This window comes from Macaca nemestrina, chromosome 11 (assembly GCF_043159975.1).
Source record: "Macaca nemestrina isolate mMacNem1 chromosome 11, mMacNem.hap1, whole genome shotgun sequence".
Classification (NCBI taxonomy): domain Eukaryota; kingdom Metazoa; phylum Chordata; class Mammalia; order Primates; family Cercopithecidae; genus Macaca; species Macaca nemestrina.
Window position 1 is genome coordinate 110957976 of NC_092135.1, and position 288358 is coordinate 111246333.

Genomic DNA, 288358 nt, shown 5'->3' on the forward strand with positions numbered 1-288358 from the left:
GTAATCCAGGCAAGTTAAATCTAAGCTAAACAAAAAGTGAACTTTACAGTTCAAGCTCTAAACTATTTTTCAAAATTACTTCAATAGCAAGACTGTAAGTACTTTAAGGCTCACAAGTGGTGATATCTTACATTTCTATGAACCTTCCAATGTCATCTATTAGTGTTCTGGCCAAATAATACATGTTTTACAAATGTCTGATAGTTTAACAAAAACGTGTGTATCATTGACCTCTCCTTTGCGCTTTTGTTTATTTTTGCCAAAGTACACTCATGGGAAGTTATTTCAATGTTTTTCAATTAAAATATTTAATAATTAAACATTGAGCTTAACAGGGAAGGAGAATGCAAGAACTGGCCCGTAGGAACAAGTGATGAATACTGAAATAATGAACAGGTGCAGCAGTAGCAGCAACAGTCAGTTTCGTGCTTGCAAGGAAATGATGAGTGGGAAATTTGTGACACCTGAATTAAAATCAATGCTCCTGGAAGGTGATATAATAGCTCTAAGCTGGGAAAAAAAAAATAAGTACAGGGGGAAATCAAAGCTGACACAGTGAAACTGCACAGAAAGAAATGGGTAGAATAATGACAATGTCAAGCAACTAATGGAGCTAATGAGGTATAACGTGATGGTGCTAAAGATCTCATGTCTTCCAAGGCAACTAGTTAATTTAGCTGATTAATTTGCTTACTCACTTTTTCTTCTTAATCTCTTAGGGAGACGCTGGGGGTCTCCTTGTATTATATTTTATATCATGTATCAAAGAATATTCAAACTACTACTTAATATTAGAAAGATACACTTAAAAAGAGGAAGTAAATGCTAAAAATAAGAGCTTTAATTTGTTTCATAAAGTGATGATCATCTAACTCCAAAACAAAGCCCAGAGTTATTTCTCTCAATGAGAAAATATGAAAGAAAGACAAATGAAGTAAAATGTGCGCTACTATTTTTTTCTGGCTCTAAGAAAAAAAGAAAAGAATACCTGTAATTTGCACTTTAAGACAAGAAACCTTACCATTTGAGATCTTAAAAGTCTGTGTACTTGTAACACTGTATTTTCTTTGTTAAATTATTTCTGAATTCTTGTTTTGGTTGTAAGGAGACTTGTCAATGGCTTTCTTCATATTCTTCTACTTTAAAAATAGGAGGAGATGGGTGTAAAAGCGGCTAAATGAGAACATTAAAGGAAGGGCTTCTAAAGGTATTTGGACCTGCCAAGCAAACTGTGTAAAGTTGCAGTAGAGCTGTTTTCAAGGTAATAGTCAGCGTCCTTCTCTGAAAGCTGATTTAACTTGGCTAGGTGATAGGCATCTCTTTGGGTACGTTAAAGGGTCTCAAGCAATAAAGTATGTTTTATCTTGGTTAAGCTGATAATTTGTCCTACTTAAGCAAGTAATGCAAATTTCCTTTCAAAGCTCTGTGCTCATTAGCTCATAATTAGGGCAATAAATCTGGAATCGCAAAACAGATCAGTGAAAACATCATAGTACTGTAAATGTGGGAGTGAGGTTATCTTCTCCTGTAGGAATCAGTAGAGAGTTTGCAGAAATCTATTCAGATTCTGACTGTGACTCTACATGTGATTATCATAAATTTAACTACTAGGAAGAAGAGAAGGAAAGGAAGTTTGAGGCGCATACACATACTTTAACAGTCCAGGTGACAACCAAAATTTTAAAGACATCTCTTATTATGAAGACCACTTATAATCCTAAAATATATTATGTTTATGAATTATATTTAAGTAGGTCTTTCACAGTAATTTTCATACATGAACATTTTTGCAAGTAAGCACTTACTATGCTGCTGGTGGGGAAACCAGTGGTCTGCAGGTACTGAGCAATTCGTCAGAATTCACAGAGTGAGCCAAAATATCATGTCAAGTAGAAAGCCCAGAAGAGAACTCTGCAAAGTACAAAAGCCTGCATTCCACCCTTAGTATACAGAATTCTGGTGTGGACAGACAACTTGAACTACTCTAGAGATGACAGAGAAAACTGTGAACTCATAAGAAACCAAACAATTCTGCTTTCTTTTTTTTCTTTAACACAAAAATGTTAATTCAACACTGCTTACTTGTACCACAGCACCTCTTTCATTCCACTTGCAAACTGTTTACAAATACGCTCCTTTTTCCCTCAAAAGTCATATTCACTGATATTGGTCTAAATCATGCCTGTACATGCTATGTATTTTCTGTTTATTTCTGAGCTCCACCCAACTTGCTCATTTTCCTCATCGCTCAAGATTTAGAAAAAGTTGATTCATGTCAGTACGACACCATGCAGATTGACAAAAACTAACTTTGAGATTAGGGGAGACACATCTTTCTATAAAATAACCTGGAGTTGCCCTTAGACTTTATGTGTTCATCCTATTATATGTGACACTTAAGCTAACAGAACTGAATTTCTTTGTGGTTTACATTATCTAGTGAGAATATGTTTCTTCTTGTTTAAAAAGTGATATGTTGAGACCTTAAATCTTCCCAGTTTTAGCAGAGGAGACAGGATGGGCTCTTCAGTGATCTATATTCTCCAATCAAATTGTTACTACTTAAGTGGAAACTTTTCTTCATTTATTTAATTGGGTCTCATTTGGGCCCAAAATGCAGACTTCAGCTTAGATGAAACTGTCAGAAATTTAGAAAATGTAAAGTATCCAACAGCAAAAAGCTAAATAAACCGAATATGGCATCTATTTATATGTATTTAATACTTCGAAGACAAGCTTCTAAAGAAAAAAACCACAGTGGAATCTTAGCCTATGCTAATAAGTGAAGAGGAAGATACTCACCATGTAATATTAGCTAAAACACCAAATGTGCATGGTGGAAACAGACGGATTTTTATTTTGGATTTAACTCATTAAAGGTATTTAGTAGTCTGGCTGCAATTCAGACTATTTAGAATGATAGAGATAGGTATTAAAACTAAAACAACCCAGCTATTGTTAATAATAATAAATCAGCTTGGAACTTGCACTTTCTTCTGGCTGTTATCTTTAAACAATCTATTTAAATATTTCTTTGCTCTCTTACCTTCCTTTAATTTCTCAAAGATATGCATAGCCACTATCATATCCCTTTCCTATATGGAATACTTAGCACTAATTTACATTTTGCCGATATATTTATACTTTGCTTCTTGGCCTTTCAGTGAAGACTAAAGTGCTATAACACGTAGTAAATATGTTCATCCACTACCTAGAAGTCTCCCAGACAAATTCTCTATTTAATAACCATCAGTTTTTCAAAAAATGTCAGATATATCCCACCATTTTCCAAAAAAGCTGCAAGCAGTATTTCACCCAACAGACCCTAGGCACCATCAGTGGTTAAAGGGCTTAAGTCCAGATTGACATTTAACTAAACTGAAATAGGAGGCAAATAGCAATATGATTTCCAGAGGTAATGCAATTTAGGAGAGGAATTGCCTGTAAGTGGGCTTAAATACTGAAGGCAAACCATAAACATCAAGAAAAACAAAAGTATAAAGGTGATAGAAATGATTTAGAATTTTTGTAGATTCCTAGGGGAAAATAAATACTTTAAAAGGAAAACAGAAACAAACAAACAAAAAGCCCCAAAAAGCTAATATAGAAAATATCAAGATATTCTGAATCTTCTAAACTTGAGGACTTTATCAGCATTCCATTTTACCACACTTTTGAAGAGACAGCCCTACCTGTTTGTCCAGCCTTCTCACACCTTAGTAGAACATCCTTGAATTCTGAAGTCACAGCCTGTCCGTATTCTAATCTCATCCCTACGTGTGCTCAGGGCTGTTGCTTAAACAAAATGACGGGCTAAATCTCGAAAATACACCCTTCCCATCATCAAATACCTACCCCTATCTCAAGGTGTCTTTCTTCTAGACTTTTATGACACACAATACATCATAGGAAAACAGAGAGAACACAATGAGTTTTTATTCTAACTTTGGATGCTTCGTATTTATTGTGGGGAACCTGGACAATGAGGTGTAGAATAATATGTTGGCTTCCTACAGATTCTATTAGTAGTTCTTTTGGCTGCCTCTCCATTGCTGTTCATGAGAGAAAATAATGCGTAGAATTATTTTAGTTTAGTCTAGAAAAATAATTAAGCACACAAAATTTGTCTTTAGACCTCAACCTTGATTCTGTCCTCTTTTCTCCTCTTGTAATCTCAACCAGAAAACTCTCTGTTCCTTCCTCTCTCATGTATACTTTCCTATGAGTGTCCAATCAGTGTGCTGCTTTTTTTTTTAGCAGGATTTGCATTTTAACCCTTGCATCCAATTCTGGAACATTTTGTCCCTAAGACATTTCAGTTATGACACCATGTTTACTTATAAGACTATTAAGTTTAAGATGGAAGAAGTGGTAGTGGTAGGTGATTTGGCCTCTGCTCTTCTTCCCATGCTCTCGTGCTCTCTTTCGCATTGGAGAGAGTGCAAGAGGCTGTCTCAATGACAGCAGATGTACATCTATGTCCGGGAGTACAGATGATAATGGAGCTTGGGGCTTTTTCAGTACTCTGGGACATGGAACTCATGGTGAACCAATAGGATTTTATTCTGCCTCTAAATCAGGCCTCTTCCTGTCTGGTGTCCATCTTCCCTCAGATACTGAGGCAGCTGGGTAAGATCTGGAATATGCATGTGTCCTACAAGGCTGTATGTCATGAGCTTGTAACAGAAAGAGCAATTTTATTTTTTATTTAGACCAATTCAAGAAAAATAAACTTGTTTACAGGCCACCTTAAAAAATTCAACATGGGGATAGCTTTATTTGGGCTTTTGTGAGAGTGGATATATTCATTCAACCTAGATTATCCATTTAGTGTCAGTGAAAAAACTGCAAGCACTTCTTAGTCACCAATATGTTAAGGTTTGTAATAATCCAGAGCAATTTTCTAATTGTATCCTGAAAATAGGTCCTTTATCACATGGAAAATATGGGAAGATTGCAAAACTGAGTCATGGGTTGCTCATTACTGACCTGGAATCTTCTTCTCTCTAAGTTATTCAAAACACAGAACAGTTGGTGTCAGAGTTTCTCTAAAGGGAGCATTCATTTAGAAGTGAGGACAAATAGCTCAAACTTAAGCCATGTAAAAAGAGTGGGAATTGAAGATATGAATCCAACACTTAATTTTTAACATAAGGGCAAATGTCAAGGTGCATATGTGAGAGAGATGAAGAACACACCATCACAAAATAGGGAATGTTAGGGCCGGATGGAAACCTTGGTGATTATCTAATTCTACCTCCCAGATTTTTACAGATAAGGAATCAGATAAGTGACATGATGTCTTAAGACATTCCATAGCAAAAGCTTGGGAGTCAATACTACTTAAGTTTGATGACTGGTCCAGCAATCACTAGCTATGGGGCATTAAGTATGTTACTTTACCTCCCTTTGCTAGTTTCATCTGTGATATTGGGATGATTCTGCAGCACTAAACTAATAAGTTGTTTCAAGAAACAAATAAATCTGCTTATACATATAAACCACTCAAATCAGTATTTACAACTGACGTGCACCCAATAAATGAGAAATTTCTTTTCACAACTCTTCATCTGCTCTAGGTTTTTAAATTGTTCTCCATGACTCTAGAATAATTTAAAGAATATATTGATATGTTCCATTTACATATCATTCCTGGAAAAATAGTATTCCTATGAATTTTATAATTAAAATTTAAAATATATTCAATGTTAATTGTTGAAATTAATGCATAAATTAATTTATAAATCTTTAGTGTGAACTTAGGCAAGGCTTAAGACATGTAGTACCTCAACATGTTGGATAAGCATTTCGGGTCTCACTAAGCCTTGAGGAAGGAGAGAAAAGGAAACGGAATAGCTTTCCCCATTCAGAGATAATACCTCCCCACCCTGCTCATAACTCAGACAGCACTGCACTTTGAAGGTAAGGGGAGGGGGCACATACAAGGAACAGATAAGAAAAATAAGACTTCTCACAACTCTACCTTTCTTCGTAGAACTTCTCTTACCATGAATATCTTTCTTTCTCTTTCCAGTTCTCTGCCTATCCATCAAGGACAAGCTTATCCCAAAACTTTCCCAGTGTTCCCAGCCCACAGCCTCCTCTTAGTCCCATAATTTTCTGGCACCTGTCTCTCTACCCACTTGTATGGCTGTTAATCCCAAGCCATACTCTAACTTTTCTGCTGCTTTCATGTTTTGCTATTATATTTCTTGTGTTTATATTTTGTTTCCTAATTAGATTATAAGTAACTTGAAGTGCCTGGAAGATGTCTTTTCTTTTAAAATTAATTAGTTGACCAAAGAAAGAAAAGGAAAAGGTAATGCAGAAAAAGAAAGTAAACACTGTAACTCAGAAGAATTTGCCCCAACAACTCAAATACCAGCTCCACTCCAAAGCTCCACCCCAAAACTAAGCAGGACTGAAACAGCCAAAGCAAAGCCATAACAAAGCTCAGTAAATATTTAGCTTATCCTGAACTATTCCAATAGAGTCCTAACTAAATTCTTTGCCACCAATCTCTCCTGTCCTATCCATTCTCCACACAAGTGATCAAATGATCTTATCTACATGAGGCACCCAATAATTGGTTTGTTAACTCAATTTATTAAACATATATTTCGTGCAAGAAGAAAAAACAGTTACCTTGGTGATTCAAGCAATTATATCAATGCTATGTTGTGAGTGAAAAGGTACAACTTTGGCAATTTAACAAGCAAGAAACTCAGAAAGCCAAGTTTGGTACAATGTATTCAGGTGGTTTCTAAATTCAAAGGTGATCCTGCAACCATGGCAAAATAAATATTATTTATCTACATACAATTTATGACTTGATCACTAATTGTCTTACTGGAAAACTGTTGATGTTGAAAACTGTAATTCAGGAAATATTACACATTACATAGATTCATGCATTCTTTCAAAAAGCAGATATTCAGTGCCTACTACATTCCACACACCAAGGCTGATAAAATACAACACAAGCAAAACAAGAAATACTGGGATGTTACAATAACATTGCTTTTTGTTAACCGTGACAAAATAAATGCTTATGGGTGAAATCATACCTTTTGAATCAGTCAGGGTCCAAGCAGGAAGTAAACAGCATATTCACATGAAAAAACTGTGAGAAGAGTTGAATGACCCTTTTACGAGCTGAGTAGAAGGAAACTTCAGGCCAGTGCAGGGTACCAGTGTGATAGGAGGTTTCTGCATAGCCCTTAGGCCTGAAGAAGCAATGGGGACAGGGTGGTTACTGGGACCCAGAGACAGGAAGGGAACTTGGATAGAGCAGAACCTCTTGAGACCCCACAGGAATGAAGCCTGAGGAACGCATATCCCCCTCCCTCTCTGCACTCCCTTCTCTGCCTGCTTGGAAGTCAGACAGTGAGGAAACTCTGTGTATGGGGCCCATATATTAATATTTTAGTCTCTCAGGCTACAGAGCAATGTGGGGAAGAGTGGAGCATAGATCTACACTCCATAGTGACTTAATTCAGCATCCTTTAAAACTTTCTAAGTATCTATGCAGTCAGCGTGGGTTGGTTAAACAGCACAAACCTGTAATGAATGAGTGATTTCGAGTACATTTTTAAAACAGTACCATAATTTTCTGCTGAGCTTCTGAAGGCAAGGTATCAGAGAGGCTGTCAACATTAATGCTGTTTATAAAAAATGGAAAATTAACAAACCAAGAAGAAATGATCAATTTGAACTTGGTTTGGCTGTGTAAAACTTCTAATTTCAGTCATATATATTAATTGCTTACCATTTATGCCTAATTACCATGTAACACAACAATGTGTATCATTAAACATGTGCCAAATTAACTTTACAATACTAACTTTGCAATGTTAACTTAGCATTATTAGCTTAGTTCAAGTTTGGACAGTTTTTGTAGGTTTTGACTCATGGTGCATGCTTCTCCCTTTTTAACTCAAAGAAAATATTTACTTCAATGATATTCTGCCCAACATTATACTCTCCAAAGACCTAGGAAATGAAAAAAATATTTGTGGCAGATTCTTCAGATGTAATATATGAATTAATTTAGTAGTGCTTAGAGCCAAACCATAACCAAGGATTGAGTTATCAACGAATTCCAGCCATGAAATAAAGCAGGAAAAAACTCATGCCAGACCCTTTATAGCTCTTAAGTCATAGGACTCAGTATGCAGTGAACTGCCACTAGGAGGATCAGATGGGCGAGAGGTGTGCTATCTTTAGCAAATGTATCCTGATAACTAAGACCACATTCCAGTTTTGCACTTGAACTAATTCTTGATTGTAGTGTAAAGTTTGAGACAAGCTGACCTATCTACCACGAAATCACTAATGATTAGGGTCATCGGGATATGTTCATACTACACATTTGAATTTCCAGTCATAATAAAGAGATCTTATTACTGAGTTTATGCATTCATTCTAAGAATTGATCAAGAAATTTCTCTTTTGCTTTGATAAATGAACAGTAGATGTAACCCACAAATTCTAGATCCTTTAAATTGCTAGACAGAGGATGCCTGAAATATATTACAAGTTGGTCTAGAAAGCCTCAGTTTAAATCTATCAGAAAACCATAATAATTCAGCAGTGGGCCTAATACTATAATTAAATTAGACTCAAGGTACTATGGGGTATGCATGTTAAAGGATTAATTTACTTAAAACACATGTTCTCTTTGATTTCAGAAAATAGTTGAGTTACTTTATTTCACTTCTTGATAAGGATTTATATTCAGAAATGTAAAAGTATACTCATATTCTGGAAGATTGGTCCTATCTTATAGCCTTACAAAATATCCTGCACTTGAGGGATTCCACTGGAGATTCTTCCTTGAGGATTCATCTTCTAGGGTCACAGGACCCCTCTCAGTTACTGACCCATCATTGTGGGCCTTCACTGGTGTCAAGAAGGGAGAATGGTGGTATTAAGTCCCAGTAGGCACCAAAGAGAAGCGACATGCTGATGTGGAGAAAGGCCAATTGTTTGCATTCACTTCAGCCTTGCGTGCTGATGTGTTATCTGACCTTTAGTCAGTTTGCCACTGTTGTACAAAAAGGGCTGCTAGATTAATCACTGAAATGTTACAGGCATTAATTGAACATACACGGTACACAATCATGGAATTACAACACCTTGGGGGTATTTTTATGGAAGAAGAACACCTATATATTCACATTAAAATAATAAGTATAGCTACCCTATATTCCTTTCCTGTGTTCTAATATATATTTAAATCCATCAGGTTATTTAATTCTTTGAACAACCATGTGAGGTAAACAGTATACCCACTGCATGGATGAAGCAAGGAGATGAATGGGCATAGCATACATAGGAAGGGGAGGCTGGACTTAAGATCAAGTCTAATTCCAAACTTCATACCCTGTCCATTATTTTGTAAGCCTTAGCAATGCCTTCCAGTGATGGTTGTTTTGTTTCTCCATGGAGATTTCTCTCATTACCGTGTACACATAAACCCACAGCTTATCCCTGACTCTTCTCCTGCCCTCTTTTCCTTGTGAAATGTCTGACTCAGAGTAATCTTTCTGAAACAGCAAGAAACTGCAATCAGCAAAGCAGAAGTGCTATTGTGCATTGGGCTTGGGACAAAGACCTACGGTCTGTGGTCAGCAGATTACAGCAAGGAAAAGTCACATTTGGGGGGGTTAGAGTTGATGATTAATATGTGTTCTTTTCTCAGAGATCAGTTTTAAGAAATGTCAGAATGTTGGATTATCCAGGTTTTCCATGAAGTCTGCTGGCAAAGGAATTTTTATTATTTTTGTCTCAGTGTTTCAAATAATCCATGCAAGGGCTCTGTAAGCCGACCTTTTGGGAGGACTGTCAGGAGTTAACAATTACAGATTTCTCCTTTCCAAGGTTCACTCTGGCACCTGTGCATTAGATCCCATCACTTCCAAATTCCTCAAGAATCTTGTTCCTACATGTTTTACCTTCATCTCTGGAATCTTCAGTTTCTTTTTCATTCCTCTTTTACTTTTCTCTGCTTTCAAACTTCACCAAAAAGCTTCAGTTTACTTGGCTGTCCCCTCTAGCTACTGTCTTACTTCTCTCATTTTCATTTCTGAGCTTTTTAAACAAGGGGTCTAACCTCGCTGCCATCCTCTCTGTTTCACATAGCTTCCCTTCAGCCTCTGACATTCTGGCTGTCACCCTACCACACTTCCACGGATGGCCAGTGGCTTTCTCTTTGCCAAGGACCTTGGACTTCTCTCAGTTGTCAGTTTTGATATCTGTGTGTCATGTTATTTTAACTGCACACTCCTTGAAACACCGGCTTCATTATTTTGGTGGCTTTTTGTCTGTTCTTACAACTTTCAGTAGCTTCCCTTCCTTTTTTCCCCCTTTTTAAATTTTTATTTTAGGGCTTCTATTGAGGGGTGGTTTAATGTGTTTAATTTTTTTAACAGATTTATTGAGAAATAGTTAACATATAATAAACTGAATGTACTTAAAGTATACAATTTGGTGTTTTGATATATTTACGCACCCAAGAAACCATGACTACAGTCAAGATAGGGAACATATCCATCAACCCCAAAGGTTTCCTCATGACTCTGTGTCATCACTCTCTCCTCCCTCTTCCCAATCCCCTGCTTTTATCCCTAAGCAATCATTAATCTGGTTTGTCACTATAGATAAGTTTTCATTTTCTAGAAGTTTTATAAATGAAATGACACAGTATTCACTCTTTTTTGGTCTAGGTTTTTTCACTCAGCATAATAATTTGGGGATTCATCATGCTATTTCCTATATCAATAGTTCCTTCCTTTTATTGCTTAATTTGAATCCATTGTATCATATACAATTTGTCCAGGCCTTCAATTCTCTCTGCTCTTTGATGGAAATTTGTGTTATTTCCTGTTTGGAGTTATTGCTTATAAAAGTTTCTATGAACATCTGTGTGCAAATTTTCTATTGAACAAATGCTTTCATTTCTATTGGGTGGAATGTGTATATCATACATTAGTACATCTTTTAAAAAACTGACAAACTGATTTCCAAAGTGGTATACATTTTACATTCCCATCAGCAAATGTATGAGAGTTTTCAGTTTCTTCATATCCTTACTAACGCTTGGTATGGTCAGTATTTTAAATTGAGCCATTCTAATATATGCGTAGTGATATCTCACTATGGTTTTAATTTGCATTTCTCTACTGACTAGTGATGTTGACTATCTTTTCATGTGTTAATTTGTCATGTGTGTTCCTTCCCTGGCAAAGTATCTTCAAACTTTTTGCCAGTTTTTTTTAAATTGGGTTATTTGTTTTCTTACATTGAGTTTGAAAGGACTTTATTTATTCTGGAGGCAAGTCCCTTTATCAGAAATATGATTTTCAAATATTTTTCTTCCAGTTTTTTACTTTCTTCTTAACAATATCTTTCAGAAAAATGTTTTTAGCTTTGATGAAATCCTACTTATTTTCTTCTTTGATTGATCATGTTCTTGGTCTTTTTTTTTTTTTTTTTTTTTTTGAGACGGTGTCTCAAGCTGTTGCCCAGGCTGGAGTGCAGTGGCGCGATCTCGGCTCACTGCAAGCTCCGCCTCCTGGGTTCACGCCATTCTCCTGCCTCAGCCTCCTGAGTAGCTAGGACTACAGGCGCCCGCCACCGCGCCCAGCTAATTTTTTGTATTTTTAGTAGAGACGGGGTTTCACTGTGGTCTCGATCTCCTGACCTTGTGATCCGCCCGCCTCGGCCTCCCAAAGTGCTGGGATTACAGGCTTGAGCCACCGCGCCCGGCCTCTTGGTCTTATATGTAAGAAATTTCTGCCTAATTCAAGATTAAAAAATTGTTTCCTTTTAGAAATTTTAGTTTTAGGTTTTGTAGTTATGTCTGTGAACCATTCATAGTTACTTCTTATACATGGTATGAGATATGAATCAACATTCATTTTATGACATATGTATATCCAATTATTCTAACATCCTTTGTTGAAAAGACTATCCTTTCTCCATTGAATTGCCCTTGCAACTCTGTCAAAAATCAGTTGTCTATATGTGTACAGATTTTTTAAATATTCTGTTCCATTGGCTTATTTCATTCCATTGGCTTATTGGTGTAATATATATTATTGGTGTAATATAGGTGACAATACATCAATACCATGCTATCTTCATGACTGTAACTTTCTAATAAGTCTTGAAATTAAGCTGTGGTAGCCCTCCAACATTCTTCTCCTTTCCCTTCCTTTATAAATCCCCCAAGTGTGGTTATTACTGTAGATACCATTGTTGACTTGAGCTTTTCTCTCTAAACATGACTGGCTTAGTGAACTCTGGAAACTCCTACAATTTTCATAAACAATTTTATGATAAAGGCTGTAAAAAAAAAAAAAAAAAAAAAAAAAAAGCAGAACTGCTAGCCCCAGCTTCTCCTTTGAGTTCCAGGCCTATAGCTCCACTAATTTACAGACAGCTATCAGAAATCTCATTTCTTCAACCCCTGAACTTCTATGTCATTCTCTTCTGATACTTCCCACCAACTTCCCCTCCTCACTTCATGATGTCAGCCCCACCCCCATTTTTCTGTTGCCCAGACTTGAAACTTCATCTTTGATTTAGCTCTTTCGTTCTTTTTCTGATTCAGTAAATCCCTATATCCTGGCCTTTTATTTTTCATTCAAAACATCTTTCATGTACGTTTTCTCCATTCTCCCATTGTCACTGTTACTAAATTCATGTTATCATTTTCTCATGTGTGAATGGCTGACTGAAAGCCAACTGGCCTTCTCACTTCCAGACTTCCCTTTCCCAGACCCAAACCAATCCTTTGATTTATCTTCTTAAAGCAAATTTATGCTCAAGTCAAACTCCGGCTGAAAGTTTTCCATCCTAGTTAGGTTTACCCCTCCCTCCCTCCCTCTTTGTAATTTGCTCTAGTCTGTGATTTTTTTCTTTCACTCTCATTTGCACATTAATCTGACTAGACTAGTTTTAACATTTTCTAAGTAGAAGAGAATTTTAAATAACATTTATTTAAAGGCTTTTTAGAAAGGCTATAAAATCTAGGTACTATCATATAATTTGTTTCCCAATCCCACTGTTGTAATTTAAACTGTACTTTCCACATTTTCACTGGACTTTAAAGATACTCCATCATTTGACACTGAATAATTTTATTTATTTAAACCTAACCCTTGCTTTATAGTCATATAAGGATCTACTATAGGTTAAAGACAAACCTAACAAACCAAACAAACAATACCTAAATACCTAACCAAGACAAGATATAGTGAAAATGAATTCCTTTCACGTCTGTAAGACAAGTAGACCAGTTCTAATAGTGTCCTATAAAAATGGGGACAAATTTCTGTGACCATAGGCAACTAAGAATTTTCAGAAATCACAGATTATTAGAAATCCCCCTCCTTCAACTACAAGTGCAACAAGTTCAATTACCCCGTGAGTTCCCAGCCCTAACAGAGTCATGGGAAAGATGCATTTATCACAAATGAAACAAGCTTTAAAGATTTACTTGCCTATGACCTTTTGCAGAAAAGATAAGAAATGAAACATCATATTTGCTAATAAGAATAAATTTCCTTTAAGGAAAGTGATATTTGAAGATCAATTGTTTTGATAATAAAATAAACCTTAGAACCTTGTTTATGGATACTGGGTGACATAAAACTAAGAAATGTATGTTCTGCTTTTTGAGAATATAGTATCCTTAAAATGGAATCATTAATATTATGAGAATGTCATTGTTAGAGTAAAATATTACAGTTCATTATTCTGGCAAAAAATCTTTTCTTTAAAGGCAGGTATTTATTTTTTACCCATTAGTATCTAAGAAAATACCTCATACATGGTTAGCATGTGATAATGTATTTATAAATTAAATTCAGTGGAACTATTTTCCCGATATTGATAATACTTTGACAGTTAAACAATTGGTCTCTAACGGTCAATTAGATTTCTAATTTGCCAGAAGAAAATGAAAAATGAAAAGAAGCAGTAAAATTCTAGATTCAACCTTTTTTAGGCTAAGAAAATAAAATGGAGGACCTGAATCAAAACACAGTATCTATCAGATCATTTTCTGATGTGTAATGTAGACTTAGTTTTAAATGCTAAAAAGTAAAAGTTACAACAAAACACCTTATATTAGGAGAATGGTTTTCTTACAAGAAGTTCAACTTCTTTTGAAAAGATTCCCATATTTTCAAGGACATGCAGGTTCAAGTGCCTGAGTGTGTGTGGGATAAAGGTGTCATAAACCAGAACGTGGTGTTTACAACACCAGCAAGCACCCTGTGTAATCTCACACCGCTCAACTTAATAGCTGTTTCAAAATATAGGACAATAGAGTTTCCTAGGATTCTCACATACAGAAGGAACCTAGCTTATTTTTCTTTTTCCCACTTCATATATAAGGAACGAGGGTCAAAGAAGGCTAACCTCACACAGCAAGCTAGTCCAAACCTAGCAGTTACATTGCCTGACTCCTCAAGGTCTATATTGCATTAACTTTCACCTGCTCAGGAAAGAGAAGTGCAATGCTTTGTTTGGATGAAAGCACAAAAATTCAGGTATCCAAACCAAACAGCTTAGGTGAGAAGATGATTCAGCTTATTCAGATCTAGGCAAACAAATGAGAAAAAATAAAAGGAGGAAAAAGAAAAATAAACCCTTACAAAACCTATTATTCCTCAGAAAATCTAATTCTACAACCGAAAAAATAACGACATAAAACTTTTAATTTTTAGGAAAAGATACATGTGGCAGCATAACATAGAAAGAGTAAAAGTTGGAAAAGAGAGATTTAGAAATATATCAAGTTACATGTAATGCACACAATGTGATTTCTGATAATTTTGGAAAGATATTTTGAATTGACTTTAAAGGGAATGGAGAGTGATGTGAGAGAGTGAACTTGTTCATTTAAGCATGTTTTTCCCCCACTCCTTACTGCTCATCTGAAAACAAGAAGTAGAGCAGGTCAGGAAAGGGGTTATGGTTAACACTGCAAGATGAAAGATAAGCAGCCAGGCAGTTAGAAGCCAAGGCATTTTATCTAGAAGAGCAGGTCTGGCCTTGTTTCTATCTTGATAAGAATTAGATTGGAGAGCTTGTTTGTCTATAGACTAGGATGGGGTGGAGGGGTGGAGGGGTGGAGGGGTGTCGGGCTGAAGAAAGGGGACAGGGAAGTCAGGGGCTGAGTTATGGAGTAGTGGCAAACCACTAAAGTAGTGATAATTCCCTCTTCTATGTTCTATGTCTACCTGAACTTCAAAATTGCTAGACTTGTCTATTTAGATAACATGGCTGTGTTTCTTCCAAATGTGGAGACTTAAATATCTAGAAAGTTTAGGTGACCTGAATAGGCTAATCGTCCAAGTCTAAAATTTTAGGACAATAGCTAACTGGATGGTCCATTAACACAGAACTTGAAAGAAATGACATTTGAATTTAAGCAACTCTTTAAATGGTGTGTTTATCTTTATTCTGAAGCATATGCACGATATACTCTGACTTGCTTTTTAAAGTTGTGTTTCCATTTCAAGTTTTTAAAAATAGATTACAATTATAGCAGCTTCCACTTTCTTATTGCTCTGATTTGATGATACAACTGATTTAGAATTATCTTTTAAAATATAATTATTAAAATTTGTAAAGTTCTAAGGTCACCAAAATTTGTTCTGATTATGGCCATGACTGTAAAAACAGCAGATTTTCCTGGGATTTTATTTGCTTTTACCCTTAGAATTTTAGTCCATAATAGAACCAAGAAATCAGAAATTCAAAATGAACTGGGTCATCTTTTTAAAAAATAAGCCTATAAAATTATTTGTGGCTGTGTGAAATAATTCTTAATCATGGTAGGTTTATGTTGCTCATGCCCTTAGTTATTCAAGTAGAGTTTGTTGAATACACAAGATGATTAGCAGAGGAGGAAGCATTATAGGATTAATATAGTTCATACACCTTTAGGGGCTTATAGCCTCTATGAGAAATAAACCAGAGTATTTTTAGCCCAAATGATTAGATACCAAAACAAATTTGTACAAATGACAGGTGGGTAGAAAGCATCTTGAAACAATATATTTTTCTTATTATTTTGGCCACTGTATAGATTGTCTGGTACCTTGAGTCTTATCTTCTCTGTGGTCCTGAGGTAGTCCCTATATACAATTAGCTCTGGACCTGGCCTGACCTCCAGAAGCAATGTCTAGAATGTGTTCATTACAGTGCCTGGCACATAGGAAGAGTGTACTGAGTGTTTGTTAAATGAATACAGATAAGAATAATGAAAATGCTCATTGGTGAGACTGATTAAAATAAATTATATATCCATACACTGGGATACTATGCAACTGTGAAAATTACGTAGTTAACTATTTAACAACATGGAAAGACAAAGACAGATTATTAATCAGAAAAAAGTTATAAATCGTATGAATAGAATGATGCCATATGTGAATAAACAATATGTACCTATGTATTATATATGTATGATAATTTTTAGAAAGATACATACCAACATGCTTAAATGTAGATAATTGGATTATGAGGGTTTTTTGTTTTTTTTTTTGTTTTTTTTTTTTTTTGAGATAGAGTCTCACTCTGTTTCCCAGTCTGGAGTGCAGTGGCGTGATCTCAGCTCACTGCAACATCCGCCTCCCAGGTTCAAGTGATTCTCCTGCCTCAGCCTCCTGAGTAGCTGGGATTACAGGCCCTCGCCACCATGCCTGACTAATTTCTGTATTTTCAGTTGAGGTGGGTTTTTGCCATGTTGGCCAGGCAGGTCTCAAACTCCTGACCTCAAGTGATCCACCCACCTCAGCCTCCCGAAGTGCTGGGATTACAGGCATGAGCCACCACGGCCAGCTGGATTATGAGTTTTTTTTAAATTTTGCTTTAAAAACTTTGCACATTAAAAAATATATATATATGTTGAAAAGATTGTTTTTATAAGTTTTTTTTAACATCCTAAAGGTGAGGATATAGAAATAGCAAGTGATAATTACTCTTTGGTAAAACTCATCTGTGAAAGGAAGTGGACTGAAAGCCTAGAAGCTACAGCTTATTTATAACCAATGGAGAAGCAGGATATGTAAAATGCTGTACAGAGTGCTGCTACCTGGGAAGCTTCTGATAAACGAGGGTTGCTATTATTATTATTGTCATTAAAATGTCTTCAGTTCTCATAGACTTTCAGCACCAGCACGCTGTCCAGGAGCACTGTCCAGAATGTTCTAGAAGGACAGTTCTCTTTCTAGAACGCTCTCCTTTTTTAAAGTTTCTTCTCTTATTTACTGCTCCTTGGCTACTCAGTAGAGTTGTGCTGGTGCTGAAAGTCTATGAGACCTGAAAGCATTTAGTGTCAATAATAATAATAGCAACCCCCATTTATTAGAAGCCTCCCAGGTAGCAGGACTCTACAGCATTTTACATAGTGTTATATGGTTATAAATATGCTGTAGCTCCTATGCTTTCAGTCCACTTTCTTCCACAGAAAAGTTTTGCCAAAGAATAATTACCACTTTCTATTCAATATCCTGACCTCCAGGATGTTAAATTTTTTATCATAAAAATAATATTTTCTACATAATTTTTAAATGTGTAAAAATTTAAAAGTAAAATAAAAAACTCTTAATCCAACCATCTATACATATAAGCATCTTGGTACAAATCTTTCGAAAAATTATCGTACATATCTAATACATAGGTACATATTGTTTATTCACATATGGAATCAATCTATTCATATGATTTGTAATGTTTTTCTAATTAAGAGTCCATCGGTATCTTTCCATATTGTTAAATAGTTAACTACATATTTTTTCACAGTTGCATAGCATCCCAGTGCTTGGATATATAATTTATTTTAATCAACCTCATCATTGAGCATTTTGATTACTATTATCTCTATTCATTTAACAAACAATTCACTCTTACTATGTTCTAGGCACTCTAATGAACACTTTATGGTATTTACACATTTAATTACTGTAAAAACCAATTAGGACAAGTAAGTATTATAGGCTAACAGATTGCACAACAACAAATGCTGGTGAGGATGTGTAGAAAAGGAAGCCCTTGAACACTGTTGGTTGGAATGTCAATTAGTACAGTCATTATAAAGAATAGTATGGAGGTTCCTTAAAAAAACTAAAAATAGAACTGCCATACAGTCCAGAAACTCCACTATTGGGTATTATCCAAAAGATAGGAAATCAGTATATCAAAGAGATAGCTGCACCTCCATGTTTATTGTGGCACTATTCACAATAGCAAAAATATGGCATCAAACTTAGTGTCTATCAATAGATGAATGAATAAACAAAATATGTTTTATATAGATACAGTTAAATACTATTTGGCTGTAAAAAATGTCACATCATTTGCAGCAACATGGATGGAAATGGAAGTATTATGTTAAGTGAAATAAGTCAGGCACAGAAAGACAAATATTGCACGTTTTCACTCATATGTGGAAGCTAAAAAGGTTTATCTTAGGGAGGTAGAGAGTAGACTCGTGGTTCCTAGAGACTGGGAACAACTGAGTGAGGGATGAAGAGAGGTTGGTTAATGGGTACAAAGATACAGTTAGCTAGAAGCATTAAGTTCTAGTGTTTGATAGCACAATACACTATATATAATTTATAATAATTTATTGTATCTTTCAAAATAGCTAGAAGAGAAGATTTGGAATGTTCCAGTCACAACGAAATAATTAGAGTTGGAGGTGATGGCTACCCCAATTGCCCTGATTTTTTATTATGTAACAATAAAAAACCAATCAGGCTGCAACAACCTTATTAATAGTAGTAATCCTCTTACTGTTCCTATTTTACAGATAAAGGAACTGAGGCACAGAAAAGTAACTTGCCCAAGTTCACAGAGCCAATAAGTAGCAGAACTGAGGTTTCAACTCAGTCTGACTCTAGAGTAGGTGCTCTTAACTAGTGTGATATGGTTGCTGTCAGAAATAATGCGCAATGAATGTCTTCATTTCTTGTTGTTTCCTTAGAAAAATACTTAGAATGAAAATGCACCCTTTTTAAATGCATTGGCAATTGCCCTTCAAAACATTTGTACTTTTCTGTCCTACAAACTGTTTATTAACAGACCTTAGATGATATTGGGTGTTATTAAAATTAAATCTCACACTGTTTCAACTTGCATTTCTTATTCACAATCCCTGAATCTACTGAACTTTTTTCTGTCTTCATCTTTCATGACCACTCCATAGCATGGGATGATTGATCACTCCTTTCTCTTGCTGTTCTTTCCTGCTTAGGTTTGATATCACCCTCAGCTACTTCCCTCTAACTCGTATTAACATTCCTCCCCTGGCTCCCTCACTGATACTTCTCTCTGACCTCCTTTTACATTTTGGTGTTTCTTTGCTCTCCACTTTATCCTCTTCTCATGTTGCAATCTCCTTGGGAAATCTCATCCATTCCCATGACTTTCACCACAATTTAAATGCTAATGCCTCATAAATCTCCTTCCAGATATCTCCGTTAACTCTAGACTTATATATGTAACTGTCTATTAGACATCTTCACCAGGGATATTCTCCAGGCTTTTAAAAACTGAATATGTTTAAAATTGAACTGGCCATTTTTCTCCTACACCTGATCTTCATCTGGTATTTATCATCTGAATTTGATTTTACCATCATTCAGCCAAACACCTAATGAGAGAGTCATTTTAGATTTGAGTAATGATGATAACAAAGGTTTTGAATCTGACAGCCCTGGGTTTGAACCCAAGGTATCCCACTTAAAATCTGGATGGCCTTGAGAAAGTTGCTCAAACTCTCTAAACTTTATTTTTGTTATCTATAAAATCAGAATAAAAATACCTACTTTGCAACACTGTTGGGAAATTGAAATGGGATGATGTTATGTTATACTGTGTATGTTCTTTTGGGAGTGCTTGACATATTAAAGGCATTCAATAAAGAGTATTGCTATTTTGGCAATGATATTTCACCTTTCACATCCAATCAGCTTCTGAGTCCTATTGTTTCTAATTCTGTCACCTCACTCCAATAATCTTCCTCTCTTTACCATCCCTGCCAATAATGCCTAACTAAGATCTTGTTATCTCTGCTTTAAGGGTTGCAATTTTCTCTAATTCAGTGGTTCTCAACCTCTTTTTTATTCCTGATATCAACACACAGAATGGATGAAGTTTATATATGTGATGCTCCATCAGGCATACTCCATGTTAACTACAATTCTAGAAGTTTAGGTGATAACTCCACCTCCTTGTTTCCCATTCCAATAGGAAATATACTAGAATATACTGGGGAAAAAAAGTAAGAGTGGAATTAGCAAAGAGGGAAACTTTGCTAAATCCGCTCGTTTTTTGTCTTGTGCAAATGTGAGTACTGTATTTCTAGTAGCAAACTGCTTGCAGTATACCTGTGTGCCAGTATACCATGGGTGAGCTTTGCCCTAGCTAACTTCCTTTACTAACCCTCTCATCCCACAATAATTCCATTCCCTACACTATTGTCAAAGTATGTAGTTTCTATTAGATAGACGTTACTCTTTGCCCTGAATTTTCTATGAGAAAAAATACAACTCCCATTAGCTTGGCATTTAAGATCTTTTAGACCTATCCTTTTCAGCTTTTTCAGGCTTTCCTTTTTATATACTCCACTAGGCATATGTCTCTTGAAATAACAAAATAATGGCATTTTCCATCTCCCATTTCTCCCTTTCCTCTCACTCCTCACCCCACAAGAGTTTGCCTTAAGCTCCAGACCCTCCCCTGAATGTACCCTCAAATATGGGCACCCACGACCTATATACTCCTGAATCCATTGGGCATTTTTCACTTAGTAGCAATGAACACGTTGAACACTTCCTTTCCTCCTAATTCTTTGGCTGCTCCTTTATTAATCTCCTTTTCTGGTGATTTTTCTTCTACTTATAGTTCAATATTCTGCCCCCAGGACTCTTTCCTGAGCAGTTTTCTTTTCTTCAATTATCTTTATATTCTACTAACTCTCTTTGGGATATCCACTCTAGTCTTTATGGTTTCAATTACTATCTATGTGCAAGTACCAAATAATCCTCTTCTAAGCTTACCTCTTTCCTGAACCCTCTATATACAATTGCTCGTAAGACTTTCCAACTTAAGGGTCTTGTACATGATATAAACATAGTGTTTTCAGAAGGGAATTCCTCATCCTCCAACCCTCCCTAGCCAACCTCTTTTTCATTAAAGTTGCACACTTGTATAAATGACACCACTCACCCAATTTCTTCAGTGAGAATTGAGGAGATATATTTGACCTCTCCCACTATTTTTGACCCCTACAACTAGTTACCTTATCTTGTTGATTATATCTCACAAATATCTCTAAAATTCATCACATAGTGACAATTCCATTGCAGCCATCTTACCCCAGGCTGCCATCATCTCTTACTTAAATTAATCTCTTGGCTCCAATGTTGTCCCTCATCAACCCATCCTGCTCTAGGCTCATCTATTTTTCTTCAAATCTGATAATATAACCCCCTAAATTAAAACCCTTCAAGATAAAGTTCAAAGACTTATTATGACTTTTAAGGCTTTCTAAGATCTAGTTCTGGCCCCCACTACCAGCCCAGATGATGTACCATGTGTACTTTCACACTATATGGTCCAGCTTGTATCTGGACCTCTTGTGTCTCTCTCTCTCTCTCTCTCTTTTTTTTTTTTTTTTTTTTTTTTTTTTTTGTGAGACGGAGGCTCGCCCTGTCGCCCAGGGTGGAGTGCAGTGGCTCCATGATCTCAGCTCACTGCAAGCTCCGCCTCCTGGGTTCACGCCATTCTCCTGCCTCAGCCTCCCAAGTAACTGAGACTACCAGCGCCCGCCACCATGCCCGACTAATATTTTGTATTTTTAGTAGAGACAGGGTTTCCCCATGTTAGCCAGGATGGTCTCGATCTCCTGACCTCATGATCCGCCCGCCTCCGCCTCCCAAAGGGCTGGGATTACAGGCGTGAGCCACCTCGCCCGGCCTCTTGTGTCTCTTTTTGTCTCTGTTTTGCTTACATTGAATGGTCTCTTGTCCCTACCCCTTTTCTTTGCCTGGCTCAATCTATTTCAGAGTTCCTATTCTCTAGGATTGATCATGTCCTCCACTGTAGATTTCCAAGCTCTTAATACATTCCATACCACAACATATCCACAACATATGTTTCTTTACTAGAAGCCCTCTTATCTCATATGATTGCTAATATTAAAATAGACTCAAATCTAAGAAGCATAGATATTTACATTTCTTAAACATTTATTTTAATATAATACAGTTACATATTCATTCACCTATTTTTAAATTTAAGGATATAGCCTTTAATTTGGAAACAGGTCCATTGACTGAAGATCCAGGCAGTCTTTCTTTACGATAGTGTACCATCCATAATTTCCAATTTCACTTTCTTTAAACTAAAAAAAAACATATTTGCAAACCAATCTAAATGTGAACTTTCTGGATTATTAAAGGTTTTTTTTTTTTTTTTTTTCCTTCTGAGTCTTTGTTCATTGTATCTCCTCCACCTAATTTCATAGGAAAGCTTTTAGCAATTCTCCTTTATTGAATCTCTCCAAAAAATTCAAGTTAATTTTCAAAGAAGCAATTCTTTCATTTTATACTCTATTTCATTGAATTACTGAAGCAATATTATTTTTATTACATGGTTACAATACGAAGTCAACTGGCAATGGTTTGGGAATAAACACAACTAATTCCTGGCAAGCATGCAACAGAACCAATGAGAAAAATGGGTAGGCTTACTGGAGCATCATCTACTAGCTGTGAGCTTTCCCTGAGCCCTGAATGTTAATCAGAGTGTTTTGCAAAGGAAATTGATCATATTGGTTAATTTGCCAACTCAGTTAAATGGAGATCTATTAAGAGCACTTCTGTTAACATAGTTGTTTTTCTTTCACATTGACTGTAAGTACTGTGACAACGGAAGAAATACGCATGTCTTAGAAAGGACCATCTCTTTTTTATTCATCCCTACTTTCACTACCATGTACTGGGCACACAATAAATATTTGCGGAAGGAATAAAGAAATGAATAAATGAATATATTAAGAAATATCTAGAATAATTACATCCTTCCTCCACTGTAGCTCAAGTGTCAACCCTTACTACTGCTTGATTTTCCTGAATGATTTCTTTATCCTCCAAAGAAAAATGTGTAATTTCCCTTTTTCTGCCTCCAATATACCTGCACTTACTGCAAACATACCACTTTAAAATACTCTAACATCTGATTTTTTTTTTTTATTTCCCATTAACCTATTACATATCTCTTGAAGGCAAGAAATCATTTGTATTTTTATATCTTGTTTTAATATATAAATGACACATGCTATTTCCATTCCCAAATTAATTGATAAATACATGAATAAATAAAATAGTTGTGCCATACAGTTATCCTTGATATCACTTTAGATGAGGAAACTGAGGCTGGAAAGATTAAACAGCTTAAGTAATATTAACAAAGCAAATAACTCTTGGGACTTCCTTGCTCTGTATGTCAAAGCTCATGCTCTCTTTCAACTCTATTACATGTCTTTGAATCAGCTAGTAAGATGAAACCTCTTCTAGGAAGTAAAGCCTTCCGGGCCCCAATCAATTCTTTTTACTTGCCACCTGCTTGTGAATATTAATATTGCTTTTGCGGGATTTTAAAAAATAGACTCCTAGGTAAACAGTAAACAAGAGAGGCAGAGGCCAGAATGCTCAGAAGAAAGGATACAAACTGGTGTAATAAGGATTACGTGGTCTGAAGCAGAGGTATGTGGAAGCTGAGGTGGGAAAGAGATGGTAAAGCAAACCAGACCCAAGGATATTGGTTTACCTTATGGTAATACTTAACCCATGCAATGAGAACATTTGTATGAATTATCCATGCCACTGTCTTCCTCCATAGAAGATATCATATTTTCCATATGTGGTTTGGAGAGACTTCCTGGAGTAGATTGATTCCAAGTGTATCTTGAATGGTTGGGAAAATATGGCTTAGTGTTTGGAAAACGGGGTCTAATTTGCAGACTTCAAAGCCAGTGAGATTGAAGGAGCAGATTCAAATAAAAAATAGGCATACTTGAAGGAAGAACAAGCCATTGTGACGTTATAGTGAAGAGTAGAGAAACCCCATAGAATCATGAGAAGGACAGAACATCTTTTTGTTAATGATTTTCCTGGACCTCCAACTCCATACCACTGAACACCACATTCATCTTTAGTTTTATTCAAATCAGATTGGCTAATTTTCATCTGAGTTCTTCAGATGTCATATCTTGTGCCGAATCTCTTGGCTCTCAAATTCCTAACTTCGTATTTTAGAAAATTCAGACCAAAATCAATTCTCTAGTTTTCCAACCCTTGTCACTGATTTTCTTTCCACACACTTAATAATGTAGAGGTTCAACAACTTAGTGCATTGCATCACATATTAATTGTCTTCTATATCATCTCATTGAAACGCATCCAGGATATACTATTATTCTTCCCACCTCTATTCATTTTTTTGGTTTTATTTGGCAAGGAAATAAGGCCCTGTGGCTACTTTATTCAATATCATTATCTCTGCAACATAATTTCTTTTGTTTATTTTTCTTTTTTTAGTATTTATAAATTCTCTTACTGTTCCACAAGTTCAGTGGGGCAGTGGTCTAACTTTTCCAACTATCAAATCACTTTACCACAAATTTACTTTCTCCTACAACTGAATTGGCTATCTTTACTGAAAAATTATAAATATGAAATCATATAAAAACATAAAATAATAATTTTAAATAACATTTTATACTATATTATAATAATTTATATACCTTATTTCAATGTACATATAAATCTTTTTATTTGAATCCCTGGTCTATCAATTGTTAATTCCACAGTTTCAGGCAAGGCCATTAAATCCTTTGAAGTCTCTTGTTATTCCATCTAGAAAATATGGGTGACAATGGAATTTCCATGATAGCTTTGAAGATGAAATAAGAAAAACATGGAAATTATCATAGTGACTACCACATAACAAGGACTCAATAAAAGGTAGCTGTGGTTATTGTTATAAAGCAGGAGTATTTATATAGTTCAATGTAATTATTAGGATAGACCACAGATCTGCTTTCGAGCCCTTGAAATGTAGCCCAAATTGAGATATGCTATAAATGTAAAATACACACTGGGTTTCAAAGACTTAGTATAAAAAACAAAGAAGGTAAAGCATATCACTAATAAGTTTTTACATGCATGCATGTTGAAATGATATTTTAGATATATTGGATTAAATGAAATACATTAAAATTAATTTTATATATTTTAAATATTTTTAACGTGGCCACTAGAAAAATTAATTACACATGCAGCTTGTATTTGTGGTACATATTACATTTCTACTGTACAGTACTGCTATAAATAATAATAATTATAAACCCATGAGTGGGTTTAGTTTTACTTAGAAATCTTGTCATAAATTTTCTCTTATGTGAAATGTTGTCACCCATAATGAACTCTTATAAAAATTCTTATATAGACATTTAAAATATTTTGAAATCTTTTATTATAGGATATGCAGAAGATGTTCTCTCTTAGGATTATTAATTTGTAATGACATATTAATATATTACAATTTGATATAAAGGCTCTTTTTATATCATATTTGCAAGATGTCTTCCTTATGTAGCCTGTGAAAATAATAATATTTACTTGGGCATCATACATTTATACACCCCGTTAATTTACAAATGTGGGGGTAATGACCTGTATGATAATAGATGGGAAACTTAGTTAATTTTGCTAAAAGGAATGCAGTTTACCAGAAGATCAGTAATAGATTGTGGTTAAAAAGTGGTCCTAGAGAAGCCTGTGCAAGTAAAAGAGATTGTCTAAAAGCTGTGTGGGGATATAGGGCTGTTCTATAACTGTACATCCTGCCTCTCAGTGTGACCTTGAGCATCATGGACTATGACGAAACCCTAGTTTCCAGTCATGTGACCAACTAGTTGTTAAGAAAGCAGGCTTGTATAAATAAATTCACCCAAAGACTCATGCTGAAGGCCTCAGATTCCATTTCTATAAATTGAGATGCTCTCTGATAACCTCCAGCTCAAAAGGAGATGATAATACATGACACATTCAAATAGTTAAGTGCAAATATATACCTACTTTTTACATTTGTATATGCCACATTTATAAAGAGAATAATTTTAAATACTACTTTACCCTATACCCCACAAAACAAAACAAAACAAAACAAAAAAAACCTCTGAACATTTATGACAGAAAAGACACATGCCTAGACTCCTCAGACCCCCGCTGAGGTATGCAGGGACTCTCTGAACCAAGCTGTGCTCAGTGGAAGTTCGGGCCCTCTGGTTCTGCTCTTTGTTTCTGTTTCTAATACACATTCATACTCAAAGGAACTGAAAATTAAGGTACATTTCTCTTAAAATTACTCTGTACCATGATTTCCACCTAAGTCTTTAGTTGTCTTTCTGAAAACTTCCCAATACAATTTTAGAATCTCTCTTCAATAACCCTGTTTCCATGAGTCTATTCTTTGCCACCCAAACCTTCTCCTACTAGGAGTCCCAGGTAACTTGTACCTCTGGGTTTTTTTTTTTTTTTGGTTTGATTTTGTTGGTTTTTTAGAGATGGGGTACCACTCCATCACCCAGATTGGCATGCAGTGGCACAATCACAGCTCACTGTAGCCTCAAATGCCCAGGTGAAAGCGATTCTCCTGCCTCAGCCTCTGATGTAGCAAGGACTACAGGTGTGCACCACTGCACCTGGCTAATTTTTAAAATTGTTTGTAGAGATAGGGGCTTGCTTTGTTGCCCAGGCCGGTCTCGAACTCCTGGCCTCACGTGATCCTCCCACCTTGGCCTCCTAAAGTGCTAGGATTACAGTTGTGAGCCACTGCATACTGCCAGTACCTATATTTTGACCCTCTGTGACAGCTTTTCTTTATACTAATTTTCACATGAATCTTATTCCTTCTCCTGAAGGAATTCCTTGGTAGAACTTTTCTTACACTTTACAAACTCCATGAGTTTGACTTTAATGTTTTCTATGTTAGTGTACTCTCCCTAGTTGATCTCATCAAATCTGTAGCTTCAATTACCATAAATATACATAGGTGTATATAGTCATACCTTGTATAACAGCATTTTAGTCAACAACGGACCACATGTAGGATGGTGCTCTCATAAGATTATAATAGAGCTGAAAAATTCCTATTGCCTAGTGATCTGTATTATAATTGCCTACTATGTTCCATATAGTAATGCTTAAGGTCTCACTAAGAGGCAGGTTACACAGTTATATAACAACCCTATATTCCCACACAGCTTTTAGATAATCTCTTTTACTTGTATAGGCATCTCTAGGACCACTTTTTTGTACAAGTTTGTAGCCTAGGAGCAGTAGGTTATACTATCTAGGTTTGCATGAGAACTACATACATACTCTGTACTGTTTACACTGAAATTGCCTAACAACATCCCTGTCCTTAAGCAACACATGACTGTATATGCATTTATGTGTGTGTGTGTGTGTGTGTGTGTGTGTGTGATCTAAGCCCAGATCTTTCTCCTGATATTAACCTGGTATCTCTAATTTCCTACTAGATATCTTTACTTGAATGTGATACTGGTATTTCACACTCAACAGGTTCAGCATGTTCATCACCTTTCTACTCCTTAAATCTATTTTTCCCCTTGTGTTTTTTGATCTGAGTAAGTGGAACCACCATGCACCTAACCTTCCCAGTCAGAAACCAGGATATCATCCTTAATTAACACCCTTCCTCACTACCCACATACATCCAGCACAGAGCAGACTAGTACTTTCCACCTTTTAAACATCTTTGGAATCTCTCTCTCTCCATTTCCAGAACACTCCCATAGCACAAGCCACGATTATCTTTTTCTAGGATTTACTGCAGCAGCTTCTACTTCCAGTATGGCATCCCTCCAATCTCATCTCATATTGAAGCCCAAGCAATTTTGCAAATCTAATCATATCACTTCCAAATAGGGCCTCTGTTGGTCCTTGTTTCCCTTGGTATGAATTCAAATTCCTTCATTTTGAAACACAAAGCCCTAATATGCAACTCTGCTCAACTCCCCAATTTCATCTCTTGTTCTCATCTTACACTCAAGCCATACTGAACACGCAATTCTCTGAATGTAACCATTCATATTTATTCACTCTCTGTTTCTGTCATTGTCTCTCTTGGACTCTTCTTTTCTTTCCCTGTCTGCCCCACTGTCTCTTCCAGGACTTTGCAGATGTCTTTCCTCTGCTTAGAACATGTTTTCCATTTTCCTATTTTATCTTTCCCTCTTTGTGAAATTTACTTTTGCTTATCTTTTTGGACTCAGCTTAGTTGTGACTTCTACCAGGACATATTTTTCTTAGTCTCAGGCTGAATTAGGTTCCCCACCCATTTGTTTCCATAGTATATTTCTTTTATATTTATGGTAATAATTATCATGTTTTATGATGCTTAATTATTTGTTTGCTTCCTCACTGTAAGATTTTTGTATCCTTGAATACAGGGGTTGTGTCTTATTCGATATTATGTGCTAAGCACCTAGACCAGCACATTGGAAGTACTGAATAAATGAATGAACTTCCTACAGTATTTAGTCAAGGGGCTTGCACGCAATAAATACTCTACTTCCTAAATTTTAGATATTTTTTCTTGTGGACACTGTAATAGGAGCCAATCATTCAGAAAGAAAGAGATAGTATCGAAAGAAAGGACAGAGCTTATGATCTACCCAATTTTCCAAGTAGACTCAAATTTAATGTTGAGAACTAAATCATCTGCACATTCTATCCTCGTCTCATCCTACAGGCTAATTCTGCAGACTTTACTTAAATTTCTCCAAGGACACAAAGTGGCCTTACTAGGAATCCTAGAACAAATAATGTCACTGAGCCAGAATCCTAGAAAGAATATGTGGATACGTTGTTCCCTACTTGTTTTTTATACTTCTAGTACTACTTATCAGGCAATGTTTTCAGGGTTCTCAAAAGAAAAAAAGCAAAAACCTTACATCTTTAAAGGATAATATTTTAATCCCTTCACCTTGAACTTAGGTTTAAATTAAAATTATCTTGAATTTGGGTTTAAATTTAGGTTTTAAAATGTGTACATTCTTTCATAATCTTGAGATACTCTATGTTTTATATCACTCAATAAAATGATAAGGTTTTTTTTTACACTTAGGGCCATTATAGTTTTACTTTACTTATAGTAAAATATTCAAAGGCCTTGCTGTCATGAAAAGTGTTGCTACATATAAATCAGGCCTGCCTGGTACATAGCGATAAATGAGGTAGGATAAGTCATTCACTCTTACTGTCATTCAGATGGCCAATGATGGAGCTGTCCTTGTTTCTCCAAATAAGTTTTATTATGGAGTTCTGCCATAATAGTCTTGACAAATGGAATGAATTTAGGTCTCATAGACCAAAACAAATTTAGAAGTGCAAAACAGTCACTAGGCCAATTCTCCCACCTATTGCATTTGTAATTTACATGGTTCAAAATATTGAAAATTAGTCTTACATAAAAAAAGTTAAAAAAAAAAAGGCTTTGCTTCTGAGAAAAACGAAGGTTATTTATAACCTAGCATACAGAGAACTAAAGAACAAACAGCAGATACATAGAAATAAAAAGTCTGCAGATTTAAAACATAGCAAGTGGCCAGGCGTGGTGGCTCACACGTGTAATCCCAGCACTTTGGGAGGTGTAGGCGGGTGGATCACCTGAGGTCAGGAGTTTGAGACCAGACTAGTCAACATGGCAAAACCCCATCGCTACTAAAAATACAAAAATTACCTGGGTATGGTGACGGGAGCCTGTAATCCCAGCTACTCAGGAGGCTGAGGCAGGAGAATTGCTTCAACCTGGGGGACGGAGGTTGCAGTCAGCCAAGATCATGCCATTGCACTCCAGCCTGGGCAACAGAGCAAGACTCTGTCTCTAAATAAATAAATAAATAAAACATAGCAAGTAAATAAATTATACTAGTTGTTCCCTAATCCTGTGCTGGTGTATTATTATAGGTGACACTTGCTGTCCAGGGGTAGGCTGATAGATTGCCATTACTAATACATGATGCTTGGATGTGCCTAACTACTATGGGACACTAGTATTGCCCAAAGCTACTTATAAACTTCCATGTGATGACTAATAATTGTACTTGAGTTATACACACATTGGAAATGTGGCTGGCAAGTCCTACTGATACTCATATGAACCATGTGAGTACAGAAAGGAAAATACATAGCCTTCATTATCTTGTTCATTTCTGGGAGTTCTCAAGTGCTTCTTTTTTTTGAACTGGGCTGATCATGCCATGTTTATGTTCTAAGAGTCAGAAAAAGGAGTATAATATAATTAACCCAAACATACAGAGTGTCCGAACATACTTATGACAGATTGCTCATTTAAAAATCCCACAGCATTAAGATAATCTACACTGATGGAATGACGTATTAGTAGGTTTTTTATATAGCTCAAGCTCACTACACTATGTCAAGCTCTTTAGTGTTAAGATTTTGTTCTCTATAGATTGGAAACTATGAACCAGGATAAATTAATCATTCAAAATATGTTAACACAAATGGGCATTTAGTTAAGGCTGAGAGATATCATATTGAATATGGTGGCTAGTCTCTCAATATGATGCTTAATCATAATTTTTAAGAGTCAAAATGACTTTTTTTCCAATTAGAGCAGACAATGTGTCAGCATACTGTAGTGTGCATTGACTATATTATTGTGCACTCATTTTTGCAATTTCAAGTAAAAACAGGAAAAAGCATAAGGGATCTAATACAGAGCTCATCTTTTTTTCAAAAGAATTAGGTGATGACCCATTTCATATATTAAAGACCCAAGAAAGCTACTTGAATTCTTCAAGGCAAATAAAGAATATATTATTTCCTTTAGCCTTGCCTGCAGCAGAATTTTTCTCATGCTTGTTATGTGATCAAGTGATCACTTTCTTAGCTATAATCAGACTTGTGAAGACATTAAAGAAGAAAGCAGCAGACTCTGGGCTTCTACTTGCAGCTTGGAAAACGTATTAGTGTTATGGTATAGCCAAACTCCCATTTGTTAGGATGACTAAAAAGTAATTTGGCTAAGAGCTTGGAAAAACATGAGTCATTTGCTGTCCCACTTTTTTTCCTCTTGAGTGTTATCAAATGATAGTAATATATATGCAGTACAATCTGAAACAAATAAACAAACAGTGAAGGGAGGTGGAGTGGGGAGGGGCTGTGTAGAGGGGTGGGGTGAGGAGAAGCAGAGAGACAAAGAATAGACTGTTTGAAGGCCAAAAAAATGTTATTTACTCACATTGGAGAAGTAAGACAAGGAGAACATAATGCTAGGTGTTACTACAGCAACCATCCCTTGAAGACTGAGGAAACTTGTCTTGGCTTTGACCAAATGGTAGTACATGTCTCATTCCTAAGGACAGACAACATAAGGTTGGATTTTACCATAAATATATCACTCATTTCACAATGAACAGAGTTGGGGTTGAGGGCGAATCTTGATATTGCTCTATGCTACAGAATTAACAGTAAAGAGATAACTTAGTAGATAGGTTTTAGCACCTAAGAAGAATAAGCACCATCTCCAGGCTGCTCATTGAATTTGGAAGACATAATGACAATGACATCACTGAAAACACTAGGATATGACTGACAGTACTGATAAGCTTCCAGTACTGATAAATTCATAGATTTAATGATGAGTCAGGTGAAGGTTTTCAAATGAAGAGAAGGCAAAAAACAAAGTATAAATATTGGAAAGTACATTCTGCAATGAAAGAACTAAGGAAAATGAGTATGGGGATGAGATATAGTGATTTAGAAAATGGCAAAGAATTCCATCAACTCTGAAGGAAATTTAGTAAGTAATCAAAAGCCCACATTTATTTAAATTGGGTCACAAAGGGGTCTTTAGAAGACCAAGCTAGGATAATTTATTCATTTAAAAAATTTCTGCAACAGTATTTTAATTTCAAATGATTTTTGCCTTGCTACCCAATACTATATTTCTCAGTCCTAATGACTATGCTAGTGAGTTCATTTGGGATAATTCTATTTAAAAATTAGAAAAACAAAACATTACTTTTAAAGTATGCCTGCTGATTCTCTTATTAATTGGGTTTATCAATCAAATGGTGGATAAACTGGTTTAGAAATTAAAACACTAAACTAAGTACAAATGGAATTAGAGTCTAGTTTTAGCATTTTCACTGATTGGGGTGCTTGTGAACAAAATCACAACCAACCTGAATCTGTTTCCTTGCCAATAAAATGAAGATAAAGTATCAGATACCCTACACTTTCCATGAGCATTTTGAGAGTGAATTAGATAAAGTCAGGAACAATCATGCTCATTTGCAAAGTACTTGTAAAAAGGGGTATGGTTAAAACTCACATATTGTGGTTGCTTTAAATTTCTCACATTGAAAAATATTGTGTTTTATTTAGAGTAATTAGAATTGTGACAGGGTCAAGGAGAACAGATAGACATTGATCAAAGTCTTTTAACCTTTTATGTCCACAAAACCAGAACCAATAAGTGGGCCTAGGGCATTGATACAATATGAACTCTGTTGCCATTCCCTCTTAGCTAAATTCTCCTACTTCCCAATGAAGGGTTTTCACTAAGTATTCCCGGTGGAGGCAGCTGATTCTGATCCCAACTCCATCTGGTGAGGTGAAATGACAACACAGTGACTCCTCCCTCTTTCATCACAGGCTTACCAAAGGCCCCATGAAATCCAACACAAATACTCTTAAGTTACTTCCCTTTTACCTTTGGTTCTTCCTCTTGCTTCTTCACAGACATTCCATTTGGTTTGATGATCAGGTTCATGCAGCTCTTCTAAGGATTTCTAGAACAAACAACTCAACACCAATATGGGCAGTATCCGTTTGTACTGCTTTGAGGGATTTGTCCTTTGCCTGACAAATTTCAAGTTAGAAGCACTTGGTCTGATCGAAGACAGTTTAGGATTATAAAGCAGCAATAAGAGCAAGAAGAAAAAGATTAACACATTAATATTTCTCAGACTGAACACATCTTTATTTTCCAGGATCTCCCCCAGGTTTTACCCATTTTTATATGGGATAATGGATGTCCAAATAACTTTGTCCTCTTTGTTGATTTCTCCCATTTGCCAGTTAGGCTATTTTATTGAAATCTCTCCCTTGGGTGTAGTGCCAAACAGGAGAAAAGTAGGAAAATTCAAAATCACCAATTGTTACCTTCGTTGGAACCTCTAGTGAAGTTAAATAAACACACTGGGAAATTTCAGTAAGGGTATTAACAAAAAAGGGGATTTTCCTGGAAGTTTAACGGGTCCATTTGGAACCACCTAATAGCAGGAGGGAGGGTTGCTAAAATGCTAGATGAAATCCTTTCACCATGTGGTTCACACCCCAAGAACAGTCTTCTGGCTTGAGCATGCTGATAAAAAGTCTTACAATCATATCAAGATTTAAATTATTTATAATTTCTCTGACCATATTGCAATTGAAAAGTCAAGAGCATATGGCACATATTTCAAGAAATCCTTTTCATTTGGCTCCTGTTGATATAATACACCAGGGGGATTTGATATTCCTTGCTGATCTTGAAGGAATCCTTTATAAACTTAATACTGGAGGATGATTTGGTAAGTTTTTCTTCTTTTTGCTTTGCTATTTCACTTCTTTACATCCTCCCCTGCCCAAATTAGCTTAGTATTTTGAATTATGATACAGTCAAGGCAGGAAATTTTTATTTGAATTTGTGGTATTTTTCATTCTGTGTGACACGTGGAAGTGAAATTATTGGGGAATGTGTAAGTATCCATGAAATTCTATAAATACGTATCAATGAGGAAAAACTCTAACAGCTATCTCAAATGTGATGGTGGAGTTCAAATTGACCTGAAGGATAGTGGATAGCTAACACTCAATAAAATGAATTTGCAGTCATATATGCCCTTTTGCATTTCTGGTTATGAAGATGTTTATAACAGAACAAATTTCTCATGGCAAAAGATAAATTACATTTGTAAAATCTAAGAAACAAAGAGATATGTGTGACTCACGTAGTGAATGTACATCAGGAAGCAGAACTGGCAAACAGTTTTTGCCAGTGTGATTGAATAATTGCTATGACTTCTTAATTTTATCTTTGTCTGACTTCTAAGAAATGCTGGTTTCTATAGCAGTAGTGTTATTCTAGTAGTGTTATTGACCATATCAGAGCACTCAGACCTCTTGTGTAATTTAAGTGCACTACTATGTGCTTTGGAGTAAGTCACAATTTTCTTTCCTCAGGTCTATTTTCTTCTATACAAAGGGGATGGGCTCTGATGTACACTCCTCTATTTGTTTTAAAAGTGAAATAAGATACGTATGAAAGCTGTCTAAAGAGCAAAGATGTCATTCTTAACAAATCATGTAATACTTTGTTCTCTGCTCTGGTGGACTACGTAGCAATGATAGAGATGACTAATGATTGAGATGTAGCTTGTGGATATCACATGTATCCAAACCTCTGGAACCGGAAGTGTGACAAATACACAATGGGAATGGTAATTTAAGCCTGGTATAGTCAACAGTTTAGTCTTCTGTAATTGGAAGACATGTTTGCGTACAGAATTTTCACCAGAAAGTTTTTATAGCAAACTTTTTATGTCAGAAGTTTATTTTATTGGTAAAATATTAAATAATATACAGAATTAAAAACTGCACTTACACTTCTGAGAAGAAATAAATCTTGGACAAATTATATGCTTGTTCCTGAGATTCCCTAAATTTATTCCAGTAGCTGTGCACTCAGACAGTACAAACCTTTATAATATAATCCTTTTCACAAAGTATTACAAAGTTTCTGCAGCTTCTTTAGTTGTACACACATACAGACACACACTCACACATGCATATACAACACTCATACACATATACACAGTAACCACATACATGCACAGAACATGTATGTGTGTGCATTAAAAACAAAGAAAATACAAGTCCCACATTTTAGTCTGCAGTGATAAAAGTGTTTAGCGGAGGTCTCCAAATCAGTATGTAGTAGAGTGACTTGTCACACAGCTGCAAAGACTGTTTCAGTATTTCCATAGTAAACCTCATTTTCTGAGGTATGGTATTTGAGCCTTAAAAAAACTACATTACACTTAGCAAACCTGACGTACAAGGTCTGGAATTTTAACTTTACATATATATTTATATATATATATATATATATATATTTCTTTTTTAAACAATAGTTTTTATTTCCCCAAATTATTAGTTTGAAAAAAAATGAGGTTTACTGGTTTGACCTATTTTTTTTTTTTTTTTTTGTTTCTAAAACACAAAATATCCTAGAAACTGTCAAGCAATTAGTCTTTAAAATAGTCTAATTACCTTTGGTATTGTTAAAGAAAAAATATCTAAAATGGCCAAGACACATACTGTACAAATGCAGAAATGCAGTAACTGCCTTTAAAAGAAATGCCAAAGAAATGTTATCTTTTAAAAAAACATGTATTTATATTACAGCAGTTTAACTACAGGGACACAGGTATAAAAAAAGAAAATTAGCACACTACATATAAATACGTATAAGAAAAATACTTCTTACTTAAATTTGTATGAAAACCGGACTGCTCCAAATATTTTTTAAAAATTTTTCTCCAATAGGTGATATGTAAGTGTTTAAAACTCAGCTAAGTGCTTTGCTTTTGTTTAAAAGTTTATTTCTAAAAGGAGAGAAGTGAAATAAAAATATTAAGTATTAGGTTCTTAATTTAGAGCATTGGGCGAGGGTCTAAGAAGGTTCAATCTGTAAAAAGTTCAACTTTAGGACACATTTTTCAAGCAAAAGATTACTAATTTCCATGGAAATTTAGCCTAAATAAAGATACCATGAGATCAGACTAGTGGTTTCCACATTCTGTAATCTTTTGATTGTGGAGTGTCTTTCTCTTTGCTTGTTGTGTCCTTTAACATACTATGACTTTTATGAGTTTCTTTTTGCCATTAGCTAAAGGAAGAATAGGTCAGAAAAGAAAAAACAAAATCACCATAGTTTTTAAGACTTCAAGGGGAGTATTGCACTTGTACAGAAAGAAAAGAATAGTATCTTTTTAACTAATAGCAGAAGCAATCATTCTGGGATTGCAAATAACACATGGTCTAAAAGGTCCAACTATTAACAGCAAATATGGGGCCTGGAGACCCCCTCCAAACCTGGAATATTATTATAGTAATGTTAAAGCATTTTTCTCCCAATTAGGAGAAAGTTAAGACTCTTTGCTTTACATTTTTAACACCTTTCTAAACACTTGCAAATAACTGTCTAGTCTTTCGTGATATACATTTTTTGGAGGAAAGCCAAATCAGAATGTAAAATCCAACAATAAAGGAAAGCAAACAGACTATAATAGGATTACATAATCTCTGAAGTAATGTTTTAGGTACCCAATATTTGAAAGTGAAAGTAACATGAGGGTTATATAGCTTACTATTTTTAATCCAACCACTTTTCTTTTTAATAGAAAACTACACTTGAGTATAAAAATACGTCAGCAGATTATACAACCAACAAAAATCACGAACAAAAAAATTAAGATTAAATTACCAATGAACTAGAAATAAGAGTTGATCTAATCTTCAAACTTTTAGGAGAACAGAGAGGTAAAGACATCCATAGACAATGACAGAAGGGAGATGGACAAAGAAAGAGGCTGGGGGAGATGTGACAAAAGTTAAGAGATAACAGAGAGACCTTTGTTACACAGAAAGGGATGGGAGTTATGCTTAAAATCAGAATGCTTCACTGTCAAAAATTTTTAAATCACAGTTTCAGAATTTGAGCTACGTTAAAAAGCAAGAATAAAACAACAACAACAAAACCCAGATCCCTTCCCTTGTTACAGTGTACTCATTTTTTTAAAAAAATCAATTTCCAGTAAATAAAAGTAAGTAAAATCTTGGTAAGTGCATAGTAGGGGATTCAGTGACCTCCACCTGCTCAAGAAGCTTTTCTTACTGTGTGTCATTTGAGGTAATTTGAAGGCCCAATTCACTGCAAACTTGCTTATTTGTACCTATACGAAGTTATATGCTGTACTTTATGTGGCTTAGCAGAGGGCCTCTAGATTTTATATTGTGTTCACAATAAAAAGGACATCTTAGAAAACTAGTCATTCTTGTACCACTCTCTGTATGGGATAAAGGTTAATACACAACACATTTATACAGAAAATATACAAACGCAGTATTATGGGAGGAAAGCCCCATAAACAGAATTATGAACTTATTCCTAAGAGTGCATGTGAAAAATATCCTCAAACTTACAGTACAGCAAGATAAAACTAAAAAGCTAGAAATATAATATTACATAAAAACCTTATGGAAATTCCAAAGTTTACGGTTTCTGCAATAAATGTAAAAATATTCAAGGTGTCATTATTTGGCCTAGTAATACGCTATGATAAAAAGAAACACTAGCATATCACAGCTTCTTGGTCATATGCCATTTGTTTTGTATAACCAGCAGCTCATTTTTTTAAAAAGCTGTCATATCCTAACACGCTCATTGCAAGTAATACACAACCATGGTATGAAACCATTTGAAATTATGCTTTGGAGAATAGCAATGTGATATGACTGTTCAGTTTTGCTTTGCTCAAGGAGAATTAATTACCTGCTTTTTCACATTATTCCATCAATTTTCAATCTCTTTTCTAACAGATTAGAAAATACAGATTCCAAGACTAGAACAATACTAGTCTGGAGATGAAAATCCAAATCAACACTGTATTTTATTGACCAAAAAATTATCTAATAAATTCTTGTTTGATACAGGACTTATTCTTCCTTAAAAACAAAACAAAAAACAAATTATAATTCAATTCACAGGTAAAGTTTCACTCTATATTTTACCTGCATAATCTTGTAATCATATTCAGAAATACTATGAAACTAAAAAGGTATTATTAAAGTCTAGTTTCAAAATTTCCTTTTCCTTTTAACAGCTGAGCTGAAAATTTCTCTATTAGAAATTGCTCTAAAGATTTGCCCTAAAAACACAGGGATGAATTATACAGTGCTCAATTTTAAGTGATTTTTAAAAATGCATATTAAAAGTATTGTAGAGCTGCGACAGCTAACCAACACTCTCAATGCATTTTAAAAAGGCACCAACATAAAGAAAATAAGTATTCAATACATTAAATTCAGGATTTAGGAGGCCAGTTACTGTATATTTTAATTATTTTGCAGAAACTGGAGAATTAAAAATATTTCTAAGATAACTTTCATATATACAAACTTCAATTTCACCCCCTCCCACATTTTTTTTTCTTTTGGATTTGGGGAATTTTCTGGTTTAGAATAGTCTTCATTCAGATAGTATTTATTAAAATAATATATAAAATATAATTGATGATAAACACAAATGTAATTTATCAATTTTTGGACGTGAACAATCCAAAGTTCAAAAACAAATCATGTAGCTAGTACCTCTGACAGTTTAAGTTCTGCCTGAAACTAGGGGCACACAGTTTTTTGTTTGTATTTTTACAGCCCCTTCTGCTCCTTTTCTACCCTAAGAAATCATTTTGGAGATAGGATGAAATAAAATTTGGAAGATAGTGAGAACATAATTTTCATCTAAATGCCTTAATCTGATGTAAATTTTGTTAAACATTTATAAAATACCAAAGACTGCAGGGTTTTGTGAGTTGTACAACCAAGATAAAAACTACAAAAACAAAATACTGGACTCACTAAACTATTCTTGTCTTTCTCTATTTGCTATTAGGTAACTGTTGATAATATTTATTTTCTGTATTTTCTTCCTATTCCAAAAAACTTTACATTAAATATCTTTGAATTTACATCAAATCAGCTTAATCATTGTTTGTTTCACTTTGTTCTGTAGGTAGATAATAAGGACCCAAAGTTTTATTTAAGAGTTGCCACTGGTCCTAAAGACACACTAGTAACTTCTTTAGTGATTCCTATTACAACCTGATAAACTAAACCCACCTAATTTCTTAGTATTAACTGTCATTTAAATTCTCTGTATGTTTTCACAATAAGTCTGATCACTCCAACTGCTTTTTTTTTCCATGAATTCTCTTTAAAAGAATGTGTGTGTAATACACACACACATATACCCTATGATTCATACATATGTATGTAGGGGAGATACTTTCTACTATGTAGCCAAATCTAAGTCGTAGTTTCTTATTTTCCCAATTTTGTCCCTTTAGGAAATCTCAGTGGAATATTTCAATGACTTGAAATGTCTTCCAATCTGCCTACTGGTCCCTTTCCCTGTCTTAAAAAGGTCCAATTAGAATGGCTTTTTATGCATGATTCATCACTATTAGAGAGAGGCTAAGACAAAATTCTGGGCAAAATTAGGGCAAAGCAACGTGATGAAATTCTGAACTTTTGCCAAACTGGGAAATACAGAAGATAACCCATTTTCATGCTCCTCAAATAGTTTCTGTAATGTGAAATCTCACCTAAATAAACTGGGCATACAACTGTTATGTAAAACTTGATTTATTTGGTGTCTGACTCTTATATTTATTTTTAGATGCTACAACCTTGCGTATTTCCTTTTGTGAAGGCATGCATATATAACCATCCAGAGTTTCTCCAAAAACACTATGTCCACAAAAATTCTTTCTGACCCACAAATTTGAATTGACCTTGTCCTCATTTGTCCCTGCCACACCCTGAGCCATATCCACCTCTTTCTGTTCCTCATGAAGCTAGGAAAATACAAGTACATGCTTGTAGCAAATGCACTCCCAGCTACTAACTACCTTCAGTAAAACAGATTCCCAAAAAGATGAAATCAGAAAAGGTAAGTGCCTAGCACTGTCTTCATCAGGGAACTACACAACTGTTTAGGGTCCACCTAAATTCAGTTCCATCCCGGGGCAGGTAGATACATGATTGTTCATATATTGAAAAAAAAAAAAAGCAGGAAGAAAATTCATAGACAATGCCAGCAGAAATTTGCACGTAGCCAAAATTATAAACATATTGACTGACATCCAAATGTTTCCTTAAATTGCAGTAAAAGACATAATTGTGAACCTTAAAATTATTTACCTCATCCAAAAGGAAAAAAAAAATGCCATTCCAATTATTATTTTATTATTCAGGAATGGTTGGCAGTGGGCGGGTGAGAGAGTCTCAAAAACATGCTTTAACTTTGAATAGGTTGTATGTTCACAATGTACCAAGGCATGCAGAAAAAAAAAAGGAAATGGTTGACATTCTGTATATCTCTGTTTTGGTGCATTCCCTTAGATTTAAAGGGGCAGTTTGGACATTTTCCGAAAAATAATTATGATAGGGACTGGTAGAAGAGGGCTGAGTTCTAACAATTTTTGCCTAGTTCTAGCTTTGTTAGTGCTTAGAAGTGCTTAGCTGGTGCTTACCATTTAAATAGCAAATGGTAAGCTGGAAAATGAGTTAAGAGCAGTATTGGGGCCAAACTTGCTTATGTCCACAATTCTCTTGACTTGGTAATTCTCATACCACACTGTATTAAGATACATAATTTCAGCATCCTATTTAATGATCTTTTAGAGTAGTTATCAGTTACTGCTAACAGAATTTCAGTATTCACAAATGGTTATCAGATAATCCAGTCACAGTCAGGCCTGTCCTCCCCAAACAGAAGCAGCAAGTTCTGCCTTCCAAGTATGTCCCCCTAAAATGACTTGAATCAATATCACTCGGTTCCTCCCCTCTAATGTGGTTGGACTGCAAAGAAAAAAACAGAGCACCCACATAAACGAAATCAAAATCTGCACATGAAATATGGCAACCTATGCCATGTAAGGGGAATTCCATACTAAGGGATTGAGATTCATTTCTGACAAGGACTTACAGAGTTAAATGTTTTGGAAACAGAAAAATGTGCAGGACCTTCCTTTGGGGGTTCTGTCACATTCTAGACTCCGAGAAGGGTAAAAGTAAACTTTCTTATTTTTTTGTGTCTTTTATCTGTTGTCCAATGTACAGGTTACAAAGAAGTCCCATTCCCTTTTCTTTGCAGCAAGAGTAGTAAATACTACTGAAGAAATACTAAAATAAATAGCCCTAGTTCTATAACCTTGCAGGGTTCAAGTTACCAGATTCAGGTCAAATTAGCAATTGCTCTGAGGAGATTTTGAAAGAAACAGCCAACAGCAAGACTTTTAAGACCTTCTACTCGAAGAGTAAAAGATGAATGAACTATGGACAGAACACTGGGAGGTCACATCTTGAAAAAAACTAGTGAAAAGAAATACCAGAAAATGGATTTCTAAGTGGGTTTTCTCCCCCTACTGTTAGCATAATTATATTTTTCTGCTGACTGGTTAACACTGATCAAATGCTGATAAAGTGACAATCGTAAGCATACTTTTAGAAACAAATACATATACTATGCTGCCATCACATTACAACTTTAAAAGAAAACCTCTCAAACAAATTTACGAAAGTAGAAGTCCCTCCCAGAAATTACTGACTGCCTTTTATCCACTCTTAGACCATATGTTATTCTGAAAACTACATAAAAATACTATTCATTAAAGGTGTTAAAAGTAAGGCTGCCAGGGTGTCTATAAAATGCCAGTCATCAAAACTATGGAAAAACAGTGCTTACGTTTAGAAAAATAAGATCACAGGACCTCAGATGTATTGTAGGTGGCCCTTAACTACCTGTAGTTGAAAAGTTTTGCTATATGGTACAGTGTAAAACATATTGAATTATAAATTCCATAGGGGAAGTAAACATAGAACCCACAACAACAACTCAGCTCATCTTAGGAGTTATCACTGAAAATAACAATGTGTTTTGTGTTCCATGATGTCTGAAGAACAAAAAATTGGTTTACAGTTTGAAACACATTCTTCTTTCAAGAATAAAGTTACTTATACCATTTTAAACCACCAAAGTCCTACCCAGAAAACTCTAAACTTTCCTGTCTTCCATCATAATCCTGAATATCAGTGGCAAATCAGAATCTCTTAGGTGACAAATCTTTATGAATCAAGTGATTTTTTCAAAGCATGATCTGCCTTAGTAGAAATGGACTGCTTTTAAATTCCCACAAAATAAACAAGCCAGTGATAAAGAAACAATATTTCCATCCCTTCTCTCTTCTGTTTCTTCCTCATCATAATTAGGCAGAGCAAATGACACTGCGTCCATAAAATAAAAATTATTGACAGTAATAATATTAAAAAAAATAAAAGGTATGTCAACATCTGAGGGAAGGTGGGATTGTAAGTGCAGTATTTCTTCATGTGCAGTTCTTTACTTCATAGGGGTCCCCTTTGGAATGAAAAGGCCTAGTGGAATGTGTGCTCCCCTCGAACAATGTGTGATGAAAACTCATAACGGTCCTGGCTTCTGTAGCCACAGATGTTGCATTCCAGTGGGTCCCGGTAGCCATGGCAACCCATGTGAATGGTGTACATGACATGGTCTAGGAAAAGGACTCGGCAGTGCTCACACTTGAAGGCCCTAATCTGTTCTCCTTCTCCATTGAAGACCTTGTAGATGTCCTTCAGAGAGCCCTTAGGAGCCTTGGTAGTATCCAAAGCTTTGACATCCTCCTTCATGTAAGCTGGGCTTTGTTTCCTCTTGGGATTTAAGGCAGGGTTTCCTTGGTAGGACTGGTGGTCATCATGGCTGCTTTCTGAGTCAGTGGAATCCAGGCAGCTATTGCTGGGAGAGGCCTCTCTTTCCTGGGGTCGACTCTTTGGTCTGATGAGAGAGATGGGGCCATCCATGTTGTTTTCATGACTATCAGCAGTTTCCCTGCTAATGGGTCTTTCTATCCTATTTGGATGATAGACCTGAGAATAAGCTGAGCTTATAACCGGGGCCACTTCAGCGATTGTGCTTGGCGGGTGCTGCATCAGAGGGTGAAGGGCCTCAGCTCCAAGGTAGGTGATTGCATTGTTGATGGCTTGGTCCATCATATGAGACTGCATCAGCTCAGCCTCCTTCTCATATGTTAAGTTCATATCAAAGTGAATATCTGGGTAGCTGAATCGCATGAGCTTTTCCCCTGGAAAGGAATGGGAGGTGAAAGAAGTTAAAAAAAAAAAAATTAGTATCAGATTAAAAATATGAAAGGGTACAAAGTTGACTGATTGCCTCCATTTTTCATAGTTTGGTATATATTACCAAATTATGCTCAAGTATTTGAGCAATTCTGCTGATACTCACACTTTTTTTTTTTTTTTTTTTGAGACAGAGTCTCACTCTGTTGCTCAGGCCAAAGTGCAGTGGTGTGATCTCTGCTCACTGCAACCTCCTCCTCCCCAGTTCAAGGGATTTCACGCCTCAGCCACTCGAGTAGCTAGAATTACAGGCATGCACCCCCATATCTGGCTAATGTTTGTATTTTTAGTAGAGATAGGGTTTTGCCATGTTAGCCAGGCTTGCCTAGAACTCCTGGCCTCAAGTAATCTGCCCACTTTGGCCTCCCAAAGGGTTACGATTACAAGCATGAGCCACTGGATCCGGCCACAAATATTCTTGACATGAAAAAATATAAAAGCAATAAAAATTTCATAAGCCCTTTGCATTTGTTCTGATGCCGTCATGAGAATGCATTTAGTCTGAAAGAGATGATTGAGTCTATTATATTTTCATTTTCTTTTAAAATTCTCACTTGAACAGAGCTCAAGGAGAATAGGAGGAAGAATAAATACCCAGTAAAAATAAGTCAGAGATTATGATTGATTTTGCATAAAAGTGAGAGTGATCTTGTTATAACAGATGGCACCTCACTGTTGTGTAGGGTTAAGTTGTTTGATTCAGCCACTATTTTAGAAAACATATATATAATCCATATATGTCATTCTGGAGATTTTTTAAAAGTCATTATTAAAATACTTTTAAAAGTTGTACCACCTAATACAAATGAATGAAATTTAGGGTTATTTAAAAATAAAATGGTTATTTCAAAAAGTATTTTCTTATAAACTTGGAAAATCTTGTTTCATTGTTTTGCTTCTTGAAATTGATATTCATTTTTATATCATTCTTTCTTATTTAGACATGTGTATGTGATGGTGCTGGTATGTACACCCATTGCTATCTTCCCATACCTTTTCTTGATTGAAGTATGTTTGTAGTTTTTCCTTAAATATACACCTTAACAAATATAATTTTACTCCAGTATTATACATCAACATAATGTCTGACTGATAACTATAAAAGAGTTTTGGTGCTTGCAACAGGAAAAGCAGTTTTGATTTTTAGCCACATATTGCTGGTTTTGAACAGAATATTTCATCTTTTAAAAATTCTGTCCATAAGACAATGTGGTCTCTATTTACCAGTTACTTTTATAGGTAAATCTTACAGATAAATGCTTCTTAAAAACATAGGTGCGTTTCCTATAAATGGTTAATATGTTGTTGTGGATGGATGCTTAACTTGTAATTTTGATGGAAAAATGTTGATCTACAGGCTTGCATTCTAGAAAAACACACTAAAGTAGATAGCATTATTTCAGCTTTGAAGAAATGGCCCCTAAGTGAGATCAGTGTAATGATTAGAGTAATAAAAACGGAAAGATAAAATGAGGAGAAATATTTCATGGCACTCAACTTAAAATACATGCAGTGTCAAACATTTCAAAGTTAAGCTAGACGAACCTGATCTATATTCTCAAAGAGTTTACAGTTTGGAAGGAACAATAGTAATTTAAGGATCATTTATGACATAGTGTGATATGTGTGATGGGGTCAAATAAGAGGAATATTTAGCACATACTAGAGGACTAAAGAAAGACTTCTTGAAGGAAATGGAATCAAGGACAAGAATGTGATTGTAAACATTAGCCGAGTGAGGAAACATGAGGTGGAGCAGCTGGTAGAAAGGATCAGAGACAAGAGGGCATGGCTTATAAATGAGGAATTACTTATACTTCAATAAGGCTGAGTGGAAACAAGTGAGAAAGACAAGTTAGATAATATAACGCTAAATATGCTAAAAAAATTGAATATTTCCCTAAAGGAATACAGATTGAAGGGGATAAACAGGGAAGTGCCCTGAAGGTATTAATTTAGCAAAGGGGTTTAGGAAATTGTTGCTGTAGGTTTCTGGCCCAGGTTTCTGGCCTAGGAAATTTAGTGGATGACAATGAGATAGAAAAGATGATGAATTCAGTTTGGGGAGGACTATGAGTAATAGTCATGTCCAGTAAGATTTAGTCTCAAATTCAGAAGACAGACCTGAGCTGGAGATGTAGAAATGAGTCATTGGTTGACAGAAAGCAACTTCTGAAGCCAAGGAAATAACTGATATCACCCAGGTAGAGTGTGAAGGGGATGGATCAAAAAATAGAACCTGGAATAACACAAAGATTTTTCTGCCTATTCATAGATCAGGGAAAGTGGGGTTTGCACTGGGCCCCATGTTTAGGGAGCCCTGGGCCCTTCTCAGGAAATGAAGAGCTTGTGGGGCCAAGGGAATGTGCTGATCTGAAGCTCACTCAGACCCCAGAATTCCTTGACCAAATGGTTCTGAGCCTGCTTCTAGGGTCTACACAGTCCTCTTCATAGGGTCCATAATACTTCATACCAACTGTGCTACTGGTAAGTACACACCTAGGCCTGATGGCCAAGGCACTGGTCTTTATGTACAATGTAGAAAGAACCTGGAGGTGCAGACTGGGGTGTCCATACACGTGTGTGTGTGAGACCCCCTTTGGTAATGGAGAGAACTAGCAGTGGGTCTAAGAGAGCAGCCTAGCTGTAAGCCAGTGCGTGGTTCTGCTCATGCTGCCAAGGTGTAGTGTAGAGCTACAAGAAATCTGAGAATTGCATATTTATTTGAACTTAGTCAAGTTGGAAGGGTAGAAAATACGTTTTACAGTTAGATTAATAATATAAAAATATTTAGGCATATGAATGGGGGCCTGCATTTGGACTTTGCCCAACTTATACAGCTGTTAAGGATAAGTCTATAAGGAATACTGAGCACAGTCAGAGAGAGAGAACAGTGTTATAAAAAACAAGAAAAGAGTGTGTTTCCAAAGGAATTGACTATTAAATAGTGGCAGACACTCTCTAGGAGCTGTGTAAGACACTGTCTTAAAAGAGTCTACTGGATTTGGCACTACAGAAGCTAGTTGTGACCTCAATGAGAATAATTTCAATGGAGTGTGGGAAATAAAAACAGGTTGCATGCACTTGGAAATGAGTAGGAAAAAAATCATATACAACAAGCACAGAGATTCTTTCAACAATTTCATCTTTGAAGAAAAGGAGACTATAGGTGTACCTGGAAGGAGACGGGGCTTAAAAGAAGATTTTTTTAAATTATGAGAATTTATTGCATTAAATGCTGATAGGAAATGGCTAATAGAGGGGAGAGGTTAAAAATGTAAGTGAGAAAGAGGAAAAATAATACTGTGAGGTATCTGGGGGGCCAGGATAGGAGAATTCCTATGACAAGAGGAGGAATGAACTTTAATAAGAAAGAGGGATAGTTCTTTCATTGAAATAAGGAAAAAGGATAAAAGTATTTACATGGATGCATACAATCCTACAGAATTGATAATATTATGTTGAAATCATTTCCAGTGATTTTATCTCCTGTGAACATAGATATAGGATCACCAAGGAGTGAGACAGCATGTTGCAGACAGTAGAGAAGGTTGGCACTGTCATGGTGGAGAGTAGGAGAGATGATTGTTCAGGGATGGATTAAAGGATTGCTGATCCATAGCATGGATGGGCCAGCTGATATTTGGGATCAGTTATTCATTTATCTATATTGATGCCAACTCATCAGCCTGTGGAATTTTCTCCAAAAGTACCAGATGTGCAGGCTGGGGTGCACATCTAGTGAGATACAAGTATGGAAAGGATGCCCAGTCAGCTTTACAAGAGAGTGGGTTTTCACCAGGAGAAGGGGATGACAGATCAGCCAACAAAGCAAGAAAGGCAAGAATATTGGCAAGAGATGTAGATGTGATGAACCATGGAATCTAAGCTGAATAAGAAAAGAGAGGGAGAGACAAGTAGATATGCAGGAAGTTCAGGGATCATTAGTCTGGAGAATTTGATAAGGTCAAAGAATAGTATTTAACTGAGGCACATGAAGAAGGCAATTTATAATAAGTGTGGAATGATGAAATTTTTTGTTTCAAGAACAATAATAGAAGTAATAACTGTGGCTACTGTTTTGTTATATATTACTAGGACAGAATCCAAATAAAGAAAAATATACTCTCAAATTCTTAATTAAAAAATATAATATATATATTTTAGAATCATAATGTAATTTTCTAAAAATCTGTCCGTCTTTTCTAAGGAATGCAGTGAAATAAAATTGAGAGTAACATCTCTAAGTCAGGAAACATGACAAAAATGTTACAAAGAGTAGACTATATAAATTCAGAAGACAGAAAGAATAATAATATATTTTATATTTTTCCAACTACACTAGAGTCTAGTTAGATTTAAACATTTAATGACATCCATCAAAAAAAACAATATTAAAAATAAGTAAACTGGTTGTTTATTTCTTTTTTCTTCATAGTTACCCACAAGAACAGAAAGAAAAGTTACCGAAAGCCTGAGGCAGTCCTTTGTGTATAACTCAGGGGCTTCAACTGACATAGTACAAACTATGGCCTTTACAGTCGCCCTTCGGCCGTCTTTCAATGAGTTCTCAATAAATCCCTCCAGCTACTCTTAGAGTAGTATTTTGGTGATGTGTTAGTTCTTCAATTTCAGATTAAAAGGAAACCTTCTTTAAGTGTTTATTGAAGTAATGTAATTGTGTTAGTCTCTCCTTCCTGAAATAACCAAAGCAAAGATTTTTCTCTCAATCACCATTTAATCAGGATGTCCCACAATGATGACACTAGAATGTGAGAATCTGTTTGAATATTTTTATCCTACATTAAGCCTGCAAGAATAGATATATTATATATACAATGAATAACAATTCTTTAACAATTCTTTTCATTGAATCTCTATTATTCATATTTCTTTTAAAAAGTCCATGCTTTTTGTATCCTCAGAGACACTCTATGACTTACAGCATGCATTCAGAATGATGCCAACATTGGGCGTATCAAAGAATATCTAAGGGTTTGGAAATGAAAAGGGAAAGTCTAAATATATGATATTTAATCTTTTCAGTTCAAAATCATAGGCTGGATGAAAAAACAAAGATCAAAATATAAAATAAAGAACCAAACATGAAACATCTTGAATGTAGGTTGCTGCATTATTTTTCCAATACAGAATTTTGGGGAAAAAAAAAAGAAAAATTATCTTTGTTCCAGACAAAATACTAAAATAATTAACCCATTTATGCCTGAGGTTGAATTTTTTTTAATTTTTGCAATCAGACCTTGGTGATGACCTTGAGCAGTGGGATATAAATAACTCCCACATGCTTAGCTTTCCAATAATGGAACATTAGGCATAAATGTTAACAGGTTAAAAAAAAAAAACAGTTAAAAACTGGCACTAATGAAAATTTTAAAACAGATTACAAAACTGGCCAACAGGCTGGACCATTTCTCTTCTGTATGATTATTTTTTAAACAAATTAATACTTTCTATTTTACATGTAATTTCACTTTATATATCATCACATTTTGAGTGGTGACCACTATCAGTCTTTATTTCTTTTTGTGTGTTTGTGTGTGTTGGTGTAAGTGTGGTGCACACAGAGTGGCAGAGAGTAGAAAAGAATAATGGAGAAAAGAGATGGGTATTTATTTCATGAACTGAAACACACCATATATATTTCTAATACATGGGAACTTGCCTTTTCCTATTAAAATCGCCTTGCAAAGAAGCAAAAACATTTGTAATGCTTACCCACAAACTTTTGTGGAGTGGAGCTTTTACGTTTTCCCATATTCCCCGTGAGCTTCTCTATGACAGCAGGTCTCTCAAAAGGCACCAGAGAAATATTGTTGTCCATAATAGGCTCTTGTTCCTTACAATCTTCCATAGGAGGTACTATACAAAACCATAGAAAAACGCAATCTGATAATTTCTTCAACATTTTGGATGACACAAAGCTGGATTTGCCATCTCAATATGTGTTATAAAAGCTAGTATGCTTGAATAGAAGCAAGTAGAAAGAATACCTTGTAGTGTGAAAGTATACTCTTTAAATCTGCACACACACATATACACCAGAGGATTTATTTTTATTTGAGTCTCTCTTAAATCCATGACATACACTGTTGCCACTATTGGTGGCAAACTTGTTCATGTGGTTTCTCATCTTATTCCCCTGAAAGTGTTTTTAGCACTGACTAAAATCAATACTACTTTTAAGACTGCATTATTTTCAAGGCTTTTAGAGTTTATTTTTTAAAAACAATTTAAAAACAAGTCAACTTGTTTTAGAGAAAAGCTTAAACAGACATACAAAATAACAGCATGATATTTAACTATTTTTCTTAACCCATGTATTTTCCTGCAGCATATTTTCTATTTGATAGGCTGTTAGCCTTATTGGCAGTAGCTTAAATACCTGTACCAAGCAGCCCTCATGAAGGAGAGCCAATTCTGAACATGTCTATGCACAGTAAACTGTGGCAGCTTTATGATTGTAATTTATTTTAAAAAGAGCTCTTCAGCAGGAAGAAGAATCCATTTCCAAATTGGCACATTGGCTCACTAAACTACTGCCCTAATTCATTTGACATACACTCTCCAATGCTGTTCCCTATTCATCCCATTTGTCCAAGTTGCTACGGGCTATTATGTTAGCCCTTAGACACTGACATTCATAGTGCAAAGAACTTACAACAGTTGTTTTTTGAGTAGAAATACCACCCAAGGATGTTTAATTAAAGATAGGGTAACAACTCAGACACAGCAAATCAGTTGATTAAAAACAGTGTTCTCAGGAAAGAACATAACTTATTACTTGTTCTTTATTATTGTTGCTTTCTCCAGTTGCATTTGTGCCAGCACTGTTTGGAAACCTAAAGCTTTCATTTCTTAGAATAATTTTACTTGTTCAGTATGCACTGTAAAAATGATTTACTCTGATCCTTTCATTTGTATAAGATAGTCCCACTGTGTACAAAAAATGTCTTCTCATTTATAAGGGGATCCTCTTGGCAGACACAAAAATAAGTGAGAAAGCAAGAGATGAAAGTTAGGAAAACCGAGTGTACAATTCAGTTGACGTATTTAATAACCAATAGGTTGCTAATTTTGAAAAAGTGAAACATAGTGTGAAAAAATGTTTTCATGATTTGGACATGTTTAAAGAAATCAACATTCCATCCAAGTTTTGATTAACCTATAGATGGGTCAGAAAAATTGAACTGTAATCTACATTTAATAAGAAGTCCTCTGGCTATGAATAGCAAGGGATTGTGCAATCATTTGATGTTAATTTGGAGAAAAATTTCCAAGGTGAGACTGAGGAACAAGGAAACACATCATTGTCTACAATATATAATTAATGATGTTATCACATTGAAAAAGTATGTCCCAAGATATTATGTATAAAACATTATATTCTCTTTTAGTAACAACTAAAAAAGTTACACAAAAGCCAAAGAGTCAACAAAAAAGCAAAGAATTTCAAAAACATTCAAGGATGACCACAGAATTCACATAAGGGGAGTCAGAAGGATGGCACAGTGGTGGTGGTGTGGTGGAGAACCAGGTAATAAGATACAAATTATGGTCAAAATCTTAACTTTTTGTTTGGAAGGTAGATTTTCAAACACTTACTACATTATTAGAAGTAACTATAAAACTAAAAAGCAGTCCAAGTATGGACCAAAGATGAAAATATGTCAGAGACCAAGATCCAAACTGAAAGAATTTGGAAAGAAAAAAAAAATGTTGTTGTAAATTTTGCTAAAAAACTAGCAAAACTGGTTAACGGGTTTGCCCCCGAAATTGAATATGCTAATTTGTTCTGAAATGAGTAGTCCAAAACCTGGCAGTTTTGTGCTAAGTTTCACCCTGAATTTTCATACTTGAACGCATTTAACACTCAAAACGAAACCCGGGTGTGGGAACTGTCCCACACCACATCCACCTCAATTCAGATGATTTGTCCCCAGTTCAATGAAGCTCATGTGAACTGAAAATGATGACTTTGGCAGAGTTCTGATCTAATTTCTACTTTACAATAGCCCTTTTCATGTCAAAAATTGATCTTGTTTCTACCACATCGGCAATACTAATAACTGACGTATACTATGTGCTGTGTGCTGTTTTAAGGCTTTGCATTTAATAATTAATTTAATTCATCCAGAAACCCCATGAAATAGGTGTAATACCATCTTCACTGTACAGATGAGAACACAAAGACCCATAGATGTTAAGTAATTTCCTCAGGGTTTACATCTGGTTAGTAGAGAATGTTATTACTACTAAGAGTCTGGATCCAGAGCCTGGCTCAACCATTATGCTATACTATTCTTTATAGAGGTATTTTGGGCATTGACTTTTTATAAACCAGTCAGACATATTTGTAAGGTCTGCCATTGGGTAAAGACCTGATATATTTTTCCTTAATTATGTAACCAATCTGATTTTTTTTGCTTCACGGATCTGGGTGCAACTCATCAAAATATTTCGGTGCAACTCATCAAAATATTTCTGTGTATATGTTGCTAGAAACATAAAACAAATTCTGTAGATATCTCAATAATGCATTAATCACACAGACATTAATCTGGGCTAAAAATATACCAATAAGGTAACTTCCCCTATTTGAACAAACTTCATAACCAAACATCCTCTTTGACCTTATATTTGAGGTTATAACAAAGATAAAAACATAATTCCATTAGATCACTGTTTCATCACATTGATAACCATAAAGGCAAAACCATAGGTGTATTCCCAATGTATCCTTTTGAAAAACCAAACAGTTCACCCAAATTCAAATTCCAGGAAGAGCGTCTGAGGTCACATGTCTAGCCCCTGGGCAGGAGAGGGCAGAGTACCTGGACTGAGGGTCCCACCACAGCTACATGCAACAGGAAAGTTCTCTAAAGGTAAATGGGCACTCTTGTTATCAAGAGAAGGAGGAAGGGATGTCAGGCAGGCAAAAACAACAGATGTCTTCTATATTGTTGCAAATTTTCTCCATGTTACCCGATCTAAAAAAAAACTTTACAGTTATCTTAGTTATTTTCTTGACAGGATTTGGCAGTGCTGACACTTGCTTTGGCTTCTGTGAAATCACTCTTTCCATGTCCCTCCTCTGCTCTTACTCATCTTCATGAAATTTTTTTCCTGCTAGTGTGTTCTTGGCCTTCTTGATGTCTCACTCTGTACTTATCTGTACTGCCTTATTAAAAACTACTATGTTGGGCCACTACATAAATTATGATGGATCCTGCATCTTTGTTTACTACTCAGACCCCTCTCAAGAGCTTGAGATCTATATATTTAACTTCTTCCTAGACAGTTTTACTTGGCTATTTCATAGGAACATAAGGGAATATAGTATAAGAAGTAAAATCTCCATTTACCTTTCTGTCTTCTATTTTCCTAATTACCATATCAGTAAATGACACTACTGTTTACCCCATCAGCTATGCTGGTCACCTGTGGAAAATCCTAGATTTCTTCCTTTCACCCAGACTTCTGCCTCTCCTCCTCCCTACCACATCTCTTTACAAACACACATGGAGGTAACCCAAGTGTTTTAGATGCTACATTGGTAGCTGTTCACACATGTTGTTCTTTCTTCAGGAAACACCCTTCTCCATTTATTAGTTCACATTTTTCCTTTTCAAAACTAAGCTCAAACATAAATTTCATGGGAAATTCCTCTTGGATGTCCTGCTGATTTAGGTATGTCCTCTCTATCTCCATAATGCTTATCACATAGTACTATAATTGCTGTTTTACTGGTCTATCTTCCAATAGCTGGTAAATAACCTCAGGGGTTGCATTCTGTTGTATTTGTGTCTCTAATACCTTTTATGATACAACAGAGATATAATATTCAATGGATGTTCACTGAATGATGTCACCCAATGGAAATAAGTCAAAAAAGCTTACTCCAAAGTTTAGGGGTGCCCAATAATGCCTCTATACTCAGTGAAAAAGAACCTCCCTTTCCCCAACAATTCCTAACTATATATATAGATTTTAAGTTGGCTATCCTTCTGCTTTGCACTTTCATTCTCATCTTTAGGTTGCGGTAAAACAGGTAATAACATAGTTTGATTTTAAAGTTTTTTCTTCAAGCTGAATAGACTTGAAAAAGCAACATAAAGATAATATTGAACAAGATAATCTGCCATAAAACCTAATTAAATAAGATAAATAATCTGCCCTAAATCCCAATTAAATAAATAAGCTCATCAAACCCAATTAAATACTTTAATTATATAAATTATCTTTCATAAAACTCAATTGTTATCATTATTTCCAAAAGTGTGAGTCATGATATTCCTCCTTTTTCCTCAAACTCAATCAACTTTTCTAAGAACATTTTATTCTACCTCCTAAATAGGTCTTCAATATTTCACCTTGTTCTCTTCTCTTGCTGTTGCCTTTTCATCTTTTTCTTGGCATTCTCATTTCCAGTCTCTCCTCATACCCTACCCCCTGACTGAGGTAGGCATTTATCATGTATCCTCATTGGAGACATTTTTCTTGATTTGACTACCTCATTAATAACAAATTTGGTTACCCTAGTGGCCCCCCATCAGTTACACAATGAAATTCAAACACTAGATTAGCAGAGAAGACTCCGTCTTTGCATCACAACCTACTAATTCAGAAGCTTCACTTCCTACCACTCCTTAAACTGCAGTTACATTCAACATCAGGGAAGCTGTTAATTATCTTTTATATCTCCAAGCCTCTTCTTCTCTCTGAATATACATTTTCTGTATCCTGCCTGATTTATGCAATTTTTACTCATCTCTCATGTTTGGATTGAACACTCCTGCATGTAAGAAGCCTCTCTTGACTTTGTTCCAGAGTTAGGTTAATTCTGCATCTATGTTCCCACAGAACTGTGTATGCATCTTTATTAGAGCTTTTGCTCCATTGTATTTTATTTTCTTAAAGTATGTATTTCCTACCAGACTATAAAGTAAGTGTATTAAAAAACTGTGTCCATTTATTTTTATATCCCAGAATGTTCCATATAACTTAGCACATAGTAAGCACTTGATAAATGTTTTCTGAGTAAAGTGAAAAATGCCTCTTTTTCTTTAAAAAATTCCATACTAGAAAAACAGCATAGGGAAAAACATGTTTTGGAAAAGACAGACTAGGAAATATAACTATGTCAGATATTTTTTAAAAACGAGTAATAGTTAAATCATTTCATGGAGCTAATGGCAACCAAAATGATGGCAACTCTCATATCTACCACAAAAAAGGAAAACAAATAAATAAGATACAGCAAGAGAAGGGGATAAATGTAAGTTTTATCATGGTTGTGTTTAAAAAGAGACATATGCCAAGCTATTTATATGAGACATATGTTAATGATGAACTCTAGCAGCATTTTACAGAACCATGTTTTTCTCTTACAGTATTTATCAACTCCTACCTCATATGGCCAATTTCCCATTAAGCATGTTAATAAAAGGAAGAGAAGATTAAGGATAATCTCAAATTATTGTTACAACAAACCCAGAAAAAGTACAGTATGAAATGGCATGAATATAAAATTATGTGGTTAAAACGATATCCAATATTTAAGAATATTTGGTTCTATAAATGGTATCAGAAGCTACCCTCAACCCCTTATCCTCTTTGGTTTTACCCTCTGCTCTACCTACCCAGTGCCCCTGCCTCTTTCCCACTTTCCTCCACTTGGTTCCAGCTTTCGCACCACCTGTAAAAGGCCTATGCCTGTGGAGGGCTAAGCAATCTGGGGAACAGGGGTTAAGACTGAGGCCCTAGTTGTTTAGAAGACATGTCTTTGCTTTCCCCAAAATGCACTTGTTTAAATTTTTCGTTAGCATTTGATTCTCTAAAAGTTCAGTCTGTCAACAGATAATTAAATGTTGATTATAATAATTTATTTACATTTTACCTCCCTATTACCATATAGTCTTTTAGGAGTATGTATGCAATACAGAATTCCATAAATAACTAGGAATGCAAAAATAATAAATAAAGTTGGAAATGCATAACCCCATCAAATGTCAGAACTGTAATGGGAGAACATCATATAGAAAAACTAGTAGCAATGCCATAAGGTGTTTTGGGGAAGATTTGGTATTCCCCTAAGCTTCCATCAGCTTCCTGCCTCAACTTACCCTTAAATCCAACAATGTAAATAGTAACAGTGTGTTTGGTCAGCAAATGAAACCTCTAATGCTTAAGTTATTGCTGGTAAATAACAAATTTATAGGGAATAGCACATTTACTGTTACTGAGTTATTTAATGTTCTCAAATGTTAGCGGTAAAGTAAACCATTTGTTGGGCATTTATTACACATCTCATCACATTTAATCCTCAAACCCAGCCTGTGAGTGACACACCCAGACACCATGTAGCCAGAGCAGGTTTGGCAGACTCCGACACACACCATTTTTTAATCTCTATGTTCTAGATCCTATGCTATCGTCATCAGCCCAGGTAATGCAAGCTTGAAATATCACATTTACCAAGACTTGATACACAGATAGGTTTGTAAAAAATGTTAATGATGATAATATAAAAATAAATGGACTTGATCAAAACAATCAATAGAATTAGATTCTTTAGATTATAGAAACTAGAAGGAAACATTTCAGTTGTTCAGAATAACAAGAAAAATTTTAAATTAAAAAAATCCCCAATTCAACAACACATAATCACTAGCTGTCCAACACACACAGTTCCACAGTATATACTCTATAAAACAAACAGAAAACCCCAGAAATAATCCTTGACCTGGCTATGTCTAAGCCAATACATAGATATTTATATTTTAAAAGTGACTGTGCAATCCCCAACTATACCATTTAATACTGGGCAAACCTTTTTTAAATAAAAGATATACAAGTAGCCAGGTGCAGTGGTTTACACCTGTAATCCCAGCACTTTGGGAAGTCAAGGCGGGCAGCTCACCTGAGGTCAGGCGTTTGAGACCAGCCTGGCCAACATGGCGAAACCCTGTCTCTACTAAAAATACAAAAATTAGCCAGGCCTGGTGGCGCATGCCTGTAATTCCAGCTACTCAGCAGGCTGAGGCAGGGGAATCGCTTGAACTTGGGAGGCAGAGGTTGTGGTGAGCTGAGATGGTGCCACTGCCCTCCAGACTGGGTGGCAAAGTGAAGAGTCCATCTCAAAAAAAAGAATAATAAAATAAAAAATAATTTTAAAAAATAAATAAAATATATACATGTACTAATAAGTTGAGATTTTTGTCTTTGTAAAAATAAAAGTTATCACTATACAAATCTAATTAGTAAGATAAGACAGACACTACAAATCTTAAGAATTGAAATTCAGCACATGTACCCTAGAACTTAAAATATAATAAAAAAAATAAAAATAAATAAAAAAAAAAGAATTGAAATTCATTATTTTCCTATATAAGGCTGATTATTAAAATTAACTTTTCAGGAACAGAGAATTATTCATTGATAAACCTTAGGGATTGTCTTCCTACCTGCCACAGTGTAGTTAGAGATGAGGATGTTTTGCTTGGAGAATGTTTTTTATGGAGAGAGATGGTGTCTAATTTTGGTCTAGATTGTTTTGCACATTGTAGAAAGCAAAATCAGTAATTTCTCAGAAAAATTAAAGGGCCGATTGGAGAAATTTCAAATTATATGACTGATCACTTGCATTCTTTAAGGCAACCTACAAACTAACGTGGAACCAGCTCTAACTATCTGGTTAGCTAAATGAAAAAGAAGAGTAAACAGCACCTGCCTTTGGTATATTAAATGTTGGTTGCCATTATTATGCTAAGTCAAATGTTATCAGAAATAATTTGGGAATATTGCAAAATTTCAATATAGATTATCTGCAATGTACCCCAAAGCTCAACTCATTTAAGTTAAAGTGATCTAAAATAGTTTTAAACAGCATAAGATTTTATCTTCATGTTGAACTACAAAAGCAGTAGGGGGAAATAAAAATGATGAATCCAATTTCTACCCACCATGGTGACTCATGACCTGCCCAGCAGCCTCCATGCTGACATTCTGGAGATAGTTGTGGCAGCGTTCCTTGTGCTCCTCCAGTGAACTGCGCTGCTTGTAGCTTCGTCCACAGTAGTTGCACTTGTGAGGTTTACCCACTGTGAAGAGAACTCAAGGTCAGTGTGCTGTCAGTCCCATCCACATTCAAAGCAAAATCAATAGCTAACTTTTGATAGTCTAGGGGGAAGCACTCATATAATTTTCAGACTTAAATCTCTTCCTCCTTTACATTCCCATTTTGGCAAGAAAAGATAATACATTTCTACCAAGACTAAAAGACAACAAGAAGACAGGCGGATCGTACCTCTGGCAACAGGGAAATACTGAATCAAATTCTTGCTCTGACTGTATTCTAGACCTTGAGGGCCTGATGATCAATCTTCAAATTATCTGACTCTTAATACATTGACTCTCAGCTTTGACTCATTAAAAGACAAATCAGGAGTATCCTAGATACATCATAAGTTTTTTTTTTTTCTTTCTTTTCGGGTAAGGGCAGAGAATTTTACAGAAGAAAACTTAAAATGCAACAACTTGAAATGTCACCGTTTAATAAACAGATTATTCTTGGGTACCAAGAAGATTAAAAAGAACTCAAGTGGTGAGAAAAAGTACAGATGAAAGTAGTTTCCTTTCTTTTCACTTTGGTAACAACTATTCACACATGCAAAATTTTGTGGCAGATAAGTATATTCTCCCTCATCAGCTTTCATAATACCAAGCATTAACCTACTAGGTGCTTTGAGTCAGGATTATTACACAATATGTAGTTATGAAATGATAGTAATAGTTTCCAAAACATCTCACATTCAGGAAATGAATTATTCCCTAATAGCTAGGGAGCCATTATCTCAGTGTCATTATCTCAATACATCTGTTAAAATACTAAGATGTTCAGTAAAAAAAAAAAAAAAAAAAAAAAAAAAAAAACTTTAAAAAACAAAGTAAGAAGAAAAATATAATCTCTACAGAAAGAAGCATGTTTTAATGCATGACTCTTCATATGGACATCACAGAGCACTTTGACTCTTGGTTTTGAATGAATGCAGAACAACATAAAACCCCAGGTGGTCTGTGCCAAAGCCCTCAGTAGTAAAGCACAGTGTGATCCTCGCCCATGTCTCTATTTGACTCCCATAGGAATTATTTAGTTTTGCCCAGAGAATAACAGACAACTCTTTTTCATGACCAAAGATAGCATCCCTAACTCGTCATCTTATAAACCCATGCTATGACATTGGTCACAAGAGGAATTGAAATACTGTAACAAGGCAAGGTATTCATGGCTGCCTAAAAGTTTCACAGTACTAACGAAAAAGAAAACTACACCAAATCTTTTTTTGGGGGGGGCAAAATTTTAATAGAATGTAATTGAGGTACACATAAATTAAGATCAGTTATTTCATAATCATAATTGTTTGTAAACTATCATAAAATCTATTTATGGGGTGATTATTCAGTTTTTAAAAAATGTTTGGCAAACTAGCTTCTATTTTTTGGAACCATGGATTTCTGGGAAGTAGCTGATAATACTGTGCAGAACTTATATCACCATGTGACAGCATTAAAAATACAAGAAAATAAGTTTTGCTGAAATCATCTAGTGTAAATAATATAAATAAATTTACATGTAATTATGTTCCAAGATATGGGACTACATAAGAAAAAGTATCTGTTTGCGATTCGCATTACTCAATTTTGGGTTGTTCTGTAATATTTCTTTAGAAATAGTAACAAATTTACACTGAACAAGCTTATTAACCAATTAATACTTATTAAGCGCTTACATTGAAGCTAATAGCTCACTGTAAACTACTTCAGTCATTTTCTGGTCTTCCCTGGTATTAGTCCCATCACATTATGATGCCTCTGTTGTACCATGAGCATATTCTCCAACACTTTCTTCCTCTTATTTCTTTAAGCAATCCTTGTATCTTATCAATTTAATTAAAACATGGTTTTTCATTCTACTGCCCTTGGCTCACAACCCTCTAAAAGTCCCAACTCACCTGATAAGAAAGAAGAGACATGAAGTTTTTACTGTTTTCTACTCATTTTTTACTACACTCATTACTATAGCATCTGCTTTAATTCAGCTTCTTCCATTTTGTCCTCTATTTTAAAGCATCACTCTTTCCTCTTCATCCCATCATTGAGTCCAACAGGGATTTGAGTTGGGCTTTGTTATAAAAGTACAACTTTAATTTTCCCAACTCTTCATCTCCATTCTATTCCAGCAACCCAATTATTAGGTGACATGTTGGATTTGGACATTTCTTACAACTACTTTATTTCCAATAAATTTGTTCTGGAGACAATCTATCCTTTTACCTCTCTCATTCATTCAATACGTATTTAGTAACAGACTACTGTGCATCAATGCTGACGAGGCTAAAATGTAAAGTGGAAAACAAATTCCCATGGTGCCTATCCATATGCAACTGACAGTCTGGTGAGGAAGACAGACATTTAATAAATACACAAGCAATATATTATAAATTGTGGGCAGTTACATGGAGCAAAAGAATGTTGTCGTAATATAACATGGGGAAACTAGTTTGAAAAGGTTGAATAAGGTCTGTTTGAAGTAGGAACATTTCAGGTGATAACTGAAGAAAAAGTAGTCATTGTACAGCTGGGGAGTGGGGGTGGAAAGGCAGGATTTCAGGATTTCTGAGACCTGTAGTCATTTATTTTCTTCTATATACTTAACTCCTTCAAAGTCTACATTCTGCCCTTACTACTCTTTTGAAAATTGTTTTCAGACATCACCAACAATCCCTGCAAATTCAATGGCTTTACTATCTCCACAAGACCATTTCTTATCCTTTTCATACTATTTCTGAAAAATAAAGTTTATAAAAATATTATTTATACTTACTCCCTATACATGTATTTATCTGTACATGAGTTTATCTTTAAAGTAATACATAATTAATATGTATAACATATATATTCATATAAAATGACCAATATTTCACTACCTTTATTTTTATAATAGTTATTATTATTATTACTAAATATTGTCACCAACTGAAGCAGACTTTTTCTCGTATTATGGAAACATTTTTGAAAAGTCAATGGTCTCTGAATCATTAAATCCATAGACTTTTATTAATCCTTTATCTTCCTAATCTCTTGGCCACTATCAAGCTTTCTTGTGTCTTGGGTCTCCTGTTTTAGCGTCTGAGATCAGATCCTACATTCCCCCCACTGCTTCTCAGTTTTTTCCTAACTTGCAAATATGTTACATACACCCCTTCAGATATTGTTCTCAGTACAATGTTCTCCCTCTTTGCTCTCTAAATGAAGTGCTCATTTTTATGAAACATCCACATCAGGTCAAGAATAATTTCCCATGTTTGTAAGCTCCAATTGGCCATGTACATCTTTGAATATCTGAGTGAATCCCTTCCCTACAACGAAAACAAAGAGCATCAGGACACAGCTGTCTCCTCTGCTCTCACAGAACTCTGTTCATACTCTGTTGATGCATTACTTATAACAACTGTGTTGTAATTATCAATTTGATATCTATTTATTTCCCTAATCCAAATGATGAGCCTCATAAGGACAGAGATCTTGTTTTACTCAATTTTAAATTGATAATACATATCAAGTTATTAAACATAGGAGACAATATGTATTTGCTGAATGACTACTTCAAATCCATACTTTCAACTGCCTTTTGAGTCTTGCCTCATGGATATTCCCCCAAAAGCAAATCATTCAAGATACCCACAACTATCTTCCTCCACAAAACTCCCTCTTTGTTCTGACTGCCCTCCTTTGCTAGCATTACCACTGTTCTAATACTCAAGATTCACAACAGTGCACCACTGTTTTACCTTCTACCTCTTTTCCTACTTCAATCGCTGCTAAATTCTATATACTGGACTCGTAAAATGATTCTCAATTTGATCCCTTCTTTTCATTCTCATAATCAATATCCTAGTTCAGGCCTTCATTATTGCTGACCGGGGCTGGCATAATAGACTTCAAATAGGCTTTCTCTTCCCATGTGTAATTATTTTATTCCTCTCTCCAACAACCTTCAATAACTGTTAACTTTTATTGAACTAAGTTGAAATCCCTTTACCTGGCATTCAGCACCCGATACAATCTGGTGCCAAAGTGCACGTCCCACTCCTACCCCAGGCTCCAGTCAAAATTACTTTGCACCTACACTTCTGAGTCTTGTTTTTTTGCTGTAATGGCCTCACATGATTCCTACCTCTTGAAATCGTCCGCATCCTTCCACTTCCAACCTCCTTAACTCTGTTCCATTTTAAAGTGATCTTTCTCACTAAAGAACTATTCCTGTATTGACCCTCATGCTTAGAACGCTTTCAAAACTCTATCACTCTATCTTACATTATTTGTGACTTTTACACTGGTATTTACACACCAATTTTCATCTTCATGTTAGATCTTGACCTTTTTGAGAAATTTTAACCATATCTTATGTATCTTTGTAACCTCCAAAGAGTTTAGCAGGGTGCTTTGCTCACAGAAAGAACTAATAAGTGCAGTTTTTATGAGTGAGACCATCTCGAAACTTTTAAAATAGCTTTCTCTCATTAGTTTTTCTTAAATCTTTTTCTAATTTCAAATGTAAAACATTCATATAAAAATTTTTTAATCACCAGTAAAATCCATAATTATATCATTTAGAAATAACTGTCTTTGGTATTTCGGTATCATACTCATGTTTTTTTTAATGCATGCAAAGATAAATTTTGGTGTGAAAATGAGTTATTTTATACACTGTATTTTATAACCTGTTTATTTTATTGAACAGTATATTTTGAACATTTTCCCATATTATGAAGTGATATTTTTGTTGCTGTTGTTAGGTAACATTTTCTCCCAGATTCTAGAGTTACGGTAATGCTGAATTATTCAGTTTGCCTAGCATTCTGAGTCCTTTTCTTTTATTAGTTTAATGACTATTTTTTACCATAGTTAGATATGCCTATAAAAAAAATCAGATAGTACCAAGTGGCATTTAATGAAATACACAGTCTCTTCCTGGTGCTGCCCTACCTGCCCCCAGGCAATCTAATCGAAATCCCAAAAAGCAACCATTTTCAGCTCCTTCTTCTGGTGATTATATTCATATTTCTAAATAATATATAGGTTATTTTTATTCATCGGGTTTAGAGATAATCTACTGCTTCTGTGTCTTGGTAGTTAAGGATTCAGATCTTACAAACACCCTCTCAATTCTCACTTCTGTGGTCTTTCAATAGTTACATAATCATTTCTGATAATAGTATAGAAATGGAAATTTCCAGTAGTCACAGAAATATTAATCATAACATACTATTTGGTTCAACAGTGATTACATTTCCTTTTTTGTGCAGCTTTTAATTTTTCCTAGAGTTAATAATCGTCTCACTTTTTATTTTGCTTGTGTTTCTGTATCCAGTCCACTTACCCCCCTCCTCTGAGGTTCTCACACCTTACTGATAACTGTTCTAAACACTCAGAGTCCAAAACAATGTCATAGGTCCTTGCCAACCCCACTTTCCTCTTTCTTTCTCACAACCATTGGCACCCCTTTCCCCAGTTGGAACTGATGGTACCCTGGGTTTATTACAGAGTTGTTATCCAGAACTTTCCTTTGTCTCCCTCATGGTTAGTCTTTCGCTGCCTGAACCCCATGTTTTCCTCTTTGTTGGGTTTAGAATTTCCAAGTTGAAAGTCATTTTCTCTTAACATTTTGAAGACTTTTTCCCACTGGGCTACTAACCTCCAAAGTTTCTTTTTTAAAGTATTATATAAATGTAGCTTTATATGTGTCCTGTTTGTCTGAAAGCTCTTAGTAACTTCAGTTTGTCACTGATGTTCTGAAATTTCTGAAATATGAATGTATATCTTCGGTCTAAAGTCTCTTATTTGGATGTTTGTCCCTTACCTCTCAAAAAACACATGTTTGTACTATATATAATAAGTATATACTATTTCATATATTACAGAATATTTACATATATACAGATAAAGCATATAAATATGTGTTTAACATCTCTTCACATTATTACTATAGTTGTCAAAAGTCTATGGCTATTTCAACTTAATTTTTATATATGGCATAAGAGTCTTAGACCATTCTTTTCAAAAATATGGGTATTCAATTGTTCTAGACCCATTTGTAGAAAACATTATCCTTTCCCCCCTTAAATTATCTCAGTACTTTTGCTGAAAATCAACTGATCAATTTGGGGTCTATTTCTGGACTCTATTCCATTCCATTAATCTCTATGTCTATCCTTAAACCAACAGAGCAAGTCTTAGGATAAAGTTGGAATCAGGTAGTGCAAGTCATCCAAATTTGCCTTTTCAAAACTATTTTGGCTATTTTAGGTCTACATTTCCAAACAAAGTTTGAAATCAGTTTGCCAATTTCTGTTAAAAAGTCTGTTGGGATTTTGACTGAAATTGCCTTGAACTGACAGACTCAATTTCAGGAGAAACCAACATCTTAACAATACTGAATCTTTTAAATCATGATAATGTCTCATCTCTCCATTTATTGAAGTCTTTAATTTATCTCAGCAATGTATTACAATTTTAAGTGCACAGTTCTTACACATATTACTAAATTTATCTCTAAGTATCTCATACATTTTGGGATGTTATGATCAATGGCATTGCTTTCTAAATTCCAATGTCCAACTATTAATTCCTAGCATATAGAAATACATTTTATTATTCTCAGTATGTCAAATAAAAATGTGCATTACCATGTTTATTACATCATTATTCACAATAGCCAAGATATGGAATCAACCTAAGTGTCCACCGTTTCTTTTTACATTCATCAAATGATAACCTTCATTATGAGGAAGTTCTTTTCTACTCTATTGCTGAGAAATTTTATAATACATGAATGCTGAATTAAGTCAAATACTTTTTCTGCAACTTTAAAGACAAACTAAAATCTTTTCTTTTTTAGTCTGTTAATATGGAAAATTACATTGAGTGGTATTTTTTTTCGCCCAATGTTAAACCAACTTTAAATTCCTAAGGTAAATCCCACTTGGTCATGATTATATATTCTAGATTCAATGTGTTAAAATTTTAAGGACTTTTGCATCTGCATCATGAAGAATACCATTATGTAGTATTTTTTTCTTGTAATGTCTTTGATTTTGGTGTCAGAGTAATGTTGAACATAATTTGTTTGGAGGCCTCCCTCCCTCCCTTTTCTATTCTCTAGAGGAATTTGTTCCTTTAATGTTTTTCTTAAATTACATTTTCCTTAAATGTTTGACAGAATTTACCAGTGAAGTCATCTGGAGTTTTCTTTGCAGGAAGGTTTTTAACTTCAATTTCAATTCCTGGAATAAATATAGGCTATTCAGAGTATGTATTTCTTCTTGAATGAGTCAATAATTTCTATTTTTTATTTCATCTAGCTGAATTTGACATAAAGTTATTCACAATATTCCCATATTATGCTTCCAATCAATGGCTACAGGATTTTTAGCGATTTCCCGTTTTTACTCTGGATGATGCCAAATTATGTGATCTTTTTATATTGATTGGTCTTGCTAGAGGTTTATCTACTTTATTGATCTTTTATATAATCAGTCTTCAATTTCACTGACTTTTCTCCATTATTTTTGTTTTACTCTTTCATTGGTTTCAGTCTTTATCATTTTTATTTTTTTTTTCTTAACATACTTTGGATTGATCTTGTTCTTTTTAAATCTCTTAAGGAAGCTTAAGATCATTAGTTTGAGATTTTCTTCATTTCCAATATAAACTAAGTGTCTAAATTACAAATTTCCCTCTAAGCACCACTTCTACACATCATGTTCATGTTTTCCTCTATATTCTTGAATACATGGAGTATATATATAATGGTTGTTTTATCAACTTTGTCTTCAAATTCCACTATTTTGGCCATTTCTGGATCTATTTCTATTGCTTGATTATTCTCCTGATTATAAATAATATTGTCTATGTTTTTGCATATCTGTTAGTTTTTTAATGGAATGCTGGATATTGTGAATTTTCCTTTAATTGATTCTAGATTTTACTGCATTTCTTTACAATGTGATTGACTTATCCCAATATGCAGTTATGTTACTTGGAATTAGTTTGATCCTTTCAAAATTTACTTTAATGCTTGACGGCAGGTCCAGAGCATGCTTCTGTCTAAAGACTAGCTTAGCTCCAGTACTAAGGCAATACTCTTCGAAGGACTTTACTCAGTGTCTTGCATATTACAAGACCTTCTCACTTTGACTGGTGAGAATTAATTATACCCAGACTTCTATGTGTTCCAGAAATTACTTGGCCTTCTGCTTCCTAGTGTTTCTTTTCCCAACTTCAGGTAGTTACCTCGTACAGATAAGTAGATAACTATTTAGCCAAAGAATCAAGGGAGCCCTCTACTCTGCAAAACTCCAGAGCTTTTTCTGTGCAGCTTCCTCCAATGTGTTACTCTGCTTTGCATGCACTAAACACACTGGTCTCCCTGGTCTCTGATCTGTCTTCTCAATTCAGCAAGACTACCTGACTCTGGGTTTGATGTCCTTGAGCTATGGCCTGGAAATCGCCTCAAGAAAGTAAGTTGGGGGCATAGGACTCACAAGTTTGGGTTTTTTTATTTTTATTTTTCTCTCTCAGGGACCACAGTCTTGCATTGTTTATTGTTATTGTCTAAAATTTATCTAATAAATTTTGTCTAATCTTCTAGTTGCTTGAGTTGGGAAGATAAATCTGGTCCCCGATACTTCTTCATGGATTAAATGGATTTTTTAAATTGAATTAAATACCAAGAAGTCACACTAACTTTTAAAGTTTTAGCACCAATACAATTCAGGTAACTGAAATAGTTTCCTATAAATACAATCTTAAGATGTGTTACAATACTAAGGATTCTACAACACAAAAGATAGCAGTGTTTCTCAATTGCCTCAAAAGTCAACATATAGTCTTTTCTTTGACATATTGTCCCTCACCAATAGCCCTATAGTAACAAAAATGAGAGATTTACTGGTGTAATCTGTCAAAGATACAGAGACAGATTCCAGATATGAGGAATGAATTACAAATTAAATATCCAGTAAAGAAAACTTGACAATTTGGCCAACTGATCAATTAGGAAATAGTTTGCTGGCATTTACTAGCATTTCATCTATCTGTCTTTATGTGGAATCAGAAATACAAAATAATCTGCCCTCATTCCCCTAAGAACCCATATACCTACCAAAAAGTAAGAGAAAGTCAAATTGCCATAAAAATTTTTCGAAATAAGAACATTTACCATAAATTTATGGAGTACTATGAAGAACCAAGTCTTGTTCACTTACATTTTTTTGAAATATGTCACTTCAAGAGTTATCCTAGTGAAATCTATAAAACAAATTACAATAGCACTAATACATGTGGTAAAGGTTTTATTCTTTATATAGATGTATGTACATTTACACATACAGAAACATACAAAGCAATGCATTTATATATAGAAAATACATTTACCATTTTTCATAACATAAATTTAACATTATGCATATATCACATTTATTTTTCTTTAATAAAATTAAATGTACCTACTTTCCTATAGATACTCTAAGGCAAAAAATAGGAGTCTGAAATCTAATTTACCTTATAGAATTATAAATTACTCTGAAGAAATATTAGCAATGACAATATGGCAAAACAGGCATTTAATTTTTTTCTGCTCTTAGTACTGGTAAGTTTTACTATGTCTTAGTGGTCTGTTACATTGCATGAACTCTGTGTATGAACAATTTTAAGGTTTCTGATCCCCATTGCTACACTGCTGCCTCAAAAACAGTGTTGCAAATTCATATTCAAAATAGAAGTGTGTAAGAAAGCCATTTCACCATGCTGTCACCAACAATAAATACTATCTTTAAAATAATACATTATCCATTTATGTGCTAGCCTATATGCTCAAATTGTAGTAAGGCACTTGGGGTGCTGAAGCAAACTCTTAGGGATACTGTATGATATTTTCCATTTTTAGGGAAATAATATGAGATACCTCTTAGACATCATGCACATTACTTATTCAGTTTCAACATTGTATCACACTACATTCCTTTCAATTATGTCATATCTTTGTGAAGCTGGGTTTCAGTGGTTGCTGCAATACAAAGCAAGCACTGCATGACAATCAATATGGAACAGGAAAAGAGAGTGGCAGTGTCCAACTTGATTTCAAGGTTGGGGAAGTTGTACCATGCCCAACACGGCATATAATCCCATTAGTAAGTAACTGTGGCCATCTAAGGATGAAAATAAAATAAAACAAAACACTGTTTTGGGTTTCAATTTATATATTATGATTTTCCCAAATGGATAAAAAGTTGTTAGGGCATAAATCATTATTAAGTTGTTTGGACCTTACTACTTAATAAAATGAAACTGTTCAGTATTACTTTTAGCCATAATTCTTTGGCTAGAATTGTTAATGCACTTTGACAGAATTATTAAGACACTAGGGTCACAATGAACCAAGAAAGTTTGGGAAAACTGAGCTAGGTAATAAAATGTAATTTGCATTTCTTTCACATTTGCATTAGTGAAACTAAATGTTAAACAAAAAAAATTATTAGCCTTTTGTATGATATCCTTTCAAATTATCTATTTCATGGCTTCATCTATTTTTTAATTAAGATCTTACTGCTTTTGTCTTTCTCATCAATTTGTTCGCTCTCTGTGTATATTAACGTCTTTGACTTATTTCTTGACTTACCTATTTTACTTATGCTTTTTTTGAGGTTTAGAGGTTTTATATTTTTGTACAGTCAGAATTGTTGGTAGTTTCGCACGTTGTGATTTCTTTACTGTTTTAAGTTTTAAAATTCTGCCTGATACAGAATTTTTAAGAAATATCCACACCTACTTTTTTTCTAAATCTTTAGAAGTCTTAATGACTCTAGATTTCTTTTTTTAATGAAATGATTAAGTGGGAAAAGAATATTTGAGAAAGGAAACAGAGCCCTACCTGAAAAGTGAGACATCTTTCAAAGAGTATCTCTTTATATGAAATCATTTCAGGATAATTAGGGGTCTGTCAAAAATCATTACAGTGAAATAACTTTTATCTCTCTAAGGACAGTTTACTAAAGTACTTGAGGGTGGGGGGCATGAATGTTAAATGTTTAAACAAGTCTGTGAGACAGTATATTTAATGCAGATTTCTTAGAGATTTACAATGTACATGAGCACTATCAGAGGTTCTTTTGGATGTTTAGCTGCAATAACAAAAAAAGCAACAAATAAAATTTATTTAACCCAATGTTTTCCCAAAAAACTATATAGTACAATTTTTTTTATTTTAGCCACTAGTAATTTCCCAAGTAAATAATTGTTTGTGAACATACTGTGAGGAACACTGCATTATGACAGTAAAAGAGGCACAAAAAGCCAGCATTAGTACTATTTTTCTTCTTCTTTTTGTATTTTTTTTTGGTGAGACGGAGTCTCGCTCTGTCACCCAGGCTGGAGTGCAGGAGTGCAGGAGTGCAGGAGTGCAGTGGCGCCATCTCAGCTCACTGCAACCTCCGCCTCCTGGGTTCAAATGATTCTGCAGCCTCGGCCTCCCGAGTAGCTGGGACTACAGGCATGCACCACCACATCTGGCTGATTTTTGTATTTTTAGTAGAGACGGGGTTTCACCATATTGGCCAGGCTGCTCTCGAACTCCTGACCTCAGGTGATCCGCCCGCCTTGGCCTCCCAAAGTGCTAGGATTACAGGCGTGAGCCACCGCGCCCGGCCACATTAATACTGTTTACTCTTCTTTAACAGGATATGCCAGGTGTTAAGTGCCTTTAACATAAATTTCTTGAGCACCTCCAGTGTTCCACGTCCACATTCTAGGTGCTGTAGGTACAGCACTGAATGAGACAAATGTCATTCCTGCATCCACAGAGCTAACATTATTAACCATCCAAATATTGCCATTTGTTTTATAATGTAACAACAATATTCAAAGTAAATTGAAAATCTTATACAGGACACAAACACCAGGAAAAATTGTATATAAAAAAGTATGTGTGGGATCTTTAAAGTAAAATCACAGACATTTGAAAGCAAAAGAAAACTCCTTTTTATTGTTTCGGGCACTCCGGAAGAAAAACAGGCACAATTCAAAAAAGAAAATGTCTTATGTAAGATTATTTTTATAAGAGCCTAAGTTGTTGGCATCTACTTTTCTATCACTTTAAGTAAACATGTTTCCTCAGATTTCTTGAACTTAACATCTAAAATAAGGAAGCAAAATGGGATTAAGCAAAATATACACTGTAACATATTTTGGCAGTGTAACAGTTATGCTTCCCCGGCATTTCCTTATCACATAAAATATTTTATTGCTTATTTTTATCATTGCTAATAAAATAAACAATAAACAGAAGTAGATGTTTAATCTCTCTAAATTTTTCCATTTCTGTTAAAATATATACATATCAATTATTTATTCATATAACATATAATTTACCAACTGCCTAAAATGTGGCATATATAATCATAATAATAAACATTATATTCAAAAACCATTTAACTCCTAGGGTTGCTCACTTCTTTCACTGGAAGTGTAACATAAATTATTTAACAGATTGGTTGATGAATGTAGGAAAAAGACTAGAGAAAGTATAAAGGTGCAAAAAGTCTTAGCGTGGCCAGGAGATGGTACAGTAAAATCTAAGACACAAGAGAAACAGCAGATATATTTGATACTATTTCATTATTACAAATATGCAAAATATTCATTATGGGGAACAAAAAGTAAACAGAAAGGCTAGTAAGAATTCACTAGGCATACAGATTAAATGAATAATCCAAATTACATAGACTCTTCCTTTTAATAAGATTTCAATTCATCAAACTCCTAGCATATCCTGGAGATATTGCAGGTTGAGTTCCAGCCCATCACAATAAAGAATATATCCTGATAAAGTGGGTCACTCAGATAAAAGTTATGTTCATATCATACCATAGTCTATTAAGTGTGCAATAGAATTGTGTATAAAAACAATGTATATACCTTAATTTTAAAAATATTTTATTGCTAAAAAATGCTAAACAGGCCAGGTGCAGTGGCTCTCACCTGTAATACAAGCATTTTGGGAAGTGGAGGCAGGAGGATCACTAGAGCCCAGGAGTTCTAGACCAGCCTGGGCAACATGATGAAATCTCGTCTCTATAAACAATACAAAATTAGCAAAACTAGCCAGGGTGTGGTAGCTTGCACCAGTGGTCCCAGCTACTTGGGAGGCTGAGAGGCTGAGGTGGGAGGATCACTTAGCCCAGACTTTCAAGGCTACAGTCAGTTGTGACTGCACCACTGCACTGCAGCCTGGGCAACAGAGCAAGACCCTGTCTTAAATACATACATACATACATATATACATACATACATACATACATACACTGTAAAGATAATCTGAGCCTTTGGACTCATAATCTTTCCACTGGTGGAGGAGGGTGTTGCCTTGATATCCATGGCTACTGATTGATAAGGCTGGTGGTTGCTGAAGGCTGGGATGGATATGGCAATTCCTTAACATAAGGCAACAATGAAGTTTGCCAGGTCAGTCAACACTTCCTTTCACAAAGGATTTCTCTGTAGCATGTGACGTAATTTGATACGATTTTACCCAGAGTAGAATTTCTTTCAAACTTGGATTCAACTCTCTCAAACTCTGCTACTGCTTTGTCAACTAAGTTAACGTAATATTCTAAATCCTCTCTTGTCATTTCAACAATGTTCACAGGATCTGCACTACAAGATTCGATCTCAAGAAACCACTTTCTTCGCTCATTGTAAGAAGCAACTCTTTATCCATTCACATTTTATAATGAGACTGCAGTAATTCAGTCACATCTTCAGGCTCCGCCTCTAATTCTAGTTATGTTGCTGTTTCTACCACATCTGCAGTTCCTTTCTCCACTGAAGTCCTGGACCTCCTGAAAGTCATCCATGAGGTTGACATCAACTTCTTCCAAACTCCTGTTAATATCTTGACCTTCTCAGATAAATCACAAATGTTCTCAATGGCATCTAGAATTCTGAATCCTTTTCAGAAGGCTTTCAGCTTACTTTACCCACATCCATCACAGAAATCACTGTCTATGGCACCTCTAGCCTTATAAAATGTATGTCTTAAGTACTAAGACTTGAAAGTTGAAATTACCCCTCGAACATGGGCTGAAGAATATATGCTGTGTTAACAGCCATGAAAACAACATTATTCTGCTTTACTTCTCCATCAGAAGTCTTGGGTGACAAGATACATTGTCAATGAACTATAATATTTTGAGAGGAATTTTTGTTTCTGAGCAGTATCTAAACAATAGGCTTAAATTATTCAGTAAACCATATTGTAAACAAATGTGCTGTCATCCAGACTTTGCTGTTCCATTTATAGAGCACAGGCAGAGTAGATGTAGCATAATTCTTAAAGACCCTAGGATTTTTGGAACGGTCAATGAGCATTGGCTTCAACTTTAAGTCACCAGCTACATTGTCCTACCAAGAGAGTCAGCCTGTTCTTTGAAGCTTTTAACCCAGACATTGACTTCTCCTCTCTAGATGGCATCTTCTTCTAATAGAAGGCTGTTTTGTCTATACTGAAAATGTGCTTTTTACCACAATCACCTTCATTAATTAGCTTAGCTAGTTCTTCTGGATGACTTACTATAGCCTCTACGTCAGCACTTGCCGCTTCATCTTGCACTTTTATGTAATGAAGATGGCTTCTTTCCTTAAACCTCACGAACCAACCTCTGCTAGCTTCCAACTTTTCTTTTGCAGTTTCCTCATATCTCGTGGCCTTCAGAAAATTGAATATTGTTAGGGTCTTCCTCAGGATTAGGCTTTAAGAGAATGTTGTGGCTGGTTTGATCTTCTGTCCAGACCACTGAAACTTTTTCCATAATCAGAAATAAGGCAGTTTGCTTTCTTATCACTTGTGTGTTCACTGGAGTAGCATTTTAAATTTTCTTCAATAACAGTTCCTTTGCATTCACAACGTGGCTGTTTGGCACAGGAGGCCTATCTTTTGGCGTGTTTTGCCTGTTGACATACCTTCCTCACTAAGCCTCATCATTTCTACCTTTGGTTTAAAGTGAGAAATGTGAGTCTTCCTTTCACTTGAACACTTAGAAGCCATTGTACAGTTATTAAGTGGCCTAATTTCAGGATTTTTGCATTTCGGGAATATAGAGGCCAGGTGAGGGACAGACAGACAGAGAAACCAGCCAGTTGGTGGAGCAGTCAGAGCTTACACAACATTTATCAACAGTAACATTTAAGTTTGCCAGCCTGTACAGGTGTGGCTTGCGGTATCCTAACACAGTTATAATAATAACAAGAAAGATCACAGATCACAAAACAGACATAATAATGAGCAAATGTGAAACACTGCAAGAATTATTAAAATGTGACAGAAAGACATGATGTGGGCATGTGTCATTGGAAAAATGGTGTCAACCGACTTGCTTGGAATTAGGGTTACCACAAACTTTCAATTTGTAAAAAACGCAGTATCCGTGAAGTGCAATAAAGTAAGGCACAATAAAGGAAGTTATGCTTGTATTTCCTTTCATCTGACTTTCTATGTTATAATAACTCAGGCTTATGAGTAAGCAAATAATTTGGATAGCAAACAGCTCCCAAAATAATCCATTCAGAAGCAAGTAGTTTGCTCTAACTTAGGAATATTCATATAAAGAATATGTATTTGTATATCCAGAATGTGTCTTCTTACTTGGATCTCAAATTCTAACCCTAATGCCAGTTGTATGTGAAGCCTAGGTTAAGTTAAATTAGGAAATAGTTGTACCTAACTCACAGCATTTCTGTGAAGATTTTTTTAAAATCCATATGGAACACTGAAGGTACCTGACACACAATAAATGGAAAATTTTTGTTTTTTTCCCTGTAGCAGTCAACACCTTCTAACATATTATTTTTTAAAACTGATTCTTGCCTGTCTCCCCTCATTAAAATGTAAGCTCCACAAGGACAGTCTTGCAGTCCACAATCTCACAGAGCTTACATTCAAGTGGGGTGGGACGGCACAGACAACATGTGTATAAACTAAACACCAACATAATCACAGATTCTGATTCAAGCTTTTTATTGAGATAGAGATAGCAAAATAGAACTGAGGGGATGCTTCTGGTAGGTTGCTTATGGATGCCACTATTTTCAAAGAGATGACATTTAAGCTAACATCTGAAAGATAATGAGGCAACTGTGCCAAGATCTTGAGAAAGTGCTGAAGGTGTTGACTCCTAGGATCATCCATTAGTTCAAAAAGAGTAGGAAAGAATAAAGAAACCATGGTTGCAAAGAACCCAGAGTGAGGTATAAAGTAGAAGAAGATCAGACAGGAGAAGTGGGCAGAACCACCAATGGCCATGATTAGTAGTTTGATTTTATTACAAAAGCAATGGAAAACCATTAAAATATTTTAAGAGGAGTGACATGATTTAAATCAGATGTTAAAGTAACATTCTGGTTGCTAGATGGAGAATAGATTGGGAAGCAGGAGTATAGCGGCTGAGAGCAGAGACCCTAGATTCAGATAGACCAGAGCTTATTTCTCAGCTTTCATGAGTACATTGGAAGTTGGATAAAATGCAAATATATAGTTATAATGGTATGGTTTTTTTGCTATATCAGACAATAATTTTTTAAAGTACTCTCACAAATATAATTTATACTATTGCTAGATTTATTTTGTTCTAAGTTGCTGTATGTCTTCAAGCATCATGATATATTTTTGTTTATAAAAGCATGATACACTTCTTGTTTTATTGTGCTGTGGGTGAGTATGTGCATGTTTGAAATCTAATGCAATAATACATTGTTGCCAAACCATGGAAAATAAAAGAAAGATAAGGTTAAAGTATAATCTTTATAAGCTGAGGAGGCATGCATGTACTATGTAAAATGACAGACTGTATGAGGACATTAGGTAACATCTCTTTCTTTAAACTTGACTCTACTTATCTGCAAAATAAGGCCCTTAAAATGATTCTTGCCACAAAATAAGAACTTATTCAATATAGCCATAATTTTTAATTTTTTTAATAGACTAATATTTATCATGTACTAGGCAACATACACAACCACCATTGACCTCCATGAATCTTTAAAACCTTCCTAGTTAATATAAGAATATTCAAAGAAAATAATCTGTCCGTTAACTAATTCATTCAATCAATATGGTATATAAGGGATGAAGATGCAAAACAGAATAAGCTCTCTTCTTTGAGATGCTGAATTTAGGAACTTTTATTCTTATCCAGATGCTTATCATCATCATCATGTTTCTATACAATTTAAAGGGACTCCATTCTGATAGATGATTCATGATACTTTACATAAAATTTTATATTCTAAATATATTTTACATGCTTATGATGAATGATACTTTGTTTTTATTTTCCTTATTTGTCTGATTTTCTACCATTTGAGAGTTTTCTTACAGTATTTGGCAAGATAGTATAGGCTGTGGATGAACAGGTTTCTTTGACTCACATACACAGATCAAGTAGGAAAAATTGAAAGAAAGGGTAAAGGTTAGGTTAGAAAAAACCATCTGAACAAAACCCCCCCGCCGCCCCCCCCAACATACACACGTCCCACTGTGTCATACCCTTCTGGATACTGGGTGAGTAATAAAGTTTGTGTGCAGCCTCTCCACTTCTGTTGTGGAGTTGCAAACATGCCAGGCCTGCAGACTCATGGTGTGGAACGGAAAATGTGAAATGACCAAAGTTAAGACTGTCCACACTAAATCTGTGCAGGGTACAAAACTGTGGTAGCAAGCTGTGGAATGAGGACAATGTAGAATATATAAAATAATGAGAAAGCACCCAGGAATCTTGTCCATTTCTTTAGAATTCCTGAAAATAAAGTAGGAAGGAGAGCTTCCTACAGTAAATTGATCTTCTAAATGACTTGCACCGAGGTGAAAAGAGCTACATAGAATTATAGAAGAAAGACTTTTAATTCCTTCTAGAAATAGGTTCTGAAAGAAACATGACTACTACAATTCATAAAAGATGAGATTGTATATGCTATTAAAAGTTTTACTTTCTTTTATAAGAAACACATAAGGAAGAGAAGATACATAATGATTATTGGTCTGGGGTAGGGGGAAAGAGGTGTTCTACCTGGTGGAAATCACATGGGCTGTCTTACAGCTGGCCTGACTGAAAGTGGCTTTTACCTTCTGGGTAAATTTCAATGAGTAGGACCTCAAGTGTGTGTTTTAAGAGTCAAGAATGGAAATATTAATCCCATCTCCTTTCTTCAGTGTTTATTGCAAAGCATACAGTGAAGCAACAAGGGCATCAGTATCAGGATTTGATGGATGAAGTCAGCACAGCACAGTTATGCAAATCATGTGTGCAACTGACACTGCTTGTGTAATTATCAGTATAATCCACCTCTATCAACCACCTCCAGGAAGGAAAGGAGGGGCTAAGGGTGGGGAAAGTTCACACTCGGGAGATCACCCAGAAAGTGGGCCAGGTGCCAGGTCTACAATCAGTTTAAAACAGTTCCTTCTCATAAGAAGCCTGCAGGACAAATTATACTATGTTTAATGCACCATCACTATTATGAATGAGCTGCACTGGATTCAATTTCTAAACCAGCAAAATTTAACTCAATGTGTCTACCTTTTCTTGTTTTTTAAGGATAACCTTGGAAAATCCGGGTTAAAAAAAAAAAAAAAAGTCATGGTGGTCCGGTTTTTTTTGTTTTTTGTTTTTTGTTTTTGAGAGACAGAAGAATCTCACTCTGTCACCCAGGCTGGAGTGCAGTGGCACGATCTCTGCTCACTGCAACCTCCGTCTCCTGAGTTCACGCCATTCTCCTGCCTCAGCCTCCCTTAGCTGGGACTACAGGCACCCGCCACCATGCCTGGCTAATTTTTTGTATTTTCAGTAGAGACGGGGTTTTACCATGTTAGCCAGGATGGTCGCGATCTCCTGACCTCATGATCTGCCCGTCTCGGCCTCCCAAAGTGCTGAGACTACAGGCATGAGCCACCGCGTCCAGCTGGTGTGGTTTTAAAATAATGTAAACATGAAAACAACTAATTATCATAATCTTCTGGCCAAGTACCTAATTTTCAGAAATTTTTTGTCCTCAATCATTCCACAAAACTATCAGTAATATTAATATCCAAAGGTTTATAACTTGCAGCAATCCCATCTTATACAAAACATTTTGCGTGATACATACACTGAAGAAAGTTATTTATGTACTTTTTTTCTGGTAGTCATTACAAAAAAAAAGTGAAGTAATGTGGAAGAAAATGGTTGAAGGATTGGGGGAAAAGACTTATAAGAAAGAGCAGACCACAAAACTCAAAAGAAGAGGGGAAGATAATTTAAATAAAACAAAATAGAAACTGGTGTATTATAAAAGAGAGTAAGTGATGACAAATGCTACAGTACATTAGAAAATACTTTAGCTTATGAAATCACTAATCAGTTGTCAAATTAAAGAAATGATGTGATCATGATAATAAATTCCTTAGAGAGGACAATATGTTTGAGGGTATACTACTCTTGTGACAAATCAAGAGACTATTTCTATGAGATTTAAAACTAGAGTAACTAACATTACATTGTTTCTTTAAACAATATGGCAAAGATGAGCTCCATCTTAATCCAAGCCACATGGTAATTTTTTATTTTATTTTTAAGAAACTTGAAGATGTAAAAAAGACTATCTTGTCTTACCAGTTTCTCTGAGGGCATGTAGCATATACCTTAAAAATACATGTTAGTTTGAAATTCTATTAAAAATAAATGTGCAAATATATTTAAATGCAAGGTGAGTCATAATACTTTACAGTAATTTTCTCATAATAGGTAAAGGCATAACTGAACAAAATATAAACTAGGCTATTTAACTGGGAATTTTAAAAGCCAATATTAGGAGCTAATATAAGCATTCAACATCTCTGAGCTATTTTTGTGGACAAAATATAGTCCTTGGAATTACAGGGACTTGAAAAATAAAGATAGTCCTTACATAGATATATCTATATGTAGATATATACACACACACACACACACACACACTATACACACACAAAATGTTTTTTAGTTGGGAGGAAGTTGTTGTTTTAACAGATGGGGATTTATATGGTACATCTGGTCCAGTTCCTTTTTATGGAACAGAATAGCTTTAAACTGACAATTAGACATAAACAACAAACTTCATAAGCCGAAAATTGTCAAACACTGAATAGATCACAAAGTAGTGTTGTAAAAATCAACATTCCTAAAGTGTTTGGAAATAAAAGAGATATATGTTCAGAATAGTTTAGGCATTATCAACCCTAAGTCAAAAGAACTTTGACATTGTAAGGTTCCTCAAATCTCTCTTACTCCAAAGTTATGTGACACAGATAACTAATTTTACAAAGAGTAGTTATTTTTAAGTGATATATACAAATACATAATTATATACTATATGCTGGTTCAATTGAAAGCTAAGGTTTTACTTAGAATTTAAGAGCATTATTAAAAATATGAAATAATTATTTTCTTAAAATGAGGATGAACAAAAATACTAGAAAACAATTCCTTTACTTATTTGCTTACTTCAGGACATTTTACTTATAAATTTTTGAAAAATAACTTAGTTTTAGAACTAACAAGTATCTTAAATATATGGTACTCAACAAATACTTGGCTTTTTTAGAATATAAGAGACAATGAATAAATGTCCTTGGAAAATTAGGATTTTTAATTTTCAAATGTATTTGGACGACTCCATTTTTAAGCAATAAATAATTTTTCATAGTACTCTGAACCAGTATAATTCTATCACCAAAACTGAATTTTTCATCTGGTATAAAAATATTTTGAGACTCTATGAGACACATTCTGTTTTTTTAACTTTTATTTTAAGTTCAGGGGTACATGTGCAGGTTTGTTATATAGGTAAACTTGTGTCATGGGTTTTTTTTTGTATAGACTATTTCCTCATCCAGATATTAAGCATAGTACTCATTAGTTATTTTTTCCTGATTCTCTCCTTCCTCCCACCTTCCACTCTCCAATAGGCCCCAGTATGTGTTGTTCCCCTCTATGGAGACACATTCTTACTCATCGTTTTTCTCTTTATAATTTACAAAAAGAAATGTACAACACATATATGTTTCTCATATTTTACCATTATACACTCTTCTGTTTTAAACCTTTAATTTGGGTACAGCATAAGAGTATACACAAAATATACCTAAAATGCTAATGAGAAAAAATATGTAATTCTATTTCCTCCTAGATTTTTTAAAATAACAAGTATGCCAAATACTATTTTGACTAATAGGGGTCCACAGCTTAATGTAAACATTATTTCCCTCAGAGTATTAGGTATAATAAATTAAAAGGTGTAATATATATAATGTACAAACCACAGTAATAAAATTTATAAGAAAGAACTACAATCACCTGCAAAACTTAAAAATCTAAGAGACAAAACTAATAAAAATCATTTTTTAGCAGAAGCATTGATTCATCATTAAAAAGTCACTTAAATACTATGTTATAAGTTTACATAAAGCAAAGTAGATTATTTGTATGGTAAATCTCAAGATTACTGAATAGCAAGAGTTTCAAGTATAGACTAGTACCTTTTATTTTCCTGTAACTTTATGTAATGTATCTCTGGGACGTGTTTTTAAAAGTGCAGCTCACTTTCTCAGTGGGCTAAAAACTTGACTGTAATCTTTTTTTTTTTTTTTGAGATGGAGTCTCGCTCTGTCGCCCAGGCTGGAGTGCAGTGGGGTGATCTCGGCTCACTGCAACCTCCACCTCCTGGGTTCAAGCAAATTCTCCTGCCTCAGCCTCCCGAGTAGCTGGGACTACAGGTGCATGCTATCACGCCTGGCTAATTTTTTGTATTTTTAGTAGACACACGGTTTCACCATGTTAGCCAGGATGGTCTCGATCTCCTGATCTCATGATCCGCCTGCCTCAGCCTCCCAAAGTGTTAGGATTACAAGTGTGAGCCACCGCACCTGGCCACAACTTGACTGTAATCTTTAGCTGATCTTTGTTCATAAAACATTTTAATTATTTATTTGTCTCCCCTTTCCCTCTTCTCCTTCCCCTTCTTAAAATGTCATTTAAATTTCACATAAAAAAAGTTATTTTTTTTCTTTCTTAGACACTTCAAGGCTATCAGATGTAGGATATCAGACAGTAGTAGACAAAAAATATTGGCCCTGTGAAGACTCAATATAAACCTTAAGATGTTAATTCGGTTTCATGCAAACTTATTTTAAAATAAACTAGGGCAAAATACTAAAAAAAAGAAGTAGTAATTTGGAGGGAGTGGAGACTACTCTTTAAGGTGTGGTAGTAGTGACTGATTAGCAAAGTCCAGGGAGAAAAGATAATACATTGTAGTTTGCATCATATAATAGCAGCACCAGGAGATTTAAAGAGCGAATTGAGTGACTTGACAAAGCCCCATAGCTAATTTGCAGCAAGCTACCCTAAAACCCACATGTCTTGATCTCCTGACTTCTAGGCAGTACATTTTTTTTTTCAATCATTAGGAGTTACTTCAGTAGAGTTAAAGCTTTATAGAATAAACATAGGAGCTGTGTCATTTATCACTTAGCAGGGTGGTGATGAGCACAAATTGTGGAGTTTGCTGCCTTGGTTTAAATCCAGGGTCTGCCTGTGTGACTTCTTTTCTGCCTCAGTCTCTTCACCTGTACAACAGGAATAACCAAAGCGAGAGGTTCTTATAATGAAACTGCCTCTCCATTCTCTTTGTAAAACATACTAATGGATAACCAAAAACACTGAATTCTTGGAGCTCATAGGTTCTTCTTTGGTATATCCGAGTATACTCCTAGCAGTTGAGCTGTATGTATAGTCACTAAGAGTCAGGTATGACTGTAGCAGAACCTATATATGCCAGTTTACCTGCTATAATTATTTCCAATGAAATAATTACAAAAAGAACACTGTTTCTATGAAACCAAATTTTACTACTTTGAAAAGATTCAATAAAGATGAGCTGATAAAAATATTTCTAAAGAAATGAATATGAGCAAAAATAATCATAAAAATTAGTGAAAAAATCTTTAAAAATGAATAGAAGTCTGATTGCTTCACAGGATCTTTAAGTTCCTTAAAGAGACTGAAAATGTAACTAAAGATGATGTGTTATGGGTATGGTTTAAGCCAGAAAAATTACATGTTATTCAACAACCAAATTTCTCACTGAAAGAAAAGAGCTTGGACTTAAATAAAAAGATAAACAATAAAATATATATTACATTTATAGTTTTTAAAGTAAAAACTTTTCAAAAATGCATTTTCCATGTTACTAGACTTATTGCTATTAATCTACAAACAATCTCTTTTTGCTTATGTTAGATAAAAAGGTTTTTTATTAAAGAAACCATGGAAAATGCTTAATATAGTGTCTACTGTATAGGGAAAGTTCAAGAAATTCCAATTAAATAACCTAACTACCAGGCCTATGCAACAAAAACCAAGACACTACTTGGTGTCCTCCAGGACAAATAGAGTTCCTAAGCAGAAAAACACCACCTTGTACAGGGATCATGCAAGGTAAATGAAATACACACACACACACACACACACCCCTAGTATTTACTTAATACATGTCGTATTCCAGATATTTTTCAAAGTATTTTTCACTTTTTTTAAACTGTAACATTTATCATAGTAACGTATTCATGCACACCAATGCTGGGCTTGTTGTTACCAACCTACTAAGTGAAAATCAAGATGAGAAATGTTTAAGTCTACAATATAGGAAGCAGAAATGTGGTATTAATATCCAACATGATAAATAACAATACAATAAAACAATGGACAGTTTTTACCTGGAGGAAAAAGGGAGGCAAATACTTTCTACCAATAATAATGTTCATAAAAAAAGAGATTAAACTTAAAATCTTTATATTCCCCTTAATACTTTATACCAGCAGTTCCCAACCTTTTCGGCACCAGGGACCAGTTTCATGGAACACAAATGACGGGTGGTTGGGGAATGATTTCAGGATGAAACTATTCCACCTCAGATCATCGGGCATTAGATTCTTATAAGGAGCACACAAAGTAGGTCCCTCGAATGCGCAGTTCACAATAGGTTGTGTGCCTATGAGAATCTAATGCTGCCACTGATCTGACAGGAGGAGGAGCTCAGGCAGTAATGCTTGCTCACCTGCTGCTTACCTCCTGCTGTGCGGCTCAATTTGTAAGAGACCACCCACTGACTGGTACTAGTCTGCAGCCAGGAGGTTGGGGACCCCCGCTCTATACTAGTAATTTTAAGCACTAGTTCTTAAATTTTAGTTAATCTGTGGCACATTCTCTGTTTGGCTGCCATAGCCATTTTCCACATTTCTTTGCTCTGCTCCTGCAAAAGCTAATTTTTACTGGCTTTAATCAATAGGCTCCCTTGTCCTCTGGCTTCTGGTTAAGTTAAGTCAATGTGAGGCACCAGTAAGAGACTGGAGGGTGGAAAGAGTGAGGTCAGGGTGTTTATTTCCCAAGTCACAGGTTAGCAAAGGCTACATTCTTCTACTGAAGGTCAGTGCTCAAGACCCTATCCTATTTCTCTTAATTCCAGTGACCTCTAGATCCCCTTTCCCTTTCAGGCTAGAGCTAGTAATGGCTTCCTACTATTGTAGACCCAACCATCTTTTGTAGACTACCCTTATTCCTAACCATTCTTTTGTGAATATTTGTCTTTCATGCATGTCCCCAAATTTTCCCCATTTGTGTGTCTTACTCTTTTCTTGTCAGGATCCTGACTGATAAGAGTTATTGGTATCAGGAATGGTCCAAAGCTCCAGTCAAAATGGAATTCAGGGATAGCAGGATAGCCTCCTTACCAGGGAGTTAATGGGACAGTAGTGATCCAAGGTAGGTGCTGGCAAGATGATTATTCAAATTGTCACTGGTGGTAGCAGGTAAGGATGTACAATGCAGGGTAAGGCTTTGGGAGCTGTGGCATTTCTTGCTAAAGCAGCAATGGCAGTGTGTAAAGATTATAGCATGATATGGCTGATGGCCCTAAGGAGCACACAAAGGTGAAAGACAAACTGCATGCCTTGAATACTCAAGTCAGAATACAGACAAAATACCAGAAAGTTTATGTCAGTTTTAAAAGGGTCCCTTATCCACTTAAGCCTCAGGGCAAATAAGGCTGAAGACCAACTCCAGAATCTGATTTGAAAGGTTATAGAATTGCAATGCTAAATACAATGGACAATACTAAGACCACTAGTTTTTGGTAGTGGGGCAATGATGAGAAAGAGAAACATGGGATGGTAGTATCTTCTCCCTTCCCCCCAACAACTTCATTGAGGTATAATTAACATACATAAAACTGTAGTAAAAAACAAGAAGAATAAAAAAATATTATTTCAACATGTAGCACTAGCCATATTTAGGTGTTTAGTAACCACATGAGGCTAGTGGCTACCATATTGGACAGCATAGCCCTACAACTATCACCTCTTCCAAGACAGCAAACTAAAAGAAATAATAATTCTATGGGTGAATAACAGACATTAGTGAAACCATCAGAAAACTGAAAGATGTTAGGGGTGATAATTCATACTATACACCCATTTAAACTGTTTAGTATACACCCATTTAAACTATTATCAATGCATGGCATTGATGCAGACTTAATCATTTCATAATGCTAACTGTAGATGCAGTTTTAGCTATACAATCTTTACCGGAGCATATTAATATAGCCCCCAACACTAGGTATGAAGCAATGGACTTGATTTCTGGTTAAGGTAATTTGTATAACAAAGATAATCAGAAGCGGTTTTTTCCCTTCACACTGCAGGAGCAACATACTTTTACTATCTTACCTTAAGGCTAAGTCAACTGTACTCTCTTTGTCATAACACAGTCTGGAGAAATCTTGTTCATCTTGACATCCCACAAAACATCAAGCTGGAATATTACATTCATGACATTACACTGATCGAACTTGGGAGAAGGATATAGTAAATATTTGAGATGCCTCAGTAAGAGGTATATGCTATAGAACAGGAGATAAACTCCAAGAAAGTTCAGGGACTTTCCGCATTGGTAAAATTTTATGGGCCAGTGATCTGGGCATGCTGAAACAGATCCTCCATCGTAAGTGAGAAATTGCTGCACCCTGCACCTTCCTTCGTGAAAATGAAGCACAAAATATGGTGGCCTCTCTAGATTTTAGAAGCAACATAGACCATATTTGGGTATACTTCTGTGGTGCATGTACTAGGTAATCCACAGGCTGTCCATTTTGAGAGCAGTTTGGGGCAAGAAAAGGATCTGCATCATACTCCTGCCATAATGAAAGCTCCCCTCTACCTTTGACTCTAAGATTCAGCAGATGCAATGATTTTTGGAAATGTCTATGGCAAACGAAGATGCCGTATGACATCTCTGTCAGTGGAAGCCTCAATGTGTAGATCCCTCATGGTTTTATAGTAAAGACATGCAGTCTTCTAACAATAACTAACCACCATTTGAAAAGCCACTCCTTACTTGCTAATGAACTTTGGTTAAGACTGTGTACCAGGCAATAGGACTCCCAATGACAATGTGGCCCAAACCATGCATCATGAACTAGGTGTTATCTAATTCAACATATCAAAAATGTATACAACAGCATTTCATTGGTATATTTTCCTTCCCCGCAGCCTTCTTACACTGGTTGAGGAAGCCCAAGTATACTGTATGAGCAAGTAGCTCAGAGGTCTCTAATACCTGCTACTACTGTTTCTCAATCTTTTTGCTTCAATCCATCTGTATGACCTCTTGGGGTATTCTCAGTGACCAGTTGATGAGGATGAAACAGTGCAGATCTGGTTTGTAAATAGACTGCCTGGTATTCAATACCAGCTGTGACTACAATGTTTACAGGTCCACTTAAGGGAGATGGCCCTGAAATACAGTGGCTATCCCTCCAGCAGCCAGAATTTCATTCAGCTAGTACATTTAACTGTACTTTGCATGGAAGAAGAGATACTCGAGGTAATGATATATGGAATGGCCATACAGTCAAGGATTTCAAAGAACAAAATTGGATGACTGGTGACAGAAAGTCTAGGGGAGAGTTATGAGGATGTATCTTTCGGAATTGGCAAAAAGTGTGATGATACGGTATTCTACGTAAATTCTCTCCAGAGGGCATTCACTATAGAGAAGGCCCTTAGTAATCTGGACAAGGTAATCTCATCAATCTCAGACTCTTTACCAGGCTTACCTGGTACTTGCTCAGTGGGCCAATGTACAAAGTGATAATGGGAGTAGGGACACAGAAACTATGAACAGATTCAATTATGTAGACTTCCTTCTTCTCCATGACTGATTTAACTACCACCACTGCTGAGTTCACAATTTTCCAATGCTGAGACCCTGATATGGCACCATTCCTGAGGGAAAGCAACCAAGCAAGTAGTGGCAGGCAGGTTAAATTTGACTCTTTCAACACGGAGGAGGCAGAAATCTATCCTATTGGGATGTGCCTTCCCTTTCTCTTCAATATTTTTGGAAGCTCCCTCAAGTATGGATTTAACAGAATGCCTTACCAATTACCTTGGTATTCCTTGCAACACTGCCTTCAACCAGGAAACTCCTTTTTATGGCAAGACAAACACAATTAGCTCAAATCTATAGAATGCATGGATCATACCCCTCCAGAATGTAGGGGTATCACCCTCCAGAATCAGCTGGCTATATGGAGTGGTGAAATGGCCTACCAAAGGAGTGGTTCATGTATGGTTGCCAGTTGGGAGGAGTTTGGGTGTGTGCGTTCTACAGGATATGATATATGGCCAACGTCATCTCCTCCATAGCCAGAAAGCATGAGTCTGAGAACAAAGAGGTTAAGGCAGAGGTAGCCACTCTAATAACATCAAATAACTCATTTAAAGGCTTTTTACTCTGTGTCCTGAAACCTTCAGATTGGTGGTTTTGGAGACCTCAGTTCCCAAAAGAATGTTTTCTCCAGGTTTCAGAGATCTAGTCCTGTTGTATTGGAAGCTGAGAATACTCATTAGCTATTTTGGGCATGCAAGCTGCTAAACAAACAGGGACTGGCTTACAATTTTTCCAGACTACCAGAATGATTTGGAGTTGTTGCTATACATTGAGGATAAGAACTACGCTTGGAACTCAGGGGATTTACTGGGGCATATCTTTTGAAATACTTATCTAATAATTTTGGTTATTGAAAAACTGTAGCAATATAAGAAAGACAGGACCACCAAAGACTCAGAATCTATAAAATTTGAGTCACCTATTAGATAAAGAACCTTATTTAGCCGATGTGCTAAAGAGAGTAAGAGGAAGAGGAAGATGTATTTGAATGGAAGAAGAAAACTGTAATGATCAATTTTGAGCTTTCTGGCAAATTAGAGAAGCAAAAACTATAGCAACTCTGTTTTATGTTCTATCTATTACGAAGAACATTAGGGATGGCTAGTATTTTAGGTTCCAGTTGAAAGCATGATTGAATTGGTATCAGCTCTTGGTGATGCAGTAGCTGGATGCCCCCTCTCCAACAGTGACTCCATTAAACTCTCTTGAATTACCCAATTTGAATATATCTATTTATATATCTGCAAAAATCATAACTTGGTATACTAAAATTGCAAAATGAGCACAATGGCAGTTATAAGGACCATGTCTTTATTTATGAAGACAGATTACATAATATGCACACACAAAACCATGATATTAAAAACAACACAATTTCAACAAAAATAAGATGGATGTGTACAGTTATTTATTACATGAAGTCGAGGCAAAAATATCTGTTCATGAAGATCTATTTGTTATATAATCTTTGGACAACTCAGTAATAATTTAACTCTGGCTAGAGTACATGACAAGTTAAAGGAAATGCCTGTCATGTCCTAAAAATATTTTTCAATAAAACTTTTCATAATAAAACACTGCTTTAAGATATAGTTTTGATAGCATAATTTTAAAATAAGACATAAAATGTTGTAGTTGGAAATAAGTGAATTCCTTTAACTCAAGGAGGAAAGAAAAATATATACTTAAAATATTTTGTTTTCATGTTGGCATTAATTTAATTTTTGTAACTGCCCCAAATTTAAGAGTTAATGTTTAAAATAGTTTTACACAATTCACATTCATGTTTAAAAACTCAGTACAGCCTGAAAAGGAAAAATGTAATACGAGAGATAATACAATAAGCATTATCTCACAACCTCAGCACTCTCCAATACGATTTGTCAATGTAGATTAAAATATCACTTCCATCATATCTTCATATTAAAATTAAAATTTAGTATGTCATTATGAACAGAAGAAACAAATAAAACTGGTTTGAGAGTATGCTGTATTAATTTTCCACATTTAACTTCTTGGTTATGAAAATTTATGCTAAAAGTCAAATGAGATTCATTTAGATTTCTGATCATTCTTTCTCTTTTATGTGTTATATTCTGGCATTTCTTAAAAACATTAAATTTATTTCAGATTTTTTTCTTTTATTCCCAAGAACTTGTCATATTCTAGATTTTTTTTTAATGATTTATGAAACACAGCAAAGTTTCAGAGTACCCAACGACTATAGTTTGGGAGCTAAAGATACAAGGAGAGTTAAAATTAGAATATAAAATACTCCAACGGCCAATTTTCTGAGGATATTTTCAAGTTCAAAAGAAACCATTTTATTTTCCACAGAGATCCCAGCCTGAGCACTGTATCAGTCAAAAAAAAAATCAGTTTTCATTTTCTCTATAGTAACTCGAAACATAACTAATATTGTAATGGATCTTCACTTATGCTGAATTAACCATAATGACTGCATTCTTAAAATTTTAAAATCATAGAAAATATATAACAGCTGCTTTCTTATGCTAATATATTGAAGTAAGATACTCTCCAGTTGACAGTGCTTCTTTTTGCCAAGCCTGAAAGTCTACAGATGAAAGACACATGCATCCTGATAGATTTATCAATTATCTAATGTATACCAATAACAATATTGTCTTGGTCATCACTAACTACATACCAAAGCCATGTTACTATCATCCAGTAGTACTCTTCTAAATTTTCCTGTTTTACTTTTCTTCTCAAGGAGTTGGTGACACTTACCAGAGTGGGTCCTGAGGTGTCCTGTGAGGGCGTCCCTTCTTCTACAGGCGTAGCTACAGAAAGGACATTTGAACGGCTTCTCTCCAGAGTGTAACTTTATGTGTCTCAGAAGGTTGCCCTTCTGAGTAAAAGAAGCTCCACACTGGTTACAGTGGAAGGGGCGTTCACCTGCAGTAAGGAGAAGAAATGGGAAGGTTCAACTAGGGTATGTGCAAGTGACTAATTTGCCATCCACTGTTAACCAAAGCCATTTCTCTATGCTAAAAATGTTCATCTCCCTCATAAGTCTTTTAAACATTTATCTTCCTAGAATTTGCTTTGCTAATATAGTTACCAAAGCCTCAAGTTTTACATCAAATGATCTTTTCCCTTCTATGTATAAATGTGACAGAAGTCCTATCATTGACTCATAAGAATAACAATAATAGCATTTACCATTGGTTGAACAACGAGGTGCTGTCACTTTACTGCCTTACACACAATTGTACGCTTTCCATAGAATATTTCAATCCTTTCTTACAATGACAATAATTAGGTAGTATTAATTTTAATTAACAAATGAAGAAATTAAAGTTCATAGATCAAAGTATTTTATTACACAGAACTAGAAAGTAGTCAAGGTGAGAAATGAACTTGGTCAGTTTGGCTACAAAATCTTGTTCTCTTTATTTTACCAAGCTCTCTCTTTAAAATTGGCAGAAAAATTGAGCTGAAAGAGACCTTCAGTCTAACTCCCTCATTTAGCTGATGTGGAAAGGGGCAACTAAAAGGTACAGCAAATGAACCCGCTTACAAAGCTCATTAGCACAAAGAAATCAAGTTTCTTGATTCTCCTGGTCACTAATAGTAAAAACTTTAGCAAAATTTCCAAAACAAATTATTCACCCAGACATTTCCTATATACCTCTTTCGTGACAATTATTGTTTGAAAGGAATCTTTTCTCCTCGTTTTTCTATTACTGATATTGCTATAAAGTTTTTAAGCCTCAATTCTAAGTTTGGTCTGTTGCCATCAACTGACTCACCAATGTCATCAAATATAAAAACATGTAGGCAATGAAGCAGTACAACTGGCACGTAGGATCAAATTGATAGCATTATCAAACCATAAAGAAAATGCTATTTTAAATTCACCTATCTCTAAATATATACACAAAATAAAATATAAATTCAAATATAAGTAAATAGTAAAAATGTATCATACTAAAGCTCTAAGTTTAGAATAAAAAGAACATTACAAAACAATTCCCTTTTGGTTGAACTGGACCATTTCTGTACCTGAGGCTAGATGATGATTGTAATTTTAATAGTTTTTCAAAAAGCTTACATTGAAATGTCATGTTTCCTATATCTTTAACTGAAACACACATAATAATAGTGAATAATAAAAACTCAAGATCTTTTGGCCCTTTGACGTAATGCAAACTCAATGATTTCTTTAATAAATTAAAGAAAGCTAAGAGGTATAAAGAAGACAAACTATGGTCACTTTCTGGCAGCAGCTACTGCAAATTCTGTCATATAGATTTGTTTATAAAACCTAGATAAATTTTAAAATTGATAGATCAGGTACATCTCAAATTCTGTAGTACTTAGTGTTTCGGGAACTTAATGAGGTACATACCAAAAAGGTATAATCTGTGTCTGTGGTGGGGGTTAAGGTTTTTTCTTAAGAAATCTGGAGCTCTTATGAGCTACATATATAAGAGGTCCTATATTGATAATATTGGATTGAACAAAATTATCTATAACGTTAAAGTTCCCTTAAGTGGTATCTTCTTTAGTTTGATTAACCTGGTAAGATCTATATCTCCTCATATAAAGTCTTCCAACATAAGGTTTTAAAATAAATCAAATTTTGGCAGATCTTTTTTATTTTACACACAATATACAACTTAATTATTTGATTCTCTTTCCTAATGGAATCACAGGCTGCATCTTTTTATATCAAGAATTTTCCACTCTCTACCCCTGCCACAGAATTACATAGTATTAAAAGGAAAGACGGAGGCACTTCTTTCACAAATTAAATTTTTAAAGAAAAAGGAAAATAGCAAATATATATTATACTTTTCACTCCAAATATTTGATTTTACTTTTAAAATCTGTCTATGTAAGGTTTCCCAAGCAAGTTGCAAATTTGTTCACAATAACTTTACAAAAGAGTTAAATTACTAAGTGTGGTGAACAATTTGAAATCATGTCTACCTTTAGGTAACACTCCTGGTCGGTCGCAGTGGCTCACACCTGTAATCCCAGGACTTTGGGAGGCCAAGGCGGGGGGATCAAGAGGTCAGGAGTTCAAGACCAGACTGACCAACATAATGAAACCCCTTCTCTACTAAAAATACAAAAATTAGCCAGGCGTGGTGGCGGGTGCCTATAATCCCAGCTACTCGGGAGGCTGAGGCAGTAGAATCGTGTGAACCCGGGAGGCGGAGGTTGCAGTGAGCCAAGTTGCACCACTGCACTCCAGCCTGGGCGACAGAGCGAGACTTCATCTCAACAACAACAACAAAACAAAACAAACAAACAAAAAGAGATAATACTCCTATAGCATGCTGACTCAGATTTCCTTTAAACCTCCTACAATGTTTGGGTTGAAATATTTCAGAATCCCTAATTTAGAGTAGTTCATTATTCAAAAATAATGCTAGTCTAAAAATGAAATAATAGTATCTTTTTTAAAGGGAATTTTAAAATTCACCTAATTGAGTTTTAAGAGATTAATGACAGGGTAATTTAGTTTTTACATTTACAAAATACTACAGATATCTTCAAATCTTTTTAATAAGAAAGTACTTCTGAATTTATATGATCATCCCCAAATAGGGTAGAAGAAACAAAAGGTGGTCTAGGTATATCTGGAAATATTGTCCGGTTGCTCAGTGTGCAAGTCATACTATGGAAGCCTTTGGTAAGTTCCCATGGACATGGGAAGTAAAGAAGAACAAGGCATGATGAAGGTAACTAGTTTTCTTCCTTTTTCTGGTAAGAGAAAAGGGGCATTGAAAATAATACATTTTAATTTCAATAAGATAAGGCTTTGGGAGATATTTATTTGAATTGTAAGTCTTGATAGGAGCTTTTTACATTTGGATATTAATTTTATGGCTTTCCTCATTTTATTTGCCTAACTCCTATTGATGTCTTGATTGTATGAAAAGATAATTATCATTTCTAGAGTCCATTTGTTTTACTGTGCTCCAAACTAAAGTTAGTTGGAATCATAATGAAATCCTCAATGACAATACTGTTAGAAACAAGGATTAAAACAGAGGGTAATTTATGAGATTTCTAAAAGTACACATAGTTATATTCCAGGAATAATCCAAATATAGAAGTAATATCCATATCTGTCTAATAACAAATAAGAAGTGAATTGACTCAATTTTTGATAGTTATTTCTATAAAACATTAGCAGCCCTTTTTTTCAATGTCGTGGGGTATTTCGTGGCCTAGGCATTACAGAGATAAATGTAAGATTATCTGATAATTAAGTAAAAGGTTCAGTTAACTATCTTTTCTCTATGCAAATAGTACATATGCAAAAACTCCATACTGTCTATGTCACTTTAAAACAACATATCTCAATTATTTCTTGTAAATAATTTGTTTTTAAATGGACTGCATCAATGGGTCTTTTCTGAGTCAGTTTAGAGATTGTCTGAAAAAAATATGAATCATGTTCTTCATATGTATATCAAAGCAAATTTTAAGAAAACCTCACAAATTTCCTAACTACATTAATGGAGCAATCCAAGCTGAAAACATTAAGTAGTTTGTTAGAACCGTAATGACTAATCTTTCCCCTGGTAGGCACAGAAATCTAGACTAATAAAACTGGATCCAGGAAAACAATGAAAATATGGTCATGTGTCCTTCATGTCCATATCTGAATCTGCTGTTTTTATTTTTAAATCCAATATACCAATCTACTGGTCCATTTTTACTTATTGACTGGGTGAGATTATATATTATTTTTGTTATGGAATATCTTATATTTCGATATTTTATGTACCTTCATAAACACCTATTTCTCGATCTGCATTTAAATATTCAATTAAAATGCAAATATATATATGCATCAATTTGCTTTGGTGAATCACAGACAGGGGGTGCTCCTATGTTGGGTGGAACAACAACCTACAAATATGCAGAATCCCAAGCATCTGTTGAGTGCCTGTGAGCAAGAGGATGGCTGCACAAAGCTGCAATGTACAAAATATGGTGCTGAAAACTGAGTCACAAAGATGGGAGTAGATTAAGGAGAGGTAAAATTAAGGAAATTCTACATTTATAATGTCCAATCTATATGTGTTCATGCATGAATTGATTCACTATCCCTATTTTTTTTACTCTTCTTTCTATATTCCCAGTGAAGAGTGCCTGGACTATCCGATGACAATATTACCTGATTACTTACTAAAGTAGCAACATCAAATAAATAAAATGAAGTCATTAATAAGACACTGCAATTGGTACTTTAGTAGAGTATGACAGAGAAAGAAGAAGAGCAGATTCAATCTGATGCTCCATGATGTTGTAATGAAGTGGGTGGTTCTCCATCATTTTTCACTATCAATTTTATATTAGAGGCCAGGTGCGGTGGCTCACACCTGTAATCCCAGCACTTGGGAGGTCAAGGTGGGTGGATCACCTGAGGTCAGGAGTTCAAGACCAGCCCGATCAACATGGTGAAACCCCGTCTCTACTAAAAATACAAAAATTAGCTGGGCACAGTGCTGGGCATCTGTAATCCCAGCTACTTGGGAGGCTGAGGCAGGAGGATTGCTTGAACACGGGTTGCGGAGGTTGCAGTGATCTGAGATCGCACTACTGCACTCCAGCCTGGGCAACAGAGCAAGACTCCATCTCAAAAAAAAAAAAAAAAAAATTACACTAGATATTCTATGAACTAAAAACACTAAAAAATATGTTTCTCAAAGGCCTTATAAGGTTTTAAGACAGTGCCTTTAATATTAGAGATAAACAACTGGTAAGAGTGGGAAGTTCTAAAATGCAGGCTAGTTCACGGTATTAAGGAGAAAACATTTGGCGAATGACTAGATTCTGACTACATTTTTCTCAATCTAGTTTAAATCAAAGAAATGCAAATAGACTTTCTAGTCTTAAAATGGTACTAAAGTGGTGTTGAAAATGGCAGGACACAATCAGATGTATAAATTGGATCATGAGAAATAGGTTTAAGTGTCTAGTTTAAAGATATCCTATTCACAATTTCAAAGTTGACAAAGCATGACAGATATCACAGTTTCTCCGTAAATGGCTATTAACTTTAAGAAAAATCTAGATCTGAAGAAAGTGTAATAATTTGCACAATACTCCAATAAACACTGATTGACAAAAAAGATAGTGTTGCAAGTGTACTTTAACATACTCCTTGCTGTTATTAGTTGAGTGAGTCTCGTATTCCTAGGATTTGTGGAAATCTGTATAACTGTTTATAAACCTTATTATGCCAATTAGATTATTTTCAAAAATAAAATAATTCAACTCTACCACTCTAGTAAATATCAAAAGGACAGTAGAGTAGGTATATAATTATTATTGTATTTACAAATTAACAATATTCATGAATATTATTGTATCACATTGAATCACTGATTAACCTAAATATTCTAAAAACTGTACTCTGGTTCTCTGAATGTTCTTAATTCAGAACATAAAAGATTAATTAAAAATCTTCTAAATACTGTTTTTAGTTTATTTTTTAGCTTAAAATTTAACATTGCATGCAACTTAACTGAAAAACCATTAGACTGACTGTTTTGTTTGTATTTTACTAGATAGGAGAAGTTAAACATTTGAATGAGTATTATCTTCCTTAATATAATCACTCTTACATAATGAATATATTATAACTTTGTGAAACTTGTTTTTAGAAGTGTCGTTAGAATTAGCTCATGAGCATAGATGAAAAGTAGATTATTTTATAGGCTTTTCCCTTTTCTTTTCATAAAGTAGATACCAAGCTTGATCTTTCAGCCTTTTCTAAGATACTTTTAAAAATTAAAGAAAAAAAAATACACTAGTAATATAAATATCTTTAAAACATGGTGCTGTTTAAAAAGGAGATTAAAAAATCGAAAAGCAAAATGTAATTGACTATATGATTGGAATAAGTAAATATATTCTAAAGCTGATGATTTTGATTATGATAACACTGATTTTAATGTATAACTTCTCACTGTAATGTTTAAAATATCAGTCTTAGTTTACAGTTATACCTTATAATAAATTATTGGTATACTGACATACCAAGCAATAGTGTGTCTGAACAAAACCAATATGGGCATCAGAAAACCCTGGTTCTAGCTTCAGCAATGCCTTTACCTACATAAGGGATAATGGACAAATCACTTGACTTTCTTCATGTGTATTATGAAAGGTTCAAATTAATAAAGACTTTGACCTACCTTGTATCTTTAATGCTTTAAGCATGTAATTATTAAACTATTTAGAAATAAAACTTTTAAATAAATTTATTGTGATTTATATTTCTTCCGAGTGTTTTTTAAAACTCTGAGAATATTAGTTATTAATATTTTACTGTACACTACTACTTTGCATTATAGTGAAATCCATCATTACCATTAAACCAATTTTCACATGAACTTGAAACTTTTTTTTTTTTTTTTTTTTTTTTTTTTGAGACGGAGTCTCGCTCTGTCGCCCAGACTGGAGTGCAGTGGCGCGATCTCGGCTCACTGCAAGCTCCGCCTCCCGGGTTCACGCCATTCTCCTGCCTCAGCCTCCTGAGTAGCTGGGACTACAGGCGCCCGCCACCACGCCCGGCTAATTTCTTTTTGTATTTTTAGTAGAGACGGGGTTTCACCGTGTTAGCCAGGATGGTCTCGATCTCCTGACCTCGTGATCCGCCCGCCTCGGCCTCCCAAAGTGCTGGGATTACAGGCTTGAGCCACCGCGCCCGGCCTGAACTTGAAACTTCTTTGGTTAAGAGTCCATGATCCTCCTAGCTTACCACTTACTATCTCATGTCTGTTGGTTTTTAAGAAAAAAAAATTGGCAAATGGTTTAAAAAGATTTAAGTAAGGCCTTCTCATTTGGTTAGTTTTCATGAAAAACTTTTCACCTCTCAAATGTTTAAAAATATAGTATGAATTAATCGGAGGGCTTTTTCCTTACTCTATGCCAGAATTACATATTCCAACCTACACACCAGCCACTATTTGTCATATTCAATCCTATATATATCCTTGCAGGAGTTATAACCAACAATTACAGAAAGATGGTAGCATCCCTGAACTACAAAAGCACCTGCCTGCTAGTGAGACCTGTGGTAGGCAGAGATTGATTAGAAATTGTATTCCAAGGAGTTAACTGGATAAAGTGAAAATTATTCACTTATATAAATGCATGAGTGCCATTTTGTAGTATAAACTCTTATCTAGCAAACTATATTACCTGCCCATGGGTATGGTAAAATATGTATAGAAATACAAAAACATTAAGTTACACAATGAAATTCTCCTATACCTTTTGAACCCTTATCATATTATTGCTATATTAAGAACTGTGGAAACTGAATCCCAAACTTCTTTTCTGATATGCTATTCAGATTTGAAGGCTGGAAGTCAAGACCCAGGCTACTCTCTGTTTTTCTGCAATCCAATACTAGCAGAATTCTGAAAAGGTAGTTTTCACCACTGCCACCCCTGAATAAAAAGGAAAGAGAATAGATGTCAGGTAATATCAACATCAGATGTCACAGGCAGTCATCAGGTTATTCTTTCAGCTGCTTACCAGTGTGACTCCTTTTATGTACCATAAGCACATTGGGCCCAATGCAAACCATGCCACAGACGTCACATTTCAGTTTACCATTCGGAAGCCGGATTCCTCCCTCGCCTTGAAGCTCCTGGACTTTCCTGTTGTCAGCCACCTCGCTGCTCTCAATTAGGGGTTCTTCTAGGCTGCTACCCTCATCATGGCCCCTGATCTCATCTTCATGGCTCAGGGGTTTCCTGTCACACTCTTCATCACTCTGCATTTCTAGTTTTACTGAGTTTGCTGTAATTTGAACAGAAGAAAATACATTTTAAATACATGTTATGTAATATCACCTACATCTCTTTTCCACTCATTGCCGTTCTACTAAATGGGCGAAAATGATATATAAAGTAGAATAGGGTTCATCATCAAATGCCATGTTAATACATACTGTGTTCTATGATATTTTAGTGAAATGTCATGGAAGTGAAGATAGCTCAGGAAAACTCTAGGTAAACAGAATGACTCCTTATTTCTGCATACATTTGTTTCTTTAGCTTAGACATTTGCTTTTTAACAAGTTTTTTAATAATCCTGGTATTGGCTTTTGAGTCTGTCACTAAGGCTACTAAGACTGAGATAGGATTATGGAAGAAACAAGATTAAATATTGCTTAACACAGTGAACTATGCCTCCTCTTAATTTAATGATCATTATATGTACTTCATATTCTCTGTTTCTCATCAGAGTACTTGTATCAACCTGCTTCTGAACACAGCAAGAGAAACAATTCAGGAACTTAATCCAGCAAATGTCTTTGACATATGAAGATACACTGTCAAGGCAAATGTTCTAAAATCAGACTAAACACATATATTCAGTTTAGAGCTATAGAAATGTAGTACACAGATCTCACACGCTCTTAAGTTACTCCGCTTGTTTTTTCTATCTAAAAAATTACCTATGGAACATGCTTGAAAATCAAAGTATTCCAACTCTAATCTATGCACACCAAAAAGCAGCTAATCACAGGAATGGCATAGCATGCATGTACACACTTGCCACTGTTAAGAAATTTAATGCGTTCTGTTTGCTGTTTTTGGATCATCCCACAGAAAAGTTGGAATTTTGTTAGCACAGCCTTCATTCTGGATTGCTGACAGTCTTTTCATAAAGCAGAAACGAGGTTTAAGTGAGTATCAGTTTTTTATCCAGTAATATTGAAAATTTCTTAAGAAGTCATATCAAAGTTACTAAGCAAAACAACTTATTTGGTACTACTTGAGTAGAGGAAATATTTTCATAAAAAGGAAGTAAGTTCTTTTCACTGCCATTGTTTTCTTACAGAAACCACACAGTCTGTGATTTGTCATTAGTACTTATCACAAGAGGGTGCACTATCAAAATGGCTCTGTGGCAGAAGAGTACTGGCATTATAATCTTGAACTAATTATTTAAACTGAGTCTCATGTTTGCAAAGTAGACATGAATTCAGATAACTGAATAAAGTTCGAGCAGAACAGTTTAGGTATTAAGAGTGAGGACAGCGAGGAACTTAGGTTTAATTTCACCATGTCCTTTATAAAATGGGGATGATAATGGTACCTACTTCCTATGGTTGCTGTGGCATTAAATGAGTAAGTACAGGAAATGCGCTTATCTTTTATTTTTTTCTGGACATATTTTTTTCTGTGTTCTATTTCATAAGGTTTTTGTGAAGCTCTATCAACTTATAGTATATAAACCACTCTGAGATCTACAAAGTGATATGCATCCTTCCAGGACCCATTTCTAACAGAGCACCAACTATATTGAGTTTTACCCTACTTACAAATTGGTACTGCCTTACTGGTTTTTAAAAAGAGTTGGGACAGTATTGTATCCATCTTTATATTGCCAGCATGCTCAAGAATGTTGTGGTATATAGGAGATGTTGAAGTAGTATTTACTGAGATGTTCTACTAACTTAAGAGTTTTATTGCTTTAAACTTGCTTTGTATGTTTAAAGAACCCATAAACATGGCAAAGAAAAAACAAAAAACATAAAGAATAAAAATTAAAAATTAAGTTCTTTTGTAATCAAGCTCACTATCTTTCAGGCCCTCTCAAAAGCAACCAGTACCATCAGTTTCAAATTCCAAATAGTCTGAATCCATTTTATAAATGTAGTGCAATTTGTTCGTCCAGTTCATCATTGGAAATTCAAAATTATTTCTTGCTTCTTTCTATTACAGACATTCTTTTACAATACCACATAGTTCTGTTAATCTGACAGATTAAAACTGGTATTTTACTACGGTTTTTAAAAAGCATTTTAAAATTATGCGTGAACTTAGACATCTTTTTCTATGTTGAAATGTTCTGTATTTTTTCTCGGAATTGTTTATCAAAGTTGTCTGCCCATTTTTCTATTAGGTTATCAGTCTTTTCTCACTGAATTTAAATGCTCTTTATATACTAAGGAACTTAGCCCTGTGTTTATGATGTGTTTTGCAAAAATTTTGGTTTATCTCTTTACTCAAGGGCATTTTTTTGGCATATATGCTAATTTCACATGTTGAATTGTTAAAGCCTTCAGTTATGGCTCTTGGATTCTATATCTTGCATCAGGTTTTTCCATAATCTAAGTAATTCTTCCATGATATTTTTTCTGGTAAGGGAGACTTTTAAAATCAATGTAAAATGCTTTTGGTTATCCCATATAATGCTATATTCCATTCACAATTGTCATTTAAAATTAAACTTAAGAAGAAAGAAAATCATCGAAAAGTGTAACTTTATACAGCATGACTTTATACCACCTAGTGTGCATAAAGTTTATCAGAATTCCATTTCAGGAATGAAGAAATACATAACTGAAAGTGTAGTTTTAGAACCTGAAACTATGAGTCTATTAAATTTCAAAATAGCTCAGAATTATGAAGAATATGACTGACATTACACTACTAAATTATCTTTTTACCTACTGAGATTAAAACTTAACATGAAACAGATAAAATGTGATTTTTAAAAGTATGAGATTATAAATATAGTTAGAAGTTTTTCTCTATAGAAGATATACTTCAAATAAATACACAAAAAATGTATATTTTGCTAAAACCTAAATAGACAAGAAATAGTAAGCTGTAGTAATCTCTTCTCTAACAATACTATAAAGAAATATATGTTTATATGAATGTATACAATTTTGCTGTACTGATAGAGTAAATCAATAAAGTCCAACACATTTTAATATACATATGTCATAGATTAAATTTAGCATTTACATGGTGTGTATATACAAACAAAATCCCAGTGTAACTAATCTTTAACCCGTCTCACTACAATTAGGTTGAAACTCTAGAATAAAAAGCAATTATTCTTTGAATCTTAACTATTAAATAGAAAAGTTTTCTCCACTCATAGAAACTCTCCCATGGTTTATTTTCACTATTTAAGATGTTTTTAATTAATGTAGAACACCTAATATTTTAATTTATTAATGATTAAATGTAAGTAGTAAACTTAAGTGTACTCTAAATTATAACTTATATATTAAGACTTTTGTTATATTTGTAGCTATACTATATGATGCTACAACTATTGAATTACAGCTATTAACCACTGTACAATAATATTCAGAGTCCTTTAGTTTTCAAATATTTGAAATTAGACTTACATGAAATTTCTTTTACAATTTGGTAACACAAAGACATTCTCATAAATGGGCTATAAAGATGAAAACTTGTTCATTTGAGTAAAATGAAATCTCACTGTTACAATTCTCAATACCAAGAGTTATTTTTCAAGCTTGTTTCTCTGATATGAAATAAAGAATGTAAAAGTTGGGCATATTTGTGGAAATGTACACACGTTATCATATGCTAATAAACAATAATGACTTAAGTTAAAAAGAATTTTGCCAGAACAAATTGTTAGCAATGAAAAGAGGATATGAAATAAGATTTTAGTTTTGATGATAAAGATGTTTCTTATACTTCATTTGTAATGGCACTTCCATTTAGCATTTATATTTATAACTGTTATATCCATATTTTAGTAGACTCAGGTTTGTGAACACACGGCAAGAATAAGTTAATAGAAAAAATCTGTTACGATCAAGTTTATGTAGAAAAAGCTTTGAACATATTTCAGGATAAAATGTGCCACATATTTTTCCAAAAAAAAAGCTTCAGGATATAAACATTCTTATGAATTCAAGCTTTTCCTCTCTTCTTCTTTATGCTTTCAAAATATAATTATAAACACTATAATGTAATCTTGATGCCATAAAAACAACTAGTTTAATCAATTCCATTTACAAATAACAAGAAGTAAAGACACTTGTACAGATACTCTCTTTTTTAAAGTGACTTTCAAGCCAAACAATTTTCAATTACAAAAGTTTCTTCAGTAACCATTCTAGGCTCTCTACAATCAAAGGTTTCACAATAGTCCTTGCTTCCAGATACGTAATAGTGAATGGACAGTTACACTAGACTTGCCTTTAATTCACTAATATGGTAATAAAAGGATAACTGAATAAAAGCCTTTACACAGGTAAACAGGTATAGATCATTTTGGAAAAAAAGGTAGAATATAAAACCAAATGGGGCAAAATCATGTTATTCTGTGAAGCTATTAAAAACAAATTAATTTAATCCAATCAATGCTATGATGGACATTTTCTTTGCCACCACTGTACTTGAAAAAGTTAAAAAAAAAATCAAATCCAAATTTTACTCACGTAAGAATGAAAAGGATAATAAAATGCACAACAGTCATTACATACATTTGTAGACCTTACGTTCATTCATAGAACTCATCTACCTTTGCCAATAAGGAACAAAGATAGCACTGAATTCTCTTTAAAAATCATTAAACCAGTAAATATTTATTAAGTATCTACTACTTGCCTAATATTCTGTCAACAATGATAGTAAATGTTTAAAGCCTAAAGCAAAAAAATAGTATTAACTTAAATAAGAAACCCATATTAACAGAAGAGTATGTACTCCAAAAATGGCCATAAAAGAGTTCATGAGTAAGAATACAAGAAATATTTTACTAACATATGTAATTTGGTTACATAATAAATCTATTGAACTGAACAAGATGTAAATGTGAAAAGGCACTTATTTATAACTTGGACATTTTACTTTACTACTTTTTAGGCTATAACTTCACAAAGTCACCCATCTGTGCAAGACAGCATATGATTTTGCAGTCTGGCAATTTATTTCTTTAATTATATGAATTCTCAATTTTTAAAAATTTTAAGAAAGAGATCACTTTATCTGCATGATAAGTATATTAATTTTGAATTTTCAAATTAAGATAATAAATTCTGCCCTCATCATTAGAATTTGATTTTCACAAATAATGCTATAATTTTTAAATGTCAAGTTCTGGAAACACCATACATAGTAATCAGAACTGAAAATATCAGTAAGACTTTTTTAATATACATATTAAACTTTCTACAACTTAAAACTTTATTATTAATATGACCGGATTCTACTAATCTACAAACAAGTTAGTCAAGTTTCCTAACCAGGAAAATAACGCAGAGGGATTATGGTTTATTTTCTCTACTTAAAATGATATATTTATTGATCTGATAGAGTATAAAATAAGCTTTCTAGTTTAATTTCTATGGAATTAGTGACTTACATTTGTTTAGTTGCCAAAGTGTGTATTTTAATTTTAATTTTTAATTTTTTAAGGAAGTAAATATTATGAGAATTAAAGAAATATTTTTTTCACAGTGTGGAATAGAAGATAGTAAAATAACATTCTTACTTACCAAATGAAAAAAAAATGTATTTCAGGTGTGATGTGTAAGTGGACTTTTTATATGCTTGGTTTCTGTTCCCTGAGAATTGAAGTGGGCACTTAAGGGATTTTATAACTTATAAGCATGAATGTTTCCCAATCTATGCCAGACACTTGAATACGTATACCAGTGTTACGTATACCAATGAAACCAATATGGCTATCTAATAATTTATTGAAGTTGCTTCTGCACTAATATAACTCTCTCCCATTTAAACTTTCTAAACAGAAACACCAAACATTATTAAATCCACATTAATATCCCAACAGCTGTTCAAATAATGTGTTAGGAAAACAAACTGCCTTCAAAACGGTGATATAAAGCCCAATTATTTACTAAGAATTTACCAACAGTCTAAACAATTAAAGTAAAATCACATCACAACAAAGGTATATGCAATCATTTTTTAATATCCTCAGCAAAATTTCACACAATATATTTGTTCCTTTTGACTGCGGATAGGGAAGTGGATGAGTCTTGAAAAACAGCTACTTCACAACATCCTTAAAGAATTCGTTTTAGAAATGGTTGGACATGTCCAGACACTGGTGTCACTAAGCTGCAGTTGAGCCACTTCTGGGTAGCATTCTAAATCTGTATATCACATCACTTCACTTTTCTCTCCATCCTCTTTCTTCACTGTTCAATATAGCTATATTATGTATTTCTTAAACCCACTGGAGTTACTCCAGATCAAGACAGTACTGATTTCTGAAATACTGTTATTATTCCAACAATAGTGTAGTAAAGTTTCCCTGCACCTAAAGGCGGAAAACCAGGGTCTCTGCCACCTCTTCTGCCGTTTAACTTGTGATGGGACCTTGGGGTATTTGTTTATCCTGACACAGCCACTAGTACCATCTAAACTATGGGGGGAAGTAACACTTGATGTTCCTGAAAACAGCAGGCTAGATAAAATAATCTCTGGTAGACTACAGATTTAGAATCCTTTTAATGATAATAGTAACAATAATGATAATAATAATAGAAAAATAAGACAGTTTTTATTATTTATAAAATACTGACAAATTCTTTTTTGATCCTCAAAATGACTGCATTGTAGGAAGGGCAGCCACAGATAAACACTGAAGCATGATTGTTAAGTGGCTATTGAAAGGATACAAGTTAGTAAATGTGAACCTGACAGTAACTCAAGATCTTTTGACTCATAGCCTATCCATCCTTCTATGACATGATACTGGCTCTCCAATGAAACAAGTAACTGACATTAGTATTATATTCAGGACAAAAAATCAGTCAAATCAGTCATAGTCAAACAGTTCTTTTGGTAGCTCTAAAACTATATCCACCAGTTGAAGAGGATACCAGAAATTTAAGTCCAGAATAGTCAGATAAAGAAATGTTAAGTTTCCATAAACCAAACTATTGAATTACGACTTTCTATCAAAACTGGGATGCATGTCTCCCTCAAAACAACTACCTCCTAATTTTAAAATTTGCTTTGGTGTTGTCAAGGGTATGTCTATGCAGTACACCTAGTTGCTGAAGAATCTGTCAATATTCAATCTTTTCCTCCTCCTCTCTATTTTTTAACATTAATTTCTATATTCCTTGTCATGCTATGACTTATCAGTGGTAGGTCAAGGCAGCAATTTGAGCAGTAAGTCAGTATTATCAATTTTAATCTCTAAACCAATAGTTTATGAAGGATAGCATTTCAGGATTTCCTTTGTGGTCATGTTTGACAGTCTTGTGTCAACTACTGATAGAATGATAATAAAGACCAAAAATTTTCCTCCCTACTTTCATGGAAAAAAAAATTGTAAAAGAATGGAGAGCAAAATATCTAACTTCCTGATGATCCTCCACAATGCATGAAACCTTATATAGCATGCACATCATCGAAACACACACCTTTATTACCTAGCACAGTAGCACCATTGTGGCCCACAGATGGAGTTTCTATTTTTTGGCAGACAACTAGTTTATGAGAACTACACAATGCAGAGAAAATAAACCTAATTTAAATAGAAATGCCTCAGCCAAACAGCAGTCTATTCCTTTATCCAATGAATGATTTCATTTGCCAAGTCCTAAAGGTTCAATAGCTTCTGTGTCTTGCATATCCAACTGTTTTTGCATCTTCTTGGGCAATACAACTACTTTAAGATCCCCATGACTTCTCACCTGGAACAATATCAAAAACTTTCTAACTGGTCTCTTTTCTTCAAACTTTTGCCACACTCTTCTCCCCCAATTCATCTATATTCAATTGCTAGATTAATCTTTCTATTGCAGAGTTCATATTACTCTTCTAAATGTCTTCAAGGACTGCCTACTGCCTACACATTAAATACAAAGGCACTGGTGTGGAATTTAAGGACATCCAAAGTGTAGTCCCATTATATCCCTCAGCCATATGTCCTATGAGTCTTTTAGTTACTCATACCTTTTCCAGCCAAACCACTGTCCTCAGTCTTCGTGAAGCACATTTATACATCTCTACTTACTGGTTTTTGTTTTTGATTTTGTTTTTTTTCCCAAGCACCTGCTTTTATTTTCTGGGATACTTCCCCTATTTCTATAAAAATTAGCACATCATTAAAGGATCACTTATCTCTTACCTTTTTTCATGAATGTTTTCTGAGCAAAAAGTTCTTCTCCTATGAAACTTACGTCACCTTACATTTCAGTGATTTCATCCGAACATTTGCCTTACCTCTACACTGCATACAGTGTAAGGTCCTTGAAAGGTAATACTGCCTTTATTCATAGTTGTAAAATCATCCTATCCTTACATATATGAAGCACCCAATATGTATTTATTGAACCAGTGCTGCCGATTTACGTATGATATTTCTCTTTTTAAATTATGGAGACTTCACATAAATCAAACATGTGTGATGAATAAATATAACAACACAGATTTAGGTTTTAAACACAAATCACCAATATCAACATAATATTAATTAAAGAACCAGTAATGACAGGAAAGAATTTAGGTGCATTATATATATATATATATCAACTGAATAAATTACAAGAGCCACTCTATGAAGTACGTAATTTTATCTTCATTTTACTCAAAATCAGTGAAGTAACATATTCAATTCGTATAAATATTCAGAGTCAGAGCTGTGACTGGAACTCAGAACTGATGACCAAATTCTTGCTATTTCCCTATGATGAAAAAAGCACAGTAGCTAGTAGTAGTTAGTAAAGAAAAAAACAGATGTCGGTATGTTAAAGAATGATACCTTTGAATCAGTGTATACAATCTGATATGTTTTTTATTCTACAGTGGAATACAGGTGTAGTAGATTGCCAGTTTGAGGTAAAGAGAAATTTGTCTGAGTAAGTCTGTTTTGGAAGAAGACCAACTTATACTGCCAAATTTCCTGAGCGTGGATTTTATTTCATATAAGAGCAATCTACTTTGAACTGGCGTTTGGCAACCATCTGCTTAACATAACTGTGGGAGGCTTGTGAAGCAAATTACATTGTGAAATTATCTCTTTAATAAGAGAAGTACAAAATTCTTAACCTAACTTCTGTAAGAAGTAAAATAATTACTATAAGATCCAGCTGAGTGGGTATGTTCCCAAAGGGACCCACAAGGATTCCCAGAGGTCACTAAGGACGCTTAAACGAGGTCAGAAGGCAAGGCTGCTGGCGGCTAAACAGAACGAGATAAGGAATGGAGCAGGGTTTCCATCACTGGGCAACGGCAACAAAGGGAGGAGCCAAAGCAGTGCAACACACTTCAGCAGCTTTACTGGGTCTCTGAAGTGAAGCAACAGGGGAACCCAACAGCTTTCCATACCCCAGGTTCAAATATCCTTGGGTCATACACATTGAGATCAAGGCTACAAAATTTCTTTCCCTGCTGTTCTTCCATAAACACTGTACTATTGGTCTGAGTCAAACAAACGGAGTCTGCATTTGGCCCTGAGATGCAGGATTGGCCAGTTAGAAATTAATAACCAATAAGATCTATCAAGTAGTGAGAAAGAGAAAACTTGTGGTGATTAAGGGCAATTAAAGCAAATTTTGACAGATCAGTACCAGATACTTATTTTCCACAACGTAGCAGCAGCAGTTTTTGTTGTCGTCGTTGTTCTTTACCGTGCTCATACCTAGCTTCCTACTCCTAATGAATGAATGAACATTTTAAGTAGGATTATAGAATGCATATAATTAAAGGCAAAAACATTTACAAAGCAGCAATCCTATGAAGTATTTAAATCATGGAAATACCAGATTATAACATCTGTGTTTAAATGCTTACATATACAAATGTTAGGAAGTCACTTGCTGACTCCCTGCTTCCTACTGTATAAAGTGAAGATAATATCCTGTACATTAAAACTGTGAAGACTGGAAAAGCAGGAAATCCCTTAAAGCAAGCAACATAGCCCTGTGGTTAAAGAGCAAGGGCTCTAGGTCCACTGCCCTGGAGTTTAAGGCCAGGTTCTTTTACTTATACATGACCTTAGGAAACCTAAGTTTCAATTTTCACATCTATAAAATCAAAATAATGACAGCAGCTGCCTCCTAGGGTTGTCCTGAGTATTAAATAAAATTGTATAAACAATACACTTGGAACTTTTTGCTTCTTATTAATATATCTATATGAAAGCATTTCATTAAGTATCAACATCAAACAAACATAAATCTGGGGTTATGTTTACTACATGGAAGTACAGGGAAGATGCAGAAGGCTTTATGAAGGAAATGGCATGTAAAATAGTACTAATATGTTGGATATAACTTATATAGGAGAACTAGCCAGCACTCAAGATAGGGGCAAGCATGAAGAGAGGAAAAAGGCATGAGTACATGTTGGTTGTGAATGACATCATTTTTTCCAGAATAGATACAATCATTGGATAATATATAATAGAACATATTCTAAAACCACAGAGCATTTAAAATTGAGTAAAGCACAAGAGAATTAATGCTTGAATGGCAACAAGACAGATATATTCCCTGCTTTTATGGCACTAGTGAAAGGTATGCATATAGATATATATGTCTATCTTTTTATATATAGAGGCAACTATGCATTGTAAAATATTTTGATGAGAAATACAAGGACTCATAAGCCTCATACCACCACATCAGAATATTCAGCTACTATAAAACCTCAGTGCAAAATATAGAGCATAAAAAAATCAAGAAATATTCTCACAAGATCACTAACTCAAAAAGATAACTTCTCATTGTAAGTAGTTACTTTAAGCATGCCATCCTTGTATTTGTGAACTGAAGTCTTGAGTATTCAATGAGTTATCTGTCTCCATTTCCAAATGACCATCTAAACAGCTTTCTCAAGCTCATAACTAAAGTATGTGAAACATATTAAAGTGATGACTATGCACCATAAAAAGCAAAGTAGACATATAAGGTATAGTTGAAGAGCATATAAATGGCTTGCTTTTAACACTTGTGTATGTATGGTATTACATTAATTAGATGTAAGAGAGTTCCTTATCCATTTAAAAAATACTTCTTTTAGAATACTTGATGTTTTCTGGTCAGGTAAGTAGATCAAAATTTATACAAACTGGGTTTTATTTCTTCTATTAACTGGTGATTTAGCACTGAAGATCACATCTATGTCACCTGGAATTGTACAAGTTACCTTCTAAGAGGCTTAGCTTCCTTTTCTGTGAAATAAAGGTAATGCTACTGATTTGTGCAGGTAAAATGCTTAAAAGCCTACCTGCCTGAGGTTAAGGATCTTAAGATCCCTTCAGTCTACGGTAATCTACGATTACAGAATACAACCAGATTATTCTTTAAGTTTTACATAAATAACTATTTGTATAATTGGTAACAGTTATTGGTCACTATTATAAGTAATAGTATAAATTTATTTATACAAAATCTGTTCCTAGGTTTGGGGTTTGGGTAAAGATCTACCTTTTAGATCATATATTTGAAACCTCTGTGCATGCCTAATTTTATATGTTCAGGTGTTTCTGAGGGTCACAGGTAAGAGCATGTTTAAATGTGAATGTACATTTATACATATGCATAGTAATATACTGGACACCTAGTTGGTATGTGTGCAGGATGTTCTTTATTAAGCAATAAATGTTAGCTACTTAAGCAAAAGATAGTGCAATGTGATAAATGTGCCATCCTCATGTGTTTCCTTCAGTTGGATGTTGGCTAGCATCCAGGAGGGAGGAAAAAAAAAAAAAACACATACTCAAAACTTTAAAAAGAAAAAAGAAGTGCTACAACCTTCACAAAAAGCATAAAGTCCTTGACTCAAATAATGTTAGGAAGACTCTTTTGAATTTTTCTTTTTTTTCTACTTTGTCCCCATCAGGATGTGAACCCTGCCATTATGTATGGCTTGCGGCTGTTTGCGAGTTTCCTCCCCATCTGGGACTAAGAGGCAAATTGCAGGTTTCCAGGGAGGGGAATGCTGTTACAGTAGGGATCACCTCAGCACTTCACATGGATTGTGCCAAGCCCAGTGATACCAGCTACTTTGCTCCCTGGGACAAGCTAGCCACCAGGTTTTGTACTCTTTGTTAATGAAAATATGTAAGGCATTAGTTTCAGAAGCCTAAAGTCTTCCTTTTCTTAAAGGCTATAAACATACGAATAACCATTAAAAGTTATTTTAATCTTCCACCTTTAAAATGAATGCAATTATTTCAGGAGCACAAGAATGCCCGAATCTACCTTTTTGTCACTCTCATCTTCCAAAGCCCACTGTCTTCTTTCACGTTCCTAGCAGGTTGCCTTTGTTCAAGGCAGCACATGCTTACTAAAAGCACCTCTCATTCCATGAAAGCTGTCAGCAATTACCGCAATGAACTTTAAATCTTTTTCCTCTAACTACTGTAGTATTCTAGAAATAATGACACAACTTCTCACTGCTTTAAAATGTCAAGCTGACCACTCAGAAATTCAAGCTATGTTTCTCCAGGAAGGTCCAAATGATAAGACATTTTATGTGCCTTCCATTTTATCTCCTGTTCCATTACTACACTGCCTAACACCTTCACAGTATAGCAACACCTCCTGGGACAAGCTGAAACCTAAATGAAACACAAAAGCTGCAACCTGAACAAAGTTAGCAATATGTTTTTGGCAACAGCAAGCTGTTTTTGTCTTGTCTTTCCTTGATCTAACACTATCAGTTGAATTAATTTTATTTTCTTCCTCATAGTGCTATTTCTAAGTAGATTAAACCTATTGCATGACTAATTTACCTAGTGGCAAGGTAGCCTGCCTTTAAATGTGCAATATTTTTAACAATAAACACCTAGCATGCTCCATTATTTTCATGCATTTTGAGATTAAATTTATATTCAAATGTCTGGTTTGACTTTTATACTCAGAGGAAAAAAAATACCTTTCAGAAAGTTGAACTAACTTCCTTAAACTCAGGAAGCTTTAAACTTCCAGCTGACAGAAGAATTATCAATTTACAAGGTTAATATGAATACCATAAAATCCTGATAGTTTTTCAAATAATATGGAAAACACAGGACATATTTTAACTATGCTTAATTATGGGAAAGAGACATCCATTATTAAGAAAGAGATCAAGTAAGTCTTAAATGGCATTATCTTTAACTACATAACAGAAAATTAAATTAAGGAATAGAATCCTGAAGAATAGCTTTTACAGACAGAAAATTTAGCTTCTTCCTTCACATATTAAAACTCCTGTTACGACTACATCTAATATAAAAAGAATGTGGACTTGGGAACTCACTGGATTGTATTCCAGGATCAGGGAATTCACTGATTTTCAGGATACCTTCTTCCCATCATCACTTTCCCATAATAACAGAAAAACAAATAAGCAAATCAATTTATTAAATACCAATTTATAGAGTATAGTATACACACTAAACGCTGCTAAGTATTGTAGCTACAGGACTAGACAAGACAGGCACGACTTATAGTCTGGTTGGGGATAGAGACAATGCTAACAATGTAAGCAGTTCTCAGACAAGGACAGTACAGAATGCCAGATGGGAGCACGGTCTCAGTGCAAAACACAGTGTTTGAGGGGAACTAAAAGGAAGAGACAGTAGAGTCAACGACGGTGTCCAGGTCTCTCAAAATAATACTGCTGGAAAAGAAAGGCTTAAGGTCCTTGAAGGTTAAAATCCAGGGCCAATGGGACCACAGGAATTTATTATTCTGGGGGCTAGTTTTGTGAAATTGGTAGTAATGGAAGGAACAAATGAACAAAGGGAAAAGTACTAACATTTAGTGAAGGTGCATTTAGTTGGGCATCCTTCAACATTAGCCATTTAATTACCAAACAAATCTTTCCAGAAAGTAATAGTTTCATTTTATACAAAAGGAAGCTAAGGATCAAGACCACATCACAATGTTGAATAATACTGTGTGTCTGAACCAGTCAAACACCCTCATAATGTATATCATTGGCTATAAAGGAAACCAAGTTGGGGGAAAATGCTTCTACAAATATGGGAATTCAAAGTCTTTTTCCATTAATGGGGCCATTTATATTTTACTAGATACTATACAAACAAATATTTATTAGTAACTGATATCTGAATATTACGGAATAAAAATATACAACATTAAAAAACACAAGCTCATTTACTAAGTAATATGCAAACGAGTGAAATGCAACAAAACAAATAGAAAAGTGCAAAGAATCTGCAGAGAAAAGGGAATGGAATGCAATGAGTGAGTCTAACAACTGGGCTTTTTACACCCAGTTTCAAGGTGATAAAATGTGAGTGTTCATTCATTCACTCAACAAATATTTATGGGTAAGACTTTTGTACCAGACACACTGCTAAGCACTCAAGATACAGTAACGATCAAGCCATAGTCCTAACTTCACATTCTGTTTATATTAGGTGGAGACAAGAGGAGGTCACAGTCCTATTACAAGTATCTGTCTGTGTGGAAGGAGGGGGTTAGTATAAAGGCAGAAAATTGGGAAGAAGGAAAGCTCCCAGCAATTCACTCAAATTCCTGAACTAAGGACTTGTAGCTCTACCATATATCCCTTTATCAGAAATAGCATCATTTCATTATGGCTTTATAGATCTGTACTTTTGTTTTTATTATGTAAACAACTAACAAAGCAGAATATTTACTGTTGAAAATACACATGTCAGTATCAACTGGTAGTTCTCACCAATAATTCCTAGGTTGTTTCCACCACAAATATAAACAAAATTATATAATTGTCTTTTTTTCACTATGAAGGTAGCCCTACAATGCAAGCAAAACCTAAAAATATTAAAATGAAACACACACATACACACACACACACACACACACATTTTTGAATGAAAACCTAAAATGAAACCTCTTCAACCCATTATAGTCACCATCATTAGATACAAGATCGCTATGACAAGTAATAGAACATTGGTCAAAAATAATAGCTTGTTTAAAACTTCTACATGCTGATAATAGTTGCAAGCTTTCACTATGTTGCTATATTATCAGTCTTAATGAAATTCGCTTGTCAGTTCTGTTTTCAAACAGTGAATTCTCACCCTGCATGACAGGGGTAAAATTAAAATCTCTTTTCCCAATCAAATCAGCTAACGATGAAATATAAGAAAGGAGTAACTCAGAAATTTCTGTCACTAATTGGTCAAAAAAAGATTAGTTTTCAGATTCCTTTCCTTTGTTTTTTTTGTTTTTTTTTTTTTCTATTTCAACTGATGATCTCCCTAAATGTTACTAGTCAGCTAATTCTTTTCTTTAAAAACTCACTTTGTCACCAGCAAATATATTGAGTAAAACTCACTGAAAATATATAGTGTTATACAATAGTAAGGAATAATGCAGTGACAGTCTACAATCTGCAGATTTTATTATCATTATCACTCACTGGGTATTGAACTTATCCCTGTAGTAGAATATGTCACCAAGCAGTTCATCCAAAGATAGAGAAGGCAAAGATACCTTTCTACATACCGACTTTAGTAACAAACTTTTATAAGCCTTAGTGTATTTCAGCACTCTTGAAAGTAAGTCTGTTAAGAGAAATGACCGTATTTATTTGTTTCCCCATTTATAGGGCACCTTATCAAGCCTTGCATATTAGGTACACTAAACTTTATATATTCCAGTGTTTTTATTTTAAGCTTTTGCTGAAAACTGTTAAACATAGCAACTCAATAAAAATTAAGTATGGCCTAGAAGAAGAAATAAAAATTCAACGAAAATGACACATGAACATGAAATGTAAGGCACTGAAACCCATTCAGTTAGAGACTGAATTTATGCTGTTTTATAAATTTTATTCTGCTTAAGCTTCTTCAATACTCTCAAATGATGGCCAATCAATGTTTCCTTTTTTTCATTCATTTAATAATGCATAAATTCAGTAAATATTCAGACAGAATACTTATCCAGTACAAGTACAGTATTGTCTCGGATGCAAGAAGGCAGAAGGTTTACAGGAATAGATGTAAACATTTTACTTAAAAACCTTAAAGTTTACTTAATATGTCATAAGTCCACATTCTTCGTGATTTGGGGGAAGTGGAAATGAAGACTGTTTTTCCAGTCCTTGAAAAACATCACAAATAAAAGTTAATACAAGAAGCTACTATAGTTAATCTGGTACTAGGAACTGAGATACAAGAAACCAATCACTGAACTAGAAGTAAGATTCCTAGATTCTACTGCTGGTTAGTGATGGAGTTCAATGAGTAAAAGTGGAGGTAAATGTTAGTGTCTCAGTTTCCCAATAAATAACCAGAAATAAACTAACTCCATATACACAGAAGAAGTATATAAAAATTAAACAGAAAACACTTCCAGGGAAATATTAAACAAATGATAGTATCCATGATCTATTTTTCATAAATATAAAAATGTAGAGTACGACAGAATTATTCAAATGCTTGATAGCATGTTACACCTTTGAAAGATGTAACACTACAAGAAAAACAGCAGAAAAATCAATGTACACTTCACCTTTCCAAAATGTAAAGCATATATTAAATATATAAAATGAAAATCAGGGAACTGAAAGCCATGTTAACTTCTAATGAATCAGAAGTCCATAAAAACTTATAAATAATGTAATCTTTTTTGTTTTTTTTTTTTGTTTTTTTTGAGATGGAGTCTTGCTCTGTCACCCAGTCTGGAGTGCAGTGGCGTGATCTTGGCTCACTGCAACCTCCGCCTCCCTAAATAACCTAAATTTTAAAAATTCAGAATGATGTGAAGAATTATCTCTAAAACAAAATCCAGAAGTAGAAAAAAATAAATTTCATTTTCACAATCCCTGGGATCCAGAAACTTGTACCTATTTGACCCAGTTCCTATAATCGTTTCCCTGGTCCCTTGAATGTATTTTACTAAACTCTCAAACTGAGAAAAGTGACAATATTCATTATTTTGTTGTAAATATCCAGAGCATTGATTTAAATATGCAAATGGAAAACAGTATGGCGATTCCTCAAGGATCTAGAACTAGATGTACCATATGACCCAGCCATCCCATTACTGGGTATATACCCAAAGGATTATAAATCATGCTGCTATAAAGACACATGCACACGTATGTTTATTGCGGCACTATTCACAATAGCAAAGACTTGGAATCAACCCAAATGTCCATCAGTGGCAGACTGGATTAAGAAAATGTGGCACATATACACCATGGAATACTATGCAGCCATCAAAAAGGATGAGTTTGTGTCCTTTGTAGGGACATGGATGCAGCTGGAAACCATCATTCTTAGCAAACTATCATAAGAACAGAAAACCAAACACCGCATGTTCTCACTCATAGGTGGGAACTGAACAATGAGATCACTTGGACTCGGGAAGGGGAACATCACACACCAGGGCCTATCATGGGGAGGGGGGAGGGGGAGGGATTGCATTGGGAGTTATACCTGATATAAATGACGAGTTGATGGGTGCTGATGAGTTGATGGGTGCAGCACACCAACATGGCACAAGTATACATATGTAACAAACCTGCACGTTATGCACATGTACCCTAGAACTTAAAGTATAATAAAAAAAAAAAAAAAGAAAAGAAAAAGAGCAAAAAGAAAAAACTTTGAAGAGACACATCCATGTCTAACTAAAAACATGAACACGGTAGCAGTATTTTGCCCTTTACTTTTTAACCCCATACAATACTAAGTCAAGGAAAATATATTATTCTGACATGTTTGTAACTACCACATAAAATCAACTATCACCTAACTACAGGAATGTGTTCTGAGCAATGAGTCCTTAGCTGTGAACATTGTCAAGTGCACATCACAAATCTAGACAGGATAGCCTACTTCATACCTAGGCTGTATGGTATATATTGCCTGTTGCTCCTAAGCTACAAACCTGCACAGCATGTTACTATACTGAATATGTAGTCAATTGTAACATAATGGTATCTATATATACACAGAAAATGTACCTTAAAAATATCCTATTTATAACATTATGGCATCACTGTTGTATATGTGGTCTATCATTGAAAACTCATCAGGCATGCACATAACTGTACATATTTATGTCAAATATTAAAATCCAGATGGAACATTAGTTAGAATATACAAAAGCCTAACAAAATTCTTAAATCCAATCAATGGATTATGCTTACATACATATTTCTTAGAAGACTGACACTGCATTACCACATAGAAGCTGTGATTCAAATTTCACTAAGAATCTAGATTCTGTTCTGTACTTTGGTTTTTGCCAAGTTTTGCTACAGTAATAGAATGCCAAATTTTCTGCAATTATTTCATTTAGGTAAAAACCTCCTCTTATACATTCTATAAAAATTTGATTCATCAAGCCTTATTGATATGATGATGAATTTATTACAATAGTATTTAAATGGTTATTGAATGTAAGCCTAAATTATTCAGGCTAGACAGATAAGTATGGATCCTGAAAAGGCAGTTTGTTTTCTTAAAACCAATTTTCAGTTATTTCAGATTTCAACTATGTGTGTACTTTTCTAGAAGACAATTCTAAAGTGGCTTTCAAACTGTTCCTTAGCTATACGCTATACAGATACTGAGACAGTCTCACCGAAGAGAAATGCTGAAGTCTGTACTATCTTATTTTGTTCAGTTAAAGTTTCGTTCTGTTCTGCTGGCTTAATACGGCCTTATCATTATTTCAACATATGTCCCATTCCCATTTATTAACATTAAATATGAAATAGTAAATCTCACTGGGGAAAGTTTTCTAAAAGCTAATCCCTGCTTTAGAGAAACAATGTATTGGCACATGCTGTATGTATTTATGTTCATTAGCAAATTGGCCATTGCAATACTTAAAATTAGGGTATCAGCTGAAATATTAGGTTGACACCAAAGTAACTGTGGTTTTTGCCATTAATATTTAAAATGAACCAGGAAATAAATACAAATTCCAAGTACTTTCAAGTTATACTCAGTAGAAAAAATATATATCTTATCCTATATTCGCGCTCCCCCAATGTGGATGTTGTCATAATGTCACTAGTAGAAGTTTATTTTTTAAAGTGACACAGTTTGCTCCAAATGTCGCCTAAATAAATATTATCAACTCTCATTTGAGAATCTGAATACAAGTATTAATTTTCTGAGGTCACACAGAAGTTTTCTTTTAATGAAACTAGTATCCTCAAAGTAAACATTTGATTAATTTTTCATTAATTGATACATACTGACATAATAACCATTAAGTAGTTTATATTAAACACAACCAGTGTATTTTAACCATGTTCGTTTGGGTGAGAAATGAAGATAAAACATTTTCATATGACCTCTATCTTGATATAATTCAAGCACTGACATACAAACTAAAGAATACGGAAAGAAGATTTTTTTATTTTTCTCTGCCTAGGAATAATATTATCAAAGAACTCATAAAATAATCATAAGCAAATACTAAGAATACACCACCACCAGACTTTATCAAATTTAGGTTAACGGCACACAGCAAAAAGCAGAGCAGATAAGGCATCACAGAAATTCATATACATATTTAAAACACAGACACGTTAATGACTATGTTTTTAAATCACTATTTATAAAAAAAAAAATGTTTTCACAATGCTTTCCTACATATCATTTAAACTATAACTGGATTTTTTTTAAACAGGCAGGGAAAAAAGTGAAGGGATGTAAGCTTCATGAAATCCCATTACAAAAGTAATAATTTTTTGTTATTATTACAAAAGCAATAATACAACTAGGGATGAAGTCATATGCACCATCACTAATTTTCCACTAGAAAAAGAAACTAGAAAACTCTTTTTATAGAAATTCCATTTATTCTAAAACACTGAAACAAAACTACTATATAATCTCATTTTCTACAATAATAAACACAAAATTCCTAAATATGTAATATAAACAAGAGAAGAATAAGACAGAGAACAATTCAAACACAAATAATGTATAGTAGGCATAGAATCCTAACACAAAAATTAAACATGGTGGTTTGCAATACAGCTATACTGATATAACATCTATCGATCTATCTTCAGCATTTGTACTTTATTTAAATTAAATGAAATATGTATGTGAAGTGCTTTTTAACTCTAAAATTAAATTCATATATTAACTGCTGGTTATTATAATATTTTTGGAATTAAATGTTTAATATATAAACAGGAATAAACAAGATACTGTCACTTACCTATACTTAATACCATGGAATAATTATTTATCTTCAACTATTTAGGATAAATTATTTGGAAGCTTGAGAGATGTCCCACTTCCAAATTCTACATCCAAATTCTACAATTCACTATTAAGAAATAAAAGTATATGAACTTAGTGAATCAGAAGACATGCAACTAACATATAAATCATTTCAAGGAAAATTTTGGTTTCCTCGGAATAAAAGATTGTTACACATGGGTACAAATTTACCTAAAGGACTGTAGAGTATCTTTATGCAAGCTGCTTAATAATTATATAAATATCCATCTTATATACATGAGATTCACTGAATCTGGTATAGAGAACGCTTATTTTAAGGACTTTGTAGTGACTTAATTCTCCATTTACAGAATTCCAACACCGAATGAATATGATAATGTGAACAAATAAGTGTATTAATGTGTCACTTGTTTATATCAGTGGTTCTTAAAATGTATCCATGAAAAGCATAAGTGTTATATATACTAAATTGTATTATTCCATAGCTCAAGTAAAATAATACTGGTCTTTTTTCCATCACAGAAATATGAATTTCTTGAACTTTCTGTATTTAAATTTTCTCTACTAATTTATATTAAACCACTGCCATGAACTCTTATCTATAGTGAATGCTGTCAATCAACAAAATGAATGAAAATAGTAAATAAGTATGAACTACAAAAATGGGAAACAATCTAACATCTTTGTCAATTTGTTTTTAAAATTTTTTTAACTGACCTTTGGGCTTCCAGTTCTGATTTTATTCTATATACTCATTTTTTAAAATCATGTTCACACTAGTTTGGAAGATAAAATTCTATCTATATTTCTCTCTGAAATCTATAATCTATAAAACAAGTGGGTTAGATTAGAAGATTTCATATTCCTTTCCATCTTAAGAGCTTTACAATCCTACTAAGGATCCCACTGATAAACCTACATATTCCTGTATCCTCAGCTCCTCAAATGGAAACAGATTGTGTGTCCTTCAAAAAAAAAAAACAATTCATGAATGCAAAGATTTATGTTTTGCTATACTATTTTAGAAGGGTAGAGAAAATTGGCTGAACTTGCTAAGAAAACTTAAAATTGTAGACAGTAATATTTTATCTTCTGTTGAAAATGTTAAAAATTATACTTTCTATTTTTAATAAACATTTTTTCTTCCCTTTACTTAATATTAAATTAGATCTCAACTCACAAGAACAACTACTATATTCTTTCCAGAAACAAAATCTGTATCCTACAGAGATTACGAGAAACTCTTTTCTTTATGAGTTATATTATAATGTAACTCATACTTAAATAGTTCTATTTAGTTCAGAGTGTTTTCAAATCTTCCATCTCAATAGATCTTCACACTAGAATATGAAGTAGGTGCCATTATTATCCCCAGCAAACCTACAAGAAAACTGAATCCCAGAAAACTCAATTGATTTGAGCAAAATCACACAGCTAGTAAGTAAGTTGAAGAGTTGGGCTTACGTTTTGTTTTTTGCTTTGCCTTCTAAATACTGTGTTTCTTCATCCCTTTGAAAAGTGAGTGCAGAGGGGTAATTTTACATTTTAGTGAAATAGAGTGAGTAGCTACCTAATTTTGACAGTTCTCATTTATCCGTCTCTTTAGCATGGACGGACCAGATGAACAGCCCACCATATAGAACGAAATCCTGCTGTCATTTCCTGCCAAACCAAAGTCATTCTTCTCTCCCATGTTAACCAACTGTGTTCACAACCAAACTGCTCTCTGAGTTTTCTGTTTCCAGACTTATGAGAAACAATAGCTGCATGGTGAGTACTAACTTCTGATATGTCAGGTTGACATGACAGTAGTACTAGCCCATCATTGTGAAGTTAAATCTATTGAAAAATAAACCTTGAATACAGCATTTGCTGTTGCTGCTATATGTTGCTGTTGTCGAATTTTCTTTTTGTTATTGTTGAGGGAGAAGGGGGAGAAGGTCTATAAAGAATAGTCTTGGTTGGGTGTCGTGGCTCATGCCTATAGTCCCAACAGTTTGGGAGGCTGAGGTGGGTAGATCACTTGAGCCCAGTGGTTTAAGACCACACTGGGCAACATAGTGGGATCCCATCTATACAAAAAATTTAAAACGTAGCCAGGTATGGTGGTGTATGTCTGTAGTCCCAACTACTCGGGGGACTGGGATAGGAGTATTGCTTCAGCCCAGGAGTTCAAGGCTGGAGTGAGCCATGATTGTGCCACTGTACTCAAGCCTAGGTAACACAGTGAGAGGGAAGGGAAGGGAGGGGAAGGGAAGAAGGGAAGGGAAGGGAAGAGAAGGGAAGGGAAGAGAAGGGAAGGGAAGGGAGAGAAAGGAGGGAAGGGAAGGGAAGGGAAAAGAAAGAAGGAAGGGAAAGAGAGAGAGAGAGAGACAGAAAGAAACAAAGAAAGAAAAAGAAAGAAAGAAAGAAAGAAAGAAAGAAAGAAAGAAAGAAAGAAAGAAAGAAAGAAAGAAAGAAAGAAAGAAAGAAAGAAAGAAAGAAAGAAAGAGGAGGAGAAGGAGAAGGAAGGAAGGAAGGAAGGAAGGAAGGAAGGAAGGAAGGAAGGAAGGAAGGAAGGAAGGAAGGAGAAAGGAGAGAGAGGCAGAGAGAGAGAGAGACAGAGAGAGAGAGAACAGAAAAGAAAAGAAAAAAAGAAAATATTTCCATCTATAAACCATCACCATAAATTTCTCGTATACTACCAAGAGAGAAAGCTTGTATTGTCCCACCACAGTTGGGCAGGATACATTTGCCAGCCCAAGTAAAAATATGATTAAAAGAGGCAAAGCTTGTTATCTCCTGATTTTTACTTTCTCTATTTTTTCCTAGCAGCAACTTCCATTTTTCCCAAAGTGCTACCCACCTTAAGGCATCTAATTAGTGCCCATTGTTTTTCCACCCTCCAATTTGATGCCCAGCTTTCTATGACATACCCTAAATGAACAACACTTTGTATTTGGTTTTGTATCACCTGCCACAACTAAAATTTACTTTTCACTTCTCCTATCACCTGGAACCCTGCCAAAAGCTTTTTAAGAAACCAATCACCTAATCTGATAAACTGCTAAGCAATATTTAGCAAGAAATTTAACTAACACTTAAAAACACATGTACCCAATTCCAGTTCCCACAACTTACAACTACAAAGTTCAAAGGAACAAAAGAAATAAAAATACTCTCTTAGGAGAAAAAGAGATAAGCTTGAGCTTCTATTTACCCTGAAGTGTATATTTTAAAAATCTATATAGAGATAGATAGATATGGATATCCTGTCATATTCTGTTATAATGTGATAATATAGAAAGGGAGATTCTTTTGCCCACCCATAATTTACAAATACTCTATCAGTGAACTTCTAAAGTTGGAAATTACTTTAAAATAATTTGGGAGGGAAAGTATTTTGGGATATGGCTAAAAAATATTGACTAGAATTGATAACTATTAAAGCTCATTGATGGAGGCACAAAGATTTATTAAACATCTACTTCTCTATATATTCAATTTTCAACATCAAAGGAAAGAAAAAAAGAGGAGAACAAATCAATCAATGAATGAGGGAGCAAAAGTTACATAACTGCAACTATTATAATTCAGAAAACTTTGAAAATGGTTGAAATAGAAAATAAGTGAAAAAACCCTCTAATGTATGACAGTAAGAGACATGGGTAAAATGCAAGTGATTAAGACTAGTTCAAAATAAATGAGAACTAAATGTTCAGAAAAGACTTTTAAACATTTTCTTACATCTAGTAAATTTTGATGTATCTAATGAATATTTTTAAAGGAACAACATTAATTTTTAAATCATTGACAAATTTAAGATAAAGGACATGGGCTAGTCATGGCAAGAAATGGTTTAATGATACCACACATATCACTGACTCAAAATCCTAACTAATTCTAATAGGCTTGACAATTGTAACACATATGGAAGGGGAAAAAAAGACTATTTACTAAGCTACTTTTCTAATCCATTTAATAAGGGATGAAATGTTTGGCACCATCTTGACCTATTGTTAAATTAGTCCTAATCATTAAATACCCCTTTCAAAAAGAAAAAAAAATTGGTGTTAGGTTGAGTTTTTTTTAGTATAAATCTATTACAATTAATAAAAAAGCAATTAGAGTTTCTATTTATATGTCCAACATATATTAAGTTAGGTCGGTGAAGGCCTAGAGTCTAGAAAGGTGAGTAACGCAGAACCCTTGCCCATGAGGCTCAAGTGGAGACACACCAGGCCTGGGAAAAGTACAGGAGGTAGTTCAGAAAGACTTACAGCATATAGAGCTGGCCAGTGGTTATTCCAGCAACCAACAAACTGGAACATGGCCCAAAGGTACACTGAAATCAGGATATTAGCCAGAATGGAAGAAAAAAAAAAAAAAAAAAAGAACAGGTATGTGAGTATGTCATTAGTAGATTCAATTAAATCCAATATCTATAACATCCTCAAAGTAGATGCAGGACAGGTGATTGGCAATGACCCAAAACAAAGTCACAGAAGTAATTCACTCTTTTAAACATTTATTGAACTACAAAGAGCTCAAAGTCCAACATAGACAGAAAGTCAACGAATAATGAGAATATGGCATGATGAGTGCACTAATAGATGTGTGGACTCAGGTGTAAAGAGAAGATATCAAAGAAGTTTGGATAGGTTGGGGAAGGTTTCTCAAAGAAGATGACTGAATTACACCTTGAAACATGAAGAGGACTTCACCAGTCACGCTTGGTGGGAAGATATCCCAGAAGAGGGAGTAACAAGTGCAAATGCAATGGAGAATGAAAAATGGAGTTATCATCAGGTGCCAGTCATGGGGAAAGTGGGTTTCCAGGGCAAGAAACTCAAGACTCTGAGAGCAAACCATAAACTCATGCCCTGAGGAACTGAGGTACCAAGGTCAGACCAGAACTGACATTAAATGCGACTGTGTACTAAACCAGTGAGCTACCACACCACTCCTAATATCCTCTGGGGGTAGGGTCCAGAACCTGAGTCCATTAACGATATTCAGCTATAAAGGTCAGAGGTCTGGCTGCAAAGTTAGGCAGGTCTTTAAATATATTTTAATAAGAACTAAACTAGTTATATTTTAATAAGAACTTTACAGACCTAAAGAAAGGTCTCTGAAGAGCAAGTGGGATTCATGATCAAGTTAAAGGCAAGTGAGGCTGACTACAAGTTACCCAACAGTGATGAAAAATCTAGGATTTTGATAACATGTCAAACAGAAATTTTTCTAGTTTTGTTCTATACAGTGTTATGTGCTATATGTTAAAACAGTTTTTCACGAAATCAAGCAGCAATAAATGTATACTGAAGGCTTACAATAGAAAAATTATTGTGCTAAGTTTGGGGAATAAAAATAATGATAAAGAATGATCCTCACTCTCAAGAAGTTTACAGCCAAATCAAGGAAATAAAACAGCTATCTAGAAATATGAGCAAATATACAAGGTACAGCAAATGTTAATAGGTCTCTTCTTTTATATGCCAATGTACTTTTTACTAGCTTATCCTGTGATGTTATATTCATGCAAGAAATGGTAAGATTTATAATGATAAAAACATAGGTAAAAGGAAGAAAAGGCCCATTTACACAAAAGAATCTGGGCTAATGTTGGCAATGAAGCAAACCCTCTGACTAAGTCAACTTTAAAACTCTAAGTTTGTTGGATTTGGAACTTAACACATATATAGTCAATATCCCATATCATTCAAATTACTCAAGACACTCAGTATACAGAATATGAAGAAATATTTAGATCATCTGAACTTGCCTATTATGAAGCAAGGGTTAAAAATAATCTTCTTCAAAGTTTGATGAGTGTGTGAGTAAGAAACACCTGCTGTCAACTCCATACAGATGGCAAAAGGACTCATAAATTTCACTGACAATTCTTTTAAATGGGGTTTCAGCTAATTAACTCATTACATCCATAAACACTGGGGACATTTCACTACTTTTGACAGTTCAAGTTTTCCTTCTAAAATATGTTTGCAAAATATAATTTCAGAGGAGAAATTTTGTTTTGCTTTGCAGGGTTTTTAACAATTCATTTAGAGGTCCAGAAAAGCATTTTATATTTCTTCTACTTCATATGTCTGCTTATTTGATGGTAATTTTATACCTCTGAGACAATAAAATGACTTTTTAAACCTTCAGTTAAAATGAGCCATATAGTTGAAAAGTCTATTAAAAACTATAGCCAGAAAGTAAGACGCACTAAAATTAAACACTAAGTAATGAAAACACTCTGTTTTTACAATGTTTGAAGTTCAAATAGCTTCTATAAGTTCTAGCGCAGGCATCCCCAAACCCCAGGCGAGGGACCAGTAGGAACCAGTAGGAAACTGGCCACACAGCAGGAGGTGAGCTCCATCTGTTTTTACAGCAAGCACTTCCCATCTCTCATACTACTGCCTGAGCTCTGCCTCCTATCAGATCAGCTGCAGCATTAGGGCATTCGATTCTCATAGGACGGCGAACCTTTTTTTTTTTTAATTTTATTTTTTGAGACAGAGTTTCACTCTTGTTGCCTAGGCTGGAGTACAATGGCGCAATCTCGGCTCACCACTACTCACCACAACCTCTGCCTCCCGGGTTCAAGCAATTCTCCTGCCTCAGCCTCCCAAGTAGCTGGGATTACAGACATGCGCCACCACACCAGGCTAACTTTTTTTTTTTTTTGTATTTTTAGTAGAGACAGCATTTCTCCATGTTGGTCAGGCTGGTCTCGAACTCCCAACCTCAGGTGATCCGCCCACCTCAGCCTCCCAAAGTACTAGGATTACAAGTGTGGGCTACTGCGCCCGGCCTAGGATGGCGAACCTTATTGTGAACTGCACATGCCAGGGATCTAGGTTGCGTGCTCCTTATGAGAATCTAAAGCCTGATGATCTGTTACTGTCTCCCATCACCCCCAGACTATCTGGGACTATCTAGTTGCAGGAAAACAAGCTCAGGACTCTACTGATTCTACATTATGATGAGTTATAGAATTACTTCATATATATAACAATGTAATAATAATAGAAATAAAGTGCACAATATATGTAATGTGCTTGAATCATCCCAAAACCATCCCCCACCAATCCCCAGGCTGTGGAAAAATTGTCTTTCACGAAACCAGTACCTGGTGCCAAAAAGGTTAGGGATAGAATACAGATTATTTAGAGTAAGTCAGGCCTCAGTTTAAATATCCAAACTGACACTTGTTACCTACGAATTATTCAAGTACACCTGTCTAATCTACAGTAAAGTGAGCATATGATGTGGAATTCAACCACCTTGATTTTGCATCCCAAACCTGTCACTTACCAGGTGTATACCACAGAGCATATTAGTCAGCCTCAGTTTCCCTAGAATGCTTCCCTGGCTTAGAAAATTGAGATAATAACTTTCTAGGGATGCTTTAAGGAGTAAATTATATAGAGTATATGAAAGTACCTCACACAGTACCTAAGGTACTGTGTGCATATAGGGATAAGTACATATAGGGATACTCAATAAATAATAGTTCTGTTCCTCACTCCAAAAGATTTTCCTAAACTACAGTTTACTCACAGCAATATTAATTTCATTCTTATGGCCAGTGTTAGAAGAGTGCTTAGTAATCATTTTTATTATGGCTTGGGGGTAAGGAAATGAACATATATGAAATCTTAACAGAAGTAACAAAGTCTACATAAAGATTTTTGGAAAAAATCATTAAATGATAAAATATATCTATGTCACTCTAAAAAAGAAATTGAAAAAAAAAAAAAAAAGGTTCCTTCAACTCTCCCTTTCTTATTTTCTGTTACTACTAAGTCCCAGTATCAGGTGATGAGCATTATCTTCAGGCCTTTTACACACAAAAAAATATTATCAGGCCTTCTCTAATCTGAAAGAATACAATAACATTAAATCCTGTTGAAGTTGTATTTTATAAACTTTACAGCCCTTCCCTGTTTCCCCATCACATACATACAAGTCTCTTTGCTTATGTAGTATCCCTTTGCATTGGATGTCCTCATTTGTCCTCATTTTCTAGCTTTCATGATTCAAGGTCCAGCTTCAATGTGATTTCCTAAAAGAATATCCCTTTCTGACCAATTTTGGTGAAATTAATGGCTCCTAACAGAATAGTGAACCTACACTGCAAATATAATTTAACTGCTGCTTCTATTACACTGTACACTATGATCTAAGAACAATCTTACTCATCTCTGCATTCCAGGCACTTAACACAGTGGCTGGCACACAATAATGTTCAAAAAATGTTTACAGAATCAAGCTGAATTCTTTCCCAAGTCATCTTTCTCTTTTAAAACACTTAGAAACACTTGGAAACAGATGACGTTAAAAGCAATTTTTAGTAAGCATTTTTAAAATCGAAAGGTGAGCTCCTTCTTTTATTAAAATGCACTAAAGAGTAACTATATATTTTTCAAATTATGTATGTTTTTAAACAAAAAGCCTTTTGGACATATGTTCTTATTATGAGACAAATTTGCCAGCAAGGCAAGTGACAGTATTGATATCTTAGGGCTTCTATATTAACATACCAACACTAAATATATTAACATATTTCAATGTGATTCATTTAAACGTGGCTTTGTTTAAAAATCTAGTTAGGGCTTTATTCACTGTGATCTTATTCCAGAAACTATAAAGTTTTATTTATAAATGCAGTAAAATTAGAGTTTATTCATCAACTCATGAGAGTCGGCAGTGCTGGTTTCACCATGGTGTAATAAAAGAATGAGAGAGCGGATATCTACTCAGCAAAGGTGTTGCAGCATTAATGATAGGGAAACTGACCTGAGAAAAACACCTGAAACCCATAACATAATCTGTAGAATGAAGGAGGCAACATGATGTTGGGTCAGCCTGCCAGACAATACATGCACTCTATTTAAGAACTATTGTATCCTGCTGTATAACCTCTTCATGTTTTGCTATACATACAGAAGAGCAGTTCTCTTTTCTCAATTATCCTTAAGGAGGTTGCAGCCTTGTTAATGATAGGTGTCAAGATCTCCAAAAGAGATGGACTTTACTCACTGGAAAATGTTGAGACTTTCCGGGATCACTCTGGCCAAGTTCTTAAACTTGAGAAGGTGGTGATTAAAAGTTAGCAAGTGGTTCTGTAGTGGTGAGACGTGGGGTAAAGAATAATTCCTAACCCAAACTGAGGGCAACACCAAATGCCAACTTCACCAAATTAAAGAACACAAAACTGCGTAGGATAGGAATCATTATTCCACTCAAAACAGAAATCATTTGGACTTAGAAAAAAAACTTTTGAATTTTCACCTAAACACTGTACTAGTGAACCTTATGTTCGGCAATATTCAACAATACTTCTTAGCATTTAAATATAACTCCATGTGAGCATGTAGAATCCAGGGAAAGAATCTTTGGAATGCTGTAACTGTTTTGAATAGTTCATATCCTGCAAATACCTACATCCAAAAAGAAAAAAAGGGTTGGAAGAAAACTGCAAATGTTACTAATTTACCAGTACTAAACACCCCCAAAATATAGTTTTAACAATGCAAAATAATATATGATATGATGTATGATTTACAAAAAACAAACTAAAATAAGCTCTAAATTTCTGTGGACAAGATGAATGTGTGTGGCTGAAGGGAAGCAAAAGCGATCCTGATCTCATGGTATTAAGGTAGCTCAGGTGAGTATGGTTATTTTTCACACATAAACACTAGCCAGGAAGCTCACCTTTACTGCATATCCCTAAAGATGTCCAGAGATTGCTAGGCTTCCTCAGCAGTGACTACAGGGACTAGGAACTCTTTCAGAGAGACCCTCTACTCTCCAGCCTCCAAACAGTCAGGCACCAGTCAAGCAGCCCCTGGCTGTGCTCAAGCAAAGAATTTTAGGAATGGGGAAAGGAATGGCATATTCCCTAGAGAGGTTAGTGTGGAATGGGAGTGGAGGGGGGAGGAAAAGAGGGCACCCTTCACATCCCTGTCAATCAACTATTATTAACTATTATGCTGATGGAATGGAATCTAACTTTATACTAGCTAAGACTGGCTTTCCTCCAGGTTCAACACTATTGCCAAAAAACAGACTGTGGTTTTATTAAGTGATCTGGCCTTTGCTCCATAAAGATCTCTCTGTTACTCTCTGTTAATGCAATAGGGAGAGTATCAATATAATATTCTCTAATATATATTTACTCTGTTCTGAATAAAACCTTCCACAGTACCAGTACGCTTAAAGTGGTAATCTTAGGTTTTGAAACAAAAGGTAGGGGAAGTCAAATCAGTGGAAAACCTGAGCAAATCAAAGGTCTTGATATGCAATGTATAGTAAAATTGACCCAAGCAGAGCAGAGAAAAAAATGCTAATTTAAATACTGTCTGTTGCTGTATTTGACTCATTATTTCTGTGGGAACTTTGATTTGCATAAAGGCATGGCAAATCTTAAGAGGCAGCAAATACTCATGTCACTAATCACACGTGTAATTCAGAAAGTTCCTCACATGTACGCATAAAATTCAAAATCCTGATTTTAATACTTTGTAGTTCTGAGGATGAAAATGCAACTCGTTTAAAAAGAAAAAGTTGTTTTATTTACATTAGTGTGTGGGTATATACACACTGCACATGTGAAATGACTATCCATTACTAATTATTAATTTATATCCTATCTCATTCCAAAGCTGATATTTAAAATCAGCTTTAAAAATAATGTTCCTGGCCGGGCACAGTGGCTCACACCTGTAATCTCAGCACTTTGAGAGGTAGGGGGATCATTTGAGGTCAGGAGTTTGAGACCAGCCTGGCCAACACGGTGAAACCCCCTCTTCACTAAAAACATAGAAACATAAAAATTAGCCAGGCATGGTGACGGGCGGCTGTAATCAAACTACTTGGGAATCTGAGGCAGGAGAATAGCTTGAACCCAGAAGGCTGAAGTTGCAGTGAGCTGAGATTGCACCACTGCACTCCAGACTGGGCAACAGAGCGAGACACCGTCTCAAAAATAAATAAATAAATAAATAAAGTTCATTTTACGAAAATTAATAACAATAACTGAAGATATTTATTAGGTGCTAATTACTTGCCAAGAATTACATCGAGTTTCACAAACATTATCTAATGTTACCTTCAAAGAACCCAGTGAAATAAGTAATATATCCCCACCTATAAGTGAGGACACTAAGTCTTAAAAAACTGTTTGGCAGCTTTGGTTCTCTGCTGCATTTTAAGGGAAACCATAATTGCACTACACTGCAGGAGCATCCTGGCTCTCGAATCCTTTGGCTAAGACATTTTGATTAAGACTCATCTTCATTTGAGATTCTAGGAATGAATCTCAAGCTTCACCTGTTCAAAACAGAGCTCTTCACTTCCCCAAGTCCTCTCCTGCCCCAAATCAGTGACATCACTATTCACCAGGCTACTTAAGCCAAACACTAGCAGTCACTCCTTAGACCTCTTTTTCCCTCACATGCTACTTCCAATCCATCAGCAAGTCCAACAGGCTCCACTTACAAAAGACATTTGGCCACTTCTCACCATCCCCACTGCTCCTGCTCTAGTTTAGTTGGATCCACCACCATCTTTCACACAGATCACTTTCACGCAGACCTTCTCACTTCAGCACAGGCCTCTTCACTTCCGCGCAGGTCTCCTCACAGGCCAGCTTGCTTGCAGTCCTCTCTCTTTGTCCACTCTCCACATAGGACCCAGATAATTTTTGAAATATATGATTACCCCCTACGGATCTCTCCCCTCTTTCAGACCACTATAACCAAACCAAACTGGTAGTCTTGTTGTTCCTCAAGTACACCAAATATGCAAAGTTTTACAATTCCCAATAATGATTCTAACTAGAAAATCTACTGCTTTTGTAATAGAACATTTTTGGCTGACAGATCATGGGCCAAAAATTTAACCTCTACTCTCCAGCCCTAATCTGGTTTGCAACCATGTATATGCATGGCAACCCTTATTCCGTTAGGGGGAGAAGGAGGAGGAAATTGAACTCAGGGTTAGTAAAAGGTAAGTATAGAGAGAAAAGTAGAGCCTAGCATCTGTTCTTCATTGGACTCCTTGCCTGAGATTAAATGCTTATAGTAAAGGAATGACAGCTGAAAAATGATAGAACTAAAATGAAATTCTGGAAAAGAGACTATGACCAGAAACCGATCAAGAGACTCTTCCTGATACTCTGGGCACTAGCAGAGCTTCTTTAAGGCCCAGACAATATAACATCACACACAGCTGGGCAGAGACCTCCTGCCAAAATACCCAGAAGCCACATGTGGCATCCTTGACACAAGCACTGGTTTTCTCCTGATAGGGAGTAACAACAAAGGGTCTTTGCCAATGGACTTCCTGAACTGTAGATGCAAACATTTGGGAACTAGGGGAGAAATGGGGGCAGTGTGTGCTAGTGACAGCTGAGAGAATGGTTTCTGGACATATGTGAGGTGACAGTGGATTCCTAGAGGGTCACAGGAACATGGTGAAGAAGGTGAATTTATATGAATCAGGCCAGTGGGGCCAGTAGTAGAGAGTCAGAACCATCTCAGTCTGCTCACTAAAGTATATGTGTCTTTATGCAGAAGTCAAGGCTGGTAAGGTCTGTAAACATCTTGGTTCTGCCTTTAGGTTAAGTCCAATTTCTTTTGCTTTTCCCCTAATATTTCTAAAGGAAACTAAACAAACATGGTCTTTTCCGTCACTAACTCCAGGTTCATTTACTTTGGCATTCACATTTCTATCTGATGCTTTGGCTATACACAGACAGACAGAAGATAATTATACAATAAGATGGTTTTATATCATACTCTATTTTCACCAAAAAATAAGTCAATTTAAAAACTAGGGTTCTTTAAAAATTGCAGATGTAATGAATTAAGGTAAGATAAAGTTATAGTACAGTAGGGTGAGCCCTTAATCTATTGTGACTAGTGTCCTTACAAAAAGGGAAAGTTTAGACAAAGACATACATACGGGGTGAATGCTGTGAACATGAAGGCAAAGATGAGGGTGATGCAGCTACAAGCCAGGAACACCAAGGAATATCAGCAGCCATCAGTAGCCAGGGAAGAGGCATATAGCAGATTCTCCCTCACAGCCCTCACATGAAACCAATACTGCTTACACCTTAATCTCGGACTTCCAGCCTCCAGAACTGTGAGGCCATTGATTTTTGTTGTTTAAGCCATCCAGTCTGTGGTAGTTTGTTACAGCAAACCCAGGAAGTTAATATAGGCTCAGATGAGATATATTTTGGGGACCAGAAAGGAGATGCAGAAGGGATCGGGACACTACAGCAAGAACATTTTGAAGTGCTTCAGAGGAAAGGAAAGGTGCCAGAGTACCAGAGACAGGCTAATTTTATGATTTTTAAAGGCAAAGGATGAGAATTTTGCAAATATAAGATAAATAAGCTTACAATGAACCCATTAAAATTGGAAGGCAAGTGTTTGTATAACAACTTTTTAAAAAGTATGATCCAATATGGGTTCGCTAAAAATAATATTTTTATTGTTGATGGAATTATTAAACTGGTAGTTTAAAAATGTGGACTTTGTTCATTATGAACTTAATTCCAAATTTGAAGAAAGCTCTCAAGTGTTCTTGAGGTCAATATGGAGAAATATGTAGGAAATAATATGAGAGGTACATTTATAACAGGTTGAACAACCACACCCAAAGTGTATTGATTAATGAAAAGATGTTAACATGAAAACAGATCTCAAGTTGTGTGCCACAGGGCTACTTTAACAAGATTGAAAAGAAACTTGCAAGGCATGTTTATCAAACCTGTGCATGACACACAGCTGACAAGGATACCTGATCCCCTCAATGGCTGAGTTTTGATTCCAGAAATCATCTGTCTAAAGAAAGAAGGAATTAGAGATGTTAACCAAGAGAAAAACAACAGGGAAAGGTAGATATGAGATCAAGACTGGACTTATGGAAGATGTGGGACCAAAGCAGCTTATGCAAAAAAGATATGAGATCTTATAAAAGAAAGAATATTCTATTTCTCTGTGTAACTGTCACTCTAGTGCTAATATATTTTACTTAATTATTGCTGGTCCTCTCCATGGCCACTAGCTTCCCCATTTCTTCCCTTACATTTTCCAATCCACTCTGTGAAAGACAGTATAAGCTATGTGTGTGCGTGTGTGTGTGTGTGTGTGTGTGTGTGTTTGTGTACACATACTATTTTTATTTATTATTTATTTTTTTATTTTTAGTTTATTATATTTTTATTTATTTACCTATTTTATTTATTATACTAGTATATGTATATATACACATACTAATTTTGAGACAGGGTCTCACTCTGTTGCCCAGACTGCAGTGTAGTAGCACAATCAAGGCTCACTGCAGCCTTGATTTCCTGGGCATAAGTGATCTTCCCACCCCAGTCTCCTGAGTAGCTGGGACCACAGGTGCACACCACCACACCTAGCTAATTTAAAATAATTATTTTGTAGAGATGGGATCTCCCTATGTTGCCCAGACTGGTTTTGCACTTCAGGACTAAAGCAATTCTCCTGCCTTGGCCTTCCCAAAATACTGAGATTACAGTGTGAGCCACTGTTCCTGGCCTCTAAGCTCTCTTTTATAAACTGTAACCATAATAACCTCCTCTACCATTTCAATGTACAATTATGGTCATATTTAAACTTTTACTTCAAATATAGCTGGCTAGAGTTCTCACTTTCCCCAGAACTTCAGTCTACATACCATGCCATGCAGAGAGTTGGTAAGCCATAATTAATCTGCTACTCACAAGGCTAATGGTCTTTTATCACCTAGCAATGTTAGTCCCCCCTGTGATGGTACCATCCCACCGCCCTGTTCAAGCTACAGTGATGATCCTATTTCCTTTAGTGCCCAGCTCTGTCAAGGGTGCTCTACTTCCGTGTTTGCAACTACCATTACCAGCTTTTCTTCCCTAAGGTACTAACTACACTAATGACAGCACATACATAATTTTCTATCATCAGCCCCATCAGTTCAAAAGGGCTTCTCTTGAATCTTGGTTGCCAGGTGGGGTCCCCTTTTTGTCCTCAATGTAACTTCATTTCAGGAATCTCATTGCCCTTTCCAGAGACTGGGATTGAGTCAGTGCCACACAGCTCTATGTCAACAGAGACTAGATATTAGTTCTTTCTCTCCCAGAAGGCACTGGGCATCTTGTGTAAACTGATCTCCTCCCCAGGAACCAGCTTTACAGAGCAGAATACAAGTGCATTCTCAGGGAGTGGCAGATTTTTATTAATGAAGTCAGAAAGTTTTCTGCTCTATGACAATGATTGTGTACCTGCTCTGTATTTGCTTAACTAAGAAAGTTATTCAAGTAATACAGAAGATGAGCATTTCTAGATTTAAATATCTGCTCTTCTTCCCACCCAACACCTAAAAAAATCATAAATCAAATTCTACCAAGTCAGTGTTCAACACTATTTCAATAGTTGTTTGTTGCTTTTAGGATAAAAATCCAAACTTCTTCCCCAAAGCCTCAAAAAACAAAAATGTATATAACATGGCTCCTTCTCACCTCTCCAGCTCCATCATGAGCCACTCCATCTCCCTCTATAGTAGGCTCACAGGCCGTCTTTCAGTTCTTTGGTGAACATATTATAAAAGCCAACTTTCTCCTGCTGTAGGGCCTTTGCACATATACACTGGTCTCGCATACTCTACTGCTACCTGAGTAGCCCCCTCCTTACCTCCTCTATAGTTTACATTTCACTTACTCTAAATCGTCAATATAAACTAAGGACCTGATGTTCTTTTTAATTATAATGTCCTATTATTTTTATTTTGCAGCATCTAATATAAATTATTACACACTTATATATGTTCTTACATTTTTAATGCCTTCTTTCACACTGTAAGCTCTATAAGGACAGAGCCTTGTCTGTTTTGTTCACTGCTGTAGAGCAAGCTTAGTGCCTGACCCAAAATAAGCCTCAAGAAATATTTTATCAGATAACTGAAGGAATAACTAGAAATACCCAATAACAGAACCACTAGCTTTATTGTCTTGGAAGAAATCTTCATTGTAAATCACATGTTTTGCACAAAGGTTTCTAAGTTGGGAAGAAAGATGAACTACATGGCCTTGAACTTTCCAGTTCTGGAACTAATACATTGTAAGACATAAGCTGCCATGTGGATTCTAAGAAGAGAAGGTCATTCTTATTTGGGAAGTTAGTAAAAGTTTCAAGGAGGAATTACTTGAAATATAATCGAGATATAACTTACAGGAAATGTTTGATTTGAAACTGTACAAGATAGAGAACTTCAGAGACGTGACCATGCGAAAAGGGAAACATAAAAAGGTAAATGAGAACATCTTGTGTGAGAAGGTAAACCTGAGTTCATCTGAGAAAGATATGGATTAACAAGTTAAGCAAACATGGTAAAGTGAGTTGATTAAAAAGTTTGAACTGGGTTCAAATTTCCATCTCTTGGGGGAGTGATAAAATTCGGGAGATTCATCTGGCTATGCTGAATATGTCAGATGGATAAGTAGATAGGGATAAAGAGTAACTAAGGGGCTACCAATCTACCATAACAGCTATGAAGCCTGGAGTAAAGATAGGGTGATATCTACGTATTTAACAATTCTATAAATTGGCACACAGCAGAGAGGCTGAAGTTCCCACAAGCAACAGCAGGAGAGAGCTGGCAAGAGAATACCATAGCTTCAGGGGCCCATGTAAGTACTATTTGCTGGTGTGCCAGCACTGACACCAGGGTACCATCTTTCCTGGAAGAATCTGAGACCCCCCCTAGCCTGGTAGAGAACATCCATAGGCACACTGAGGCTGAGATGCATGGGCTGGGACACAGGCTGGTTAGCCAGTTGACAGCATATTAAGCAGGGTACCCACAAAGCTCTTGGGATGGAGTATAGGTGCTCAATGGACTTGAGGAAAAGTCTCTTTCTCAAACCTATACAAAAGTATTTTAATATTTTAGCAACCTGTATAATTATATATGTAAGTGCTGGGTGAATATCAGCCGGGTAAAGAAAGGCTAGATAAGATGTGGACCAGCAAGAGGAGAGAGGACAGAATCAAATCAAAAGAAATCTTAAAGGAAAAAGAACAAGATACCAGATGACAGACTATGAGAAACAAAGAATATTAAGTAATCTGATTCCAAGATTTCAAGTCTAAAGAACCATATAGGGGACAGTGTTATATTAATAACAGACATTAGGTATTTTGGAAACAGAATAAATTTGAGTGAAGTGGTATATGAGAATTATGAGTTTTTAAATTATTGAGTTGAAAATGTTATTTGTAATTGTTCATAAACATCCATAAAGACAACTAAAAGTACAAACCTTACGTTCAGATCTGAACTCAAAGTTACAGACTTTGGGGAAAACTATGCAAATATCAGTGTAAATGTGATAATAATAGATAAACTCTTTAAGTAAGTGAACATTAAAATGAATGCTGAATAAATGTGCATATAGATAGCTTTCTTTTAGGATAAAGTAAATTAAAATTGACCAAAACATATCATTAAATTAAAAATTAGAATGTTGTAAAATATACTAAATAAAACATTTTTAAATATCCAAGATTCATCTTAAAACGTCATCCCCAAACTGGAGTGCATATTAGACTCTTCGGGTAACTTTTAACATCATACTGGTGCTTGACCAATTAGATGGGAATCACTGAATTAAAATAGTCTGTACAATGAACATATGTAAAGTCAAATCTCTTAGAAAAAAATTTGAATAATCTTCAATGAAGAGGTTTAAAAAATAAATATTTATCTAGACACTGAAAAGAGTTTAAACATAGAAGAATCAAAAATTTAAAACCATGCATATGTTATTTAACCACAGGTATACCATAAACATTTTAAAGATTAAAATATGTTTTTGTAAAAATCAGTATGTCTTTCAAATTTTTTAAATCTAGTTTTACTAAAGTCTCTTATGGTAGAAATGTGTGTTAATGAAAAGTTGAACAAATTAACATTTCCATTTATGCTAAGAAGCACACTTCACTATTTCACTAGATCTAAAGAAAAATAAGTTATTAAGTATTTCTACAGAAGCAAACCTAGGGGAAAATTCCTAATTTGGTGTTTCCAGCTCATCTAAGGATATTGTTTCTATCTCCTAAAGGGGTAATTATAGATATTTGAAATAAAATTTAAATAGTATGGCTTGGAGAAAAAAATTCCCATTTGTAGTATCTTTAACAGTAATTGATAGTCATAAGGAACCCATGTCTGGGTTACGGTAACCACTAAATATTATACAGCTTATGAGAAGGTAAGCCAGAAGATATGTCCAAAAGAGCCTAGAAGAGGTACTAGAGAAGAGGGTATAGCTGAAGTCTCAATAAAATAGCACCCATTCACTAAGGATATGTTACCTGACCAAGAGAGCATCATACTCTAAACTTGATGCGAATTTCACATGAAAGAAACTTGATAGCCAGAGAATCAATACAAAATACTGACTCTAAAAATGTCTTAGAATGTCTAAGAATAGCAAATCAAGCATGGCCCGACCAAAATAAAGCTGCTAACTATATGTAAAAACTTTGTTTTCTATTCTTTTTCTGATTATGAAAGTAACAATGCCTCAGTATATAAAAACAGGTATTTACAGAGATATTTAAACCAGTACCGAAACCTACCCCTAGTTTTAACATTTTAGCATGTTTCTTTTCCAAAAAAGTTGAGATTTTATCTATCGATAAACAAATAATGTATGGACATATATATAATACACTATAAACTATTTATCTCTCTATAATAACATACCATGAAGCATTTCCATGTCATGAAGAAATTCTTCATCAGCATAATTTTTAAGACTATATATACTTCAACTTATGGAATAACCATGATTTACCTAAGCACTGTACCGAAAGTAATTTCCAATAATACCACTCCAGTGTCCACTTTTGTGGATAAACCTGTCTGTATTTCTAATAGGTTTCTTAAAATTGAAGTCTTAAAGAAGGCATTATCAGGTGAAAAGAGAAGGCAAGCTATATAAAACTGCCATCCAAAATGAGGTGTCAATTTAAACTTGCATAAGCACTGTGTAAAAACAACATTACCAATGTAATCAATAAAACCAATACAATGTTATTGATGTTAAACAATCTTAGTAGTTTTCATCATTTATAATATGGTGAGTAAAATGTGGTATTTTATTATTTTAAACTGCATTTCATTAATTGAAAGTTGGGATGAACATTTCTTCTATTTTCTTATTTTTAAAGCATTTTAAAGATGAATTTGTTGTGTTAATTATTAATTACTGAGATTACAAAAGTTTTTTTGAAAAATGCCAATTTAAAATCAATTATTGAAAGACTAAACTATTATTGTCTATATTTTTAAAGACCAAGAGATAATACATCAAATATGCAGTAAAATCAAGGCTAATGGCATGCAGTTTAATGAGATAATTAATTAGCTTTTTATGCTAATTAGTACAACTGGGAATCATTCTAGTTAACTATGGTGATTTTTTAAAATATGCAGCAGTTGGAAAATTTGGATTTATAATAATATAAATTGATATAAAATATTTCAAAATGTTTTAATAATCATAGCTAAAGAATTAAAAACTTCTATGTCTGTCATAATTGAAAAATAAATAAAAATAAAACTCAACACCATTAAGCAAACAGTTACACTGTATAACTTGTATAACATTTTACCAAATATCTCTCTCTGGGCTACTTTTTCCCCATATTTCTTGATGACATACATTTAAAATCCTAACATTCGTTCCTGATTTCATATTTTAAAGTATTCAGAAACCTTCACATTTAGCCTTTATGTGCAGCAGATGAGTTATTCAAATGACTTTTAAGATCAATCATACCCTTGAGATTCTATGACTTATAAAATATAATTAAACTTAATTAATAACTCTTTAAGTACTGACTTCGTCATATATAAGCAGAAATTGTGACTCCTACATTAGAGGTGATTGTATCATAGAACCTGATACATAGCACACAGAAGTGTTCAATAAATGCCATTCCCTTTCCCCTAACTTCCAGCTCACCCCCTCTGCTCTCTATCAATATGTACTTGTCGACAAATCAAATTTTTATTTGTAATTAAAAGGTGAAAAAATATAATTACCTATTTACAATATCTATTGTCAAACATCCTTACCTTAAATTAATGGTTGAATGTAATCTGGCAAGGAACAGAAGTATATCAAAGGACCTTCTAATTCTACATTTTTGAAAAAGACCCTATAAATTAGAGGAAACTTTTTATAAAGGTGATTAACAGTTAATATGAATTAATCAACCTCAAAAAAATCAGAGAAGTTAGGTCAGTGATATCATTCTATATCCATGACTCTAGACCTTCACTGTACATCAGAATTATCTGGGGAAATTAATAAATCATTATAAATGCCTGAGCCCTACCCCTATTTTTATTAAATTGGTATGGGATGGGGTAAAGATATCAGTATTTTTTAAACATATCCAGATGGTTCTAATGTGTAGCCAAAGTTGAGAACCACCGTTCTACATATTGAGAAGAAATAAACTACAGAGTAGAGTGACTTGCAAAATGAGACTAGAATCCAACTTTCCAATTTTAGGACTTATAAGAAAATCTCCTCCTGGAATCAAAAGAGGTTTGAATATGTATTATATAATATGAAGATATTTAAACATATTGAGGTACTCATGACATTTAATTGGCATTCAACCTTACACAAAATGATGATAGTCAACAAATGATCACCCTTACTACTGCCATAAATGATCCTTCCATCACACCACCTTAATTTCAAAAGTAACATTTCTTTGCTCCTGAATCTGAAGAAAACAAAAAATATCTCAAAGTCTAACATAATTACTTTGCAATTACCTTTTGCCATACATAAATAGAAAGAAGTCCTCATAACTAATCTTCTCTACATAAAAATGAACAGACAGCAGAAAAAATATATAGGAATAGAATCACTGCCTTAGGTGATGGGCAGAGAGTTTCCAAAGCAAAGCATTCTCTCACTCTGTCCCGGTTAAAACCTGTTTGTCTGGGGATTGGCTCAGCTGCTCCAGTTCCAGCTTCCCGGCCTTCCAAGGTGCTGACGTGACCTCAGTTGTCACTCTGCTGGAGCTGGATCCAACTAACAAAATCCAACACATGCAAGCACTTGTTTCTCCATTATCCAGTGCCTTCAAGGGCAGAAGAGAATCAGGGAGTCAGTCACCTCTTTTAATCTTGCCCTTGATAGTTTTTATCCTCAATCCTTAAACACGTCCAAAGGTAATTAGGCAGATGAATATCAATGATCAGCAATCAAATGGACCAAATGAAGAAAACAAGATATAAATTCAGTTAAATATTAGCTAGTTGATTTACAGAATTTTACAGAAGTGAAGCATCTAGTAAACTGAGTTTACTCATATACTGATGAAGATCTGAAGAGGGAAGCTACATGACAAAAGTCAGCCTCCTCCTCCCACCCTCCTTTCTTTTATAAAGATAACTGAAGAGACTGAAGAAGGAAACAAATATTGTAAATATTACTGTAAGATGCAAATATCATAGACATGCTTCCTGAAAGTTGAATATCTATGTACACATGAAGAGTAGAGAGATGCCATTTAACAATCACATCTCATCTGCTTTTTTTGAAAAGGGATTCTATCTTATAAGCTGTATCAAGTGGAACTTGAACATGTTATCCTTAAATTTTTGTGCTCATCAACAATTTGTGGTAACAGACTCTGAGATCAAGAGCAACGTACGTGATGAAGCCTCATCTTACTCCCTATACCAACTCAGCACTGAAGATTTGCATGCTTGAGCTTTCCTCTTCTAGCTCTAACTAATTCCTGATATACAGCGTGGTACACAGCTTTACCTACAAGCACAGAACAACATTCTTTACCCAGTACATGTTATTACCTCCTCATCGAAAAGAAAAAAAAGTGAAGCACAAGATGTGTAATCATATTACGAACAAAAGCATGTTTTAATGTTAGCTTTTTTAGTTAGCTCAGTGACCATCAGCACATTTTTAACCTCTCTGACCCTTAGCTCGGTATCTCTAAAATGAGGGTAATATGGAACCTATCCCGTTGTGCTTTTAGAGGATTAAATAAGATAAAAGACACCCTATTGCACATTGTAAGCACTTAATAAATGATAGCTATTACTAGGTATATGAGTAAAGGCTCTACTGCTTTAGACTCATTAAAGAATTGGCTTTCATTTTCATTTAAGGTTACTTTATAAAAATTATATGGTTACCTACATAAGTTACTAATATAAGTGGGTTTTAGATATGTTTATATTTTAATGTATAGCATTTAAGCTAACTGACACTAAGCACATGGATAACTCTTCTAATGTCATCTAAAGTGATATTTCTTAAATGAAATATCCTTCTGTGGGAAGGACCAATTGATTTTTTAAATTTCTAATTCATCACATTCGTATAATAAAGTCAAATTTGACAAAAACAAAATATAAGCCCCCAATTTGTATTACTCTATCAAACTTCTGTGACGGTTTTAAGCATTTACTCAACTTCTATATTTAATTTCAAGGCAGACTGGTAACAAATGCTTTCCGGCCTACAGACTGCATATGAAGTAGGACTGTTATAAAGAATACTTGATTTTAAGAATGATGGATATGGACTGTTTTATAATAAAACAAACTAAAATTTAAAACCAAAAATCCTTATTAATGGTGTTTCACTTACATGAATCTCAATTCAAAGTAGGTATGAATTTTTAAAAATAGTAAAATTGCCAAAATACCATAGGGGCCCCTTGGTGAAAGCCACGTATTTAACATACTGTCTTAAAAGGCTATTTAATACAACCACTGAATTCTAACTTAATGTTGATTTAATACAAAGCATTACTGTGCAATAGTCACTAAATAAACTATGAAAAACAACCAATTAAAGTAACCTTACAGGTTTACACTTAAATTTTTTAATGAAGTTCCTCACACTAATCTAACTACCATATACTTAGGAACACTTGTCAACTTTAACAGTACTTGTTGCTACTCTAGGTAGTATTTCTTTTTAAAGGCCAGGTACTTGTATAAAGAAAAGTCCCAATATTATAAATCCAACAAAGTCAATAATACATTAAAATGTTTAGTTTGCTGTTTTTCTTACAGAACAGATAATACTTTCTAGGTATTTACTTTTCTAGTGCTTTAAGATTTCAACACAACGTTTTTTCAGTTTTGGCATAATGAAAATTAATAATACAGATCCTACCTGCACAGTTGAACCCTATTTGGGCTGCCATGGTAGAGAGAGAGAGAGAGAGAGCAAAAGAGAGGAAGAGAGGAAGAGAGAGAGAGAGAGACATCCCTTTATTGATTAAACAAAATCCCCTATTTTCCCTACACCTAGGAGAAAAAATATTATCATGAAACAAAGTGAGATGGACAAACAACATTCTTATGTCTATAATGTTAAAATTTGGTTTACTAGTAAATTACTTCATATCTTTCAAGCCTGCTTTAAAAAAAATCTCAGAAACCATAAAAATGTTTTCATTAGTTATTTAAAACACTAGACTAGGTAGTGACTAAGATTTGAGAAGAAGATAAGAGGCAGTCTCTAAACCAGCATTACTCATTATTTCTCCAACCGGGAAAATTTTTTTCTTCTTTCAGAGGTCAAATTAAAACTACCTTTACCTATGGTTATCTAGAAAAGGAATCAGAATTAAAATAGAATAGATAGGTTCACTGTAGTCTACCTAAAGACAACACTAGGAAAGAATTATAATATATAAATTTCCTTCACATTGAGGTTTTTCTGGCAACTGACACTACCTACTATTAAGATAATTCTGAGATAACAAAAAAAAAAAATTAGTTCAAATGAAGCAAATTCTCACCTAGGCTCAAAATTAAATTTATATTTGATTTTTAAAAGCAATTATTAAAAATGTTTATGTCCACAAAGGAAAGCATGACCCTAACGTCTTATAACGATCAGCTATCAAATGAATAATCCAGCACCTTTAAGAGTATTTTTAATCAGTCTCTGTATTCCATCATACATGAAATATAGTACAGCTTGTTCCATGTTTGGTCCAAGATGCTAATGATAGTAGCTGTGGCAATCAAATCAGTAGCACAAATGATAGTACGTTCACACCTAGAGTGCAAAGAAACATTCTTTCTTACCACTTTATTCTCACTTTAGCTCTGTCTAAAGGACAGGAGATAATGTCATTCCTCCCATAACAAATAAACCTGCCATTTCAGATAACTGATCCATGACAGGTTACTAGTATTCAAAACTGGCACTTAGAACATTGTCACCATGCAAGCAAACAGGAAGCAATTTGCAGGCATAGACCTGAATCTGCTACATGGATCTTTTTTACTTTTTTTGGTAAAACCAGGAAAGAAGCAAATACAATACACATTTTTAAAGAAGTGGTGATTTTCATTTTTTCAGTCATACTGTATTTAAATTAGAAATTGTGAGTGGCATCTTTCAGACGGGACAGATGTGTAGTCCCAGAAATATTGACTACTTTCTGTACCCAGGAAAGTCAAGGCGTGGTGCTGTTGGCAGTTGTCAGGGTATCTGTTTGCCCAACTTTTATTCAGCTGGAGCAAAGGTAATAAGCTCTTGAAGCAGAAAAAGAAAGTGGAAAAAGACAAAATTTGCAAACTGATAATTTTCAAAACTGAATTAAAATGCATAGTACCGTACAGGACTTGTTCATTAAATGTAATACAAACAAGAATAAACCAGAGCAATTCACAATTCACCAAGACAAGCTGGGAGGTTGTTTTTGCACCTCTTCTTGGTTTGCTCCCAATGTACAAGCAATAGGAAATTTGTAAAGGAAATAAGATGTCAATCTCATAAAATCTCAATAACTCTTCATTAGAAATTAAACAAAAATAATGAATAAAAATCCACAGCATATAGCAAAATAAATTTTAATAAGACTAAATATAACATTTAAAGGAAGGGGGGGGTCTCAATTTTCCTGAATTTACAGAATAATATGTTGATTTAACTAATAATCAATTGTTCTATTCTTCTTGTCATATTTCCAGCTGTACTATAAATTTTTTTAAAAAAGAAGTGCTTCCTCAGTAATATTCTGCTGCTGTACAACAGCAAGCAAAACAGCATGCATGAAGGCATCAAGATGAAAGCATATGTGACAAATGGGTAGCCTTTGGTTGTAAAAAAGTTCCTTTTTACTCTCGAATATTGTGAGATAAGCAGTAATGGAAAAATAAGAGAGGTAAGATGGCATGGACCCAAGGAAATAATTGGAGGGTCAAGTCCATATAGTGGTCAGGATAATGGCAATATAAACAATAATAAGTAACCACGCTCCTCACATTTTCTAAATACTATAGAGGGGGCTTAAATATACAACTAATCTAACAATCTTAAAAAATATAATTATTCTTACTTTGTACAGGTAAGTCAACTGAGGCTCAGAGATATTAACTATTCACACAAGATCATTCAGTCGGTAGCTAGTTATTCCTTTGGGTAAACAATGATAGACTGTGATAAATGATGATAGAGAGACCAAAAGACATGTATACACATATATCACAACTAATGGTAATGCTTAAATTTGAAGGATTGCAGACTGTCTTCAAAGCTTGGACAGACAGCTTAATAATCACAAAAGGATAATAAAAAGTATTATATGAATACTTATCAAAGATAACCTTCTGATTTATCAAATCAGCAGAGACTGAATGAAAAGAAAGGCTTAAGAAAACTTTAGTGGGCACTTACTGAATGCATAGTGAATGAGAGAATGAATGAATGAGTATAAGATGGCAAGTGATAAATAGGTCTTTTTTCTTTAAGGAAAGGATAGGACATCTCCTTAACCTTCCTTATTTCTATGTTCACTCTCTGAAAGGAAATGTCTTCTTACAAAAAAACTATGACATCTCTGATCTTCAATAAATGTTTGTTTTGTAAACTTTGAATAGGGGAAATAGCAATATAGCAAAATATTTGAAGCTAGTTTAAATTACAAATAAGCTATTTTAAAATCTATACAGATGTGTTAAAGATGTTCGTTTTTATAGCTTAGAACAACTGTTACAGAAATAAACAAAGCTCAAATAATCTCACCATAAAATTCCTTAGTTACAAATTTAGTGATATCAGATTTATAAGAAAATGTTAAAAGGACTTTGAATTTGCTAAAACGAGTAGTATATTTTGAAATGTATTGAATAAAAGTGATGATACTTATATTACATACATGATACATTAAAAAGATTTTTAGTGTTCAAAATTACATATATCCTGGATAAAACTGTGTTTTGTTTTCATTATTTTAATGCTCACATGCCACACCTCAGATTCAATTTGCAATATAGATAAAATGTAAGGGGGAAAAAGACCTCCATGTCTAGAGGTATTACAAACTTGCAAAAAACATTAATAGTACAGTTGAAACAGAATGTGTTAACCTGTCTTCTGAGGCTACCACACAAGTGTTTTAAAAGTTTTGTTTTGCTGTGGTTTTAAAGCTTAGTGTGTAATCTCTCTACCACTGCTTCTAACGGACAAAAAAAAACAAAGAGTTACAACTCAAATTCAGTAGTAAACCACAGGGCAGAGGCAAGGGGTTCTCAGCCCATTCCTTAACAGACATGTTGCTAGTCCTGTCTGCACCATCCTAACTCGCCTATGTTCCCCAGGCCTTGAGCCAAAAGTATCATTTTACTGAGTGAAGAAAAGAGTTTCATTCTTCCAATCTTGTACTGCTTTCACCTCAACCTTGCAATCTTGTTTTTCCACATTTTCTAATTATTGAAATGAAAGCATTCTCCCCCAAAATATTAATAAAGAATAGGGAAAGGAAGAGAATGAGAAGGAGATGTTCTCTTCTAGATAGTACGCAGAGTACAAAGCACTATTTTAAACACTGATAAGGGCATGCATAGAAGCAGGGACTCCGCTTGCTCCCAGTGAATTCAGGTAATGTATCCATTGTTCCAAATTGCTATGGTCTGGTGACAGGAACCCAACTAGAACAAGCTTGCCCTGCATTTTCTTTTGCATTTAGATGCCAACTTTGATAAGGTCACGCCTTAAAAGATCCACATAGCATGCAACACACAGATAGCAATAAAGCCTTCAGCCATTCCCATACTCAGATAAGAATATAAAAAGAGGAAATCAGAAAGACATTCACATATACAAACAGATTTACAGGGACAACCCGTTTATAACTACATCTATCTAGATCACTTCACACACCAGGGACCTATGTGGAGCCAACAACAAATGTACTTTAGAGATTCCCTCCCCTCCCAAGCCCCCATGCTCCTATCCCAGAATTTTCTCAAAGGAGCTCATTGCTTTCCCTCACTGGCTTCCTTTAAGTAGTGTCGAAAAGACTTCCCTTAATGCTTTGACTGCTTCTTTCAATTCCAAGGACTCCCTGAAATGTCCCATTTATTCCCCTGACCCTCCCAAAAGGTTTGACTCCTCTTCTACTGCAAAGCTCTCCCTCATGAGCTACCCACAGAAACCAATTCCCTAGACTGCCTTCCCTCCCAATCATTCCCTGAAGATCCAATCCTCTTCTGCCTTGCTGTTTTCCTTTCCAACTGTTCCAAAGTACCTAACCTGACATCACTATTAGTGAAAATACACCAGAGGTTTTGGGGGAAGGGAGGAATACCATTAGAGCAAAGGAAAAACACACCAAACACACACATGCACACACAGTGCAGGAATGACATTCTAATTCCTGGACTGGTTTTCTCTGACCTTTGTCTATACACAATACATCACCTCTGACACACTCAAATATTCCCAAAAAGCTTGATTAAATGATTTTTATCTGGCACATTTAAAGAAGTATAGTGGGGGGGAACGGGGGGTGGTATGTCAGTATATTACATTTTTTTCCTAACAAAAACAGCAAAACACACCAATTTATAAAATTGTCACCAAAATCAAAACACAAGTGCAAAGATCCTTTTTTAATTTGTGATTATCAAATGCTACAAATCAGAATTCTGCAAACAAACAAAAACCAAAGAACTTCTTCAGCCATAACTATTGATAGGTTAGCATCTTGCTGAAAACTCCTCTTGTGAAAATGCTGTGCTCTAGCTCAATGCTTAACCAGACCCTTTTGGAAAACTTTTGTTATTTCGTTGTAATGTTTTCAAAAAGATTTAAGCGTTTCCAAACAACTTGTTTTACACTGACTTAAGTTTTACCTAGCTCAGATAAAAATAGATTTCTTGGGCAAAAGATAAATGTACAATTTGTTTGAAAACATTTTCTTCAATCAGTATATTTTTATGACCTAAAATATAGTTACAAAATTAAGCGATTCAATTTTTCACTTTAAGATATAAATTTACCTAAACTGTCTTTCTTTAAATTGTTACACTTCATGATTAGCTATTTCTCTTTTTAAAAAGGCATTACCATAATGACTGATAATTATAATCCAAATAATTAGTATTTAAATATCTTTAAAATCAATCTTTTTAAAAAAAAATTTCTTCTGTGGTTGAAAAAAAAATTATGGAAAGAGGGCACCAAACTATTTTTCTGTTTAAGAGATCCTTACATCTGTTTTTCAAAGGAAGAATTGGTCTAACTATTCTTACGGGAAAAAAAAAAAATGGTTAGGCACGGTGGTTCACGTCTATAATCCCAACACTTGGGGAGGCCGAGGCTGGAGAATCGCTTGAGCCCAAGTTTTGAGACCAGCCTATGAGACACAGCAAGACCTCAGCTCTAGAGAGGTATTAGCCAGGCATGGTGGTGGTGCATGTCCCTAGCCCCAGCTAGTCCAGAGGCTAAGGTGAGAGGATCTCTTGAGCCCAGGAGTTCGAGGCTGCCACACAAGCCATGATCATTGTGCCACTGTACTCCAACCTGGGCGACACAGTGAGGGAAACCCTGACTAAAAAAAAAAAAAGAAGAAAAGAAGAAAAAAAAGTGTTTTTTTACTAGGTTTTCCATTTCTGAGACTAAATATCTACAAGTGTCTTGCCACTTGAAAAATCTAAAAGTGAAATATCTCAAGTCTCACTCATAGCTCTATTCTTCATACTTTGTACTATGATGAACACATTAAGTAATACATATGTTTAAGATGTGGTTAATATGTAATCTTGGGCAAAGGTACTAAAAACTATCTCTCCGATTTACAGCAAAAGACAAAAAAAATTTTTAATTTTAATTTAAAATATTTCTTATGCCACCCATTAAGAAAGTCATTATATGATAAACAGCAGATACATCATGCTGCTGATTAATTATAATGGAGAAAATCATAAACCTGGAAATCAATTATATCACATATAGAATGACGGGGTAAGGAGAATGTACCTGTTTGTCAATAGGTCCATTGTCTCTGATAAGCAAATTAGCCTGCTCAGAGTCAGAAACAACACTTAGGGTTCCCTCAGACACACAGTGAAAGCAGACCATCACAAACCACTCAGGCTGTTAATAAAAGACAATCAAACAATGGTCCTCAGAAGACCGTTTCTTATCCCTTGCCCATGAGAACTTTAAGGCTTAGCAAGAAAAACAAAGAATTATACCTTTCTTAGACAAGATTTATCACATTTATGTCAACAAAGAGATCATCACTGCGAGGTCTTATAGCTTCACAGTTGTAGTTTTTAAAGGGGGGGCATCACTGAACTCCCAACAAATTGTATAGCTCATTTTAAGTACGTGTACATACGCGTACTTTCCATTAGTATCACAAAATTCTAATTGTAGAATTGTCTCTAAATGTTTTTCTCACTGTGGAAAAAGCAGATTTGCTCACCTGTAGTGAGAACCTGACTGGCACTTAACAGGGAAGGTATGTAAATCATGGTTCAAGTTCAGTTATTCCTGGAACTGTGTAACTACCTTCATGTATTAGAGTTTTCAGTGAAAATTCAGATAATTTATCTCAGGAATTCTTACAGGAGGAAAAACAAACAACACACATATACACTTATAAACTCTTTGGCGAGATCACAAAGATCTTAGGCCCTTCTTGACAACATTTTAGAGAATTACCAAGAATACTGGAACAGGATAGAACAAAATACATGCTGAATTAGAAGTCAAAAAACCTGAAGTTCACCTGTGTTCTAACTGTGCAGGTCAGTTTTCATATCTCTAGAACAAAGGGAGGTGTGATCGATCTCAAAAGTTATGATTAAGTGAAATGTAAACAATCAGGGAGTATGATGCTAAACTGGGCAAAAAGAAGCAAAAACAGCAGTGACACCATATTGAGTTTGTCAGAAGAATGGAGTCAATATAAACTGGGGAAAAAATGATTGAAATTACTATAGAGAAACCCACAAGGCATTATCCTTTTCAGTGTTTAATGAGATTTCCTGAAATATTCAAAATGGGTGCTTGCTTTGATGTCAACTAGGATAACCTGTGAAAAAATGAAATAAGAACTCTAAGATGTAGAATTATCCATTGGAAAGTAGGTGATTTTTATTGAGGGAAAAAAAAGTTTTCTGACAAAATTTTACAAATTTAAAAAAATTTCTTCTACATGATGTAATATTTTACATAATGTAAAATGTTATGCTTACATTAGCTTTATGTACCACTTCTGCCATCCCCAATGACCTGTGGTCATAATAAGCAGATTTGTGTGCATGAAAAGACATAGGGACCAGCTTCCAAAAAACCCTTCTCACTGTGCCCCACAATTTGAGAGAGCAGAGCTACAAGCTGAGCTACTGAACTGATGTGACCTGAGATCTGATCCCACTGCAGTAGCCATCGGGCTACAGTGGTAGTGTTACTTTACCAAAATAAACCCCTCCTCAATAGGAAAGCGGTCCAAGAGTGCTTCCAGGTGCCAACTTCTACTCTTCTGGAATAAAATTCCACTAACAAAGTTGATACAGCTTTAAAGCGCTTTTCTTTAAAAGAAGGTACATATATTTAGATTCTATTCATCCTTCAATTCAATCTCGAAGAATACATAAAAATGTATTGCTTTTTTTGCTGATATAAAAGTAATACATGCTCTTTGTAAAAAAAAAATGTAAAATCTAGAAAAGTATAAATCAAACAAAAATCACAAAGAATCCCAACACTCAAAAATGACCACTATTCATATTTGGTGTATATTCTTCTCATCTCTCCTCTATGAAATATACATCTATTTCTATATGGCAGGCTTTTATTTACATATTTGAGATCCTACTATATAAACTTGTATAACATTTTTAATGTATGTATTTTAAAAAAGTCTATGCCATAATCATTCTTAAAGCACATGGTTTTTAACAGTTCCATTTTATTCTATCCAATTAATATATTATTTTTTAAATAACTGACTACTATTTAAAATATTTCAAATTAGTAATTAATTCTCCACATTAAATAATCACTTTGGGGAGACTTATTTTAGAAGTGCTATTTTAACAGTTGATTCTACCAAATTCTCAGCAAGTAAAAAATGCAAGCAGACACAAAATTATAGCAGTGAAAATTTTATAATCCACCTCCCCTTTATTTTACTCAAATAAATCAAATCTTATAGGTAGTGGCAAACTGTGCATATTGTCTTGTTAATATTCATCTTGAAATTTTAGGGCTACACATCATAATTAACACAACCACAGGAATAATAAACGCTTGCATTGAAGACAGTATACTAGGTATTATAAAGACATTCACTGCAACCTTGACCACAACCCTAACACATGTATTAGTATCACCTTGTTTTTTAACAGATTAAGAAATTAACTTTCTGAAAGGTTAAGTAATTCACACAGCTATTAAATGAATCCTACCAAAACTTAAGACGCAGCTCTTGAATCCCATTTCTAAACAGATATTTAGTGTTCTCATTTACATTTATGTGCTATATATTTATATTAACTGTACTATGATGACAATAAATTCCTAACACTACCATTATTATCATGATGTTATAGTATAGCAATGTGGCAATGCTATATTTCAAGAAGAAAAACATACGCAAGGTAAAATATATACAGAAATTTTAAATAATACTATCATTTCTAAAGTTGCATGTTGTACAAAAATGATAAATTTTAAAATCAACACTAGTCTTCATTTTTGTACAACTGGTGTTTTAAAACTACTGACTTAATTAAACTGTTAGATATTAATTGTTTGATGGAGTTAATGCATAGGAAACAAAGACATAAAACGCAATTAAAATTATTAAATAATACACAATAAATAAAACCATCAAAAAATGGTCTGAGTATAAGGAATCTACATCTACATTGGGTGTTGGAGAAGCAAATTAATGGATTACACCAGTTTCTTACAGTTCCACTGGCAAAGAGTTGAAGGGCTGACACTTTCAGTCTCACCCTATAGAAATATTTTCTCAAAAAAACTAATATTTAGTGTGGTTTAGTTGTTACTATTAGTGTTTTTTTTTCCTTTTTGTTGTTGTAAAATAGATAGATATTTGAATGGTTCAAACATCAAAAAGTATAAAAGTATATCTAGTGAAGAGTCTTGTTCCATCCCAGCCCTTCATCTGCTCGGCTGTCATCCCTCTATCTATACACTCCCAAATAAGTAATTATTTCATTACCTTCTTGTATATCCTGTGAGTTTTTGAAAATAATTATTAGTAAACATTTCTGGGGTTTTTTTTGCCCAACTTATTTTCTTCTGCCCCTTCCTTTTTTTTAAACTTAGCAATATATTTTGGAAATCTTTCCATATTCATAAGATTCTTATTTTTTATATACCTGCATAATATTCAATTATTGGATATAGTTAATTTATTTAATCAATCTGCTACTGATGGGCATTGTTTGTACAATGTTTCCCGTCTTCTGATGTTAAAAACAATGCTGCAATGAACAAATCTGTGCACTCAACATTTGACAAATTATTATAAGATAAATTTGTAGAATCAGGAGTACTGAGTCAAAGCTTATAAGCATTTGTTCCAATTCACATTTATATAAATTTATACTCCCATCAACAATGCATAAAAGTCCCTGTTTCCTTGCAGCCTTGCCAACACAGTGTGACATAAAACTTTCAGTTTTTTGCTAATATAATGAATTAGAAATGCTATGTCAGTATAGTTTTATATACTTCCTATTTTGGGTGCAGTTGAGAAAAACTTTATATGTGTAGAAGCCAATGTTATTTTTTTGTGAACTGTGTTAGAATAATTTAACCAAATTTCTATTAGATGGTGACTGTACTTTGCCAATTACTAGGAGCTGTTATGTATTAGACAGATTAGCTCTTTAAGTCATCATATGAGTTGGAAATTTTACCTCCAGCTCGTCATTTATCTTTTGGCCTTATTTATGTTATTTTTTGCCATGTAGAAATTTTCATTATTTAAAATTAATTAATCCTTTGAAATCGACTTTCAGATATTGAATTTTATTAAAAAGAGCTTCCCATTGTAAGGTCATAATAGACATTCATATTTTCTTCTATTACTTGCATGGTTATCTTTCATGTATATATCTTTGTTCCAAAGAGTTTATCCTGAAGTTTAATATAAGATATAAACGATATTGCATCTACCTGTCAAAGAATACAGTGTCTTTCCCATTTTAAGTATGCTTCTGCATATTCCTTAATACAAATATTACACATTTAAATATTTGCATGTTAATTTAAACTTCCTTATTACTAAATTATTTTGTTTTTAAATTATTTGTCTTTCAGTTGATTCTCTGCAGTTTATGGATACAAAACGTATCATCTGTAAAAAGTTATCATTTTATCTCTGCCTATCAAATTTTTATAATCCTATTTTTTATTATCTAAATACATTGGCAGTTTCGTCCAGCACAATATTAAAAAAGAGTAAAGAAAGCAAACAAAATCTGCCTAGTTTCTGAAATTACTGAGTGTTTTCCTATGACTCATGATGACTTTTGGACTCACATACATACATTTTATCACTCTGAAGAAGTTTCCCTTTATTTCTATTTACTAGATATAGAGAATGGTTGCTAAGTTTTGTCACATGTTTTTTCAGTGTCTACAGAGAAAATCATATGATTGTTCTCTTTAATATGATAAATATTAGATTTCCTATTATTGATCCATCCTTGCATTGCTGAAATAAATTTATTTTGTTAATAACAAATTATTGCTTTCAGGGAATTCAAATTGTATTTTTTTTTTTTTAAGAAATTGCCACTTCTTTTTGGACTATTATTACTTGATATTGTTAAAGGACAAGAGGCCAAGCCTTAAAGCAATAAAAAATTCAACCAGAAAGATTTGCAGAGGAGAACTTTGGGTTAAGGACTAGGTATAAATTAATAGATTATGTTTGACAATTACAGTTTCATTGGTTAATGAAGCATTTTATCCTAACATTGTTTATGGGTTATTTTTTATTTAACAATACATTAATTCGACTTAGTACAGATTTACTGAACATCTATTATTTTCAAGGTATTGAGATTGTGTAGTTCAGTGGCTTGCAAACTATTTTTGGCCCAGACAGACAATAGAAAATATATTTTTATTGTAATTCAATATATACATATGTCTATGTATGTCTAAATACATATTAATGTTTATGAAAAATGACTTCATGAAACAATACAATACATAATCATAGTTCTTTTCTTCTTCTTTTTTTTTTTTTTAAAGACAGGATTTCACCCTGTCTCCTAGTGACAGATCGTGCAGTGGCACGATCACAGCTCACGGTAGCCATGAACTCCAGGGCTCAAGTGATCCTCTCGCCTCAGCCTTCTGCATAGCTAAAATTACAGGTGCAAGCCACTGGGCCCAGCTCAATATTTCATATTCTATTATTTTCTATTCCTTATCATTTTTACTAAAGCATTGGTTTCTATACAGTATATTGATTCCCCAAACCATAATAAATTGAAATTTACAGTTTGGGAAATATTATCATATTAGCCAAGGGGAAGGATTCTGGAACTAGGCAACCTAGGTTTGAATCACAGCTTTACCTCTTAATGGCTTTTAATTGTACCTCAGTTTTTCATCAGGCAATACTAGTATCTACCTCATAGGGTTTTATTGAGATTAAATGAATTAATACACGTAAATATATGTTTGAAATATGTATTTGATTTAACAAAACCTTTCCCTTGATCCTACAGTTGCTAAAAAAAAACAAAAACAAAAACAAAAACCTGCATCCCCAAAATACCAAAACTGTGGAGAAATCATTAAATATACAGACTTCCTATCATCTCATAAAAATAATTATGAGCATGCCAATGTAATCTAAGTATCTGATTGTTTTTAGAAGTGAATCTGGGCCGGGCGCAGTGGCTCAAGCCTGTAATCCCAGCACTTTGGGAGGCCGAGACGGGCGGATCACGAGGTCAGGAGATCAAGACCATCCTGGCTAACACGGTGAAACCCCGTCTGTACTAAAAAAATACAAAAAAAAAAACTAGACGGGCGAGGTGGCGGGCGCCTGTAGTCCCAGCTACTCGGGAGGCTGAGGCAGGAGAATGGCATGAACCCGGGAGGCGGAGCTTGCAGTGAGCTGAGATCCGGCCACTGCACTCCAGCCCCGGCAACAGAGCGAGACTCCGTCTCAAAAAAAAAAAAAAAAAAAAAAATGTGAATCTGAACTGGATCTTCTCTTTCAAGACCTTGGAGATAACAGTAAATATTAGCTAAGTTAAATAATCATTAAGGTGTCTCTTTTATTCCTGCTTTTTGTGGATGTTCCTTGCTCCAACAGCTATCAAACAAGTTGATAACACTGAGACATAGTGGAGATCTGTAAGGTATAACTCGAACTCATTCTGAAATGGTATATAGAAAGTAGCCTAAACTTTACAGCATTTAGGAGTTTAAACATCTCAAAATCAGCCTGGAGGAAAGAATAATCTTATTTCTTCCCTAACTCAGTTTTTCGGGACCTCTTCAAAGTTAACTTTAGAGCCCATGAAGAACAGCTTTTTCTTATCATTTTACTATTATACAAACTTGCTAGGATTTATCCCTTGTGCACAGCAGATGGTATTAAAATGTAAATTACCTCTGGCAAATATGCTACCTACTTTCAGGTACAAGCTCAAGAAATCCCCTAACTATGCAAATATCTGTTTCTCTAAAAAACAAAGAACCATGTTTCAAAGTTAATTTACTTTGGAAGTAAGAAGTTTGGTTGTTGCTCTTTTCTTAAGATGTACCTATTGATACTTGGCACATATGTTTTTTCTAATTGTTGTAGGGAAGGGGTGGAGGGAGGTGTTTGCTTTGTTTTAGCATGTTTCTAAATGTGCCTGGGATTATATTCTTAAAGTTGGCATCTATTGAGCAAGGAGGGGCAAGGTACACAAGTTTGACAGAAATAAAGGTAAATAGCTATTTTTATACTCATCACAAGGATGACAAGTGCTAACAATGGCCAGAATGCCTATTTCCCGCTGCAACTGCAATCCGGAACTCCTCCTAATATAGCTGTAATAATCAAGTTATGTCTAATACATCTCTTGAGCCTGGTTCTCTGCCTTAAACGTCTTCCTAAAATCTCTAACATTAACACCCAACTCCAAATTTTAAGTTCAAATAATAGCTGACTGAAAGTTTTCAATATATTTTCAGTGCTTATATTTGCTAATGATAACAATAGGTTTTCTTCAAAAAAAGTATTTTCTTCCTCAGAGTAATCTAAAATGAAATCTTCCTCCATAATAAAAAGGTGTGTGTGTGTGTTATAGGTGCAGAGGTGCAAAGGGTTTTTTTTTTTTTTAACTCTGACAAGTATTCTGACAGTTTTACTTTGAGAGATCCTAAATGTAAATTGTTACAGAAACATCTAAAATGGTTTCATTTTGAATTAAATAAAATACTTTTAAAAACCAAGTTTTTTTCTTCCTTTCCTATTTCTCCCATTTATTTACTGTTGGATGGAATTGAGAAATGGAATTAATAGTGATTATTTAATTGGCCATGTGATGTATGACACCGAATGAACCAAATGCCTTCCCAAAATAAAGTATATGAAAGAGAATGTGAAACTCAGGGTAAGAGATTTTTCCAAAAGTCTTCCAAAGAGTGTGAAGATGTGAACCTGAACAGCAACTGATTTAATATGATTTTGATCAATGCAAAAACTTCCTAAGAAACAAAAGCATGGCCAGGCACGGTGGCTCATGCCTGTAATCCCAGCACTTTGGGAGGCCAAGGTGGGCAGATCATGAGGTCAAGAGATCGAGACCTTCCTGGCCAAAATGGTGAAACCCCATCTCTACCAAAAATACAAAAATTAGCTGGGCGTCGTGGCACGCACCTGTAGTCCCAGCTACTCAGGACGCTGAGGCAGGAGAATTACTTGAACCCGGGAGGCAGCTGTAGTGAGCGCAGATTGCGCCACTGCACTCCAGCCTGGTGACAGAGCCAGACTCCGTCTCAAAAGGAAAAAACAAAGAAACAAAAGCATAAACCTATTTCTAGAATGAAGGCAAATGCACGTTAACCCTTAAAAGTTGCAACAGAGTAGTTATCTGGCTCAAAGAAGGCAGAATCACAGCTATAGTAGGTAATGCTGGACGATGGCAGCTGTGAAAAAGCTGGATAATAAATACATACAATCGCATACATTATAATAAAGCATACTGCATGTTCCTACACAGATCTAAACCTAATTCCATTTATTCAGTATTCGATATGTTTACTGAAGTTTTCATGAATGTCAGGCACTGGTCTAAGAAAATAATATAATGTATTATGAAACAATCCTAATTTGAGGTATGAGGAAGGAAAACAGTGACTAGAGAGTAAATAACACTAGTCTCCTCCTGAATACGCTATACTATTAAATAAAATTCTATAGGCTTAAAACAATGGAAGAATTTAACCACATAGCGAATATTTCCTTTATCTCTCTGCCACCCTGGGAAAATGTCGGTTTTCATAGTGAGGTCTCTCAAAATGATAGCCAACTAATCAGCCAAGGTTCTTCAGATAATGGGAGCTTGCCTGGCTAACCAGGCAGCCTGCCCATCAACTTCAGATCCACATATCTCCTGAATTATAATCAGAGACTGATGTTCACACCCTGAAACCAATTCATAATGTGAACTCCTGCCTTAAAAATAAATTAAAGGGAGAGGTAAAGGCAATGCATGACTCAAACCATGTGAATCTCAACAAGTATGTCCCATTTACAATCTTGGAACAGTCATAATTGGTTTTAGACCAAGCTTTTCCCATCAAAACTAAAAGACAATGGAAATGCTAAACACCAAATGTCAGTAAACCAATAAAGTAAAAATATTCACATAGTGTAATAAATACTTAGATTTTATTTCACTTTAAAGCATTTTAGCAAATAAATAGCCATCACATTGTTACAATGTATGGGTGTAAGACAGAAAAAAAAAACAACTGTGTAACATCAGAGCTTTCTTATTTTGTATATGAGTAAAACAAGGAAAACAAGGCAAAAACAAGGTAAAACTCTTAGATATAGCAAAGCACTGCCTGGACCTCTTTTAATATAAAGGGATAATAAATTATAATTTATTGACCTTCTACTTAATAACACTATTTTTAGAAAAACAAAATCATATTACTACCATCTTAAATGTTAAACTCTTTCTTGGTTACAGGAACACAAAAAAGAGATACCGGTTAGTTCATTACCACAGAATGAATTACTCTGTAGCCGTTAATAATTATAATATATGCATGTGCTTAGAAACATGAAACAGTGTTGAGGACATACAATGTTAAAGAAAAATTAATTATGTCATAAATAATTTCTATTATACAATCCCATCCATTTCCATGTTTACATAGTCACAGAAAATAATCTAAACAGTTATACTCTGAGTTGCTAAGTGAATTATATGCAAAGCACTTAGAACAATGTCTAATACACAGTAAATGCTCTTTAAGAATTTCTGCAGGCTGGGGGCACAGTGGCTCACACCTGCAATCGCAGCATTTTGGGAGGCCGAGGCGGGTGGATTGCTTGAGTCCAGGAGCTCGAGACCAGCCTGGGAAACATAGTGGGATCTTGTCTCTAAAAAAAATTTAAAAAATTATACAGGCAGGATAGCCTATGCCTGTAGTCCCAGCTACTTGGAAGGCTGAGGTGGGATGATCACCTGAGCCTGTGAGGTCAAAGTTGACACGAGCCACGATCGCACCACTGCACTCAAGCCTGGGTGACACAGAGAGACCCTGTCTCACACACACACAAAAATCTGCTCTTATCATTTTGTATGGTAATTGGCTCTGAATGTACAATTATGACAGCTTTAGCCCGAACTTCCTTTTACTTGTACATGTTCTCCTTCTCGTTAATTAACCTGCATTCATTCTATCAAAAATGTTTATTTAAAAACATATATCATTAAAATATATTTATAAAAATCACAATTTTCATGTCCAGTAATCACAATTTGGAAAAATTAACCGATATTATAAAAAATTCACCTAACTGTTGTACCTTATAATTTGTACTCAATAGCACTTAAAGTAAATTCCATAGGTAAAAAGCCCAGAATTTGAGGTATATAAGGAAGAGAAGAAATAAACATTAAAATGTTAGACATCTGAGTGTTCTGTGCTGAACAGTGAAAGAAATTAATTTCACAAAAACTCCTGACCCCAATAAACAAACCAACATTGAAAGGAGCAATTGTCATTCAACACTACCTCCCCAACACAAGCCTTATGAGATACTGCCATTCAACCCACAGTTACTGAAAAATCATATCTCACATTTATTGGAACACTTACTATGTGCTCCATACTTTGCTAAGAGATTTAAAAGCTTAATCTCATTTAATTATCCCAACAGTCTTATGAGAGAGATGTTCTTCACACCCTTTAGGGCTGAGAGGAACGAGGCATGGAGAGGGTAAGTAACATATCCAAGATCACACAGCTGGTAAGTGGAGCCAAGATTTGAACCTAAGCCCCAGAATTTAATCAGTAGTTATTGAACACCTACTCCAGGAAAAATGCTAGGCACAGCAAGGAGCTGTTAACTGTGCAAGAGTCAAGACCTCTGCCCTGCTAAGGGCAGGGGCTCTAACAGTTACTCTAGGTCTACCCTCTTCAAATTCTGATCCTGAGCCCCTACATCCATCACTGCGGTCACTACAACAGCATTTATCTCCACTTGCACCAGAAGGCTAATTACAATGCTTCCGTTTCCCACTCTTGACAATGAACAGAGGAAAGTGTATTTTCCAAATTCTGATTTGTGATTTAAAATGTATTTCCTCATAGCGTTAGTTTGTATAATACTATTAATCCCACTACAATTGTCACATTAACTAAGCCTTTTAATTGTTTTTTCAATGAAAATTAACCACCATTTTTAGCAGTGTTTCAAATGAAAAATACATTCTTTAATCCCTTCATTTTATTTTTAAAGTTATCATACAAAAAATATGAGCATTTTCTTCCTTTTAGCATTCAGTTCTACAACACGTATAGATTCTTATAACCACGACATATAATCAGGATACAGAACAAAAAGGCATTCTTATTTTAAAAAGAAAGATGACTTATAAATGGACTTAAAAGACATCTCTGTTACATTAAGGACTTTTTACTCTGTCTTCTAACACACCAGGATTTCCTTCTATCCTAGAATAAGTGAATTGGACACCACAATAGAAACACTTGGTATATTTTTGCAAAATATATTTTTTATACCTGTGGCATTTCCATTTTTAAGGATAATTAGAAGCTGTGGTTTTATAGGGGCTTTATCAAAATAGTTGAAATTCTTTTCCATGGCAGAGTTTTGACAACTGTGGAAATAATTAAATGAGCACACCTTTTCAACACTACACATAACTGAGAACTGCTTATCCAGAAGAGGCTAGCTCGGTGGAGGGCTCTGTGCTAAGACTATCGACTATATATTATGCAGTATTCGAAGACATTTGTAAATGTGTTCTATATTTGTAAAACTATAACTAGAAGTTCTTTATATTAAAACACAACAGAAGTAAAAAACACTAACTTAACAAACTAAAAAGGTAGTTGAAAGAATATTAATCAAAGTTCTTGTTTAGCTTTACAAATGCCACCTAAAACTTTTTTTCTCAAAAAATTATTTGGAACAGGGTCAGAGAGTGGCCGAAGAGTCACTTTCAGATTCTAATATTCTCTAACACTTTTGGAACTACAAAGTCAGTCATTAGTGCTAATATTTTGTGCTTGTGAAAAAAAGTCTCTACTCAGGTCTGGTACCACCTTCGGGCTGCAAAGACAGTTACTTTAATGGTATTAATTTGACAGAAAACAAAAGAATAACATTCACTCTCCCAAACTTCTTCTCCATACCCTCCAGCACAATCTGGTACCTGAAATCTCCATTATCAGAAATTTCCTACTATGGCTTGGGAACCAATTTCTAGAGACATCTCTATTGAGGCATTTATGCTACTATAAAACAACAGTAACCTATTAAACTATGTCAGTCTCAAAAACCTCAGCTTGAATTCGTTTACTTGAATTGTTCTATGACAGGATGGAAAGCTGGGGAAAGGGTTCCTAGTGTCCACAGGCAGGTTTTGGTTTGGATAAAGAAAGATTGTGAAGACACGTATCAGAATCACGTAACCCTGAATGTCAGGCAGGACTGAGCAGGACAGCGAGGCAGCAAGCAAGTACCACAAAGGAAGTGGGTTTGCAAATGGGAGTGCTAAGAAAGAAAAAAAGAATAGTAAAAGGGGCCCAAAAGCAATTCATAGGTAATTCTCTAAAGCCAGCCCTATCTGTATAACCTTTGCTAGGGCACTGGTGGCATGCCCCTTTCCTGCATTCTAAGTACTCATCCTACCACAACCTCATTTTTTTTAATGAAATAGGTCAGCTTGACAAAGAGCAAATGACTGAGATGAAACAAATTTCCCTAAGTTTAGTCAGAAGAAGTTTCATTAAAAATCTAAAGCTGCGAGCCAGCACAAACAAGAGAGATGAAAGTGTGGGAAAGAAGAAACATGAGAAGGAGAAAAAAAAGAAAGGATGTACCACTGTTCTGTTGTTATTCTGTTACAGATGACACATATAAGGAAGTCCCTAGGAATTTTTTGTATTAATACTCTACCCTACTATAAGGCACAGCTATAGACATATCCATCTTGCTCAGCTCCGAGTTATAAGAATAAGCCTGAAGCCAACCTAAATGGACTTGCGTACTGAATACAAGGCTTTCTCTATAGACACAGGTTCAGAGATCACCATCGTATATGGATCCCTACCACATCCTGTGTGCATAAGGGCATGTGATATCAGATCAAAATTGGCCTTTACTAGCAATCCTGAAGGAGAAGAAAAATAGTTAGTAGTCAGTAAGTACCTGGCAAAGAAAGAAGTAGTCTCACTTATTTGACTTTAGTGAGATAGTATCTGTTTGTTTGGAGAAAAGAATTTGCTGTTCAAGGTAGACTACATGTTATGTGAGCCTGGGTCTCTCCCTCTTTTCATTCCCCAGGTAAAGAAGCCAACTCCATCTCTCTTTCTTCAAGGGCAGTTCCTAATCCCATCCACTTTATGGAAGTTAATTCATCTCCTTTTAGTCACTTGTTCATAAAACAATGGGAAGTGTTACACCTATTCTCTGCCAGGTACAGGGGCAAAATTATAGGTAGACAGATGAACAAGACACAGTCTGCCCCAGAGGAGCTCAAAGTCTAATATGGGAGACAAAGATATAAAACAATAACACTATAATGTGAATACTACAATAGATACATGTACATACTCAGTGCTGTAGAAATATGGGGAATTAACTAAAAATTCAAATAAGCAGTTATACTGCACCTTTGAAAAGGATTGAGAGTTTGCCTGGTTGAGAAAAAGTACAGACATCCACGGTTCATGCAAAGAAAAGGCAATCTGAAAGAATATGTTATGTTCAAGACATGGCAAGTATCTGTGGCTGAAGCACAGTATATGTGAAAAGGAATTTCAGGAGACGAAGACAAAAAGATAGATTGGGCTGTTTAATAAAGGCTGTAGTACAAAATACTAAAGAGCTTATTAGACTGCATTCCTTAGGTAAGGGGAGTCATTCAGGTTATCAGAAAAAAGAATGGCAAACAAATTTTTATAACAGAAGTAGGTGACAAAACTACTGAAAGACAATGATTAATTCTATAAATCTAACTGCAAGGCAGATGACCTACAATTCTTCCTAAGAAATCACTTTATCCTGCACTTTATATATTTATTTATTTTTAAGACAGTCTCATGTAGTCACCCAGGCTGGAGTGCAGTGGCAGGATCTTGGCTCTCTGCAGCCTCGACCTCCTAGGCTCAAGCGATCCTCTCACCTCAGCCCCTCAAGCAGCTGGGACTACGGGTGCGTACCACAACACCCAGCTAATTTTTTGTATTTTTTGTAGAGTCAGGGTTTTGCCATGTTGCCTGGGCTGCTATACTTTAATTATATGAAAATAATTTTACTATGTTTGCCTGAATGTCTCAAACTCACATCTAAAATATTAAACTGCTATTTAATTTTTTAATTTATGTATGATGTAATTGTGAAATCTCATTCTTTTGAAGAAAAAAATGCATTCTTCTTCTCTGTCCTATGTACAATATTTTTCAGAGAGTACTAAATAGATACTTGCTGACTGATTCAGATGCATAACAGTTATCCTATAGGATCTTTTTTAGAAACTAGTTTTATGCTTTCTGATTCCATTTCTATTATATAATATTTCTACTGATTCTATTATATTCTCTGATACTATTTCTGATCTATTTCTTCAGACTGTTGGAGAAATATAAGGTCAACCAGGTAAGTATTTGTACAAGCGCATTTAAAATGTGCAGCTCTTCTTTCCTTCTGGCTCCAACTCATGGAGATATGGCTTCCTATCTTAGGCAAATCAGTACTTGGGTGCTACACTGATACCATTAGCTATATTTCTTACATTAGTAGTAATTCAATGTGGAAGCTGGAGTTCTGAAACTGTTAGCAGATCATGTAGGATATTCCTGGAATTCTACCAATATTCTTTCTAACATTCATAGAGTTGCTATAAATACAAGGACCATTATGAAATGTTTGTGATTACTCCTGGAATATTACAACTTGTGGAATACTGGTCACTAAACATTTGATAGCCTCTTTGAGGTATAATAAAGAAAAACAGAACTTTAGCAAAGGCCTTTTATAACTATAGCATTGGTTTAAAATGGCCATTATTATGTATTTGTACAAAAAACTAAATAGAATAATATCTGTTTCCATTCTTAAGAGTTCCTTCTCAGTTTGGTTAGAACAGCACACTAATCAGCTGTTGAAATCTAAACTGATTATTTCTGAAGTGTCAACAGATGCACAAACTCCCTGGCTGAAACAGGAACATGTGTCTATTTTGTGTAAACAGGCTGAAGGAATACAACTGAGAAAGAAGTACAGACATAAAAGAGAGTGTAATAAAATACAGTGTAAAAATATTCACATGATTTTATAAAACATTCCAATCAAAAAGACCTAGAAAGCCAAGTAAAGGGAAAATTATCAAAGGCAGGTAGAGGAAAAGAAAAGACAGACAGAGAGACAGACAGAGAGAGAGAGACAGAGGGCAAACTACAATAAAATTATACATATATGTTTATATTTTTAGTTTTTTCTTGAAAAGAGCTACAACTGTCTCTGCCTACCACCCAACCCTAAAGATACAGTTCAGTCACATTCTTCTATCATCTTCTGAAAAGTAGGGAATATTTTAGTGATTGATGGTAAAATGATGGTAAAATGCTCTAATATCATAGCTCCTTGGAATTAGCTCCTTATATTATCATTGCACAACCACTATCTTCTTTTCTAAGTCCCTGCATATATACTATTTGACAGTATTTCCTAAACTTGCCTGATTATCAGAATTAGAGTCACAGGCTCCTCCTCCCTTGAACACTTTGATTCAGTATACTTGAGTTGAGGTCTGGGACTGTTTATGTTTTTCAAGTATCTAAGATGATTCTTATGATCAAGCAAGTTTGAGAAAAAGGCCCTATGACATAACTATTTTTAAAATAAATTGGTTTTAAGAATTATTCTTTCCTAAGAAATTCATAATGTCTCTTGCCATGATGGCAGACCACAAAAGTACTACGTGACTTTGCTGAAACACTCTTACCAAATCTGCAGCGACATAATTAAATGGGCTAACATAGCTCTTAAATTTATATCCAATCATTCGTCAGCCAGTGATTCTCCTACTTAGATAATTCTCCAAACTAAAGCAAAGAGGTGAATGACAAAATCTAGCCTGGATGATCAAAAGAAACTGCAACCCTTCACATGGCTACATTTTGCCACAGGTGACCTAGAACACTGGTGATATTTCTGCAGCTAGGGTCAACTCCTCCCCAGATGTTCACACAAAGACGAAGCCAGCTAATTTCCCTGTTAAATGTGAGTGAGTCACCATCCTAACGATTTAGATTGCTAAGGTGCACATACTAAAATATATGCTTCCCGGCACAATTCCGTATCTAATTACAACAGTAAATCCAATAAAGGCACAGTAAAACTGCCACTCAGGCAAGGGAGAAATAAGAAGTCATAAGCTAATTCAGATGTTGCTAATGTCCTTAGAGGAACAAATGTGGATGCCTACAACCACTTTCAGTGGACTCCATATTATCTTTTTCACCTAGGAATCTTTCTTAAGAAATGTCAGCTGGGAAACCGTGGTGAATTTCCAAAACTAAACAAAGTAAAATCCTGAAAGATGATCATACTTTCTTTATGTGAGTTTTGTAACATCTCCCTATAGCCTTCTTCACTTTACGTCCTACTTTTAAGTCTCAAAGCATCAGGTTTTATAGTAACTGCTCAAAATTCTATGCACAAAGTCAAAATTGTGTATTTAAATGCAAACACAAGCAATGGATTTCTGTTTCCAAAATATGCATAGTTCTTGTACAAAATTTTATTTTAACCATAAGTTATTTGAATTGTCGAATAAAAGACTTAAAAATTAAGAGTAAAGTGCTTAAAAGTAACATTAATAAGATACAAGTTATTGAAAATAAATTCAGGGTTTGGTTGTTTTGTTATTTACCACACTTACATGGTTTACTTGCAGCCGTTTGTGCAAAGGTGGAAAAAGACATAATATATACGTTAAGCACTACACCGAGGGCATCATTCCTCAGAAGAAATGATGATAGTATTCTAAATACAAGGGCCAATGCAAAACACTCTAAAAACCTACATGAAAACCTACTCTACAAGCGCTAATACATAACAAAGCATCTAAAACTCATGAGATACTTAGCTTGAGTCTTAGTAAAAAAAAAAAAAAAAAAAAAAAAAAAGCAGTGACATTTCAGACAGGCAGATGAGGGCTCAATATAAGGAAGAACTTTCTAAGACTTAGAGCTGATCAGCAATGGAACAGTAAACTTCCTTTCCTCTAGCACTTGAAGCGGTCAAGCAAAATCCCAGAGACCACCTGTCACGCATGCTGTCAAGGATATTCTTGCTTTGTTTAGGAAGTTGTTCTAAATGACCTTTGGGGTCACTTCCAAGTAACTGATTCAAGGATCATTTTCAGTGAGATGAATGGCATGGGTGCATGTCCACGTGTGCACACACACACGTACACACACACGCACACACAGCCACAGAAAAGAACTTGGAAGCCTGATATTTTAAAATGTGATTTTACAGGCAAAAAGCAAAGGAGATCAATCAGCTCTGTACTGAAACTGCCATTGTGCAGAAGGAGGAAAGGGATACCGGTACAAGCCTTCTGCCTAGGGATTCTCTTTAGGTCAAAGAACAAACCCAGGTCCTAGGTAACCTTCAGCATACTCTCTAACAGTCTGCAAACCATCCAGTTCCTGGGACAGACTGGAAGCTACAAAACTACATGACACACTTGGATGATAATTTTTCATGTACAAGTGTATATGTCATGCAATGAACTTTCTCTGCTCTCAAGGGTATTTCAGTTTCCCATGTGTATAGGGTGAGTCTAAACCTGGTAGTTTCCTGAACAAGTATACAAAAAAAAAAGTACCACGTTTCAGCTTTTCTCAAGAGAAGACTGTGCCTATGTGTTTCCAGGGAATTCAACTTGCTAATCAATTGATAGACTCAGAGTTCTCTACCAGTCTTGAAACAGGAAAGAAAAAGAAATCAAGTCCTTATCCCTTACATCCTGCATGAGGTATCTATTCCCTTACACCTCACCTAGCAACTTAAATGTAATTAATTGTATAATTTTTAAGTAAAGACTTATTTTTCTTTCTGTATTCTTTGTTTGCTACTTCTTATTAGATACATACTCTTTTCCCCTCATAGAATGGCTATATGGATGGCAAGATTTCTTGATATAACAATTCAGATTTCATTAACCCCTGAACTTCATTGAACTGTTATGCTAAATACTTTGGAAGGGTTTCTTATGTGATTTACCAAGATAACTAGTGAAATTAGAGCAGATACAGAAATAAAAGCCATATCTTCTGTTCTAGAGTGTATAACATTTGAAAATTTCTACTTAACATCAAATCATCCATTCCTTCCCATTACCTTTTAATAAATACGCCTCAAACCATGAATCATGAATAAAATCTTTTTTCTCCCTTTCTCCTAGTTCCTAATAGAGTTTTTAATTATAATTTCTCCCAGACACTGAAGCAGCAATATTCTTCAGGAACAAAAATTAAATACAGAATTTCCAACCAACAAACATTTGAAATTATGTTTAAAAAACCATAATTAAGAAATGTCAGATACACCTAGATACCATTTTCCCCCATTCAGATTAACTAAAATGAATAAAATGCATTGTTGTCAAGGTAAGAAAACAGACACTCACATATTACTAGTTGTAGTGTAAATTGTTATACTTTCCAAAGAGCAATTTGGCCACACTTTATCTATTAAAATATTCATTGCAAAGACTTCTTGACATAACAAATATACAGTTAAGTTATCCTAAGGATGTAAGGAAGGTAAATGAATGAATGAGAATATCACTGAAACGATGTCTACATAATAACAAAAATGTAGAAACAACCTAAATGTCCAACAGTGAATGAGGAGTAAATTAAATCACCAAGTATCATCAGTGTATAAAGGTATTATATGCACCCAAGAACAATGTTGGTATTAAAAAATATCCTAAATTAAAAATTGAGTCATAGGGCAAGTATGCACCATGCAACCCTATTTGTATTACTAATAGGAAAGGAAACAAAATATGTAGACACATAATTGTGCTAGTATATACTAAAAAATTATGGAAAAATAATTAAGGAATTGGTAGCACAGGAAACTGAGGACTAAGGTTACTTGAGTGGTGGAGCTTTTTTCATTTTACATCTTTCTCTACTGTTTTAACTTTATACTATGCTCCTATATCATTTTTATCTAGAATCTCTATTTAGACTGCTCTTTAGCCCCACACTATGTCAGAATTTTGTAATGCTGGCCACATCCCCTGTGGCATGAAGTTTACCACCCACACCCCATCATCCCTAGCACTATCATGCCATAACACCAAAGTTCCAGTTCGGAACTTACGTAATGGATGGTTTCAGGGTTGACATTTCCCCTACCACTTTTCCCATTTCTTCACATCCTTATGTTATGTGTGTTGATTTCTGCCTTTCTTTCTCTAAAATCTAAGCTCCTTTGAGAGGAGGGTCAATGCTGCCTTAATCCTAACTTCCACAAGGGCATTCTAGCAGGTGCCAGTAATAAATAAACATTAGATTTGTTTTTTTATGAGATTATAGTTTTAAGGTTAAAATTGTATTTACAAGGGAAGAATTTCCTACTTTCCTGACCCTATAGAGTTGGTAATAAATCACCTTGAGACTAGAGAAAGAAACACTGAGGTACTTTACTTTAAGCTTATAAATAATTTGTAATTATTAAACAACAAAGTAAATGATGGTAAAAAGGAGATAGAAATAGTTCTAAAAAAAAATTTTTAAAGAAAATATGCAGACTTGCAACAGGTATGTCATATGGTACAAGGGAACACAAAGAAAAATTTGACTGAAGAAAAAAATATTATAATAGTTTCCTCATTTCCAATACTGTCAACTACAATTTCAAAAAACAAAGCAAACACATTGGTTTCAGCTCATGGTACACATTTATAACAGTGAATAAGAACTACACATCAGAATGGAATGATTATTGATTTCTTAATGGATTACTGCTGCACAAATTTACACTCACCAAAAAACCATCAATCTTTGGGTAATAATTATAAACCTATCACAGCCCATACAGCATTCTGACTGAATTGAAACTTACTGCTATCTGCCGGGAAATGACCAATTTTCTACTTCTCCAGCTCCAACCACAATACAGAATGGTGAGCAGCTACTTACATCAAATGCTATTATAGGACATGGTTTGTAACAGCCACAGCATACACCATTTGTAAATCGCTATTAGAGAGGTAAACAATCAGGTCCTGGTGGACTTTTCTTATTATTCATTAGCTTTGAAAACTGTAAATAAAATGGGTATAAGGCAGTTACACTTATCAAAGACCTTTCATTAGTGGCAGGTTGTGGAGAAGGGGTCAAGGGCAAACAGTACATTAGTTGAGGTCATGCTATTCTGACTTTACATCCTAATTTCAAACCTCTTCCCAAATCAGCACCAGAATCTCTGTAACTATAAAATTACATAGTTCTCTTTCTAAATCCTAAGGATGTTCTCAGTAAATAGCATTTTTACTAAATATCCAGTGGAATACCAATACAACTAAGATACTATTTTCCAAAAAGATAACCCCATTATGTCAGTTTCGCCTAGCGGTCCTTAATCATTGAATAATGATGTGAAATAGTATTGATCAATTAAGTTTGTAATTGTCATATTTTCCAGCTGTAGTAGTGTTAATAACACCACTTCCTTCCAGATAGTTAATTCCATTCTGAACACCTTATTTGAGCTATATTACACACAAATAGTCCTAGCATAAAGATAGCTAATCCAGCCCAAATAAAAGTAATTTGAAATCAATAACACACTTGTTTGCATTTTCTCTTTAGGTCCTAATCTATCATCAAAGTTTTTGGTTAGATATGTCAACATTCTTTTCTAAAGAATTATAACATGCAATTTTTCCACTCAATTAACTAACTTAAGAATACATGTATTTCCAAAATATCCTAGGAACTAAAGAAATGAGATTTGATTGTTTTTATAAAGCATTCCCCTTCCTAAGAGGCTATTAAATTACCATGATGATCAACCATAATAATTAAAATACTATTAAGTATAATATAAAAGCAAATAGAAAAAGCTAAATAAAGTTACCATTATAAAATAAAATAGATTTGTGAAATACCACAATAAATTTGTGAGATGGTAAAATGTGAGGATGCAAACTTGTTTTGTTTGTCTGTTTAATAAAAAAAGATATTCTAAATCTTAAAACAAGGCAAAAAAAAAAGTATTTCCTAGAATGCTAGTGGTAACTTTAGAATGGGGTTGGTATTCATTAATTTTCAAACCCTAGAAGCCTTATCTAATACATACTAAAAAGCTATATGCAAATATTTGCAGTCTATAAATGACAACAGCAAATGTGCCAAAAAATGAGCTAAGTGCTCTATGCAATTGTTGCATTTATTTCTTCAAACCTTAAGGCAAGTATTATTATTATACAATTTTACAGCTGAAGGAACTAAATTTAGGAAATCTAAGGAAGATTCCTAAGGTCACATAGCTATTAGGTTGAAAAACAATGGAGTATCAGTAATCCCTTATGGCTTAACCCAAAAGTAGGGTGCACAACCAGGACTCCAAAGCAGGTCTATGTAATATGAAAGTCAGTATTCTTAACTACTTCTACAGGGCCTCACCCCAAAACATAAGAGTGTATCATGTAAAGCAAAGAACACCAAGCCAAGAGCCAGAAGATAAGGTGTTGTTGTTGTTGTTGTTGTTGTTGTTGTTGCTGTTGAGACAGAGTCTCGCTCTGTCACCCAGGATGGAGTGCAGTGGTGTGATCTCAGCTCACTGCAACCTCCGCCTCCCAAGTTCAAACTATTCTGCCTCAGCCTCCAGAGTAGCTGGGATTACAGGTGCAGGCCACCACACCCCACTAATTTTTTTTTTTTTTTTTTTTTTTTTCTGTATTTTTAGTAGAGACAGGGTTTCACCATTTTGGTCAGGCTGGTCTCAAACTTCTGACCTCAGGTGATCTACCCGTCTCAGCCTACCAAAGTGCTGGGATAACAGTCGTGAGTCACGGTACCCAGCCAAGATAAGGTTTTTTAAATGTTGTTGTACTACTCTCTCCCCACGTGACTTTCACCTCAATGTACAGATTTCTAAAATAGAGGGTTTAGAATGAATGCTACAGTGTAAAATACTTTATTGGCTTTACAGACACACACAGAGAATTCTATTTATGGAAGGGAAAGAACAAGAAATCAGTTCATTTGTGAGTCCACATTTATTGTCTACTACATTCCTGGCCCTATTACATGAATGAACAAGCCAAATATTCCTCAAATGTGTGTTGGGAGAAGAGATAAATACATAAATTAAATAAATTCAGATACTATTAAGTATAATAAAGAAAATAAGACAGGATAATGTCACAGAACGCCTGGAGAGGGGCTTATTTATCTAGGATGCTCAGGCAAAGCCTCGCCAAGGAGGCGACAGTTAAATGGAAATAAGAAAAGAAGGAGGCTTTCATGCAAAACCAGGAAGAAAACCTGTCCCAAACCAAAGAAACAGCAAGTACAAAGGTCCTTAGGCGGGAATGAACTTGCCATGTCCGGGAAAAGAAAAAGGGAAGAAGTATTAAAAGTTCAGTGAACAGGGAAAGAATAGAGAAGAGGAAGTCAGAGATGGAGGCAGGGCCACAGCCTTTAGGAACTTACAGACTTTGGAAAGGAATTTCAGTTGTATTCTAGTTTCAATGGAAAGCTTTTGTGTTTAAAGCAATGAATTGTTATAATCTGATTTGGGTTTTAGAAAGTCAGGCTCTGTCTATTGTGTGGAAAACAAACTATAGAGAAGCAAGAATGGAGGCAGGAAGACTGGTTAAACTGTTGCAACATTTTAGGCTTAAGGTACTAGGAAATGATGATAGACTAAAGTTACAGTAGCGGGCCTGGTGAGAATTGTTTAAATTCAGGATGTATTTCAGAAGCGGAGCCAAGGATTTCGGATAGACTGGATGTGGGATTTCCTTTGAGGAAAGAAACAGTGCTAGATGCAGAGTTGAAAGTCATCAAAGCATCTCTAGTATCTAAATAAATAAACTGTGAGAGAGAAGAGGACCTGTACATAGAGATATGCGGGCTGCAAACGGATGAAGGTGAGTACCAGATGTTTTCTGATCACTGAATAATTGGCAGCTATTGATTATAATCAATAGCTTCTATTGAGACTTCTAATGAAGCCACACCTTCTCTATTTCTTCTCTTTAGAGAGGGACACTAGATCTTACTGTTCTATCAAAAGTTTCTAGTTTTCTGATATCCTCTAACTGGATCATTTCCTTTACCTCAATAGTCAGTAATCTAGAAAATAAAAACATGTGGTAAAAATAGAAACTCAGAAACAAATACTAATCACTAAGCTAGGGTCTCTGACAGGCAGGAAAGAAGTCAAAATACCAAAGCATGAGAGCATTTTAGAGCAATAAATGCTTTGTTATAAACTGATAAACACAATTAATAGACATTAATCACCAAAGCTGTGCCTACCTAGAGATGTGATCCTGAGAACACAGTAAGATCCAAAATATTCATAAACTTCACACTTGAAAAGGAAGCAGTGGGGAAGCACTGAAGTTCCCCACCAACCTTAAGACCCACCCAAGTAGGGAAAAATCAATTTTAATTGTGATTTAAAATAATCTTACTAGTAGCTGAAAGTGTTTTACAGTAATTCAAAGGAAAAGAACGTCAAACAGAAAATTACAGATTGATTACCACAAAAAGTTCTTTTTGGCACATAAATGTATATGACTTGATTATCATTAAATTGCTACTAAAAATATATAGATACAAGCTTGAATTTTCAGTTCAGTTCGGATTAAGTACACTGCTTTCATATATATGCCAGTTAGATATTATGGTCTTAATTCACAGAAGCGTATGCCAAGCAAATTATATTTCATGAGCTTCCAAATAACACAAAGTTTTGTTGTAATGTTAAAGGGGAAAAAAAAAAAAACAGTGAAAGACAATAAAAGACTACTTCTTAAGAAGATGATCTGTTACAATGTAAACAAAGAGAATACATGGTATTCTTCAAGTTATTAAATATACTGGCTTATTTCTTGCAGCTATAGGAATGATCACAAACAAATGCTTGCAAAACTAGATAATGATTGCTCATGTAACAAATTGCTTGGACATATTTAAGCAAATATTTCTAGTAAGAATTAAACTGAGGGGGAATGTAAATGTTGGGATAAAACTGGGGGAAATGTCTTTTGTAAACACTGTGTATATGAACCCAGGTACTGTTACAATAATCACAGACAAATGTGATGATTATCACAACTGCTCTAAGAAAATGGAGGTCTGGCTCAAAATCTGGCATAAACAGAACTGTCTTAACAGTTTTAAGGAAGAGTCATTTGATTCACAGGATTCTAAATGATCTTTGGGATTTAGCTACTGGATAAAAGTTTATTGAAAACAACATTAGAATTACATGCCATTTTCATGTATATCTACTAAATGAGTGATTTATGACTTGAAAGATTTGGATCATGAAGATCAGAAATATTCATGACTCAAAATAATAATAGTAACAATAACTTTTAAATTGTATCTTTCAGATTTTCCAATAATACCTCTGACCTGTTTGTATACACATTTCAAGATTCTCTAGGTATACCTTAAAGTGTTTTATAAAATCTATCTCTAAATCTAGAGTGACACTGAAAAGATGTATATTTTGAAGCCACGTGAAGATTTTGAAGCCATGTACTTGAGAAGCTTTTAGTTCAATGTAGTACTTTGCTTGAATGAGTGTTGAGAAGAGAGTTAAAAGTTGTCTATGCTAGAGCCAACGTTAGTACATTTATTTTAAAACTGCCTTCTGGGTAAGACTAGCTGAGTGATTTGGTCTCTGGTATCCTCAACACAGATAGCATAACTAAAGTAACCTATGGGGTTAATCTGAATAATAACGCCTGGAATAACTGAGAGATGTCTCTAATGCATTCAGTCAATCAGATAACCAACACATAGGGATATTAACTCATAATATATTTTAAAATAAACAGCCAATCTTCTTAATTGAGAGACTACTATGTACAAGGCACTGTGTTAGCTTCTGTGGAAAAGATAAATGAGTATTTCTTAAATTATTTCTTAAAATGTATGAGGCCCTGTGATAAAAGCTTTACTAAGTTTATTAACCCTCATAACAACTCCAAGAGACAAGCACTAACTCTCCCTATTTTGCAAATGAGGTCATGGAAACTAAAACACAGCACAGGCAAGATACTATCCCAGTTGGTTAGGTGCTAAAAGTCATATTCTGTCTGCTACCCTCAGGCTGCAGAGATTACAAAGGCATTTTCCCTGCCCTCAAGGAGTTTCCAGTTACACAGAGGAGATAAGATGTACTCAAGAAATTAAGTAATGATAAAAAGGATAGGAAGTGATAAAGGCATCCAAACTTTTAGAGAAGGGACTCTTGGATTAAATATATATATATATCATATGGAATTAGGGATCGACTGTCCTATGCCTATGACAATAGTAACTCTGACCCCAAAAAGGTGAAAGTTCACTCATGAAAATGTCTGTTTATGTATACTCTAATGTGAAATCCTTTTAAACTGAATATTCTGTTTTATCCTTGATTCTACACAAGAGAAGAGGAAAGAAAAAACACTGCTGGGGTATGTATATGTGGTTCTGAGAATTCCAGATATGCAATAGAGACATGAATTTAATATAACATATAGCAACATAAGTATGGAAATTCATAAAATTTCAGAGCTATACTAGGAGTTCATTCGCCAACACATCTAGTATACAAGTAAATAAGTCCATCCTAAAAACTGACTCTGGACAAGGTCATCTAGGGAGGTACACCATGCAGCCAAGAACTGCCAGCAAACACATCTTCTGAATTGCCATCCTCAAATGAAATGCATTACTACCACTTAATTACCATTTCAATTATACCCCTCACAAACAGAGTAGGTTTATGTGTGATTCACTTTAATTAGGTAATTTTACTTTTATTTCTTCAGTAATTGATTTGAATACAACAGAATTAATAGTCTCATATTGCATACACATTTCTTTTCAAACAAGAACTCTGAGTCTGTCTACCTGACAGCACTCAAACAGATGAAAAGCAGAAATATTCAGGAAGCGATCCAGATATATTGTGTTCCATGCAATGGTTTGGACTAATTTTTAAAATTATTGTTGATTAAAAGCAGACTAAAAGCATGTCCTTCCTAGAAGACTATTTGATACATGTTTGTGGGATCTGTCTCTTAGTTATTATGTAATTCAACTTTTTTCTCATACTCTTTTATCTAACAATAAAATAGGAGCTATCATTCTGGCTAACTTACCATGAGCCAGTCACTGTTCTGGAAGCTTTAAATATATTGTCTCTAACGCTTACCACTCCTCTGACAGAGAGCAATACCCCCTTTTTACAAATAAAACTGAGATTCCAAGAGATGAAATATCTGTCTAGGGGCCACATATTTGACATATATTAGGTCCCACTTCTTTATATACCACAGAGGGAGAGAAACAGGAAAACTTGCTCAATTCTGTAATTTTTAAAAACATGTTTATTGACCAGGCGCGGTGGCTCACGCCTGTGATCCCAGCACTTTGGGAGGCTGAGGTAGGCAGATTACTTGAGGTCAGAAGTTCAAGACTAGCCTGACCAACATGGTAAAACCCAGTCTCTACTAAAAACACAAAAATTTGCTGGGTATGGTGGCAGGTGCCTGTCATCTCAGCTACTCGGGAGGCAGATGTTGCAGTGGAGCCAAGATCGTGCCACCGCACTCCAGCCTGGGTGACAAAGACAGACTCCATCTCAAAATAAATAAATAAATAAATAAATGTTTACTATTTTCCAGTAATAAAATGCTAAGTGCTATCAAAAAGAGTAGATTCCTCTGACACTGGTTGCATAAATGTTAAGCTCAAGTTTTGATCAGCACATACTATGCTAGATGTCAAAGCGTTTTGAAAAAAGTACCTTACAAATAAAATGGTATTCTTAATAGACTTAAAATTTGTTTTTTTTAAGCAAGTTAAATATATACCCTGATCTTTTTATTATTGTTATTATTATTTATGGGCTTAGTAAACCTTTTCTTCAACAATGATACACATGTAAAGTTTATCTCACATCTGATAAATTTTTACCACAGTACTAAAACAGATTAATTTTTAAAAAATGTCTCAATGGGTAAAAGCCAACCTGAGCCTTCTAAATCTCTAACAGAGTATGATCTCAAGAAAGTCTTCTGGAACCCTCAGTGCCTGTGTCTTAGACACTTCAAGAGGAAAATGGAAAAACCAGAGATCAGAGGACAAAAACTGGATGCAAAACCCCATCTCATCTGCTCAATATCAAGTTCCTTCTTCATTGCCACCTCCCAAGAAGGGGAAAAAAAGGCAGAGAAAGTTCTTTCTGGCAGCCTTGCAGTCTCCCTAACCCCCTACCAATCTCCTTTCCCACTAAAGTAAAAAGACAACTGAGGGGCAAGATCAAAGTTTACAGCATCCATGATAATTCAGGAATATGACCAGTTAGGGTATCTCTCACACACACAGTATAGTACACAGTCATTTTTGCAAAAGATAAAAGCACTAGATTAGTCCAAGATGGCCACTGGTAATAGCACTGGTTTATAACTAATATAACTTAATAACCAGGCACCACTAACTTTTATCCTGCTTTAATTGGCTAATTGTTCTAGAATCAATCCCTTAGGACACAGTTCTTTTAACCAATCTACCCCCATCTCCAATTCCCTGGCTTTCAAATATCTGAAGAAGTATGCTTCTTTCTACTGAATCTAAATGCTTATTCATTTAGCTTCTACCAGAAACCATTCTAATCTTATTGCCACATTCCTCATCGCTTAAGCAGGCAGCTTCCTTGATTCACTTATAAATTCTGATTTATCTTTATTTATTTCTTTGTGAAGAAAGAAAAAGGGGAGGAAAAGATGCTAATTTTCATTTACTCTATTGCTCTCTCCAGGAGATCTACTAACTCAAGTGGAGTCTGTGGCTTGTCCTCCACTTTTGAATCTGTTATGTTTTCTTTCTTCTGGCTCCAGCTTTCTTCTATGCTCTCTATACTTCACAGCTCTGCTCTTTCTTTTATAGGCCTTAAGTTATCTTCACAGGTTCTACCTCCATTAGCAACATACCAGAGTTGTCTTGCTAAAAATAGTTTCTCTTTAATAGTTTTAATGTAAAAAATTAGCAACATTCAATGGAATTTTAAATTGATGAATAAGAAAAACAGACTAAGGCTCTTTTTTAAAAGTAAACTTGTTTGTTGCATACAAGATAGAATTGAAATTCTATGTTTTAACTCATTCTACTCAGATTTCTTTTGCCATCAGATGCCACAATGTTTCCTTAATATTGATATGTCATTTTAATATTTATATGTACATTATTTAGTGTATGACATTTCATGCTAGGAATGAATACTACTCATAAAACAACTCAGAGTATGTAACATTTGGAAAGTCCACTGGAAACAACCTAGCCAAGTGTGGTGGCTCACACCTGTAAACTCAGCTACTCAGGAGGCTGAAGCTGGAGGATCACTTGAGGCCAAGAGTTCAAGATCAGCCTGGACAACACAATGAGAGAGTGAAACCCTGACTCTTAAAAAAAGTATTAAAAATTAGCTGGGCATGGTGGCATGCACCTGTAGCCCCAGATACTTGAGAAGATTGCTTGAACCCAGGAGTTCCAGGCTGCACTGAGCTATAATTGTGACACTGCACTCCAGCCTGAACAACAGAACAAAACCCCATCTCAGGAAAGGAAAAGGAAAGAAAAAGGAAAAAAGGAAAGAAGAGGAGAAAGAGAAAGAAAAGAGAGAGAAGAAAAGAGAAGATAAGAGAAACAAAACGAAACGAAAAGAAAAGTAAAGTATGCCGGGTGCAGTGCATTAAAAAAAAAAAAAATTAGCCGGGCATGGTGGTGCGCCTGTAATCCCGGCTACTCAGGAGGCTGAGACAGGAGGATTGCTTGAAACCGGGAGGCGGAGGTTGCAGTGAGCCAGATCACGCCACTGCACTCCAGCCTGGGCGACGGAGAGAGACTCCATTTCAAAAAAAAAAAGAAAAAAGAAAAGAAAGAGCTGGGCGCAGTGGCTCACACCTGTAATCCCAGCACTTTGGGAGGCTGAGGCAGGTGGATAGCCCAAGGTCAAGAGTTTGAGACCAGTCTGACCAACTTGGTGAAACCCTGTCTATACTAAAAAAATTTTTAAAAATTAGCTGCACATGGTGATGGGCGCCTGTAATCCCAGTTACTCAGGAGACTGAGGCACGAGATTCACTTGAACCTGGGAGGCAGGGGTTGCAGTGAGCCAAGATCACGTCACTGCACTCCAGCCTGGGTGACAGAGCAAGACACTGTCTCAAAAAAAAAAAAAAGAAAGAAAGAAAGAAAAAGAAAATACCTTACATTTTGAGTAAATCTATAGTAAGATAGTATTCAATAAATCTGAAGATAGCATTTGTACATGAAAATGCCCGATTTCAGTATTTATCATTGATGACAGCTGATCATTTTTATGAGTCTATAATTTCACTGAAATTTCAAAGTTAAACGGATGTAATCAGAGCCACTATCAGTTTTCTGGCTCCACACTTTCTTTTAGATGATGGCTGAGTGAATTAATTTGTCTTTTCTTTAAATTACACAAATAACATATGAATTTATTTTTTGTAAGAGACTTAAAGAATGTAGAACTATTTAGAATAAAATATAAAATAACCTGTTTACCCTCCTATATTCCAAAATAAACTATATCAAGTTTTGATGTTTCCTTCTTGTTCTTATTCTTTGCTTTCACACATTCACATGCATACACATGCACACATATGCTTTTAAAAACATAAATGGCATTATCACATACATAGAGTTGTATGAAATCAATTGTCTAGTTAACTATAGCTTCTCTGGCTGAAAAAAAAAATCTTTTCAAATTTATTACAAGTATTATACTCAAAATGCAAGACCAACTAAAACTATGCAAATGTATCCCCCAAAATTTATGCAAACAGCATTACTGCGATTATTTATGTAAAAATAATTTATTTTAAACTGTGTTTTGTTGCAGTACGGGGGTGTTTCTTTTTGTTTGTTTTTAGTTCCAAAAAAAATTAAACCTAAAACTATCATTAGGTCATTAATGTGTCATAATTCAGACAGATGGCAGTGTGTAAATTCATGCTTTGAGAACTTACAAACAGCAGACTTACAGAAAAATCTTATACTTACTTTCATAGTTCTAAGTTATGTCCAGTCACAATCTATTGCTGCTTTCAAGTAGTTTTCAAAAATGTAATAATGTAATAGAAGTCATTTTATATTTCCAAATACTACATTCGAGTCAGTGTTTTTAAGGTGTAAGTCATTTTAAAGCAGTACACAGAAATGTTTAGGTACCGCCTATTTTTAGTACCTAAAAATTATTGAATAGCTCAGTTTTCAAGCTTTAGATGACATATGGGTGATCTGAGCAAACATTTCCAACAGAAATAGACAGATCTTTTACAATCAGGAATTAAACACACATCCTCAGCCCTAAAAACTATAGAAATGCCACTTTTCAGTCTAAAAAGCAACAGATGTGTTGAAAACAAAGTGATCTACTTCAGACCATCTGAATAATAAGCATATTGGCATAAGTCTGATTAGAAGACCGATATTTCCATATGTAAATATTACTTGTTAAAATGTATATTTTTAAACAACAAGGACATTTATGAAAATGGCCATAAAAGAAAATGTTTTATATACTTGTAGAAGAAATTAAGCCTCTTTAGAACGCAACCAGAAATTCTCACTGTTAATTCAACTGAAAACAGAGCAACATAGTACCCTACCACTTCAAAATATGATCAAGCCCTGCATGTTGATATCTTAGTAAGAAGTAGGTAGAGCTGACATAGACAAGTGTAAGGAGAACTACAGCTTCAATGATAATGAGAGCAATGACAAAAACGTCAAAAGTGTAGACACCCAGAATGTTAATTCATTAGAACGTGACTTCACACTGATTAATTATACACTCATCAAAATATCTGGAGTGCATAAGAAAAGCTAATTGAAGCATTCCATCTTGTATATGCTACTAAAAACAGTTTAAATAAGTGATAGAGAACTGGCTTTAAAATTACAAGTGTATGGAATTAAATCTGTAACCTTAAATGTGCTATATCAAGATATTAATAGTAGTAATGAAGATGATGATGGTAGTATCATGGAAACATCTACATTAACATTAATGTGGATTCCACTGAACATGGTTGTATAGAATCAGAAAACATAAAAGCTGTTTAGAACCTTAGAGATCAGCTTTTGGGACCAATTTGAACATTACAAAATCTTTTTCAGAGTGAGACATTATAAAAATAACACATTCCCAAACAGAAAAAATCACAAGTAAATTAGGATTTTGGATTATTTCAACAACTAAGAAATCAAGTTTCCAAATTTTTTTTCAAGTAGGTCAGAAGCATATTATTTAAATAGACATATGTAATATGCTAATCTTAAGTAGTTCCTTCATTCAACAAATATTTACAGGGCTCCTACAATGCATACAATGCTTATGCTAGGGATGAAGAGGCATGACCATTTTCCTCAAAGAATCACGTCTGGAAAACCTGATTAATTTCTTTATAATCAATGTATGGCCCCCAAATAAATCTATATGCTTTGAAAAGTTACTTAATTCACACTCAGTAATTAAGACAGCTTTCCCACTAACTAACATGAAATACAACAGTTTGCTATAAAATCTCATTTACTGCGGTCAGATCACTTCAATAATTTCAAGAGACTGGTTTGGTGTTTTTTTCCTTCTGACCTATAAACTGGAAAGTGCCTCTAATATCAACAACTAACTTAAGGATCTTTCTCAGGTGGTAATGCTATTTTCCATCTTCATCTAAAATAGATATTAAGAACTCTTAAACTGCTGACCACATCACCTATCGAGAGTTCTGTGAATGGAAGTTTGAATTTATGGCAATAGTAGCTGAAGGAAGTATCCTTTATGGGCATTACAAGATTGTCTTCATTGAGTTAGGCTACAAAATCAACATTTTACAAATTAAAGCAGAAATATAAATCACATTAAAGAAAATGAATGGATCCCAGGCCAGAAAGAACTGGTCGTAACCTGATTGTATGTATTAATATAGGTTAAAGACTGAATATGGGGGGTTTAGCCTAGGAAGCCAAGGGGGAAAAAAAAAAAACGACTCTCTGAAGTATTTTGGTTGAACATCGACGTAGGGAATCTAAATCCATGTCCATTCAAAGGAGAAAGAACTGGACAACGGATTTCCACCATAATTATCCAAATAGCAATGCTATCTCTATTGTGATGCTGAATATATTAGGCTCTCTTAGTCTAATGCCATTAAACATTTGAATTATATAACTACCTCCCTTTATTCAGATTCCTTGCTCAGTAAATGACCTTTACTGATTACCCATATAGGTCAGTTCACAATAACAAAATGATCTGGTGAAGCCAACTAGAGTGATCTAGCTCCTATGTTTGTTGGTTGGATATGCGTGTGTGTGTGTGTGTGTGTGTGTGTGTGTGTGTGTGTGTGTTTTAGTTTTAATCAATATCTAAACATGAACTGGCATTTTGATTTTAAATATCAATTTCGTAAACTTCTTTAATGTCAGTCAACCTTGAGATACAGATCCACTCTAAGTGTGCCACAAATCTAGTTTCAGAACTTGCAAGAATGAGTGTCAAATCCTGCATTATAAATAATTCTGTGGGGAAATGTTATCCTGTGAGAACCTATCTAAGTGGCTGGTTGCCCTTTTGTCTGTTTCACTATACATCCTCAAATTTATACACGTTTGAAAAACTCTTGGATGTAAAAGGTGATAAGCAGCTCATTAATCTATAATAAAGTCACAGCACATCACACTCATTTACTTCTAAATGTAATAAGCATTATTACGATCTCATACAAAATATCAATTCATTTGGACCCTTGAAGATAACATCCTTCTCTAGAAAACACCCCAAGCCTTTTTTTGAGCCCCAGCACCAGCAATGCATCATACACAGTAAGTGCTTAATAAGTGTTTGCTGGATCAATGATCGAAAGATGAAAAATATCTCTCTAGGGAGTTCTGACTCTCCACATACAGGAAATCTCAGAAGAAGTGTTTCTAGCATTAACATTCATTTGGAATTCTATGGTGTCTTGGGTAGTCAGTGCTTACGTTGTTAAGATGGAATTCTATAATAAATATTTTAGAATAAGTATATTAACTAACATATTATCTATGCTATACGTTCCCATCTAGGTAACCTCATCCCAAGGGGTATGATATTATATTTTTTAAAAATAAATTATATACAAAATCATTTTTAAATAATATATATTGTATCTGCATATTTATCTCAAAGTCTTCAAAAAGGCTCTGGTGAGGAGTATGAAATTCCTCATCTATTAACGTGGCAGGACTGACCAGTATTTAGCTAACAACCTGTAACAAGTATGCAATATTTTCAAGAGCATATTAATTTATAAAGAAACAGGTTGCAGAATAAAGACAGAGCATTAGAGTAGAGGCACTGGAGTATACGGCATACATTAGTCTTACGATTTTTTTAAAAACATAGAAGTTATGATATTAGATATACCACAAAATGCTGAAGAGCTTTTTGTTTAAAAATCAGTGAGTCAATCACATCAATTAATTCAACTTCTGAGACTAGCATAAAGGATTCCATTAAGCAAAGAGTTTATTAAAGCCTATGCGCATGCAATTCAATATAGAATTTTGATTTAATGGGGCAATTGGGGAAACAAGGCCACTGATCAAATACTGAGAATTACTTAGACATGAATGTTTTCAAAATATGGTATTAAACTACTGTTAAAGTAATATGGGCAGAAAAGCAACCAAAACATGGGCTAATATTAGTTTTCTCTAATTAGGAAAATTCATACTTCGGTCTATATCCATGTGCCTAATTGCTATTCCCCTCCCAAATTGAACCCTATGGGTGCTTCAAACCAGAATTGAACTAATCTAAATCTTTTCCAGGAAACCTGTTCCAGTATTTGCTATCTCCACTGACAGAACCTACCACCATCTATCCAGTAATTTAGAGGCTGTCATCCTTGACTCTGTTCTCTCCTTAATTCTACTACCCAAGTACTGTCTACTTTAAGCTGCTAAATATTACCTAGATTCTTCTCCTTCTTTTTTATCCCACTACTACTAGCTTGCATGACTTCTCACTCAATCATTGAAACAGCCTGTTAAAGACGCACCTGCCTATAGACTGGTCCCCATCCACAATCTTTTTCCCCACATTGTAGTCAAATTGATCCATGTCAGTCAAAAGACTGAAGTCACCTACTTTGTTAAAACCATTGACTTCCATGAAAATAAAAGCCAAGTTTCCTCTCAGACAAGATGTTCCATTAACCTGCTTTGATTAACTCTCCAAAATCATTCCTTGCCTCAAATTCCTAGACTCCAACTTTACAGTCTAGAAATACCAATCTGCTTGTATTTCCCAGAATATTGCATGCTATTTCTCACCTCTTATTGTGGATACATTATTTACTGAAAAGGCCTTCCACTTCTCTCCTAAGTCCTATTCATTTAATAAGTCTTGGCTCAAGCAGTCACTCCCTCTAAAAAATCTTTCCAAACGAGCGTCACCTCTCATCCCCCATAATAATCAAGACACTAAGTTTACTACAGTAAAATGCCCTACTTAATGTCTGTCTGTCTCACTAGAGTATGAGTTCCTGGAGGAAAAGGACTCTATACTATTTATTCACCTTTGGATTCACCTTACAATACCTGGTACATATGAGGTATCCCACAAATATTTATTGCATTGATCAACTAGAATTAAACAGCAAAATGTCAAATGCTTATAACTAATAATTGCATTAAGGCCTACTTCAAATTTAAAACACCTAAACTACTACCCTCAAAGTGCACAATCAACAATTAAACCAACAATTTTATTAGGTATCACATCACCAAGTGAGAATTTATGGTACCACCAGAAGCATCAAATGAGGTTAGATTTTAGATAAGGACTCTCTAAGAATTGATTCTCTGTAGGAATAGGTACTCTATCACCAGAATTGTTTTCTTTTGTCATTTGTAATGACTGGTATATCTGGAACACCAATAATATGCAGTGATGTGCTTTACATATAATCAAAACCACAAAACTATACTCAGGAACATCGAGCGCCAGCCCCCTCCCCAATTCTGACATATCGACAAACTCTATTTCTTTCTTAACCAAAATCTTCATAGATGCTTTAAATAATGGAGGGTTCCTGCTTCAATTTTTACCCAAAATTATCAGAAATCCCTATCTTTCTTCCCTGGACCTGTGCAATAAACAGAAAAGAGCAAAAGACCCAGATTTCAAATAGATTTGGATTTGAAAACAAATCCTTTTTCTTATGACTCATAGGTCCATAAAAAAGTAACTTGACTGCTGAGTAATAGCAGCAGTGATTATTTATTGAGTCTTAGCATGTGCCAGAAGTTGTGCTGAGTATTTTGCACATATTGCCTTATTGAAATCTCACAACAGCCCATTGAGGTAAGTATTGCTTATCCCTATACTACAGATAAGGAAACTGGAGCTCAAAGATGTGAAGTGACATGGCCAAGGTCATACAGCAAAATAGGAATTCTAACCCAGGCCAGCAAAATTGCAAAGCCCGTATTTTTAACCACTCACAATCTACTGCTTCTGAGCCTCAGTTTTAAGTATTATAAAATGGAGTAATTACATGCCTACCTCACAGAATTGATGTGGAGACAAAGTGAAATAATAAGTAAAGCATCTAATATACTAAGTGCACTCAATAAAGGATGCCCCTCTTCCTTCTCTCACTCCAGTGGTGATTATAACATTTATAATAAAGGAAACTGTCCCTAAATGTGCCTTACCTATATCAAAACAGAGATATATTGGGTCTCAATTAATTCACAAAAGGAAAATACTAACAGGTCAATAAGTACTTTTAACATAAACGGATAAAAAGGAAAAAAAGTGAAGAAAAACAACATATTCTACCTCATTTTAGGACTGGAACCCTGCTATTGATATTTCCAAATGTGATAAAAATATGTAAATATTCAAAATATATCAATATATCAAAAGTTAGGAGAGAAGAGCACGGAACCCAGAGACGAAAATTCATTGCGGCTTACAGGAAGACTCTCAATAGAACATATTCAATGATATTACCTTTTTTTTAAAAAGTACTTCTAGTGGGAAAGACAGATTTTGAACAAAGATAGAGATAATAAGGATAATCTTTCCGCCATAAGTTTTTTTGTTTTTTGAAAACAGACTTTAATTCTCAATACTAAGCAGGATGGGGAGTTAGGAGTGGAATGAGGTGCAAAGAAAAGATTACAGCACTTTTGCTGTTAATTACCAACAAATCTATACATCCTTTACTTTCTTTTTTTTCCCTTTTTTTCCTCTTTTGGTACATAGTTATGACATTTATCTCTGACAGCTGTAAAGAAATTAAATCAGAACTATTTTTATTTAATTCCCTAATAAATAAGAACATTGGGTATATACACAAACCTAAGTACTGTGACTTAAAACAGAACAAGATTTTACATCAAGCCCATCTGGTGTTACATTAGGGTGTGTCCTATAGCAATCCAACCAAGGGTGACTGCCAAACTAAGCTACAGAAGACAACTCAGAAAGCTGGTGAGTCCCATAATATAAGCTCTATTTCAAAAAGTGCAAAAGATTAGCTGATATCACTCCACCCTCATAATAACTCTTCTATTTCTGAAATATTGTTTTCGTCACAAAAATATGGGCCAGTAGTGGACACGGCAGACACCCTGAGAAGGTGACATTGTAGAGATAGCAGTTATCTAATTTACCCACAAGGTAATGTCACAATTGTATGTCCCAATCCTGATAACTTCATCTTTCTGCTAAGTTCTCTAAGAGGTAAATTGATTTCTTCAAGCCTCAATTTCCACATATGAAAAATAGAAATCATAATATACTTCTGCCTCACTAGGTTCCAAAAATGGAAACTAGCTAAGAAAAAAATTAATGTGAAGTACTCTGAAAAGAATAAACTAGATTCCCTGACCTGATTATTGGTCAGAGCCTTGTAAAACTAGACTTACTACTTCTACCGATTCCATACATGCCACTTGGTCATCAGACTGATAAATAGCATTGACTGTACAGTTGATCCACTTAAGAGCTTTAAAGTAATAGAAACAAATTTTGCATCATGATGTATTTTCATACCCATTTAAGTAACTACTTGCAAAGTAAATTTGTACATAAACATTATAAAAAATAGGTAAGAAAAATGAAATTAATTTAAAAATTTTGAACTTTAAACAATTTTCAAAATAGTCAGCTGCCAGTATAGAACACTCTGAAACCAATACTGAACAACTATGCAAGAATAGGAAATGAGCTAACCAAGAAATAGAAGGAATCACAAAGTAAGTTTCATCTGATGGGCCGAAATACAATATGGAGTATTTTTATATTGTTCTGTCTGAGATGTCTGTCTCAGATTCTTAACTCCCAGATTCTATTTTTAAAAATCACTTAACACTTTGTATTTCCAATAGCCATCAAGGCATATACTGTCATCCCTGACACAGAAGATTGTCAGCAGACTCAATATGTACACTAATGATCTCAGGCAACAATGCCCATCTTCTTATCAAAGAGATCCTTATTCCAGAAGAAAAAGTTTAAAGTTCTCTAAGAAAATTCATTCGAAACCATAGGAAGTAGTCACTATAAAATGTCAGAATCACTAATACCTCTTACTTCTTCTTAAGTTTATCTTACATGCTAAATTTCAAAACCAAAAACTGTCAGGCACTATAACATTTTTAGTTTTCTCCCAAGTCGCCAGTGCTCTATTCTAGCACTGTCAAATAATGATAGCTGCTGTCATTATTTTTATACAATAGCTGGCAGCAAGTTGCACAGAGACCCTTCATCTTAGAAGAGTTACCAAATACCTCAAACAAATGTTGGGACCTTACAGTAGTACTGACCACCTTCCTAAAGTCAAAATAAGTGAGCTCTCATGCCTTATTGATACTTTTTTGGCCAGAGCATTAGCTGTTTTATTTAAAAAAAAAAAAAAAAAAAAAAGATTTTACTTATTTTATTTTTTTAACTGTTTAAAAATAACTTTTTTTCCTCCTTACACATATATTCCCATCTTCTCCTTCCTGCTACTAGAAACTGTCTTAAAGGTTTTCACATTTACTTTTAGCTTTAACACTTTCAATCAAAATTGCAATTCTGTTTTTGGAAGCAGCCACCCTCCAGGAAGTATATTTGAAGATATTAAAAAATGCAGAAAATAAATAAGTCCTTTTCATTTAACAAAGTCAACAATGCATGTAAAGGGATTTAGGAAAACCGGTGATCTCAGACACAAGCGATTTGACAGGCCAGATGCACACAAAAATTATTCCAAGTCACGGAAAAACATCAGAGTGACCAATTCTAGGTCTCTTGTACTAATTAACAGACAAGAGTTCCTCTCTATCACTATTTGCTTTGGCAATCTAAAATGCTGATATTCTCCTAGATCTAACAGAGAGGAAAAATGGGTATCTTCTCCATCTAACACCTAAGTGGGTAACCTAGATACTGTAAATAGAGGCTACATAAAGGATGCAAGAGACAGCTCTGAAGTGAGAGCCAAAATATTTAACCTGCAACTCTTTGGAAAAGAATCTGAAAACACGTGCATCTTAGCCAAAACCTGTACTAACATGGAATTGCCACAGGCTAGTAAGTTAAAAAACTCTCTACCAAACATAAGTTTACTGTTGTTGGGTGAGAAAAGCTCAAATGTCAAAAGCACAGTTCTTATTTGTTCAAATTGATCATGCCTACACTCTGCACTGTTTATTTAAAAAGATGAGTGAACTGCCTTTCTGAAGCAAGTACTTGAAAAATCAGAATCAAATTCACAAATAAAGCAGCCAATTAACCAATTGACAAGCATTTTCCTGTGGTTGTGTCTAGGGGATGACAGTCGAGTCTCTGATTAACAGTTACTCCCTACCCGATACATGCAATGTTTCTAAAGCCAACAGCTAACTAATAGAAACTACATATTCATCTCTTTTTACTCTTTGGGAAACTGTGTGAGCTATCTGAGAAATAAAAACATTGCACCAAATAACGAGTATATTGAAATGTAAAAATTCTATTGCCTAAATTGTAGTCGTAGTATATTTTTTATCAAATCAACTAGCAAAAAAAAGAATGCAAAAGATTCATTATGAGATTAGCATGATAATTTAGTATACATTCACTCACTAACTTTACTAGTTTTTTCTTTCTAAATGATAAAGGAATTGTACGGACTGCTTCTAGAATTAAATTTTCTTAGGAAATGCTCATTACTTAAAAGAACTATAACTTTTAATAAAGCAAATTCAAATAACTCAATCATAATATCAAGTCAATAGTTAAAAGTACTTAAAGTTAATAAATTGCAAAATGTATTCAATAGTATTCTATATAAATTGCTTATAATTCACTAGTCTTTACTAATTACTAAGCTCGTAGCTTTATAATAACTTAAAAGTTTCGAGAGCTGTTAGAAGTAAAAAAAAAAAAGTTGCTCTCTCTGGATAGTCAGAATACATTTCTGAATATGCTCACAATTAAGTAGATGATTCATTTTTCTTAGTTACTAAATCTTCAGGGGGGAAACAAAGGAAAGAAAATGCCTTTCCTTCATATACCGGCAGAACAGAAAACTTGTAAATTTAATTATATTTACATGTAAGTCCAATGTCCTTTCCATAACATATAAGAATAAAATATAAATCAAAAGTATAAAGAAAACAAGATTTCAAATTACTTTTGAGTAAGAGTAATAAAGCACTTGCACTTGATAACTAAACTGATAAAACATTGTAATTAAGAAAAAAGCAACCATATTCCTAATTAAGAAAAGCATTTTGTCTTCTGTCACTGACAGCACATAAGTTGCATCTTATTACACAAAAACAATGTATATTATATCAGTAAATGACCCTTTATCAAAAATAGTAGCCAAAACTGTCTTTTCCTACAAATTCAAAACATCTTTCCAAATTTTATCAGCTCTTCTCTGAACAAAAGACTTTCAACCTTGTTAGAGAAATGGATATAAATGAGTTCTATAAATTTGCAATTACACTTCACTTCCAATGCTTTGGAGAAAAAACTTTCACATTTTTTAAAAGCAAGTAACACTATAATTTTATCACTGACAGTTTAGCTTTCTACCAAGGCAATATAAAATTATTTCATTTATTAACTGTGAAGAGTCCTTTGGAAGTGATGTTTCCACATTTTTTACCCAACAACAACAAAAAATCTAGTCATAAACCTGGCAAGTCAAAACAATAACCAGCAAATTCTAACCTTTCTTACCTGATACAGGTAAGCACCAGCTCCCAAATGCCACCTTGGGATAGTTCAGACTAGTAAGCAGGCTCATGTTTTATAATACTAGAATGAACAGGAATAAATCTGTGTTGTTCTTTCTTTAGCAAAATCTATAACAGTAGCTATACCACAATGTGAGAGGACCCACAGACCTAACAAATTCAAGTCTGTTGCTGGAGAAATAGAAAAAAAAAAAATCATAAAACGAAGACTTACTGCTTGTCATGTGACTTGGTGAGGCATGCTGTCCATTGGGTGTGCTTGAGGTGAGGTCAATTGCCATATTGGAGTGTTCCCTTTCGGGTGAAAGCTCATTGTCACCTGCTTTCACAAAATATAATCTTTTGGTTTCTATTCATTGTCACGTAAGATGTAATTACTAACTTTGCTTTATACACGCAATGGCATGCATTGCCTTCAAACTGTAAGGTAATACATTTTTCCCTTAAAAAAAACTATAAGGAAATACCAGTAGAAATATACAGTTGAATGAAAGGATGAAAAGCCATAATCAATCCACAATAAAAAAAATTAACAAAACTTCATTATCTTAATACATAAATTGTTGATTTCTAAAGTATCTTTCAGTTGAAAGAAATAACTTTTCTTTTAACATCTAATTTAATTGCTAAGCATACAGAATATATAATGAGCATTTTCCAAAATGCTAGCTATCAGAGAGAGGATGGAAAAGACAGGTAGTTCAAGAAATGTCAAGTTAGGAAAGCTAATTCTCTTTCACATAATATGTCTGAAAAATTAGGTTACAGAGAAGTAAATATTTAGTACACATCACATTAATAGACATATATGAAACCTAGACTATTCTAAACTTACAACAAAGTAAATTATAAAAAGTAGGAAAGTGCTGATCTGCTAGCTACTATTGATTTAAGTACACTACTTAACTTAGTATATCTCTATATTTCCTTCTTATTTCACTTCAGTGCTGTTATTTTCTCAAACTCATTCAAAGGTGAAATTGTGAACAGATAGAAAAAAAGAATACAGAATTCTTAATAAAGTTTCATAATCCAGGAATTAAAACACAGGTAGTACAAAGGCAACTTTATTACCAATAACAAATTAATGAAAACTAATACTTACACGTTATATAGCCATCAATAGCCTCTGTTTCCATAGTCAAAGTGCAATGCTGCAAAACAAAAGATTATACCCTTAATACAATGATTCCTTTCAGTATCTGCCATCAAATTCTTAACTTATTTGAAGCTCCAAGCAGTTGGTCCATGTTGCTGCTGCAACCTGTGCCCAGAAACATACACAGTGTACTGTATGTGCTCATTTGCAAGTCACTGAACTCTTTCTGCAAATGATCTGATTCCTGCTGGAGATAGGATAGGAAAGATAAGTGTGCAGTGAGATGGGCAAGAGCAAAAAAAGAATGACTGTCTTAATCAAAATTTACTGGGTTTAAAGAAAAAATAAGGGGTACACCTCAAATGTGTCAGCTTTAACTGGGATTTAAGTGTTTTACCATTCGCTACTTCCCACAATCACACTGCAGTTTGAGGACTTCCCCAGTATACAGATAGCTCTATTCACAATTGTTGCAAGTTGGTTCATCATGTTCTAATAGGGAGGGGGAGGACAAACAAACATAAGAAAACAAAACAAAACAAAAAACTTAGTGCCCAACGGTGTCTTGAAGATTTCTACAGCAGTTGGCCAACTCCCTGACTTGTATTGACATTTTAGTCTACCCCAAGTTCTGTGTAAGCACCTGTTCAATGTAACCTTAATTTCCTGCCAGACCATGCTTGGATACAAATGCCAAGCCTACTTAATACAGTCTGATTTTGAAAATTTCATAAACTTTGGTTGTACTAGAGAGAATCACTTAAAAAAAAAAAAAAAAAAAAACTTTGGACAATTATTCTTATGCACAAATGATAGAAAACAGAACATAATTCTCAGAAACAAAAGTAAACTGTATGAGATGACACCCCCTAGCTTTGATTCACATAATGAAAAGATCGATAATCTAACTGTATTCTGTGGGGAAAAAAAAAGTTTAAGAATTGACAAGTCCTGTGAAGATTTTTACTTTTTTCCCCCCTTTGGCCTTGGTCCTTTTTGCCTTTAGTTTCAAAACTCTCACTGCACCAGCAGCTAAATTATTCACAATGAGCCATTTCTGTATTGATCGCCAAGTATATTTAGCCCTGGCTCCTGGAATTTCTCCATTACTTACTGGAAAACAGGCAGCTTCACTTCTTGTCTCCAAAACCACTTCCCTTCTCCCTCCCCTCCCCTTCTTCACCACCACCCTCCCTTACTACCCCCCCCAAAAAAAACTTTTCTTTCTTTCTTTATGGAATAATCAGATCAAATTCCCAACTCAGTCACTACCCAGCACTTAAATTTCAACCTGCTGTACTGTTATCACATTCTTTTAAATTATGATTACATAAGGCTTTTAAGAAAGAGATCCGTAAAGTTTAAAAGAGGAGCAGTTTCTTCGGATATTTTACAAATGAGCTTATCTCTTTAAAAATGTACACATTTAACACACACACATTAAAAAGAAAGAAACGTCAGGGAGAAGCGAAAGAAGGCTGCCCCATCAATGAAATGGTTATTAACCCTCAGAGAAGGAAAGAAAGAAAAAGAAAAAGGAGAAAGAGAAACGAAATGTACATACAAAAGAAATTGTCCTTTGATTAAAAAAGATTCATCACCATTTCCAGCTCTGTCGGGAGATCTCAGCTTCTTCTAACCCCTCAAAGAGGAGGTGACAATGTCGGGCTGAAGATAAACGGAGGGAGAAAGAAAGAAGTTTTTTGTGTTTCCCCCTTCTCTCTTTCCCTCCCTTGCCCCCTCCAAGCCAAGCCCCCTGCAGAGTTCAAGGGGAGGAGGAAGGAAAAGCACTTTACAGGTGGGTCATTCCAAGCCCAAATCCAGCAAACAGATCGGCTGATAAACAAAACCAAGAAATGAGAGAGAAGGAACACCCCCCTTCTCCTCCTCCTCCTCCTCCTCCTCGTCCTCCTCCTCCTCCTCCTTGTTCCACCCCTCCCCCTCGTCCCTTTGGGATGGTCTAGTAGGAAAAGTCACTCAGGAATGGCACCACGTACTTTCAGGAAAGAGGAAAAAAAAAGAGAGAGAGAGAGGTCAGTCAGTGCTATAGCAATGCGATTAACAAGAGAAAAAACTTGATCCACCGGTTCCTTAAGAATCGACCAAAAGCTAAGACAAGAAAACTGAAAGAAAAGGAGGGGGGGGCGGGTAGAGGGGAGGGACAGTCAGGCAGAACCCAGCTAGGAACCTAGGCCAACTTCACAGGACTGTTTTTGGCCCTTGGCAAAAAAGAAAAAAATTAAATCTTAATTCCATCTCTTTCGCCCATACTAGAACCTGTCAAAGTGATTTAACTGCGCCTTTTTACATATGTCATACCAGGGTTGGTTTTTTTTTTTTTTTTTTTTTTTTTAATTCCAACAGGATCTGGATATTACCTTCTATCTGGACAGCTGCAATTTATTCCAGCCTACCCAATCTTTCTTCTTGGAATTCAAGTTAAAACAAAGCAAAACAAGTCCAAATTCATGACAGCTATAGAGATGAGAACTGATTAATCGATTAACATCCCAGAAACAGATTACAAGGAGGGGACGATAAATTAAGGCAGAGGACATCATCTTCAACCCGATTCCCTGAGCGTCCTTTACAAAAATCATTACCCTAATCAGAACCACAATCCATCCCTCCCAGAGAAAAACACCTATATTATTATTATTATTACTGGTTAACAGCAACAAGTCATTTGATCACACCACAGTGCAAAACGAGATGCTATATAATTACACTTAACTTTGAAAACACTCCCCCCTTTGCAAATCATACACATATTTATATATAATCTATGAATCAGAAGACAAATAAAACAAGAGCTGTTCTTCACCACGCAAAAGCCAAGCGGAGATTTACCTCAGCAGTGCATGCAGTAAAATAATCCCATCACCCTTTTGTTTGTGTTTACTGTTAATGTGTCCTCTGTCTTTCTTTCTTTCCTGTGCCTAACGTGTGTTTGTGCACTGCAGTTGGTGGTGGAAACTAAGGCAGTGGATCTGTAGCTAAGGGTAATCCTGTTTTTACTTCCTCCATCTTCAGCGAGGAGCAGGGTTAGCCCGGGACAGCTGGTCAAACCCCGAGAAACCGATCCGGTGGAGCCCGAGCACATCTCCCCCGCCGGCCGGGCTCGCGCAGACGCCCGCGGGCGGAGGGCGGGCTGGCGGCGGCGGTGTCGGCGGCGGCGGCGGCGGCGGCGGCGGGCGGCGGGCGGCGGGCAGCGGAGCCCCGGGCGCGGGCGGGCGGACGTGCGTGCGCGCGCGTGCGTGTGTGCGGGTCCCGAGCGCCTGTGCGTGTGTATGAGAGCGCGTGTGCGCGCGCGCGCGCGGGCTGGCGGGCGCGTGTGCGCGTGTCTGCGCGCTCAGCCGCTCGGCGCGCTCGGCAATCGATTACAGGACAAGTGCTGCCCCGGAGGCTCCGCGACGCGCGCACTCCCTCGCGCCCACCCGCGCGCCCGGCCGCGTCGCCCCCAGCCCGTTGGTCCCCGGACTGCGGACCCCGCCCCCGACGGGGCCAGGTAACCCGCTTCCGAGTGTGCCACGGCGACCTCCATCCCCCCTCCCCGTGTCATAATAAATCTCACGTTTTCTGCCGGCTGGAGGCTTGGAGCGGTGAAGGGACGTTCATTTCGGCCGCGTGAAGTTTTCTTTCAAACTGGGATTGGTGGGGAGGCCGGGGGAAGGGAGTGCGGCGGCGATCTTGGCGCCCTGCGCGGAGTCCGGGAGCCGCGTCCCGGCCCGAGTCGGGGAGTGCGCGTGGAGCCTCCCACCCACTGGTCTCCGCCGGCAACTCTGCGGCCCCATTTCGGAAAACGCACCGCATTGACCGGGACATGAAGCGGCATAAGAGGGGTCCTGGGGAATAGACTGAGAAAGGCATTCACGTCTGAGATGAAGCTCAGCTATTACTATTTTGAAAGTGCTTTAACAGCGCAAGTTTAAAATTAAAGTGTTTACTTGCTTTTTCTCCCCTGAGGCATGTGCCACGTCCCCCAAAGTCAACGGAATGGATGAGGGTCCGAAAAGTTGCCACCCTTGAAGTACCTATCACTATCAATCACAGCTTGTTTATTTGGAAAGAACTTAGGTGAACCGTCAAGAGAAAAACAAATGCATATTCTTTCTACAAATAGTAGCGTTTAGTATCTTTCTTGACCACATTTGCGAAAAGAGGGAATAGAGACTTCTATAATTAAAGGGAAAAGGAAAATGAAAGGAGCTGAAAATAGTGAACTGTGTAGTCTGGGTGGCTGAAATTTGAAAACACATGAAATTATCAGGACTGCCAAACGGTGTTTCTGAGAAACCATATCACAGATTGTGAAGAAAATCAATGCTGGAAGAGTCGGAACAGGCACCGTACTCCTACTCCTTTGAAGAATTCCAGAAATAGTTGTTGAGGTTTTTTTTCTGCTGAGAAAAAAAACTATATATTGAAAATTAAATCATCAACGGTACCTTAAGCACCACTCTATAGGTAATTTTGGATAGTGTCTTTTCTTTACATTTTGATATGGGGAAGGAATTAATTCACGTCGACACAAACTAAATAATGGATACCATATAACTTGTGTGACACTGTAGCTTTTATAATGAATTACTTCTTGAAAGGTTTTTTTGCCATACATTGTATTATTAAACAATTATAACGATAGTCTCTTTTTGTTTAACTATAGAAAATGGTAGATGGTGTGATACAGCAAACAAGATTAACAAATTTTCGTTGGAGAGAAATTATTTGGGCTCGGGCTTGCAATAACATTATGATGATTTTAAGGAAAATTGCAGTTCCTGTGAGTTATATATTGGTAAGGCAGATTTTTAAACACTTAGTTGCCAGTTATTTAAATAAAATTAGTTTCCCTAAAGTCATATTTGGGAAAGTCTGAGTAGACAACCAGTAAGTCACTCTAATTATCCCAACAGACAGCAAATATTTTAGTCTTAAATTACCTCAAAAAATCTGTATGTCGTTTATAATATGTAAATGCCCAAAATATAAAGGATAACATAAGTTCTCTAAATTGTCATAAGTCCTTCCTAAAAACTGAACCTAAGTGTTTAGGTATCTGTACAGTTATAGAGATCCTTGAAAATATTAAATAAAGGTAATCGAAATTAAGATGAAATGTGTTTGATAGTTTACACAATTATTTGGTAGAAGAGGATCCACTGTGAAATCTTAAAGATACATCCTCAGGTTCCCCAGAGTTACCAAGTTGATGTAGCCCTTGCACCTGGTTTATTGGAGCTTTATTTAGCTTCCTTGAAGCCTGTCCTTTTCAAGAGTTAACTTTCATTGGCTCCCTAGTCACCAGAGACACACTTTCTCCCTCTAGTGGCTAAGGCTTCAGACACTACATTCTGTCATCCTGCCTTCCCCTGATTGGATCCCAGATTTTAGAATAACAAAGATCTCATGACCACCTGGGAGAATTGGACCATCTTGGCAAATGTTTCCCTCTTTTTAACATCCTACATTCCTTTCTTATTTGCAGATTATGGTGTATCTAACTCATCGAGAGAAATCATGATTATGTTTTCATACCAAGATTGGGGGTTTTATTTCATGGCTGTGGAGTCTATAGTCCTAAGATTCACAATGCAGTCCCCTCATGGGAAAGAAGCCTTGTATAAACTGTGATTGACTTTGTTCAGAATTTCTCTGGGTAGTTTTGTTTGTTTGTTTGTTAGTTTTGGTTTTGTTTTTGTTGAGACAGAGTCTCACTCTGTCACCCAGGCTGGAGTGCAGTGGCGCAATCTTGGCTCACTGCAACCTCCGCTTCCTGGGTTCGTGTGATTCTCCTTTCTCAGCCTCCCAAGTAGCTAGGATCACAGGCACCCACCACCACACACCTGGCTAATTTTTGTATTTTTAGTGGAGATGGGTTTTCACCATGTTGGACAGGCTGGTCTCGAACTCCTGACCTAAGGTGGTCTCCCAAAGTGCTGGGCCTCCCAAAGTGCTGGGATTACAGGCGGGAGCGATTGCGCCTGGCGTCTCTGGGTAGTATTTTGATAGAGGGTGTATTTATTTCTGTCCTTTGCCAGAAGACATAGACTGTACACTTTTTTTTTAAGGTACACATATAGCTATACCGTGCATTAAAATATACCACTAGGGGGCCGGGCGCGGTGGCTCAAGCCTGTAATCCTAGCACTTTGGGAGGCCGAGACGGGCGGATCACGAGGTCAGGAGATCGAGACCATCCTGGCTAACACGGTGAAACCCCGTCTCTACTAAAAATACAAAAAATTAGCTGGGCGAGGTGGCGGGCGCCTGTAGTCCCAGCTACACGGGAGGCTGAGGGAGGAGAATGGCGTAAACCCGGGAGGCGGAGCTTGCAGTGAGCTGAGATCCGGCCACTGCACTCCAGCCCGGGCGACAGAGCGAGACTCCGTCTCAACAAAAAAAAAAAAAAAAAAAAAATATACCACTAGGGAAGTGGAGTACCATGTTCTTTGGCCACTGTATCCAGTTGGAGAGTTAAGTTTTTACTTTAGGGAAGAAGTGACAAGGTGGGGAGGAAACAGACCCGTCAACCCTTACCATTTTTGACGTAGCTGGTTCTTTCTGACCCTTGCTGTCTCAACCTACCCAAACATTTTCTTACACCAATTCCTATCGTAGCACCTTAAATATTTCCTTCATAACATACTTTGTAAATATTTTATTAATGTGTTGAGTTTTAAAATAAAGTCTGTCTTTACCACTGGGATATGATCTTTCTAAGGCCAGGGATTATGTCCTGTTAATCATTGTTTTCTCAGAAGTAACATAGTATTTGGTACAAGTTGGTACTCGATAAACATTTATTAAATGAATGAATCTGAAGGAAATTATAAAGTCAGCTAGCTTTCATGTATTAAACTCTTTTCAAAAGACAAAAAAGGTCAGATTTCAAAGATACATGCTGATTTCATGAAGAATTTGGTCAGATCTTGGCTCATAAGTCATATTACAAATATCCTTAACAGGTCAGCTCTAGCTTACAAGCTATACAAAGGATCTGAACCTCTTGGTAGATAACAGTTATATTTACAAAATGTATATAAAATACAATGTTATATAAATTTTAAAAAATTTAAATATCTATTTTTAACGTTTGTATATTAATTTTGCAAACATAAATGTGAAAAGTGGCTAAAATTGTATATAAAATGCAATTTGGAATAAAATACATTTATGTAACCCCTCTGTTTCAAAAATGAATTATTTCCTGTTACTACCTGACAATTCATGAACCAGGGTGACTATCAAGAAATGCAACAGGTTTAATTTTGTAATCACTAAGTGTGATCAGCAAAAGAAAAATTTTACAAGTCAACATAGCTAAAAGGTACATTATGGAGTGTTGGTTTTGTTTCTTTGAGTAGTCTGTTTTATCTGTTTTAGATTTAAAAGCCCTAAGTACCCTTTAAAGGAATTTGGATAAAAACCCCTTTTGTTTGCTCAAGGAATTAACTGTATATTTTTAAGTTTTGGTTTTGTTTTTAGCAGAAGGTGGGAGGGGACAATTTGGAAAATTGTAATTCTTTCCTTAAAGAAGACATTTTTGGAAATGAATTCTATATTAATTTTTTTATTTAAATGGCTTTATTGTGCTAGATACAGAACACAATGAACCAGAATAGGTACCCTAAAATAACTTGAATCCCTGAAAAAGTTAAGAATAACAGGCACACATAAGCACAATGTTTTAAAACCGATAACTTGTTTTATTTTTGTCAGGTGATGTTGTTCTTGTCTTTGAAGCAGCGTTCTCTTTTTAAGCGGGATATGGAACAATGGTCTCACTTACTTCTGTTGACCTAGATTGGCACTATGAAGAAGCAAGAAAGCCAAAAATGGAACTACCTTTTCAAATAAAATATTCCAAGATACCAAATCCAGTTCATAAGTAAAGCATATAAGTACTGTCAAACTTTACTTCCGTCACTACACCGATAGTCTGGGGTCTGTTCAGCTGGCATGTAAGTCCCACATGGTGAGGGTCTTCTAATTCCATCTACCTTGAACAATAGTTTCTTTTAACAGTCTTGAGAGTGTCACTTTGCAATTAGAGATAAGGCTCTTATGCAAATACTCATGTCCCTAAAAAAGGTAACATTATGACTTAAATTCACACGTTGATAGAATACTATCAGATTTCTTCCAGAGAGCATGTTTTGATGTAGAGCAGGTGATAAGCTATCTCTATCCCAAATGAAACTTATAAATTCTGGGACTTAAACCAATGGGGTGAGGACCAGAGAGGTTCCTGAATAAAATGAACGCACATATTTTTAAAGATGTCATTAAAATCCACCATAATTGCTTTCAAAATGCAGATTTGTTTAGCATTTGATAAAATGAGTTCCATTAATGCAAAAACGAGGGAACTTTGAGCTGGGTCAAATGGTGACGCTCAAAGTCAACTCTAAAAAGGATTGGGAAGACCATTCTTCTAAGTAACCCTAAAACTTTAGAGCACAAAAAGTACAGGGAAGTTATTGGAATCCTCAATAAAGTGTTAATTCAAGAAATAAAAAAGATATGATTCAGCTTTGTACAGACATAACTTACCAAAAGAGGGTAACAAAGGAGAAGACGCCTAGTGAGCATTTATTTAGATACAGTACCAAAAAAACACTCTTATTATTTGGAATATTTTTCAGCAGCTACATGCAAAAGATTAAAAAGAAACTTGTTTCACTGGGAACCAGCAGGAAAACCAAACATAATCATTTGACTTTGGAATTGGGAGGTGAAAATGGGACAGACTAGCCTGAAGATCTGTGATCTCAAAGGTTGGATTCTGCAAGAGAGATCCATACTCTAAAGTAGAGTGATGACAGGTTGCATCTCAAGGGAAACATTTGGTGGTTAAACCAGTGCCAATAGCAGTATGATACCGTCTTTTCAATTCTGTGAAAAGCTTGTGGAAGTACATAGATAGTGTTTGTGAGAAGCTTCAACTCTTTATAAACCAAAATTCTTTCACAGTAAAGCAAAGTCTAATAACTTGCTTAACATTTCTGTATAGACTGAAAAAAAAAAAAAAAATAGAGGAACACATTACCAACAGATAGTAAAGGAAATAATCCAGAGATTTCAGCTTCCCCATTTTTATAGCCAGGTGATTACAACCTAGGGAATTGAGAACCACATAGGGATAGGACTGGGGAGCCATTTTCTGTTTTATAACTCTGAAAGAGGGCGTGTGCTATGGAAAAGGGAATTGAATCAAAGAAAGGTCATTTACAAGTAGTAAAGTCAAATGTCACCTCCCCCAATTTTCATGACTGTGGTTTAGAAAAAGGTTAGCTTAATATAGAACTTAGTGTGGCATTTTGAACTGTCGTAAGACATGATAGATGAAGAAGAGAGTAACACCATCAGAGTATCTCCCCCAGCAGCTGTGCCGAAGCTTCACAAAAGTATTTAAAACCTGACGTCATGGTGAGGTACTAGGCACCTGGGAAAGTCCCACTCAGTAGACTAAGAATATCACTCTAAGTCCTGCAAACTATATTGCAGAAATGGCCACATTGGAAGACTGTACTTTTGAAGTGTACTATTATTGAGAAATAAATCCATATGAAGAATCTGTAGCATTTTAAATTGATGGTATAACTGATTTCAATGAAGTTAGAGTATCAGTGGGACTAGGAAAGTCACAGATATCATTTTTATAATTGTATCAATTTATTTTGTGCCAGATACCATAGTAAGCATGTTACATGCATTATCTCATTTAACACCCACTGTCATTTTAAGAGAGGTAATATTATCCCCATTTTTCACATAAAGAAAGCTTGGAGACAGTATTAACTTGTCCCTGGTCCCACAGTGTCAGCGTTAGACAGTGTCAAACACATGTTTTAAGTTCTAGAAAGCCCATATTCATAACCATCATACTATAGTCTCTCTAAATTGCCAATTATTTTCATCAATCATACAGACATCTTACTGTAGTTAAATCCAGCCTTATGAGTAATACACAGTCCACTGTTGAATCTCTTGAAAGCGTACTGAATATCCAGGGTGTTTTAAGAAGGTTAATTGAATGTGATATCAACATAGAACTTTTTACCAAACCCAATACTTATCTATATGTGAAACATTACCTATTTGGCATTTAGTATGTTAATATCAGATGTTTATTAATACCTACCTTGAGCTCTTCTGAATAAGTCAATGACATGAGAGAATCACTGAGAGTGAATTGAAAGAAAGTCACCCTATAAAGAATTGAGTAACAATCAGTGGTGACAAAGAGATCCAGATAAGAACATAACTTAAAAGTATGGGTCACCAAGTATATTCACACATTTTATTTCAAAGGGGACCATTTCAGATTTATTACTCCCAGAAACAGATGGATCGTACATCTCCCTTTTGTAGACATACTTCACCTACATGTGTGAATAAAGAATGCATGGCTTTCTGTGATAAACACTGTAATTTTAAATGGTTATGGCATTCTTAAACGATATTTTGGATTTCTCAGGAAACAGATTTTTTTTTCCAGTGGAGAACAGCTCTCAGTTTATAGTAAAAGTCAAGTTGAACATTTTGCTAGGGTCTATACATGAAGCTTGTGAGATTAGAATGTTTCTCTCATTTTTAATTTACAAATACAGTGAATACTGGAGTAGAGAAACGTAACTATATTATTTTAATTAGGGTTTCCTATCCCATGCGTGTAGAAATTACATATTTGCTCTCTCATAACAGGTTATTTTTTCTAAAAACAGAAATAATGCTTTTATTTGATAACAAAGACACTATTGATTTGAAAAGCCAATCAGTGATTTTAGGAGAACTCTGCTTAAGGGTATTTTGAATAACCTAACCCAGAAGAGCTTCCTAAAACATCAGGTAGTAGCCAGCAAATAAAATGAACGTGGTATCTGGTAGGTTCAAACTACAATATTTAACATTTTCCCATATTTATATTAGATGAATATTTGGTATCAGACTGATTGAATATTTAAAAAGGAAGGAATGATGTTCCTTTACAACGTAATATGGATGACAGAGGAGTACCCTACCCCCAAGTCTTTGGAAATATTGCCTTCAGAGGTCATTCCTGATGTGAGGGGGACACTGCAGGCTGTCAGGCCTGGTGCCATTAGGCAGTCTATCATACACAAAACTCTTTGTTCAGTTCTAAACCCAACATTAGCAACTTTCTGATATTTTCACTTTCCATGTGATTTTAATATGTGAAGGGAATATACATGATCATTTTATTTTTCTTTATAAACAAATGATATTTCTGGGGTTTTTCCACATATTGCTTATGAGTTTAGAAATGTATGGTTTTCCTTTCTAAGAACAGTACAGTAGTGTATCTGTAAACTTGAGTTTAAGGCTAATGGCCAGTCACTTGAAAGTGGGGCTCACTAAGGTCATGCCATTCAGCACTGTCCCTGACACCTGGCCAGACTTCTCTCCTGTCCCTCGAGAATATGGCCACCATCCTTCTACCTGCTTTAGAACGTCAGTGGATTCATAAGCAAGCCAGCCTTCTTAAGTCGATTCATGAGGGACAGCAGTATTTTTGAGACAACCTGTCTCAATGGAGCCCCACAGAGATCTGAGAGGAAACCCGAAAGATCTAAGAATGAGAAAAGGAGAGATTAACACCATCAAATTCTGCCTGTAATAATGACAGCAGAGTTGTTGAGAAAAGAATAAGCGAGGGAATGGAGGTTGTCGGTATAGACAATAATTTCAAAAAGTTTTGCTATAAAACGAAAGGTAGAAGCTAGTAGCTACAGGAAGATGTGGGGTTGAGGGAAGTTTCTTGTTTGTTTTGTTTTGTCTTTTAAGTAAGACCTTGACATATCTCAGTGCTAATGAGAAAACTGGTAAAGTGGGGTCCCTGAGGGAATAGGAAAGAAAAGGATCTCTTGCGCAGTTGGCATGAGTAACTTCAGCTAGAAGACGACATACCTCATGTGCTTAGAATAAGTAAGAAAGGAAGGTTGAAGACGTAAGTAATTTTGTGAGTTGTCATGATGGAAAGTTTAGGAAAGGTTTGAAGAAAGTATCAATGTTATTTATTAAGGGTGAGAGGAAAAGCCACTGGATTGAAAATTTAAGAAGAGTGAATAAATTTGAAATAGTTGCTTTTATAAAGAAAGTGAGAGAGGCTAACTGAAAAAAAAAAAGTAGAAAAATAGGCAAGCCAAATAGAGGACCCAGTTGAGGCTGGTGACCACAAATAAACCATCAATAAGCTCAATGCTGTAACTGTAGCTGGCCTCACAGCCCAGACAGAATCTTGAAAAGAATGAACCACAGGATTGATCCAGTGTAAAAAAATTTCACTGGCTGCAGAGCTGGAAGACATTGAATCAAAGAAGTTGAGCTTGACTTAAAGAAATGAATTGGAGTAATGGATCATCAAGTAACCTATACAAAGAACACCAACAGAGAGGGTACTGACAGGTAGAAGTAGAGGGATACAGAGACCTCGATTGGGTCCCAGTGAGGTTAAATAATTTGCATAAGATGGAATAGTGAGAGATAGGAAGGTATAGAAGATTAGGAACAGAAATTTCTGATGGAGAACAAGGTACCAGAATCCAGAATGGAGGTTGAGAAATCATGGCCTCTAGGGGTTGGAATATCAGAAACATGAAAGGATAATCAGGAGATGTAGCTCTTGGGGAAGAGAGGGAAATACTGAACTAGGTGCCAAAATCTGTAAAGAATGAATCCCTGGAAAACTGATAAATAAACGCAAGGAGGAAGAATTGTGACGTGGTAGCTGGAAAGAATGAGCATCAGAGGAACTGGGGTTTTACATGAAAGTGTGTATGTTCTGAAAATGTCTTTGGACTGTATAGGGGATGCTGACTCCTTAATCTAAACTTAATCTCTCACTTTCTTTATAATCTAAACTTAATCTAAAATAGAAAATGAAAAGCTTTCACTTGAGAGGACTATGGGTACGTTGACCATATGAGCTGGTTTGCCGAGAACGGTCTCAATTTACACCTGTGGTCCTGGCATAATTATTAATAGTACCCCCTTTTATTCTTTAAGTGTCCTGGTTTCTGTGTCACATTACATATTCATCCTAGATGAGAAGTACTGGCCTCAAAGAAGACCTCTTTCATTTAGGCAATGTTGTTTTTATGGTTGTTGTTGTTGTTGTTGTTGAGACAGAGTCTCACTTTGCCACCCACACTGGAGTGCAGTGGCGCAATCTCAGTTAACTGCAACCTTCGCCTCCAGGGTTCAGGCGATTCTTCCGTCTCAGCCTCCTGAGTACCTGGGATTAGAGGCATGCGCCACCACACCCAGCTAATTTTTGTAATTTTTGTGGAGACAGGGTTTCACCATGTCGGCCAGGCTGGTCTTGAACTCCTGACCTCAAGTGATCCACCTTCCTCGGCCTCCCAAAGTGCTGGGATTACAGAGTGAGCCACCACACCCAGCCTAGGCAATGGTTTTTGGTTTTTTTTTTTTTTTTTTTTTAAGAGATAGGAGGATATAGATGGATTTACGTGTTTGTTTTTGTTTCTTTTTCTTAAAAGAGGAGTTCCAGGGGCCATAACAAAAAAGGTTTGAGAGCATATTGAGCAGTGAGATACTGATTCAGGAGAAAGGAGGTTCTAAACAACGTTGTTACTGAGAGTGCAGAAGAAAGGAGTTGACCTCAGCTTTAGCTCCCATCTTCCATTTCAATCTTTGTGTCAACTTTCTCATTCTTTCCATCTGGAGTCAAGTGGACAGTCAAGCCTTCATAGGTGAAATATGCCTACTATTATTTATATCTTTGCATTGTTGCAAGTGATTGCAGTAGTTACTGTACTGCAAACTGATAGACTTAGGTAAGAAACCTTTATAAATGTTTACCAGAGTCCAAGTTCCTCCAGATCACTGCCATACAATGACTCCTAATTGAGATGATAACCTCCTACTATTTGCTTTCTTTTGCACTTATGTTTTGAGTGTTCTTTATTCTGAGCTTTGGCAGATTCAGCTCTATCTCTGCCAACTCCATTACTTGCTTCAAAATCAGGGTAAGAAAACAAGGCAGCTTAAGGCCTCTGGATCATATGAAGACTGGTTTATTCATCGAAGTCACTAGATTTTGCCAAGCATTGTACACTGAGAGCTGATGACGAAAGAATTAGAGTACTCAAGTCAGATGCCAATGCCAAAAAGGAAGCAGAAATTACCACCCTTGCTAAAAGCAAAATATTCTTATGTCTCTAGTCACAGCGATAGGCTAAAATGCACCTTCAAAGGCCAGTAACATGTAACCAAATTGTAATTGAAGATTCCTTTTTTAAAATGAAATGATCTCAACTCACTAAACACAGAAATCTTCATTACAACCTCATCACAGCAGACCTTTAAGTCAATGAGGTCATTTGTATTTTGGTCTGCAAATAATATATTACTGTAATGCAATGAAGGCATAAAGTTTATTGATGTAATTTATGAAAATGTAGGTAAAGCCATTTCTCTGAGTTAGGGGTATTCTTCAATGACCGTGACAAATAAATATCAAATTAAAATGGGGGATTTTTATTCACTTTCTAAAAAATATTCATTCCAGTTTACAAATAGACTGTCCATAGAAATTCTTAAAGTAGTATGCTAGCAGCATGAATTCAAAATGTGAATCATTTGTTTAAAACTCTACACACATTTTTTAAGAATTACCTCATAATCAGCCTCACTGCTTAAAACAATGGTTCAAACTTGTTTTCTGTACCTAAACGATCCACATGTTAAAGATATTCCTATTTAATTCCATATTTCATTGCCAGAAAAAATTCTAAGCTGGACTCACCCCCAACTAGCTTCCCACTATGTTCAGCAGGAATATCAGAGTATTGGAAATGTTATAGCAGTTTGAAAAATATCCCCCAGAACAATATTTTTCAAATGCCTGGTTATAACCCATTAGCAGGCTGTGTGTATTTAGTCAGTCATAACCAGCATCTAAAAAAAAATAAAATAGATTCGAATAGAGTACATTTGTCACACACAACAAAGATAAATAAAAGGTAAATTTTTGTATCAGAGGTCTATCTATTTATTGACTCACCATGTAAAAGCTATTTTTACTCCCTATGGATTACATGGTCAAAAGAAGACTGAAAGCTACTGGCCAAGAGAATGGATAAACAAATTGAAGTATATCATTTCATTGAAATATTGTACAGCTACTAAATACTACAACAAATACATACACACACACACACACACACACATATGTACTATATAAATCAATACATATATAAACACACATATACCACCACAAAAATCCCTAAAATATTATGCTGGGTAAGATAAGTGAGTTGTAAAAGGATTCTTATATAAATTGTTAATTCTTAAAAAAATAGAAAATGATATGTATTGTTTTTGTACATATGTATATGTAGTAAAAGTACTATAAAATATAAAAGAAAGACACCACTTTCGGAATAGCAGTAACCTCCAGGGTCAGAGAGAGGAGGATGAGATGCATCAGCAACGTTTGATTTCTTAATAAACACAATTCTAGAAGGCAGGAGACCTTTGTTCTAATTCTGGCTCTGCCATTACCTGCCTGTTTTACTCTGATTTGGGTGACTTCATTGCTCTTGTCCTTGTTTCTTCCTATGTGAAATTAAGGGATAATACCAGAGACTGATCAAAGAGTCCGGCTGGAAGGAGAAGTGGATTTGTGTAATGAAAACATTTGCTCATCTAATATTTAACTCATAGAATTTAATTGATTACTCAAAGTTAACCAGCTAGCTAGTGGTAGAACTCAGGCTAGATAGAGAGAAGTCATCTGGAATCATAGTGTTTCATTCTCTACCCCGTAATTATGCCTTTGAGGAAAGATAAAAGGACATGGCATCATTTTATGTAGGATGGTAAAATCAAGAGATTACCATTATCCTCATCTTACTGTATGAAGTGGGCCTTGTGGCCTATGGTTCTTCTAATGCTACTGAAGGAGAGAATTAATATTTTGAAAAGGCCAAATATAATTGAATGTGTATATGTTTTTCCTGTTAAATTTTAAAAGCAGTGAAGATCACTGTCAAGTGAACCTTTAGTTTAGCTATGCTTTATCTTAAATAATTGATAGTAGCCTCTAGTCCTTTGATTTATAAATGGGAAAACATGAAATAGTTCTTTCCAAGACTGATTTGTGGCTACTTTTTGAAGTTGGTTGACTGATTTATCCACCAGTACTTCCTACAGGAATTCAAATTCAGGGTAAATTCAGAAAATAATAAGAGAAACTAAGATGCAAAGGGGAAAGAAAAATATCAAGAAATCTTGGTTATGAAAAAACCACAATTGAACACAAAACTTACTTCTGCAAACATAGTAATCAGGTTAAAAAGGAAACACACTCTTCGTTACATAGCTCATATTCTCTTGGAAGCCTGTAAAATCATCAGCCCAGATTGAAAAAAAAAAAAAAAATCCAGCTCAGTACTCCAAGAGGAATTTGACCCAGGGGATACTGGCACAAGTACCATTGGCTGTCTAATTATCAAGATCTTTCAATCCATATGGCCTGCTGTCAAATCCAGGCTCCTATGATTTACAGTGTTACTTAACAGTTGGAGAAGTTTCTTAATAGTCTCAGTTTTCTCATCCGTTAATAGTAGATGGAAATAATGAAACTTACCTAAGTTTTGTTTTTAATACAGTTTACATGAGTTAATATTTATTGGTGATCACATCAAGGCTTAGAGCAATGCCTCATTCAAGGCTAAGGGTTATATTTGCATGTCTTTGATAAACAAACGAATATTCTAAATAGCAGTTTTACAAAGGACATTCTTACATTAGTGTGATTGAAATTATTACAGTTAATTATTGCAGTGACATAAAAGCTGATCATTGTTTCGTAACTTAATTTTCTTTTCTTTCTTTCTTTTATTTTTTTTTTTTTAAGAGAGACAGGATAGCTGTCTGTTGCCCAGGCTGAGGTACAGTGTTGTGACTATATAGTTCACTGCAGCCTCGAACTCCTGGGCTTGAGCAATAATCCCACCTCAGCCTCCCGAGTAACTGGGACTACAGATATGTACCACCACGTCCGACTAACTTTTAAAACAATTTTTTTTAGAGATGGGGTCTTTCTATGTTGCTCAGGCTTGTACCTTAATTTTATATTGATTTCCTTCCCAATAGTTCAAAACCTTTTCCTAAATGTATGATGTCATTTTTTAAAAAGAAAAAATTAAACTAATGAAAACATGTTTTCTTCCACATCAGAGTACCCATTTCTTATGCTTGTTCTTCAAAATGTAGTACCCCAAATAACATATATCAGATTCCAATTTTTCTATCCAGACCACGGTCAACTCTAAATTAGAGCATTTGTATAATATAAGTGCCTAGAAAAACCACACATAGCAACAATCACCTGAACTAACCTATGCTTACATAGGGAGTGCAAAGTTTAGGACAACCTGCCAACTAAGTTTTCTCCTCCAAAGACTAAAAATTGCCTAGTTTTTGTTTGTTTGCCCTCATTGGGAGTCTTTAAAATGAAAAATTTTGGCTCCAGCATTTTTAAATGAAATCAGATCAAAAATAGTAGAAAAAACTATAGACAAAAACCTATGTATATGGAAAGACAACATAGTCTGTTACACCTTATTTATATACAGCTTTAATTCTGTTAAATTGCTACACCACATTTTTATTTTTGCCCCTGAACTATGCTGATACCATATATTATAAATGAATGCTTTGTAATTCCCTTTAGGTTAACTTATTTAGCACCTACTATCTACATCAATAATGTTATCATTTATCTCAATAAAATACATTTTTTCATGTATGTGTATCTTATCTACACTGCTATGTTAGAGCAATTTTAGAGAAAGACTCAGTCAACTGTTTTTATAGTGCTCTTATTTCTTAATACAGTGCTTTAAGCAGATTTGGTACTATCTTGTAATAAAAATTATCGTAGAGATAAAAGCCTTCATCAATAAAGTATTATAAAATAATCCACTGCTGTCTAGTCATTCATTCATTAAAAAGCACTTTTAATGCAGTCTCCTTTCTCTTCTTCTAAATTCAAATACAGATGTTCTTTTTAAATTTAGGCCTTTGCACTTTGTCTAAATTGACCAAGCTATTATGGTCTTCTGTAGTTCTTAAACAAACATCTCTTTGGTGTCTCTTAAATCTTCTCAGTGTTTATAAAAAGGCTGTCAAGTGTTTTTAGCCTCTTTTCAGAATTTATATTATCCTAGTCTTTCAGTTCCTAATATACAACTCAAGAATTGGTGTTCATTTAGAGTACTGTCTTCATACTATGTACTTAAAAAAAGTGAGATTATGTCTTAAAATAGTATATGACTTCAATATGATAGCAGAACTAAAACTAGGATTAAAGTCTAGCATTCAGAAACACCTGTTAACTTATTCTCAATTTCTTGTAACTCAGGCTACAGAGCATAGTGAACTTTTACTTTTTTCTTCTTTGTTTATTTTTACGTGTTTTTCTTTCATATAATTCTCATAATATTTTTCATTTCTAAATAAAAATTAATTTTGACAGTAAATTGAATATAAAATTGGATATACATACACTTAAGAGTAATGCAGAATTGTAGCACAATGTGTCTTGGTCTTAATGTTTTATGTTTTCATGTAAAAGGTTATTTGGTGGTAGATTTTTTTAGGAGCAGGGTCTTAGGAGCCATCAAAATAGTTAACTTGTCTCATTTTCACTCAGTTCAAATCTCTCATTTAGTTATAACAGAACTTAAAAATCTTATTTGCAAATCCATGTTGCAAACTGGATGGAAGTTTATTTTGTAATGCAGGGAGTGAGAACTTCACTATAATTCATTCATTTTTTATCATTTAAACTTTGATTAATTCTAAGAATAGTTGAAGTTACTGTGAGAAATATTTGAGAATCTAAAGAATTAATTTAGGAGAGTCTCAATGACCAAGAAGGCATATAAGATTAAATTCGAAGTGATGTAATGAAAACATTGTAATATATTTTGACACAACTCATTCATTTGATATATTGTTTATTATATCTATGTATTTCAGGAGGTCATAGTCATAAACTTTGAATATCCTTTTTTAAAATCTCTAATAATTGAAGTGAAATTAATTGTGATATGAAATAATAAAATTGTAAAAAATTAGTGTAGCTTGCAGATTATTAATTGTTATGGAACTTTTTGATTCATTACTAAAAGTTGGTATGTCACTACCCGTCTCCATGGACACAGTAATATGTGTTTTAGAAAAATCATCCACTGTATCTTGTAATAAGAGCCAAAAGATATTTTCAATAGAATTAATAAATTATTGCTTAGATTTCTTTTTAACAAAGCAATTTTTATCAAGACTTATCTAGCGAAGTACAATAACAACAATAGGAAGAAATTAGAATCTCTCTCATTACCTGCTTCTGTAATTGTGCGTGCATAAAGTATGCCTGAAGGCTTTGGAAAGAGAGATTCTGCAAACTGAATACTAATTTTGTGAATATTGTAATTTCATGTCTGCCATCCATGTTCAAGCTGGTTGTGTCTTGAGGAGCAGCTGAGGCTTTATGGAAAACTTTGTAAAACATTCTATTTAGAAGCAATTCTTGTTCTTTGCATTATGTGCTCTGGGTATTTTTCTTCCTTTGTGTTTTATTTTGAGAGCATTTGTATGAAAACAAGATCTTTGTTTCTTACAAGCACATCTGCTCTTGCTGCTTATAGATTAGGAGAAGTCATCATCCTCTGTGACATCATAATCATTTCCATGGCAACCAGTTTGGCTTACTTTCTTTGAAAATGTAATAAAAAGTTACAGAACATTAGCAGCAGCAAAGTGTTTATCTCAAAACAGATACATAATAACTTCTTAGTGATCTGCACCCACTGTGTGTGGCCCATTCATTACAAGGCACCAAAGCTTTAGCCTATTGCGTTTAATTCCCTTAAAGTTCATGTGACTGTCAATTCCTGTTACCCACAATTTAGAGAAAAAATAGAACGCTTGAGGAAACAAATTCTGAAGTGACCAACTTTATTGTACCTTAATGCCCTGTCACATGGCTTGGCTTAGTTCACTAAGGGAAAAAAATATGTGAGACCTTGGTGTTTTATGTCCTACTGTAAATAATTATACAGATTTGAATAACATCTGGAAAAATCTTGAAGCCCTTTACTTGAAATGATTTTATGAACAGGCACTACATTCACTCAACCACTTTAGTGCTGTCACTAGTGTGATGAAATGTGGCTATGAAAGACCTCAGAAAATAATCATTTGGATAGCCAGCCAGCCAAGGCTGCTAAAAAGCACTGGAACTAGGAACAGACTTTGTAGCATGTTCTGCTACGTCAATATTTGTTAAAATTATGAATTTTTAGACACAATAGTCAAGCAATCCATAAAGAAATATTTATTGAGTACCTGTACTGGGGGTCGTGTGTGAAATAACAGTAGTATAGACACAATATCTGACCTCCTAAGCCTTTCTTTGAGATTAATGTCTAATTATTCCTGTCACAATTGTTTTCCAGCACTACCAAAATGTTTTTAATTAAATCCTTATTCCTTTAAATTGTTCCATTTTATTTTTTAAAACCATACACGTTTGATATGAACCACAAGTAGTTCAGGAGAGTTGCTTAGCTGGGCCTCAGTAAGAGTGCTTTTGTGTTGAATACTAAGAACATTTGGAGATATAGAACTCAGAGGCAGCTGTTGACTGGGTGTACTTGCATTCAGAATGGCAGCAATTGGATATGTGATCTTGGACCTGACTATGAAGCCAATATCAGTGATAGAGGTAACAAACACATGGAATTGTGAGTCTCAAGAAAGGTCAGAAATGAGAGGATCGACATGAGAGACAAGGACAAACCACCCAAATCAAGGAAGAAAGCCCAGGTGATCTATCTAAGGAGAGGAGGAGCAGGTGTTTTGCAATGGTCAAAACGGCAGGCAAATGAAACAGATGTAAGCAGTGGGGTGTTCAGTGTTGGAAAGTCCAGTTCCATGAATCAGGGCCCCAGTCAAGGAAAATTGAGCTCAGAAGTAGAGTATCCATTCACTGTGGTACCAAGGGACAAGACAGGAATCAATTGACAAGAGTCTAAAGTATTAAACGTCCCAATGAGTGAGCATACTATGTGCATATATTCATATACAGGTGTCCCTCAGTATCCTGGTATTCTAGGACCTCCCCTGGAATACCAAAACTAATGGATGGTTAAGTCCCATATAGAATGGTGTAGTATTTGAATGTAACTTATGCATATCATCCCAGATACATTAAATGATCTCTACATTTCTAAAATATCTAATACAATGTAAATTCTATGTAAATAATTGTTTAAGGAATAATGACAAGAACAAAAGTGTCTGTACATGTTCAGTATAGACACATCCATTCTATTTTTTTGGAAAATTTTCAATCCATGTTTGGTTGAACCCACAAATGCAGAATCCACAGATATGGAACCCATAGATACGGAAGGCCAGATTTTTTTTAAAATTTATTTGGTCATTCACTGATAAACACTCTATTAGACACAGGGATTGAATAAAACTGACTAAGTTAACCTTATGTAACACATTAAACCAGGTTAAACAGACAATGAAGAATTAATTCAGCAAATACAGGTACAATCACAATGTGTATTATGTGTCATGGACCAAATAAGGTGACATGAAAAGGAATAAAGCAGTGGGGTAGAGGATGCTATGGAGGATGCTAAGGCCTCTTGGAGAATGTAACATTGGTTAAAAAAAATTCTTTACCTCACCCTCCACCCACAGCCATATGGCCCACCAAATTTAAAACCACAGCTAATTAACATATACATCCAGGGTTAGCCTCATTCCCAGGTTTTGTTATCAACCAGTGATACCCCTTGCCCCCAGTGATTCTCATCACCAAAATCTCCTTTACATTCCTGAATTACCTCATATGTCTGTCCAGTTTCCAAGGTTAGCTGACATACTTAAACTGATTTGCCTTGTTGCCAGTTAAGCCCTCAGTGATAAGTTCCTGAGTTGCAAATCACATATCATGAGGGTGGGGGTTTCTTCTATTAAGGAGAGAACTAGTATTTGTTACAAATAAGCCCCTAAATCTCTTAACATGATGCTCAAAGCATTTAGGGAGTTTCAGGACCTTTCTAAACTGTTGATCAATCATCTCTTCAGAAGATTTGAATCCTCTCCTCGCCGCTCTGCATAAACTTGTCAGACAAAGGAGGGAAGGAAGCAGAGAATCATAGTGGGAGTTTCTAGGGGTTCGGCATGGAACTGCTGTGCATCACTTTTATCCAAAATCCATGGCATAAATGCAGTCACATGGCATACCTAACAGTAAGAGGAGGGCCAGGGGGGCTGGCGAATAAGTGTGTGTGCTCTGAAGAAAAAAAAGAAATAGGTTTTGGTGAGTCAAAAGTCTTAATCTTTTTATTCACCTAATACATCCATTTTACTCTTTTTTCCCACACAAAGAATTTACTTATCCTCAACCCAAGTGAGATCATCAGGTGGGTCCTTGGAATTGGTTTAATGTTCTGTTATCACTGTCTTGAAATTACTAATAATTTATTTATTTATTTATTTATTTTTCTTTTTCTTTTTTTAGAAAGAGTCTCGCTGTGTTGCCCAGGTTGGAGTACAGTGGCACGGATCTCAGCTCACTGCAACCTCCACCTCCCAGCTTCCAGATTTCTCCTGCCTCTGCTTCCCGAATAACTGGGACTACAGACACATGCCACCATGCCCGGCTAATTTTTGTAATTTTAGTAGAGATGGGGTTTCACCATATTGGTCAGGCTGGTCACGAACTCCTGACCTCAGGTGATCCACCTGCCTCGGCCTCCCAAAGTGCCAGGATTACAGGTGTGAGCCACCATGCCCGGCCAATGCTTTTATCTTTAACCTTGTGCGGTTTTTTTGTTTGTTTGTTTGCATTTGTTTTTGTTTTTGTTTAAAGTGTACATGTTTGATATGAACCACAAGTAGTTCAGGAGAGTTGTTTAGCTGGGCCTAAGTAAGCTCTTTTGTGTTGAATACTAAGAACATTTGGAGATACAGAACTCAGAGGCAGCTGTTGACTGGGTGTACTTGCATTCAGAATGGCAGCAATTGCATATGTGATCTTGGACCTGGCTATGGGATAACGGAGCATGCATATGAGAAGAGATAGCTGCAATACGTATGTCCTCTGTTCCTTGCTGTCCCATCCATATATTAGCATTTTTAATGTCCCATGAACACAGAATTCCAGTAGACCTATGATGTTAGGGAGTTTAGCAAATGCAAACCACGGTCACTCACGCCTGTCATCCCAGCACTTTGGGAGGTGGGAGGTAGGAGGATCGTTTGAGCTCAGGAATTTGAGACTAGTTTGGATAACATGGTGAAACCCTATCTCTACAAAAAAAATTTCAAAAATTAGCCAGGGGTGGTGGTGTGCGCCTGTTGTCCCAGCTACTTGAGAGGCTGAGGTAGGAGGATTGCTTGAACCAGGAAGGTGGCGGTTGCAGTGAGCCATGATCATGCTACTGCCCTATCTCAAAAAAAAAAAAAAAAAAGGTAAAGGTATCCATGTTACTTCTACGACTCAGTGAGCAGGGCACTGACAGCTTCTAGAAACCACGTTTTTCCATTGGAACCAAAACATGCTTTGGACACAAAAAGAAGTCAGTAGCATTCTAAGAAGCACAAAAGTCCAAAGAATCTTACCATATCCTTTTTCTTTGGCTATATTTCCCTGTATTTGCCACCATTTACACTAAAATGATGTCATGGAAAGAAAGGGAATAATAGAGCAATTCCTTCTCCTTTTATTCCTGCCTTAGGAAGGAATAATGTAAGCCAAAGGTAGAGAGCATTGCTAGATTATGTACACATTGAGAAGCAAAATAAAAATAGCCAAATTACTTGTGTGCAGCATCTCCACTGTTCTGGGAAAAACAAAATGCGTAAGCATGTATAAGCTCAAGAAATACAAATTGTGTAAGTTCAGTAATTCTGCATGCAAGTTAAATACTATTGTGTTTGTATTTAAAACTGGCATTGCACAAGATAAAGATGAACGTTAAAATTAGATTTTCCCTTATTTAGAATGGCATTAAGTAACAAATATAAAACACCATTACCAGTCAAAATGTACCACAGAAGATAAGAGAAAGTTTTATATTTTAGTACTTTTAATGGCACATTTTCCTTGCTTTTTTCAGCTAGAGTTCTTACATTTTCAATTTGAACTGCAAATTATTTAGCAAGACCTCGATTGGGTGATCTATATTGTCTCCCCAGCATAACTGCAATGAAAGCTTCCATTCAGAAAAAGGAAGAATAGGATACACAGAGCAGTCAATGACCCATAGAAATTATTAAATCCTTCTGGGTAGGCACCGCAACTACCCAAAATGTAAGGTAGTTTCTCGTCTGTTCACGATTCTTCTTTCCGTGGCTCTTGGATACTGTCTCTAAGTTTCTTTCTTAACCATTACTGCCCTCCGTGGCAATATCAGAAATAAATTGTTGGGGAATATTATCTTCTTGGGGCTTGTACAGCTTTCATATGTCTCTTCCTTCCCGTGGGTTATTTTTAAGGCCTTTTTAGCCTAACACATGAGTTCTTTGGCACTCCAATTTCTTCAAAAATTTCTTAGTAAGCTTCTGATCTATTTGCTTCCAGTTAGTTCCCTGTGCCAAGGTTTTTACTAGACATAGTTATTCAACTCTCCTTACTCTTTGTTTCCTAGTCCTGTTTCTCCTTCAGCTTGATGGTAGGTGCCTTGAGGCTATCTGAAACAATATGCTACAGTGGAAAAGTATCTCTCTTAATCTGATGTTTACTGAAGGGCTGAGTTGTTTGAGAAATCTCACTGGCTCTTTGTCACTCAGGACCTTTTTTTATTTGGGGTCCAAAAGCTATCAACTTTTCAACCATGTAAGGCTCTTGATCTCTGAACTTTATTTTGTCCATTCTCTGCTTGGAAATCAGCCTGAGCTCACCTGAGTGCATACATTTCTTGCTTAAATTGTGGCCAACTCACTATCACTCTGACAGTTCCAACTGCTTGCCCTAGAGCCACAGACTCAGTAGATGTGTGGTCTGCTGTCCAAGCTCTCCCATGACAGCTTTACTGAAAATCTGCTGAGACACAGCGGAACACTCTAGACATCCAGGCTGCTCTATCATAGCCTCACTTTCTGTTGGCCAGCCGCTAAACTAATGCCACTTATTTTTGGATATTGTGATTATAGTAGCACATGTCAAAGTACCAATTTCTGTACTTAGCAAGGTGGGATAGCTACCATAAGTAAACAACAAAATCTCAACGTCTTAATATACTAAAAGTTAATTTCTACTCACATAACATTTTACTGTGAGTTTATAATGAGTGACACACCACTCGGTAATTCAGAGAACCAGGCTCCTTCCATCTTTAATTATTTTATTTTGAATGAACAAAACTTTTATTTTTGAAAATCTTGGTTTAAAACTTTTAGTTGCAGCAATTAAAAGATCTGTTTAGAAGTTTGGTTTGGCCTGGCATGGTGGCTCAATCCTGTAATCACAGCACTTTAGGAGACTGAGGTGGATGGATCACTTGAGCTCAGGAGTTCAAGACCAGCCTGGGCAAATGGCAAAACCTGATCTCTACAAAGAATACAAAAATTAGCCAGATGTGGTGGTGTGCACCTGTGGTCCCAGTTACTAGGGAGGCTGAGGTAGGAGGATCACTTGAGACCAGAAGGTGGAGGTTGCAGTGAACCGGGGTCATGCCACTGTACTCCAGCCTGGGTGACAGTCAGACCTTGTCTCAAAAATAAATAAATAAATACATAAATAATAATTTGGTTTATTGTAATGCTTGGATTTAGTGCTTGTCATAGTTAAAGACTTCTCACAATCAGATGTAGAACTAAATGAAAGAATTATATATTTGTCTGCACTGAAAACATCATGATACTGTTTTTAATCCTATTCACCAATTTCTACAAAGATGACTTTGAAATTTTACTTATAAATTTCAGTTTCCATCTTTGTATGTTAATAGTTCTTACAAAGTAATCAAAGGATTGGCTATTCTGTTTTTGACAAATGCACTTCAAACACACTGTAATATTTTTGGCATGTCAGAAAATTCCATATTTAAATTTTTTAGCTATCAGAATATGAAAAGTGTTTTTAAAGATGGCATATTTACTTACATTGCGTAAACTGTAAAAGAATGTTCTAGTAGAGACCATCCCCAAAATCCCTTTTCAAAATGTATATTCTTTTTGAAAGTACTGTTTCACTTTTTGTTAAAATATTACCTCTACCATTAAGGAATTGATTATTTATATTTTTGCAGGTATCTATTAGCCAGTATAGCCACTGGCTACCACAGAAAATGTCACCAACCAAAAGCTGACAGTCCAGAGAGCCCTTTCTCAGGGCTAAAAAGAAGGAGTGAAAAATAAATCTAGAGGGGCCAATGAAAGATATCTGACACACATAAAATCAGTCACACATGGGTGAACTGTAAGAGACTGAAAGTAAATAAATGAATGAAGGTGCCATTGTCAAGCCCTCCAGTTATGGAACTCCTCCATTTCTCTCAAAAAACCTCATATAATCATATGTGAAAAAAGACTATTAGGGTCTCTAATGGGGCCTCTTTTCTAAACAAACTGAGAAATGAAGCAACATGTAGCATATGAAGGCAAATTCTCATGTTTAGTATTATGAAATCCAGATTAAAGAATGTAGCTTAATGTAAGTGCCAGATGGGCCTGCTACAAAGACCCCAGATATAGCAAACTTACTCAATCCATCTAGGTGTTGCTATAGAGAGGCAGTGTCCCCGAGGGAGAGGACAGAATTCCGGTAGTCCAGGGAGAGGACTGACAGTATTGGGTTGGAGGAGTGGAAAGACCAAGACTTTGCCTAGGAAAGTCCCTTCTAATAGAAATAAGGTTTGTGAAAACAATGTTCCCTTCTACTGAAGATTGGCTAATGAGCAGATCTAGTGAGGATACCAGGGTCAACTCAAATACTAAATATCAATAAAGTGTAATGTATTTCTTTTTAGATAAAAATAAATATAAGTTCTAATATTTTCTTTCTTTAACCCTGAGAGATTTTTCTGCAGACCTCTTAAGGTATACCACTTTTGAAGCTGTGGGGCTGAAATGTGCACTATTGGACCACTATTGGCAAGTTTTGCACTAGTCCAGTTCCTGGTAATCATCCTGGCCAAAGGTGGGAAGAATTTCATACTGTGGGCAAAATTTGCCTCAAACACTATTTTGACTCTCATCCAGGTGCACTGGAATCTGACTTATTCCCAGTACCACTTCCAACCAAGCTCCAGGCCCATCTTCCACTGAACATGTCTTCTAGCTCTTTGTGAATAGCTCAGCATTAACATGTCATCACTGCTTAATTCAAGACTGACTGCTATTGACAGTGTGTCAGCCTTATGATTATATATGAAGGACAATATATTATGTCAATGTACTTAAGTCTTTATCTCTCATGAAGGTTGGAATGGGTTTTATTTTTTATCTGATTGACTCTTAGCAAATCAAGCAAGAGGTCTTAAGAAGAAAAAGTAGAAATACCTTACAATTCAGTTTATACAAGGAATAGAATTTTCTGTTCCTACTCCAATGGCTTCATAGTAAGAAAAGAATCAACAGAAAGACTAAAATGGGAGACTAATGGCATTTATGCTGTCTTCTATCCTTTATTTGTTGTTAGAATCTATTTTTTAAATAAACTTTTTTATTTTAGATTAGTTTTAGGTTTACAGGAAAAAAGTTACAAAAACTGTACAACTAAACTGTACAATTCACTGTCAGTTCCAAAACTATCTTTAAAGTTTTTTTTTTTTTTAACTTGTTTGGCTGTTCATACTCAGTTCCAAAACCATTTTTAAAGTTTGTTTGTTTTTTTGCTTTTTTACTTGTTTGGTTGTTGGGATTGGTTTGCTTTTCATTTTTTGAAATCACATGCGTTTAATGTTACTTCAGGGCAATAATTTCAAGATTTGTGTAGGAAGGTAACACTGCTATATTCCAGGGATGTGGGGTAATAAAAACACCCTGCTTAGTTAGAATAAGAATTCAGAGCCATGACCTCTGGTCTTCTTAAGTAAATACAAGAGAGCTTAAAGCTGCCCTCTGGGCAAATATTTTAGGGGCTGATGAGCATTTAGCTTCACTTAAGATATAACTTGTCATCAATATACCGAAGTGACTGATAATTTCTATTTACTGTTTAACACAAATGAACCCAGAATCCACTGAAGTTCCTTGTCAACTCCAGGACAAAAAAGGAGGTACATCTTGAGGAGTAAGTAGAACAACATTTGAATGTCTAAGAAGGTCACCAGTCTTTGGATGAGTCTGTAGTAGCTTAGACGCTTGTTGCCCAATAACTCAAAGAGGAGAATGAACAAATTCAAAATGAGGGAGAGTGACTGCCCCTTTAACACTTAAACCCCATGCCCTTGGAAGCAGAAGTCCTAAATCTCCACCAAGAAACTACATTGGTGCTCAATAAGTATTTGTTAAGTAATTGACTCTGAAGAAATTTGGTAATTTTTACTCTGTATAAAGAGTGAGAAGTGGCCACTGAGTTGCCAAGAACACAGAGAAGGCTTAGGAAGAAGAAATTTATTCTCTAGCACTGTATTTACTAATTGGGGTTCTCCAGAGAAACAGAATCAATAGGAGATAGATATATTGATTTATTATGAGAATTGGCTCACATAATTATGGAGGCCAAGAAGTCCCTCCATCTACTGTATGCAAGCTGGAGAACCAGGAAAGCTCGTGGTGCAGTCAGCCCACTGGGTTCCATGGATGCAACCCACCATGGATAGAAAATATTCAGAAAAGAAAATTATTAAAAACAAAATACAAACTAAAAAAAATACAGTATAGCAACTATTCACATAACATTTACATTTTATTAGGTACTATAAGTAATCTATAAGTGATTTAAAATATTCAGAAGGATGTGCACAGGTTATATGCAAATACTACTCCATTTTATAGAAGAGACTTGAGCATCTGTGGATTTTGGTACTTTCCGAGAGTCCTGGAACCAAATCTCTGCAGATACCAAGGGATGACTGTAATTTAGTCTGAGCCTGAAGGGCTGAGAACTGGGGGTAGGAGGAAAGACTGGTGTAAGTCCTAGAGTCCAAAGGCTGATGGACCAGAAGTTCCAATATCCCGATAGAAGAAGATGGATGTCCCAGCTCAAAAAGAGAGAAAGAGAATTTGCCCTTCCTCTGCCTTATTGTTCTGTTTAGGCCCTCACAGGTTGGTGAGGGTGGTCTTCTTTACTTGGTCTACTTACAAAAATGCTAATCTCTTCTGGAAATACCCTCACAGACACACATAAAATAGTTTTACCAGCTATCTGGGCATCCTTTAACTTAGTCAAGTTAACCCATAAAATTAATCATCACAAGCACCCTATTTTTAAACTTGTGATTTTGCAGGGAAAATACATATACAAGCCAAGAAGCAAACAAAAATCTCCTACCTTAGAACCAAGTGTTTTTTTTTTTAAATAAGTTTATTTTATTCAACATTCTGTGCTATGACCTTCTCATATACTTAGCACTGTATGGAAGACACAAAGACATAAGACACAGACTCTGTTCTCAAGGATCATATATTCTTAAGAATAAGAGCCCATATATGCATATGACAACTTGAATATAAAACCTGCATGATAAAGTTCCAAGTGAGTTATACAAACAAGTGCTGTGAAAATTCAGAAGAGAGAGGAACCACTGTGTGCTTGATAGGCAGAGAAAATCTGGAGGAGAAAGTTGAGTGATTCCTTAGAAATTCAGAAGGATTTGAGTAAATACAGAAGTAAGAGCAAACTGTTTCTACACCTACATTTTTCTACCAGAAAGACTATAAACAAAGAATACAACATGAAAATAATCACTGATTTGTCCATGGGGTTGCAAGTAAACCAGCTGAACTTGAATGTATAATTCATGCTGAGGAATAGTGAGGGAGAAATTAAAAATTCAAAACAGATTACAGAAAGCCTGGAAGGGTCAGCCAAAGCTTTCTCTCTATGGAGTAAAGGATAGAACCTGGGGCTGATTTTTAGGAGCCCCATTCACTAGATGTGGAACACTAGGCAATCTTTTTTTTTTTTTTTTAAATTAAATTATACTTTAAGTTCTAGGGTACATGTGCACAACATGCAGGTTTGTTACACATGTATACATGTGCCATGTTGGTGTGCTGCACCCATTAACTTGTCATTTACATTAGGTATATCTCCTAATGCTATCCCTCCTCCCACTCCCTACAATAGGACCCAGTGTGTGATGTTCCCCTTCCTGTGTCCAAGTGATCTCATTGTTCAGTTCCCACCTATGAGTGAGAACATGCGATAGTTTTCTGTTCTTGCAATAGTTTGCTGAGAATGATGGTTTCCAGCTGCATCCATGTCCCTACAAAGGACATGAACTCATCTTTTTTTATGGTTGCATAGTATTCCATGGTGTATATGTGCCACATTTTCTTAATCCAGTCTGTCACTGATGGACATTTGGGTTGATTCCAAGACTTTGCTATTGTGAATAGTGCTGCAATAAATATACATGTGCATGTGTCTTTATAGTGGCATGACTTACAATCCTTTGGGTATATCCTCAGTAATGGGATGGCTGGGTCAAATGCTGTTTCTAGTTCCAGATCCTTGAGGAATCGCCATACTGTTTTCCACAATGGTTGAACTATTCTACAGTCCCACCAACAGTGTAAAAGTGTTCCTATTTCTCCACATCCTCTCCAGTACCGGTTGTTTCCTGATTTTTTAATGATCGCCATTCTAACTGGTGTAAGATGGTATCTCATTGTGGTTTTGATTTGTATTTCTCTGATGGCCAGTGATGATGAGCATTTTTTCATGTGTCTGTTGGCTGTATGAATGTCTTCTTTTGAGAAGTGTCTGTTATATCCTTTGCCCACTTTTTGATGGGGTTGTTTGTTTTTTTCTTGTAAATTTGTTTGAGTTCTTTGTAGGTTCTGGATATTAGCCCTTTGTCAGATGAGTAGATTGCAAACATTTTCTCCCATTCTGTAGGTTGCCTGTTCACTCTGATGGTAGTTTCTTTTGCAGTGCAGAAGCTCTTTAGTTTAATTAGATACTATTTGTCAATTTTGGCTTTTGTTGCCATTGCTTTTGGTGTGTTAGACATGAAGTCCTTGCCCATGCCTATGTCCTGAATGGTATTACCTAGGTTTTCTTCTAGGGTTTTTATGGTATTAGGTCTAACATTTAAGTCTCTAATCCATCTTGAATTAATTTTCACATAAGGAGTAAGGAAAGGATCCAGTTTCAGCTTTCTACTTATGGCTAGCCAATTTTCCCAGCACCATTTATTAAACCGGGAGTCCTCTCCCCATTTCTTGTTTTTGTCAGGTTTGTCAAAGATCAGATAGCTGTAGATGTGTGGTATTATTTCTGAGGGCTCTGTTCTGTTCCGTTGGTCTATATCTTCATTTTGGTACCAGTGCCATGCTGTTTTAGTTACTGTAGCCTTGTAGCATAGTTTGAAGTCAGGTAGCATGATTAGGCAGTCTTTCAAACCTCTCCCAAAGCTGTGGTTTCCTCATACTTGTGTATCAGACTCGTGCATTATCAATAACATGCATAGTGTGGCATTCACTGAGTGATTGCTCAACAAACCTAGTATCATTTAGGTAATGGAGAATCACTATAGACTTGGATGAGCAAAGCAAATTAAGCAGTACTCCCCATGAAACACATTTTGTATATAAGATGGAGTCAAGAAATTGAGATGGGAAAAAGAAAAACCGAAGTGATTTCAAGGTAGGGGGCTGCACTGTGGAAACCTAGTTTCTTTGAGATTGAAGCATTGAGGAGTAGTTTACAAACTTAGGAGGTTGTAACAAGAGGTGTCAACTGAATATTTAAGTTTTATGTGGAAAGGATGACATGATGGAAGCTCTGTATGGAGAGGGAGAGCAGGTACAATGGAAGAGAGACAGGTGCTAAGCAAGTTTATGGTCAAAGAGGAAAGGGATTAAGGCTTAAATCTTAGTGAATCTGAACCTTGTGAGGATACCATTTGCAAGGAGTTGGTCATGTTGCCGGAGAGACATTATGGAGAAGACACATAGCCTGGTGGATTTAAGGAAAGCCAAGAATTTTAAATTATTTGTATCATGTGAAGATTCAACCAAGAATTTGACATTGTTGAGGATAGCAACCAAATTTTAAATACCAGGAGAAAAACATGAGGCAGATTATGAAATTCTGAAAATAACAAGGAAGGGCCAGTCTTTCCTGGGGGGATGAAGACAGAGAGAAAGGTAGAAATGCAAAAAGGCTGAAAAGTGGTATATCGTGATATCTAGACATCAAAGAATAAAATGGAATAGTAAGTGTGGGTGAAAAATCTGGAGATCCAAGAATCAGTTATTTTCTCTTCTTCCCATCAAGTAGGCATGAGAAAGGCAAGCAAAGGTATAGTTTCTATCAGACTAGATATATACTGTGATATTTTCTGAGGAAATCCAGTCTCACTTAAGGAGAGTGAGTAATGAAATAAGGTCAGAAAATGATGACTCCAATCTATTTAACATTTATTTTGTCACTATGCTGGGAGTTTAAGTAAGTGAAATAGAAGTTGTACAAGACATAGTAGAAAAACTGGACTCACTGTGGGAAACAGAAACATAGAAGGGTAGACTCAAACTTGGGAGTTGGGAAGCAGTAGCAGGGGAGTTTCAGACCTCTGCTAGAAAGAGTGAGTAACAGGAATTTAGGAGAAGTTGGTTCAGAGGCCTCTGCAGAACATCAAAGATGTTTCCAAGCAAGGGATATCAAGCCTCTCCACAAACATGGATATATAAATCCTTTTCAATGTTTGGAATAGACTGTCTCACTATGAATTAAGCACCCACCTTCATCCATGAAACTGATCATGTTTCAGTTTTGAAAAATTGACTTTCAGATGTTAGTTGTGGAAAGGGCAAGGCGAAGGGGTGATTCTTCATAGAATGTAGGAGCAAAAACAACTTTGCCTCTAGAAACAGCTTTCTCTATTTGAAACAGAATACTTACCTGGGGGATTAGAATAACCAGCATTTCATGGTTTCTTCACTTCAATAAATTGAATATAATGATGTCCTTAATTTACTAAAAGACCTTGAAATGCCACTTGAAATCACAGAGAAAAGTGTGAATTGTATGTTTATTTCCTGTTCAGCAGCCACCTCAAATGCCACCTCTTCCAAGAAGGCCTTTGTATGGAAGGAGGGTATGTATGGATGGATGGAAGGGGGCTGCAGTGGACATAGTTGGTTGCCCACTAGTATCCCTTCTACACCACCCTCACTGTCAAACAGTCGCATATTTTGGGTAGAATTAAGCCAGTCCAGTTACCCTAAGATTGAATCCTGATTAGCTGATGCCAATCTGACTGACACAGTCACAAGCCCCCTTACAGCAGAGATAAGTTCATAGATAGGGCATGTGAATCAGGGAATAAGCCAACTTAAAACACAGAATTCCCCTGGTTAAAGAGATTAGTCAAGGGTCAGCACAGGGCTTATGTGGTCAAGTTAGGAGGAAGCCCAAGACTTTAGTCGATGCTTTGGGTAAGAAATTTAATCTATCAACCATCTTCTCATTCTCTCATGCCCACCCACCGTCTTATCATGGTTGTCATTCCAATACGTCATTGCAAAATTGCATATTCCAAAATACTAGTCATTCTACAACCACAAGGTTAACCAGCCCTGTAATAAACTTGCCACAATAGAAAGAAACTTAGAGAAACAAAACTGCTCCTTGGTGAATACCATAGAGCTGCTGGATCAAACCTTGCCTGCAACTTCCACCACCAGTGACCTTTTGAGTTTGTAAGTTCATAAATTACCTTTTATTGACTTAAAACCAGTTAAATATCATAACTGAGACACCTTTCTGAATTACCTTTGTACTCATATTTTATTTTATTTTTCTAAATATTTTATTTTTCCCATTTATTTCAATCTTACCACATATTGTCTTGCACTAAATCTATTTACCTACATTTCTTGTCTTTTCTCACACACTTTGAGCTCCTTAAGGGCAAGGACTGTAGTTCACATATTTTCATATTTCTCTCAGCTTTCGTGATGTCGCTTTGCATATAGCCATACTTAATGGATATTTGTAGAATGAGTAAATCAAACTTGTGAACTTGTGCATTTGATCTCACGACCACCATGTTGTAGATAATACATGTTAATAATTTAAAACTGTTGAATAAACTGAATATAAAAGCATCATTGTTTTATTACTTAATTTTATTATCTTGAGTAAGGGGGGATTTGCATTAAGATTTGGGTACACTGAAGATAGTCAAAGGCCAAAAGAAATTTGCCAACTGGGCATGGTGGCTCATACCTGTAATCCCAGCACTATGGGAGGCCGAGGCGGGCAGATAACAAGGTCAGGAGTTTAAGACCAGCCTGGCCAATATGGTGAAACTCCATCACTACTAAAAATACAAAAATTAGCCAGGCATGGTGGCTGGCACCTGTAGTCTCAGCTACTGGGGAGGCTGAGGCGGAAGAATCACTCGAACTCAGGCGGTGGAGGTTGCAGTGCGCCAAGATCACGCCACGGCACTCCAGCCTAGGCAACAGAGCAAGACCCAGTCTCAAAAAAAAAGAAGAAAGAAATTTGTCTTGCTTTTAATTCAAGTCTTGACACTTACTAGGCTTGATCTTAATATACTATATCTTACTATATTTACTTTATATATTATATATATGCATCTTACTATATTTGATCTGGGCAGAATTATTCATTTCTCTTGTTCTCAGTTTTCTTATGTATAAAATGGTGATAAAAATAATATCAATCTTATAAGATTGTTATAAGGTTTAAATGAGTTAATAAAACCAAAACACTCATATCAATGTCAGATATACTAACTACTTAACAAGTGCTGGCAATTTTTCTTGTTCTTCTATGATATTGTGATATTATTATAATTATCATCTGAGTTGAGAAATACTTGTAGAGTTTTTCATGTTAAAAATGTAGATTTTTAAAAAATTAATTTGATTTTTATTTTAACTCACTGTTTAATACAGTTAATTTAGAATTATATAATTACTTTTTGTTGTAATTTTCATTGAGATAATTGTACATGTACTCACATGACACTGTGAGAAATAATACATAAATGTTCCTTGTATACTTTGTTTGGTTTCTTCAAATGGTAACATTTTGTAAAACCATAATATAATATTCAACCATATTGATGCAATCCAGCAATCTTATTCAGACTTCTCATTTTTATTTGTACTCATTTGTGAGTTCATGCGTATGCATGAGTGTCTAGTATACATGCGTGTGTGAAGTTCTTTACAATTTCATTTCCTGCATTTATGCCTGTATCTGACAGTCAAGATACTGAACAGTTCCAACACCACACCCACCTCTCATCCTTTCTGTACTTACTTTTTGAACTCAAAATTAGTTGAGTTTTTTAAATAAATAAAAAACAAACCAAAAAAATCCTTATGAATCAAGCACCCCTACTGCTTGCTATTTCCACTGCTAGCTTACAAAGGTCCAGGTTCATTTGCTAATGGTCATGCACTTTTGATGCAGATTTCCCTGAGCAACGCTCATTAACATGCACAACCGACTGTGTATCTTTGTGCATGTATATATATATTACTGTAGCATCTCTATACATATTTATCTCTCTGTCTAGAATGCAATTGAGAATACAAAGTCTCATTCATTTACTTATTCCATACTCCCTAGTCATTTATTTGAATTATAAGAATCTATTCATTATTATTAAAGTCAAACTCATGACTTTGCTGTCTGGCTCAGTCACTCCAAGATTTAATTTCACCATTTATATATATCGTTTTACCCATGTTCATCAGATGTATATGACATTAAAGTCCATTTATGGAAAATATTAAAATATAAGCACATGTGGTGTTTTATTTGTATTTTAAATATGAAATGCTAACATAAATATAAATATTAAAAATAAAATTATTTCTAGATTATTAATGTCTTCTAAGAGTGAAATTAGTCAGAAATGCCTATCAGTCAACAAGCGTATTGATGAAGATATAAAAAATTACAGAAAACTGGAAATTTATGATAACAAAGGGTAAATGTGGCAAGATGAACTCAGAAGGTGTGCTGTGCATGCTTTAAATAATCTCAGTGCAAAGGGACTAGGCATTCAGGAACTACTTTGGAGATACTTAACCTAGCTATGTTCCCTTCCCAGTCATCTGCTCTGACAGCTGACCAGATCTCTTGAGGTTTTCTCACCAGGAAATGGAAATAAGCCCATTATTTGCAAGAGATTAAATATTGATCAGAATTTTACATTTATTTCATATTAAAATCTATATGTAAGTGCTTCATTATTGAGTTCAATTTCTGTATGATTGTTCAGTTCAAATAGCAACACAATAGAATTTGCTTCTATTGTAAATTCTAAAAAATTAGTAGTACATCATATACAATGACAGAGATGAGTCTTCGTATGAGATTTAGCTCTAACCACAAAATAAATGTTAAGTGAATGGCCAACATGATAAAATATTGGAAGCAAAATAACTGAAAAGAAAATGATCATAGGTGCTGGAGTCAGAAGGCAAGAGCTCCTGGCTCTGCCGAGCGAAACATTCAAACTCTCTGGGTGTTGGCTTCCACATGTGCAAAATGACAATAATAACAGAATCTACTTTCTAGTTGTTGTGTGGGTTAAATTATTTGATATGTGTATTGCACTTAAAATGTTCCCAAGTATATAATAATTATTTCAATAAGTGCCAGCTATTACTCAATAAGACATATTTTCAATCGTAATCTCAACTTTTATTCTAAGTACCCATCCTGATCTATAAAATTATATTGAAAAAAATCTTTCATAATTGTTAAAACAGCAATATAAGAGATCTTGCTATAATACTCAGAGATAACCATGGACGATTAGCTGATTTTGTCACTAGAATTACTTCTTTATCATGAGAATTAACAGTGAGCAACATGTCTGGTTATGTACAATAGAATGAAACTCATAAAAGTTTGCTACGTAAATTAGGTTTTTAAAATATATGCCGAGAAGGGCAATCTACAGAGATTTCAGAGTTTTGCTAAATTTTACAAGTAAATGTTGAGTATAGAGGGAAAATTGAGGAGAATGGGTATATAAGCTGTTAACTTTACATGATATTTCATTTCTCTTTTATCTCCTCTGTTATCATTCCTCTACTAGACATTTCCCAGCACCTTGCTATCTGTTATTGTTATTGCTTATTTATCATATACCATATTTAATACCAAGCATGACATTGTATTGATCAACCCATTATGCCTTTCCAGCTTGTCCATCTACTCGATTCTGATGGCTTTACACATTAGCTCTTTTGAATGATGTTGTAATTGGATTCAGAGTCTCCTGGTGCATACTACTTCTTGAGAATATATTAGGCACTTCAGTAAGCTGCTTTAGTTTTTTCTGGGCAAACAACAGTAGATTTTGCTTTTACGCATTAATTACTCATTCTTACTCCCTTTTGCAAGCTTTTCTTCTTCTGCCTATCTCTTACCTGTTTTCTTTATGATTCTATCTTACATTCTTTTCAATTCCTAATCTTCATGGTCTGCTTAGATGAACTCTTCTTCAATAGCTCCAACTATAAGTTATCTACTGAATAACTAAAAAGGGTAAGGCACCAGACTTTAGATCTCTATATTGAGTATATCTAACTGGCCTTAGGATACTTCTAAGTGGATATCCTACTGACATTCAAACTCAACGTGTCTACACTGAACTAATCATCTCTCCAAACCTGTTAGTACTTAGAGCAGAGAATGGCACCCGTGAATTACCATTAACTCCAGTCTGCTTAATCCCCACAGTTAGTCAGACACCAGTCCTTGATGAATCTATTTTATAAATAACTTTTTAGTGGCCTGTCTTTCTAATCTCTGTGACAATCCAATTCCAGTCCACCAGCATCTCTTTGTCAGGTTATTGCAAATCTTAATAAGTGATTTTCCTTCATCCAAAATATTTTCCTGGATGCTGTCAAAACAATCTTTCTTAAGTGTGAATCTAACCGCACCATTATTTCAATTAAAACCCTTCAATAACTGCTTGCTCTGAGAATAGAATTGAAACTCTTTGTTGTGACTCCTAGCACTATCCTAGGAGTCAATTTATTTACCGGCAAAAGCATAAGTTTTGAGATTATATGCCTGCATTTGAATCTGAACTCTTCATTCATCCATCCATCCATCCATCCATTCACTTTTGAGTAACCACTTTGTGCCTGGCATAGTTCTTGCCTCTGTGGATACAGCAGTGAACACTGACAAAGCCTCCCTTCGGGAACTTTTATTTTAGCGGCATAAAATAATTAACAAGAGAAGAAGTATAGTACTTCAGATGATGACAAAATGCTCTCGAGTGATGGTTGTGATGAAATTGATGTGCATATTTAGTAGTATTCAGAAATATGGAAAAAAGGGGGTAAGTCTTCAAGGTGGAGGTGTATTAAATAGCCTTTTATTTTCTGCAGTAGTATCATTGCAAAGCTAAGTATTCCTGGGGCACTTTATGTTTGAAAAATGTATTAATTTTTATTATCTAAAAGAATCTCTAGTTGCTTTGTGGAAGAGACGATGAGCAAGCTAGAGTGGAAGCAGGGAAACAGTTAAGAGAATGATTTGCAATTCTTGAGGGCAGATATAAAACTAAAGTTATAGTAGTGGACATGGTGAGGAGTTGTCTGACTCTGAGCGTATTTTGAATGTACAGCTATAGGTCATCCTAATGGATTTGAAGATAGGAAAAAGAGAAGGATGACTTCAAGGTTTTGACTTGAGAAACTGCACCTGCTGGCATTATTCTTTGAGATGGGAAAGAATTAGGGAAGATCCTATTAATATTTGGATTTCAAAGGAGAGAACCCAGAACCTGTTCTATTTCAGATGGCTGGTACATGTCCAAGTGAAAATATCAGACAGGAAGCTGGATATGAAAGTATAGCATTCAGCTGAATAGTTTGGTGTTGTCCATCATTTGCATATGGTTTTAAAGCCATGGCTGAGTGAGGATACTCAGGAACAAGTGTTGATCAGGGTATGCTAATAAATGTTTAAGGAATTGCTCTCTTCTAAAAAAAGGTATACATACACACAAACATACACACACATACATACACATAGATGTGTATATATCAGCAGATTAGTCTATCCCTCAAGACAGGACTTGCTCAGTCTAATTTGCCAGGGTCCCCTCTACCCACTCAGCTATGCATCTGCACTCACATGGAACCTTGTCACTCATCTATATTACCAGTCTCTTCCTTTGACATTGGAGTTTGTTAATCAGCAGTAGTCCTTCTTTCTATGTCCTGTCCATTTTATTTATTTACTCCATGCTCTATTACAAGCTATTTGTCTCAAATGTCACATGGCAGATGAAATCATGTATCATTAGTCCCAGCTTCCTTAGATCCAGGCCAATGTCAGTCATGGCAGAGAAAGGACAAGCTGGAAAATACTGCACTTTCTAAAGATATTTCCCAATGCAAATAAAGATTATTCTTCAACCGCTTGAAATTTTAAAATTTCTTCTTGTTGAACTGTGAAGCTGACACACTGCATATAGCTGCTGGGTTGTGGGTGCTCAGGAATTATGTTTTCAAGGGAAAATTACCAGGTTGCCTTGAATAATAATATACATGTTTGTGGCATCTTCTTAGAGAAGGCAATAGCAGTATGCAATGAATATCAGTATATTAGCTTTGATCAGTCCTCAAAGTTGAGAGCAACAGGTCAAAACATTTTCAAAATCCTTTTCAAAATATGGTAAAACAGACTCATTTTATCTTAATTTTTTAAAGTAAGGTGATAATTTTATATATAATAAAAAGAGCCGCAAAATTTATTACGGAAATGATTGAATGTAGAAAGATTATACACTGAATAGCCCATGAACCAGATTTGTCAGGAAGGGATTGTAAGGGTCAAAGGGTTACAACTGGATGCTAAACACTGACTGAATTAATTGCCCCCTCAATGAGGGCATAAGGTTAGCTTTCAACCATATGCCATAATTTTTTAAACGATTTTTTTCTTCTCTGGAAGATGTATAGAGTATAACTAAAAAGCAATAAAAAATTTCACATTAAAACCAGAATCATTACTTTGTAGTGAAATAGCAGTCATAATTTCCTCTTTTAAAATTTTTATCCTTTTCTCTGTTCTCTTTGTTCTCTCTGCTCTACCCTCTTCCTTTGCATGAGTTTACATGTCTTGTGATATTTTTCTTTTTCCCTCAGAGCATAGATACAATTTCCTGTGTGACACTCAGCATCTCCAAGACCTAGGATGTGCCTTGAGAGGTATGGTACTATTTTGAGGTAAGTTATAACATAAAACTGCACTAGCTGCCTCATTTATGAAAAGTATACCAAATTCCCAGATATGTGGTAAGCAGTTACTGGTAAAAACACAATCCTAATGGTTTTCATAATTGATGTTTGCAAAACCAGAAATAATTCTGATCATGTTTCATCCCAATTATAGGACTCTAGCAGTGAGAAAGGATTTTGTACTTTATGAGGTTTAGTAGATATTATATTTAGACTTTTTTCTGTAGTAGAAAAAATACTTCAGAAATTTTTTCTTGTACTAGTTTGTGGAACATTAATGAAATACACACACACACAGTTTTACTTTTATTGGTAAGATTTCAAGAAGGATGTGACAGATGATTCTCATGGAATATAAAGATTTTTCAGCTAATCTTTAGATTACTTTCATTTTTAATTTTTGTGGGTATATAGTAGGTATATTATATTTAGGGGGTACATGAGATATTTTGGTACAGGTGTGCAATGTGTAATAATAACAGCATGCAAACTTTAAATTATTTTTAAAAGGAGACATCACTGCTCCATTTTGTTTACCTTTCCCAATAAAATGTAAGACTCAGTGAGCACTCTCTCAGTTATTTGAAAAATTATTTTGTCTTACTGTGGCATAGTTTTTGGAATTAGCTTTCTGCAATGCTCATTGGCCTACACATTAATTATAAACTGCTTGACCTTAATTGATTTCTCATCCGTCTATTAGTCCAAATCCATATTTCGGGTTTAAATAACTTAAGGAACATGATCTGACTCATGAGAAACTTCCACTGACTTTACTGGAGTCTGTGAAATTTTGTCAGACATCCAGAATCTAATTCATTGCTATATCCCAGAATACAAACTACAAACGAGAAACTGATGAACTTTGTACCATGTAGCAGGGTAACGTTCTTTTAATGTTTTTCCTGGTTTCAATAAGATTTCTTTATAAATACATAGAATTTATTATGACATTTAGATTCCTGGTAGATAACTATTCACTTATACTAGAGACATATGCTGAATTATTTTCTTACATAAAATATTAACATTACCACTTGTTATTATCATCATTCTTAGTTTCCTTTAAATGTACTTTTTAGGCACCCCAGTTAAGTGCAGCCTATGTACAGAAACAATAAATTTTTGCTGGTTGTTTATTCTTAAAATATCTAGGCCTAGTTTTAATGGCTACAGTGGATAGCTGAAAATTTTTCCTCATGTTGTTGGAATGTAGGATGAATCAAAAGGAAGCTAACAATTCCAGAATGATGGCAGCATAAGGGCACATATTCTACTACCGAACAAAAATGTACTTCTTTGATCGGAAGTAAACCAACGACAGGTACAGTGCAGTGGGATTCAGAGTGCACAGGGGAGTGATACTGACGTCGGGAATGATACCAAACACAGACCACAAATCTTAAAGAAGTTCTTCCAAATATGGCAGCATTTAGAACCCAGATACCGTTTTTTTTTTTTTTTTTTCTAGGGTAGCATAGACTTATAGGAAAGTGAGTAAATTCTGGGAAATCCTAATATTAGAGAGACAAAGGTTGGCACTGCAGGCAGGCTCTGAGGAATGATGGGGCTTTGAGCTTCTTTCCCACCAGAGTTCAACAACATTCCTAGGCCATGCTGGCATCTCTGGAATGTAAAGTGAGCGCTCTGTCCCTCCTCACTTTGCTTCTCTGATCTGACATTTTCGTAGTTACCAAGTTCCCTCAGACGAAGGAGGGGAGAACCCTAATTTGAAGAGGGGAGGCCTGAAGTGGACAGGAACAGTACCAAGGAGACCAGAGGAGGCAAAGCATTAAAAGTTGAAGAAACAGCATAAATAACAGAAGACTGAAACTAAGGTGAGCGGGGAAACTCGCACTCTGTAAGCAGTTAGCCCAGGTTCCAGTCCTAGTGCACTGTTTACTTACTTGGTTTGTGCTACCGAGCAAGTTTCTTAACCTGTTTGTGCCTCAGTTTTCTCATCCATAAAAAGGGGATGATAACCTACATGTAGGAATTAAATGATAATATGTTTTTATATAACAAGAGATTATGACAATACCTGGCACATACCAAGAGTTCTGTAAATGCTGATTGCTTTTATTAAATTAAGTCATTTAATACATTTACTTTAAGTTATTAAATTAAATATCGCTATTACTAAATCTAAATAAAAATGAGATTAAACAACTTATTTAATAGACAAAACCTCCAATGACGTCAAAAGTCGTCTGTATGATATGTAAAAGAGAGCTGAAATAATGCAACTCAAAAGGTAATAGCAAAGGACATTATGCTGGAAACGCTAATCACTATTGCCTATTCACATTCACTTCTTGTAATAGTATCCCAACAACAGGAATAAGGGCCGCGTTCTTTTTCCTCTCTAGCCCACCTCTGGCTACAGCTGATTGCATCAAGGACAGACACCTGACCAAGGACAGTCACACTGTGCTTTATGTCCCGGCAGAAAAAAGGCTCTGGTTAAGATCCATTTTTTTTTTTTTTTTTTTAAATTTGGGTAATTAAATCAATGAGCTGAACAGAAGTGTGAATCAGTAACTCCATGTAGCCACAAGTGAAGTACAGTTGGAAAAGGAACACAGGAACTCAAGCTTGCCCTGGGCTGCCTGGTGGGAAACAGATCCGGATCTGCAAAGGTGTTGTGTATCTCTGCAGAGGAAGCCTTCTCTGCCCCTGGTTTCGGCCCTCAGAGCCCTCAATGACAGCAGTAGAGTCTTCTACTAAGCTATGTTTCTGTGGATAAGGTTGGGATCCTGACAGTGAATAAGGTTATCCTGCAGGATGGGGAGCTGAGAATTCTTGGCACCCGAACCTCTCTGAGGCAGTTACCAGTGCAAGCTCCCTCCCACATGTGTGGAGACATCCCTTTTTAAGTCCATCCTGTGACCAAAGCTTGGAATGCAGCGCTGGCTTTTGGAAATAAGCAAAGACAGATTAAGGAAGAAAGGGCCTTTACTGTGAGTTCTGACTGATATTTCCCTTCAGGGCCTTGAGGCTTAAGCCTTTCTTTCTAGAAGAATGCGGAGGGGAGGAGCTAGTCCCATTTGTTGCTAAGCGACTAAAGCTTTCTCGGGTCACGTTTGCAGCTATTGAGAATCAGTGACAAGGTGGATGTAGCGATGCAGGGAGAAGCCTCTCATTTCAAGATTTCTGGTTCTGTATTTTAAACCATGGAGTTCCCAAGAACCGAACTGATAGGAAGCCTATCAAAGTTCGAGAATGGTGTTTTTAGAAATAAGCCAAGCCTTAGAAGGAGGGATAAGTTTCAGACTTAAACCAACACAGCAGGGCATCTTATCTTCCTCCGCAAAGTCCAGGCCCAATACAAAGGATGCTAAGAATAAATTTAACAAAAAATATACTCAACCTGTATGAAGAAAAACACACAAACCAACCATCCAAATGAAGGACCTAAAATAATAGAATGAGTGGAGAGTCATGACATGTCCTTTTTGGAAAGACAGATATTGTAAAGATGTAAATTTTCTGTAAACTATTTGTAAGTATAACAGAGATCCCTTTTGTATTTGACATGACAACATAACTCATTTATTTGGAAGACTAAATGTAGGACTATCCAGAAACATTCTGAGAAAAAAAGAATAACAAGTAGGAATTTGCCTGTGGTGTTAAATCATATTGTCAAGGTGTGACAATTGAAAATGTGATGGTGTTTGATACCAGCATCAGAGTAAACAGGCAGATCAATGGAAGAGATTAAAAAGTCCAGAAGCAAACCCAGCTGTAAGTCCCTGGGAATTTTGTATGCACTATAGGTGACATTTCAAATCAATGTACTGAATGGGTTTTCCAAAAACATGTTTTGGAACAAATGGCTAGTGTTTGCAAAAATGTAAGAGAACCTTGCCTCCCACTAAATTATATTTTGAATAAGGCTGGGCATGGTGGCTCACACCTGTAAACCAGAAAACCCAGCACTTTGGGAGGCCAAGGTAGGAGGATCACTTGAGGCCAGGAGTTCAAGACTAGTCTGGGTAACAAGGCGAGACCCTGTGTCTACAAAAATATTTTTTTAATTTGCCAGGGGGATGGTGCCTGTCTGTAGTCCTAGGTACTTGAGAGGCTGAGGAGGAAGGATCCCTTGAGCCCAGGAATTCTAGGCTGCAATGAGTTATAATCACCCACTAGACTACAGCCTAGGCAACAGAGCCAGATCGTGTCTTTAAGAAAAATAAAAAAAATTAAAAAAAAAACAGAACAAAGATTTGAATGAAAAGAATAAGATTATAAAATATGAGGAGAAAATTCAGATTAATGATGCTACAATCTTGAAATGGGGAAGTATATTAGTCTGCCAGGTCTGCTATTAATATTTTAAAAAAACCTTGTGGCTAGATGGAAATTTATTTTGTCAGTTCTGGAGGCTGGAAGTCCAAGGTCAAAGTGTCAGCAAGGTTGGTTTCTCCTAAGGCCTCTCACCTTCTCCCTATGTCTTCAGATGGCCTTTTCCCTGTGCATGTGCATGCCTGGTGACTCTTCCTTTTCTTCTAAGAACACCGATCATTGGATTAGGGCCCCACCCGTAAGATTTCATTTAACCGTAATTACCTCTTTAAAGGCCCTGTCTTTAAATAAGCCACACTGGCATTCGGCTTTTAACATATACATTTTGGAGGATGCAATTCAGTCCATAACAGGAAGTATTTTCTAAGTATCACCTCAAAGACAGACCAGTCATTGATCCTACTAGAAATCAAAGGTGTTTAACAAAATACAAATCTCATTTTTTATTGATTTGATTTTTAAAAAATTGATGTCTTAGCATAAGTAAGAGTATGGGGATACAGGGCATTATAAGTACTCTCCCACACTTTTGGTGGGACAGGACATGGATATAACCACTGTGCAGGGCAATCTGGGTTTTGTAACATACTAAAATAATGTGTTTGCTCTCCATTTCTTAGATTTTATCCTAAAGGAGTAGTCCAACGGGTGAGTAAAAATGTATATACAAGAATGTAAAATTGTATCAGATCATGAAAATAGGAAACAAATTTGGTGTTAGTAAACGGGGGATGCGATCAGCCAATTAAGATACCAGTTACCTAGTAGAATACTCTTTAGTCATTAGGGAAATACATAGTAAATCAGTTTTCTGGGAATGGACCTAGGATCTTTAACGTGTTATGTTAAGTGAAAAAAATAAGTAATAGTATGTTCCCATTTATGTAAAAAAATATAAATAGAAGTATACATGATGAAAAGTGCTAATATATGATCTGAATTATTTACATCGAGCATAGAATATTTTGCCAATCAGAAAGGCAAGCTATTTTCATTTTTAAAAACAGCCATTGGTAGAAATGAAAAGCATATTCCATATATAGAAATACATATTTAAAAAGATAACATAAAATGGGAGTAGATAAAATATGTTTGCTTGATGAGGGGGCTCAGCAAATGGAGGAAAAAAAGTCCTATAATATCTATCAGCTTAAACATTTGGGAAACATGGACTTAGAACTTCCCTGGGAAAGTTTTAAGCTGTCTGAAGATGGAATGTCATAAGTAAGAAGGGCCCCTTGACCCTTGATGAAGAAAGAGTTTAAGAAACATGGATAGTAGAAGAGGAACACCCTGTCAAACTCAAACTTTGTCCCTAAAGTGTATGTCTTAAAGTGCACATCCCTACTATGTGCAGAGTTTCAAAACTGATAAACAATTTAGGATTAAAGAAAGTTTTAAGTACTTTCTCTCTTTCATAATACATGAAGTATTGTTTTCTTACTACTTAAAGCATTGCTTCTGAATTGTTTAGGTTTTTTAAATGGACATTTAATTTTTTAATCGACAGTTTAATGGACATATTTAAAAGATTAAATATGTTCATACTACTTATGGCACAGGAAGTTCTTTGTTGACAATCTGTATTATACCTAACATGATGTGATTTTTTTAAAATTTCACTTTTTGTCTTTTTACTTCCTAACAAGTAAAAAGTGTATTTTAAAATATGCAAAGTTCAATTTTTACAAACTCAATACTCAGTCTGTTGTGTTGATCCCACAACATACTCATGATGCTAAAAATTCTATGCTGACATTTCAAATGGGAGTGAAACAGCATACTGCACAATTTCAACAAGCCTAGTGCCAAAAGATGAAAAAATATATTTTCATTTATCCTGAGTCCATTTAAGCACCAACATGTATGACTTTAACATTTAGTGTCGAGAACAATATCAACAAGTAAGGGATGATTATTGGATTTTGTTTACATGTCTTACTGCCTACCATCCCATCTTTTTTTTTTCCTTTATAAAAATGGTATATGCAGGTATGGAGCCATACCTTCACTTTGCTTTTGTATCTGTTGAATGAAGAGTTTTAGCACTAAGGGTACAGAAAGAAAGGGCTGAGAACTTTGTAAGACAGAGAATGAAGTGCAAAGGGAGTATAGGCTCTGTGGAAAGTGAATTTCTAACCCTGGAAGCCAGAAGAATTAAAAAAAACAAAAAATGAAAAAAAATGTTTTAAAGGTGAAAATTGCTAAGTACAAGGGAAGTTTTGTATTCAGATGCTTCTTAAAGGCAACCACTGCCCTTTTCTCCCCCTAACAAACATCCAACACAAGGGCTTTTTTTTTTCATAGAATGTATTATTTAATTCATGATATTATGAGTCAAGCACTGTACTGAAAAGTTCCATTATGTATGTATATCACTTTTAAGAAAGAAAGAAGTTGTCCTTAAATACATTTTATATAGATCTAAAATTAGTAAAAGTATTCAGGAGAAATCAAAGCAATGTTGGCTATTGAAGCATCAATATTAAGAAATTCAAAAGGATGCAAATTTAGAACAGTAATTTAAGCAATCAAAAAATAATTTAATATGATAAAACATACACACTTATAGGTTATAATTGAATAAAATTGTAAGTGAGCACTTACAAAAATTTTGTGAATATTTTGGATATATGTTTAGTCAATAAATTGAATACTTTGCCTGTTTCTTAAGATATATATTAGTGTTTAAATAAACCTCACCACTAGTAAATTTATTACAACTATTTTGCATTAAAATAAGTGGAAATTACAAAATAAAATTTATATTATATTAAGACAAATGTATGTAAAGAGAGACATTTATATATATTTATGTATCTTTATAGGTATCTCTTAAAGTGGAATTCTATTTCTAATATGTATATCAGAGTTTCAAAACTGATAAATATATATATTTATAAAGGTATATAAATATTATATATAAAGGTATATAAAGATATATATATAAAGGTATACATATTAAGATATACATTTATATATATCTGAAATGAGGTCTTGCTATGCTACCCAGGCTGGACTCAAACTCCTTGGTTTAAGTGATCCTCATGCCTCAGCTTTCCAAGTAGTTGGGATTACAGGCATGAGCCACTGCACTCAGCTAAACGTATTTTTAAAGAAAAATATTTAAATGGAATGGCCTTCATAGATCAGTTTGGTACATTTTTTAACATAAAAATTTGTCTTTAAGTTTTAGAAGATCACAGTTTCCGAATCCATTTATAAACTGCTTTTTAACGAGTCGCTTAAAAAGCTTTCCACTGAATGCTCTTTTTTATGTGGTAAGAATGTCAGCAACTTTAGACATTTATGATTAGTCTTTCTGACTTTTACTACACGCATTTAATATACCTAACTTGTTATTTAGGATGCACCCTTGCCCTTTAAAGGCATTCTCAAGTGAATATAGATATCTACGGTTTTTAGACTGTAAAAAAAAAATTATGATTTCTTCTTTTAATCTTTTAAGATAGTTGATAAAACTGCTTTATAAAAGTGGTAAAATATAACCTTTTAACAAAAGAAAAATTTTAAACTTGAGAATGTCACAAAATATAAAGGTTAGGTAGAAATAACTGTGATTATGTATTATAAGCACATTTCCAAGTACCAATGAAAAAATCCCAAGTGAAATATTTAAAAACTCAAAGTTGTTCCTGAGTATCACTGGGTTAAACAGAATTCAATATGTAAATCACTACAGTTTCTTCTTCAATCTATGAAGTAAAAGCTCCATTACTCCGACCATTTGGGAATGTAACTTTTCATCTTCGGTTCTCACTTTGTATTTACATACCAATTTGCAGTGTTTAAAGCCCTCTCATATATTTATTTGATTTTAGGATTATATAATGTTCATTTGAAATATTATCCTCATTTTTTACGTGTGGATGCTAAGTTATTCATTCCGTCTATCAGCATGTGTTAACCATGTATTAGCTGACCTTTATTTTTATTTATTTATTTATTTATTGAGACAAGGTTTTTCTTCTGTCACCCAGGCTGGAGCACAGTGGCACAATCACTGCTCACTGCAGCCTCAACCTCCCAGGCTCAAGTGATCCTCCCACCTGAGCATCTCAAGTAGATGGGACTACAGGTGCACACCACCACACCCTGCTGACTTTTGTATTTTTTGTAGACATGGGGTTTCACTACATTGCCCAGGATAATCTCAAGTGATCCTCGGCCTCCTAAAGTGTTGGGATGACAGGTGTGAATCTCTGTGCTGGGCTTTAACTGATTTATTATATGACAGACTTTAAAGATTCGGTAACAGTGTTTCTGGAGTATGAGCGTTATAAAGATGGCAGTAAATATGGGGTGTACAGAGAGTACATACGAAAGAAAACACATGCAAAATGGGGTCAAGAAAGGCATCTCAGAGAAGATGAGACCTGATTCAAGTATCATAAATAGACATTAGACAGATAAAAATGAGCAATAAAAGGATGTGACAGTGTTTGCAGAGCAGCCTGGGCATGGCACCAAAGACAGGCTATATTACCCATCCTGGGAACAACTAAAGGACTGACTGTAGAGGCCCACTTGGAGTTGGGGTGGGAAAGCGCAGGAGAAATGGCAAGGGATGAGGTAGCAGAGATATCCAAAAGGCTAGATAATGAAGAGCCTTGTGTGCTATATTAAATGGACCACACACTGAAGAATATGGAGAACCAGAAAAACACATCAGACACATCAGATTTGATTATTTGAATGGTTTGGAGACGGGGCATTGTGGGTATTGAGCCTTTTAAAGATGCTAGTGTAATAAACCAGATATGAAAATTCCAAATAAACAAGATGCTGAAGTTCTAAATGAAGGTAGCAGCACTAGAAATAGAAAGAGACTACGTTGGGCTCATTCAAGAGATTAAAATATTGTTTAATCTGGAGATATATTCTATAATTCACAATGTAAATAAGTCAAAATGAAAATGACATGTGAACACTTGTGTCAGCTATCTAAAGTAATTGCTAAACTTCAACAAACTAACAGGATTTTTAAAAGGATGACTGTATAAGAATAGCCTTGAATATTTCTTAAAACAAAGCATATCAGATGACTGTAACTGTGTAAGAATAGCCATGAATATTTCTTAAAATGAACAAAGCATATCAGAAGCCTGCATTATATTAAAACATAATGACCATACAACTGTCATCATAAAATAATATGATTCTCACGTAGAAAGAGCCAGCTTTATGGGCCAGATATCCAAAACAACAGAAACAATAATATGTTTTTATATGTCTAAAAACATTATAAGCAAAATTAAAAGGCAAACAACTGGAAAAATACATTCAACATGTAGGAAAGATAATGGGTTTATTCATAACTTTAATTTAAAAAGATCTTTTGGAATTACGTGAAAACTGGATATAACAATGACAAAGCATATAAGCTTTTCTAAATATAAACAAGTGGGCAATAAGCATATTGAATAAAAGTCAAATTCATTCTTAAGCAGAATAATAAAAATTACAACAAGATTATGTCATTTTAAAACATGTTGAGTTAAAGAATAGTAAAAAAATGACACCAATCGTTAATGAGTATGTGGGGAAATGGCCACTTTATATATTCCTCATGATAGCAAACACATTAGAGGGAACTGCAAAATCTTTCCGGAGAGCAATTTTGGCGTTATGCATCAAAGCCTTAAAAATGTGCTTTGACTCAGCAATTCCAGATCTAGGAATTTATCCTAAGAAACACACATTTGTGAAGAAATTTAGTTACTTAGCCTGTGTCCTCCAAAAGCCAAACCTGAAATGAAGCCCCATGGGTGACTCCTTTATTGGAATGTCAACCCCAAACAGCAAGCACAAGGACAGGGAAGCAAAATGAGGAAGGAGAGAGCCAGAAAGGGTGCATTATCACTTCAGTCACCATCATGGGCAAGAAGTTGCCTGTTATTGCAGGATGGTCAGTTAAGTCATAGGAAATGTGTCTCAGGCTTTCCAACTGAAAGAGAAGGGGCACATTTATGTACCTTTTCTCATCCCCCATTGGAGAAAAGTTAGCACATTTCCTGGTTACACAGGAACAGCTCCTCCCTATCCCTCAATTCACAGCATCCCACATCTCTGCTTGAGGGCCATTCTGTCAGATTCTGCTGTGAGGTGTTGCCACTTTGCACATGTCTAGAATGGATCAATGCCCTTAAGGTGTCTGAAATACAAGACTAAGAGGATCTGAAGTGGTGCATAGGAGATATCCAATAAAGTCCATCCCATCTAACACAATGATCCGCTTGTGTCCCTCATTTGTGTGCATCTCCCTTACTATGTAATGGAGACTTTATTTTTGGTCAGACTAAGTTCCTTCACTCCTTCCCTGAAAGAGGAGAGGCACAAGTCAAATGTGCCAGAGTCTCCTTCAAGGTGGAGGACAGCCACAGCCTCTGTAAAGACTTAACATAAGATGATGAGTGAAAAATAAAAACAAAACAAAACAGAAACCTACCATCTCCACAGATACAGCTGCTCCTGAGATTGTAATTACTATTTATGGTTTACCTCCTTCAATATCAATTCAAGGTTTTCCTTACCTTGGCCAGCACTTGGCCCCCAGAGTGGAGGAGATCCAATGTAATCAACCTATCAAGAATGGCTTTCTTATCTCCTCAAAGAATGATGCTGTAGCATGTTGATCTCTGCTGCTGGCAGGTTGATCATTCAGCAGTGGCAGTAGTTAGGTCATCCTTGCTGAGAGGGAGGCTATATGGTTGAGTGCATGTACAGACTCCAGCATAACAACTATCATTTTTGCACTACTATGGCTAAGAAGAGAGAGTCAGTTGATATCCACAGGAAAAGTCGTACTGTTCTTTGTAGTGGATATACTCTAGTATGCACAGGTGTTAGACACAAATCCTCATGCTTTGTGCCCAGTGTGACAGGTCCAATCACATACCTTTTTCACAGATTTGTCATTGGTTTTATAATCTTGTTCTTTTTAGATCACCAAAACACCAGCCTAGCAATTTGCCAATGCCTAGGGCTCCATATATATCCTTATCCTAGATCTCTTTTCCTTCCATATGAATTGAATGCCAAATGTACCATTCGCAGTCTTCCCACTGGAATAATTTCCCTTTACCACTGGGAAATTTGGGTCATCCCCAAGCCATGTTATAATGCAGCACCAGTGCATTCTTAACTAACACTAAAATATCACTGTAACCTAATGATACAGTGTTATTGGTACAACAGAGTGGTTGACATGAAGTGTCTGGGCACATGTTCATATCTTTATTTCGAGAGGATGCTCCACCATGCCCAGGTCAATGGGCCCCTACAAACTTTACTGATGTGGTGGGCTTCTAAATTTTTATGGAGTTTTTCTGGCAATCTTTGACATCCATGGTTCTTTCTAAGAAGTCCAACACACTTGCCATTTGCTGTGCACCTGGTCCAATTAATGTGACGTCATCTCTATAATAGATCAACCAGTGACCTAACCTTGGAAATCTTATAGTGTCAATTCTTCTGTGTTATATTCATAGAAACAGTCAAACGCCAGCAGTGGGAGAGGAATTAGACTCCACTTCTTGAAGAGAGAGTGGTAAGTTTGTAGAACAACTTGTGAGGTAAGAGACGATGTTGTGGCTATCTTTGAAAAATATAATCATCACATGCATTCTCTGGACTCATAATAAATATCCATTGTTACATTCCCACCTCCATGAACCTTTGGACCACTTTCTCAATCTATTCCAAGAAGTTCCGGCTTCTACAATTATCTCTTTTGCTCTAGGTCAAGTTTCAAGGAGTCATCCCAGAAAAGTATTAGGATCACATCCATAAGTTCTGACACGGCATTGAATCCTGAGTTTTGGTTGAGAAACCCCAGATCAAAAAATTCTCCCCTACCTAGACTTTTATTCCAACACTCTCATCTACACAAACTGACCATTCCTACATGGTCTCCTAAATCCTGCTAATATTATTAGTTAGTTCTTGCAATTCCATGCTATTTAAGGTATTTCTTCTAAGAGCAGAGACTGCACATAGTAATTATTCAGAGATTTGACCTTGGTCATTGGCCTGGAGGCAATGAGGTATTTCAAGGGTAAGTCTTGCATCATCTTGCAAGGCATTAGCCTCAGATGAGGTCATTGCAAGTTCTCCGTGCAAGGGAAGCCTCCTCTCCTCTGGCAAAGAGCCTACTTCAGCAAAATGGAAGATTCAGGAAAATGTTGGAGTTTGTGATTCTTGGACTTGTCCACCCTAAAGTCCTCATTTCAGTTCTCAAGTCCAACCCTTTACCTATATGGCACCTGACTCTGATCTAGAAGATCTATCCAGATGCTGCATCTTAATCTAGTTTAAGCTCTGCCATTCTTATGATTGTATTCCGAACCCAGTTTTCAGTCAACTCTGCCCTGTAGCTGAAGGAGACGACTTTCTCCTTCAAGTCTTCCACATAGGCCCTCTGGGTTTCACAGTTTGTTAGCCTTGATGATTGGCTCTTCTGAGACTTCATTTTCTTTTTTTTCAAGGCTTCCAACACACTTAACAAAAACTAGCCTTTATAAATCCTTATAATCGTTATATACCTTATAATCCTTATAATAGCCTTTATAAATCCTTATAATCACTCTAGTTATCACAGCTCCCATACCATTCAGATGTCTCACCTTCTACCTATACCTCATGTTAACCAGCTGAAGGAGAAAGTCTTAGTAATTGTGATGCTATTGAATAACAGAGGTTCTTACCACCAGCAGGGGAGGAGGGTGTTCTTATTAATGTCTAACCGTTAAGTAATCCAGTTTCAAAACCCTTTTCTGAGGGTCTGCTTTCCAAGGCTATTGCTGGTACCATCTTTCATGATCTGTTTTCCCCAGAGAGAAGAACCTGAAACAAAAGTTTTATGTATATGTTTTTTATGTGGATAAGTAGAAATGAGGGACAAGGGAAGCAAGGCAGAGAAAAAGGGAAACCACTATGGACAATTGGTTGCTAAATCCATTGGGACCATCTGAGAAACCATATAAAATGCATATCAGGTCTGTCCATCCCAGGAGAGAAAGGTAATAAGCATGTTTCCCCCAGTTTTCATTCCCATTGGTCAAAGTTCCACCCCATGGGCTGTGGACACCAACTGGTTCCCTAAAGTCTAATGTCTTAGAGTCAATGGAAAATTCCTAGGATGAGGGGAAAGAGGTTAATCACAGGTGCCTGAGCCAAGAAGGTGGTCAGAGCTTTTGCAGTATTGATGGTCACAAAGTGTCTGAAATAAAGACATATAAGGTCAAGAGGATCTAAAAGAGTACTTAAAAGGTGTCCAGTATTATAGTCATAAGAACATTCATCTCATTACACTAATAAAAATGATGTAAATTTTCATCAATTCAGGATTTGTTAAATAAGTTGTGGTATGTCTGTTCAATGAAACACTATGAATCCTAACCAAAATAATAATAATAATAATAATAATACAATAGAAGAATATATAATGATACCAAAATATTCACAGTGCATTTAAAACGGATGAATCTGGCTATATTGCCAACATATGACCTGATTTTAAAAGACCAATTCTTTTTTGCCTAAATCAATGTTTTCCTCATTATTAGGAATGAATAAATTTTATATACCTCTTTTTATCTTTTCTTTTTTTCTGTATGTCTCACTATATTCTACCAGGGTTCTACTCAGGCTATAAAAGACATTATTTCCTCTCTAGGGATTATTCCTATCTTCCTACCAATAGAGAACTCCCATCATAACGCTGATTCTTCCTTTTTTCTCCTTCCTCTTCTCTCTTTCTCCTCCTTTTCCTCCCCCTCCTCCTTCTTTATAGGTATTGATTCACAGAATAGAAGATGATGAATAAGTGTTTCTTCTGGATTAAAGTCTCTATTTCTGAAATTTCTGATCAGTTACTTTATTTATTATATTTTACAGAGTCTATAAAATCAAAAACTCTTAGATTAGGATGAATTTAGAGGGAATCCAATTCAACCTTTTACTCAAAAGAAACCCCAGCTATAAGGTTCCGGACAAATGATGTTGCTACTTTACACTTATTAGTCTTCAGACACAAGAAGTTTACTATCCCAGGGGAAGTTTGTCAAACAATATGTTTGTCTCTTAAAGTGAGGACAATCTTGAGTACAAAGTAATTTAAAAACCTTAATAATAATGACAGCAATCACTTAACATTGCTCTTACAATGTGCCAGGCACAGTGCTGAGCTCTTTTCAATTGTTAATACATTTAATTCTGACTCTAATGCTATCATGTAGGCACTATTCGTATCCTTATTTTACAGACAGTTTAAGTAACTTGCCCAAGGTCATATGATTAGTAAGTAGCAGAAATGGGGTTTGAAATCAAGCCATCTGGCTCCAGTGTCTGCCCTTTTAAACGTTACATAAAGAAAATAATTTCCAGAGCTTCCACTTTTATTTCCTTTTTTCTCATTTGCCATTGCTCCTTTATTTTCCATAAGACTTCTGTGATCTCTGGGCCAAATGAGATTCCAAAAATAACAATTTTAATTTCCAAATCGAGGGCATGATTTCTAAATGGACCAAGTTATTTTTGTGAACTCTACATAAAATTCAGGAACAGAACTTTGGGAAGGAACTTCCAGATGGCAGTAAATCTTCACAGTTCAGTAATTAAGCCTTTTGAGAATGTTATTCTGTGATGGAGCCACTGCCTGATTAACTGTACAATATCAATTATATCAAATGGCACTACTTTAATTCTGTCAAAATTTAGAGAAATCTGACATGCTGACACGAGACTCTGTGAAGTGTGATAATGAGCTGCCAAGTGTCATAAAGTGCCACAGGGGGGAAAACACCCATGCTTTCAGACTAAAGATGATTTTTTTTTCTTTATTCACATTAGGGCATGCTTTATTAAATCTCATGAACATCTAGATGCACACACTTGTCCTGTTTGAAATGGACACCCTAATCTTTTTTAGTTTTTATGAATGAAGTTCAAGTCATATAAGCCAAATTTACAGAAGAAAATAAATACAACAATTTTGGCGGAGAGAAATTATAGGTCTAGGAAATTAGGGCTTTATCCATTTTGTCCCCTCAGTCCTGTGAAGCATGGTTCTCAGGAAGTTAACTTGAACTTTCCAAAAGTTAAAAGTTTGACTTGCCTAATTTTACAGTGACAGACACTTGTCTGGTCATTAAGGACAAATCCAGGCTGTTTAAATAGCAAAACTGGAGTTATCAAGTGACAGGATCTTTCAACAAAGTTTGGCTTTCTTGAAAAGAAAGGTATGTCCTTTTCATAAAAATCAGGAGACTTTATTATAAATACAATACCTCTCATCAAATGTAATAGTTTAGTGTTTCATTAATGAAGTAATCAGAATAGCTAAAGGGCACAGACCACTCTGTTTTGATTTTTTCCATCATTACTTTAATGCATTATTTAAATTTTTGAATTTTCTGAAATGTCCTAAAGGAGACAAAAGGAACTCTGCATTATGACTTGGAGAGATGTCTGAGTGTGCTTAATGAGCACCTTACCATGAAGATTTTATTCTCTTTTATATTTTTGGTGATCATCTCTTTTTGAATGTCTACCATATCTGTCCTTCTTGACCTCTTTTTTTACCCCTTTTAAAAGTATATTTCCAGTTACTTTCTGGATATTTCCATTAGGAAATATCCCAGTACTCCTTGAAAGTCAAATGTCTAAAACCCAAGTTTTTCCAGTACCCTCCCAAGTAGGCCTCTCCTTCCCTCTCCTTTGGTCAGGAGAATCATCATTTTCCAAATCACTCAAGTATGAATCCTCCAACTCTTCTTTATTTCTTCTCTATCTCACTCACTTTCAACATTCTATAGACTTACAACGTATTCGCAGAATCTTTTGAAGTCAATTTGGCGCAACATTAAAAAAAGAAAAAGGTTTTCTTTTTGAATCACTGCTTTCAACTAATGGTCAAAACTTTGCTAAGTGTTAATGACATTTGGAGAAGTTTCCATCCTTCTGGAGCTCCCTGCACTGACATTAGTCAGTGCCCATGATTATCCCCTATGACTGCTTTCTGCTAATATTCCCCCCTCTGGCAGGTTTTCTTATATACCAGTAAGATAAGTAAGATAGTTCAAACCTGGTTATCTTCTATTTGTGTTTGTTGACTCAGGAAATTTAGGCATCCCTGCCATGAAAAACGTTAAAAAAAAAAAAAAAAAGAAAGAAAAAGAAAAAATAAAAGAAAAGAAATGAAAAGCTGGCTGATATGTTGCCTCCTTGTCTCTGACTTATTACTATTATTTTCCAATAATATTTTTTCTTGGTTCTGGTAGGCTCAGGGAAAAACAACAAATCCATTGACTAAACTGGTTGAGATGTCACTTTCTACTTCCAGTAAGTACTTCTAATTTTGTATGAGTGATTTCTCTTGAATTCCTCTCTTGTTGGCCTTTGGGAAGGGAAATGCCCCTCCCATTCCATTGTATTCTTCCACCTATGGTGGGGGAGGATACATGAAAGCCACCATACTTCATTCCTCCTGTGTTTTTTGTTTATACAGATCATAAGGCAGGGTGCAGCTGGGATGACAGTTGGGTTGAAGAGAGAGGATTGCTGGTTCATCTGCCTCTTATCTTCAAAATGGGTATTTAGTTCTTACAATGTACTCAATTATTGCTACGATATTTAGAGAATAAGATTACTTAAGGCTTTTTTTCCCCTAAATTTTGGGTCCTAGTTACCAGTTCTGGGGCAACAGAGAGGGTACCACTTAAGACCTTATTACAAGTTACCAAATGTCTCAATATTTCCTTTGAGGTGTTCTTCACATTCATAACAGGATCAAGAATACCATCTTAAGAGCAAGCATGAGACTGTGTGTGTGTGTACTGGGGTCATGGTACCTTGTAAGAAAACTCTCAGGTGTCTTAAAATATAAGATGCATGTCTGGTGTTGGCCATCCAATCTGTATTTTGCTTTCTCTTAGGTATTTGTACCTATCTAGAACTTCGAGATCCCACTATACCCTTTGAAATCAGGAAGCACATTTCAGTGATGGCATTTACACCGTTTTCCCAGGCCTCCATAGGCCAGATTTTACAGAGCTATTCAAAGATGCTACTGATCTCTCTTGCATTTCTCGATGTCTTAAAGAAGGGAGCATGCTCTGGGCCCTCCTGTGAGAAATCACAGGAAGGTGGGTATGCAAGACACATATGACGTATGTACTTCCACATCGCATCTTCCTAAGCTTTTAAATTATTTCCTCTATATTATGAAAGAAGTTCTAGAATCTCACCCTCATTAACCATAATCCATCAAGGATCCAAGTTTCAGTTAAGCAAAAATAAAAATTAAATTTAAAAATTAAAAAAATCTGACTTTTAGAATCTGTTGTTGAAGCTTGTACATTACACTCAGAATTTCTGAGACATATACCATACTGATAACTTTGGTCTGGTCCAGTGTTTTGTTTCATTTCATTTGCCTGATGTTGTTAGAATTTGTATTCCTCAGAACTTTGTTAATATAAATTAGCAAAATGTCAGGGTTTATTAGGTGTGGTTACAGTTTGTATTTTCCCCGGGACATGCTTGGATTTGACTCTAGTTATAGGTCTGGAGGCGATGAAGACTATTGGAAGGTAAGTGTTGAGAAGAATGGGCTTTATTTTGCAAAGTAACTACCCTAGTGATGTTACTAAAGCCTACAAGCAAAATAATGATTGTCTTCTCAGACAGGGGAGAAGTGAGTGTTTCTGCTGGGAAGAGAGGTTCAGAGAAATTTGACAGGGTCCAAGTTCCCAGATTTGTCTGAGTACACCAAGATGTGTTTATTTCATATTCCAGGGTTCATTCATTCCCTATGTCTAACTTTTGCATAAAGAAGTTTGCAGTGTTATGAATTCAAGTTATGTTTTAGTAGGTAGTTAATGGTACTAAAAATGAACTAATTATCCCCTCTGTATAATGATTACCTTTAAAAATTATTAAGCAAGTAAACATGTTATATATTAAGAATAAACATTAAAAGTATACAAAAATAATATACCTCTTGATATGGTTTGGCTGTGTCCCCACCCAAATCTCATCTTGAATTGTAGTTCCCATAATTCCCACATGTCGTGGGAGGGACCTGGTGGAAATAATTGAATCATGGGGGCAGTTGCCCCCATCCTCTTCTTGTGATAGTGAGTTCTCACAAGATCTGATGGTTTGATAAGGGGCCTACCCCTTTGCTGGGCACTCATTCTTCTGCAGCTGCTATGTGAAGAAGGATGTTTGTTTCCCCTTCTGCCATGATTGTAAGTTTCCTGAGTCCTCGCCAGAAGTGTGAGTCAATTAAACTTCTTTTCTTTATAAGTTACTCAGTCATGGGTATAACTTTATTAGCAGCATGAGAATGGACTAATACACCTCTAAACAATAAGTGGAGAAAAAAAGAAGAAATAAAAATTATCAGCCCCTTAGAAAGCAAGAAGGGTGAAAAAAAGAGGCACAAAAAATGCATGGTAAACAGAAAGTTCAAATAATATATTAGAAATAAATCCAAATACACTGGACAGCATCATGATAATGTATGCTAGGAAAATTTTTTCACTAAATGACAGATTTTCAACCTAGAGTTTCATGAAAGCTCTGCTGTATTCATGATACTTATAAGAGAGTCACTTAAACTTTGATTGCATAAACCATTCACTTAAAATATAATTGTACAGGAATAGAAAGGGAGATACCACAAAGTAATTATCAAAAACAATCTGGCACAGGTATATTAATATCAGAGAAAATAGTCCTTAAGAAAATAAATTATTAGGGTTAATAGGATATGTAATTATAATAACTTTCTTTTTTTGTAATTTAAGAGAGTTTAATTGAGTGATGAATGACTAGAGAATTGGGCAGCCCTTGAAACACAGCAGATTCATGAAGACTCCAGGGATGCCTCATGGTCAGAATAAATTTATAGACCAAAAAGGTAAAGTGATGTACAGGAATCGGAAATGAGGCACAGACATAGTGAGATTGGTTACAGCTCGGTGTTTGCCTTATTTGAACGCAGGTTGAGCATTCAGCAGTCTATGAGTGGTTGAAGTATGGCCACTGGTGGCCAACATTCAGCCACTGTTACAGGTGCATAGTATTAACATTAGGTTTTTCAATTTTTTTCCGACTATTAAGCTACGTTACAGTACATCAACAAGGACTCAAATATAGAAGTATGGAGTCCTTTTCAGGTCATATTTAGTTTGCTTTAACAATTCCCCCCTTTTGGTCATTTTCTCAATTTTGAAAGACTGACTGAAACTTCAGTCATTGATGTTACTATCACTATTGTAAATGTACTTATACGGTTTTGAAACTCACTGGGAAACAGTAGAACAGTGGCTTTTGCAAGGAGAGAAGGACTGAGTAGAGAGTACCCCCTTATGCTGGAACATTCTGTTTACAGGAGAAAAACAAAACCTGGTCTATTCTAGGATCTATGTGTTTTCTTAAAGCCTTAGTTTGATTAATGTCACATTTAGGACGAGTGACTCCATTTTAGTTTGGTTTGGTTTGGTTCGTTGGGGCCTAGCGCATGAGCTCAGTCCAAAATAAAGGCCTCCCATAATTTTGTTTTTTTAAAAATTCCCCCTTTTTGGCTAGGTTCTCAGGTGAGAATCTGATCAAAATTTAGGGCCTTAGTGTCACTCTCAGTTACCATAATTTTGGATTTCCAGTCTCAGCACATTATTCATAGGTTATGGTATCCTTGTGATCACACTTTTCTTTCAGCTTTTCTCATTCCAGTTGGAGACCATCTGACATTCTAGAGATGGCTGCATGCAAACATTTAAAACCATTGATAAAATACAGCGCACCAGGGAGAGTATTATGACTATTGGGAGGATAGTACCAAGAGTTTGAAATATGCTCCTTAGCTAGAGTCCCTATAAACCAAACCATATAAAATTAAATAGATTAAATAATGAGCCAGATGAAGAGTCTACTCGCTTGACTAAGTACATTAATCCCCTTCAAGTGAATTTTTATAATCTACGTTTGATGTATTTCTCCACAGGCCACAAGTGTCAGTAGTTGCACAGGTACTTTTCTGTTCAGCCAATTCTATTAACTCTCACAAGAGAATTTAAGGTCTGTTGTGTATCGATAGTCTTTAAAGTAGAATTTTCTGTAGAACCTACTGTGAGGGTGACATTTCTAATTATTGCCTCTTTTATTCTAAACCATGATGTCCTTTTAGAAGAGTGAAGGCCTCCTGGCAATGTTCTCTTTAATCCATGATGTGGATTAAGAGGATTTTTGACTGATTGTGAGGCAATGCATGTACCACTAAAGTTTCTCACCTACATTGGGCATTCATCTTTTATCTATTAAAATATAAGTTTAAGCCAGGCGCAGTAGCTCATACCTGTAATCCCAGCACTTTGGGAGGCTGAGGCAGGCAGATCACGAGGTCAAGAGATCAAAACTATCCTAGCCAACATGGTGAAATCTTGTCTCTACTAAAAATACAACAGTTAGCTGGGTGTGGTGGTGTGTACCTGTAGTCCCAGCAACTTGGGAGACTGAGGCAGAAGAATTGCTTCAATCCACGAGGCAGAGGTTGCAGTGAGCCAAGATCACACCACTGCACTCCAGCCTGGGTGACAGAGCAAGGCTCCATCTCAAAAAAAAAAAAAAATTTTTATATATATATGAATAAACTTTATATATACTTGAATAAACTTATAAATGAACAAACATATATATGTTTCTTATATATATATAAGTTTATTCATGTATAAGACTGTCTGCAAAATTCTTCACAAATAGAAGTATGCCCTATAAGTGTACATAATAGACCCCCTTTTCATTTCTATTGTTCATAGACACATAAACAAGGAAAAATATTCAAAGATAAGAGTCTGGTGATAGTAGATCTTGGGAAGAGCTGTTCACATCAAGGATGCCATCTTCTTCTGGGTAAAAATTTGCCTGGTTAGTTTTAACTTAAGGGTTCCAATGGGTTTACAGTTCCAGGAGGGTGGAGGGACCCTTCTCAGTTGTGAGATTATGAACCCAAGGTTCAAGACTCCAAAGTTTTACTGTAGTGTAGATGGTAAGGACAGTCTTTTTTGATGTTCTCAGAAGATCTTTGGGTTACAGATTGAAAGGACTGTCCTCAGTGGACCATAGAAAGCTTTCTTTACCTGGTGAAAATACACTGTATCATAATAATCTGCTGTTATAACATCAGCCCTCTTGCATGAGAAAGCTTTCATACAACCAGAAAACATGCACTGAAAATGATAATTGAATGAAATCCCTTTATGAATGTTAAAATGGCCCATGAGGTAGCTAAATGTACCTGAAGCTTTTATTGTCTTCCCAGGAATATGGAACCAAACATTAGTTTTAAACCATCTCTGCAATTTATAAGTCACCATATCAATATATTCAATTTGGATTATATTATCTTTTCCATGACAGGTCATGGAATGTAGAACCTTTAATAACAAAAGTTTTAAGGACTCAGGAAGGACAAGGCAGCCATCCTCATTCTTCATGAGTCCATGCTTACCATTGGACTTATATCCACTTGAATACCAGTTGCTTCTCCAATTTAGGTACATAGCACTGATAACTAATGGGTTATTGTAGGTAATTAGACTTAGACCATGGAGTTCATTCAAATTGTATATTTAAGCAATGTTTTGTATTAGCTGAGTTAGCATGATAATCTAGAGCTTGACTGTGAAAGGTTTGTTAAATACCAGAAGTATAAAACATCAGATATTATAAAATATACTCTTAGGTTACCAGAAGTCATTCATTTATCCAAAGTGATAACTCACAAACTTTTCAAAGGAAGAAAACATTGTTCGGGTAGAGAGGAGACTCAGCTTTCTAAATAAGACCCAGTGGAGACAGCCACTGACTCTGTCTCCTTTCTTTCCCTTTCCCCCTTTTTCTTTTTTAGTTTACTTAAAAGGTAAACAAAAACTTTTCATTATCTTTTAATATTACATACAAATCCTTTTTAAAATAGAAAACCAAATTTTGTGTTTCCATTAGTGTATTTTTCATGTTAAAGCTAGTTTTTAAATAACATTTTATAAATCGACTCTCTTTAATTAGTTTGACCATAGGTAAGATTTTATAAACCTTTTATAAACCCTTAATTTTTTTTTCTCAGAGCAGAACAATATTCTAAGAGAACTCCATTGTGCTTCTATTCCAATTTCCAATTTAAGGGAAAAAACCTGCTCTTTTAACTTTAGCCAATATGTTCATACACAGAATCTCTTATAATTAATTTTTATAAGCCATCCACAACTTGTTCATACTTTATTTAATTTAAAACAATCCTTTAACTCTCTAACCTAAGCAAAAATTTACATTTCTCTACTTTCTTATAATCTCTTACAAAAACCACAGTTCATTCTCCTTATACACCTTGAATGTAAACCTATTTTTTCAGTAGCCTCGATTACACATTACAATGTTAACTCTTAACGACTTTTACTTTTGGTGAAAACTTTGGTAAATAACGGATTTTAATTATGTTCTAGGTGTGGTGCCTAGGAACCAGACAGAAATGTGGATAAGGTCCGACTCTTTCCAGCATCTAACTCCATGTGTCCCAGGCCTTACCTAGCTGTAAAACAGGCAAGTTGTATAGTTAAGACTCATAGTGGCACTTTATGAAGCATTTAGCATAATTGCCTTTAAATTGTACAACATTTCTGGGATACATTTCTTTTCATAAATTGTTTCATGACTTACACAAACCATGTATGACATATTTAGACTTTCTGACTTGCTCTAAACATCCCTCATTTTAAACAACCAGTCATTTTACTTTAGGACAAGAATTTACCATACAACATCCTTTCTTATATAGTATCTCTTTGCTTTATAACCTTCTTTGCACAGCTAGGAGCCATGGCTAATCCCATATATCCCCAGGACTTATTTAGAATTTAATGTCTCCAAAATAAATTGAACGATTTTCAAAAGTCAAAGCAGTTTATGACCTTAAAGTATTCAGCAGACCTCATATCTGACCTGCATAATTTAGATAAAAATGTCTTTATTTTGTCAATAATCTTTAAAGCTTTTTTTATTTCCCCAAAATTACTAAAGTTACATGAACTAAAAGGCATTATAGTTTTATTTTGCTTGCAAAATATTTTATTTAAGGGTTTATTTTTGTTTAAGTCAACTAATTAAAACTATTTTATATAAACATTACACACAACACATATATAATTACCCAGACAGACAGAAGAAGATTAGTACAGTAATTGTAAGATTTTTCATTTGCCAGTTTTTAAGTTTCTTAATTGGTTATTGGCTTTTGGATGGAGCCCTTGGTAGAACAGGGCTAGGAAAGGGGTTTCTGGTGCCTCCTGTTTTTCCAGGAAGTTAGAGCTTGAACATTCACTTTTAATTAAGCTGACTTTTAACCATAGCACTCTTTAATGAAGTCCTTTCAAAATTTCTTATTACCTGATTTTAGCCAGGCCAAACAGCTGATATTTCCGGCTTTTGAACTTTACCAAAGGTAACCTTCCAGGTGCTCAGAGAAAGGAAAATTTAAGATAGTCTGTGGAGGAGAAAAGACTAGACAAGGCTATGCAGATACTAAACCAAAAAGGACTTACTTCCTAAACAGGGAACCAAATCTGGACCACCAGTACACAAGGCCAAAATCACAGCTACTGAGCTATAGCACAGGATCATGTCTACTGCCTTTCCCAGAAGGAGTCTAGAGTAGTTAATTTTGAGCTTGCAAAGGCTCTTAACTACTTAAGATAATTTTTACATAAACCCAAAAATTCCTGTGCCTGGAAGGTGAATAACAAGAGAAAATACTGCCACATGGTTACAACGTCAAGCTCTCAAGGACATAAAACAAGATGGAGACCCCATCCAGTTCTTTTGTTTGTTTCAGGGACCTGCAGGAAAGTTCGTTATTGACCAGCTTGCTGAGCCGTCTTGATCAGTGAGCTTATGCGGTCCCAAGCCCATGTTTTATCCTAAGGTATCCCTCAACCAGAAAAACGAACACAAATACATCAGTTTAAGGCTCACCTCAGAATTATTTTTTGCATTAATCAAAACTTTACAGAAGAGATAACTAGTGATTTTTACCATTCATTCAATCATTTGCACGGAGAGAGAGAAGCCAGAATCTGACTGACAAGAAATTCTCACCCTTTTGCCGGCATGCCAGGCTTCTGGATTCCCTTTCCATGAGCAGCCCCGGTGACTCAGCTTGCTACACCATCCTGCTCGGGCCAAGTCGCATCATAAAGGAAAATTACCTTTTTTTTCTTCTGGCCAGAGTAAAATATGTGTGATAAGACACAGACATTAGCCACTCTTCTTAGTACCCAATATGAAACTTGCAAGGCTTAAATTTGCCCCTAGTTAGGCCCCATCATTGTTAACCCAACCTCTGACCAAGAGCTTCCACTCGAGGTGTCTATGCAAGATGGTTGCCCTAAGTAATAGAAGAGATAAGAAAGGGAAAGGTGAGAGAGAAAAGCATTGCCCGTGGCAGGGTGGCGAAGGCAAAGTGATCAGGGAGGCCAAAGAAAGACCCACCCATTGTGGCGACACTGAAAAGTTCAGGCGGTTGCTTCTCGGTAGCAAAGGGATCTTTTCCAGCAGTCCCATCACCTCTCAAGTTTCCCCTTTGAGGGAGGAAAAAGCTCCCCATGCCCCATGATCCTGTCCATGCCTAATCCTGTCACCCATAGCTGACAACAAGGAGTGCCAGGCAGATTATTCCAAAGACAATAGCAGTTGACATGCTGTAGTGCCAAACTCATTCTTAGCCAAAAGGGACTTTACCGAGCGCCCTCATTTGTTAAATGTACTTTAATGCGTTGTTGTTAATTTGGAATGTTCCACAGTAAGTTATCTTTAGTAGGATTTTTCTGTTTCTGTAAGACTTCACTGCCTCCTAGGGCTACTGTATAAGCCAGAAGGAACTCAGTTTTCCAGAAATTAAGGGTCCAATTTTTACCTAAAATACTGGCTTTACTCTCAGGTTCTCTCAACTAACTTAGCCAGTTATTTTTCCTACCTAAATGTGCAAGAAAAATGAAACAAAGGGGTAGAACTCAAAAATCCCTGTGAATTTTCAAAGGACAAATGTTATAACCCCTGCAATATTACTACTTACTACCAACTCCTTTCTGACCCAGTCAGACATAACAGGCCTCTAACTCCATCCAAGCCAGTTAATTCCCAGTTCAAATCCATTCCTGGACCCAGTCCAGTTTCTGTTGTTACTCCAAACTCAGTTTGGATCAGAAATTTGCTCAAAGAAACTCGGAGAGCTCAAAACAGGAATCCGTGGAGCTCCGAAATCCACAAGGGAGCTTACCCATGATCCCCAGCGGCTCTGAGAGATCAGTGGACACCAGTGGGTCCTGCAGGTGCCTTGAGTGTTCACTCAGGACTTCTGGGGTCGCTAGACGATCAGATCCCGCTTCTGACACCCTCTGATTAAAAAACAAACAAACAAAAAAACTTCAGCCAAATTAATTTAAAGGGGTTTAATTGAGTAATGAAGATTCCAGAATCAGAGCAGATTCACAGAGACTCCTGTAATTATAATAAGTTTCAAATCACCAGAAAGATAAAATATTTCTCAGTCTGTAGGCATATAACAATGTTGGTTCAAAATATATAAAGTAAAAGTGGGCAGGTTTATATGAAAAAAACACAATTGGATAAATTAACACCTTGCTCAAAATCAATAAATTATGCTAAGCAAAAGTAGTAATGATTAGGAAATTTTAAATAACACACTTAAAAGCTTATTCTATTGGTCAATTTATCGACTCTCAAAAGAAATAGAGAATATACATTCTTTCAAGTGCATATAGAATATTTATAAAAATAATCTACCCCTCACCCTCAGAGGAAATCTCTATATATAACAAAAAATCGATAAAAAATGATGTAGAATGATTTTCCAGATCAAAATGCACCTAATAAATAAAATAAGTAAGGAAAGAAAGCTCTTACTCTTATCTTGGCAAACTAAAAAATTAAATTATAAACAACTTTGGATCAAAGAAGAAATAGTAATGTAAATTATGACATTAGAATTGAATTTCAGTGAATACATTATTACACTGGAAATTTGTGGGATCTCATTATAGAATTTCTTAATTTTTAGCTCATTATACATATCTAAGAGAAAACAAGACAGAAAAATACAAGTTAAGCATTGAATTTAGGGAGTTAGATTAAAAGCAATAGAATAAAATCAAGAAAGTAGAAAAAATGTACAAATGCACAAATTAATGAACTGAATGATAAAAAATGAAGATTAACAACAACAACAAAAAACTAGTGAGACTGGCAAAATTTATTAAGAACAAAAAGCAGGAGGTACAAATAACCAGTGTTAGAAATAAAAATGGGGACATAACTAGAATAAATAAATGATGTATGTTTGTTGACCTATGTGAAGGTACCATTTAAAAATAATCCTATATCTTATACTAGATTCTTCAATGCTACTCATTTTATTCATGTTTGTTTTGAAGCTTTGAAGAACTGTCAGGTTCTCTTTAAATGGCACTGCATTAATGCCCCTGAAAAACTATCATAGAGGCTTTTTGGACATACACATTAGTGAGGTATTTTGATATATCTTCAAATACTTTATATATTTCAGAACTTTAATGTGGTATAGCTGAGATTCTATATTGATATAGGGACAGTTGTTATGAACTGAATGTTTGTGTCCTCCCCTCTCCACCTAATTCATATGTTGAAATTCTAACATATGAATTGGGTGGAGAGTGGAGGATGTTACAGCATCCTGAACTAAGACAGTTGTGAGAGGGTAAATTCCTATTTTCTTTCTGGGGTCTGTAGAATCTTCCATGATGCCATTTTTCCAGTATTCAAAGGCCGGTCCATTGACTACTGTTCTCAATTTCCTTTGCTCTTAATCTCTTCCTTAATTGAGCAAAGACTTCTCTGAACAATTGCACGATTGGAAATAATACAATAAACTAAATTGTTCATAACTCACCACAGCTTAATACAATACCTCTTCCACGATTATTTGCATAGAAATAAGAGCAAACGGTTTAAAGTCAGATAAATTGTGTATCAAATATAGTAAAATTGGTGAAGGATTTTTAAACAGATTTTCTCAAAAAACATCATGAAAATTGTTTTAAAAGTTGAGAGTACATCTACAAAAATAATTTTCATAAAGTCCTTATGGAAAGTTTCTAACTCATTCTAGCTCAGATTGTATTGTTACAAACCTATATAAGTTGTTTGTGTGAGAAATTGCAGATGAATGAGTACAAATTCATTTAGATAACTAAAAATAACAAGTGTAGTCTAGTAAAGAAATCAAGACCAGCTTACTTTGGATTTCATTTGCTAATGCAGAAAAAGGAACAGCCAGAACCAGTTTGGTCAAGTTCAACTGCTAAGTGAGTCATGAGAAGCTACAATATGAATCTTTTTTTAAAAAAATAACTGGTTGTTTTCCATTCCATTTTGTTCCAGGGTCAAATAGAGTTTTAGCATTCCAAGAAGCGAGATGGAACTACCTCCTAGTTGTAGAACATTTTGTCTCAATGTCACATATATTGATGCATATAGTTCAATCATGTGCCAGGAATTTGTTTCAAGACTATTTTCTCTATTACCTTTCATGTAAAGAAAACAGTACTGTCCCTTGAGAAAGCTGCTTCATTATTAGAACAAGTTTCATATTTGATCATTTTGTACAATGTGAAGTTGAAAAACAAGAGCAAATATGGAGTGATTTTGTGTAGTAAAACAGAGTATTCAAAATTTCATTAGGAGTTCCTGAAACAGAGCTGAAATTAAAATTCAAGTATATACACACATAGAACATTCCACAGCTTGAGGACCAGATCTTCTATTTTTTTCTATTCTGTAATACATTGTTGTTGATTCTTTGGTAAATAAAAACAGTATTGATAGATAATTTTGTTAAAACAGTGGAAGAATATTAAGTAACTGGGACTTGTTAATTTTATCTGACAAAACACAGATTAACAGGAGAAAAGGCATACACATTTTATTTGATGTTAATATTTTAATTTCGATGTGCATAGAGGCTTTCACAGAATGCAATAATGATCAAAAAATGTGGTTGAAATTGAAGGGATTACATAACATCCTAATAAAAATCAATAAATTATGGAGAAGTGATAAAATAAAGGAAAATAAATTTGGACTTTTACAGGCAGTAAATTGTGGATGGCAAATATATAGCAGAAATTAATGGAAGACAAAGGCTATTTAATAAGATTTTGTTTATGCAAATTTTCCTTGGTGCTGTTTCCTTCTCTGGTAATAAAAGTTATTCTTCCTTTCCTAGTATGAGAAGAAGACACATCTTCTCAAGGGAGACGTATACCCAGATTTTAGGCAAGTAGGGGAAGGGCAGAGTGCTTTTCTGTTGCCTTTTCTTAACTGCCTTCAACTCAAAATAATCATTATACCAAAACTGTATAGACTGCAGTGGCATATCCTGATTATTTATAGCATCATGTCAATTAATCTTCATGTAACCATTATTATTATCAACTAAATGCTACGGATGAGAAAAGTGATGCTTAAAGAGGTTAGGGAGCAGGATCTCCGTAATAATGGAAGAAAGTCTCACCATGAAAACAGTTTAACTGCTGAATAGTATAAAATGCATTCATTTTAATCTCTGGAAATTGTTTTACAGACATACAAAAACTGTAGAAATATTCATTTAAGAAAATGCACTAAATCTAAATAAGAACAATGAGAGTATGTGGCATTCGAACTGTGACTTGCTTCATTATTCAGCTTGGTGTTGTGGAAGCTCTACCTCAGCATAAGCACGTAATACGGGAGCTCCCTATTTCTCCAACTCCCTGTCCAGGGCTATAGTATCTTTCCATGAGGAGTAGGCTACCAGAAGTTCTCATTTCTTTCAACTTCATGTTGTAAAAGCAGGTGTGGCTGAGTGGACTGAGAGTCTACTCCCCATGCAGGCCCCATCTGTAAGGCAGAAGCTCTAACCCAGGCACACTAAACATAGAATACCAGGGCCTTGATTGCATACCCCTCCCCAGGCTCAGCTCACTCATAGGGGTGAAGTTCCATATTGAGAAGGTCAAATCAAGAAGACAAGGGGAAGCCACCATCTGCCCCATAATCACTTGTAGAGATGTGATTTAAAGAAACAAAAACAAAATCAAGATCAAATTATATGGTGTCAACAGGAGATACCATTTAGATTCAAAGATTAAAAAATAGGTTGGATGGAGAAAGATACTCCATTCAAATAGCAGTCATAAAAGAGCTGGAGTAGCTATGGCAATATTGGAGAAAATAGACTTTAAAACAAAAAATGTTGCTAGACATAAAAACTGTCACTAAATAATAATAAAAGGGCCAATATGTCAGAAGGATATATATAAATGTGTGTACCTAATAACAGCTCCAAATTATATGTAGCAAACTGGTATGTTGGAAGGGGAAAAATAGAAAATTCAACAATAATAGTCAGAAACTTGAATTCTACTTTCAATAGTAGAACAACTAGACAGAAAAATAACTATTACTTAGTAATAAAAAAAACCTATTACTCAGTAATTTAAAAAGTGACGTACTGATAATGCTACTATTTGGATGAAACATGAAAATGTTATGCTGAGTAAAACAAGCCAGGCACAAAAGTCACATATGATTCAATGTGTATGACATATGTAATAGGCAAACATGATATGATTCCATGTGTATGATAGATGTGATAAGCAAACTCATAGAGACAGAAGGTAGATTTGTGGTTGCTTAGAGCTGCAAAAATTGGGAGGATTGAGGGAAGAAATCGGGATTGACTACTAATAGATTGTCTTTGGGGGTGAAAAAATGTTTTACAATTAGATTGTCAGATCTACAAAACTGTGAATATATTTAAAAACATTGAATCATACTCTTTCAATGTTAAATGAATTGTACAGTAGGTGAATTTTACAGTAGGTGAATTGAATGGTAGGTGAGTTATATCTCAATAACGCTGTTTTTGAAAAAGGGTACAGTTTCACTGGAACACACAGACACAAAAGAGATTAAGTAAGGTTTCTAGGGTTATTTAAATAGTAAGTGGCAGAGTTGAGTTCAAATTCAGCTAGACTGAATTTAGAGGCCGCTGGTATAAGCACGACAAAAGTAATTTAGCCACAGTCAGAAAAGAGAAGCAATTCAGATAGATTGTGAGATGAGGAACCACCATCACTGAGATAGGTAGCAGCAAAGAGGACTACAAATTGCTCCAAGTGTTAGCTAGTAAAAGTGTTGTGAGGAGGAAGAGGCAGGAGAGCTCTAATACCTTCATTTTCTATGAGGAAATTCTTGAACTAAAGAGTGAGCTAGTGAAAGCCCTTTAACATAACATACTCTGACCCCACAAAGATACAGAACAGCAGTAACCTTTAGTTTGGAAGGTTACTATGCAACTGTCTCTAGCATCCCTTTTTAGTGCTGCTCCTTCTTATAAGCAATTTATATATATATATTAATTATATATAATATATATTATATAATTATATATAATATATATAAATATATATATGAACTAAATATGTACCCAATATATTGTTTCTTCCTCTGCTTAAATAGCTATTTACTTACATATGAGGAAACAAGTTTCAAGAATATGAGTAAATTGTACAGTCTAAGTGGAAGAGTTGTGGTTTGAAGCAGGTCTGCCAGTCAACAGAGCTGGTGCTTCTTAGCACACCACATGAATCATCACAGCATCACAAAATGGGCAATTTAATATTCTACTTTTTTCTACTGCAAAAAAAATGACCTTTTAGTTAGTGAATAAGCTTTGTCTATCTACAGATATTTGCTGCTTTTCATGTGTGATCACATGCAATGCATTTTGAGGTATTTTGGCATCTATAATATATTGCCTAGTAATTTCTGTGAGCAGTTAAAGTCATTACTCAGAACACACAGGGATTGGTTCTAGGACCCCCTGCATATACCAAAATCTGCATATTCAAGTCCTGCAATCAGCAGGCTAAACCCAAGTATATGAAAAGGCAGTGCTTGGTTATGTGTGGGATTTACATTCTGCGTATACTGTATTTTCAATCCTAATTTGATTGAAAAAAATTTGTGTACAAGTGGACCTGCACAGTTCAAACCAAGGGTCAACTGCATTTGTCTTTGAAAGCCATTTGACTAGAATTTTGGCACTATCTCAGACAAAGACACATTTCCACAGAGTCCAAGAAGGACGGATATAAACAAATGTAAGTTGGGTATGGGACAGCAATCTTGTAGCAGAAAGAGCCAATGTCTGCACAATAGCCATTCTTGCTTTCAACTTTAACAATGTATACTGAAATTTTACTCTGATCACATAACTCCTTGGAATAATGCCTTCTTTTTGAAACTTCCCTTGTATTTAGGGATTGCTATATGTTAGTTATGACAGTGAATTGCTAGAGCTGGCTAGGCTGGCAGAGTCACTTGTGCACATCTCTCTCCATCACTGTTCAGTGAAGTCGAGTTGGTAGCTTGAAATCAGCCATAGCAGGCATATTTACACAGCGAAGATTTGAGGACTATTTGTCAAATCTTTCTAGCACACTATTGGTTCTGCACAATGAACCAACTGGAAAGTGTTATCCTCCTTAAAAACAAACAAACAAACAAACAAAAAACATCTTGCATGAGTCCCTTGCATCTTCTCCCCTGCATCTTCCTCCACACCTGCTGCTTGGAATGAGGAGGAGATGGATGCTGCTGAAGCAGCATTCTTATGTCATGAAGCTGAGAGATGACTGGGTTCTTCATGACTTAAAAGAACTGTAGTATCTGTTGACTGCCACATAATGCTGATACTACTGGTCTGTGAACCCTACTTTGAGAATGACTGTTACTTTGGGTTTTCTGTTACATGCAGTTGAATCAAATCCTAACTGGTAGTGTTAGGAGATTCTGGTGAACTAGAAAAATAATGCCTCACCTGAAGGCATTCATATTCAAGTTTTTAAAATACTGAGCTGCCCAACGATGCATATCTCCTGACTTTATTAAGCAGTGGAACAGAGAGGAAGGAAGGAATTGCAACCTTGGTGCCAACCTATGGTGGCACTCTACTGCTAGCCATTGATGTCCCAGGACCTCACCCCCCACCTACCCCCACAGGATGCACACAGAAGGAGTAAAGGAGAAGAAAATGATGAGTAAATAAATGGAAAATGATAAAGATGTAGGTATTAGGAAAATAAGATTACACTGTGACCAGTATGTAGATTAAAGCAGACAGTGTACTGCCATAGCTTGCTTCAATCTTTTTACGTTCCCAGACTCTCTGTCTCCACATGTGTTTTTATTCTCACATTGACAGCACTGTCTCTTTCTATTGGAGGATTGGCCTCAGACTGCCGGAATCTACTTTGCTTCACTGTGGTAGAAGTATTTGGGGACTTATATCCTTCCAGGAGTAGTTCTTACCCAGTCACTGATAGGTTCAGGGGTTTAAATAGTCCAGCCAATGTGACTTGATCAGGATAAATCTGAGGTGTGGCCCACACTGTTTTCAGATATCCTCTCTGGGACAGAGACAAAGTTACTCTCCTTGAAACTTTGCTTTATAATATACCCCTACTTAGCCTTCTTACCGTACTAGTCCTATTTCCTTCCTACACACCCCATACCCCTGATTTTCCTGGGAAAATTTTCTATTAATCGTGTTCACATGAGTCATCTTCTGAGAGTCTGTTTCTGGGGAATACAGCTTAAGGCAGAGATATAATAATAAGATTTTTAATCTTCTTCCCAGAAAGCAATGGGAAGAATAAAGGGAAGATCAGTCATCCTGTTCTATCTTCTTAAATTTGAGCTTTCTCCACTGACATGTCTCAGATGTGCTTGGGAGGAAAATCAACTCATTTTGGACATCCAGGTTCATTTAGGAAATTGGCAATATATGTCTGGACTACAGGAGAGAGGTCAGAGCCAGAGATATATTAAATTAAAACAAGCTGGGTTGTAAACTCATAATATATGAGTTATGCTGATTTACTTTTCTATGAACTACTTGCCCATCCTCACCTAATTTTAAAATTCAGTACAGCTGTGATTTTCATTAAATGTTTATGATCCTATTATAGGATATATTTTTAGCCTTAATAAAAGGAAGTTGATAAAGCTTCATTATCTGTCGTTTCAGAGGAAGAGTAAAAAATCCAACATCTACCAAGTGAGTCTATAATATGTCATCGTAAATCTTCTATTTCCCAAGCCTTTGTCTCTCTCTGACATCAAAGATAAATGACTATTACTAGAATTAATATCTCTTAAATATATCATGATTCTTCAACATTATTACCAAAAGGCTGTTATGAAAACTTCACTAAAATAGAATTTGATTTTCTTTCTATGAACTGTAAGGGTGACTGATTTTTAGTACTTGTAGTGGAAATGTCTCCCATATTAACTCAGCAGGTTTTCTTAGAGGAATAAAATTATTTTATATGTGAGAAAGGAAATTATAAAATACAGTGGCAAAATTATTCTAGTTTTTTAATCTTCAGAAAGTATGATCATTTAAATCACTTTGAAGAGTTAGTGTCACTTCCAGGCTCTGGATCTTGCTTTAAAATAACATGAACTTGGGAACAAAATAATACAACTTAATTGACCTAGGGAGAGCTCTTAAGAAACGTCCTCGAGATCTTTGAAGTAGTCCTATTTCTAGTACCAGAAGCAAAAGATAATTTTAGTTTAAGTTTCTTTGTACTATTGTGAATTACAAACATCATTTCTCTAGAAACTTGTGTGCATGTGAAAGCTCCTATAATAGTTGCTATGGAACTAATTTCTGACATTAACATCATTAAGGCTTATTTTGGATTTGAAGGAAATGCATCTGTAAGACCTTGAAAACTACTTCCAAAATTTGGAGCCGAGGAAGACAAATGTTGGAGAGTGGCAAAAAATGTAAGAAAATATTTGCAAAGGTCAGTTATGCTTGAATATTTTACATATTTTGTTGATGATAGTATCAGAAAAGCAAATATTTTATAGGATTGTTTCCTATGTCAACATCAATGAAAAGATCTTTTAACTTCTGGAATTATGATATTTTTATTTTTATTTTATTTATTTATTTATTTTGAGACAGTCTTGCTCTGTCATCCAGGCTGGAGTGCAGTGGCATGATCTCAGCTCACTGCAAGTTCTCCCCTCCACCAGGTTCACGCCATTCTCCTGCCTCAGCCTCCCAAGTAGCTGGGACTACAGGTGCCCACCACCACGACTGGCTAATTTTTTTTTTTGTATTTTTAGTAGAGACAGGGTTTCACCATGTTAGCCAGGATAGTCTCAGTCTCCTGTCCTTGTGATCTGCCCATCTTGGCCTCCCAAAGATTATATAATGGCTTGGTTACATAGCCAGAGCCAAACAATACTGACCCACTTTAAATTTTAGAAATCATCTTATTTATTTTCAGGTATGCTCTAGTGTAGGCAAACTGTAAAATCATTTAAAAATGTACACTTATCCTATGTGCCTGAGATAGTTGGAGTTTTTATGCTTTCTCTACCCTTTCTCACTATCAACAGCTTGTCTCTGACGATGAGGACATCAATTTACACTAAGATGACAGTCATTGGCTATGGAAAAGCTAATATTCAAATAAAAAAATCATGTAAACTGTCTACCAATCCTTTCCCTGACTTGATTTTATATTTCTCTCCTTATATTTCCTCTTGTTCTGATCTTCCTACTTAACTCCCTAACCTAATCTTTTCCCCTTTATTTTAGAAGCTGTCCCAAATTTATTTTCAGATGAAATTGAGGTATGAATAGACACACAAAACTAATACAAATGATCAATTAAGACTGTGCAACAATTAGCATCATGTCATTTTCATAGGTAAGAATGCTGTAGAACAGGGAGGGTAAGTGACTTTCCTCAATTTATTAGCATTTTTTTAAGTTACAATTTAGGGCCTAGAGCTCAAGCACTTCTAGTTTAGAAATATTATTCTCAGTGGAACCCCTGACTTTTCGGAGGATGGCTGTGAAGCCACGTTGCTTGTTGTGACTGGAACACTAAATGTGTTAATACTGTATTTGAAAAAGTAAATTGTTCACTTTTTGAAACATATCCCTTCCTAATTTTGTAATCATAGGTCTAAAATGTAGATGAATCACTTTAGACAGCTACCAGTCTCTTACTTACAAAGGATAAGCCTCTAGTGGAACAGGAGGAGGAGGTGAATCCTACATATCATGTGGCCTACAAGGAGGAGAAACTTGGTAGAGAGACTGACTACTATTACAAAAAAAAAAAAAAAAAAAGCACACAGAAAAAAAGCTGAAAAGAAATGGACTCCTTTGTGTTGAGATCATTACTTCTCCATTATATTATTGTCACACCACCCCAAAAGCCCTCGTCTGCAAATTTGTATTCTCATAAATGAAGTATATAATATACAATGAAATTCAGTTTCCACATTACCCTTGAATTTTATTTTTAATATGAAGATCAGATGTATGAAAGGATATGAGTTTGTTTATAATTAAAGCTAAATCACATTTGAAACTTCTGAGTTTTTCCACAATTTTTAATTTTCTCAGACTTCCTGCATATCCAGTTTGACTACTCATGCAGATTTTTATCATCAAATTGTAAATTTTGAAAACTTTTTCTTCATAATGCTCCACTCTTTTTTTAAAATAATGCTTATGTTTAAAACCAGAATAGTTTTTATAACATATGTCAGTAAATAACATTTATGGCAAAATAATGAAATAAACAACCATAGGTAACTGCTATATGCTCATCAAATTCAGTGTTGCTAAGATGAGAGAAGAAATCTATTAAATCTCTGAGGAGGGAGAAAGAAAACAGAGAAAATGTGGCTGTATGTTTCTCCACTAAATGTGTATTTCCCTGAGATTACTTTTATAACCTGTACATGATTTTCATTATATTGACACTTAACTAGTGTCACTAATTAAGACACTTTGTGTCCTTGTCATTATAATTTCTGGTCAATTTTTTTATATTTGACATTTCAGAATATTTTCTTCATCAGAAATACTATAAAATTTTTGTGTCCAGGCTATCACATGTATCTTCCAAAATATGTGCTGCCTAAAGTAGAAGTTTTTACATAACAATGTCTAGTTTTCTAAGTATTAATTGAAATAACTATAACCTCCATAACTAAAAATACAAAGCGATAAAAGGGTGTATTTTAAGTTTACCATATATTAAATTGGGGAAAGTTAATATAAATAAGTTTAAAAAGAAGTACCTTTTTCACTAGTGATTACTTACTGAAAGCATTACTATGAAAAAAATAATATATAAACTAGCTGTCTTAACTGTAAGCAGATCATTTAACATACAAAAGTATCATGTTTTCAAAGGTAAAAGGGGGTGTTGAATTAGATGAATTCTAAAATCTCTTCCAACTTTAACCTTATAAATAACCCTTCTTTTAATGTTCTCACTTAAAAACTACCTAAGTAATGGAACTATATAGGTGTGCTCCTCTCTGTATTTGTCAAAATCTCATATGCTTTTGAGGGAGGTAAATTAGATTAATCTGGTCAGACCATCTGTTTTACTTGTACCTAGGGGTCAGAGTAGTTGAAAAACATGATTAATAAACAAAATGAAACTGAGGTTGTGACGTAAGGAAGTTCACGTGACGCGAGAGGGTATGAAGGAGGAAATTCACTACTAGAATACACTATGAAAGGATATGGTGATCCCGAGTTCAAAAGAAACAGAACTATTATTAAGAAAGGTATTGCAGAGCAGTACAGTGAAGATATATTCCTTCATGAAAATCTATAGAATTGTGGAGGGTATGTGTGTGAGGCTAAAAGGAGATTAGAAACAAAATTAGGCAGTATCTCACCGTAGTTACCAGGCTGAACTTTAAAGTTGATTGCCTGGGCTCCTATATTGAATATGTCACTTATACCTGTGGAACCCTGGACAACTTATTTAGTCTCTTTGTCCTTCAAGTTCCTCATCTGTAGAATGTGGGTGATGATAATACTTAACTCATAGGGTTATTGTAAGGATTAAATAAGATTGAACACAAATCTCCAGGCATAAAGAAGGTGCTCAATAAATATTAATTATTATCACTGTAGAAGAGTATTAGAGAGGACTTGACCAAAGAAAATGAATAGATAACATTCACCTGGTGCAAATGACAAAGTTGGACTTTAAGTGCACATTTAACTGAAAATCTAATTTCTTGAAAGCTGAGCATTTCATAAGGTCTTGTTTTAGCTCACTGACAGTTTTCATCCAGTAAAAGGTGAAGAAAGTTATGGGAAATTGGTACTGTTGGCCTACACATTTTCATATTCCTGGAAGAAAAACAACATAGAGCAATGTACTGAAAGAAACTAGTATAACTTCCCAGGAAAGAACTGACAAGATCAGATTTTAAATTGGTAAGACACAAGAAGAAAGGCTACCTACTTAAATATTACAATGATACTGACTGTCAGGATAATGTCAAAGGTACTAAAGTCTAAAATGAACTGTGATGTATGAAAAATGTTAAGGTTAACAAAAATGGACAAATATATAAAGGAGTTTCCGGGGAAGTGGAATTAATGTATATGGTGTATATTCTTTGGCAAAAACTACTGCTAATGAGGAAAGCTTGAAGCCTGCTGGTGAAGGAGATGATCAAGCCCAGTTGCTATTTAGTAGAAAAGGGATAAAGATCCTGAACTTTTTCCACATTAGATTTAAAGTTGTGGCAATTGCTGGGATTAACATTATCCTGTGTCTTTTAGTCTACAAAGGCAATTTTTCTCTAAGATAAAGTCACCATAAATGTAGGAAGAAATGGGGCTGCTGGGCTGACTCTTACACCAGTTCATGTTGGTGAATTAGAATCATGATTCTGAATTAATGAGGCAATATAATCCATGAAGGATACAGAATAGATGCTGTCTCTATTAACCAGGGGACAGGTTATGTGAGGCAATCTAGTAAGTTCAAACACTGCAACCCAAGTAACATGAGAAAAGGGTATGACAGTCAAGGTTTAAGAAAACTATAATGGGAAGAAATGGTATTTACCATTGGCAGCCCTGGAAAAGTTCAGCAGACAAGGAAAATATACCTTAGTGCTAGCCATGTGGAAGCAAATGAAGTATGTTTTCTACTAGCCAGGTTTCCTGTGAACACCAGGCCTTTGCAGTTGGTGACCACACCAGGATCATGGTCTCATGCAAGAGTGCACTTGCCATCAGGAAGTGATTATGACTCTTCCAACCTCAAGGGAGCAGGTATGGGTCCTGGCTTGAGCGTTGAGAAACTAAAGCTAATTCTTCTGGAGTATAAAAAAGCATTTGGGAGAGAATCCAGCACTGGAGAAGAGCAGAGGAAATGAATTTACTATTTATTGAGACAAACGTAGTCTGGAACATGTTCCTCTCGTAACTATGTTTAAAGGACCATTTTTTCCCCACTTCGTCATGGGCAGTTACCTTTGTAAAATAATAAGAATGAATTATTTGAAAAATAAACAGCAAATCCAGACATATAAAATAAAGCCATAATTATAAACTGTACCAATTGCTCACTGAAAGTATGTGCACAGGTGATTAATATAGACTCTACTTATACATTGAGAGCACTGAACAATGTCTTCACTGGTACTCCCCAACCTTAGGACATATGGTACATATTGAAAATAACACTGTATAAGACATTGCGGTGGATGGAACAGATAAGACTACTTAGGCCACCATAGGCTCCTCCTGGCTGTCCCAGGGCTGAGACATACTTTTAAATTTGAGGGGCAAAAAATGAGGCTAAGGCCTTGTGTTTATGTAAAGAACACAGTGTTAGAAAGCTTTTCTAGCTCTCTCTCTGTCTGTCTCTCTCTGTGTATGTGTGTGTGTCTGCACATGCATGCATGCTTCATAAGAAAGAACACTTAGTTATAATTTTTTTTTTCTCTGTCACCCAGGCTGGAGTGCAGTGGTGTGATCTTGGCTCACTGCAACTTTTGCCTCTCAGGTTCAAGTGATAATTATAATCTTTATTCAGAGAAAGTCTTACTCTCTATGATCAACAAACTGCAGATAAGATTGGAAGTCTTGAGACAAATCTTGTTCTACATAAGTGGCTGGAAATTTGGATTAAGTTGCAGATATGGAGCACTCTTTCATGGAGAATCTGTATGATAATCCTGGTGAGGATACCCCCGTACAATCCAAACAGGAGCCTGACTTGTAATGTTGAAATTCTTGCATTGTATTAAAATGCACATGCTATTCTTAATATATTACCCTTTCATGTCAAAAAGAACACTAAATTTTATTTATGCAAGATTTTCTTTTTACATTTAATTTAATGAGCAGTATCACATTTTATGGTCACTGTTTTTCAATTTTTAATACTCAAGGGACATTGGTAATGTGCTGACTTGACATAAGGAGCACATAGCTGCGAATGGTGGGATCAGGTGTGGAACTCTGGAATGCTATAATCTCAAAGCAAAGGTCCTGTCAGGTAATAAGAAATCAGGTGTCCCTGCATCCTGTTTCACGACTCAGCCTAGATGATGCCTATCCATATCACAAAAGAACTCAAGGATTTAAAATGCTGGGAATGGGGAGTAATAAAGCAAGTCTTAAATGACTTCTGTGAAGCAGAGTTATGGGAATAAAATAATCAAATATATAGCATAGTGAGAAGCACTATAGTAAAACGCATAAGTGAGCACTGTATGGCCAGGATATCTGGATCTGAGTCCTGGCTTCACCACCTGTTATCTGTCATTTGTTAAATGGTAAAGTTATACAACCTCTTTATGCATCTACTTCCTCTCTGTGATGATAGTGTCTTTCCTTATAGCAGGATCTGGAGAATTAAAAGAAATAATACACTTACAGCCTGGGTAATAGTAAGTGGTATTTTAAAATGGTAGGTATTTTAACAACTCCAAACCAACTTAGGCCTAAACAAAATGAAAATCTCTTTTTTTACGGCATTAAATATTAATATACTATTTGGGGAAATGTGATTGCCCAGAGACAGTTTTGTGATTGGCTGTCGGCTGTTATTGATAACAAAGAGGAATATCAGAATCAGTAGCGCTGGGGACCTCACCAGGGTCTCAAACAGTGTTAGCCTTTCTGGAATAGCAGTGGTTGATGTTTGTTGAGCACTGGTTCTGAGCCACGTGGAAAACTAAACATTGAAATGCATTGTTGTCTCTTTTTATCCTTAAAAAATTCTGTGAGATAGGAACAATTGGTATCATTTTTAAAGAAGATTAAATAATAACAGAGATTTAAGGAATTTGCCCAAGGTTAAAAAAAAAAAAAAGGTGATAAATTGCCAAGCCAGTGTTTAAAACTGGCAGTCTAATCTCAGAATACCTATTAATACTTTGATACTATATTGCCTTTTGATGAATTCCTTGACATTTTCTTCTCTAACATGTGTATAGCAGTTCCTCCTTATCTTCTGGGGATACGTCCCAAGAGCCCCAGTGGATGCCTGAAACTGTGGATAGTACTGAACCCAAGCACTGTGGTACCATAGCAGTCGTTCTGATCACTGAGGCAGTTAAACAGTAACTAACGGGCACATAGCATAGACAGTGTGGAGATACTGAACAAAGAGATGACTCACGTCCCAGGTGGGACAGAATGGGCCCATGAAAGATTTCATCACACTACTCAGAACAGACCATTTCAAATGTATGAATTATTTATTTCTGGAATTTTCCGTTGAATATATTTGAACCATGGATAAATGAAACCATGGAAAGCAAAACCACCAAAAGGGAGAACTACTGTATTAAGAGTGAACCTAACGGTGACCGAGTTATCCTTCCCTTCCTTATCTGGCTGCTCACCTGAAGTAAATTGAAATAAATCCAAAATCAAATAGAAAAAATTGAAATATCAGTTTCTCATTGCCCCCACGACTGTATCCAGATAACTCAAGTTTTCATTTGGTAAAACATGGCACCTCAGTTTCCTCCCCTGTAAATGGGAGTAAAATCTACCTTGTAGAGTTGTTACGACCATTAAATAAAATTTGTGTCAAGTACCTAATGAGGTGCCTGGAATACAGAATAAGCAGCGATTCTCATTTTTGTTGTTATGTCTTGGAGGAGCTATATGTTTCCTTAGAGTAAGGAAAAGTGAGTTGAGCTTAGAAGAAAAAAATAACAATTTGAAGGAAGGCATGGGTAGTTTAAAGAGAGGACCTCAATAATGCTTATGGCAATGCCATGCAGATTTTTATTCAATTCTAGGGTTATTCGAATTCTCTCTTTCCTGCTATTCTCCTTGTTGAAATCTGTGTCCTTTTAAAGCATATGGGTAAGTATCATATTGTGTGTGAAAATTAAAGAGGCACTAGTCTAAAAATACGTAACCTGGATTCTATTTCTGGTCTAGCTATAGGCTCCTGTGAGTTTATTAATATGTGTATACCTCGATTTTTCATATATAGGTGTAAAACTAACTCCTTATAGAAATTTTGGAGTGATGATTTAGCATCCATAGATCTCTGAGTTCTCTTGAATTAAGCAGTGTATATAAGAAAGGTTTATTTTATTGGGTCGTATATGTTTTAGCTAAAAAAGTGCTTTGGTGACAGAAAACCTATGCTTATAAACAGGAAACCATGTTTATTAATGGAAAATTACTTTTTTGTGAATTTTTGAGTTTTTTAATATGCTTAACATTATTGTTTAAATGATGTTTAACTTTTTTTAAATTAAAAATTATTGAACACTGATAAAGGAAATTTAGAAAATATCTACTTTACATCACTATGTTGACTTAATGCTAAGGCAGACATTGTTAGGTTAACATTATGTAAGGACTTAAATTAATTGTTACATTTGTCTTATTAAATGCATTTTATTAATGGTTAATGATCTTAATTCTCAACTTTGGAATTAGACAAATGAGCATAGATTTTTACATTATCTTACCACTATATTCTTTTACTTTTTATTGTCCTAGGTTTCTCTACAAATATTTGATAATCAGACATTCTAATCACCTGTGGAGGTTTAACTATAAAATATATTTAATATGCATATGCATGCTAGGGCTTCGTCCCCACAAATTCTGTTCAGTTAGCCTGCCCTGGGAGCTATACATTTAAAATGGTCCCTAGATGATTCTAAAATGTGTCCCTAACTAAGCTGTCTTTTTGCTTTCATAGATCTTTTGATTCTAAGGGTAAGTTTAGCTTTTCTCTAGTATTAGCAGCCACAGCTGGAGAAAGAACATGCTATTGATTCCTCAGAAATTCGTTTTCCAATCTTATGTGAGTTTGGCAAGAGTAGAAAAATAAGAATGTGGGAGAAAATTAATAGAGCATCTAGATTCATGAGGGCCCATCACCATATCCACCTATGTGCAAACTAGAACTGCTTTTGTGTTCTCTTGTTCTGTTTGATCCTTACAACATTTGCCCACCTGCTGAGTGAATTTTAATACGGAAGTGCTAGCATTTACAGTTCTTGTTAGAGAGTGGTTTGACAGCAGTACATGATATCTCAGTTCAATGAGGCAAAAATATTTGTGTTTGATGAAGTACTTTCTTGAACTTTGATATTTTTAGGTTTGCTTTTATTATATTACTCCTTAAATATAACTCATGGTAATATCTTAATGTAAGTGTTATTATAATGTAACAAAAAATGATATGTTCTTGGTGTTGCCTAACATACAGTCAGGAGTGAGGAAAGCACTCTGCAATCTGTAAATAATAAGGAAAGTTGAATCAAATTAAAAATTACCTTCATGAATTTAATGAATCATAAGATGTTGATCCTTGCAGAACAGTTTGTTATGTGTATTTACCTCACCTTTTGCAAAAAGTTAAGTTCGCTTTCTTAGAAAATGTACATAGTTCACCTTCATCCGAGGAGATGGTTCAAAATAACTGTGAAAGCAAGCTTTAAAAATAATTATAAACCTACCAATCAGTGATTGTAACAAAGGCAAGCAATGCAGAAATATGAAAAATAAAAGGAATAGTCGCTCTTCTATCCTGTACCTCATGTTACAGAGACATATATTGTGTGTCACTCCAGGACTGTATTTATATAGAAAAACACACATGCGTATGCACACACACACACATACACACACACACATACACACACACACACACACACATATTCTCTGTCTCTGTCTCTCTCACCAGAGGCTTATTTTTCTTTTAACAAAAATTGTCCCTTTTTAGATGTGAAAAATGGTCCCGACAAATGTTTTAAGGCACTTCTTAGATGCCTAAAGTTTAGGAAACACTGTGCTTGGGCTAATTTTTGGGCTCTGAGGATACGAAGAGTGAAAAGCTGTTCATACCCAATTTTTCTGAATGTCAGGGAAAGGTACACCTGTTTTCAAATCTTTACATCTCTGTGTCTCCCCAGGGGATAAAGCTTTTACTCAGGGGATTTCTGGTTGGGGGAAGAGGGTCTGCACCACAGTCTTACTCTAAGTGATTATTATCACACCGGTAAGTTTCCACTGTGGCTGCTGCGTGCAGGCTGTGAACACATTTGAAGTCAGCAGGGGACCGTTAGAAACCTCCCCTTTGCTGAGACGGAGCTGTAGAAACTTCTGCTTCACTGAAGCATACTTGCAACCTGCGGTCAGTCGCTTCTTTTTTCATGCAGTGCAGTTTTAAACTGTCTTCTATCCCACAGAGCAAAAACATACCCAACAAAAAACAGTACAAACAATCCCCATGAGTGTTTTTGAATTTTCCTCTGCTAATCTCATTGTTAATGGTATGAGGTCTTGCCAGGAGCCATTTGTGGTTTAGACACACTAAATAACATAACATTCACACAGTTAAAAACAATTAATATTAAGCATCAAATCAAAGGCTATTTGATGAAAAACATAGACTAACTGACTTTACTACCTATCTTATAGAAAAGAATTTCATCTTTTTTACAGGTCTCTGACTGCTAGATGAGGAGGCATATTTAGTAATCTGCAGAAGATATAGGATGCTACATTTTAATAATGACATAATTGCATAAATTGCACACTAAGTTTGCATATTAGATTATCAGCCAAAGATTATCCTGTTTAAAATAAAAATGCTCTCCATTAGTTAGTGGAAAGTGATTCAAATCAACCTTGCTTTATCTATGGTTGTCCTTAGCTGGCAGTGGACTTAGCAGCACTTAAATCCCTATTTGGTATGAATTGAAAGGATGTTGTCCTTGGTTCACAGCACTGATTTTTCTATCAAAAGGAGTTTAAGTAGAATTACCATGTATAGTAGAAATTTCAGGGGGAATTTAAAAGTCATGCAAATAAAAAGAATCCCACAACCATTATCTCTAATCTACCCAGGACTAATTAAATTTCTGTTAAAAATACTTTGAAGTTCACATTGTATGCAAAACAGGATATGAGAAGTTTATGTGGTTACAGGTATTATTTGTCTTCCTAAATCATTAAAAAACTATATGGTAGAGACAAATCAAATCCCACCATCAACTTATTATGAAAACAGTGGTAGGTCGTGGTGATGAGGCACATCCAGAAAGTTATTGGCTTTATTTATTTACTTATCTTTTGTCTTACTAATAAATCATAACATTGTTATAAATCATAAGCCTTCAAAAATGATTGAGATTATAGAAAGTAATAATCATGACAATTTTGTTACTTTTACTAGTTTAAAAGACATCAGAACCACTAGTTAAAGAAAGAAATTGCTAGTTTGAAAACAGACTGAATAAAAGCACATATTCTTTCCATTTATATTGGTTATGGATGCTGCCATTGGATTAATTTCATCTTTGGCATTTGTAATTAAAAACACTGACATTATTATTTGGAGTGCTAAGGTTGATTACGGGGCTTCAGAATTTTAAGATCTCCTTTATGTGATTTGGGGACAAGTATTTATCTTTCTGAGCTTTGTTGATCTCCCTGTGAAGACACACAATTATTTCTACCTCATTGGGTTTGCTTTAAGAATAATGAAGAGTACTGGGCAGGAGAGGAGAATTCTATGCTCCTTTCCCTTCCCAAGGGAAAACAGCTTCCGCTCTTGCTTCTGCCCGCGAGGAGCAGGGACAGTGCTCTGATTGGCCTGGATTTCTCTTTAATTCATTGTTTATATTCCCTCTTCTTACTCTCCAGGTATTCTTCCTGTTTCTTTCCTACTTTTCCCTGCTGTTCCTCTTGTGTGTCTGGCCCTGTCGGGTCACCGTGAGCACAGCCTGCCAAATACTTACAAAAAAAGAAGACCTGATGCAAGAATAGGAGATGATTCTGACAATCTTAGCAGGCAATTTGTGAATAACATAGTATTTAGGTTTTTCTGGTCTGAGGCTCTGCATCTTTGTTGTAGGTGTGTTTGGTGGCAGGGGGTAATGAATGCAGAGGGAGAAATCTTCTTATGATTGTCTGATCCTCATAATTTCTCAATTGTTTTCATTCATACTGTACTTAGGGGTAATTCCTTCAAGGAATTCCTGCTGTTAGCTGATGGAGCTTCTTTATTTTCTTTGCTGATGAGAAATTATACTGTTTTGTTTCTATTAATGTTTCATTGGAAAATATTTCACTGGAAAGACAGAGGAGACTGAGTTACATATTGTTAACTAACTGCTAGAGTGAACCTAAAGGCTCTAGAATGAAATGGAAAAATGTTTTTACACAAGTAACATATGTTTGTTGAAGAAAATTAGGAGACAGAAATGATTCAAAGTCATAAATACATCTTCGCCATAAAATTTTATTGTGTATTCTTCTGGAATATGTTGTTTATAGAATAACAGATGATATTACCTATTTAAATATTATCATATGTAGTATGTTATTTATGTATTATGTTACATTTTACAATATTAAAACTCTTTTATAATTTACTTTAAAAATTTAGTATAATCTAAACATTTTTCTGTCAATAAATGCATTTTAACAACAGTATTTTTAGTTATTATAGGACATTCCAATTTCCTGTTGTTTTGTTTTTCCTACCTTAACATACATTTTTTCAATGTATTTGTTATTAACACTGCCATTTGGTTTAGTGATTGTAATTGAAAAGTATAAAAATATTATTTTTAATATTTGAATTCTGTTTATAAGTACATGTCATTTTCAATATCACTACTTAATACTTTGTCCAGGTTTTTTCTTTTTTCTTTTTATTTTTCTTTCCTTTTTTTTTTTAGTGATATAAACATTTGCTTGTCCAATTTCAGTAAAGTATAGGGTTCAACCATTTGTCACCATGTGTCTGCATGTTTCTCTTTGCTTTTTCAGGTGAACCACTCTGACCTATAGGTTCCTAAAGTCTGAGAGTTTCTTTTATGTTCAACTTGAAGATCTACTAAAATGAATTGAAACCCTAAAATATACAACAGTGAGAAAAAATAAATGTTAATTAAAACTACTTCTTTTCACAACTAATTGCTAAAGTAATATAATTAGATAGAAAGGTATTTTTGCTGGTTCAAGCTTTTATGAATACAAATACATATATTTCTGTCTCAAATCACTCAAGTTCATGGTTTTGCACTTGGTTTTTAAGATGAAACTCAGTAGATTAATTACATGAGAGATATGACAATGGTACTTCTTGCAGTATTTTGAGATAGCCAAAGAAAGGGCTCTATGTCCATGAAATGTCCAATCTTGATTTATTCTCATTCTGCTCAGTTCTCCTCCCTCATAGCTCACTGAACCACAAGAGAAAGAATTTCCCGACATGGTAACTTTGGCTTTTAAGAAATCACTTTGAGTCAAATCATTCATTATTCTGAGACAACATTTGGTCTTATTCTTCAGTCCTATTGAGGGACTCAAAATCCAAGTTTATATTACTAGGAATAATTCTGAGTAACTAACCAAAAAATTGGTAGAAAAAATGAGTTATTTTCTTTTTGGAATAATTAGTTGCTTTAAAAAAACTATGTTCTTATTGGAAGGAGGAATGGAACTTAAGGAAAAGGTAATAAGTATCATGGTTTTTTTTGTGTGTGTCGGTCATCAATTAGATTTACTTTTACATAGGGAAGGTAGTACCATTCCCTGTTCTTTTTTCAAATGAAAGAGTTAGAGCGGCCAGAGGGAATCATCTGGAAATATTTGATAATGAAAACTGGGACCCAGCTGGTCCTCTCAGCTCTGTGTTTGTACAGTTAAGTATGAAAATAGATCATAAACACACAAATGCCTTTTGTTTCTTTAGCTAATCTAATTTTATTGGTAAAGAAATCTTTAAATGCATTGTGATTTCTTTCACATGCTGATTAGTATACTCTCATATCTTCATATTCTCTTTTTAATTGGGGGGAAATAGTGCCTCACTTAAACTATGATGTGAGAGGCTCTGATACAATTAAAACTATCTAAACAGCTGTAGAAATATTTCTGAGCCTTGTTGATGAAGAAGTAATCTCGTTTGATGGATGTCTTCATTTCTATCTTAATCACAGCATGCAAGATTAGCAATACATGTGTTTCACTTCACTTAATTGCTCAGAACACATGCACAAATACAGGGCTTTACTTCAATTAATTATTTTGAATTTCAATGAACTTGAGAGACCACATTGAAAGTATCTGATGGAGTCCTTAGATAAATGTAATGAATGTTAGAGAAACTTTATGTAACAGCCTCCTCCAAGTCTTGATTTTCTGCCATCCTAGTGAAAGAATTTGAAAATATAAACATGTAGAACATATAACAATAAATCAGATAATTGGATGACCTAATGTTCTGTCTTTAGCTATAGTCATTACCTGAGGGTTCAAAGAACACTGAAAAACTATTAGATTAACTGTGCCGTGGTTATAGGAAAAAAAGGAAAGGCATATGTTCTTACTCATACATTGATCTACCATAGCTGACCCTTATCATAAATTTATTAGTGACTACTCTGTTGTGCTTGTCTTGGAAAAGATTCTAGATTTAAGTCAAGATTGTTTTAAAATTTTCATCATATGTGCTAAAACATCATGTTCTAAACACTTTCTAATTACTGCATATGCAAAAAAGCAATTAGAGTTACTTTATAGTTAGAAACTGGAAATAATACTTTGACTCTGGATTATAGGAAAACGTTTAAACTGAGAAATAATATTAGAATATGGACTATAAGGAATTAAGCTACAAAGAGCACAAGTGTAATAAAAGGCAGTTTAAGCCTCAGGTTTGTTTATCAGAGACCAAGACTGGTGGCTGGTTCAGAATACCGTGAGAGAAGACAGCAGGCTGTCACGGATGCTGGAGTTCACGAGAAAGGTACCGTGTAGAAACATGATACCCCAAATCAGCCTAACTACGTGAAAGTCAAAATTTATTAGAAAGAACGGTTTCTGGGAAAAAAAGAAAAAAATGACTGGGAAGACAACAGAAAATATGTATAAAATTAGGCAGAGAAAGCTGTTTAAAAAGTACAGAAAAATCATAACAGAGAGAAAATAGTTTTTTGGCTCAGGCAATGTTAATTTACTGTAACAACTGAAGCTGAGAATTATACAAATATAAGTCTAGTAAACTTTTATTCCTAACCAGCTACCCTACATGGGCAGCACTGTAGATGTCTCCATGAGAGAAGAAAAATTGAAAATATTTTTATCTATTTTATCTTAAAATTTATTCCTGTAGTGAGAAGTGCTAAGTCTGCCAAATTGAGAGGAACCCACCAATAGTACTACACAGAAATTAGTATTAATTTACTCCTATGTAAGCAGTAGGCATTTTCATGAGAAATAAAGATATAATATAAATAAATTTATTATTACGTACCCAGCAGCAGACCTCCATTGAGGTTTATTTCTCATGGAGACTTGATTTCTGCATTTTGACAGCTGATATATCCTAACTGCATTTGTCTCATGACTTAATGGCAAAATTTTTGATTTTCCATTAAGGTCACAGGAATTTTAATTTGGACAATTTTTTTTTTTTTTTTTTTTTTAAGAATTGCCTTCCTGGTTCCACTTTGACTCTTTTACTAAATGAACATTTAAATATTTTCTTTAAAAAAAGCAAAAAAGAGCAAAACAAAAGAAAAACAGAAAAGCCCCTTCAGATTTCAAAAACTCTACTGAAGAAAAAAAGCAACAATGAAAGTCTTCTACTGATAACAAAAAGGGAAAACACCAATTTGCTTAAGGAGCAAAGCTATTAGTGTAACACAAGCTTACGAGCCCCTTCTAAAAAAACTGATCAAATGAAAATGTTTCAGAGATTGCTGGTGTATTCTTGAGGAAAAATAGTTTGGTTGAAAGAACAGTTGCTTTCTGACTTCTGCTAAAAAAGCTGAATTCCAACATAGTTGTCAGATGAAACTGTACAATCCAAATCTCCTCTTATTGACAATGGAATTTGGTTTTGGGTAAGTGACTTCATTACTCATCTGTTAGTTATTCTTTGAACAAAAGCAGTCTTGTTGCTCAACCTAAAATCAGAACAGATAAACGTGTAATACCCTTTGCACTGGAACTTGGGGTGTTGCCAAAGCCATGTTGAGAATTCAAGAGTAAGTGCCATAATATTGAAGGCAGAATATCAAATTCATTCACACTTAAGGTTCGTAAGCTGCAAAAATACACAAGTAATTCCTTCTCCTGAGATAACTCAATTTTAAACTTTTCTATAGTTACCAAACTGGAAAGTTTAGTTTTTCTAAAACGAAGCCATCATGTGCCTTATTGACACAAGAACAGCCAGAAATAACTCACACTAGAAAAATGGAGATAGTTCCCAGAATATTATGAAATGAGACAAGATGGTCATATTTATTACACAGATTAGAATGAACTATCCAGATAAAGAAGAGAGGCAGTTTGTTCCGAGTATGCATGTGGTCAATAAATGAAAGAAACAGATGCAAACACCAAATTCTCACATAGGTACAAAACCAAGGTGGATTTCTTACTCTACATATTTTGAAATCAGGAACAAGTATGAAGGCTTATTTTTATAACAGAACAATATTAGTTGCCAGGGTTTTAGTTTTGATTTAAGAATAATTACATATTTTAAAATGGAATAAAAAAGACAATTAAAAACTATTGGTTAGTTGCTGGCTTTATTTTTATATGACTTGATGTAATAACATTCAGTTAACTTTAACTTTAATTTAACTTAAAAAAAATACTGAGCCTGAAAAATAAGTGAGTGTCCAGAGGTAAAACTCTCCTTCGAGGCTGGGCACGGTGACTCACTCCTGCAATCCCAGCACTTTGGGAGGCCGAGGTGGGTGGATCACTAGGTCAGGAGTTTGAGACCAGCCTGACCAACATAGTGAAACACCGTCTCTACTAAAAATACGAAAATTAGCCGGGTATGGTGGCTTATGCCTGTAATCCCAGCTACTCAGGAGGCTGAGGCAGGAGAATCACTTGAACCTGGGAGGCAGAGGTTGCAGTGAGCCGAGATCACGCCACTGCACTCCAGCCTGGGCGACAAGAGCTAAACTTCATTTCAAAAAACAAACAAGCAAACAAACAAAAACCTCTCCTTTGAGAGAGCATTGTTGAGTACTCACAGCCTATTCTTTTTGGACATTTATACTTTAAAATATCGTTACTTTTGTAAGGCTCCTATTTATCCATATTGCATAGAATATACAGATATGCATCAAGACATCATAAAAACATATAATTGGAGAAACATTTGTTAGGTGAAAATCAATAGTCATTTAAAGTGAAATATCTACACATATGTATACACACAAATATTATATATTTATATACGCTCCCAGTAACCCAAGGGAAATTAAAAATAGCATGCATTTTTCATTTGAATTTGTTTTGCCACACTATTTGGTTATTGAATCTCTAAAAATAGTAGATACTCAAAAAATGTTTATTGAATATTCAAAACTCAATAAACATACTTAAGTTTGACATGCTAAAATAATGCCTAGCATTTGAGAGTGGTTATATTTATTTTCAGATCTCATAGATTAGTGTTAAAAAGTGTGCTACTTTTATTTTAAAACCATTGTGCCAATGTAGCTCAGTCTATCTATAATTGAAAACATTTTGATTGAAAGATGATCCTTTTTTCTTAAACAACATTGGACAGTGGCCTTTCCAACTTTTGGAGATCTCCGGAACATAAAGAAAAGAAAGCTTAGTTTAATTAAATAATATAAGTCGGCACAGTACCTTGTCTGCCTTATTTGCTTAGCATCTTTCTACAACAGGTAATGATAATTTTCCCCCAATAACTGAGGTCAACAGTAGCTAATTCCAGTGCCTCTGCAGCCAGGCATGTAAGTAACATCTGCAGTTGCTAAGTTGGTGCGGGAATTGAGATAAGAGGTTGGTATACTCTGCTTACAGGTATTTAAATTTAGTCTTCATTTCTCTCAAACACTGCTCACCAGTATTTTGCTTTCCTAACATTTTAGGCAGAGGGGCTAAATTAAAACAACAGTTGTTCTACAGTGACCTCTGTGAAAGATAGGAACGGAATGGCTTGGTTAGTTTGTTAATGCAAATTCTCATTCATACTTGGATATTCTAACTCTGTAGACCCAGGAACCTATATTTTTAGACACAGACAAGTTTATATTTCTTAGACTGTATTGTTAAAAATATACAAACGATAAAAAAAATCAGATACATACGTTAAAAATAATCAGAAATGACTGGTGACTGAAGATGCGGGATTTGCTGCAATAAGAGGTATCCGATGTGAAGCAATCCTGATGTTTTAACATTGGCTTGCTATACACATGCCTATCTACTGTATTTATTGTTTATGGCTTATGCTTTTGTAAGATATAGGTGCAGTAAACAGTAGAGATCAAGGAAAAAAGTATTTTGAGTAAGTAGATTAATGCAAATAAATCCTGAATGGTCACTGCTGATGCGTTTCAGTTCTCTTGATGTATTTTCAACTTGTTTAAATGAGAGCTCCCAGAACAGATATTGGTTACAGATACTGGCACTTAACTTAGAAGGATATGTCATTGAATGACCTTTGGGAAATAAACTTTTACCATGCTTTTAGAACTGGTATTAGCAAGCGGTTTCTAAGCTATATTTGTTCTCTGAATCTGCTAATTTTCATGACAATTATATTTGGTCAAGAAAACATTCTACTGAAGTGATGCAACACTTCATCACTTTTCCCCCCATCTGACCTGTTTTCCTTGTTGCAACAACATTTTCAGTTTTACACCCACAGACCATCATCCCATGCGTAGACCCTGATATTTGAGGTCAGTGTTATTTGAACAACTGCATGGTCCTCGAAGGCTAGGGTGGGACCTGAAGACCCTACGAAACACTGGCTGTATGATGAGGAGAGGTTCAGCAGCAAGTGGAGACCAAGTAGATAGGCAAATCTCAGAATCAAGAGGGTTTTGGCAAGAAACATTAGCCAAAAATCTATGCAATGTAAGAGTCAAAGGGAAGAAGGTAGCTATGGACATTGGGGCTTAGAAGAAAATCTCAAGTCTGCATCTTAGTCCTAGAGCAACTACAATCCTGGATGAGAACCAAAGCAAAAGTATGGGCAGCAAGGCAGAGACCAGAATCCTTGACCAGGAGTGGGGACAAAATATCTGGTATTAAGTGTCAAGTCAAGAAGCTAAGTTTTAGAAGCTGGGTTTAAGGTCAGAATGATATTTGATTCTGAGTTTACTCCCGGGATTCTTAAAATCTTCCTAACACCAAAGATTTGTTCCAATATCAGATACTAGAAGTCAGAGAATGTAGTTGACCTGTTCAAGATCACAAGCTAATTAGTGCTGGGGCCAAAATTAGATTCCAGGTTTTCAATTCTCACACCAGGGCTCATTAGGCCATGATTTGAATGAATCAGAAATGCAGATAGACAGTCTATTTAATTGTTTTTGACATGTTCATTTGTCACTACTGTTTCATAACTACAAAGAGAATTAAAATTTTGGATCAGGTTATGGAACAGATAAATTGAAATAGTTCATAGACATATCTTGTAAAATATATATACATTTGTCTTAGAAAGGCTCAGAATTGACTGATTTTTCTGATTATTATTTATACATCTCAATGAGTTGAATATAGATGGATTCATTATAGATTGTTAATAATTGTGTGATTTTCAGGTCAGAAAATTCCATTACCAGCAAATTGTTGAATAATACATAATTTCATATATTCATCTTACTGATAGGTTTTTCTTTTTTTTTCATTATATAAAGTTGACATTAAAAAAATTCTGGAGATTTTGTGTCTTGGTTTAAACTTTATTGATCTTTTATTGCCTTTATTTACAAAATCTTTGAATTAAAAGTCTATAATGGGATAAATTCTTATATTATTTGAAAATAAACCATTATCTAAAGTTACTTATGCTTTATCCAGTCATAATTAAATTTATAATTTTATGTTCTGTTTTTGCCTTATAACCTTCAAAGTAAGCATCATAGACCCTTTTGTCATACTGGAAATCGCTGACTGTTGTTTTCATTCTTGTAATTATTCCACCTTGGTCTTGCAGAATTGATATAAAGGAACTAATTTTTTGCATTAAGCAAAACATAAAAACAAGTAATATTTCAGGATTATACAAAATTTATCAGATAGTGGTGCCAGCTGATGAATTGTAGTATTACAGCCCAGTTGCCTTAGATATCTCTGGGTTTTGTTTGTTTTTAAGCTGAATTGATTTTTCAAACTGTTGAATTATTGAGCTTTCTGGCCTTCATGGGTCCACGACATTGATATTACAGTTTCATTTTACTACACAGAACCACACTGAAGAATTAAGGTGAACCTTAGATGGAGGTAGAAACTAACCTCTGAAAATCAAAGTGCCTACAGGAAGCTGCAGGTGTGGGGAGTGGGAGGAGAATGTACCAAGGCAAGGGGAAGGGAGAGGTTTTTGAGGGAATTTCCGCCACTGAGAATATGAAGTCAGACAATTCACAGTGATAGGAGATTTTTTGCTTTTTTTTACAAACCAAAAACAGAGAAGAAAACAAAAGGTCAAAAATAAATGGCATGTCCAGAGACTGGGAAAGAGCTAGAAAGAGGACAAAATATTACCATTTGATATCTATTAAATATATCCAAGTTGAAGTCTACACCCTTGCTACTGAAAGTGTGGCACAAGAACTAGCAACATCAGCACCATCTGGGAACTTGTTAGAAACGCAGACACCTAGGCCCCAACCTAGACAGATCGAACCAAGATCTGCATTTTGATAGTAGCCTCCAGGCTGGCAGAACGCACATCCACATTTGAGAGTAAAGTTTGGGGAACCTTTTTTTTTTTTTTTAGCATTAACATGAATAGAAATATAAAGTTATCAAAATTACTAGGAATTTTTAATTTAATGTTCAAATTTTACATTTTAAAATGATGGAAAAATATTAGAAATCTTATCAAAATTTATGTTTTATTTCTCACTCAATTTTCTTCTTATACAATTAGTTATCAAGGTATTTATAAAGCATGTTTGGTTAAAAGCACCCCAATACATGTTTTATTATATTAAAACATTTTACTTTTTAATGGATTAAAATGAACTATGAGCCTGCTTTCTAAGTTGAAATTACATTTCTCTTCAGGTTTTGTAGCTGGATGATGCTGTTCTTTCACAACATTATTTTAAATAAATTTGTGAATACAAAGCGTTAAGCTTGTTTTAAATACTCTACAAACTTGACAATATTCTTTTTCTTGATCTGGGTACTAGTTACACGAGAGTGTTTAGTTTGTGTGTTAATTAATTGAGTTCTATGTTCATGATACATATACAATTTTGTGAGTATATATAAAACATTTTAATTACAATTGTTTTCCAATTCAATAAATATTTCAACTTAATAAACATTTAATAAATAGTTTAATAAACATTACCATGATAAAAGAAACCTATACCAAGAGAGCACATCTACTACCCTTAACACAGGTGTTTTGTAAGACTTTTTGCATACCCCCAAAGTGCTGATATCGCTGATATTATTTGGGAAATGTCTCATTGGTGATTCAAGGAGAGTTTCAAAATAGTCTTTAGTGTGACATCCGTCACCCCATCGTGCTTACTTTATGGTCCCACACATCTTATTCTATTTTGGTTTGTTTTGTTTTACCCGTTACCTGCCTTAACACAATTACCCATTAGTCTTGGCTGTAAATGTCATTTAAGGCTCTTTAAAAAATTCAAATCTACCATCAAAAACAAAGTTTTCTCATAAAGTAGATATTCAAAAATGTACTACCAGCATAGACAGGAGTTCACAAATGTGAGCTCCAAAATATATTTTGGACAAGGGCAGTATTAATGAAGTAAATATCAGTTTCCTCAAGTGTCTGTTTTCAAAAAGCTTACACTCATTTCGACGTATGTAATTCTGATGTATTTGCTAAAATATTTATTTTATTGTCTTGAAGATGTATGAAATAGCTGAAAAAGGAAATCGACTAACATCCATATTATGTAATTTTTTCTTTAATTTAAGATGAAAACCTAAGTACAGGTAGAAACAGGTAAAGTAGGTCACTATAAAAATGATAGAAGGTTCTAGGTTAAGTTTTCTATTGGAAACAAAGCCACTATCATGTTTCATCAAATATTAGGACTCGGTGCCAGGGATTTTATTATACACAGGGTATGAAATACTTTATAAATCACCATATCTGCTGACATTCAATTACATTAAGCCTTATTAATATGAACTGCAGAATGTTTTTAGGTCCCTACTGGTAGTAAAACTAGCTTTTTCATTTAAAAAGCTTGGCTTTCCCACATGGCCCCAAAGTTCATATAAAACCTTTAAACATCCAAGATTTTAGTGCTGATTATTTTTCAATGTTTCAAACTATAGACCAATTACCTGAGTGTCTTAAAGACAAACACCTGTCCATATGTCTAGGAATGGATTAAAATATGGTAACAGATCTTGTGCAAACCTGGTAGTGATTTTTCCATGAAAAAATAATCCTTCCACATCTGTTTCTATATAATCTCTATTTATTCCAGCATAGAAAGCTGTTGACAAATGTGAATTCCAAAATATATTTTGGATGATGGCAGTATACTGCACAATAATGTATTTTATCAAATAATAAGTGAATCTGGCCCATTTGTATAAGAGTTTTGAAATCTCTAGGAGAGGAAACAAGTGTCCTTCTTCTTGTAATGCTACAATAATAGGCCCTGTGCAGAACCAGGTAGAGCTGAGTGATTCAACACGTCACCATCCTCACACTTTTAGGTAACGTGGACTCATCTTTTCTCTTCATTTTGTATGTTCTCTTTCAACTGAAGAATCTTTATGTGTACCCTTTAGATCAGAGGTGTGAAACATTGGCTGTATCTTGAGTCACTTATAAAAACTATAAAACTATAAGTTCCCATAACTATACTCAAGAATTCTGATTTAATGCTCTTAGCTGACACCTAGACATTGTATTATTATTATTAATAACCCTTGCAATTGTAATATGAAGTCAGGGTTGAGAACACACTTAAGATCATGGCTGTTGACAGCTGAAAAGCCTCTGTTTAATTTTTCATGTGATAGAAGAGGGAAGAGATAATCTTGAGAGATGTGCTTCAGGCTTACACAAATTGTATGGACATTTATACGAACCACATAATTTTTTGAGATCTATTTACATATGTATATTGTACCATATAGACATGTCCTTATATACTTGGGTGCCTATGTTATACTCCGTATTTATATAGGAATGAATATTTTATTTGAGTTTAGTTTAAAATAATATACTCAAAATACTTCAAACGTTTAAAATATTATCTCAGGTATGCAAACAGCTTGAGTGAGAAATATTTATACATGACCACTAGGCGGTGCAAGTGATCCATGTTTGTAAATGGTGTAATTCAGCATTAACGTCAAATTGGCAATTATATATACATATATACTGAAATCATTTGCTATCGGCCAATTTTTTTAAAAAGAAATAAATGCTATGATTTATAGTGGTAGGAATAGAAACTGCTTTCTATGCCATACGAGCAATTTCTGCATGCACACAAAACAGTAAGGAGTTCTCTTTCTTTGAAAATATTTTTCTCTAGAGATGTCACTTAAGTTTTCTAATTCAAATGCTTGCTTATTTTTACAGTGCAGACTAGTTAAAGGGAAATATTAAAATGTTTCTAATGTCTAATTTTAAAAATATGTCTGATGCATAGTTTATTTTCTATAAAATGTTAGTTTTATCAGAACAAAAAATAACATTTATTGTTCTTATTACTGTGAATGATTCTGAACAGATTTAATTCTTCATTTATTTCCTAATTTATAAAATTCAAGGTTAGAATGTGCTCAAGGTTGACAAATATTCAAATGAAATTGTGGTAGCTTTCAGAACTTCAGGAGATACATATTTTACTTAGTTTGGATTTTAAACAGTTATTCTCCAAAGTTTTCATTTCTTTGTAATGAAAGAGTATTCTAAAATACAAATATGGAAGTCCTCTGTGATATTTAATCCAATAAACAGTATGAGTGTCTTTTATTTTGAGGCAGAAAGTGCTCGGACTTCATGAATAAAGAAGAAATGTCCCTTATTCTCAAGGGACATGCAATTTAGTGAATTAAAAAATGTCACAATAGTGCAGATTAGGAGAGTTATCATTCCCTCTCCCCTGCACCCTGTCCCTGATGTCATCTTGTTATGCCTCAGGATTAAGAACGTTCCCACGTGACAAGAGTCAAAGTATCCCTCATGTTGAACAATAGAATTTCCATGTCGCACAATGAGCATATATGTCAAGCATGAATTCTGTCTTCCAATATTAATACTTAAGCGATATTTTTGACTCTTTTGTGAAAGACAGCTATGAATGAAGCAGAGAGAAGCCTACAAACTGAACCAGGACACTGTTTTTTAGTATTCCAAAAACCTGAATTTTCTTACTCAGGAACAATTTCCTAGCACTCTTGTCCTCCAGTGGCCCAGTATGCTGGTGTCAGACTGAATTCCTCAACCGCTGCTTTCCCTTTTTTTTTTTTTAGACAGAGTCTCACTCTGCTGCCCAGGCTGGAGTGTGGTGGCATAATCTCAGCTTGCTGCAATCTCTGCCTCCTGTGTTCAAGCGATTCTCCTGCCTCAGCCTCCCGAGTAGCTGGGATTACATGTGCCCACCACCACACCCAGCTAATTTTTGTATTTTTAGTAGAGACGGAGTTTCACTATATTGGCCAGGCTGGTCTTGAACTCCTGACCTCAGGTGATCCACCGACCTCGGCCTCCCAAAGTGCTAGGATTACAGGCATGAGCAACTACACCCAGGCTGCTTTCCTGCTGAAGACCTTCAAAGATCTCTCTGAGATTTCAAAGCCCTCAGAATGTCCTCCTTTTGTGGTAACATTTATCTCCACTCCACACCGTCCATTTATTATCATGTACAAATTTGTATGCATTTTGATGTATGGGAACTTGGGCTGGATTCATTCATGATTTATGCATCAGGAAGTTAAAATGGCTTGAAGTCATCAGAGATGAGGCTGAATATAGTAAATATTGTTGTTTTTTTACTCAGAATTTTCTTGCTGTGGATATTCTATGACTATTGCAGAGTTAGTTGCATAAATGTTGATCACTCTGCTGTTCAGACTCAACTTGGGCTCAGGATTCCTGCTGCCTGGCCTTGCCTGCCATCAGCATTTCTGAATCATGTAGGTTATATTAACACTTGATGCCCTGCCTTTTCCCTTACTGTTGAGCCTTCTGATCTATGCTGTGACTTCACTAACCTGTTTGCTATCTGGTTTCACTGGGGCCTGTGGATTCTGATACTTGCTCAACTTTTTTACTTGAATCACTCACTTGGATGCAGACACTTCCCAGTCCACTCCCATACCTGACCTGTACCTTGATTACCCAATCTTGTTGACCTGATGTGACTTTCACAGCGCATGCATGACACCGATACCTAACCAGCTTGTTACTGCTTGTCTCCCAATGTGGTCTCTCCACCTTTCCCAGGCCATGCTGGGCTGTGCCACAAACACCATGGGGTTATTTTCCTCTCTGTGCTCACACCCTGACATTCCCCTTCTGCACTTCCTCATCTATCAAAAACATAAATCTGGCCGGGTGCAGTGGCTCACACCGGTAATCCCAGCACTTTGGGAGGCTGAGGCGGGCGGATCATGAGGTCAGGAGAGCAAGACCATCCCGCCTAACACGGTGAAACCCCGTCTCTACTAAAAATACAAAAAATTAGCTGAGTGTTTTTGGCGGGCTCCTGTAGTCCCAGCTGCGTGGGAGGCTGAGGCAGGAGAATCGCTTGAATCCAGGAGGCAGAGGTTTCAGTGAACCGAGATGGCGCCACTGCACCCCAGCTTGGGTGACAGAGCAAGACTTCGTCTCAAACAAACAAACAAAAAAACGTAACTCTGAAGACACTGTTTACTTCCACTTTCAAAACGTATCACAGGATCTTTCTCCTACAAACCATAGAATTTTCTTCTGCCCTATCATCTGAAAGATTACCCTCTCCACATCCTGGCTATTTCATTGTTGCGCAGTTTTGAGGCAGATCTTTCTTTCGTTGTTTTCTGAAGCTGACAGTCTGACCTTAGCGTTGATCGAGGGCACAAGTTACTAACTTAGCGGGAGCGCGTTAAGATCCACGTTTGCGCTGTCTGCTGTCCGCATTTGATTTTTTTTGAAATGAGGTGTATTTCAAACAAGTTCATTGCTGTGCTGATGCTCACAGTCAGTGAATGCACCAAGAAATAAGCTAGACTTCACTTTGTAGTAGAAAAAAAACTGACTAGATAGGAAACACAAAATAGGATTCCATGTTAGTTTCTATTGTAGTTCAGGACAGATACATGCAACCACAGAAGATAATTTGAAGGAGCAAAAATGTAAACAGAAAAATCTGAGAAAGAAATAAAGCTGTTAACCCAGCACACTAATTTAAGTTGACTTCCGTGACTGGTTGGACTAGGGGAGAGTCTTGAGGGAACCCAAAGAAAATGAATTTTAGTCTTCACAAATCCAGCATTCTTGAGTAATGCTTTGGCTTGGGGTTAAAGAAGTCAGAGTAAAATAAAGGAAGAAAATGAACTTTAGGGATCCCTAGAAAAAGGTAAAGCTGGTCTGAAATGGTTGGAGAGGTTTTTTAATTCCTAGAGCATCAAAGTAAAACGTATCTTTAGAGAACAAAAATGGTACATTCTACTCCATGTCAGCAACACCCTTGTGTAGTTACACCTTGCCCCTCCCATTCACCTCGAGATTTGCTGCACCACAGTAAGAAAATGTCTTATCTTTCATAATAATGGCTTCTTACGGTGTTCCTACTGGCTCCTTACTGACAAAACAAACTAGAAAAAGTAAGGAGCATAGCTGTGTGTTTATAGCTTTTGTGGCCATATATTGTCATTTAATTTAAGTAAGTACTTGAGTCATATATCAAGCATACCTTTAAGGGAATATCATAGGTAAATTAGTTAATTTCTCTATGTTTCCATTTCCTAGTCTATAAAATGGAGATATTAGGGTCTAATGTATAGGATATGAGTCTAAATCATACAAAGGGTTGTTTAGCACGATACATAGGAAGTATTTGATACATGAAGTAATGAGAGTTATTATTAGCTAAGGACATTCTGGGGAAAGACTGAAACTGAGGCTCCAGTCACTGGGGCTGTTGGTTACCTTCCTAGATGAAATATGAGAAGCAAGTTGTTTGGAGCCCACTTCGGGGATCTAATCCTCACGTTGCCTGTGGCCATACCGCCCTGAATGTGCCTGATCTCGTCTAATCTCAGCACTATCACTTGGTAACTTGGTGTCCATAAAAATATCCTGCATTTAAAAAAACGATGGCAGAGTATTCCTGATTGTAAATTTTAAAAACAAACTTAACTATTACAACCAACCAATTTTCTTATCAACTGCCCAATTGTAAAAATGATGTTATCAGTAGCTTTAGCAAACATGTATACTACTTCTGGTTAAATTGTATATTTTTTAAAAAATATTCTTTGACTTAGAGCCTATTACTTTCTTCTATGCCTGTTTAATTTTTGCCATTGTCTAGGTCTACAAGGCATTTGTGACTTACATAACAAATGTGATTAATCTGTATGCTTTTTAATTAGAATTACATGTATGTGGTCTATTTATTCTGGGACTTCAAACTTTCTTCTATAGGATAGTTAATATATAAAGTACATTAGGGATTCACAATTACCATTTAAAACTCATTATTGACA

General features: G+C 35.2%; 1 protein-coding gene and 1 long non-coding RNA gene across 15 annotated transcripts; one reads left to right on the top strand and one right to left on the bottom strand.

Moving 5' to 3' along the window:
* Positions 1 to 39132: 39132 nt before the first annotated feature.
* LOC105481149 (IKAROS family zinc finger 2) lies at positions 39133 to 190359 on the bottom strand. Of its 14 annotated transcripts, none has more exons than XM_071073322.1 (9): positions 189220 to 189506; positions 187971 to 188037; positions 186376 to 186424; positions 185485 to 185589; positions 95168 to 95434; positions 87380 to 87547; positions 57176 to 57313; positions 48930 to 49073; positions 39133 to 43138 (listed from the first exon to the last, which is right to left on the bottom strand). In XM_071073322.1, the coding sequence occupies exons 2-9, from the start codon at positions 187971 to 187973 to the stop codon at positions 42414 to 42416; spliced, it is 1599 nt and encodes a 532-aa protein (XP_070929423.1). In that variant the 5' UTR covers positions 187974 to 188037; positions 189220 to 189506; the 3' UTR covers positions 39133 to 42413. The 14 variants fall into 14 exon arrangements, with proteins under 14 accessions (XP_070929423.1, XP_011738799.2, XP_070929425.1 ...); XM_011740497.3 differs by having other exon boundaries at positions 95246 to 95434; positions 187934 to 188037; XM_071073324.1 differs by having other exon boundaries at positions 187934 to 188037.
* Positions 190360 to 267574: 77215 nt separating this feature from the next.
* Positions 267575 to 273779, top strand: LOC105481152 (uncharacterized). Its single transcript, XR_986798.2, has 3 exons — positions 267575 to 267883; positions 268447 to 268513; positions 273455 to 273779. It is a non-coding gene; the product is annotated as an uncharacterized lncRNA (long non-coding RNA).
* Positions 273780 to 288358: the final 14579 nt, after the last annotated feature.

What these genes read in the sequence shown, in the direction of transcription:
- LOC105481149 (XM_071073322.1), bottom strand. An exon ending in ACCAAGTCACATGACAAGCA is followed by an intron (nt 95,435 to 185,484) that starts GTAAGTCTTCGT and finishes TTCAAATTACAG; the next exon opens with CAAACTCAGTAAAACTAGAA. An exon ending in CACTCCACAAAAGTTTGTGG is followed by an intron (nt 43,139 to 48,929) that starts GTAAGCATTACA and finishes ATTCCTTTCCAG; the next exon opens with GGGAAAAGCTCATGCGATTC.